Source organism: Theropithecus gelada, chromosome 1 (assembly GCF_003255815.1).
Source record: "Theropithecus gelada isolate Dixy chromosome 1, Tgel_1.0, whole genome shotgun sequence".
NCBI lineage: Eukaryota > Metazoa > Chordata > Mammalia > Primates > Cercopithecidae > Theropithecus > Theropithecus gelada.
In genome coordinates, this window is record NC_037668.1 from 203,857,494 (window position 1) to 204,145,851 (window position 288,358).

At 46.9% G+C, this 288,358-nt stretch overlaps 2 protein-coding genes and 1 non-coding gene across 4 annotated transcripts in view; 1 reads left to right on the forward strand and 2 right to left on the reverse strand.

Moving 5' to 3' along the window:
- Positions 1–7,798: 7,798 nt before the first annotated feature.
- Positions 7,799–7,857, reverse strand: LOC112615843. The gene has a single exon (XR_003117483.1). It is a non-coding gene; the product is annotated as a U7 small nuclear RNA (small nuclear RNA).
- A 5,315-nt stretch (positions 7,858–13,172) lies between these two features.
- GALNT2 (polypeptide N-acetylgalactosaminyltransferase 2) lies at positions 13,173–232,190 on the forward strand. Of its 2 annotated transcripts, none has more exons than XM_025381281.1 (16): positions 13,173–13,380; positions 126,278–126,371; positions 150,945–151,098; positions 186,429–186,527; positions 186,766–186,833; positions 187,077–187,142; positions 193,746–193,867; positions 196,496–196,583; positions 199,542–199,629; positions 200,776–200,879; positions 205,504–205,630; positions 212,916–213,008; positions 213,262–213,345; positions 215,371–215,497; positions 224,878–224,997; positions 229,290–232,190. In XM_025381281.1, exons 1-16 carry the CDS (start codon positions 13,255–13,257, stop codon positions 229,443–229,445), a joined length of 1,716 nt encoding a protein of 571 aa, XP_025237066.1. In that variant the 5' UTR covers positions 13,173–13,254; the 3' UTR covers positions 229,446–232,190. The 2 variants fall into 2 exon arrangements, with proteins under 2 accessions (XP_025237066.1, XP_025237067.1); XM_025381282.1 differs by having other exon boundaries at positions 13,191–13,380; positions 126,281–126,371.
- A 38,302-nt stretch (positions 232,191–270,492) lies between these two features.
- Positions 270,493–288,358, reverse strand: part of PGBD5 (piggyBac transposable element derived 5) — a 105,993-nt gene continuing 88,127 nt past the window's right edge. The window contains exons 4-7 of the mRNA XM_025395427.1: positions 286,964–287,144; positions 282,696–282,893; positions 274,135–274,240; positions 270,493–272,467 (exon numbers count right to left, since the gene is read on the reverse strand). Coding sequence (XP_025251212.1) covers positions 272,272–272,467; positions 274,135–274,240; positions 282,696–282,893; positions 286,964–287,144 — 681 coding nt within the window. The 3' untranslated portion in view covers positions 270,493–272,271. The remainder of the gene's footprint in view (positions 272,468–274,134; positions 274,241–282,695; positions 282,894–286,963; positions 287,145–288,358) is intronic.

The window sequence follows — 288,358 nt, forward strand, 5'->3', positions numbered from 1 at the left end:
ACGAGTCTCCTTTCCTGCCTAAACCTTCCCACTCAAGTCCAGCTGCTGCTGCTTCCCAGCCAGCTCTTGTTTGACTCCTCCCTGCTCCCTCGGAGACCTGACTGGAGCTCAAATCCGCCCCACCCCCATCCAGCTGCAGAGCACCGACTCATCCCCTTACCCCAACAGGTCCTGAAATCACCTATTAATCTTGTAAAATGTTGCTTTTATCCTACCATTCCATTGCTCTAAAAAAACCCACCACCCCTCTCTTAGCTGTTGGATCAAGTTCAGGTATAGCAGCCTGAGAGCCAAGCTCCATTTGCATCGGCCCGGGATCCAGGGCCTGTCCTCCTCCACCACAGCTGTCTGTGGTTGAGAATACCTCCCAGAACGCTCACCCTCATGTCTGAACCGTACCCATCCTCCAAAGCCCAACTCAAACCCTCCCCTCGACCCTTCCTTGGAACTCCAGCCCACACCGATGGGTCCGTTCTCTGACTTCTCCCAACAACAATTGAGGGCAGCTCCTGATTTAAAAGTGGGATCAATGCAGCAGGAGATTAAGGACAATAAACCTTTCATCATTTGGGAATCCCCAAGAGATTTTGATAGCAACCTGGCTTGCTGTCCGTCATATATATTACATTTTAAATTTTCTGTTAACCTCTTAAGTGTCCATATCCAGCATTTGCCACTTTATTTATTGCCTTACTATCTACTTTACATATGCATGCTCTGTTTGTCAAACAAGGAAATAAGTTCCTTGAGGGTAAAAGCTGGTTTATACAGTGATACGCTGATTAGAAATTCCTCAGGAACAAGGCTCATTTATTCAAAATCGACTATGCTCAAAAATAAAAACAAAACGTCTTCATAAATCATTCTAAGCAGAGCTGCCAGCTTGCAGCTGCATGTCAGAAATATTTCAATGCACAGTTTCTGTTTGTCTCTACCGATTCTGAAGTCAACAAGACCCATCTTGGGGAGAATCTGCAGTCTGGGAAGTTTGCTCTTGGCATGAAGAGCCTCCTCATTTCCAACTTAAGCTTCAGCAGCACCATTGTCAGGCCCCTGAAAGGCGCACATCTCCACCTCCGCACTTCCCCAACCTTCTGCAGAGTGGCTGGACCTGAGAGACTGCTCTTTTTCATCATGGATGCATTGAAACTGACTCCCTCCGCACTGTGTGCACTACACTCACTCGTAGAAGGTATGAGATTTTTCTGAAGGCAGAGATGTTCTTCGCCTTCTTCATCCGTGCACTCCAGTAATCTAGAATAGAGCTTGGCACAAGGTAAATACTCAATAAATATTTGTGGAATCGGTGATTGTTATCTCAATGGGTGTTTATACTTTCAACCTTTTATCTCCAGTTGTTTCATAAATGGTTGAAGACTTGTCAATCTCCTACATGGCAGATATGTTCTCCCTCCCCATACCTTCTTAAGCAAAAATGCCCCTGAGGTTATAATTAGGCTGGTCAATCTGACCGGTAGCTGCCTGGCCTCCTTCTGGAGGAGGTGATTCATGGAGACTTTCCCATTGTCTTTCCAGCTCACTGCCTGGTTCTTGAAGAGGACAAGCTGTGATGGGATCCCTTTCTCATGGCCCATCCTCATCATGTCTACAGACTCATCCAGCCCCTCTTTTGAGCCCCCTTCTCTCCAGGGCTCTCCTCTATCACTTACCTCTGCAAAGGTCAAGCACTCACCCTTAACAATGACCTAATTCTGCCCTCCCTTCCCCTCGCTAGGACTTCCAAATGCACCATTTTATGTTGCCTCTATTTGGGATCTGATTTAAGGACTTTTCTTAGTAAAATCTCTCTTTTCTGACATCCTGGAGAATCCTATATCATTTATCTTCCTGGTTCAGAAGTTTCTAACAAAGATAATCTGCCTGGTGAAGAAACCTGCTTGCTAACAGAGCTATAATTTGGGTGCTTTTAAAAAACCTCCCAAGGAATTCTATCCAGGACAAAAAACCTTCATGGAGCTGAATTTAATCATTAGCAGCTCAAGGACAGGAACCCATAGGGTACATTTTTGGTTTTATTTTTTTCCTCACTGTTTGTAGAAGTCCTCGGCCCAGCACAGACCTGTAATAAACACCTGTTGAATAACTGATTGATTGACAGCCTGCTGAGCATGCCGGATGTTTCTGTCTGGCTACAATGTCTGGGTTTTTTTTTCTTCAATAAAAGTTGTTATGATTTGCACTGCAATTATTCACCAGATTTTCCTCATGTGCTCTTTCTTTTTCTTTTTCTCCCAGCTTTTCATTTTGAAAAGTTGAAGTGATAGATAAAAGTTGAAAAAAACAGAATAATAACCCCATTATGCTCTCTACCTGGATCCAACAATGAGTGCTTCCCCACATTTGTTTTTATCTCTTGCTATATCTATGCCTATATATATATATATATTTTTTTTTTTTTTTTGAGACGGAATCTCGCTTTGTCACCCAGGCTAGAGTGCAGTGGCCGGATCTCAGCTCACTGCAAGCTCCGCCTCCCAGGTTCACGCCATTCTCCTGCCTCAGCCTCCTACGTAGCTGGGACTACAGGCGCCACCACCGCGCCCGGCTAGTTTTTTGTATGTTTTAGTAGAGACGGTGTTTCACCGTGTTAGCCAGGATGGTCTCAATCTCCTGACCTCGTGATCTGCCCGTCTCGGCCTCCCAAAGTGCTGGGATTACACGCTTGAGCCACCGCGCCCACCCTATGCCTATATTTTTATAACTCTCTACAATATAAATACTTTCGTTGCTGGGTCATTTGAAAGTAAGTTGCAGACATCAAGAACTTTACCCATAAATACTCCAGCACACAGCTCCTAAGAATGAGGACATTTTTCTAAGTAACCACAATAGCAATATCATAGCTAAAAAAATTAATAATAACTCCAAAATATAATCTAATATCCCTTCATTTATTCTCAAATTGGAAAAGCTTGCCTTTTGATCAGACAATGACTTTGCTTTCCAAAGTGGAATTCTAGTCCTAGTTCCCCACCGATCCATTAGGATTTATAGGTATAGTCAGGATGTACAGTTCACATAAGAGTTGCATTCTCTGGTTCTGGGATGACAAAGGGATGTTCAGGCCCCCAGAATGGGCTGTTTCTAGGGTAGACCAGGTCCATCACCAAGCAGGACCAGGGAGATGTTGCTTTGGGACTCTGAGGGTTGCCATGAGCCCCCACATAGCTGTTAGAGTTTCTAACCCCACAGCTCCACAGTGTATGCTTGCTCTGTTTCTTTCTAAAATCCCTGTTTCTACTCTCCTTTGTCTACTTGCATTGGCAAATGGAAACACTATACACTAGTCAGTTCCACTCTTGGCAATTCTGATTCAGTAGGTCTGGGATGGGAATCTCGAGAAATTTTATTTTTAAAAAGCTCTCCAAGATCTGCAATCTGGCAGGGGGAGGGGGAAATGGAAAATCCCTCATGAGTTACGTGGTCTGCCTACACAGCTCTGCACATCTTATGTATATGTGTTTGTGGGTTTCTGTAAAATGTCTCCAATTATCTTTGGAAGTGAGTGGAGTATAAACTATAAATAAACGAGAGACTTTCTCAGAACATCTATGTGCAGTGGCACCAGTCTTGGGAACTCTGCAGCTGAAGGTGGGGGACGGTGGAGAGAGGCTGTGAACTTTGAGGGAGATGACCGACTGGGTCTGTGTTTGGTGCTGCCATTGGCTAATTACATGGATGGTTTTGGACAAGTTGCCTGAGTTTTCTGAGTCTCAGTTTGTCATCCTCTAAGATGAGCAGAGTAATATACACCTTATGAGACCTTGAGGTCATGCATGTGAAAGTGCTTTGTAAACTACCTGCAGGGGTCTAAGCTGAGCCAGAGATAAGTTCACCCAAGAGTCGTATCTACCTGGGGGCAGGGGCAGGCACACCAGGAACCGGCTATTGGAGGAGCTGTGGGGCCTCTTGGGAAGAAGCTTACCCTAAAGGTAGCAACCACAGGCAGGACGGGTAGGAAACGGGAAGGGGCATTGCTGGGGTTAGGGAAGTATCATCTGGGGCCAAGAGGGTTCCGCTGGCTCCTTTCCCCAGGACATAGGGAGGAAAGGGCTCTGATACAAGAGTGTACACGAACGAAAAGCACTGACTGGAGATCATCTATGTGGAATGTGGACAGGGCAAGGTGCTCATAGCCCCTATGGCTGAAGGAATAAATAGAACTCACTAAAGTCCACCCATGCCCTTAAGTCTGGGGCTATGGGGACATCTTTAACCACGAGTCTCCTTTCCTAGCACTCCTGACACTGGCCTCCTCCTTCCTAGGCCCAACTCTCAGGCTCACTCAGGGGCAGCCTGGGCTGGTGGGGCATCAGCAGAGGCCACAGTGCTATGAGTGCTGGCTGGCGGCACTGTGACATATTCCCTGGGAGCCTGAGATGAGAGGATACACAGTGGGGAAGATGGGGACAAGAAGACTGCCTCTCAGCAGAATGTCCCCAGGATCCCCTAAGCCCCCATGATGCTGTGTTTGGTTGCGTTCCTGCCCCACCCCATCCAGGTAACTGCTGTCTTGCCTAATGGGGAAGATTCTTTCCCCCCGCGCACCACCCCTCCCCCGCCCCGCCACCCGGCATGTGGCCAAGTGCCTCCTAGTGACTCACTCTCCCTGACTCTGCTACTCGCTGAGCTGCCTTGGGCAAGGCACTTAACAGCACCCTGCTATAAAACTGAAATAGTGAGAGCAGTTACTTGATAGGACTGTTGTGAAGATTTAATAAAATAATACACAAACAGTGCCTGGCATATGGTAAGCACACCATTAATGTTTATATGTTCAGGGCAATCGATTCCTTTCACCTAAATCACATTGATAAACTATTTCTCAGCCACAATTCAAGTCAAGCAATTTCTGGGAAGACAGCAGCAGGTGGTTAACACTGTCCGCTGGGTGCGGGGATTTCGAGCTTAGTGTCACTAAGAGCTGCTCACTGAGAATAGAACTGTAGTACTTCGAAGTGTTCCCTCTCATTAAAGACAGCCCATTGTGGGTCCTGGGAGTATGATAGGGCCTGAGCAAGCTCTTTAACATCTTCTTTTTATAATAACCTCCATAGAAAAGTGCTTTCAGTTTGGTAGGAGGGGTGTGCAAATGATTTCCAATTATCCAATTTCAGTGTTTATATTTTGTTCCTTTTAAGCAGTCATAATTTTGTTTCTCCTTTTCTCCTGATTGGGTATTGTCCTCCTTTAAAGTATTTTAGAAAAAGGGAAATTGGACAATCAGATTATAAGAAAGGTTCTATTGTGCAAAATCACAATGTATCATTAAATTGTACAGGGCTCCCGACATCTCTGATAATAGTAACTGGTACAGCGAATTGGCAGCAGAAATGTTGAAGCTATATTTATGTGCTGCTACAAATATGTAGTGTTCTTACTGTACTATACAGTCAGGAAAAAGCCCTAATGGCTTCTGGCATGAAAATATTACGTTGATAAATGACAGCCATGGTGCTGAACAGTACTAGGGTCTGACAAAAGGGCAAGTCAATGTGTACAGAGTTTCCTACTTACCTGTAAACACTAGAAATCATGCAGAAGTGGTTGAAAGTGTCTGTGGAGGTGTGTTAGGAAAGTAAACGAAGGTAGAAGAAAGACAAGGAGGGGATGTATATATGCCAGCTGCCTAGGGAAGCAAGTTGTAGTATCATTTGGAGGCTTGGGCTGTGTGGTTGTTGCAGTGGAATGTTTTCAGGTTTCTGCCTTTTTCCTAATCAGCAGAATGAAACTTCAGGGTCACCACATTGCAAGTAAAACCACTTTTAAAGAAAACGATTTCGAACGTACAAAAAAAGTTGCAAAAATAGTGCAGAGAATTCACCTATGTCCTTTATCCAGACTATTTTGCCACTTTTTTTTTAATCATCCTCTGTCTATATTTTTCTTGAATCTTTTGAAAGCAGCTTGTGTGTGTCATGCCCCTTAACCTTTGACACTTTAGTTTATATTTCCTAATAAATATCATCTTTCCTAACATTCTTCTATGCAACTATAGCACAGTTAGCAAAATCAGAAAATTTAACATTATGCTATTTACCATACTGTACCATGGTATATCAGACTAAGATATTACCCACTCTATAGTCCATAGTCCTGTTTTGTTCATTGTCCTACTCATGTTCTCCACAGTATTTTTACTCTCCACTCCAGGGGCTTTATTGCATTTAGTTATCACGTCTCTTTGGATTCATTAATCTGGGACATTTCCTTACTCTTTCTTTGTCTTTCACAATAGACAAAATGACATTTCTGAAAAATACAAACCACTTATTTTACAGAATATTCCCCAATTGTTTTTCTTGATATTTATTCACAAATCAGGTTATACATCCTTGTCCAGAACACAAAAACCATGATGCTGTCACCTTCTCAGAGTCTCTCTGCAGACTCAGGATATCCATCTGACCCTCACGAGTGATGCTAGTTTTGGTCAACTGGCCAAGGTGCTGCCTGTTTCTCCACCAGCTACTAATTCCCCCATCCCCCTCACCACCACCACCCACACCCAGCAATGAATAATATGTCTATTATGCAACTAACAAATGTCTGTTGAAAGACATTTGAAGACCTTATAAATCTCCTCCTTTTCATTACACTCCTCACCTAACCACTTGAGCATCCATTGAAGTGTCTTCTCCAAACAAACCTTTACTGTGATGGTTGTGAGATGGCGATCCACCCTTCTGTGAATGTCTATCAGTTGGCATTCTACTCAAAGAGTTCTCCCGTTTTTCCATTTATTTATTATCACTGTGTATACCTAGATTTCTACTTTATTCAGTGTTTATTTTGATGCATATATTGTCTTACATTTAGCCAGTGGGGCCCCTTCAAGCTGGCTCCTACATCCTTTTAACATTGTGCTCTCTCTCTCTCTGCTTCTCTCTTTCTCTCTCTCTCACTCTTTCTGCCCTTCCTTACTTTCTAGTACAACAAGATGTTCCAGGCTCATTTAATACCCTCTAGACTCCAGTCCTGGAATCAATAATTTCTCCAGTGAAATCTTACAGTGGAGAATGGTATTTAGAAACCAAGATCTGGGTGCAAGGGGTGCTCATTGCTACTGGGATATTATTAATCGGTGCCCTTTAAGTGGACAGATCTAGGAAATATATATGCATATTTATTTAAATATGCATACATATGAGCATAGATATGTGTGTGTATATGAAATAATGAGTTCATACTGCTATCTCTAATTCCAAATCTACTCCACAGGAATCTTTCTTGCCTGCTTCCATCCCATACTATATCTCCCTTCTTCCATAGTGAAAATCCTAGCTCCCCAAAACAATGTATTTTCTGATTTTCTCAATTGCATGCTATGCATAAAATAATTTAATTGCTATACCCATAACACTATTAAAAAAATAAAGGGTTTTAAAATTCCAGTTCTAGTCTGAGCACATAGCTGGCATACTTTGTTTAAAGTTATGAATATTGATTTTTTTAACCTTTATATTATTCATTTATAATGTAATGGGATTCAGATATTTCTGTTTGAATTCAGTTTTTATTCCTCTCCCCTCAGCTTTCTTGATTTTATTTTGTTTTTTTTTTTAATATAGAGAACACTATCATGTTTCCAAAATTTAAGCCTGGAAAAACAGTATACTCAAAGAAGCATCAATTCTCCTATCCCTTCTACTTTTCCCTCCCACCCCTTCTAGGTAACCAATTCAATTGCTTTCTGGTTTACCACTATTGTGTACGTGAGTGTGTATGTGTGTTTTGCCAAAATACTCAGATACATGTATCTTTTCTTTTCTGCATGGAGTGTTTTCCAGTGAAAACCAGCAAACCCAGACAAGTTCTAAAAGAGCTATAACACTTACATGTATGTTTTCTAGTCCCTTCTTTGTCACAGAAAATGTAGCAGATGATATACACCCTACTGCAACTTCCTTTTTTCATTTAACAAAATATCCTGGATATTACCCTATATCTGTTCACAGATGTCATCCTTATTTTATTTTATTTTATTTTTTTGTAGTCTTGCCAACAGAATGTTTTGTCAAGCTTTTGATTTTTTTACCTGTTTGATGAGAGGATAAATAGTATGTTTTGTAGTTTTAATTTACAACTCTATTACGGGAAAAGTTTAATGTCTTTTCATATGTTTATGGACTCTTTGTAGATCTTTACTATGAATTGTCTGTTTATGCTTTTCCTCATTTTTTATAGGAGATTTGGGGTTTTTCCTTAATGTTTAAGTACTTTGTATGTCAGAGATATTACCCTTTTATCCATAATGTTGTGGAAATAACTTCTCCCAACTTGTCATTTGTGGTTTTTTCAAATTGTGAAAAAATACATGTAACATAAAATTTACTATTGTAACCATTTTAAGTGTATAATTCTGTGCCGTTAAGTACATTTACCATCCATCTCCAGAATGTTATCATCCCCAACTGAAACTCCGAACTCATAAACAATAATGAGAACTCCCCATTCCCCTCTTCCTCAAGCCCCTGGTGACTGCCATTTTACTTTTTGCCTCTACAATTTTGGTTACTGTAGGAAACTCATGTAAGTGAAATCATTTGGTATTTGTCTTTTTGTGTCTCACTTATTTCATCTAGCATATCTTCCTCAAGTTTCATCCATGTTCTGGTATATGTTAGAATTTTCTTCTTTTTTAGGACTGAATAATATTCCACTGTACGGATATCCCACAGTTTGTCCATTTATCCATTTATCTGGACATATGTGTTGTGCCACCCTGTGGCCACTGTAAATAACACTGCTATGAATGTGGATGTACAAACATCTGTTTGAATCCCTGCTTTCAATTCCTTTATGTATACAATCAGAAATGGAATTGCTGGATCACATAGTAATTCTACATTTAATTTTTTGAGGAAGCACTACACCATTTTCGACAGCAGTGCATAAGGGTTCCAGTTTCTCTACATCCTCACCAACACTTGTTATTTATTTATTTATTTATTTATTTATTTATTTATTTATTTATAAAATGGTTTATAGGTTGGGCGCAATGGCTCATGCCTGTAATCCCAGCACTTTAGGAGGCTGAGGCAGGTGGATCAGGAGGTTAGGAGTTCAAGCCCAGCCTGGCCAATATGGTGAAACCCTGTCTCTACTAAAAATACAAAAATTAGCTGGGCATGGTGGCATATGCCTGTAGGCCCAGCTGCTCAGGAGGCTGAGGCAGGAGAATGGCTTGACCCCAGGAGGTGGAGGTTGCAGTGAGTCGAGATTGTGTCACTGCACTTTAGCCTCGGTGATAGAGCAAGACTCCATTTCAAAAAAAATAAATAAATAAAAGTTTTATATAATAGCTATCCTAATGGATATGAAGTGGTATCTCACTGTCGGTTTTTGTTATTTTTTTTTTTCATAATCAACACTGGAGGTACATTACAGTTTGTCCTCATGAATTCTAGTTGTTCTCATGAGATACATTTTGTCTTTGTAGTTTCAACTTTGCCTTTGAAGTGCGCCATGTCACATCTAGCTATTCTTCTGATTCCCAGGTCTACAAACTACAGCGACTTCAGACGTGCCCCATGTACAATGGAAAGGCTTCCATAACCTGTTTTCTTCTACCTCTAACATTGTCTAAAGTTCAATCTCTATCATATATCCCTTATTTCATCAAACTAATAATGATTTTACTTTGCAGATCAAATCCTAATGATATATAATTGATAAGTGTTTAGGAAGTGAGGTTTTGGGCTATAAATTGTTCCTCTTCATCTCATGTAATGCTTTTTGGCCTACTCTACTTTGTTGGATATCAGAATTACAGCACCTGCTTTTTTAGAGTTGGGGTTTCCTTTATGCCTACATTTGAAAATCTTTTCTTTTAAAGGGCGAACTGAGCCCACTTGTAAATTGGTATGACTGATGTGGGTTGGTCTCAGCTCTATCATATTGTTTCCTATTATAACTACTGCATCACTGTGCTACACTTACTGTGTTTCTTTCATTATTTGGTATGTATTCTTTGCTATTTTTAGAACTTTTGGGGTTTTAGAATAGGGTTTCCAATATTTGGGAATATGTATATTTTTAGTGATTTTTACTTATATTTTTAATATATTACCCTTAATTCCTATTTTTTGTTTCTAACCTTTTAACATCTGGTCTGTCAGTTTTATATGGTATCCTTTCACTCCTACCTGCTACTGATATTGCAGACAATGATATTATTCTATTTTCCCTTCACTCTTCCCCTTCTCCTCCAGTTGTCATTAGTTGCACCTGTTCTAAGTTTATCAGACAGTATAATGTGTATACACTATTCTTTCACCTACTGAATATACAAAATGTTCTCCACTAGTCACTCTGCTGGCTTCCTCAGCTGCCTCTTGGTTGGAGGAAGCTCATTCTCTAAGAGTACTCATGAAGGGCCCATGTGTGTGATGTTCTCTGAATTTTTGCATTCGGGTCACATCTCTTTGCCTATAACCTTGACCCTTGAGAGCTGGGGTATAAAAATCACTGCCTGGTACTTTTTTTTTTTTTTTTTTTGTGATGGAGTCTTGCTCTGCCACCCAGGCTGGAGTGCAATGGCGTGAACTCAGCTCACTGCAACCTCTGCCTCCTGGGTTCAAACGATTCTTCCACCTCAGCCTCTCAAGTAGCTGGGATTACACTCACCTGCCATCACACCCGGCTAATTTTCATGTTTTTTTAGCGATGGGGTTTCACCATGTTGGCCAGGCTGGTCTGACCTCAGGTGATCCACCCACCTTGACCTCCCAAAGTGATGGGATTACAGGCGTGATCCACCATGCCTGGCCTGCCTGGTACTTTTGTTCCTTGTTAATGCTGCGCCACTGTTGCCTGGCTTTCCGTGTTGCTGTTCAGAAGTCTGATGCCAGCATAAATTTTTATCTCTATAAGCAATTTGATCTTTTTTGCCTTTAAAATCTAATCATTTTACTAAAATATATTTTGGAGTTGATAATTCCAGATCATTTCCCAAGGTACATGGAAGTCACTTTTGACATGTACATTTAAATTTTCCCTTATTCCTGGATTATTTTCTGGGGTTATAGTTTTAATATTAATTAGGTTTTATTGTTTAATGTTTGTACTTTAGGGACTCCAGTTACGTGTGTTTTGGTCTTTCTTTCCTGGCTTTTATTTTAACCTCTTCTCTCTGAACCTTTTTACTTCTATGTTTATATTATTTTCAATTTCTTGATTGTTTTCTTGCCATTCTTCGGTGTCCTTTTACATATTTTCATTTGAATATATTCTCCCTTGGACACCTTATAATTATTATTCGTTTCTGGGATAGTTTTTGTCATTATTTTCAATTTCCTTCTTGAATTTGCTCAACCCTTGTTGCATTTCTTCCTAATTTTTGTCTAGTTATGTCTTTAGTTTTTGAAATTTCTTATTCTAGCTGTGTGTGTGTGTGTGTATGTGTATACAAATACATGACACTTCGTTCAGTTCGATATGTGGTATTACAATTGTCTTATGCTTCATGGTTTTTATTGTGGGGGTTTTCATCAGCGAAAATGTTATGATTTATTTTTTTATCATCAGAAATGTGATTATTCTTCTGTTTTCTTTTTGCAGAATCTTTATATGCAGTTGATTTGATGTTTTTCTGTTACTAGTCATTTTGAGGCAGGGTTCCCAGTTCAAGAGTGTTCTCTTTTATCTGTGTACTGAAATGCAGTTTTTAATAGATAATGTTGGTGTTTGGGGAGGGGACTGGCGGTTTTTTTTATTTCTGCAGGATTTGTAATTTTCCCTTCTGACTTCCTTCTTTCCCTTCATTGCCAGGCCTCTGAAGGACATTATCTTTTTTGTATTTATCTGACTTTTTCCCAGAAGCAAGGCTCCTTCAAGGCTCCCACCTCTTGTCCCATTTTCTTTCAAATCTCTTCCCTTGATCAACAAGGCACCTGACCTCTGTTCAGGTTTTAGTTCTTGGTGTTGGACTTTCTATTTATAAAGAGATGACAACCCTGTACTTCACTTAAGTCATTGGTAATAGTGGAGGGAGCTCAGTTGGAATTTGATGTCTTCTCTTTCTTCTACTTAAGTAATTTAATGTTCAGTTCATGGTGTTCTCTCTAAGTAATGCTGAAGGCTTGTTTGTTTTTGTTTCGTTGAGGATATGGGTAGGGATATATTCAGGCAGCTGCCATTATCCTCTGAGAAGCTCCTGCAACATTTAACATATCAAGTTCTAAGTAAAATTTCTCTCTTCCTTAGGAAACACTGGAAACTGCGTGTTACAAGGGCATCACCAAGGTTAACAGATTCTGTTACAAGACAGATCGTTTTCTTGTATCATTAAAGATGCTTGGTGTGCTTTTTAAAGAAAGCAATGAATAAGAATGAAAAGATTTTAAACAATATCTTATTGCTTTCTTTCTTCTTCATTTCGCGTTTATTGAAAAGAACAACTCTACCATTGATAGCTCTGTCACCCACAGAAAAATGTTCTTTTGAAAATTACCTTCTCAGTTCCTACCTCAAAACCTCCACATCTGCCTAAATAGATAAATAAAACCGATACCAGCGGGTCAGGAATGTTTTGCTGCAAGATTAGTGAGAAAACTGCAGCAAGCAGCAGCAAAGTCGGGTCAGGCGGGCGGTTTGCACCAAAAACTCAGGTCAGTTGACCAATAAGAGCAAGCCCGTTAAGGGTCTGAGGTGGCCCCAAAGACCAAGGCTGAAGAGGTGACAGTCTGGGGAGGAAGCGCCGGGGCCACTACCGCCCCCGTAACCGAGAGGCCCCGTGTGCGTGAGCAAGGCTCTGTGCCCACGTGTGCGCGCGCTCCAGACGGGTCCCGGGGCAGCCACCTGTCACTCACGGGGGAGGGGGCGGCCGGCGGGGGGAGCACGCTGAGGAGGCGGGCGGCCGGGGGCGGGGCGGCGCCCAGGCCCTCCCGACTGAGCCCGGCGTGCTGCAGCCATGGAGACGCGGCAGTCCCCTCCCGCGCCCCGCGCCCCGGCCCCCGCAGCCGCAGCCGATTGGTCGCCCTTTGCTCCCTGACCCCCTCACCGCCTCCGAGGCCGCCGCTTCCTGCTCGGGCGCCGCGCGGCGCCGCCGGCCCGGGGCGGAGCTCGGGCGCCGAGTGCGCGCCGCCGCCAAGCAGTAGCCCCGCGCGGGAGGAGGAGCCGCCGCCGCGCCCTTCCCCTTCCTCCGCTCCTCCCCCGGCCCCCACCGCGCCCGCGGCCGGCCCAGGCAGCACTCGCGAGCAGCGGCGGCCCGCCGGCGGCCGAGTTAGGAGAATGCGGCGGCGCTCGCGGATGCTGCTCTGCTTCGCCTTCCTGTGGGTGCTGGGCATCGCCTACTACATGTACTCGGGGGGCGGCTCCGCGCTGGCCGGGGGAGCGGGCGGCGGCGCCGGTAGGAAGGTGAGTGGAGCGCCCTGCCGCGGCCGGGCCCCTGCGCCCACCCCCACCCTGCGCCCCTGTCCCCTGCCCGCTCCGCGCCGCCCCTACGCTCCTCCGCCCGGACCTCCGCTGGAGCCGCCCGCCCCCGTCTCGGGCCTCCGCGCCAAGTGCCCAGGGCAGGGGTGCACCCGGCCCCTCTGCGCACGCCGGGCTCGGAGAGGGCGGCCCCCGCAGCCTTTCTCACCCCTCCGCCCCCTCTCGTGGACGTCACCCCTCTCTTTGCTCGTCGTAATTCGAGTCTTGTCCGGCTGCCGGGAGCCCCATCCCCTGCCATTGGAAGTTTAGGGATGGGGGTGTTGGGAAACACAAAGGGGGTGGGGAGGAGAGGAGAGAGAGGCGACCGCCTTTCCAACGCGTCATGTACAGCGGGAGAGAGGAGTCCAAGTTTCTTTTCAGCCCTTTGATACCAGCGGCTGAAAATCCTCGTCCCTTTCCCCCTGTCACTCCGCGGGGCGTGGGTTCCCTGTTTCTGCCACCTTCTTTGCCCTTTACCTTTTGAGGGGCAGGGGCGGCCACTCCCGTGCCAACTAAAGCCCCAGGGCCCGTGCGAGCCGGGGGCTAGTGCGCCCCTGCGCCCCGAGCGAGGCCAGTCCCGGCCGTCCCCTTGCGGTCCCAGTGTTACCCTCTGCCCAACCGGGCCCCCGGCCCTCCCGCGCGAGGAGCCGGACGTGGCCTCCTGCGCTTGCATTTTCCATCCCCACTCCCCGCTTCAGGGAGAATCCTCCTTCTATGGATGTGTTTCTAAGCTGCTCCGGGGGCCGAGTGATCCGGCTATGGGGACCGTGTGAGCCGCTCTGCGGTTCCGCGCCCTCGTCCCGCCGCTCCGGCTGGCCGGGCCCTGGGCATTCGGGAGGATGCTGAGCGCTGAGAGGAGCCGGGACGGCGCGGTCCTGCGGCCGGCCGGGAGAGCAGGGCGTCGGGCTGTGGGCTGGAGCATGCCGGCTGGGGACGTTTGTAGTGTTTTACTGGCTCCTTGGCTTTGAAAGCAGCGTTCTCTTTTCCTAATTCCTGTAACCCTCGTTACCGTGACATTTAGTGTCACCGCAAACCCAGGAAATTCTGAGTTAATGGAGATGGACAACGGGTGATTGGGTTGGAACAAGAGAGTGGTATGCTGAAACAAGCCAGAGGGAACTAACTAGATGAACAGACTTCACTTCTGAAGTCAGACCCCTAAATGTCCACGCTGGGGTTTGGCTGCTTCAGAGCTTTTTTCTTTGCTTCATTCATTCATTCATAGCCGAAGATGTTAGGTGGAATGAGTGCCTTATTTGGTTTCTGGTAAATTACATGGATTTGTGAAATAAAGCCGTCTTTCCACGTGCTGAATCGGCCTAGCTTCTGAGCTGACACTGTACTGTTAGCGCTGTTTTTGTAAAAAAATGGTATAGGTAGTATATGTATGCGAAGACTTGGTTTATTCTTGAACAGCAAAGAACATGCAGCCATCAAAAGTCGTGCAGTCCATTCAGAGATATAATCGTGTCAAACTGGAATGATTTTTTAAAACTTTGTTTCCCAGTAAACTGTGCCTTGGCCACTCTGCATAGCCTGGTGTGCTGGTGAGACCTGGCAAAGCTTTCTGCCTTTCATGCAAAGAAAACCAAACACATTAAGCCACCCTTGGCGTTTCTCTTTCCTTAGTCTGCCACTTTCATTAGTACACGTGATTAGAAACAGCAAACGTGCTTGTTCGCCTCCCGGAGGCTGATTCCTCACTCTGGTGGGCTTCAGTTGCTGGATGGTGTGAGGGGTCTTCCATGCAGAAGGCTTCAGACACTCCTGAAGTGTGTGATTCTTAGTTTTTCTTTATTTTTTATTTTTTTAAAGAATTCCTGGTGGCCATATGGAAAGGTACGGAGACCAGGTAGAAAAAGTGGGGGAAATGAACAATTACACATAGATTGGTGATTTGGGATTCTATTCTTTCTGTCAACGAACCATAAAATTTAATCCTAGCCCTTAGAATGCTTTAGTGATTTGTCAGTTGAGGAAGAGGTGTGTAAATGCAATAGCTTTTGAAATTGCAGTGGAGGACTCATTAACTTTGTGTGGTGGACCCTGGGAAGATGGTTTCTGAAGGGGGTAAATAGAGCCCTGATCTATAGGGCTGACCTATAGGAATGCCTGATCCTATAGGAAATCGTGATCTATAGGAAAATGCCTGATCTATAGGAAAATCGTTTAGTCCTCTTTCCTCCCCAATTGTTTCCATGGATTTAGACACTAGAAGTGTCTCTAAATTTAGTTCATTCTCATACCAAAAAAAAAAAAAAAAAAAAAGCACGTGGTTTGTTTGGCTTGTAAAGCATGGACATAAAAAAAGATAGCGGGCCATGCACAGAAAGGCAGAATTTAAAAGCTCGCTATAGTTTTTTAGAGATAAGTGGACCTATATTTTTTCTCTTGCCTCATACTGTTCAAGTCAGGGCTCTCATTCCATATTTAGCCAATTTCTGCACATTCTAACGTTTTTCATAGGGTACAAGGCTGCAGTATGGGGCTTTGGGGATCGTTTGAGGGGAGTCCAACTAGGATTTCTGCTGCTTCAGCAGCCCAGCCCAGGCTTGTCATTGTGTGCCCTGCCTGTTAAGTAACTCATCACAGAACTGTTATTCTCCACTTGGCAAAACCCAGAGAGCCAGCTCACCTCAGATTGCAGGTTTAATAAACTAAGCAGGAGGGAGCGCTGAAAACCAATCTCAGGCACTGCCGCACAACTCAGGACTCAACACCCAGGTTGAGGACATGTCTGTTAAAGCAGTTTATGCAAAATATTGTTTAAAATTACATTTCATTTACATTTGTGTCCATACCCTTTCCCCCCATATTTTGCTCTTTCCCCCTAAATTAATGATTTGCACTTCAAGGGTTCCTTTCCTTTGAGCTTCTTAAATGCTTTAAAATTTTAAGCATGTTAAGTCTCCCCTGGGCTTTGGTATGCTGGCAGTGGACGGAGCCGCAGAAGAGTGGAAGGGATTTCTCTGGAAATGAAGCTGCCTGTGGGTGGAGTGTGGCTGTTTAGGGTGGAAAGGGAAGGGTTTTCTCTCTGCTGTGTGTGTGTGTGTGGAGCCTGAGACCCCTTGCCTGTGCGCCCGCATGCTGGGAGGTAAGGGACAGTGTTAGTTGAGGGACATGATCCAGAGCCCTGGGAGCCTGTCCACTTTGCACAGTAGCATCACCCTTATTCCCTGAGCTGGCACAAGTCCTGTAGCCCTTGCCCGAGAGTCCAAGTGTGGGGGACTTTAGGTGGGATCTTCTAGGAATCATGGGGGGAGGCGGGCAGGTTATTTCTTGGAACAGTGAAGGACCTTGCCAGGCTAGACCATGGTACACATGGAAGGGAACGTTAGGGTGTAAAGTTGGAGAAATTCAGAACTAAATTGTAACAGGCTTCAAATGCCAAGCTAACTTGTTGGTTCTTAATTTGGGAACCAGTAATGTTTCTGAGCTAGTAGTAGACATTCAAATAAAGGGAAATGGCACAAATCCACTTATTGGCGTTGAGTGAGACCTAGCTGTTTACCTCTTTGTGCTTAGTGACCTTCATGGATGCATTGAACCTCTCTGACCCTCACTTTCCTCATCTTTGCTGTGGGAATAATCATTCTTACCTCACGGCCTTGTTTGGAGAATTAAATACTGTTCGTGGGTACTGAATAACTGCTATCTCTAAAAGAGGAAAATGAAAAAGTAAAAGCCTGAATATCCCCTTGAAAGTATAGTGAACCGGGAATCTTAAGTTCACGATATTCCTGATATACTTCTTGCTTTCTGGAAAATGGTTGTCTTTCTTTTTTTTAATCCCTCATCCCCACCTCTGAGATTGATCTGACTGGTTTGTTTGGGGTTTGGGCTCTGAATCTTAAATGCTGTTAGAGACGGACTTTTTGGGAAGTTGTCCAGACACCATGCCAGCTCTCTCGTACCCAGTTGTGGTGTCAGAATGGGGATCTCAGTAGTGGGCAGCCATCAGGAATGTGGGTGGAGGGTGCAGCTTGCCTTGGTGGTTAGGCATTTGCAGTGTCCACCAGTGGGTGGATGTGTCTGAGTAAGGGGTTCCTATAGGGGGATCCCAGGTTCTGAGCTCCACCACTCTCCCTCTGTATCCCTGCCCCTTTTGTTAGAAGGGCAGGTCGCTGTGATCACTGGAAGCATGCGTGACTTGAGGTCGAGCCTGGGACCCTCATGTGGTTTAATGGGTATCAAAAATCTGTGAGCGTGTCTGGGTGGATGCGGAGGGGCACACCAATACCACTCCTTGCCACCTATCATCAGTTTGGCGTTTAAAGAAAGTCCACTTGAAGTGAGAGTTTGAAGTTGACATAGGGAGGACAGTAGCAGGGAAAACCACTGTGTAGCCAGATCATCTGACAATGTCACTGGAACATAAATTTCTCTCTTTAAAGAAAATAAAGTTTTCCTATTCTGGACTGAAGTTGTGGCTGCCTCCGGGTCAGCAAACATAATGGAAACAGATTGTGTGACTGCTAAACAGTGCAAAAGTAACGAGCTCTTCCCTAGACCCTTGAGCAAAATGGAAAAGCTGCTGCTACACCCAGCACGGAGTGGGCTCAGCTTGCCCAGGCTCTGCGGACCTTGGGGTGGGGGACACCTGGGAGGCTGGAGAAGGTTTTCTGAGTCCTCAGGCCCACTGTCAGCTTCTCCACCCTAGCTCCTGTTTGGATGAGTGATGGATGAGTCATTGGTTTCCCATTTGGAACAGAGGGAGAGGTGGTCAGAAAAACGATGGGAGAGGGGTGGGGGCGATAGGGTCAGGGAAGACGTAGTTTCTTCTTGCTACTGCCCATGTTTTTCAGGGCTTTGGGGAGAGGGAAGTCAGTTTGGGAAGATACTGATTTTAGTGTCAGAGCAGGCAAGGCCACTGTTCTGCCTAACTTCTAGCAAGTCCAGAGGCAGTGGGGCTTAGTGAGAGGAGGTGTGGTGGGGCGGGGAGTGAGGCTGCCTGGGACAGAGAGACAGGTGTACGCAGGAGTTGACTGTGAGGCTCTGGCTGCGATCCCAGGAAGGGAAGCTAGGTATTCCTGGGAAAAGCCTGTGAAGTCTCCTGGAGCGCCCAGCCGAATTCACGTGATGAGAAAACACCCAAACCTGGCCAAGTTTGCGCTCCCTGTTCGTTTTTGTGCTTTTGTCCTTGCGAAGCCTCTTCTGGAAGCTCTGTGTGGGTGATGCTGAGCTGTGCAAGTCAGTGGATATGCAGATGGAAACACAGTGGCATAGCCATGCCACACACATGTAACAGTGAGGCACTTCCATGCTGGTTGGCACGTATGCCTTGTCTTGAGGTCCCCCGAGTGCCCTCCAGTTCCTAGCTGCTCTGATCTTTCCTTGGGATCTCTTTCCCATGTTCAGCAGTAAAAGGGTTGAATCCTGCCACTTGAGGGGCCTCTTGGACCCACTTCTGTGCCTGTGCCATAGTGAATGTGCTGATTGTCACCCCTGAAAATGTGCCACTTGGATAGAAGGAGGCCTAGCCCCACTTTCATGATGGGAACAATCCCTTTTCCCCTTGAGTAAGTCTTCGATTTGGTGTTACTGTTGAGAGTCCTGGTTCCACCATTGTAATCTTGTGGCCTTGCCTCTAGACTGCCTTATGGGTGAGGTGTTTTTAAGGAGAAGGGATGTCTTGGTACTTCCATATGCAAACCCTCCTGAACGGGTCTCGGATAGACTGGGCCTGGCGGGGAACTCTCCTCTCTGGAGAATTACATTGAATTCATTGGTGTGTGCTCACCAGTGATCACTCCTGTCGTTAGAATGAAACTTGACCTTGTTCTCTTAACAGTGTGAAGATTCCCTCACCTTGGGCCTGTGCTTGATCTTCATGATGAACCCAGTGTGGAGTTGGCAGGAAAGCTGTCTTCAGATTACCTGCCTAGTCCAGAAAGCCTCTCCCACCTTTTTCTATTGTAAACCATGGAAATAAACGGGAACTCAAGGCACTAACCTGTCTTCCCTGATGGGCGCCCACCTTTCTAGGGTTCCCTGCTTTAAGCAGGTGGCACTGTGCTCCTGCCTGGCTCTTGCCTCCTGCAGCACAGGGTGAAACACTGGCATTTTTGCACTTAGTCATGTCTACTAGTACGGGCCCCAGAAGCATGGGGTGTTTTCTGTGGATTAGGTTTCTTAGCATGCTGAAATGTAGATGACAGTGATTCATCAGGGCCGGATTTGGAGAAAAACAAAAACTGTCACCTAGAATCTCACTCATAGGCTTACATTTCAAAAGCTTTTCCAGGCTTTTTAAGTTAAGTGACTTTTCCAAGGTCACAGACCTCACAGGTGGCAGACCCAGGGTTGTCTGGTGGAAGCGATCTCGTCAGGGCCTCTGGAGGCAGTGGGGTTTTTCTGCAACTCCTGGCCGAGGGTTTCTGGCAGCCATCAGTGAACCTGGCTTACTCCTGCTCCCTGGGCCTCCCATGTCCCTTCCTTGCCTCGGCAGTGCCCTTGTACTACGGCCTCGTTTGGAACGTTCCTGGAAGGCATCTTGGAGCAGATGCGCATTCGGTAATGCTTTGATAGTAGCGCTGGTCTGTTTTGCTTTTATTTTTTATTTTTTATTTTTGAGACAAAGTCTCACTCTTGTCACCCAGGCTGGAGTGCTGTGGCATGATCTCGGCTCACTGCAACCTCCACCTCCTGGGTTCAGGCGATTCTTGTGCCCTAGCCTCCTGAGTAGCTATGATTACAGGCGCCTACCACCACCCCCGGCTAATTTTTGTATTTTTAATAGAGACAGGGTTTCACCACGTTGGCCAGGTTGGTCTCAAATTCCTGACCTCAGGTGATCCACCCACCTCGGCCTCCCAAAGTGCTGGTATTACAGGCGTGAGCCACCACGCCCGGCCGCTCTTTTCTTCATTTTTACCTTTTGCTCCATGGAATTTGTGTTCTTACCTTCCAGGCCTCTGCCTCTCCTGAAGGCAGCAGTCCTCAGCTGCCTCTTCGGAAGGAGCAGAGATTAAAACTGGCTCTGGTTCTTTTCACTGATTCTTTGAATGAGTATCTCTTGAGACCCTCCTATGTGCCAAGCACTGCTTGAGTGTTTGGGAGTGCACCAGTGGTTGTAACAGACATGAAATCCTTGTGGTCTTGGAGCTTTCATTCTAGTGGGGAGCTGTGGGGAGCCAGACAGTAGATACAATGTCAGTTACGTAGGGTGCAGAAAGGTGCTATATGTTGTGGAAAAAACAGAGCAGTGCGTGGGGATTAGGAATCAGGGCGGAAGGGTAGTTGCAGTATTAAAGTGGTGATGACGTAGGCTCATGGGGAAGGCAGGATTGGAGCTGAGACTAAGAGGGAGCCATTGTGGTTCCCTCGGCTTCATTGGCAGCCCCTGGTTTCAGCTTTGTCCAGCCTCTTTTTCGGTGATCTCTCTACTCCTCGGTTTCTTTTGCTAAACAAACGAGCCAGTTTTCTTTCCTGAAGGACGTTGCCTTTGGTTGGCTAGTGGTGGAGTTTCCCTCCATGCTGTGGACATCTTGGTCACCTGTTCTTGTTCTGGTCTCCTCGATGAGGCACGAACGCATCCTGGTTAAAAGGTTGTGTGTACTGTCATAATCGCTTCCCTTACTACGGACCTGCAGCTGCCCGAGCAGTTTAATTTGCTGATCAGCTTTGTAGAATATGCTTGTGGAACAATCTCATTTCTTGATTCCTGAGCCGACTTCTGTGAAGCGCCAAGTTGGATTGGGTCAATCATTCATTGTTAGGTGCACTGTGGAAGAACACTGCACATTCTTAAAGTGCTTTCTGCACATATTGCTGTTTAACGAGGAATCCCCCTAGGTCCCTGTGGGCTTTTTCCAGGACAGGATTTCCACTGTGATGTGATTTTTGGGAGTTGCTGGGAGGTGGGAGTGGGGGTTGTTGATTCATGTTTGCAGGAAACCAGAGATCAGATGCCTGCCTGGTACCCGGGCTTTGGAGATGGGGGTTATTCTTGGCAATGTGGGTAACACTGAGCTTCTGTGATTGATAGTATTGTACTTGGGAACAATAAAGTGGAGATGTGACTTCATCACCCATAGCCACTTAGGGAGTTGGAACTGTGGGAAGTTGTAGCTGGTCCTGGTTCTCAAGGTGAGGGCATGCAGGTGCTTTTCATAGAGGCCATTCTCATTTATGAGGGGTCATTAGATATTTTATGGGATGGGTAGTTACCAATCCCATAAAACCATTGAGATGGTTAGGCACCCAGCGTCCAGTGTACTTCTGGATAAAACAAGTGGAGCATTTACATGGTGGCAAAAAGAACAGGTGATTTGAGAGGCCTTCGCATTCAAGAGTGGCCATTGAGGTTTCTTCCTCTCTGCGTCAGAGACTGGCCCAGGGAGTGAACTCTTTTCTTCCTGACAGGGTGCTGTCCTAGAAAAATGACGCACTTCAAATGAAGGGTCTTTCTTAGCTAAATTGCCCTGTGAGAGCTTGAGGAGCCAGTGCAAATTAAAGGCCTGTGTTTTGGAGATGCCCATAAATTAAGTACTCTGTTATCAGGATTTGGGTAAGTGTAGATGACTGTTGGGTGGGGGGATTTGTATGGCTGTCCTGGATGATGAGAGGGTTGGCCTAGCCTGGGATGCCTCCCAGTCTCATTGTCTTACTCCTTCCTGCCTCTAGGGCTTTCCCCTTGACCTAGATGTTGAGCTTTTCATCTGTGACCTTTGAAAGGCCTGCTCTGCCGCACTGTCCTTCCCCTCCCGCCCTTGTCCTGCCCCATCCCCTATGCCAGAGAGCTCACTTAGTTGTCTTCTTGTCTCACTTTAGATCATCACTAATTTCCCCTGTGTCTGGAATACACCTTTTTCATCAATTCTGAGAGGCCATTATTTGTCAAACATGCCATTATTTTGTGGACCACTAGGAAAGAAAAAACACTGTCCATTGAACTGTGACACAATGGGCTCTTATCAGTTGGCGTTCTTATTTTCTACTTATTGAAAGAGCTCTTTCAGACTGAGACATCGATTTTTCCATATATCACTCTCGGGCATAGATAGATACAAAGGAAAATATAAGTGAAATACATTGAGCAAAGTGTTCTAAAACTTTTTCAGAGTCCAAGCACTCTGAGTCACTTTTTGACTCAGATGTTAGTGCCTATTTTCTTCAGAGTCATCCACTGTGCCACCAAGAGCGCTGGTGATGTAGCATTTCCTGAGGAAAATAATCCATAAAAACACTGAGAGCCATTGGTTCTGGACTGTGAAGACAGCTTGGCAATTAAGTCGAGGTAGCCAGCTTTTGACTCTTCTGGGAATTTTGCCTAACTCCTCAATTTACCATCCATTCCTATCCCACCATGATTTGTTTTTTAGGGATTAAGAGTGCTTGCTTCATTGTTGTTTCTGGGATTTTCTTCTAAGTCATTGATGTGTATGTCCTGCAGATTTGGATGATTGAGCATGGGCTGGTAATAATGCATCATGGGCCTCGTCCAGCCCATAGCATTGACGACATCATTGATCGTGAGCCGCATTCCAATTGGGGGTGGCTGAAAAAAGGGCATCTTAGAATTGACCAATTACAGCCTTTCCTTTTCTCATGTGTCACACTGCAGTTGGGCCTTCATATCTGCGGGTTGCACATCTGCAGATTCAACCAACTTTGGGTTGAAAATATTTGGGGAAAAAATTAAAAAGTAACACTACTAGAATAAAAATAACAGATTTAAAAACCAATACAGTATAACAACCATTTACCTAGCATTTGCACTGCATTAGGTATTATAAGTAATATAGAGATGATTTAAAGTGTAAGGGAGGGTGTGTGTTAGGTTATATGCAAACATTACACCATCTTATATAAGGGACTTGAGCATCTGTGAATTTTGCTATCCTTGGTCGGGGGAGTGGGGTTCCTGGAACCAATGTTGAGGATACTGATGGATGACTGTACTTGCTCACCTTTATAAGAACTCGGCTTCAAGCCTTCTGTCACTGGTAAAGAAGACTGGGAATCCTCCTTTTAATGTGTATGTTTTCACCTGTTTACTCCTGAGTCCCAGAATCCACATCAACCGAAGTTGTTCTTCTGGTTTTTATTTTTGACAGAGCAGCTGATGAGCTGATGACTATGAACCCATTCAGAAACATTTTTGAGCTTTTTTTTTTTTTTTTTTTTTTTGTGGTAGGGTTTGGCTCTGTCACCCAGGCTGGAGTGCAGTGTTGTGATCATGGCTCACTGCAGTCTTGACTTCCTGGGTTCAATCTATGCTCCCACCTCAGCCTGCCGAATAGCTGGTAGCACAGGTGTACGCCACCACACCCAGCTAACTTTTTTGATTTTTTTTTTTTTTTGGTAGAGATGATGTCTCACTATGTTGCCCAGACTGGTCTTGAACTCCTGGGCTCAAGCAGTCTTCCTGCCTCAGCCTCCCAAAGTGTTGGGATTATAGGTGTGAGCCACTGCGCCCGGCCTTGAGCATTTTCTGTACACAGGTTACCAAGTTGAATGCTGGCATCTGCAGGGGAACGCTTACAATCACTGAACAAACCAACATATTTTGAGAGGGAGACTTTGATTTAAAATTAAGGGTAAGTTGAACAAGGACTGAATAAGTAGATGAAATTAAGGCAGTTCCTACTTTATTAGTGGTTATATTATTCAAAAATCCTTATTTTTTAAAGAACAATACAAACTGTGGATACAATGTGTCATATTTGGGGGAGAATCATGGAGGAAGCCAGATGCGCTGTTGAAGTTGACCAGTGGATTCATGGAGTTCGTTCTACTGTTTTATTTTTGTTTACTTTTGAAAAGTTCATTTAAAAAATTTAAAAAGAGATTTCCTGATGTATGCAGCATAAATTAAAGAAGTAGCTGAAAACTAGTATTTTTGTAAAAAGCAACTGTAAGGGTTTGTGATCACATTAGTCCAGAGGTGCTTCGGCCTCACACCTCTTCTGTAGTTTGGGATATTCCAGAGATATTTTCGTAGGGAGCTTCAGAGGTCACGTTAGATCCTGGCTTAGTACCTATATCACCAGGGAAGCAACATTGGTTGCTGTTTCTTCTGTGAGGAGTATCTACATTCTTTGGAAATTGCTAATCCTGGTGCAGTCTCTGGTGGTAGAGAATGAGCTCAGGTGGTCTGTGAGATCACTTCTGCCTAAGCAGACTGCCCTGTGGACCAAAGACCCTGTTACCCACCAGAGTTCACTGTAGATGTTTTATTTCATTTTATTTATTTATTTTAGAGTTAGGGTCTTACCCGGTCACCCAGGCTGGAGTATAGTGGCATGATCATGATCATAGCTCACTGCAGCCTCAAATTCCTGGACTCAAGCGATTCTCCACTTCAGCCTCCCAAGTAGCTGGAACAACAGGCGTGAGCCACTGCGCCCAGCCAGATGTTTTATTGTCTTGACTACACCATTCTCATTTGCCAGGCACCTCTTTATGTTCAGTCTTTCTGCCAGATTTTTCACTCATGCTAGGCAGCTTTGCTTGCGGTTATAAGCTGTCCTTCAGGAGCTGTGGATGACTTAGGAAGCTGAGTGGGAGACCATTAATAAATATGTGTTAGTCCTTTTTGTTCTCCCAACAAGATATTAATGCTAAAGGCTATTTTATGTGGTATTTGTAAATGAGAGATTTCACCAATTATGATACTGTGTGTCTTCTGTAAGGTGTAATTCCTAGTACTTCAAATTTATATCAGCTTTGTCTCTGAGATGTCTGGAACGCTTTAGAGCCATTGCTCATTTATCTTGCTTTTCAGCATGCCTGGGAGAATGAACAGCTGGGGAGAAAAGAACAGCTTTTCTTCCCACATTCACACACAGTTTCTGATGGACCCGAAGGTTATTAGCCTGCCCCACGGGTCATGCAGTAGCAAAGTTGGGACTAGAATTTCAATGTGCCTTCACCTGCCTAAAATATGGCTCTGGAGAAAGTCAGCCCTGGCTGTCCTGGTCTTAGAGCTATGGTTTGTGAAACATCAAGTTACAAATAGCAGGTTTCCCTTTTGCTGATGCAGAACTGCAGCTTCAGGCTTGGAAGGTGCTGATTACTGGGGCTGGTGATCATCTACTAAACCTTTATTGAAACTGCTGATGTGGATGACCGAGAAGCAGAGAGCTGGGAGGAGAATGTAATTCAAGTCTGGGTTCTTGGGTGGTCTAAGCTCCAGGCCTGAGGCTGGCTGTCATGAAAGGAACGTAACTGTGGCTGTCCAGGCCTCATAATTGGGCTCATAGAGGCAGACAGGGGCTCATGAGGAATGTCCCTATGCCAAGGGCTGCTGAGGCTCGGCCTCTGTCTGCGCTTCATTAACTTAGAAGCTCACACGTTCTTATGGATCAAGAAGTAATCTGGGTCACTAAGCATTTGCCTAGGAAGATGTGAGTTGGGTGTCCTTTGTTTTAGAAAGAAAAGGAATAGAGGTAAAGTTTCCCCTCTTCCTGGTAATCAGTGTGACTTGGCATATGTCATAATTGCTGTAGTATTTGTATCTAAGACATACGTTTTATTTTAGAGTATTTTTCTCCTCATCTGGCAGTGGAGAGTGTGTGGAGTCATTTTCCTTGTGCTGGCCCCGGAAGGGTATTTTTGATGATCTAATAAGGATCTAATTTTTTTTTCCAGTGTTGCAAAGCGCCGACATCATTATCAAATGTGCCGTAGTTGTTTGGAAGCAAAGCTCTTATCCGCCGTATGAGTTTTTATTTTAGGTTACTGTGGAGAAGGGGACGCCTTGGTGGAGGACTGATGTGTGTTCAGAGTCGGAGCTTTCTGCAGAAATTCAAGTCCTGTTGACCTAGGGAGCAGGCCTTGACATCAGGCCCGGTGCATGAAGCAGTGTGATGTCCCAAGCAGTGGTTGCTCTGACCACTTGCCCTTTAGATCCTGGTGCCAGAGGGAAGGTCTAGCATCAGCAGGTTGCCAGGGTGACTCTGTAAATCCATAGTGGGGACTTTGGAAGCAGTTTTGCCTGTTTCTGGCCGTAGCCTTGTTTGACGCAGACACCCAGGAGGCTTGTGCATGGGAGCTCTTGGTGGACAGCTAGATCTGAGTGTCTTTCTGGGGCTGCTGTGACATGGCAGAGAGGATGCATAGCACATGGGCCACTGGCCTGGGCTCCAGAGCAGACTCTGAGTGTGCATTCTGGCTTATCCAGTTAACTCTGTGGCCTCAGGCAAGTCACTTAACCCTTCATTGCCTCAGTTTCCCCATTCACCTATCATCAGGTTGTTCAGTGATGAATAAATTAGTTTATGTAAAATGCTCAGAATGGTGCCTGGTACATACATAGTAAGTGCTTAAAAGTGTTAACTGCTGTTGAATGTTAACTGTCACTTTAAAGGCGGGGAGGTGTTGACACGGGTTCTTGGGGGAAGCTGCACCAGTGTGCTCTCACACCACATGTGACACGTCGCAGGCATTCACGAGCCCAGAGGCTCCTGTTCCCCCGCCAGAGCCAGCCTCCTCTGCCAGGTTTAAAGCGAACCAACCTACTTTCCTCGAAAGCGCCTCCAGCCTCCGCAGACCATGCCTGAAACAGGCGTTCCTAGGTAGGTGGGTTGTCTTGGAAGGAGTGTGAGGATGAAGGGGCTCCTGCAGCCCTTTGCTTCTTCCTCAGGTGGGGAATCTGAGCCCCAGACAGCATGAGGAAGCTGGGCAGGGTCCCCCAGCCAGCTGGTGTGAGGACCGAGTGGCCCCTGGCGGTCTGCAGGTAGCTCTGGGGCAGAGCCCTTTCCCCATCCAGTGTTCGGTGGCCGGCAGATTATTTTCCAGTTCCACCCTTAATCTTTTTCAGCTCGTCTTTGAAAAATTATACGGGGATATGGTTTTTAAGTGCGTGCTGTTTAATTTTTTAATACTCTTATTGGCAACTGAATTTTTCAACATCTTGAGCTGTTAACTATCTGAATATAGCGTGTTATTTGAAAACTTTTCTGCAAGGTTTTAATTAGTAAATGTTCTTTCATTAGTTCAGTTTCTGGCTTGCTTTTGAAACTGTAGGTGAGTGACAAGTGGAAGACAAATTAATAATTGTGGCAATGCAACAAAGCCCCCCTGTGAGGGCTGAGGACTAGTTCTGTCAGTTAGCAAAGTGTTCCTGTGGCTTTGCTGATGGCTCTAATTAAGACAACTCACAACTGGATTGCAGATCAATAGATACACTCTGTGATGATTTTAAGGAGGAATAACCTGTGTAAAAACCCAGATGTTTGGTCGTGATAACCATGACGAGGAAGGATGGCACAGTGCTTGGGAGCCTGGCCTGTCACGTTAGACCAGGTTCACATCCTGCTGTTACTATGGAGTAGCTATGGGACACTGGCTTGCCTTTCCTCATCTGGAAAAGGGAGTTAGTGAGCTGGTGAAGATGATGCTGACGAGCTTAGTAAGGGCGTTTATTTGTGCTTGCTCCCGCTTCCCGCAGGTACTTCTGGGGCCGGTCTGGCTCAGCTTCTCTGACCCAGGAGGGGTCTTTCTTGGAGCAGACCTGTAGGTCATTGGTGACATCAGGTGTGAATTTTTGGACTAGGAGTGTCAGTCGGGTGCAGAGGCCCGTGGTGAGGCAGGCTTTTCCTTCCTTTTTCTCTGGTCCGTGTCTCTCCTTTGGGCCATGTGGAATTGCCTTCTGTCTGGGAAGGTCTCTGTTTCTTTGTGTAAGGTGAAGCTGTGGTGCTAAATGAAGCCGGTGTCACATTTGGGTTACATTTTTAAGGTTCTCTAATTGGTCAAAGTGCTGTGTAAGTTCCCAGGGGCACCATAGAACAAAGCAGGCCTAATGGATTAATGGATGTGATTGAGTGAACTGATGGGTTGGTGATTTCGTGGGTGTCTGGCTTTAAGCCCTGCCTTACCTTTTCAGTTCCACAGCCATTCAGGCTGCTCATGTCTTCCTAGGGCCTCTGGAGCCAGCCCACGTTAAGAGAGATCTCCAGTGCGGCATTCCTCCTGCAGCGGGCTCTCCTTGTCCCTACTTTCTTAGTGCTGAGTCAGAGGAGAGTACCTTTTATCATTTCTCTATTATTTATTTATTCCAGGAAGGGAGTGTAGTGGTTGTCAGGAGAGGGAGGCACACATATAAATCGTGGACAAAGCGTAGAAACCTAGCCATTGCCCCTGCTCAGAGGAAGTCATACACATGGAACGTACACACTGGAGTGCTAGTTAGGCAGCTGGGATGATAGAGCAGGGGATCCAGGCTGATACATCAGAGGAGCTTGCAGAGAGAATAGGGGATCCAGGATGATAGAGCAGGACCAGGACAGCTGTGGATGGAGCAGGGCAGCTGAATAATGGAGCAGGGAGCCAGGATGATGGAACAAGCAGCCAGGATGATGGACAGGGAGTCGGGTTGATGAACTGGGATGATGGAGCAGGGAGCTTGGATGATGGAGCAGGGAGCTAGGATGATGGAGCAGAGCAGCTGGGATGATGGAGCAGGGCAGCTGAGATGAAAGAGTAGGGAGCTGGAATGATGGAGCATGGCTGTTGGGATGATAGAGGAGGGAAGCTGAGATGATGGAGCAGGGAGCCGGGATGATGGAGCAGGGAAGCCGGGATGATAGAGCAGGGAAGCCAGGATGATGGAGCAGGGAGACGGGATGATGGAGCAGGGAGCCCGGATGACGGAGCTGGCAGCCGTGATGATGGAGTGAGGAGCGGGATGATGGAGCAGGGAGCTGGGATGATGGAGCAGGGAAGCTGGGATGATGGAGCAGGGAGCCAGGATGATGGAACAGAGAGCCAGGATGACGGAGCTGGCAGCCGTGATGATGGAGTGGGAAGCGGGATCATGGAGCAGGGAGCCAGGATGATGGAGCAGGCAGCTGGGATGATGGAGCAGGGAGCGAGGATGATGGAGTGGGGAGCTGGGATGATGGAGTGGGGAGCCCAGATGATGGAGCAGGCAGCTGGGATGATGGAGTGGGGAGCAAGGATGGTGGAGTAGGGAGCTGGGATGATGGAGCAGGCAGCTGGGATGATGGAGCAGGCAGCCAGGATGATGGAGTGGGGAGCTGGGATGATGGAGCAGGCAGCTGGGATGATGGAGCAGGGAGTGGGATGATGGAGCAGGGAGCCAAGGTGATGGAACAGGGGAGCCGGGATGTTGGAGCAGGCAGTTGGGATGATGGAGCGGGGACTGGGATGGTGGAGCAGGGGGCCCAATGATGAAATAAGAAGCCAGGCTGATAGAAAAGAGGAGATGATCTGAGAAACAACTTTGAAAGGTCACATGCGGCCCCCTGATGCTTGCAGTATGTTAAAATATTTGAAGATTTAGAATCCTCATTTTAAGGCATTGATCTTTCCTTCAGAAAGCCATCCTTGCTGTTAAATGGTGCCCAGAGAGTAAGGAGATGGTCAGCTCTGAGCATTTAGTTTCTTCAGAGGATGACAGTAGGGGGTTACTCTGTTTTTACTGGGAGTATCTGGATTGTTCAGGACCAACTAAAACTCTGTAAGAAGGATTAGAAATCCTGGTGGGCCTCTGTTAGCCCTTCCCCTGGGAGGGGGCTGGAGGGGGCCCACTGTCTGTCCTCTGACCTGAGTGCAAGCTGAAGGAAGTGGTGCCTGCTGCACGTGGAAGAGCTGGAGACATGGACGGGCCTGAGCTCATCTCCACCAGCACCCCGATGTTGGTGTACATGCCTGTGAAGGTGGGGGTCTGCACTTCCAGGAGCCCTCCCCCTTTGCGTGTCACTTTGGACACCTGAGATTTCCCTGATCTACCTGGAGCCTCTGTGTAATTTTTAATTTGATCCCCTGCGTCCCACTAGACTGTGAGTGTCTTGAGGCCAGCACAAGCTTGGCCCCTCCCACAGCAGGGAGGCAGTGGGGAGCCAGGCTAACATGGGCCCAGGGAAGTACATTCTGGAAGGAGGGCAGGGTGGGCGACGGTCATGCCAGTATCAGACAGTGTGAAGCGGGGCTCCATGAGGGGTGAGTCCTCATCAGGAAGGGCCGAGGGGGGACCTATGGGTGAGGCCTGGTGACCAGAGTGATCCAGTGTGGCAGAAGGCTGTCTGGTCTTGGAGAAGATCCTGTGCAGAGATCCTGGCACCAGAATGAACTTGGCATATCTGGGCAACCCGAGGAGGACAGGCTGGTGAATGGGACGTGAGGTCAGCAAGGCAGCTGGGGGATGGTGAGCATTTAGGATCTTATTTTGTCTGCCTTGGCACTTCCTGTGTCTGGCTCAGCACCGAGACCTTGCTAGATGAGGCAGATGAGGCTGAGACTGGTGGGCTCAGGGGAGAATGGCTGAGAGCCAGGGTTGTGGAGGGTTTACCACGGGGGGGACCATGCCGCACAGGTTCAAGGCATCCCTGGCCCCTGGCCCCCTCCTACTCTCCTTCAGCTGTTCGCCTGCTGGGTGACTCAGCTATGAGCTACCAAGTCATTTTGCCCTTTTCTGCTGGGATCTGCATGCTGAATCTCTGACTGGTAACATGCTGTGGTTTGGTAGCATGCTTGGTAGTCGACATCGTTTCTGGGTGCAAGTCTGGCTTTTTCTCCCTGGTGCAGGGTGAACATGGGATTAGGGGAGACAAGAATGTCTGCTTTTCCGTCCAGACACGCTGCATTGCTCTCGCAGCTTAACAGACCCTAGCTGTATTTGTAAGTTAAGCCCTTAAATCCTTGTGCACTAAAGGTGGAGGTGCCGTTTCGTCTCCGAGGAGTGGAGAAAGATTGTGCAGGGATGCTGAGGTATAGGAGAGAGCTGATGAGGAATAGAATCATCAGTTGTTTGTAAGCAGTCTCATCTCTTCTGGCTGTCTTTAGCAAAGGTTTTTTTTTATTAACCCTCCTTTCACCACTGTGGATGGCAGACGTACCTGATGGCAATAACTGAAGCATACACTGACAGTGACCCTGTGGGGCAGACATACCTGAATGTGTGTTTGGAGTTTTGAGGTAAGGAATCCAGGAGTGGCCAACCTGGAGATTCATTCCTTGTTTATGAGGAACGTCTGAGCTCCCATCCTGTCCCGTGGAACACGGGGCATACGGATGAGTGAGGCCCTTTGTTTTGGGTTAAATGAAGGTTTCCCTGTGGAGGCTGTTAAAGGATGCTAGGTGGAAATGCTGTTTATAAACCACAGGCCTCAAGCGGTTGCAGTTTTCCTGCCCAGTCCGCTGCCACTGGGCCATCCTTGTGTGCAGGTTTCCCACTCATAAGCCCCTGTGTCTGATTTGCTGGCTCTAGGTCTCCTTCAGCTTCTTGGACCTGGTGCCATCCCCATAGAAGTTCATTAGGGGTCTGGCATGATCCAATTCATCACTGGAAAATGGTTCTGAATGTAGGTGGTAATGTTTATGATTGTCTAGGTTGAGGTCTAGGGCAGTCTGCTGTTTAGGGAAGGGGGGTTCTCTTATTCATTGCATTTTGGATCTTCTGGAGCTCCTCCTGGCTGGTTACTTTAATGCTCTATACTTTAGCCAACCACTTACAAAACTGTTTTGATACGCCACTGACTTCTGGTGTAGACGTTGGGAGTGAAGGATGTTTGACAGATGGGATTTAGATGGATTTATGTTTGTGAAATGTTGGGGAAACCCGAGGCAATACCTGGAGCCCAAAAGTGTGGACTCACCATGTGTTCACAGCTCCGTCAGTGCCCCTAAGGTGATTGGAAACTGCTTGCTGACCTGCCTGGTTAAGGAAGGAACTCGGGTTCCACCAGAAATGTGCTGAGAGATTTCCATCCACCTTCATGGAATTCACAGAGCAAATGACAAGGTTTTAGTCCAGGGCTTGGGATTCCTAGGGTGCCAGGGGTGAAACTGAGAAAATATTGCTCTCAATTATTTGGCAAGTTTGTAGGTAGAGAATAATACGAGCTACTGGAGGGCTGGAATCTGGAAGCATTTCAACAAGGGTTTAGAAAGGGTGAGTGATGGTGACTAGGAATACAGCACGTTGCTCAGCTCTGGGCTGAAAGGTAGTTAGTTCAGCCTGACGACCCAGCAGAGCACCTTCTGGTCATTCTGCCAGCCCTTTATCTGGTGAGGTAGGGCAAGGAGGGAGTTGGAGTGAGGAAAAATGCCTAAGTCAAGGGAGTAGAGGGAGGGCAAGATAAGAGATGGCCCTTGTGTGAGAACTGTCTGCATTGCTCACTCTTTGGAGATTGATGCTTTCTCCATTTTACAGTTTTTAGGGGGATGTTCTTAGTGGCAAAGGAGGAAAACGGCTGTAAAATGAGCAGTTGTTTTTCCCCCTATGTGTTAAGGGAGTTTATTTTCCTTTTCATTCTTTTTTGTGCCTCCTTGGCTCACCCCTGCTCAGGACATAACTTTTGCAGAAATGAGGATTTTGCTGCAGCCTGAATCTCCTGGGTTGGATCTCTTGGTGCAATTAGTAACTTGTTAATTCACATGTTCGGGGCGTAGCCCTTTGTACTCAGTGGTGCGTCGGCCATGCTGTTTGTGCTATTGGGGACCACTGAGAGTGCTCTAGAAAGTTGATGTGGGCAGTGCTGAGGTTTGGAGTCACTGAGTGGCTCAGGTGTCAGCCCTGCCACTTACCTGTGTGCCCTTAGACAGGTACCTTTCTGTGTCTCTGTTACTCCTCCATGAGATGGAATTTATCACAGGGTTTACTGCATGAAGCTGTCACAAGGGTTCAGTGAGATGTTGCCTGGTGAGCACTTACCTGACACCCAGGCACGTAGGGAGAAAGAGCTCAGTAGAGTGTGTGAGGGAGGGGTCTTTGCCCATCCCAGGGAGGGAGGTATTTCACCTGGGAAAGTCCTGGCTGGGAGCTGACTTCTACCCCTTCTTCATGCAGCAGGCTCCAAGCCAGCGTCTGGCACTGCCCCTTCCAAACCAGTGCACACTCTCCCCATAGGGAAGGGGCCTGGCCTGCTGGGGCATGCTTAGTTTCTGAATTTTAAGAGCTCCCTCATCTGATGACCAGTACTAATTACTGAATTTCACAAATGAAATATGTGCAGGGTGAAGGAATGTACCTGTTGATTGCACTCGAATTACTGCATTAAAATTAAATTTCAAGGACTGTAGGAGCCTAACATCCTTCTGCTCTCTTCGCCTCCCCCTACCTTAATTGGTTTTCCTTGCCACCTGTCTTTCTTCCCTTTACTCCCCCATAACTGCCAGCCCGCACTGTTATCCAGCGGTTCTCAATCTGGCTGTGTGTGAGGAACACCTGGGGAAAACTTTGGGCTATAGATGCCTGTTACCCACCCCAGACTGATTCAGTCAGAACATCTAGCTGTGGGGCCCAAGTGTGTTTTAAAAAAAGCTCCCCATGTGTGGATGACTCTCAGTCAGGTCTGGGGACAGTTGGTTAGAAAGGCATCGCTGAGAGTCTCTATCTTTTGGGAGTAACTGCTGATGGTCACGGAGCCCTTGAATATCCGTTTGGACTTTTTGGGGGCTTTGAGCTTGAGCTTGGTCTTCTCTTTTGGAATATTTGGGTGTTTGCTTTAATATTCAGAGTTAAATATTGATGGGCATATAATGAAATGCCTACTGGATTACTGGATGATACTTTTAGCTAGGAGTATGTATTCTGGAAACTCTGAGAATACTAAAAACAATGAACAGCAGATATTAAGTGACAGTTTAGAATGGAAGAAAAATACAAGTTTTCTTACAGGCTCTGGGCTAAATGAATATGGGGGTGGACTGGGGTATTCAGCAGTTGAGCAATCCTGGATTCTATTGTAACATATTTGTATCCCCCCCCCCAATGTTTCTGCTTTATTTAACAATTTTTCGGGTAAAAAACGTGTAACATAAAGTTTACTGTCTTAACCATTTGTAAGTGTACAGTTTTGTAGTGTTAAGTGTAGTCCTGTTGTGAAACTTTTTCATCTTGCGGATCTGGAACTGTGTATCCATTAAACAGTAACTCCCGTTCTCCCCAGCCCCTGGCACCCACCATTCTGCTTTCTGCCTCTATGCACTTGACACCTCTAGGTACTTCATGTAAATGGAATCTTGTAATGTTTGTCCTTTTCTGATTGGCTTGTTTTCACTAGCATGATGTCTTCAAGATTCATCTCTGTTGTTATGTGTGACAGGGTTTTCTTTTTTTTTTTTTTAATTCATTTTTATTGAGGTGAAATTCATGTAACATAAAATTAGCCATTTTAAAGAATACAGTTCAGTGGCATTTAGTACAGTTGTGCAGCTACCACTTCTGTCTAGTTTTTTCTTTTTTTTTTTTTTTTTTTTGGTCTTTGAGACAGAATCTCGCTCTCGCCCAGGCTGGAGTGCAGTGGCACGATCTCAGCTCACTGCAAGTTCCGCCTCCCGGGTTCACGCCATTCTCCTGCCTCAGCCTCCCATGTAACTGGGACTACAGGTGCCCACCACCATGTCCGACTAATTTTTTGTTTGTTTAGTAGAGACGGGGTTTCACCGTGTTAGCCAGGATGGTCTTGATCTCCTGACCCCGTGATCCACCCGCCTCGGCCTCCCAAAGTGCTGGGATTACAGGCGTGAGCCACTGCGCCCAGTCACTTCTGTCTAGTTTTAAAACATTTTCATCCAAATAGAAACCCTATGCCCATTAAGCAGTTGTTCCCCATTTCCTCATCTCCCCAGTTGCTGGCAACCACCAGTGTACTTTTTGTCTCTATGGATTTATCTATTCTAGATACTTCGTATAAATTGACTCAAGCAGTGTGTGTCCTTTAGTGTTTGACTTCTTCTAATTGCCATAGTTTTTGAGGTTGATTCAGGTAGTAGCATGTGTCAACTCTTCCCCCCCCAACATTTTTTTATTGTAAAATACATATAACAAAATTTACCATTTTAACAATTCTTTTTTCTTTTTGAGATGGAATCTTGCTCTCTGACCTAGGCTGGAGTGCAGTGGTGCAGTCTCGGCTCACTGCAACCTCCACCTCTTGGGTTCTCCTGCATCAGCCTCCTGAGTAGCTGGGACTACAGGTGCACGCCACCATGCCCAGCTGTTTTGTTTGTTTGTTTTGTATTTTTAGTGGAGATGGGGTTTTGCCATGTTGGCCGGGCTGGTCTCGAGCTCCTGACCTCAAGTGATCCGCCCACCTCGGCCTCCCAAAGTGCTGGGATTACAGGTGTGAGCTACAGCACCCGTAGCCATTTCTAAGAACAGTCCAGTGACTTTGTGTTCACATTGTTACCACCATCCATCTTCAGAACTCTTTTCATCTAGCAGAACTGATACTCTGTACCCAAAAAAACAGTAACTCTCCATTCTCCCTCCCTGCAGCCACTGGCAGCCATGGTTCTGCCTTCTGCCTCTGTGAATTTGACTATTCTAGGTAGCTCATGTAAGTGGAGTCATTCAGTATTTATCCTTTTGAATTGGCTTATTTCACTTAGCATAATATCCACAAGGTTTATCCACGTAGCATGTGATAGGATCTCCTTCCTTTTTAAAGCTGAGTAATAGTTCATTCTATGGACATACAACATTGTGTATATGCATTACGCTGCTAACACCTGCCAACACATTTGCTATTCATGCTACTGTGAACACAAGTGTGCGCATTGCCCTTCGAGACCCTGCTTTTCATTCTTTTGGGAGTATACCCGGTGGAACTGCTGGATCATATGGGAGTTCTGTTTTTTAATATACTGATGAACTTTCAAACTGTTTTCCACAGTGACTACACCAATTTTACATTCCCACCAACTGTACACAAGGGCTCCAGTTTCTCCACATCCTCACCAATACTTGTTATTTTCTGTTGTTTGATAGTAGCCATCCTAACTGATACCAAGTGGTATCTTGTGATTTTGATTATCATCTTTTTTTTGGATGAGGGAAGGTTTGACCCCATATGTGGGTGTCTGTCACCAAGATAGAATTAATGTAATTTCCAAGGAAAAATCATCCCAGGCAACCTCTTCTGGATCATGTCCCAACTGATAGGAAGTGCTGAGAACTTTCTATGATTGAAGGACCCTGACATTTGTTGTCAAACTGCCTGTGAGTGAGTCACTTATCTTCTGGTGGGAAATAAACATAACCGTGTGTTCCAGTCTAAACTGGGGTGGGTGGGTGATACGAAGCATCGCACACAGCAGAGCCTGCTGCCCCTCCACAGCCTCTGCATGTGCCGAGTGAAGGTGGTGGGCCTGCTAGCAGAGTGGGTATCCTGCTGTCTCTGTAGTTAACTCTTAGGAGAAATAATGATTGTGTGTGCAGAGGTGAAGAATGGAAAGGGAAGGAGGGGTGGGGAGGGCTGGTGCTTCTGAGGTTCCCCAAGTTCCTGGACTCAAATTTTCTGTTGGCAAATAAGCTGGTCAGAACTTAGGAATGTGGTAAGTTGATCCAGGAAGAAGTTGAAGGTTTCTGTCTGTGCTTTTCTGTGCAGTTGTGTATGTGTAACACGTTGGCAGAAATTGTTGACGCTTGTTGACGCTTATTGATTATTTTCTTCAAAATATCTTATTTTCCAGTGTGTAAATCACAGGTAATCAAATATGAGTTAAAGTAAGAGAGAGACCTTTGGGCTATTTCAGATTGAGCTTTGAGATAGAGAATGATCGTGGGTCTAAGGCATCACTCTTGGTTTTATAGGTTTGGAAACAATGTTTTTAGTTCCTTCTAGGAGTTATCAATGGGGGATTGGGGTTTACATGTATCAGAATTGTAAGATACTGCTAACTAAGAATGACAGTTCATTAATTGATGAGAACTGTGCCTCTCTGAGAAAGCCCTCGCTCCTGGGGTATGTTTACTCTGCAAACCTTTTCTTTTCTTTTTTTTTTTTTTTGAGATGGAATCTCGCTCTGTTGCCCAGGCTGGAGTACAGTGGCACTATCTCAGCTCACTGCAGCCTCTGCCTCCCGGGTTCAAGCAATTCTCTTGCCTCAGCCTCCCAAGTAGTTGGGGCTACAGGGGTGTGCCACCACGCCTGGCTAATTTTTTTGTATTTTTTTTTTTTTTTTTTTTAGTAGAGATGGGGTTTCACCATGTTGGCCAGGATGGTCTTGATCTCCTGACCTCGTGATCCGGCCACCTTGGCCTCCCAAAGTGCTGAGATTACAGGCGTGAGCCATCGCACCCGATCCTCGGCAAACCTTTTCTATTGGCCTGTTTCTATCTATTTTCTATCAGCCACCTTTTCTGTCGGTCTATTTCTATCTGTCTGAGGCATCTTGATGCATCGGCCTTCCTTGTTCTGGGGATCTTTCTGTGTATAGAATCAATACCCTCTCCTAAGGTAGTGATGGAGATTCATTTTTCAAAAATCCCAACATACAATTTATGAAATTATTGTTTCAGCTCCAGACTCCATGCTCTGTTCTGCAGTGTTGGAGCTGGGACTGTACATCCCAGCTGCGTTGCCAGTGGCCTCCGGGCCGCTTCCATCAGGAGGGAGCAGTAGAAGCACCAGTAAGATGGGGCTTTGGTCCTTTCTGTTGCCCCAGCTGTAGCCGTTGAATTCAGTCTTCGGTTATCCCAGCACTGGCCAGCCAGCCTCATTGTCCACACTCCCTGCAGATCCCACCACTCCCCCAAGGAAGTCTGTACCTCAGGGCTCTTTGGCTACGCTTCTAAGGTTAAGTCTAACCCGTTCCCTTTGTTCCCTCAGTGGTAGGGGTGGTGGCTGCTTCCTGTCCTTGCTACTTCCCTGAGACCTAGAATTTTCCTTTTTCTCACCCAGTTACCTGGTTACTGACTTTCTACCCAGTTAACAATTTATGTTAAAGCCCTTCTGTTCAAAAAGCTTACGTGGTTTCTGCGTTCTAATTGAATCCTAATACATCTGACTTTCAACATTCTTTAGTTATCAGTCAGCAAAATGATTTCATGAGATAGACATATTATATTTAATTGGATTACAGTTCACCTTATATTCCTTTAGATTTTTTTTTTTTTTTTTTGCACTGATCTTTCTGATTTTAGTTAGGCTCTTCTATGTGATTCGAGACATAACTCCTCTGATTAGCTACTTTCTAAATCATCAGACTGAGTTCTTTCCTGGAAAGATCACCACAGATGGCTAATGTCATTAATTTTGTTGGCTCTTTCGGCGTTATTTTTAGAGGGTGACATTTCTTTTGTTTTTGGGGTTTTTTTTTTTTTTTTTTTGAGCTGGAGTCTTGCATGACCTCACTGCAACCTCTGCCTCCCGGGTTCAAATGATTCTTCTGCCTCCCAAGTAGCTGGGATTATAGGCATGTGCCACCACTCCTGGCTAATGTTTGTATATTTAGTAGAGATGGGGTTTCACCATGTTGGCCAGGCTGGTCTCAAACTCCTGGCCTCAGGTGATCCGCCTGCCTCAGTCTCCCACAGTGCTGGGATTACAGGTGTGAGCCACTGCGCCCGGCCAAGGGTGACATTTCTAAACTTTATCTCTAAATTGTGTGTCCATTATTCAGTATTCCTTCAACTTGTAGATCATGGCTGTTACATGTTTAAGCAACATATATCTCTAAGAAGATTCGAGGCAGCTTATAAGAAAAAGTATATTATATGTAAACACAGATTCATTAAAATAAAGAGTTCACAAATCTAGGGTAAAATTTAGGGGTAGAGGGGATAAGAGATAAAAAGGTGAAGGAAAAAAGAAGTGGGTGGAGAATTAAAGAATGAAGGAGAATTAACACTGGGCACCCCTCTGGAGCCGGATCCTGGCTAGGAGTTTGCCATCTGTGTTTAGTTTAATGCTCAGCATAATCCTGCATGGTAGGTATGTTACCCCCATTTATAGGTCAGGAAGCTGAAACCCAAAGAGCTGGCCGATGGTGCTCCAGTCCCCCTATACTTTTCAGTGTATGTCTACTGACACTAAGCCGAGGGGAGCTCCTTCAGTTGAACGTGCAGTTGTATCTTGGTAGCCAAAGCAAGGAAGGAAGCAAGTTGGGTTGCATAGTTCTCATTTGATAATACAGTGAAACATTTTCTTGAGAGAGAGAAACATTTTCTTAGCCTTCAAGCTTGATAAGAATCTAGTGGATATTAACTTAAAGGTCATTGAACATGATAATAGTGTCTGTCAGGGGGAGAAATAACAGAAACCAAATGGGGAGATGCACACCTGGCCATTTATTTAAATCAATACCTGAAGCAGAAGCAGAAACATTAAACCACAGTTGTGTAAAGGCAATTCTAGGAGAAAAGGATTGACTGTAGCTAGCTTTCTGCAGCCCTGACCTGGCCAAGGGTAAAACTAGATCAGCTGCGGGCTGTGCTCCCTGTGCTCCCTGTGCTCCCTGCTACTTCACTCCTGGGAGGCAGCACAGAGTGGTTGCTAAGGGGCAGACTTGCATAAGTGCTGTGAATCCACGCTGGGCCATTTACTAGCCTTGCAAATGTGGGCAAGGTACGGTCAAGCTCAGCACGACGACATTTTAGTCAGTGACAGATCGCATACACAATGGTGGTCTCATAGGATTATATACTGTATTTTTACTGTACCTCTGTGTTTAGATACACAAATACTATTATGTTATAGTTGCATACGGTATTCACTACAGTAACAAGCAGTACCGGTTTGCAGCCTAGGTGTGTAGTAGGCTATGCCACCTAGTTTTGTGTAAGTCCATGCTATGATGTTTCTACAATAATGAAATCACCTGAGGGCACATTTCTCAGAAGGTATCCCTGTCATTAAGCAACACATGACAGTACTTAATCTCTCTAAGCCTTAGCTTTATCCGTTATTAAATGAAGGTAATAATACTGTTTCGTCCGTGTGTGTGTATGTTTGAGATAGGGTCTTGCTCTGTCGCCCAGGCTGGAATGCAGTGGCACAAACGTCACTGCAACCTCGATCTCCTGGGCTCAAGCAATCCTCCTGCCTCAGCATCTTGAGTAGCTAAGAATACAGGTGTGTGCTACCATGCTGGCAATTTTTTTTTTTTTTGATAGAGATTGGATCTTGCTATGTTGCTCAGGGTGGTGTCAAGCTCAGGGCTTCAAGTGATCCTCCCACCTCGGCCTCTTAAAATGCTGGGATTACAGGCATGAGCCACCACGCCTGGCCTTATTTTTATTTATTGAAAAACATATGCTTTTGGCCAGGCGTGGTGGCTCATGCCTGTAATCCCAGCACTTTGGGAGGTCGAGGCGGGCGGATTACCTGAGGTCAGGAGTTTGAGACCAGCCTGACCAACATGGTGAAATCCCTTCTCTACCAAAAATACCAAAAAATTAGCCGGCCTTGGTGGCGGGCACCTGTAATCCCAGCTCCTTGGGAGGCTGAGGCAGGAGAATCACTTGAACCCAGGAGGCGGAGGTTGCAGTGAGCCGAGACTGCTTCACTGCACTCCAGCCCGGGCAACAAGAAGGAAACTCCGTGTCAAACAAAAACAAAAACACCATATGCTTTCCCAACACATCTGGACAGCCAGCTTTAGAAAAGGGTATATGTAGTAGAATTAAAACTATTACAAGAGAAACAGAGCCAGACAGTTTGGGAAAGGGAGAAAGCAGATAGGGTGTGAGGCACTTACCTTGAATCTTCTTAGGTCCGTTGTGTTATTTTGCCTAATCCTCCCGACACATCTGCAAAGAGGATGATCTCCCCACCTAGAGACAGGAAGCAGATTCCGATTCCTCGCCTTACCTGTGTTAGATGTGCCCATAGCTCCTAATGAGGGTGAGGATTAATTGGAGATGATGCAGGTAGAGCGCTAAGCAGGGGCTGTGATGATATCCATAGTTCACGGTCACAGGAGTGTCACTGCTGTTACAAACTGGCCCTTCTGCTCAGAGCCTGCTGGTCCTCATATGGTTCCTTTCTGTCTCTGGTTGTGTTGGTTAAGACAGAGTAGCTGCAATCAGGGAGTGTCGACCCTGAGCCCCACGAGCAGAGAGAGCTCGTGCAGAATGTGGGCGGTGGCAGCAGACCCACGGGGCTGTGACGCTGTCCTTTCTGTGGCTTGGGTGGACTTCAGGGTGACCCATCTAGCAGAGAGTAAAAATAGTAACCCCAAGTGCTGACCATGTGCCACCCGCTTTCACGCACTTTTATGGGTGAATTCACCTAATCCTTACAGAAACTCCATGAGGCGTTTTTATTATCCCCATTTTACAGATGAAGCTGTCAGGGAGAGAGGTTGAGTTGCCTGCAGTCTCACATGTAGAAGTGGTGGAGTGGTGGAATTGAGACCCACCCCTGCGGGCTCCTCGGCCGGGCCCACTCTTAGTATCCCAATGTGCTGCTCTGTGACGAGCCCCAGTGTTGGAGTCCACTCCCCAGACGCGGTTTGAGAAGTTCTGAAGTGGAACGTCTTTCTGGGTTGGCTGGCTGCAGAGGGGTTGGTGACTCCAGTGTCCTGTGGTGGCAGATGGTCTCCAGCCACGGGCATGTACTTCTCACCTCCTTGCCTTGTGAATCTGGTCAGTCTGGTGTCAAACTTGAACCAGTAGACTGCTGTGGATGTGACACTGGGCGTGGTGCAGGCCCTGTCCTTCAGGGGCCTGGTAGCCCCACCTGGGTCCCCTGGGGCCCAGCTGCCATGCTAGAAGACATCCAGGCTGCTCTGCTGGAGAAAGAAACCGTGTGGGGTCTCCTGGAGGGTAAGACACGTTGGAGGGGAGGGAGGGAGAGGCTGAGGCCTTAGACAGGTGAGAGAGCCCCAGCCACCAGGCACCTGTGGTCTCACCGTGGGACGTAAGAACTTGTTTAAGCCATGACGTTTTGGGAGGGCTTTTGTGCAGGAATGGCACCTGGAACTCCTGTTTCCCGTGAGCCCAGGGCTGTGAGCCTGGCTGCTGGGAGTGAACCATTTGCTGGGCTGGGGGGCTTGCCTGGGGGCCCTTTTGATTTGGAGAGGACCCATACCTCAGCCTGCATTTTTGTCTTCTCGCTAGCACCTGTCAGCCGAGGTTGAGCCATGGTGGAAAATTTTTCCTTTTAAGAAGATTCTAGTTACTGAACCAAAGATATTAAGTATGTGCTTATCTGTGGTAATTACAACTAAAGCATTCTTTATCACTGCAGCTTAGTCATTTGCTTAAGTGATTTAAATGTGATATTTGTTAATATGCATATCTCATCAAAGGGAGTCATGGGGGCGGTGTGGTTAGACCATGCTGACTGAGGGCAGGAGGCTGGAGGTATCTGCGGCTCCCTCGTCCATCTTGTTCTCCCCTCCTGCCTTCCTTCCCCTTTCCCCTCCCTCCCTTCTTTCCGTCCCACCAGGCTCTCTTTAAGGTTTGCATTTCATCACCATCATCCTGTTTGAAAGTTTTTTTTTGTTGTTGTTAATCCGTCAGTCTTTCTCAATTCATAATTAATTTCTTCCAACCTCCCTCCCTGCTCCCATCCTTGGCAGCCTGGGGGCACCAGGTTGGGAACTACCCCCAATGTTGCATCCTCTTAATATTCTTTTATGTATCTCTTCTCAAAGATAGAATTAGTTTGGTCCGAATTATACATACAATCATAGGATCAAAGTGACTTGAAACCTAGATGGCGTGTTTTCTTTTAGGGTTTAATTCACTCAGAGGTCCCCCAGCCCAGCCTCTCATTCAGTAAAGACTTCCTTCAGCAACAGATGGTAAATAGATTCTGCAGAATGAGTAATTCTTTCATTTCTGTCTGAATGGTTTGTTTAGAAGCAAACAAAATGATTCCCTCCTCTTATTAAATTTGTTGGGAGAACATCAGGATCATACTAAGTTACTGTCCAAAGCTACAACTGTGAAGAGGGGGTGCACAATGACAAAAAGAGAAAGGACTCACTTGACACTTCTGAATTCAGGCCCAGGATCATCGGTGCCCTCATAACATTACACGCCAAACCCTTTAATAAAACTGTCAATCCAGATTGTGAAAACACTGGGCAGTTTGCTCAGGAGATAGAATATTTATCATACTGAGGTTCCCAATTTTTAATGAGCCAAATATATTTCCTTATTTTTTCATTATCTTTAATTTATAATTTATCATCTCAACCATTTTTAACTGTACAGTTAAGTGGTATTAAGTACATTCACATTATTGTGTAGCCATGTCCACTGTCCATCCACAGAGCTCTTTCATCTTGCAGAGCTGAAACTCTGTGCCCATTAAACAAAACTCCCAATCCCTACTCTCCCAGCTCCTGGCCACCACCGTTCTACTTTCTGTCTTTCAATCTGACTACTCTAGATACTTCTGTTAGTGGAATCATACAGTATTTGTCCTGTTGTGACTGGCTCATTTCACTTAACATAGTGTCCTCAAGATCCATCCTTGTTAGAGCGTGTGTCAGAATTTCCTTTTGAAGGCCAAGTAATGTTCCCTTTTGAAGACTGAGTAATATGTGCATGTGCACATTTTGTGTATCCATTTATCTGTCAGCTGACTTTTGGGTTGTTTCCGCTTTCTGGATATGGTGACTAGTAATGCTGTTCCTTACGTTTTAACATTCAAATGACACATCATAATTTCATTTATTCTTGATATTTCAGGAAAATTTTAAATACCTTTCAATAGTGGAGAATTACAGTAACATGCACCAAATATACATTATATTTTTAATTGCTTGGCAATTTAGGACAGCTTATAAATTCTGAGTCTTTAGGTTTGGTCGCTATACAACAGATAATGCTGCTAATTCTGCTTTAGTTTCAGGGATCAAAATGAGTTAATACGTATGAATGTGCTTTGTAAAGAGAGAATGTAAACGTTTGTCGATACAACCAGAATACGTTCTGAACTCTCTTGTTTGTATTCTGGGTTGGTAGACATTTACAGTAGAGATTTCGCGTAACTTAGTTCTTCCAGAAACTTCAAACACTTTACACTCACACTTTTTAGCCCAGGTGTGAATTATGTGGGGTCATTCATGGGGTTTATGAGGTTTGAAGACATACTTAAATAACACGTGGGTTCTCTAGAATGAATGTGGAAGGAAACGTCGTACTCCTGTGGAATGCCGGCACCCTAACAGGAGTGGCTTTCTCTTTTCTCTCTCTTTTCTCCTTTTGGTCAACTCTGTTTGTATGTAGTATGAGGTCTATACTGTGGGATCGTGTTCTTTTTAGAATGCATGCATGCAAATTGTGTAGTGCGGAGATTTGCTGTATCCATTTCCGGAACATACATATTGAACACCGTTTTGTGAAAGGCAGGTCTGTGCAAACTACCCCAAAGTCCGAGGAAGCTGAGAGGCTGAAGGAAGAGCCTGACAAATCCTGTTTCTTAGAAAGCAACATTTAATAGAGACCTACAGACAGAAGCCGTGTCTGTGTCTAGGGCAGTGGTAAGACAAGATTGTGGAGCCCCACGCCATTACCTCCCAGACCCAGAGCTTCTATGCCATAGGGGAGGGAGGGGTGGTTCCAAAGGTGTATGTAGGACAGTTGAAGTAAGATAACATCAAGGTTGTTTGATCTGAGGGCAGGATTTACTCTAAGTACCCGCTCTTACACAGGAATAATAGATAAATGGGGAGTCTTAGAGGTCTTCTTGGACCAGGGGTTAATCAGAAGCCAACGTGGAAGATTAGCATCCAAGATGGAGTTGCTTTAGCCTCCACAAGCACTGACTGTATGCCAGGAGTTGACCAAGATGTGGTATGAGGCACTGGGGAATTCACTTTTGTATGAATCTGGGTGATTGACAAGAAATTTTAGCGGAAGTGGCGTATAGGTTGAGCTGTGCATTGAGCGGGCTGGTCATGTGCCCCCCTTTAGATGTTCCCGATCACACGGAATCACGACATGAGAGGATGAGATGAGATCAGAGCTCTGTCAGCTTCACGTAGCCAAGGACTTTCAAGTTCTTTCTCAAGGAGTTGGCCCTCCCTAGTCTCCTCTGTTACACCAGTCATCGCTGCGTTAGCAGCTCTACAAAGTGCGTATCGTGCTGCATGTGCTCTGTGCCTGCTGTTGGCCTGAAGCATTGTTGTGACCCTGCCCCGGGTTTGCTTTCCTTAAGGGCAGCATTTGGTCCATTTTGTCAAACCCATTTGCTTACACAGGCTGCTACACTATTTTCATGATTGCAATTCCAGGGTTTTCGAGTCCCGGGATGGGGGTGTCTGATGTTAGTAGACCATGCCATGGTCAGATGTCTTGGGGAAAGCATAGTTGAATACACTCTCTGCTGCAAGTTTCTCAAAAATGTGAATACACCAACGGTGTTTCATGAATCCACCAAGACCATACAGTGCTACAACTTTGCTTGGAGATTTTTCTCTCCTCAGCAAAGCTCTCCACCCGTCCCAAGCTGTGATTTCCAAGAAATGCCAGCTGGGAAGCCTGGTTTGGGGGTAGCATATGCTCCATTGCCATGGCCAAGTCAGTACGAGCCTTTTAGCAATGGTGCGTTCCCTCAGAAGGTTTGCTGTGCCCATTTAGCCATATTTTGGCTTTGGTTCCTGGAAGGGAGATGTCTGCCTTCTTCCTAGTGTGTGCTGCCCACCAGGCATGCCCAGTGGCTCATCTGACTCTGAAGATAGCTTGGCTGAACCCAGGGGGACTCAGTCCTTCCTGTGGGCTTGATTCCTGTAGGAAGGGCCAGTCTTGTCCCCATGTCTGCAGTGTGCCACAGCCTCCTTTCCAATTTCTTTCCATTATAGAGTTATGAGACCTCCTGATTCTAAGGAACTATTTTACCTGGGGCTTGGTGTTGCAGGCACAACACCTGTGAATAGGTAATGACATTTTTTATTCCTAACCAAGACCTAGGCTCCCTTAGGGTGAGGGCCAGTGTGGATCTGAGGATATGTTCCCAGCTCCTCATACAGTCTGTGGTGCAGACTAGGAGTTCCACAGATCGTTGAATGAATGGTTTAAAAAATGAAGGGATCAAGTCCTGGAAGTGGTTTTAATTTGCTGTGACTCCAGGTAGCTTGCTTGAACACTCTGTGTTTTCTAAATTTTAAAATAGAGCTAATATTTCTCCGATGGCTCCGTAGAACATTGGCGAAACTCAGTTCTGCACCAGCTCTGTGCCTGGTACTGTGCAGGATGGGGGATGCCCAGGGTATCTTTTTATTCTTAGAATAATCCTGTGCGGTGTACGTAGTGTTCACCTGATTCTGCAAATGTGTAGGCACAGGGAACTGAATAACTTGCTCAAAATCACACAGGCTTTTAGTTTGAGAAGTGCAGTGAAAATGCAGGGCTGCCTCATTCCAAAATCGATGTGTGTATATGTACGTATAAGTATATATGCATGTGTACATGTACATATAAACAAAAGTACACATCTAGGAAGTATATGGGAAACATACATGTACACATGCATATATGGCCATGTACTGCATAAGGACATTTCGGTTAACAGTAGACTGCGTATGTGACAGTGGGCCCGTAAGATTATAATCTTGTATTTTTACTGTATCTTTTCTATATTTAGATAACAAATACCATTGTGTTTCCTACAGTATTCAGGACAGTCACATGCTGTACAGGTTTGTAGCATAGGAGCAAAGGCTGTACCATCTAGCCTAGGTGTGGAGAAGGCTGTACCATTTAGGTTTGTGTAAGTACACCCTGATCACACGAGCAAGAAATCGCATAATAATGCGTTTCTTAGAACAGATTTCCATTGTTAAGTGGCACATGACTGGATATACATATGCACATACATGTGTGCCTATATTGGTGTGTGTATTCTACATACTCCTAAGTGTGTCATATGGCAAGGGTGCCTCATTGTAATTCTGGCTTTTGCCATAAATGTTAAACAAGCATTTTCTCCCACCGCCAGTCCTTTTCTTCCTTTGAGGGGTCAGGGCCTCGAGCTTGCGCCCAGCTCCTGTTGGATGCCCCTGTGTTCTGGTCACTTGTGTGCCCGTCTTTTCACACTCAGTTTTCCCACCCCTGAGTGCCTCAGGTGCCAAGGTGTGTTTGTTGAACTGAAATTCTTAAGCCTGCTGAGTATATTCTCAGTTTGTCAGATAGATAAACAAATACCTTTTTAAGATGATTTAAAAGATTCTTGACACAATCCCAATGGTGTTTTAACAACTTTTCAGGTCCTGATCAGCCAAACTCTGGGCCAAAAGTAAATGTTTAATAAACAGCATAAGAATCATGGAGGAAAAATGTATCTTAAGTGGAACTGTGTGTTCTGTAAGTCTCTGACAGATTACTGTTCCTGCTTTTGTTGTGTATAATTATTCTTGTTCCTCCTGAGAATTGCCCTCTCTTTCATCATGAAACATAGAAGATGGCCTCCTCCTCTGGTAACTTGGAGCAGTTGGCCTGGGAGAGGATTGATGTGTATGTAGTAAGGACAGTTCGTAGGAGAGATTTAGTGGGGGCAGTTTCCTTATCTTCTGTTCTGTCCCTTTGCCAGACAGAAACACAAAAAGTAGTTTGAGTGAAAATGCTGCCTCCTAAAATTAGCTCTCCTCTTTGTTTTCCGAATGCTTTTACTGGTGGATGCGGGCACAATTTGCCCTTCTTGGTGAGCCTTCTGCATTGTGTAAAGTGCAAAGAGAGATCTTCTATCAGAGAAGCTAATTTTAGGTGCTAGTAAGTTTTAAGGGCATGCAAAGCTCAAAACTTTGCCTGTTCCCTTGGAAGAAGCTTTTTCCCTCCTGAAAAACAAGCTTCCTTTCAAAGTCAGAAAAGGGGAGCTTAGACGAAGCCCCAGGAGGGCAGGTATGTCTTGTTCACTGCAGTCTCCAGTGCCTTGCCAGGGCCTGGCACACTGAGCGCTCAGTAACCCTTGGCCTAACGTAGAGTTTTTCATGCTGTGAATCGGGAATAGAGCAACATAAGGGGAGTTTCTGCTTGAGACAGCAATTGCAGCATCAAAATAAACGTGGCAATTCTGGTCTTAAGAGTGAAGTTGTGTCTCTGAAATTATAAGCCCAAATGGATCGTTTCCTCTTTTAGGTTTTAGAATTCCAGGTTTATTTTCTGGAAGAACTTGCAGCAGATGGGCTTCTGTAGGGGAATGTTTATACCTTGGGGGTTCCATTTCAGGAGTCCTTGATTTATTATTGTTTACAAATGGTGGTTGGAAATTGTTCATTGATTTGACATAAAGCTACCCAGGCTTATTGTAAAAACACCTCTGCATCCAATTAGAATGACAGACACTTAGTGTGATAACTCAGGACGGTTGATAGCCTTAAAAAAAAAAAAAGTGAACAGATTAAATCACTCAGTTTTTTCATAGCCATTGATGGAAACAGATTCTGTGGGGTAAATAACAGAGTCTTGGGTGGTGGAAAGGTTGAAGACATCCAGTAGTCGTGGCAGGGCAGGGGTGGAGGACTTTCTCTTTGCAGGGACAGTGGAGAGGCTGGGCCATGGGAGAAGACTAGAGAATACTTAGAAGGTAGCGTGGACAAGAGTGTTGTCTGATGACTCGGCATGTGACCAGTAGTGACATTTTACTCACTGTGGCTCATATTGAGGTTAAGCCCGAGGTCTGTTGGCCTTCCTGAGATCGTGTTTAGAACACAGCACTGCGCAGTAAGAGACTCTTATAACTCGATCAAATTTGGATTTGGAGGAATTGTAAAGAGCCTCTACTACCTCCTAGGTGAGGCAGTCCAGGAAAACAGTTGCTAGGAGCTATTTGCAGAAATAGACAGTTGTGGTCCTTTCATGTTTTAATAATTGTTCCCTGGATTTCAAGGAAGCCAAAATCCCCATAATAGGTGTTAGTAACGTTCATGGAATCTCAGTTTGTACATCATGACTCCTTTAGGGTGGTGTTTACGCTCTTCACCTTGATATACTTTGTATCCATGAGCAACCTTGCTGCAGTTGTGCAAAGATGATTATTTTTCATTCAGCAATAATTAGCCACAGGGTTGAGCACTGAGATGCTTTCCTGCAGCAGCCACCTTTTCTCCCCAGCCAACATCTGCAACTGTGAACAGGTTTCCATCTTCAGCCTCGGTGGTTGGGAAGAAATGCAAGTCACCTTTTTTCCTGGTTGGTTCTGGGGCAGATGCCACCAGTCTGCAGAGGCTGTCTCTGTCTGTGGGGCTCGCCAGAGCGTGAGTTCTGCTCCCAGGAAAGAGATTCTTGCGGGATTTTGTGTGTGGTTCTAAGGAGACAAGTAGGTGGCACACAAAAACAGAAAATGAAAGAACCTGTCCCTCCGAAACCACACACACAAAACCAAAAGGAAAAAAAAAAGCACATAATTATCATGTAGGCACTGTTGCAGCTTACCCTGATTTTGGCCTCAATTCTGGAACAAGTTAGCTGGTTTAGACAAACCCCTTATTAGGTAATGGATTGTTATTCATTCCTTCCCTTCTTCTAGTCATTTACTCTGTGAGAGCTGCTCCTACCTGACCTTCCACTGATTTTGGCAGCAGCATCTCCCAGAGTGACTGTTTCCTTCTTCAGCAGTGTTCTTTACACAGGGTGTAAGATCTTAACCCCACAGAGCCCTGTATCAGGTTTCATTAACTAATTGATTCAGCTTGAGCTTACTGAGTACGAGACAGTCGTGTGCTTCTGTTCGGTAAATGGCTGCATTTCCCTCTAACTCCTGAGCATCCTGAAGCTTCTCTTATGGTGCTCTCCAAAGGAGTCAGCCTGCTGGCTCTGCAAGGGTCAGTAGGCTCTGGGGTGGTGGGGGGCCGAGGGAGGCAGGGAGGTTGGCTCTGTCTTTATTTGGCATAGCTCCCCCAAACGGGGTCTCTCCTCCTTTCTGCAAAGGTTAATGGAACCACTATCTTTAAAAGCTGAAGTCTTCTCTTCTGGGGTATTTGGGTAGAGAAGGCTAGAGAATCCCTTTTCCATGGTGGTGCAGTAGGTGCTCAGAACCAGCTGGTGGACCTCAGAGGTAGGCGGCTGTCATTTTAGCCTGATGATCTTGATTCCCGGTTTCCTGGCTCTGTAGCATCAGAAATGGGAAGCTTTAAAAGCCGTGCCTTGTTGGATGTATCGAGTCATAAAATAAATGTGATGTGCTGGGTCGGGGAAATGCGGGAGGAGGGAAACAGGTGGTTGGAGCTGCTTCGAGATGGCCGCCCACCCCGGCTCTCCTTTCTTAATAGGCTTCAGAAATCCTGGAATGCAGAATTCACCAGCTCACGGAGTTCCACCCGTGTCCCCAGTGGCTTCAAAACGTAAATGACATTTGCAGTGCTGGGAGGAAGGAGGCCGATCCCGTTCCTTCCCTGGATCTCAGTCGTGGAGGTGCTGGCTCGTGTCTGTGTGCAGCGGCTGGCCCGTCATTACTGGTCTTTGCAGGAAGCTGCTCTGAAGGCACTTGGGCCCTTGCCAGGCTGAGTCACAGCTGACTTAGGGAAATGCTACACAGGACGCTTGCAGTCCCCCCATTCTAAGCGTAGGTTTTGCAACTGCATACTCGGAAAATGAATCAGAGTGGGGGAAAGTGTGAGAGAAACAGCAGAAATGGAAGTGTAGGCAGGAGGGCCACAGTGGCACTGTGGATTCAGACCACACCTTCGGCTCTGCTCGGCGGCCCTTCCCGTAAGGTGCATCCTGATGCCAGAGGCTGGGGGTGTGGAAGGGAAGCTGCTGTGCTGTTAGATCCATTCTGCTATTTAGCCAGCCTTTCTTTTCCCAGCTGGCACAGACAGGGTGTTAGAGAGGTGCTCAGACCTCCTTTCAGAGCAACTGAATCATTCTCCAGGAGGGACAGGGATTCTGAAATGCAAACAGGTTCCCGAGGTTATTGAAGAGCAGCCAAACACCCACTGCTCTGTGGGCTCAAGCTGGTCTTGGACATTGTCTGGTCAGGACCAGCGCCTGAGCTTTGGGGCCCACTGGGGGCTCTTGTCGCACCATCTCATTGATTCTACAATGCACATTTTCGCCCTCTGTTTTAACATGTCTGAAATCAGGATGCGTGTTCCATGGATGGTGTTTCAGGGTTTTATTGATCATGTTTCTCTTCCTGAGTGGCACATAAAATTAATGGTGCTCCCTGGAGTTGATGGTTCCTGCGGTTCAGTGAACCATGTTGCTCTTGCGTAAGCTCCTGTGGGAACATATAGTCTCTCTGTCCCACCTTCTTTCTCGCAGTGGTCAGCACGGATGAGGTGGGAGTTGTATAAACGTCAGCATTCGAAAGTGAGGGCTTCTATCGGTGCTGTCTCACTGTGGGGCTTCAGAGAACCTGAGCACCTGTGTTTGCATTCTCCATCAAGGTTCATGTCCTGTCGGCTCATAAGCATGATTATATCCATTATACAAACTGGGACACTGGCACCCAGAGAGAAGTCAAAAGACTTGTTCAAGATGGACAACTAGGAAGTGGTGGGGACAGACCAGTCCTGTCTGATGCCAGATCCAGTACTATATCTGCCAGTCAGCATGCACACTTTCATCTCTCCACCCTCTTCCCACTCACCTTTATTCTCAACATTTCTGGGCCCCCATAGTGTTCATAGTAATTCAGGAAAGATGATTCATTTCTTTAGTCCGGTCTTCGGACCTGACTTCTTAGAAGCAGGTCTTGTGCAATAGTTGCATATTAACCACTTGGTGACACAGTGCATGAGGGCATGCCAACTCTTTTTGCTCATGGCCGTGCAGTGCAGAATTTCCAGGCATTGTCTACTCTGTTTCCTGGACTTTGGAGTGATAGCAGAGTTTGTATTCCCTGCATGCGTGGATCGGCTGCATATCTCTGAGCAGCAAGTTGATTTCTGTGTATAAGGGTGACTGTGCCCATGGAGGATGGCGTGCAGTTGCCTAAAGATTTCAGTCCGAGAAACGATACTGAATGGAGATAACAGGCTAAGTGCCTGCTTCCAGGAGCCATGCCTCCTCCTGGCCTGGGATGAATACCTGTACCCCTGAGGCTCTGAGTTCCGGCAGTGTGCTGAAACTGCTGTTGGTCTGGCCCACTGCCCCGGAAACCCAGCCACTTGGGGTTGTGACTTTAGGGCTTCTAGTTTTGTATTTAGCTTTAATTGCCTCTGTGAGGCAGTGGAGACTGTTCATTTTACTTTACATCAAAGGCTTTTGGAGGTTGAGTTGGAATCAGGATGATAGAACAGTAATGCATAATTATGGAGCATTTGCTGTATGGCAGGCATTCGTAAGAGTGCATTTGTTGATATTCTTGTTGTTTGGCCTCTCCTGTCATTAGCCCTAAGCAGCTACACCTGCTAAGCTCTGTGCTAAGGCTGCAGTAAGCAGGCAGGCAGTGCATGCTGGTGAGCTTGGGCAGTGCCGGAGTGTGTCTGTTGTCCAGTATGGGGATGAACATGCACCCTTTCATGCTCACAGGTGCCTTAGCCTGGATGATAACGTTTAAGTTCATTCTGTTCATATGCACCGTATCATTAAACAATGCTGTGAACAGGGCACTATTATTTTCCCTGTATTTTCAGTGATAAGGCAGAGGCCCATGGGCTCCTTGTAGCAATGGGGGCGTTCCTTGAGGATCCAGGCAATCTGACTCCCAAACCCAGGGACTGGACAAAAGGAAGCTGGCTCCGAGCTGCAGTGCGGTGGAATCCCAGGCTCTGTAGGTGCTGTCTTCAGAAGGTGTATCTTGTCAGCAGGATGAGTGCTTTTGGAATAGACAATCTTAAATGTCACAGTGAGGTGACTTACACAGGTAAGGAAGGACGCCAGCCTCAGGCACTGACTGATGAATTCAGATGGTGACTTCTTCCTTGCAGGAGAATCAGCCACTTACACAGATTGGGAGGGACTCTACTGAGGGAAAAAATGAATTCTAGGCCAGGGACAGTGGCTCACACCTGTAATTCCAGCACTTTGGGAGGCTGAGGAGGCAGGAGGATCACTTGAGCCCAGGAGTTTGAGACCAGCCTTGGCAACAGAGCAAGGTCCTGTCTCTACAAAAACAAAACAAACCAACAGCCAGGTGTGGTGGCACACACCTGTAGTCCCACCTATGTGGGAGGCTGAGGCGGGAGCATTGCTTAAGCCTAGGAGTTTGAGGCTGCAGTGAGCTGTGATTGTGCCACTGTACTCCAACCTGGGTGACACAGCAAGAATGTTAAGAAAAAAAAAATTCTCATTTCTTCTTGTGGACTTTGTGTGTCTGTGTGTGTGTGGGGGGGGATGGGGGTGGGGGGGTGGGTTGGTTGGTTGGTTTAAGCCGTTGATTAAAGAAAGGAGAACTATTTCCTGTGATTAAAAGTGGTTTAAATATTGGTGCTTTAGCAGGAATTTTGGAGGGTCGCTTAAGTGAATAGTTAGAAATCTTCCTAGAAGATGTTTATTACACTCGAGACATTAAAAATTAGAATCAAGGGTCTGCTAAGACTTGGGGTGCTGGTGGGTGAGGCTGCCTTTCAGGGAGGTCACGCTGTGAGTTGAGAATCCTGGGTCACCTTGTCTGCCCTGCCAGCTTTGCAGCTGTGGGCACTTCTGGATCCCCATTTCTGTGTGGGTGCAGACAGGTGAATGTTACCTGCATGCATCATAAACTGCCGTGACAGGGTCACAGGTGTTGCCCAGGCTTGGCAGACTCATTCATAGGGCTCACTGGCTTGCATGAGGATGGGATGCTGGGCATGATAAACACAGAAATGGAAGGCAGGCTCTGCTGCCAGGAGCTTGCACCCTGAGTCACGTGGAACTGGTTTGCCTGTGAAGCAACAGGCACGGTCCTGAAAGAGCAGTTCTAATTGGACATACAAGTAAGCTCAAAATGAAGATCTCCTAGGAAGTTTTCCTCATGTTTTGAAGACAATGCACTTAGTCCCTGACTGGGGATGGTTTGGCTTACACTTTTTCAACTTTACAGTGGTGTGAAAGTGATACACATTCAGTACGTTCCTCAATTAACAATGAAGCTATGTCCTGATAAAGCCATCATAAGTTGAAAATATCATAAGTCCGTAATGTACTTCTGATATAATGATATTTTCAACTTATAATGGCTTTACCAAGATGTGGCCCCATTGTAAGTCAAGGAGCATACATCCGTGATGAGATATATACAGGATGAGATATATGCACAGATATTCCTCAGCTTACAATGGGATCATGTCCCAGTAAACATACTGTAAGTTGGAAACATTTGAAGTCGAAAATGCGTTTGATATACCTCAGCTATCAAGCATCAGATCTTAGCCTCACCTGCCTTCAGTGTGCTCAGAACACTTAAACGTTAGCCTACAGTTGGGCAAATCATATCCAAACAATGCTGACAGCACCACACACTGTAGGGTATGAATTGTTTACCCTTGTGACAGTGTGGTGGACTGAGAGCTGTGAATCATTGACATTGCCTGACATCGTGAGAGAGTATCCGACCGCATATCGCTAGCCCAGGATAAGAGCAGAATTCCAGATTTGAAGTACAGTTTCTACTGAAGGCATATTGCTTTCGCACCATCGTGAAGTCAGAATTGTAAGTTGAGTCATGGTAAGTTGGAGACCATCTGAATAACAGGGTGAGACGTAGAGCAGGATATATATGTTAGAAACAAAGTTTCACAAACAGTATGAACGTTTTCTAGGTGGACTGTTTTACTCTTCTCAATCCCATGAAACACTTAGCTGGCAGCAACCCGGTGAGTTGAATTCCCACTCCACCAGTAGCCACCCCTGGGCCTTGGAAGGCTCTGCCCTGTGGTGGGAGTCTCCCTGGGAGCCATGGGTGCGGAGCCCTGTAGGTGGGATGCAGCTGCCCAGTGTGCTCCCTGCCTTTGCAGGTGAGCGGGCGCAGGGAGGCGTGGGGTGGGGTGGCAGCTGCAGCAGCCGTGTTTTCGGGCCCTGCAGGCTCCCTTGGGTGTGTAGCAGGGACATAGTGTGGTGGTTAACAGGAGTAGGCCACTCACGTGGGACGTCAGGACTAGTGCCACAAAGGCAGCCCCGTCACATAACAGATTCTTAGGGGACAGAGGTCTGTCTGGGACCGGCTAATGACCTGGAAAGACTGGAGAGGGACCATTGTCCACCACCAGATGTATGGCTGCAGGGTAGGAGTAGACTTAAGAAGGAACACTGTTGGCCGGGCGTGGTGGCTCATGCCTGTAATCCCAGCACTTTGGGAGGCCGAGGCAGGTGGATCACCTGAGGTCAGAAGTTCACGAACAGCCTAGTCAACATGGTGAAGCCCCGTCTCTACTAAATATACAAAAATTAGCTGGGCGTGGTGGTGGGTGTCTGTAATCTCAGCTACTCTGGAGGCTGAGGCAGGAGAATAACTTGAACCTGAGAGGTGGAGGTTGCAGTGAGTTGAGAGATCATGCCATTGCGCTCCAGCCTGGGCAACAAGAGCAAAACTTCGTCTCCAGGGGGAAAAAAAAAAAAAAAAGAAGGAACACTGTCAAGGAGGCAGTCAGTGAGCCTGAAGTCAGAAAGCCGAACAAGCTCATTTCATGCATTTGCTAACATTTGACCTCTTCTGGGATGTGTGGGTCTCTCAAGTTCTGTTTCTGTTTCTTGTCATGCAGATCAGAGATGTGAAACAGACCTGGTGTACACCCTTCTGAGGTAGCACTGGGAGCCACAGCATTCTGGCAGAGCTGGGCGTGCCTCCCACAGGCTGATGCAGCCATTCTCTGTGCAGAGGCTGAGCTGTCCCAGGAGCAGCTGTGGGGTGAAAGTGTCCTTCCTGAGGGACTCTTAAACTCAGTGCTCCTGCTCATTCTCTCAGTATGGCTAATAGCTCATTTAAATATACTATGGTGGTTTTTAATTTTTGTGACTCATTCCCTCCCCTCCTCACCTGTGTTTTTCCTTTGTGTCAGGGACTTTTTTTTTTTTTTTTTTTTTTTTGAGACGGAGTCTCGCTCGTCACCCAGGCTGGAGTGCAGTGGTGTGATCTCGGTTTGCTGCAAGCTCCACCTCCTGGGTTCACACCATTCTCCTGCCTCAGCATCCTGAGTAGCTGAGACTACAGGTGCCCGCCACCACGCCTGGCTAATTTTTTGTATTTTTAGTAGAGGCAGGGTTTCACCTTGTTAGCCAGGATGGTCTCGATCTCCTGACCTCGTGATCCGCCCGCCTCAGCCTCCCAAAGTGCTGGGATTACAGGCATGAGCCACCGCGCCCGGCCGTGTCAGGGACATTTTAGGGGGACCAAAAGGATCTCTGTCTCTGCTCTGTGCTTGCTCTGAGGATGAATAGAGAATGTTCAGGGCCATTCTCATTTGAGTCACTAGAGCTGTCATGAGCTCTGATGGCCTGGGAGCCCCACTACTGTCACATGAGGACAGGGCGTGGGGTGGCTCAAGCATGGCCCCTTGGGGTTGGATCCCAGTGCTGTCATGTTGGAGGTGCTTGACCTTTGCACTACGTTTCCCCACTTACACTAAATGGGGATAACCAAAGCCTTGTGTGGGGATTAAGTGAGTTATTGTAACCAGAACACTTAGAATGGTGTGTTGCACGCAGTGATAATGCAGAACTGCTCACTGCTGCTGGAGTGCGCTGTTATATTATTTATTTGGTCCACAGACTTTTTCTATGCCTAAGCCTTGAGGGTCTCTCTCAGCTGTGCTTTTCTGTGGGTTTTTTTTTGTTTTTTGTTTTTTTTTGGTCTTCAATAGATTTTTCTAGGGTCTTTTCTGGTAAGAAGAGACTGGGAATGCAAATATATTGAGCTTGCGTTGAGAGGAGTTTGGACATCAGACTGACTTTGGAAAACTGGGGAGGCTTGCAGTATATAGTTTCCTCTGGGTAGGCTACTGACAGACCATGGGACCTTTGGGGGATAATTTATGCTCTTTAAGTACAAGACATTATTACCAGGCAGAAACTGATAAAGGAATTAGAATTGTTGTTCATACCTGACTTGCAGAAAGGTGTGTGTGTGTGCGTGCATGCGTGTGTACATATATATGTATATATAGTGCGTGCATATTTGTGTGCATGTACATACATATGTACACACTGTATGTATCTTTGCATTTATGTACATATGGGCATGTGGCATGGGCATATGGCACATGTATATCTGTGCATGCATACATGTACATAGCACACATGTACGTATGTGCAGTGCATAGTATGCATGTATGTACATGTGCAGACCATGCCTGCATGTACATGCATGTACACTGCAGTGTGCACTTACGTGCAAGTACATCAGTATGTGTAGGCACATACATGTTCACATACTGCCCATGCACGTTTGCATACACACGTGTGCATGGCACATATGTTTGCATGCACCTATGCAGTACAACATAAGTGTGTTTGCATTTGTCTGTGTACACGTGTGTTTGCATACATGTACAAACGTACATGTGCACATACTTAAATTTCAATGTGAACCCTCCTTAGAAAGCTCTGCTCAATGAAACTCTGAAAGTGTTCAAAAGCATGGTCTGAGAAAGCATCCCTCCTTCAGGGCATGTACCCAAGTAGTCTTTCTCTTGCTGGCTGAAATCATCAGGGATTGTTTCAAAGTTTTAACTTCTGACTTTCACTCTTTTAAATCCCAGAGCCAGTACTTGAACAGAAGTTTGCTGTTACACCTCTCACTTTGATTAGCTTGTTGCATTAAATTAATTGTCAGATTGCCTGAAACCAAAGCTTCTTAAAATGAACACTGGTTCACTCGGGAAATTTGTGCAAGATCAAAAATGGAAGATTGTGTCACTGACGAAAGGGAGAGATAACCAGAATACAAAATCTAGAGCTTTGGACCTGATATCTGGTTGCAAGATGGTTTTTTCCTGTCTTAGCTAAGAAGTGGCCCCCAGGATTCACATACCAGTAGCCTCTTTTTGTTATTTATTTATTTTTTTAAAAAACATATCTCCTTATTAAAGATCCTCTTGATTGCAAACAAAAGCAGCCTACTGTGCAGGCGGGCGTAAGCAGAAAAGGAAATTTATTGTGGGGGCGTGGGGGGGCGTGTCTCATGTTACTGAGAGGAAGAAGGCTGACTGGCCTCAGAAGGCATGAGAACTGGGACCTGGTTCAGCGCAGTCCACGGTGGCCACAGCTGGATCTCAGCTCTGCTCCTCTAGGCCTGGTGGCTGCTTTCTCCTCTCTCTGCGGTGCGGTTTTCTCTGCCAGGACTCCTGTGTCTACTTGTGGGTCTAATCTTCTAGCATAGGCTGAGCCTGCACCTTCTTGAGAAAACCGATTAGCTTAGCTTAGTTTGAGTGTTCACTCCAGGCACACCTTGAAAGGGAGAGCAGCCTGCACATGGGGTGGGTAGTTCTTAAAGGGAGCCTGCACCCGGAGGTGCTGGGGGGCCTGCATTTAGAGTGTGTGTGTGGAGCATGTAGCTTGTTCCTGTTTTCCTGGAGTCCCAGAGATCAGAAAGCGTTTCTGCCTGTTTCTGACAGAGATGCTCACACCTGGTCTGAATGGGCAGGATTGGGGTGAGGGCGGTGGAAGAGGGATCTGGCCGCACAGGCAGTGTGCTGTGAGAGCCACTTCAAGGCACTCTTCCCTTGCTGGGCTGTGATTCGTTCTTTTCCAAGTGACTTAAACAGAGACCTTTTCTCTTGTTTGTGGGGGTGAGGATGGTGAAGGGAGGAGGAGGGAGAGGGTGGCTGAGTGGAGGAAGCATAGTTGTGCTGCGGAGATTCCTGCTCTGCAGCTTGTCTGCTGTGGACTGGCCCAGGGGGTAGGTGACACGGTGTGTGTGGTGGAGGGGTGGGAGGGACCAGGCCTGGCTCCTCTGGTCCACTGTTGGGCTGTGAGCCAGGACAAAATCTTATACCAAGCAAGCATCTTTTCCAGTAAAAGAGAGTGTCTCCATGCCCTTAGGAACTGTCTGGGACAGCCTCATTCTGGCCTGGATTTTGTTCTGGGCTCTGCTGCCTGTTTAGCGTGGACCAGTGACCTCATAACTGTGGCAGAGGTGAAGGTCTCAGCACATTCTGTGTGCCCTCTTGCATGTGTGTTTGCCTGGGGCTTTCTTCAGGTGTTTCTGGCCTGAGGAAGTGTCTTACGCCCATGTTATTTGTGTGGCTGCACAGCATCTGGAGGGAGAGATAGAGCCCCAGCGCTGGGCCCATTGGCTCTGTGCTCTGAACAGCTCTGTTGGTGCCAGAACTGCCTGACTTGCTCTGTGTGGTGCTGTGAAGGTCAGGCTTGGAGAGGGAGGAGCTGCTGAAAAAGGGTGGTTTTCTTCTCTTCTTCCAGGGCTCAGTCTTCCTTGTACCAGTTTCTTTCTCTGTTCTCTCCTTGACTCGGGAATCCAGTTTGCGCAGCACTTATGTGGTAGGCAAACTCTAGTTTATACCTGGAGCCACAGGGCAGAGCTGCTGTCAGCTGGGAGCTGTTTTTGAGAACCCGCTGTGGAGGGGGTGGATAAGAAGACCTGACCCCACCTGCAGGGGCAAGAAGCCTGCATAGCACAGCTAAAGAGCTGTGTGGGACAACGGCTGAGCAATGACAGTGCAGCCCAGTGTCCCGTGCAAAGTGCTCAAGAAGTGGACGGATGGATCGCTGCTGAGTGGCTCTTGAGGAGCTAAATGTGTCTTGGGGCCGATGTTGCCTGTTGGGACTTCCCCCAGCACAGACAGCATACAGATTTCAGATGCTCTTCTCCTGGCCTTCAGAAGCCCAGGGAGTGTTGGCAGCTAATGTGCACCTGATTAGATAAAAGAGGTCATAATCTCTGTGAAGGTGCTTTTCGGGGAAGGGGTCACTGGCCTTGCCACATGTGGGAAGCGAGGCCTCTTCCCAGTTCTGCCTGTGACTCGGTGGCTGTGGCTCAGGGCAAGTCATTGGATTTGTTTGTTTCTCCCCCCCCGCCCCCCCAGAATAACGTCAGCATGTGCTGAGCACCTGACTCACAGGGTGAGGCAGTGAATGAAGGACTTTCATCTCCATGCAGTGCTTGACGTCATGGAATGAAAACCCTTGCGTTCCCAGCCTTGGCTGTCAGATTCTCATTTGAAGGAAAGCCAATTTTGACGTGTGTTTCCTTTCAGTTCGGAGCTGGCTTCAGTTAGGACAGGGGGTTTCTACCCACTTGGCTGTGTCTCTGGTAATCTGAGATTCTTGGAAATGGGCCACGGTGATTCCTCTGGCCACACTCAGGGTCGGGTTTTCAGTTCAGCTTCCTGGTGTTTCCACGCCTCATTCTAGTGGGAGGTTTGGTCGTTCCTTTCTCTACCGTCACCCGGTGGCTTCCGGCCATTCCTTGTGAAGGAATCTTCCCAGGTGAATCTTACCTGGTGAAGACTGAGCCCTGGAAGAAGAGAACAAATCTCACCCTTTGTTATCTGGGAATTTCACTGGCGGAATTCAGTGAGGCATTTGAGGTTCGTAAATGGGCACATGTTTTCCACACGATTACGTCTGTATGTTGGAAAGATATTTCTAAGTTGTAGTGAGGTAGGAGGGATTCTCAGCAAGAGGAGGGGCTTGGGCTGAACCTGGCGCTGCCGTGACATGAACAGGGGAAACAGCGTTGGTGGTGGAGCAGGTAGATGTTCCCTTGATCTCGTAAGTCCTGGATGCCACCCGGAGAACTGGCCTGTGGGCTGGAAATGATGCAGCTGACCCAGGAAATGCACTCAGCTCACCTTTCAGTCTGGTCCAGAATGCTGAATCGAGCTCTTGGATCTTGGTACTAAATACGTGCTGTGGCATTAATGGCAGTAAAGATGGATGGTTATGTACCATGCAGAACGTGCAAATCTGTTTTCAATAGGCTTTATTTTTTAGAGCAGTTTTGGGTTCAGAGCAAAATTGAGCAGAAGGTACAGAGGGTGCCTGTATACCCCCTACCCTAACATCTAGCTTCCCCTATTAGTTTCCCTCCACCAGAGTTACAGTCCACAAACCTACACTGGACACATCCTTAAGTCTCCCAAGTCCACAGCTTACATTGGGGTTCACTATTTTTTTTTTTAAAGATGGAGTCTCACTCTGTCACCCAGCTGGAGTGCAGTGGCACGATCTTGGCTCACTGCAACCTCTGCTGCCCGGGTTCAAGCGATTCTCCTGCCTTAGCCTCCTGAGTAGCTGGGATTACAGGCGCATGCCACTGCACCCAGCTAATTTTTGTATTTTTAGTAGAGATGGGGTTTCACCATCTTGGCCATGCTGATCTTGAACTCTTGACCTTGTGATCCACCTGCCTCAGCCTCCCAAAGTGCTGTGATTACAGGAGGGTTCACTCTTGCTTTTGTACATTCTATGGGTTTGGACAAATGTACAGACACACCTCAGATACTTGTGGGTTTGATTTCAGGCCATCTCATTAAAGCAAATACAGCAGTAAAGCAAGTCACACACAGTTTTGGTTTCCTAGTGCATACAAAGTTATGTTTACACTGCATTGCCGTCTGTGAATAGGGCAATAGCCTTATGCCTAAACAATGTATGGATCTTAATTTAAAAATATTTTATTACTGAAAAATGCTAAGGATCATCTGAGTTTTTAGCAAGTCGAGTCATAGTCTTTTTGCCCGGATGTTGATGGCTGCTGACTGATCAGGGTGGTGGTGGTTGAAGGTTGAGGTGGTGGCTATGACAGTTTCTTAAAATAAGACAACAATGAAATTTGCCACATTGATGGACTCTTCCTTTCGCAAAATATTTCTCTGTAGCATGCGATGCTGTTTAGCATTTTTGCCCACAGTAGAACTTCTTTCAGAATAGGAGTCAGTTCCCTCAAACCCTGCCACGTCTTTGTCAACTAAGTTTATTTTAAATCCTTTATTGTAATTTTGACATGCTCACAGCATCTTCCTTAGAAATAGATTCCATCTCAGGAAACCACTTTCTTGGCTCTTCCATGTATTTATCCAGGTTCTATCATGAGTTTGCAGCAATTCAGTCACATCTGTCATCTCCACTTCTAGTTCTCTCGTTGTTTCCACCACATCTGCAGTTCTTTCTTCCACTCTAGTCTTGAGCCCCTTAAAGTCATCCATGAAGGTTGGAATCAACTTCTTCCACACTCTGGTTAGTGTTGATATTTTGATCTTTTCTGTGAATCAGGAATGTTCTTAATGGCAACTGGAAGGGTGAATTCTTTCCAAAAGGATTTCACTTGACTTGGCCCAGATCTGTAAAAGGAGTCATTATCTGTGGCAGCTATAGTTTTATAAAACATATTTCTTTTTCTTTTTTTCTTTTTCTTTTCTTTTTTGAGACAGAGTTTTGCTATGTCACCAGGCTGGAGTGCAGTGGCGCGATCTCGGCTCACTGCAGCCTCCGCCTCCCGGGTTCAAGCAATTCTGCCGCCTCAGCCTCCCGAGTAGCTGGGATTACAGGCACACACCACCATGCCCAGCTAATTTTTGTATTTTTAGTAGAGGTGGGGTTTCACCATATTGGGCAGGCTGGTCTCGATCTCCTGACCTCGTGATCCACCCGCCTCGGCCTCCCAAAGTGCTGGGATTACAGGCGTGAGCCACTGCGCCCGGCCACAAAATGTATTTTTAAAATAATACTTAAAGGTTGAAATTACTGCTTGATCCATGGGCTGCAGAATGGCTGTTGTGTTACCAGGCATGGAAACAGTATTCACCTCCTTGTGCATCTACATCAGAGCTCTTGGGTGACCAGGTGTGTTGTCAGTGATCAGTAGTCTTTTGACAGGAATATCTGTTTTTTTCTGAGCAGTCTCAACACGGACTTAAAATCTTCAGTAAACCGTGCTGTAAACAGATGTGCTGTCATCCATGTTCTGTTGTTCCATTTGTAGAGCACAGGCAGAGTAGATTTCACGTCATTCTTAAGGGTCCTAGGATTTTCGGAATGGTAAATGAGCATTGGCATCAACTTAAAGTCACCAGCTGTATTAGCCTCTGGCAGGAGAATCCGACTGTCCTTTGAGGCTTTGAAGCCAAGCATTGGCATATACCTCCCTAGCAATGATGGTCCTAGGTGGCATCTTCTTCCAACAGAAGGCTGCTGTAGGGCAGCCCCCTTCATCAGGGATCTTAGTTAGATCTTCTGGGTAACTCGCTGCAGCTTCTCCATCAGCACTTGCTGCTTCACCTTGCCCGTTTGTGATGTGGAGGTGGCTTCTCCCCTTAAACCTCATGAACCAACCTCTCCTGGCTTTCAGCCCCTCTTCTGCGGCTTCCTCACACCCACTTAGCTTTCATAGAATTGAGGAGAGTGAGGGTTTTGCTCTGGATTAGGCTTCAGCTTAAGGGAATGATGCAGCTGGTTTGATCTTCTATCCAGGCTGCTCACACTTTCTCTGTATCAGCAATAAGCCTGTTTGGCTTTCTTATCGTTCACGTGTTCTCTGGAGTAGCACTTTCAATTTCCTTCAAGAACTTTTCCTTTGCATTCACACTTAGCTAACTGACCTTCCTCACTAAACTTAATCATTTCCAGCTTTTGATTTAAGGTGAGAGATGAGCCGCTCCTCCTTTCACTTGAACACTGAGAGGCCATTGTAGGGTTACTAATTGGCCTAATTTCAGTATTGTGGTATCGCAGGGAATAGGGAGGCTTGAGGAGAGGGAGGGAGATGGGGGAGTCAGAACACACGCAATGTTTATCCATTAAGTTTGCCATTTTTTATGGTTCATGGTGCTCCAAAATGATTAGTATCATCTTTGATGATACTAGTATCACCATAAGATATAATAGTGACAGAGTTTGAAATATTGTGAGAATGGCCAAAATGTGACATATAGACATGAAGTGAGCATGCGCTGTTAGAAAAAATGGCAGTGATAGACTTGCTCGATGTAGGGTTGCCACAGACCTTCAGTTTGTAAAAAACACGGTATCTGTGAAGCATGTCAGTGTGAAGTGCAGTAAAGCAAGATATACGTGTCTGTTGAAAGCATTCGCCTCACTCTGTTCTGGGCAGTGTTGTATGGAATAGCTTCGCTGCCCTTGGAATTGTCTGTGCGCTCCCTGTTCACCATTCCCTCCCAGCCCCTGATAACCACTGATCTTACTGTCTCCATCACTTTGCCTCTCCCAGAATGTTGGAGTCATTCAGTGTGTGGCCTTTTCAAATTGGCTTCTTTCACTTAGTCATATGTGTTTAAGGTTCTTCCATGTCTTTTCATGACTTGATAGCTCATTTCTTTTTAGCATTGAATACTATTCCATTGTCAGGCTATACCACAGTGAATCCATTTGCCTTAGATGTGTCCATCATGACAAAGAACATCTTGGTTGTTTCACATTGTAGCAATTATGAATAAAGCTGTTATGAACATTTGTGTGCAGGTTTTTGTGTGGACATAAGTTTTCAACTCCTTTGGATAAATTCCAAGGAGTGCATTTGCTGGACTGTATAGAAAGTGTATGTTTAGTTTTGTAAGATCCTGCCAAACTGTCTTCCAAAGTGTGCAAGCCTATTTTTTGACCAGGGTGGTTAGTCACACATAGCAGCCACATCTGTTGTGGTGCCTTCCTGGGAGGCCCCTCTCTGTTATGGTCCCATCAGTGCCACCATCTGCAGGGTCACCAGAGTCCCTGTAGGGCCAGAAGCACAAGTATGGCTGGGCTCCTTATCTCCCTGGAGCCCTGGCTTCTTCCCACCTCTCTCCACCCTCAACGGTTTTTTGCCTTTGTCCTACAGAGACTGGCTGGCGGTTCACTCCCCACATGGCTCCTCGCCGCACTGTCTCGGTGGGAGCACCATCCGGCCTTCATACCCTGTAAGATGCGGTTCAGATGGCACCTCCTCTGCGACACGCTTCCTCTCACCCTAGCCCAATTAAAAAAGATTACTACAGTAAAGTTCAAATATATGTTAATAGACTCCATAGTATAATGAACTCTGCCTGCCCCTCACCCTGCCTTTATCCGATCAGCCTGTGGTCAGCCCTGTCCTGTCCATGACCACCCCCGAAATGGGCCCCAGAAATCATCTTATTTTACCTGTAAATATTTTAGTATGTCTCTCTAAAAGATAGTTTGAACTCACAGTACCATAAGTCTTACTTAAAAACAATTAACAAGTTCCTTAAGAGCATCCATATTTAATTAGCACTCAAATCTCCATTTGGTTCATAGATGTTATACCTGTATTTATAGTTTTTCTTAATTCAGGATTTATATATTAAGTTACCCACTGTGGTTGATTCGTACAACCACTGAATCTTGAAAATCAGAATTTTCTTTTTTCCCTCTGCTTTTGGTCATTTTGTTGGCTTGTGCGTGCAGGTTTTTGTGAAGGGAGCTGGGAGTTGCCTTACTGTTTTCCAGCCTGGATTTTGTGGCTTGCCTCTCCGTGGGGGGGTTTTCCATGTTCCTCTGTGCTCTGTGTTTCCTGCGGGTGGGAAGTCGGGTGTAGAGCCTTGGTGACATTCCGATTTGATTTGTTTCTTCCTTTTTGAGGGATGGGCGAGGCTGCTTGCACGTGGGGTCTGTGCTACACTCTTTGACCTGGAGGCACACGGCACTGGGTTTCTGTGGTGGAGGCAACCATTGATACTCAGTGTCTGTATCTCCCAGTTCTTTAGGCTTTCAACCTTGTAATATTTTAATTCTATCTGTGTTTGTAATTTCTTTGCTAGACTGTTTGTATAATGAGAACTCCTCCCTGTCCATTATTTGTTTACCTAGTGGTACTGTCCATGGGGGAAGATAACACCCATGTCAGTTTCTTCCTTTTATTTATCAGTTTCCAGTTAGTGGTAACCAGATAGGGCTTTCTGCTTATTTGTTTTTGTGGCATTATGTGGACTTACACATTTGCATTTCAGCTTATTCCAGTTATTATTATTAGGGTTTACATTTTCCCAGCTTTGGTCAGTGAAAGCTGCTTGAGGTGGGCCGTACATCCCGTTGGCGTGATTGTCATGGACTTTGAGGACTGTGTTACTGTATGGTGTGATAAGATTCCCGGGGTCACATTGTCTGTTCCTGCCCCAGACCTGGAGTCAGCCTTTCCCAGAGAGCCCTGGTTCTCTGTGCTGGGAAGTGTTTGCAGTTCGCTGTTGGGCTCCGGGAAGCCTGCTTTCCTGTTGCTCCCCTGTGCCCTTGGCACCTGGCCGGAGCATCTCTGAGTGTCTGCCACCATACGCTGCAGTCCTCACTAGCCTCTTGCATGTGGGGGATGGGGACGTGGGGCGGGGCAGGGTGGGGCACTGTTAAAGGCTACACCTGGGTTTCTCCAGGCCTCAGCAGCTGGTGTGGTAAGGTTACATAGTAACAGTGTTAACCAGCTTGCCCTGTCTCTCCTCAAAGTTCCACCCATTCAGTTCCAGGGGTCCAGGAGGTGCCCATCAGGAACAGCCCTTGGATGTCCTTGGGTCCTGGCCTGCCTCATGGATGTCATCTGCTCCCATGTCAGCCACCTCCAGGGCTCTTCCCGAGAAGAGGGCAGTCCCCGCCAAGGGTGTTACCTCCCAAACCTGCCAAATTACACACCCTCCTGGTACCTTGGCCCTGTCCACGCATCCCCCGAGTCGGCTTCGGGGAACACTGTGTTCCATGTCTAAGTGGAGTCATGTGCCTCTCCCCTCCAGTGTCGCCCATGCCAGCTGGACACCAAGCAGCAGATCAATCATGAAAACGGCTGCTCGGCTCCGATCTGCGCTTCCCTCTGCAGGACTCAGGGACGCACAGCTCCCCAGGGCTGGTCACCCAAGCAGCAGCATTCCTTTCTCCTCAGTCTCTCCCCAGGCTGCTCGAGAGAGAAAACTTCCCTCATCCTCCTGCGCACACACTAAATGCGCTGCAGGCATCTTGTTTCCAGTGACTGTGGCCCCAGGTCGTCGCACATGGCCAGACACAGCTGAATCTCAGGCTAGATCGTGTTGGCACCGCTTCCACCCCTTGGATAAAATAAAATTCCCAGTGACTTCCTTAATATTTTGATAGACTGAGTGGCTTATAAGCAAACTTTGATGTAAACACTAGGCCAGAAATTGGTTAACTGTGGTTTAGGACTCCTAATCTTCCTCTGGATTTATGAAAATATGTCTTAGAATGGTATGCACCAAGCGGTTCTCCCTGGCACTGCATCCTGCTGGCCACGTACCCTTTCCTGATGCTCCTCTGAAGGGAGGATGTTTAAAGCAATGAGCTCCAGCCAGCGTCCAAATGGCATGGAACCACTTCTCTGGCACTCCCTGGGATCTGGAGGTCCACTTCCAGCTCTTTCCTCTTTTCTGCAAGAGCGATGGTGCTGCACATGCCTGCTGTGTGCTGGCACATGCCTGTGGGGGTGTGAAGGCTTTGCATGGGTCCCTGGACCACACCTAAGGAGGCGCTGTCTTAGCACTGTGGCGGGCGGTGGGGCAGGCTCCCTGCACTGGAGGAAGCACCAGCAGGCTTTTGTGCATGAACAGACAACTCTGTCTGCTTTCCTGCCCTCCCCTGTTTGCCTTCTTGATTTTTCCCTTCTCTTTTTTTTCTGTCTCCATCCTGGTTGCATTCCCTCACTGCCCTCTTTTTTTTGCCTGCCAGGTTTCTGATGGGTTACCTCTTTGAGGAAGAGAACCCTACCACCGTTCCAGAATACTCAAAACAAGGTTTGAGGAGAGGATTAGGCAGGTGTGCATTTCACAAGGCTTTGTTTTTGTCGGGGAGAACATCAGTGTCTGCCTTTAGTTCCGAGCAGCTGTTCTACTCCAGGCACCCGAGGATGGGTAGCTGTCACTGGTGTGTGCCTGTCCCTCCCTTCACCGCATCAGGGAGATAGGTTGCCATCATCAGAAGCAATAATAGCTGACTGTAACTCAGGCACTGTGCTGGGAACTTTCCATGCCCACAGAGTTAGTCCCTTCAGCAGCCCCCGGGAGGGTGAGTGCTATTGCAAACCCCACTTTGCAGAGATCCCAAAAAGGGGACATTGGGACATTGGAAGCATCAGTAACTTGCTTGAGGTCACACAGCTAGAAGAGGGGAGGAGGAGTTTAGAATTTATGTATCTTATAACATTTATTTTTTGATATATAAATTTATATTTCCCTTTGTAGTTTTATTTAAATGCTATTATGCCTTTTTTTTTTTTTTTTTAAAGAGACAGGGTCTTACTATGTTGCCCAGGTTGGCCTTGAACTCTTGGGCTCAACTGTTCAAGCCTTAGCCTCCTGAGTAGCTGGGACTGTGGGTTTAGGATTTGAATCCAGTGTTCACCCTTCCTCCTGAGCGGTGCTGTACCTTATGGACAGGCTGTTTGCCGGGAATTGAGAGGATGCCATTTTCCTCATAAACCTTTGCCCCACAAGCATGGGTGGACAGCTAGCTGGGTGCTTTCCTTGGGTGTATTTGGCAAACTATAGGGGCTAGTGGACCAATTCTTTTGTAGTTGGTTACAAAAGAAAAGATATAGCTTTCCCTCAGAAGAATTCATTCTCCATGAGATTGAGGTTCAGAAAATCTATTACATAAATCCCAAGCCCTGAGGCCTCCAAATCAGTGGCGGCTCCGCTGCTCCTCTCTCTCCCCTGACCTGGTCTTTCAGTGACCCCCACCATCTTTTCAAATCATAGCATTTTGGGACAAGTGTCCCAGGGAAGGCCTCTGTCAGTGTTTAGCTTACATTTCTTGGGTGTAACTTTTTGACACAATTTTCCCCCCAGGGATAAGGCAACCAGAAAACCATAGTGGATCAGCGTGCAGGAATGTGTAAAGGTGGCTCTGTGTGTGCGTGCGTGTGTGTGTGCGCATGTGCGTGTCTGCATCCGTGTGTGTGCGCGCATGTGCATGTGTCTGCATCCGTGTGTGTGTGCGCATGTGCATGTGTGTATGAATGTGCGTGTCTGCATCCGTGTGTGCGCATGTGCGTGTCTGCATCCGCGTGTGTCTGCATCCGTGTGTGTGCATGTGTGTGTGTGCGCATGTGCATGTGTTTGCATCCGTGTGTGTGCGTATGTGCATGTGTGTCTGCATCCATGTGTGTGTGCACATGTGCATGTGTGTGTGAATGTGCGTGTCTGCATCCGTGTGTGCGCATGTGCGTGTGTCTGAATCTGTGTGTGCATGTGTGTGTGTGCGCATGTGCATGTGTCTGCATCCGTGCGTGTGCGTGCATGTGCGTGTCTGCATCCATGTGTGTGCGCATGTGCGTGTCTGCATCCGTGTGTGTGCGCATGTGCATGTGTGCACATGTGCATGTGTCTGCATCCATATGTGTGTGCGCATGTGCCTGTGTGCATATGTGCATGTCTGCATCCGTGTGTGTGTGCGTGTGTGTCTGCATCCATGTGTGTGCGCATGTGCGTGTCTGAATCCGTGTGTGTGTGCATGTGTGTGTCTGCATCCGTGCGTGTGTGCGCATGTGCGTGTCTGCATCCGTGTGTGTGCGCATGTGTGTGCATGTGTGTGTCTGCATCCGTGTGTGTGTGGATGTGTGTTTGCATCGTGTGTGTGCGCATGTGTGTGTCTGCATCCGTGCGTGTGTGCGCATGTGCGTGTCTGCATCCGTGTGTGTGCGCATGTGTGTGCATGTGTGTGTCTGCATCCGTGTGTGTGTGGATGTGTGTTTGTATCATGTGTGTGCGCATGTGCGTGTCTGCATCCGTGTGTGTGCATGTGCATGTGTGCACATGTGCGTGTCTGCATCCATATGTGTGTGTGCATGTGCGTGTGTGTGCATATGTGCGTGTCTGCATCCGTGTGTGTGTGCGTGTGTGTCTGCATCCGTGTGTGCGCGCATGTGCGTGTGTCTGCATCTGTGTGTGTGTGCCCGTGTGTGTGTGCCCGTGTGTGTGTGTGCGCCTGCATCCGTGTGTGTGTGCTTGTGCGTGTGTGTGTGTGTGCATGTGTGTGTCTGCATCCGTGTGTGTGTTTTCCTCCAGAGCATTTTAAAGGCCTCAGCTATTATTAACATTGAATTGATTATCTATATTTAGGATAAGCTCACTAAGGATGATTTGGGATGAGCTGTGAATCTGTGGTGTATATATAGATAGCTGCACACGCGTATAGTGCATATTTATGTCTGCACATACTCCTGGGCGTTGACATCTGCCTGTGGAATGCAGACATCTCTGTGCAGGGTTGTGGCCTATCGCCTCTTGATTGGCAATTGAAGTGTCCCTTGTTCCCTTGTTAATAATAACTTATTTGAGGCTACATTGAATTGGGGAGATGCAGTAGTGATTTATCTAGATATCGTTATAAAGACACAGGGCTGGTTGTAATAGGCTAATCAGAACAAGTGTATTCAAAGTGGCGAGTTTCAAACATGCTGTTTAGGAGGCTTCACACTTATTTTCAGTGTTCAGAACATTGTTGAACCTCTGCTTTTGGCATTGTGGTCACAGCTAGTCCATGAGCCTTATGAGAAAATTATGCTTGCCATTTGGTGCCCACTGTGAGTTTCTAACCAAGAACAAAATTTCCAAGCTCAATCACCTGCCTTATTCGTGATTCTTGGCTCCAAGTGGTTGTTAGCTGTTTCCAAAAAGCAAATGTGCTTTAGAGGATGAACATTATGCTGTTGGCTCTGGGGGCTAACCCATTAGGGGAGTTCCAGAAATATTTTGAATGACAGCATCATGGGAATACCAAGGGTCTCCCCAGGGGACTGCTTTGAAGAGGGGCACGTGCAGGTTGGTCATGTCTTTGTGTGAGTTCTGGGGTTCGAAAATAACTGACGTATACCGGTTGTGTGTGTGTTGCCCGCACAGCTAAGTTTAGACACCGAGCTTTGCAGACCTCTGAGAGCCTACTTTTGCTTTTCAGTTGTCTTTCATTTTGTACCCGTTTGGTATTGCCTTGCTTGAGTCCTTGTGGAAATAGACCTTGACTTCATTTCTTAAGTCTTTTTTACTTTCTACTGTTATGGAAAGGAAAAATATATATTTTATTTAGAAGGCAACAGGTGTACTTATGTTCTTCTCCTATATAGTGGGTAGTGGAAATGTTTTAATTGCCTTCTTTTGTCTTCTTTAACCTCATGATCATTGCATTTGTTTGCTAGTCTCTCAGCATGCGTGGTTTTGAATATGACCTGCACACACAGCAGATGTGATACAGAAACCAAACCCCCAAACCACACTGTCAGGGGACTCTAAAAATGTGAAAACACCTGGTTTTGGTTTCTTAGTCATTCTGTTTATCTGGTGAACTCTGTAACTCCAAACGTACGGCTTTGACCACTTAATGAAAGCATGTGGATAGTGACGTGAGGATGACCTGAAGATATGACTCCCTGTCCTTTGGACTACGTGGCCCTTAAACCAGTCACATGCCTGGCTCAACTTTAAAAAGAAGTAAAGACATTGTCATCAGGTCTATACAATGTCAAGAATATTGCCTGGCCTGGATTTAGATGGAAATGAATTAAGTGCAAGTACTGGTAGGTACTTTCCGGAGGTTAATTTTATTATTTTCTTCTCTTTAATTTTGATGGAGACATGGAGACAGCAGAGGGAGAGACACCAATTCTTAAGCATGTTGTGTGCTGGTGTGTTGCAAAACATTGCTGCAAGAGCCCTTCTGACCTGATCTGTGGTCGTACTGGACTTGTGACAAACTGGCATGTCCACTTGTCACCAGTGGCATGTTAATGTTACTTAAAGCAAGGAAAATATAATTGAGTTCTCCCTAAATCTACCTGTGGCATGAAAAATCTCTCAGGTTGCATCATGTCCAGAAAGAACTATGGTGGGGCCTAATGGGAGTAATTCCCTGACCCCAGGTATTTGGAGGAGGTGGGCAGCACTTCTCATTAGAGTGGTTTGGAACCAAGGCAGCACATTTTCCTGCTGTTCCTGAACACTCTGAAGTTTTGCAGATCCTTGGAGGAATAAAAGCCACAATCTTGGAACCTCCCACTTTGTTTTGGCCTGAGTCCTTCTTATGAATTCAGCAACCAAAATGGAGTCACAGGGACGGGTGGGACCTGCCATGAAGGTCCCACCTGCATTACCCCCATGGCAGACTAGGGTCCGGTCTGTCTGGGAATGTGGTCTTTCTCTCTGAGAACCCAGCGGTGTGGTTAGTAACTCAGGATTGTGGTCCTGTGGTTACTGTGCACTAATCAGCCCTCTGAACACTGGAAGAGCACACCGTGGTGTCTGTACCACTGGCTGTTTTCAAGAGTGTTGTTCTCGTCCACCAAACAGAGCACAGCCCTGCACTCAGATTTTGCTTTATTTGTTGATGAAGTTGGAAAGACTCCATGTGACCTGTAACCTGGTCTCCGCTAAGCGGTTGTTCTCTATTCTTGTCAAACGTGAAGGCTTCCCAAGCCTGGTTATGCATTGTTGGCTGCCAAAGAGGGCCAAGTGTTTGAAAGTGAATACCAGATTGGAGAATTCATAAATGAAGATGCAGTAACCCATCACGCAGTTAGAGTGCAGGATCCCTTTCCCAAAATCAAAGTAATGGAGATGGGACTAAGGAAGTTGTACAGGCCAGAGAAGGGAGGGGGCTGTGGGGAGAAAGAAGGAATAGCTGGTTAGAATGTCCCTGTGTTTCTCAAGTTCTGCAGTTTCCTAGCGACCCCTCCCTAAGGAGTGTAGCAAGGCCTGGTTGGTGTTTGACAGAGTCACATATTTTAAATTAAAGGCAGAGTGAATAAGGAGAGATGAAAGGTTTACTGCGTTTGGATCGTGAGTCTTTCAGCCAAGATCGTGTCTTAAATTTTGTATCTTGTAATATCGCATCTATGGGATTTCGTCAACAATGCTGACAAAATCTGAAGTTGTACAAAGGGATAGTGGGAGTTTCTCATCAGAGGTCGTAGATTTTGATGGGTAAGGGTGCTGCTTGCTTACAGGGGTATTAGGAGCTGCCTTCAGGCAGCGAGAAACCGTGTGAAGGTAGGAAGGAGAACAGGCAACTTCAGCTTAGATGAAAAATTGTGAGCACTTTCCAATAGTGACATCCAGTATTCTGTTTAAGTGAAAAGCTGAACTCTTTTAAAACTCTTGCCATGCCTCGTGTCATCGTTTCTTCAGGATTGGAACGTGTGCCACTCCTAGAAAGGATTATTGGCAGAGTTTTAATGTCTCTCTCCTGTCTTTCTTTTTCTCTCTTCATTCCATGTGAATATACGAAGGAAGGTGGCTCCCCGCCCAGTGCTCAGAGGTTGGGTGGAGGCAGCACACAGACAGGTAGTGACCCTTCAAGCATGGAGAGGTGCTGTGCAGAGGACGGGTGTGGGGGCTACAGCCAAAGAGGAGCGAGGAGCAGGGAGGCCTTTCGGTACAGAGACCCTGAGCCACACTTAAAGAATGATGAGGTTCCCTAGATGAGTGTACGGGGGCAGCCCCAGTAGAGCTGCAGAGATGGCGATGGGAACTTCCCAGAGCAGGGATGTGGGGGTGCTGTGCTAGGAGAGGGCTGTAGGAACACCCAGAGGGGAGACACAGGCAGGGCCAGATCATGGGGGGCAGGCACCCCTCTGCAGAATGTGGAAAGGGCCTGGTGATGAGTATAGTTGAGGAGAGAGGGCAGCCATGCACTTTTTGGGGCCTGCTGGGGTGCTCCGAGAGGGAGGGATGGAAGGTTGCAAGCCTGGATTCTTGAGACCTGGAGACCAGGGAACAGAGTGACCTTTGTTTTATGAGGGGGTTGCAGTTGAGGACTAATGGATGCTGATGCCTCAAGAGGGCTTGGGGTGTGGGAAGAGAGGCCCCCGCCTCCATCCTACCTTGCAGGTAGAAACATGAGCGGGAATGAGAGTGGTTCAGAAGGCCATCCTCCCGCAGGCAGCCTCACTCACGTGCCTCAGTCTCTCCTTGGGAAAGTGTGTGCATGGGATTGTAATATCACATCTATGGGAAATGTCAATGTTGACAAAAGTCTAAAGTTGTACAAAGGGACAGTGGGAGTTTCTCATCAGAGGTCGTAGATTTTGGTGGTTAAGAGTGTTCCAGCCCATATAACCCGACGTGCACACTTTCCTGAGGAGAGACTGAGGCACGTCAAGGAGTGACTGCACCCAGTGCAGGTTCAGCAGTGGCCCGGACGATCTTCAGGATTTGGAGTGAGGAGAAAAGGATTTGTGGGACTGACACTTCTTTTCAGACCTAAACCATTCCTGTAAAATTGCAACCTAATTGCTCAGTCTGGCGGTTTCCTCTTCCTGGTAGAGGGTGAATGGAGATGGGGGGAGCGCCCCCCCTTTTTTTAGATAGATGTTAATATTTTGCACTGCTTTTAGCGCCTGGGAAAAACCCATTAAACAAATGTCCTGCCTCCCATTGCTGCCTGAGGCAGGGGTGTGTGACCAGCACACCCCTACTTTATTCAGAAACAGGGACTTTGTAGCGACCCTAAATCTGTGAGCCCTGCCTGAGCTGGTGCTACGTGATAAACTGATACCGCCTCCTTCATCTCTGCGGAAGACTCTCTTAATAGTATAGTTCGATTTAAAATTCATTTTGAAGAGTTTTTTGTTTTGTTTTGTTTTTTTGAGATGGAGTCTCACACTCTCGCCAGGCAGGAGTGCAGTGGTGCAATCTTGCCTCACTGCAACCTCCGCCAACCGGGTTCAAGTGATTCTTCTGCCTCAGTCTCCTGAGCAGCTGGGACTACAGGCGTGCGGCACCATGCCCAGCTAATTTTTGTATTTTTAGTAGAGACGAGGTTTCGGCATGTTAGCCAGAATGGTTTCGATCTCTTGACCTCATGATCCACTCGCCTCGGCCTCCCAAAGTGCTGGGATTACAGGCATGAGCCACTGTGCCCGGCCGAGGGATTTGTATTTAATTTTAAAGAACTGGATCTATGTGAGCCCCTTGCAGTGGTGCTTGCTGTAATCCTCCTCAGTGATCCGCTCCCATGGTCAGTTCATCAGACACTTCTGGGTGTGTGAACTCTTTTGAGGTGTGAATTGTTGCGCTGTAACTCATTGCTCATCACCACGGTATTGCTGACGTGGCATGTAAGATGGGATGTCTTACAGGCCAAGACAGAGCCTCCCCTCAGTCCTTGCTGTGAAGCCAGCCACCGTGGCCCTTGGCGCCCTCTGAGGAGCCATCTATCCCAGCGGCCCGGACTGTGCGGGGGATGCAGGCACAGACTGACAGGGACGATTCGTCCCAGATGCAGCTTTGCTTTCCTTCTCTGGAGTTTCTCATCACCAGCTGGGTGACTGTAGGAAGGGTGTTGGAAAACTTGACAGTGCCCATGAGGGATGATCAGGCCCCGGAAGGCCTCTTAGGACCCTTCTGGCCTTCTGGGGCCATCTGTCCTGTAGCATAGCCTCCCTGTCACACCCCACTCACCATGTGCAGGTACTTCTAAAGGCAAGTGCATTGGAGAATGTGTGTGTGGGGTTATGGAGGAAAACAGGACCTTGGCTTGTCATGGTGTTTACAAGGGTAGATGTGTGTTCTCTAATGTTATATGGATTTTGTGGCCCTGAAGCCATCAGCCACTTGGAGTTTTTTTTTGGGGGGGGGGCTCTGCCTCTGAAGCTCTGTTCTGTGGATGCCACAGAGCCTAGCGTCTGCATGGCTGCTTATTAAATACAGTGGGCCTCTTGGGTCTTGTGCACCAGGAATGGAGCCACTGGCTTCTGGGTTGCCTCTGGAGTTGCTGGGTTTTGGATAGGGAGGTAAGGGAGAAGGTGAAGCAGGAATGATCTTAGAGAAGGGACTTTCATAAGGGTGTGTGTGGGTGGCGGGGTTGAGGGGAGGTGAGCTTTCCTTTTTTCCCCCAAGCTGGTCTCTCCTGAGTGTCACAGGGGCCTGAGTGTTGGCTGGGAGGTATCTGTCTTCAGGTCCTTCCTTGCTCCAGTCTCCTCTCCTCTTGGAAGTTCCTCTTTCTGCCAGAGCGTCAGCTCAGGACAGGCTTCCTGAGCCCCCATCTTCCTACATGTGAGGTACCCCGAGCCCCATCCAGGGCGCCTGCACTTTCTGGTTCAGGACCGTCTCTTGCCTCAGCACTGCTGAGAGCAGCTCAGCCTGGCACTTGCTGGATGTTTGAGTCAGTGGAGAGGGTTTTCTGGATTATCAGCAATACTTCCGCCAGCTTCTTCTTCCTGAAGCCCCCGCGACACTTGTGAAGCACACACCCTGCTTTTACTCAGTGGCCAAATGCTGCTGCTAGCGATGCATCAGTCATTCGGTGTATTTTGGGCTCTCTCATAATTTTATGATGAGTTTGCTGTTCGTTTGTAGTCTGTTTCTAATCTGGCTCATTAGGAATTAGCAAAACTTGTCTCTTGCTCAAAATAGATCGTGTTGCCAGGATTCAAAGCCAAATTCTGACTGCAGATATGCTGTGAATTTTTCTGTTTCTTAAGACTTTTTTCTTTCTTGTCCCATAACCTGTTAGTTACTGGTGTAGAAAATGCACACATTTAACTCTTTATTATTTTATTTTTTAGAGATGAGATCTTGCTCTGTCACCCAGGCTAGAGTGCAGAGGCGTGATCGTGGCTCCCTGAGGCTTCAAACTCCTGGGCTCAAGTGATCCTCCTTCCTCAGTCTCCCACACAGCTGGAACTATAGGTGTGTGCCACCATGCCTGGCTAACTTTTTAATGTTTTGTAGAGATGGGGTCTTGCTGTATTAGCCAGGCTGGTCTCGAGCTTCTGACCTCAAGTGATCTTCCCCCCTCAGCCTACCAAAGTCCTGGAATTATAGAAGTGAGCCACTGCACCTGGCCCGCAAATTTAAGTCTTTCAAGAGGAAACAGTACACCTAAGGGTCCTTACTTTTTTTTCCCCCAGAATTCTGTCATTAAAAAAAATAAGTTCAGCATTCGTTTTAGACTCAGGGTGCATGTACAGGTTTGTTCATGCATATTTTGCATGTTGCTGGGGGTTGGCCGAGTGTCCTTCTGCTGTGACTGGTTGCCCTGACACTGAAGAGGCTGCTGAGTTCTGTTAGTCACTCAGCATCAGTGCACTGGATCTGAAAGGACCACAGGTTGTCCCCAAGCCAAGCTCCCGGCTCCACAAAGCAGGCATTGCTTCTGCAGCTTCCTGTGGACAGGCTTCACCCATCTGCTGAAGTACACTGAATGGGCACAATGGCAGAATTACTGCCTTGAGATCTGCATGACCTCCGTGTTCTTACTTGTCGAACGTGGAGTCCAAATCAACCATCCCTGCAGTCCTCTCTTGTCTCTGAAACTTTGAGTGAGCCGATGCCCATCACTGTGGAACTTTCTAGTCCTGATACCTCTTGCACATGAAAATCTCTCTGGTATTTGAAGACCTTTCTCATGCTGCCTTCTACTACCATCCCTATCTTTCTTCTGTAGGCTAAACCTCTCCGATTGCTTCACATGATAAGGTTTTGAGGGATTTCTTCACCTACCCTACTCCACTGCCCCAGCCATCATAGCCTGGCTCATAATAGCCACCCAGTGGCTTAGGAGAAGCACTTAGCATGGGGTCTGGCACTTAGAAACCACTCATTAGATGCTTGTTTCTGGACGCTGCTGGGTACTGGCAGATATTAAGGACTCCCTGTGCTCGGCAGGTTGTGAAGGGTTTGGGAGCCTGGTGTTTACCCCCACTGTTGGGTAAGGTGCTTCAAGGAACACCAGTTTGACACAGAGGCAGTTTGGGGTTTACTAGGGAGTCAGCCAGTGTGAGTCACATGGTATCGGGAACACCGGGGTCGGGGGCTGACCCCTGTGTCTCGCCTGAGTAGGACGCTCCCATGCAGGAGCAGAAGGACAAGCAGCCCGGAGCTGCTGCCTGGCTGTGCCCGTAGTAGGATTTCTGCCGATCAAGAGTCTGGAATTTACACTCCAGCAGGTTTGGAAGTCTCAGCGACAGCTCCTGTGTGTTCAGTCAAGCTTGGCTGACCGTGGTTAAACCACTTTAATGAGTTTGTGGGACACCAGCGAAGCTGCAAACTGGGTCAGGATGGAAGCTGAGTGGGGTAGGCAGGGTCTCAAATGGGAAAGCAGTGGGAGGGCTGGCCCACACCCGCGACTGCCCTGCGTCTCATGGGAGCAGAAAGGTGGAGGCTGAGCCTGAGACGGGGTAGGAACCCTTCTTAGGAGCCTGCCAGGCATCCTCCAATATAAAAATTTAAAAATTTTAGGTATTAAAAAAATTCTAGGCATCTAGCTGGGCTTGAAAAAGAAATCAACAACCTAATAAACAAGATAGTTTAAAATGGTATCTAAAAAGCTAGTCACAAAATGTTTTGTTTTTTATAAAAATTAAGTACTTTAACATATGTCCCTGAGTCGTTTTTTAGAAACCTGGACTCCCACCAAATAATAAATGCTGTCTGTGGCACATAGACCTCAGGTAACGTAAAACTGAGGACAAAACTTTGACCGCCAGTTTTTGTTTTTTTTTAAAATTTCTTTGAGAAGCCTGGAGGAAGACACTTCCACAGGCCAGATGCTAACATTCATTTCTGCTGATCCCAAATTTCTAGACAAAGCTTTGCCTCCTTAACCAATAGCAAATCAAAAAACCTTTGAATCCACCTTTGACCCGTGGGCCCTGCTTTGAGACATCCCACCTTTCTAGGTCAGTCCCACGCAGAGCTTTCATGTATTGACTTATGACTTTGTCTGTAGCCTCTGCCTCTCTGCCTTTAAAAACCCTTACCTGTAAGCCATCTGGGAGTTAGGTCTTAAGCACTAGTCACCCAGTTCTCCTTTCTTGGCACCCTGCAATTAAAACCTCACCTGGGCCACAGAGCGAGACTCCGTCAAAACAAACAAACAAACAAACAAACAAAAAACAACCCCCAAAAAGACTTCGCACTGTCTCACTGCTATCCTTATGTCAGCGTTTCGCTCCACTGCACCAGGCAAGTAGACCGAAGTTTGGTTTGGTAACAAGCCCTGGAGAGATAAGGCAGGGGCTTGGGTGGTCCAGGTGTGGGGTCTTGTTGGAGGCCGCAAGAGTGAGGGTGGTGATCAACTCAATATACCACTGGAGGCTATATAAGTAAGCAACAAACTGTTTCTCGTAAATGCAGAATGTAGGCAAACTGACAAACTGCGTCTGCCACGCAGAAGGGATGCTGAGGGCAGTTACAACCTAGGCGCAAGTGTTTCTTATAATTAGGCATAATTGAAGCCTGCTAGTAACAAAATGAACCTGTGGTCAATTAAGCAGCTGACCAATGGTTACCTCCTTCCTGCTCTTGTTACCCAATAAATACAAAGCGCTGTAGAAGCTTAGGGGGCTGCCTTTGCTCACTAGAAGCAGGGAGCCTTTTTCCTCTTCTTCTCTCTTCTTCCCCATGCTAGCCTTTCCTTAAAATAGTTACTTTTGTTTTTTGTTATTTCTGCATTCGTCCCTTCATTCAGTCTCGTAATGACGGTCTCAAGTAGCAGTAACAGTAGTAACGGCTGTAATGACGGTCTTAAGTAGTAACTGTGGCAGTCAGCAAGAGGGTCCTGGGGGGTAACTCTCTTCTGGTTTTCACTGCCCCAAAATAGACAGGGGTAGGGGAGACCAAAACATGCAGCCTGAGAACTGTTAAATCACCCGGATTTCCTAGGGGAAGAACACACCAGACTCGTTTCCTGTCCAGGGGCTTGGTGGCCATCTCTCTAGCTGATACTGGGAGCCTCACGGTGGGATGAGGCTGCCTTCCATCATAGCTCCTTAAACCCTGGGAAAGCCCACAGAGGCTGATTCCTGCACCCCCTCCAGTTGGCTCTGTCTCTTCCTCTGGTTTTTCTGCAGGGCAGGGCCTTGCTGAGAGTGTGAGATTGGGAGCCATGAGGAAGGGACTGTACTAGAGCGGTGACATGCAGACTGCCTTGGAGCTTGCTTAGAAGGAAGTGGAAGATAGTGGTACATAAACGGATAAGGCGATCTATGCATTTCTTGAAGCAGGTACAAACCAGTGGTTGAAAGAATTAAACCAGCCATTTTAAAAAATGTGACTATTTTGTTGCAAAATAAAGGACTGCTATATTGGTTGTTTCTCTTCTTTCTAAATTCCTCTAAGAATATCCAAGTGTCTATTGTGCTGTCTTTCTTTTGCCCTGGAATTGTGTTTCTTGAGCGTGGGATGAGAGGGTAAGATTCTTCCTCTGTCATCCTCCACCCTGTTATAGAACTGATGCATATTAATTATAAAAATACACCCGAACATAAGGAAGCAGGAAGAAGGAACACATAATTCATGCTGCGTAAGCATCCCCACCACGGTGCCTTCTAAGCTTTATTCTGTTTGGTTGTTTAATATACTCATGGTAGCAATATGTTGCAGTTTGGTTTTTTTCTCTGCCTTGAAAATTTTAACACTATATTGTATTTTTACATGATCTAAAAATCTTTTATTAACATTGTATGGGTATGTCCAATCTACCTAGCTAATTTGGTCTTTTAACTTATGATGAACCTTTTTGTGTAAACCTTTGCAATACGTTCTTCACTATTTCCTTAGAATAGATTTCTAAAAGCGGAATTACAGGGTCAGAGAGTTTGAATACTTTTAAGGCTTTTGATAGATGTTCTCAACTCCTTTCCAGAAAGGTTGTACCAGTTTACACTCAGACCAGAAGACTCTTTTGTACCTTTGCCACATTGTTAACATTTGCAAATAAAATCTTTGTTTATTGCCTAGGTGGTAGTTGACATTTCTATTTTGATTTCTTCTTTTTTTTTTGAGACAGTGTCTCACTCTGTCGCCCAGGCTGGAGGCTGGAGTGCAGTGGCACGATCTCAGCTCACTGCAACCTCCACCTCCCTGGTTCAAGCGATTCTCCTGCCTCAGCCTCCCGATTAGCTGCGATTATAGGCATGCACCACTACGCCCGGCTATTTTTTTTGTGTTTTTGGTAGAGGCAGGGTTTCTCCATGTTGGTCAGGCTGGTCTCGAACTTCTGACCTCAGGTGATCCGCCTGCCTTGGCCTCCCAAAGTGCTGGGATTATAGGCATGAGCCACCATGCCCAGCCTCAATTTTGATTTCTTTAGTTCTCCTGAATTGAAAAGTGTCTCATGTATGTTATCTGATCCCATAGCCTGCTTTTCACATACTTTGTATTAACTATTTAATAAGTATTACAAATTGCAACCCTTTCTTTAATTTTAGGTGATATTTTCCCCACACTTTTCCTTTTGTTTTTAAAATAGAGAGGAGACTTAACTTTATGTAGTTAAATTCTCATTCTTTTGCTTTCTGGTTTCCTCCATTTCTTTTAAGCTTAGAAATGCTTGTCTCATCCAGAAATCAGATAAGTAATACTTAATTACATATTACTCTGATACTTGGTTGTTTTGCTTGATTTGATATTTAACTCTTCGTCTACCTGAATCTGGTTTTTTTTTTTTTTTTTGGTGGAGTCTCGCTCTGTTGCCAGGCTGGAATGCAGTGGTGCCGTCTCGGCTCACTGCAAGCTCCGCCTCCCGAGTTCACTCCGTTCTCCTGCCTCAGCCTCCCGAATAGCTGGGATTACAAGTGCCTGCCACCATGCCCAGCTAATTTTTGTATTTTTAGTAGAGACAGGGTTTCATCATGTTAGCCAGGATGGTCTCAATCTCCTGACCTCGTGATCCACCCACCTCGGCCTCCCAAAGTGCTGGGATTACACGCATGAGCCAGTGTGCCCGGCCTATTTGGTATTTTTGAGAAGTGCAGCTCTAAGTTGGTTTTATCCCCTTCTCCCGGTTTCTAACCAGTTGTTCAGGTGAGACAGCCATTTGTTATTTCTTTGTTTTCAGAGAAGCTGTATCTATCTACCTGTTGTCTGTCCCTCTCAATCCTCCCTTCATTCTGGGCTGGGCCCAGGAAGAGGGCATCCAACCCAGACCTGGTGGAGAGGAGCAGCTTTGTTTAAGGCCAGTAGTGCTCGGTATTTATAAACTCCTTCTGTATCAGCTCACGAGACATCTCACAGTTGTACTCTTCGCCTGCCTGGCTGTGTGACTGAGAGGAGCTGGGCGTAGGGTGGGACAGCAGTGAGCAGGCGAGGTGTCAGGGCAAGCCCACCAGCATCGCTCCCGTGTCGTCTGCACTTCAGTATTGGATTCCTCCCCGTGGACCTGGTGCTCAGAAAATCCAAGGCCAGTCTTGGTGCTACCACTTGCTCAGACAAATCACTGAGTCGTCTGTGTCAGCCAATTTCACCGCTGTATTTGAGTATGATCAGTGTGAACTAAAAACCTGTTTGGCCTGCCTGTTGTGAAGCTTAAATGAGACGAAGTATCTGAGAGTGTTTCAAATCATCTAAAGCATTGTGCTCATATAATTTCAAGGCAATATTAATGTATTAATTTGAGCCTTTAGGTGCTAAGGATTGTAAGATGCACCATCATTTTATCAGTTTTAAGATGCATTCCCCATTTCAGAGATGCCAGAACAGGAAAGGCCATGCATCCTGGAATTGGTGTTTGGTCCTGACTCTCATGGGGGATGAGAAATGGTAGAGACAGTGTCCTAGACTCAGGGGTGGGGTTGCAAGGGGTGTAGAGGAAGATAGTCATGGATGCCCATATTTTATTCTCTGATGATACAGAATCTTCATTTGGGACTGATTCCTACAGCTCTATTTTCTCTTTGTAATTCCACTTTGTGATGCAGGTTTTAGAAGAGAAACCATTTCTTCATCTCATTTCCATTGTGCTAACAGAGAAACTCTGCATTCAGTTGAGGTGCTTTTTACTTTTCTTTCAGTGGATTGTCAAGCATGAGCCACGGAAGCCGTCAGAATCAGGTTTCTGTGTGGAAATCACACGGCGGGGAGTTGGAGGCACAAAATGATCTTAATGATGTACACATCTTCCTGCTCCCTTGTGGAGCTGAGAGTGGGGGCCCTTTGCAGTCTGGCAGGCTTGGCTCTGGATTTGAATTCAGTCTCTGCCGTTTACCACTTGGGGGATCTCAGATGAATGCTTTCTCCCCTTCCCCTTCCCCTTCCCCTTTCCCTTTCCTTCAGACATAGTCTCCCTGTGTCACCCAGGCTGGAGTGCAGTGGTGTGGCAGCCTTGACCTCCTGGGTTCAAGCAGTCCTCTTGCCTCAGCCTCCTAAGTAGCTGGGACTACAGGTGTGCACCACCATGCCTGGCTGATTTTTTCATTTTTTTTATAGATGGGGATCTCACTCTGTTGCCCAGGCTGGTCTTGAACTCCTGGTCTCAAGCGAGCCCCCCACCTCCGCCTCCCAAAGTGTTAGGATTACAGGCATGAACTGCTGTACCTGGCCAAGTGCTCTCTTTCTGAGCCTTAGTTTTCTCTTCTGTAAAGTGAGGATAAAAGGATATATTCTGGAGCGTTGTCAGAAGAATTGAATGAGCTGCATGTGTGAAGCCCTAGCAGAGTTTCCTGGGTTTACAGGAGGCATTCCGTCAACATCACCGCCTTCCCGTCCCTCTCAGGAGCTGGAGGGTGGCGCAGCAGAGGAAATTTAGGTTTTCACTCTTCTGGGGGTTGGTCAGGTAACTACGATCGAAGCTGCACACGTCGTTTTAGTGCCACATTGATTGGGACGTGCCTGATCATTTGCTTCTGGTCTGACTGTCCCAGATCACTGTCAGCACATGTCTGGCACCAGCCGTGCTCCGGTAACCCTGCCATAGATCTCCAATAGAGAGTGGGGCCTGTGCCTGGTTGCCTGAGTTGTTGAATTGTACTCTTTAGACATCGAACCTAGTGTTTCAAAGCACACATTCGTCCATGAGGCCTGTCTGCCCCGATTTCTCTCCCGGATGTGAGTTCCAGCACATGCATGCACCCCCTCACTGCCCCCCATCCAGAGCCACAGACTGCCCTGTCGGAATACGTCCAGCCCTAATGAGGGAGGCGTTGTCTTCAGATCACACACTCCACGGTGGCTCTGCTCTGCCCCTTCTGAAGCGCTGGGTGTGAGAGAGGACTTCAGAAATAACGGGGGCAGTGTTCCGCTTTGATGCTATTATTAGAATTTTCCAAACACCGCTTGTTTGTAACTTCACAGGGACTTGGAGAGAGGCGAGTGGGAAGAGGTTGCTGCTAGTGCCATTGTACGGAAAGCTCAATGGCATTTATCTGGTCCAAGGTCATTCAACAAGAACAGGTTGAAATAACCCTCAGACCGAAGAGCCAGCTGTCTGTGCATTTCACTTTTCCCACAGTTCAGCCGGGACTCTGCTTCACGGATGCTTTCACCACACGCGCAGTGAAGCCAGACACGTAGGCCCTGCCTGGTTGGGGGCGAGAGCATTTTTCCGTAGTCGGTGGGCTGTTCCGAAGCTAAGAGACCATTTCCTTGAACCAAAAGTCTGATTCTTTCCTGCTGGAGCTCCTGTTTTCACACTCATTGCCTTGGGGAGTGGAGCTCAGGCGTGTGGACTGTTCCCACCCCCACCTCCCCCCAGTAAGCTTTGGGGGAGGCAAATAGTGCTTCTCATTGGAGCCTGAGTGGATGCAAGGAGGCACACATGCTTTGTGGAGAGGAATCAGTGACATGTCCTGCTACTCTGGAGCTCGAGCGTGGAGCTTCATGTAGGCTGGGGTGGGGTTGGTTCTGTGTGGCAGCCTGCACAGAGGTGGCACACGTGGCCGAAGCCACTTCTAATTCATGCTGTGTTTGGGCCAGATGTCCTGGGTGGTTGGGAGGGTCTGGCATGGAGGTACCCATGGTCAGAGAGCCTGCAGGCTGCAGTGGCTGACCTCTCTCCTCCTCACCTGGCATTGCTGAGTGGGTGCTTGCTGGGCGTTCTCAGCTGGGCAGCCAGCCGAGGCTGTCACAGCGACAAGGGAGGAATTATTTTCTCTTCAAGGGGTGGATGTGAATTACTTAATTATTTGCAGAAGGGTCGTTGCTTTTTACTTACATTCTCCTGGTTTCTCCCCAGTGGGAACAGCAAGACCCCACTGTGACAGGCTCATCAGCATCTTGTCACAGCTGTGGATGTTTGCCATGCTTTCTGGATGAGTTCAGCTCTAGATTGCAACCCGGTTTAGCTACACACATTGAAAAGGAGAAGAAAAAAGTACAGATAAGCTAGGATTTGGCTCAGGATTGATGTTATATAGGGTTTGACTTTTATTATCTTTCACTCATGAAAATTGAAACATATTCTCCTTTGATTTCTGTTGACGTTATTGGAAATAGAGATTTCCTTCAAGTCTTTAAACAGCATTATTATAGTTTCCTAGGTTCTTAGTTTTGATTTGTTTTACAAGCAGTTATGCTTCATTCTAATTCTCCTGCATCCATTTTACCTTTTTCTCCTTGGATTTTGTTCAGTGATGACTTAATAGAAAAAACACCTTGCATGTCGTTGCGTACGTCTTTTCCAGACCTCTGTATGTAGCCTCTTCTTCTTTCATCTGCCATTGCCCAAGTGTTACTGGAAAGGGGTCCTGATCCAGACCCCAAAGGAGGGTTCTTGGATCTTGCGCAAGAAAGAATTCAGGATGAGTCCATGGAGTAAAGTGAAAGCGAGTTTTTTAAGAAAATAAACAGGGCCAAGCACGGTGGCTCAGAGCGCCTGTATTCCCAGCACCTTGGGAGGCCAAGGCGGATGGATCACCTGAGGTCAGGAGTTCGAGACCAGCCTGGTCAACATGGTGAAACCCTGTCTCTACTGAAAATACAAAAATTAGCCGGGCATGGTGGTGTGGTGTGCGCCTGTAATCCCAGCTACTTGGGAGGCTAAGGCAGGAGAATCGCTTGAACCCAGGAGGCAGAGGTTGCAGTGAGCCGAGATCATGCCATTGCACTCCAGCCTGGGCGACACAGCAAGACTCTGTCTCAGAGAAACAAAAAACAAAACAAAACAAAACACAAAAGAATGGCCACTCCATGGGCAGAGCAGTGGCATGGGCAGCTTGACTGAGTATACTTATGGTTATTTCTTGATCATATGCTAAATAAAAGGTAGGCAATTTATGAGTTCCCTGAGAAAGGGGCAGAGATTTTCCTGGAACTGAAGGTTCCTCCCTCTTTTAGACCTTCTTGGGAAACTTCCTGATATTGCCGTGGCATTTGTAAACTGCCATGGCACTGGTGGGAGTGTCTTAGCTATTGTGTTATCATTAGCATATAATGAGCAGTGAGGATGACCAGAAGTGGCTTTCGTTGCCATCTTGGTTTTGGTGGGTTTTGGCAGCTTCTTTACTGCATCGTGTTTATTTATCAGCGGGTTCTTTGTGACCTGTGTGTCTTGCTGACCTCCTGAATGCCTAACCTCCTAGGAATGCAGCCAGTAGGTCTCAGCCTCATTTTACCCTTTTCAAGATGGAGTCGCTCTGGTTGGAACACCTCTGACAAGAGCACTCAGTGTCGACCCTCACGGGGGTTATGGTATGAGGAAACCGACAAGAGCTTCTGGCTTTCTCTAGCTGCTACTTCCGGTTGACCATTGACAGTCACTTCACCTGGCTAAGGTCCCCTCACCTCACTGTTCGAACGGTATCTAATCCCATTTCAGAGACTTACATTTGAATGAAGACATGTAGATGAGAACATCAGGGTCCTCTTGCAAAATCTGAAGAATCCCGATGTTATCGTTGAAGCCAAGTGCTCCTTCCTGGCCACATGTGTCCCTTCTGATGAGAAGTCGATCCCTCTCCATTCCCTGCCACAACTTCCAGGCTGCATGGGACACACCAAGACCCCTCTTCTAGGCTAAGACAGCACAGTGCAGTCTGGAGTTCAGGGTCTCAGCCGCTGCCTTCAGCAATGCCTCGCTCCTTCCGCCCCAGGAAGGAGAGGACAGGTATTCTGCAGCAAGGCTGCTGGCGCCGGGCCTGGAGGAGAGCCGCTCATACCCCACACATGGGAAGCGTGGAAGCAGGTGTGAGAAAGAGCCATCTGAATCAAGGAAAACTGGGACATACACATCTTTGTTTGTTTGTTGTTGTTAGTTTTATTTTTTAATTTTTAATTTTATTCTTTTTTTTTTTTTTTTTTTGAGACACAGTGCCCCTCTGTCGCCCAAGCTGGAGTGCAGTGGTGCGATCTCCGCTCACTGCAGCCTCCGCCTCCTGGGTTCAAGTGATTCTCCTGCCTCAGCCTCCTGAGTAGTGCACCACCACGCCCAGCTAATGTTTGTATTTTTAGTAGAGACGAGGGTTTCACCATGTTGGTCAGGCTGGTCTCGAACTCCTGACCTCATGATCTGCCTGCCTTGGCCTCCCAAAGTGGTGGGATTACAGGTGTGAGCCACCACGCCCAGCCTTTATTTTCAACTTTACTTTTAGGTTTGGGGATCCGTGTGAAAGTTTGTTATATAGGTAAACTGGGACAAACATCTTGAAATTAAAACAGAGCCAGAAAAACCACGTGCATGCTGAGGTTCCCTTTGAGTTCAATGGATTTGGACTAGTGGATTGGGTCTAGTGGCCTGAGTGAGTGGATTTGCAAGGCTGTGTGCTTTTCAAGGGCTATGGGCACTTCGCGTGGAGTGTTTAGAATGGGTGATTGATTGCTGATAGTTCTGAATTGCAAATAGTCGCAGTATTGGAGAACATCGTGTGGTTTTTACCCCACCCTCTTCAGCCTCTAAAGGAAAAAGAGAGTGAAAGCCTTGGTTCTTGGGTGCATCTGCCGAGGTGAGGCTGTTTTCCAGCTTTGCTTAGAATCCAGTCATTGTTGGTGCTTTGGCCTGAGTGTGCAGAGCACCTGACGGGGTAGAGGTGTCTGCCAGCCTGAGTGTGCAGAGCACCTGACGGGGTAGAGGTGTCTGCCAGCCTGAGTGTGCAGAGCACCTGACGGGGTAGAGGTGTCTGCCAGCGGAGGGAGTTGCTGAGTCTGGTCGAACGCCTTCTGTTCGTATTTGTGCTGGGCTGGAAACTCTAAGCCTATCACGGAGTCCAGACCCAGCACCTGTTCCACTGACAACAGCTAGAATTGTGAGAAAATGGCCACCAATGGAAAGAGCAGTAGAATAGTAAGGGATTTTTTGTTTTTTGGTAAACTTCCAAGGAAGATACAAGCAAAGCACTGCGAGCCTAGTAATTTGCCGTTGCTGGACTAAGGGGTAAGGTAGGATTAACTGGTGTATTAAAGGAAGTCCAGTTTTGTTCCCAGCTATGAAGATTACTCAGGTTTATGGAGAGTCCTTTTGCTTTGGGCCGTTATGGAAAGAATCTACTTGGAATGAAGTTCTTTCAGTTCCTGGGAACCTTTCATTGTCCTGTGGGCTGGTCATTCAGGTTGTACATTCACAGACTCACAGAATTGAGTAGCCCTGGAAGGAAGGGACCATAAAGATGAATCAGCCCAGCCTTCCTCAGACATCCTGCGACCACCCCAGGCCCAGAGAGACTGTCCCTGGTTCAGGCTGCCGAGTCCCTGCAGCAGCTGGACTGGAACTGTCTGCTGAGTGCGCCCTGCCCCACGGGGCTTCTGTCTGCTTCTTGGACACCGCTTTCTTCCCCTTGGGGGTCAGCTTTTTAATGGCCAGCTCACCTCTGCCTGAGAGGAGGAATGAATCCCAAGGCAGGGCAGGCAGGGTGAAGGGGGCCGGGCTTGGGTTTAGGGGATGGCTCACCTCTGCCAGCCTGTGCTTCATGCTTGGAGACAGGTGATGGTTAACCAGACAACAGTCCCTGCCAGGTAGTGTGTACACAGACAGTAGTGTGGCTGGTAGGTTTGGCCAAGGCCTGGAGTTGGATTCCTACCTCTGCCACTGCCTGGCTCCACCGCCCTGGGCCAATTCCCTGCCCTTCCCAGTGCCCCAGCCCCTGGACAGCAGTGCCCAGGTGACGGAGAGTGGTCTCCGTCCTGCTGAGGGGATGGGAGCACAGTGGCACTTGACTTCCTGCAAAGCTGCTGCCCGTTGCTATAGAAATCCAGTCTCAGAAGCAGGAGTACTGGTGGTGGAGCTCGGGAAACTTCGCCCTTCCTCCAGCCTGTACTTGCTGGAGTGACGCGCTGCCACAGCTGGAGGCTTCTCTGCAAACGTGTATTATGGTTTTATCTTCTCCCCTCCCACAATGAGTTCTGTCTGTGTCAAGTGTTTAAAGATCATTCGAACCTTTCTTCTCACCCCTCCCTTCCCCTTTTCCTCAGGGAAAAGCTTATGTATGACTCAGTAGTAAATGAATTGTCTAAATCATTTAGCATAACACAAAATAATGTGACTCCCAGTAGTGTATGCCATTACACAACCCAGCTGTACAGTATTTCAGTGTATTCAGAGGACCTCTTTTCCATTACCGAGTGATAGTGTGGAAGGGAAGATATGTATCCTTTTGAGTTCTGAAATAGCTATATTCTTATTTTCTCTGCTTTTGTGTCATCATTGAAAAATTCCAGCATTCCTTGCAAATGTGTGTCTATTTTGAAACAAACCACAGATGAAACAAGAATGCATAGATCTGCAGATAACCATGCTTAAAGACATTCTCTTTCTTCAAGGAGGGTGTGAGTGAACGTGAATTAGATCAGCCTACAGGAGAATGGTAGGAACTGATGTATTTTGTTGGCAACATTTGCTGACAGTGTGTCCCGGAGTCTTCATATTACAGCTGGGAGGAGAGAGCTTGTCCATCTTAACACTACGCAGAACGGAGTCGTTCAGGCTCTGGCTCCAGACCCGGGCTGGGTTCCTTGCTTTGTTTTTAATCTTTAAAAGTTGGTAAAATACATACACCATTAAAATTTACTGTCTTAACCATCCTTAAATTTACAGCTCAGTATCCTCACCCATTCACAGAACTCTTTCATCTTGCAAAACTGAAACTCTGTCTCATTCAACACTAACTCCCTTCTGACCTCCCCTCCCCCTGGCAACCATCCTTCTACTTTCTGTCTCCATGAATTTGACCCCTCTAGGTCCCTCATGTTAGTGGAATCATCCAGTATTTATCCTTTTGTGACTGGCTTATTTCACTTAGCATAATGCCCTCAGGGTTCGTCCATGTTGTGGCATGCGTCAGTATTCGCGTCAGAATTGTCTCCCTATTTCAGGCTGAACATTCCGTTTTATGGTTGGACCACATTTTGTTGATCTAGTCACCCGTTGATGGACACGTGGGTCCTTACGGCTATTGTGAATAGTGCTGCTATGAAATATGGGTGTACATATATCTCTTCAAGACCCCACTTTCTTTTGTTTTCTTTTCCTTTTTTTTTTTTTCTGTTTTTTTGAGAAAGGGTCTCGCTCTATTGTCCAGGCTGCAGTGCAGTGCCACAATCCTATTTCATGCAGCATCAAACTCCTGGGCTTATTTTCCCGCTTCTGCCTCCCACGTGGCTAGAACGGACAGGTGCTCACCACCATGCCAGGCAAATTTTTTGTTTGTTTTTTTGTTAGAGGTGAGAGTCTCACCGTGTTGCCCAGGCTGGTCTTGAACTTCTGGCCTCAAGTGATCGTCCTGCCTTGGCCTCCCAAAGTGCTGGGATTACAGGTTTGTTACCACCTCTGGCCGAGACCTTGCCACCACGCTGCTTAATAAAAAGCTGGGCTGCATTTTGGGATTAGGACTTCCTGTGGGTGGGGGGAGGGTAGGGAAGGAGAACGGTGGCATCCCAGCCAGGAAGCTTGATGGATGGTCTTCGTCCACCAGGCCACTTACTTCCATATCAGCGTTCTTCCGCACTTGGGCCACACAGGGTCTGCGAGAACTCCAGTTGGGTCTTAGAGTGGCACTGACCAAGTAGTCTGTGTAGGGGGACTCGCTGTGCCCCCCATGCACAGAGGCTGTGTGATGAAATCATTAAGGGCCCAGGCTTATATCCAGCCCTGCCAGTTGATCACTCTTGATCTGGGGCAAGTAACTTAACCTCTTTGTGCCTCTGTTTTGTCCTTTGTAAAATGGGGAAGAAAGTAGTACCTACCTCCTAGGGCCGTTCTGAGGGGACCTGGGTTAATATAATTAGGTGTACATAGTATGTGCAGAGTAAGCACCATTTAAGTGTCTAGAACATCATGGGTGAAGATAGCCTGCCCTTGAGTCTGGAAGTCTAAAATGTAGCTTTCCTAAGCAGGTGGTTGCCTGCTCTGTTTACTTCCCTAAGTTCGCGTGCTCATTTGCTGAACGCTCTCTGGGTACTTGCTGGTCAGCTACTTCTTGTCCCCTGTCTTACTGTGGGGAAGGCTGGGTTTTTCTGAACACTGGGTTATAAATTATCCTCCTTCTGTTCATTTAAAGCCAGATGCTCTCTATGTGGGAATTGGCCCATACTCTGGGAGAAGGGCCCTGAGCTCCCCTGGGTCCTGGGGGCCAGCAGTTCCAGGAGAGCCATTTCCTTCCTGTGGCTGCTCTTCAGAGCAGCAGCCTGCAGGCTGGGCCCACCCCTGGTTCAAACTGTTTTTAGGGGAGTGGGCTGGAGAGCTGCCCACATCCGTGTCTTAGCAGCTGGTCGAGAGAATGGTGCTGGCTCGTCTAGGCTTCTGGAGCCTGAGTCCAGAGACTGAACCTTCTAGCCCTTCCCTTGCAGTGGATCTTCGGAATTGGGGTCCTGGGCACTGTCTGCCCCACCCCTGGTGAGCATCTGGGCTTTGGGCAGGGTCCTCACTCTCTGGCTTTCAGTTTCTGCGTGTGAAAAATCAGGGAATCCATAGCCTGAGAGCTTCTCTGGAAGGTATAGTTATTTTTTGGTAAGAGACGTCGAGTTGTTTGCAGCAGCTGCTAGGAATGAAATGCAAAACTGGTGCCATTCGAGAGCAGAAGCAGCAACTGGGCGCAGTGTGTGCAGGTTCCACACTGTCACGCAGCACCGCTGCCCATCCTTCGGGGAGTCCTGAAGTCCCATGCAGAACTGCAGGGCGGCCCTGCTGAAGTTCTTGTGGATGCCGCCCTTGCCCTGTAAAGAGGCATGGCAGGTTCAGTAGAGGCCAAGGAGAAAGAGGTCATCCGTCGGCTTGAACACTACCTGGGTTTTTTCTTGGCTTTATGCAGCATATTGCTTTTTCACATGGGGGAGTGTCAGCCCCACACTCTTATTAAAGCATTGAGTTCTCCCAGGCCTCTGTTGCTACTCTGATAACCGAAAGGGTATTGTGCTTGTCTTTATCTGCCACACACACGTGGGTGACATTGATGAGCCAACCAGACACCCCCAGCTGTGACAGGCAGAATTTAACTGTCGCCCTGCTCAGCGGTCAACAGCTCATCTTGCTTTTCCTGATGATGGTCCCTCCTGTTATTTGGCTGTTTGTCAGATATCAAGAGTTCTCTTTGTAATGGATTTAATTGCTAACTTTTAAATTCTAATCACTTTCAAAATAGCGCTATTTTAAATGGAGGTGACACATCTTAGGACGTTCAGAATGATGCCTCCTATATTGGCCAGAACATATTCTGCTTACAAAAGCAGCACCTGCGGGTGCTTGATAGCTGTGTCTCGAGGACGTGGCTTGATGCAGATCCTCCTGGCCACACCTGCATTGGGAGGCAGAGCAGGTTGGGGTAGGAGATGTTTCGGTGCTGCCTTCTGGGCCACGTGTCAGAGAGTTGACTCTGTTATTTCACAACCCTCTCCCTATATCTAGAGGGACCATGCTCTTTAGTGTCCAGACCTGAGTGTGTTTGAGAGTGAAAGGGGAAATGTTAATACTTACGTGGAGAGAGTAGTTAATATCCAGAACATTTGTCCTGTTTTGTGCCTGAAACCGAGAACTACTGCACTCAGCTTCTTTATAACCAGAGTATCACAGAGCCAGCGTCACCCAAAGTACCAAATGATAAAAGCTCAGAGTAGCAGGTGCCAGCACGTGGAGGGCGATTTGTGTTCCTTGCCACTGGAAGTAGGATTATGGTTGTAATAATTATGCCGACTTGAGTATTTTTTTCTTTAAGAAAGTTTTATTGTGCCAACGTCTGCAAAAATAGGTGCTGTGGACTCTTAGGTACCAAGCACCCACCAGAATTTCGCCATGCTTGTTTTGTCTTTTCCTGTATGTGCTTGTGTGTGTGTGGTGGGGAGTTAGGGGTGGTAGTGGTGTTTTTTTTTTTTTTTTTTTTTTTTTTTTTTTTTTTTTGAGACTGAGTCTGGCTCTGTCGCCCAGGCTGGAGTGCGGTGGCCGGATCTCAGCTCACTGCAAGCTCCGCCTCCCGGGTTCACGCCATTCTCCTGCCTCAGCCTCCCGAGTAGCTGGGACCACAGGCGCCCGCCACTTCGCCCGGCTAGTTTTTTTTGTATTTTTTAGTAGAGACGGGGTTTCACCGTGTTAGCCAGGATGGAGTGGTGTGTTTTAAAGCAAATCTCAGATGTTATTTCTTGTTAAGCATCTTGTGATACTTGCTTTAAAGTAAGTACCACTAATCTTGTGCCAGCGTTCTCATGTGGGGCAGGATTAATTAGAGACTAAGGGATTTGAAGAGCAACTATAAAGTATTAAAAAGCCTGGGAGTAGGTGGTTGATTTGGGGCACAGGTTATGGTGTTGCTGATACAGTGGCTTCTAAGCTTCTGTGGGAAGGATGAGCTTATCTTTAGCAGCCTTCAGTGATCTCCCCGCAGGCCTTGAGGTGAGATGTGTAGTGACATCAGGCTCCTCTTTTGCTTGGTAACCTACAAACCAAGGTGAGAGGCCCGGCGGAGCCTCTCAGGGGTCTCCCGATGGCCCCTCCAGAGCTGCGTCCTCTGTTTTCTGCTGCAGCATCTGCAGGCTCTCACTCATCGTGTTACACTTAGAGCGCCCCATGTGCCTGTGGGCCCCTCCTGCCTCAGTACCAAGATTGTCCTTGGCACCCCCTCCCCAACCCCATTCCCAAATCGCCCCGTGTTACTTGTTAGCAGGCAGGTTCCAGTGCAAACTGGCCGAATCTGAATTTCTCAGGGAGCGTCTCAGAAATGTGCACTGTCAGCTCCCCCAACCTCTAAGTTTGTGGGGTCTCCGGGCCAGGCCTCATGCTCCTGGCATTCAGGCCTGGGCCTTCCGGGGGGGGTTTGTCCTGGAAATCCTGTCTTCCTCCACATCCTTTGGTTCCCTAGGTATCTATCTGGTATTTGAAGCCAGTCCTCCATTTCCCTCTGTTTTTGTTATCACACTGTAGGGATGGTTGTAGTAAATACATAGACTTTTAGAGAATGCAGCGAACTCAGTGGTTCTCTGGGGATTCCTCTGCTGAGGTCAGGGCTTAGACGTTTATACGGTCTTCTTTTGCCTTTTGAGATTCTTGTCCACAGCTAGGTTGTTGATTGAAAGCCACCCACCTTGGCATAGCACCTGTGGGGGCCCTGCCCCATGTAGTGTTTGATGCAGCAGAGCAGGATGTCAGGCAAGCCCAGATGTCAGGCAGGCCCAGAACGTCAGCTGTCTTCTTGGTGGCAGTGGTTCCATCTGGATTTGGAAATACCATGTTTGAAACAAGGTCCCTGTAATTACTTAATTATGAAGAAATGAGAGCACTTCCGGCTTTCTTGCCTACCTGCCCAGCCCCTCTGGGAAGTGTGCCTTTTAAAGACGCTCCTCGCTTGCATTTTTATTGTCCTGTGATTAAGAGAGAGGACGTCGGTCCACTCCTCGTCCAGGCTGCTTTGGGCTTTAGTGGACCCGCTTCTGGTGTTCCTTGAGGTTCTACTTTCTTGTGAGGGCTCTTTTTTCTCTCCTCTGCTCCTTATTGATCTGTCGCTGCTTATGTTTTTTGGCTTGGCTAAAAATAAGCACTTTTCCTTCTTCCTCTTGGGCTAGGAATGAAAAAGACAGTCTTTGTACTATCTGCTGTTTGGAGTTGGATGTGAGAAATTGATAAGCTAAAAGACTGTGGTTATTTTTCCCCTCCCTTTTCATGTATCTCGTTAGGGAGCCCTGGAGGAGGAAGCTTTGGGAGGAGTCCCGAGCCTTCTCTCCCGCGCCAGGTCTGAGAACTTGTGCGCGGCTGTTCCTGTCTTGTGTGTGCCTGGTCACCCCTCTTCCTCTTTCAGTTTTTTTTGTTGTTGTTAATAGCTAAATCATATTTCTGGCTATTTCCTTAATATGGACAGTATTTTCATTTTCTCTGGAGGTGTTGGTCGGAGGCCACTGCCTGCCTCCTTTCCTGACCCGGTTGGAGTGAAGCAGGTATGGGCTCGGAAAAGCCTGCGTGGGAAGCACTCCTGTGTTCATTTACAACTCAGCCACCTTCTGCCGACCGCACACTGCAAACTCGGCTCTCAGGGAGCTGGGGCATTTAGGAAAAGGAAACAAATTAGTGCAGTAAGGTGCAAAATAAAACGGCATTGGGACTAACCTGGAGGGATGGCCCAGGCTGCAGGGGGAGGGGTGGGAAGGAGAGAGGGCATGGGGTGGGGGTTGTGCGTGTAAGTGAAATGGCATGCCAGGAGCTGCACGTAGCTCAGAGTGGCCCCACATGTTGGCAGGGATGCTTTATGCTGGAAATGTGACCGGTGAAGAGGTTAGGTAAGAACCACGCAGGGTCCTGTATGCTGCAGTCCAGAGCTGGCTGCCTTCTGCACTGTCCGATCTCAGTGTCTGTCCCGCTGGCTGCACTGCGCAGGAGGAGTCCTGGCGGGGGGAGGAGAAGGGGACAGACAGGAGGCAGGTGGGCCGCTAGAGCCCAGGTGAGAGGGGAAGTGGGCCTTCAGCTGTGGCAGGGTGAATTGGGAGGGAGGGTCCAGAGTTAGAGAAACAGGAGGCAGTGTCTGCAGATCTGGCCAGCTGGTGAGATATTAGGGATGAGGGGTGGGCAGTGCCAAGCTGGGGGAGATTTCAGATGGCAATTCTCAAAATGATGCCCTCTGATTTGACAGCCTTCTCAATTTGGAGGAATTACCTTTGTGTTCCTTCCAAGATGTTGTCACTGGACTGAGAAACTGAAACCCTTTCCTCTGGCATTTTCTAGTTTCCAAGATCGACCGTGAATTATAAGGACTTCATTTTATTCAACATTCATTGTGTTCGAACCTTCTAGCTGAAAGCCGCCTACTTAGGGGTTAAGGTGTGGCTTTGCCTGTATTCACTTTGCTGTCCTTGACTCTTGGCGGGCATTCCTAGAGCCCCTGCCACGGCACTGCTGTGGGCTGAGACTGGTGTCGCCTCTCCCTTGAGAGCATGGCCTGCTCTGCCGCGTGCCTGGCTTGGCCACTGGTTCTCCTTTCCTGGTCCTGCAGGGGCTTTTCTTTTCTTCTCTGTTTTAAAATAGTCTCAGGCCAGGGCCACTCCTGGCCTAATCTTCGATTCTGCCAACAGTGTCTGGCTAGTTTTACAGCCACATTCCCCGGCAGTGGTTGAGGCTAAAGGGTCACTGTGGAGAGAAGCTGCCTTCCTCCTCCAGGAAGCCCTCCTTCCTGCCCTGCTGCCCTCCTCCCGTTGAAGGAGAGCTTCCGTCTCCTGAGTGAGGGCCTCAGCTCTGCCGGTGGGTCAGCGCTGGCTCCCAGCCTGGAAGGCATTGCAGGCTTGGTGAAGAGAGCTCATCTTTAGCTGCTGTTTCTAGGTGTGATTGCTTGTTGAAGGTTGGCAGTGGGAGGTGCTCCTAGCACACGTCCATACCTTCAGGGCAAATGCTCTGTCCCCAGACTTTGTCCCTGTTTAGTTTCCTAAATTGTTATCACTCAGCAACCTCTAGGATAGTCACTGTTAATAGTACCTACAGGGGCAGCCCTCTTACTTACTTGTGTGAGTATGTCCAACCCCACTGGACACCTGCATCCCACTTGCCCACACTCTTCCCCATCCCCCTTTAAATTTAGCTTCAAATCTGAAAAGACAGTGGTACTGCATAGCTGAGAGCTGCGAGGTGGACTTTGGGTGAAAGGCTGCCCACCAGGACAACCAGATCAGTAGCTAGCGTGGGGTGTGCACAATGCACTCAGAGGGAGAGCCCTGTGGCACTGCGTTATTTTCCTCCCAGAGCTGAAGCCAGAAACCTGATAGGGAAAGGGGGCATTTTCAGGGCTGGAATAGTTCTGCACAGTCCCTTCCTCACTGTGGACTCCTTTTCTAAATCTGCAAGTCATGAGTAACCTGGATGCGTCCCACAGGTCCCACAGCCCTGGAAGGCCCTCGTTTAACACAGGTGCTGTCTATCCTTGCTGCAGAGGTGGCTCCACGCCTTGCTTCTAGAGGTCCCTCACTCACCTTCCCCAAGCTAACTTCAGGATGTGGGTCAGCCTTTTCAAGGGGTTTGTTTTCTATTTCTTTCTTTCTTTTTGTTTTTGAGACAAGGTTTGTCGCCCAGGCTGGAGTGCAGTGGTGTGATCACAGTTCACTGCAGCCTTGACCTCCCTGGGCTTAGGTGATCCTCCCACCTCAGCCTTCCGAGTAGCTGGGACTACAGGTGTGCGCCACCACGCCCAGCTAATTTTTGTATTTTTAGTAGAGACAAGTTTTCACCCCATTGCCCAGGCTGGTCTCAAACTCCTGGGCCCAAGAGATCCACCCACCTCAGCCTCCCAAAGTGTTGGAATTACAGGTATGAGCCACCATACCCAGCCCTTCTCCTCCCCACCTTTTTTTTAAACAGGGCCTCGCTCTGTCACTCAGACTGGAGTGATCATGGCTCACTGCAGCCTTGACCTCCTGGGCTCAAGTGATTCTCCTGCCTCAGCCACCTGAGTAGCTGGGACCATAGGCATGTGCCACCACGTCTGGCTAATTGTTGCATTTTTTGTAGAGATGGGATTTCTCCATGTTGCCCAGGCTGGTCTCGAACTCCTGGGCTCAGGCAGTCCACCTGCCTCAAGCCTCCCAAAGTCCTGAGATTACAGGCGTGAGCCACTGCTTGTCTAATTCTTGATTGCCTGATTTCAGAATGTGCTGCTTCTGGTTTTATGGCTCCTGAAGTCATTTTGTGGTCTTGACCTTGTCTCTCCTGGAGCGGGCCGGGAGAACATTGCAAGGCCAGCTAGATTGGACTTGTGTGGTTGAGCACTGGGTTCAGGAGCATCCCTGGAGGGTTGATGATGGTTGCTGCCTGCTTACTGTTTTGTAGGGTGTTTCTATTACAGGCTGCCAATAGCTTGGTGGTTTGAGCATCATATTATTACAGTGATTCTTAGGTCTGGTGTTGAGGGCAGCAAGATTTCTGCCTAAACATGTTCCTTCTCCATAGCAGTGAATCTAGGATGAGTCACTATAGACGGGGGCATGTATTGACTACAACAAGCGGTTGAGGGACCTTGGATTTTGAGGGTTTTTAAAAACTGCCTTATTGGTTTGTGTGTGTCCTGCCACAGTGTTGCCTAGATGGGCTTAATGAGGTGGGAGTGGGCTTTTTGTTTTGTTGTTTTATGCCTCAGCCATGTAAATATAGACAGATACATTGAATCATTCAATGTCCAGAGTGGGAACTTGCAGCCAAGCCCTCTTCACTTTCAGAACAGCGTGGCGTGAAGAACAGCGAAACCTCCCTCTGGTCTTTCCTGCCATGTAAGAGTTCTGTCTCCAGAGACTGGCAGAGCTGTCCCTGGGCAGACTCACTGAATTGTTTCAGCAGGGCTTCTCTGGTGGCCATCAGATCAACTGATCTTGACGCATAGGGGTGCCTCTGAGGGCTTCTCACTCTTGATTTAATTCTCAGAAACGCTTCTCAACACGGTTGATGTCTTACTTAATTATACCGTAATAGAGGTTGACAGCCACACGGTGTGACGGACCCCAGGGTGAGGATGGCTGGATGGGCTTGTGGGGCTACTGAGGCAGAGACCCAGGAGGGTGCTCTCCATTCCTGGACGTGGAGCCCGTGAGTGGCTTAAAAGACTGGCCCCACTCTGGGGCCTGGAGGGCCGTTGCCTGTTTGGTGACTGCAGAGCTGCCCACCTCCGTGTGCTGCCGTTTCTCTGTACTGAAGCTTCCCTCTTTCCCTCGCCACAGGAAGCCTGAGATGTAACACCTAGAAGAGGCTTGACAGGCTTGGAATCAAAGGCATGACTTCATACATTGCCCAAGGTGTCATATTTCCTCCCAGAAACTTATATTTGGATAAAACAAAAATCCTTTTTTAACCTTTGAAACGGTTTCCAACAGCTGCTTTAAAAAGACATAGTACCACAACTCCTTCCACTTCCTCTTTCTGCCCGCTTTGTTTTCGTCCACAACCTTTGCAGAGAAGTGAATGTCTCTGTTAGAGTTGGAGTTGGGAATTGGGGAGGGATGTGTGACTTGATTCTGAAAGGAAAGTCTCATCTCTTCGGTAGAGCGTTCTTGTTTTGTTTGTTTGTTTTTAGACCTGAAGCTCTACTCATAACTCTGTTGGAGACACCTTTGTGGAGCAGTTGGAGCGCCTGGCTCCTCGTGGGAGAATGCGCTGCAACATTCAGCCTCTCCTTGGCCTTCTAGGATGGCGGGAGGCACAGACACGCACTCCTTTTCCTACCCAGGGATTTGGCGCTCAGAATGGGGGCTTTGACTGCTTGGCTCTGACTGTGTAGTTTTCTGGATGAAAGCCTGCCGTCTTCTGAGCACAAAGGAATCCATCTTTTTCTTTGCTTCCCTGAGGAATCTATTTTCACAGTCCCAGAGCAACTTAGAGAATTCCCAGCCAGGGCCACCATTCACAACTCTTCAGGATGAGGCTGGTGCGCCCCGCATGCAGGTGTCTGTACCTTTGTGTGATTTGTCGAACTCTTTTCTATTGAAGGTGCACTACCTGGGTTGCTTTCTGGAGATAATATTCTTCCTCTTGCGGAAGTATGTTCAGGATCTTGTATGGTGTCCTGGGTTGGATTTTATAGCTTTGCCAACATAATGATTACAGTTGATGATCACCGTGGCCACCATTCCCCTACAACTTTCTGGACCTCCGGGATGTCTTCCTGGAGGAAAGTCCCCTGGAGAAGTGTCCCAGTAGAACCCGCTGTTGTGTCACTTGCTCTGACCGCCATTGCCATCGCAGCACATCCATGACAGGGTGATGGTAGAAGATGAGGGTCCCATTGTCCATGTAGTGCCTCCAGGAAGCTCAGGATGATGGCCAAGCCAGAAATGTAAGGTGGCTGTGGAGCACAGGATCATGCCTTCAGGGTAATGCATGGTCTAGTTGTTTTGTAAACAATGCTGTTTCCTCAAGAAGCAATGATTTTCTGACTACCCAGCCTCCCCAAGATAGCCCTGGGAGGAGAATTTCTGATTCTCACTACAGCAGTGCTGCCTTCTGGAGGATCTCCCCCACATGTCCGTGTGCCCACCACGTAAGCTAAGGAAGGAAAGCAGAGCTCCTCAGTTCGTTGATGGCTTCAGCTACAGATGAACCAATGTTACAGGAAAGGGGTCCCAGTCCAGACCTCAAGAGAGGGTTCTTGGATCTCGCTCAAGAAAGAATTCAGGGCAAGTCCGCAGTGCAAAGTGAAAAGAAGTTTATTACAAAAGTAAAGAAGAACGGCTGTTCCATAGACAGAGCACCCTCGAGAGCTGCTGGTTGCCCATTTCTATGGCTATTTCTTGATGATATGCTAAACAAGGGGTGGAGTATTCATGCCTCTCCTTTTTAGACCATATAGGGTAACTTCCTGACGTTGTCACGGCATTTGTAAATTATCATGGTGCTGTTGGGAGTGTAGCAGTGAGGACGACCAGAGGTCACTCTTGTGACCATCTTGGTTTTGGTGGGTTTGGGCCGGCTCCTTTACTGCAGCCTGTTTTATCAGCAAGGTCTTTATGACCTGTGTTTTGTGCCGACCTCCTCTCTCATCCTGTGACTTAGAATGCCTTAACTGTCTGGGAATGCAGCCCAGTAGATTTTAGCCTCATTTTACCCAGCTCCTATTCAAGATGGAGTTGCTCTGGCTCACATGCCTCTGACAAAAGGGAAAGCTCTCCGGGCACTCAGGCTGATGGGCTCCCTTTAATTCTTTGAATCGGGCTTGGAACCATGGCCTGTAAGCGCATCCGACACTTGGCTAGAATCTTGAACCCGACTCTTTCAAAGATGAGGACAAGGTTTTTCAAATTGTACGTTGTGACTCAGTAGATCATGAAACTAATAGAGGAGAATGGTGTCAGTATTCATGATGAATAATTAAATAGAAAATACTGAAGCACATCATACATGTAAGAGTAGGTAGTCTTTTATGACACCATATGTGGATGGATGGGCTTGCGTGTATTTATATAACATGTATATTTAAATACATGCATTGGGGGCTAGATGTCTACATCACATTTATTTGTTACTATGGGTTTTGGTGAAAAAGTTTGAAAGCTGCTAGGTTTAGTGCATAGCCAGGAGGGAAATAAAAAGAAGCTATCAGAGAACTAGATAATCCGGCTCCTACACAGACTCGTGTTTTGTGTGAGTGGGACACTCCTCAGCCTGGGTCCACTTTCAGGTAGTTTCCTCTTTGAACCGCTTGCCATTGTGGGGCAGGGACCATCTGCACCAGCCCTGTCCCCAGCTCTAACGTGAGGTTCGTTTGCTCACCTTCCTTGACCTTCCTTTCCCTCCTCGTGCTTCAGTTTCTTGCCCTCCTGCCTGTATCTATGGCCGTGGTTTGGGAAGAATCACTCCATCTTTCTGTGCCTTCAGTGTGTTTGTCCACTGTGAGTGAGGCATAATCAATACTTGGTGACTTGGGCTAAACTGTGTTCAGTCCTTCTGAATACTTATCTACATCTTATTTATTATTTTTATTTTTAGAGATGAGGTCTTACAGTGTTGCCCAGGCTGGAGTGCAGTGGCGTGATCATGCCTCACTGTAATCTCGAGCTCTTGTGCTCAAGCAATCTTCTCATCTCAGTCTGCGGAGTAGCTGGGACTGTAGGCCTGAGCCACTGCCCCTGGCCTGAATACATTTAAATGAGATGAAATTAAATGAGAGAAGGAAAATGAATAGGCCCATTGCCATGCCTGAGACAAACTCACATGTCTGCTAATCATCGGTTCTCTTCTCCTTACATGCAGGAGTGTTCCTGTGGTCAGACTGGACACCTACACACTCCAACAGCCATTGATGGGGGGATCAGCCTTCAACATTTAAAGGATCTCTTTGCGTTTTTAGTTTCATTTTTAATCACAGCAAGCACATTTTCATGTATTAGAGAAAAAGAGAAAAAACACCCATAATGCTTTCTGTGTAGAAACGAGCATTACGGTGACCTTGGTGGTGGTTTTTGAAAGGATTGGGGAATTAATTCATCGAGAACATCTGAGGACGCCTTCCAGATTCACCAATCATCAGGCCCCTAAGTACCCTCCCATCCTCACGCCCTCTGAGTTCTTTTCACAATTCCAACCCAGAGGTCTCGGTTGTGAAAAGTTTCTTTTGTCAGACACAGTGAGCTCAGTCTGTCTGGCCCAGGCCACTTCGCTCTTGGAGATGGATTACAGCCTTTGTTCCTGGTCCCTGTCCTCCTGGCATGGTGTCAGGGGCCCCTGGTTGGTGGTGCTCACCATTCACTCTGTGGAGGGGTCTGGTGGAACTGATACGTTCATAAAAGCTACTGGTAAAAACAAAACAACAACAAAAAAGCTACTGGTGCCCAGTGCCTCTTACGAACTCTCATGCAGATTTATCGTGTGGGTCTGTCTGCGTGGGTGTCTACCTTATAAAGACTCACAATTGGTTTCTCTTTTCACCCATTGTTTGGAGAATAATAAGTCTCTGTCAGATTAGCTTCTTGGGGCCTCAGTGCTTTTTGAAAAGAGCTTGCATAATCAGTGTCTGGTGAGCTGTGAGGCCAAGAGCATATTCCCATTGTGCAATGGGGATGTGGATTTTGTACGTTTTCAGTATTTCCACATTCAGTCTTGTCAGAAGTCAAGCTGTCGTCCACCCTGCGCTTGCAGTTGAGACATAGGCCCTTCATCCACAGTGGATACGTTTTTCTCCACGTGGACCATGTTCTTACTAGAAAAGAAAGCCGGGCCCTTTAGCTTGTCAACCTCTGCTCCAGCTTTCCCAGAGTTGGTGCAGAGCCGACGCCATTAGTGTTTTTAAGAAATAATCTTGAGTCAGAAGGAATGTGACCAAACTGCCACAGGTGAGAGATCTCTGGACCCCCTTATATTTGCCTATTCTGCCCCTTCTGAGACATTTCTGGGAGAGGAGGTATTATTATGGGTATCCTTCCAATAAAAGGGGACAATGAGGCTCTGACCCCCAGGACCTCAGAATGTCACCTTATTTGGATATAAGATCTTTACATATATAATCAAATTAAAATGTGGTCATCAGCATGGGCTCTAGTATGACTGGTGTCCTTATGAAATGGGGGATTCAGACAGAGCCAGACACACGTGGAGGGAAGACAGTGACAAGAGAATAGAGAGCAGGCACCATCTCTAAGCCAAGGAGAGAGGCCTGGAACAGCTCCTCCCCGTACAGCCCTCGGAAGGAACAAACCCTGCCGCCCCTTGAGCTCAGACTTCCGGGACTGTGAGACAGTGAGTTTCTGTTACTGAAGCCTCCCAGTTTGTAGTACTTTATTATGGCAGCCCTGGCATACTTACTCAGGTAGTCTCCGCGAGGTTATTTATAACTCAACCTTATCACATTGGTAACGTGCTTTTATCATTTGGCATGACTGTCCAAGGTCCCTTGCAGTTCTAATATTTATGTACTAGCACTTAAAAAGACTTTCTGTGATGACAGGGCCTTTGCTGGATGGGGTCTTGGTCTGGGGCTTTGGTTTCCAAACATCAGGGTCCTCCCAGGTGAGGCTGCCCTGCGCCCCGTGCACCCCCCACCCCGTTTCCGCGTGCAGTTTTCTTCGGAAGTATTTCCCAGGTCCTCGGGATCCCTTCTGTGTAAAAGCATCACTTTCTCTCACATCTGTGGAGCGGAAGTCCTAAGGCAGTCACCGTCTGGGTCCTGCCTGGGGTTGTGAGAGCCCCTTGTGCTGGCTGCTGCCCGCCTTCTTCTTTGCTGGCTGCCTGAGGCTCCGTGCAGGTTTTCGCTTGGGGGTGGGGCCCTGCCTACTGCCACTGACCTCCCGGAGAGATGGCCTCTCCCTAATTATAGCTCATCTCTTAATCCCGGTCATCATTTCAGCTGGCTGTCCTTGAACTGAAAATTGGAATACAATTCAACCTGTAGCTGTTTAAAACTGCCTTATTCAGAAAGCGTCAAGATAACGAAATTTTAGCTTCTTTCAAGATCTTCCAAAACAGATCAAGAATGATTCAGTCAGGACAGGGTCTCCTCCTTTGGGGCTGGGAGGGACAGGGCAGGACTGTCCCAGAACAGTCCCATGGGCAGAGCTAGGTTTTGTGAGGACTGGAGCTTTTGTCATTTGAAGACCATTTCTAAGAGAAAGAGTGATTTATAAACCCAAAACTGGGCTCCCAAGTGCATAGCACAAAGGACCCCACAGAAGATCACAAATGGCCCATCCTGACTGGAAGAGAGAGATGAGATTGAGGGCCAGGTCGTGAGGGCACTCAGGGTCACAGAGAAATTCGGCGTCAACCTCCAGACAGTTCACCCAGGAGTTCTGAGCGGAGGAAAAAAGTCTTGCTTTGAAAGGACTAATTCTGTAGTGATTTTGCCACATGGAGAGGGGAGGGAACTATTGTGTCAGATCAGAAAAACCATGGGATCAGTGCTAAGGGCCTGTGTGATGGGCTCTGTCTGAGTGGGAGAGACTGTGGCCTCGTCATGGGACTCAGTCAGTAGGTGGGTGATAGAAGAGTAAAGCTTTTGTGTTTTTAGGGCGGGGAAGAGAGAGTCATTGATTTGAGATGCAACTGGAACACCATGTAGACCTGGCTTCTGGGTGGTGATGACCTTCTGGGGTTGGTGTCTGGAGAGAGTGTGGTTTGGGGATAGGGGAGCAGAGGAGGGAGGGAGGAGGGGAGAGAGAGGGCACGCGCGAGCGAGAGTGTGTGTGTGTGTGTGTGTGTGTTTTATGGCAAAGACCTGGATCCTGAATCTTGGGGAGAAAACTGTCCTTGCATCGTACAGATTGGGCTGGTTACATGGCTGAAGTCCACTGTGTCATTTTAGGCCTGTTTTTGGCTTCCACAGTGGTTTGCAGTGTCATCCTAGGGAAGTCAGCTTGTCCTTGGTAGGATATATTCATTGGTGAGTTAACAAAAGAGACTCCTTTTTGTGTTTCTTTGCCTTCAACATTCATTTCCTAAAATTGATTCTTCCTTCATAAAGTTGCCAGCATTTTCAACATGCTTCCTAGATGCTGGATATTTTATTATCGTTTGTCATGGATCAGTTTATTTTTTTGGCCCTTAACCTATCACATTTTCTGCAGCTAAATTGGCTTTACTTTCTAATGCAGGGGCGGAATGTAACCTGCAGGTTGTGGCTTTAGAAAGCAATGTGGAACTCGGGCCATGGCAAGCAAGTTGGTGGTGGTTTTTTTAATAGCACACCTTCTCCTTTGATGTCAGGACACTGTCTACACATTGATTCATTTCAGTCAGTCCCTAAAATGTGAAGATGAAATGTTGGGGAGACAGACCCTCTGGCCTCAGGAAGCTAGCCGTCTTGTTTGGGAGATAAGAAAAATCAGCTATTTTGAAAATACTTTGGTTCTGTCATTGGAGAGCTGATCAGGTGCATTAAGACGCAAAGTCAGACTGGGCTGTATTATGTTTTGATTTGGAGAAACTGTCACAAAAGAGGTAACATTGAGTCAGAGCCTGAGAGAATTGTGGAGAATCCCCGCAGGAGTCGGTAAGACCATCCCAGGAAGGCTGTCATTTAAGGCCATGTGTATTGTGGTCATTTGACCTTGGTTCAGATGCCACTTCAGTTTAGATGCATTTAAAAGCAGAGAAAACATTGGAACTTACTGTGTAGTGTTGAGTGAGCATTAATTGAGATATGTGTGAACCATTGAGCATGATACCTGGTGTGTTGTAAGCACCATTAAAGCAGACTTACAGAAAGCTGCATCATGTCACCGTACACCTAGGGAATGGCTTTGGGGAAAAAAAAAAAAAAGCAAAAACACCACCAAGTACTGGCAAGGACATAGAACAACTGGAACTGTCATCCCTTGCTGGTGAGAATGCAAAATGGTATAACCACTTTGGAAAATAGTTTGGCAGTTCCTTATAAAGCTAAACACATGTTCTCATACAACCCAGTAATCCCACCCCTAGATATTATTCAAGGGAAATGGAAATTTATGTGCTCATGGGATTCATCATGGCATTATTCATATTTGCGAAAACTGGAAACTGTGTAACTGTCCCAAGACTGGGGAATGGATAAACAAGCTGTGGTTTGCTTACACGGGGGAACGCAGCATGCAGCAGGATACCCCCCTGCAGTGGAAGGGAGACAAGCACGGTGCACACAATGTGGATGGATCTCTATACATCATGTGCTTTATTTAAGAAGCCAGGTCCAAAGGCCACATACTGTATACTTCTATTCTTATGACATTCTGGAAAAGGCACAACTACAGAAAAAGCAGATCAAGGATTGTCAGGGGCTGGAGGAGGGAGTTAACTACAAAGGTACTCAGGGGAGTTCTGGAGGGTGGTGGCACTGTTCTGTATCTCGATTCTGGTGGTGGTTGCATGACTATATGCAGATGTCAGAACTCCCAGATCTGGATACTAAGAAGAGTGAATTTTACTGTATGTAAATTATACTTTTAATTTAAAAGCAGAGAAAAAAAATCATGAGCCAAGTCAGGGAAGTGAGAAGGATCTTGTTATATGTGGAGAACCATCATGGAAGAGGCCAGAACTGAGCACAGATCAGGCTGAATGGGTAGGATGAACTGTGACTCCAGAGGCATTGAAAGGGAAGTGTTTGCACCGGGCGTGGTGGAACACAGAGAGCCCTCGGGAGGCCCGGGCCGCAGGGGGACAGGATGAAGGGGGCATTTCGTGTTGTGTGAGGGATGGGTAGCGTGGGGAGATAAGAGGCCAAAGGTTCCAGCCAGGAACTAGTGCAGTTCTCTAGTCTGTAGATAAGGCCTGAACACAGTTGTTGGTTGTAGGATGCCAGAGAGACTGGAGCTTAGACCTGATTATATTATATATATGCGCTGTCTTTTCTCAGAGATGGGGAAACTAAGGCATGAAAATGCTTAAGTTTTATTTTGGAAAAATGCTAAACATAGAAGTAAGAGCTAGGCCTCCTGAGGCACTTTGCTGAACTTTATGCACAGCAACTGTGATCTGCACAATCTTTTTAGCCTGGGCTCCCTCTCTTGACCTGAGACTCTTCCAGGGAACCGGGTATCCACAGGAGTGGAAGCAGCTGGTCAGGGCCATGGAGCTGGAGATGCCCCATGGGACAGAAGGCCTGGGGCTCTAGCAAAGTGTCCTGTAAGTGTTCCTGTCATTTCCCTCCACGTAAACCAAGTCAGGCTTGCAAATCAGGAGCCTTTCAGGTCCTTTCTCTCCTTCTGGAGCTCTTGTATGTTGCAACCCCTACCCACTCTGCCACCTCCCATCACAGATAAAGATTTCGTGCCCTCAGCCTACAAGTGAGTTGGATGAATGCCATCTGAAAGGCTTTGTTCATTTGCACACGAAGTCGTGAATAGCTAGCAACAAAGAGGATTGAGCCTTGGACCTAGTGTGTCTGAGCAGTGCCCCAGCCCCCATGCCGCTTTGGATTTCAATGGCCTCTACAGCAATTTATTATTCTTACATCAGATGTTTGAAGTAGGTGAAGGGGCAGGTGGCATGTGTCTGGTGAGGTTGCTGACACTGCTTTTGGATGAGAGAGTAGTGGTTGAAACAGAGTATTCAAAAAAGTGTACACTTTAACCTGTAATCCACAAACATTCCTTTGAGTTTAACCCAGCCCTGGGAAAGGACGCTCTACCCCTGCCCTATTGGCTGCAGCCCTTTGCTGTTGATGTGAGGCTTTATTTACCTGGGAATTGATAGGGTTTTGGTCAATGGTTGCTCCTTTCTCTACAATCACATTTAATGCCCCATCACATCTCATCTTTGCACATGAAGGCAAAACCTTCTACTGCTTTTTCTCTTAAAGTGTTTAGTACTCCCCTGAGTTTATTAGAAGGATCAGAAGAAAGAGACCCTGAGTGTGAGGCTAGGTCAACCGGAGAAATTCACCCAATTATTTTGTTTCTTTGTCTGGATCCCTGCTTTTCATTTCTACCTATTCTGAAAGAGACACTTAAAACTAAAGTCTGGTTAGTTGAGGATCAGATGCATCAGACTTTTCTCAGAGGGTAGGGCACAGTCACTTTGCTCTAAGCTTGGGCCATGAGGTCCACACCAAGCCTACATAGGGTGGGGGGAAACCATGAACTGTGCAGTGACCTCAGGGTGCCAGATCACCCCGAGCCATCGTGGTTCCCACTGGGCAGGCTGTACATGGTGAAGGTGATGGACTGCATGTCTCATGTGATGTGAGGCCAAGTGCCTGTCGGTCAGCTTGAGGAAGAAGATACCGAGTCTACCTCCCCCCACCTGCAGGCTGACTGGCTCTGGGTGCAGTGACCCTCCTCTTCTTTGAATCGCTGTTTCATTGTGGACCTGTTGGAAGTGCCAGCTTGGCTGGCCTTTGGCTGGATCCCTGTTTACTAGAGCTTTGCTCCCTGCTCTGGAGGAGTCAACTGCTGTGCCTTCTGGGACTGCCGAGAGTTGCTGAAGGGAGTGGGGAGTTCTCTCTGTGGGGTGTCTTCTGAATCCAGCAGCCACACCACCCAGGTGCTTCCTTCCTCCCCAGCTCCTAGGCCAGTGTCCTTAGTTTCTGCTCACTGATCAGACCATTATCCCTTCTCCAGGATGACCACCATCATCTGCTCATAGTCCTTCCTCGCTCCCTTCCACGAAGTGCTTCTCCAACTCATTGTCTCTGTCATAGTGAAATGATTCTACTGTTAGTATCGAGATTTTCCATCAGTGCCAATAACAATCCCTGATGTTATCAAACATGTAGGATGGGCCAGACACTGTACCAGGTGTCTACAGAAATCCTTTGCGGTGACTGTTGACCACTATCCCCATTCTGTAGGCGAGAGTGAGCCTTAGGAAGGGCGCTGGACGTGGCCAGGATCACACACCATGCCTTGCACTCACCTCTGATCTCTGAAGGCCAGGGCCTCCCTGTATACCATGATCTCTGCATCTCTTCTTCCTAGCAAAAGACTCAAAAGAATTTTCAGATTAATACATTGGTACTATCAGAGATGGCTCCTAAAGCTCAAAAACTGTTTTAGCCCTGTGGATGCACAGGCTCTGTCAGACCCTTTTTCTGTGTTATGGAAGGGGATGTAATACCCCAAATAGGGTTTTTTTGGCACAAACTGTGGATAGCACTAGATTTTGCTCCATACAGAGTCCTTTTGACTGAACTGCCCTTTCATGTTGTGTCTCCAGTGTTTTTATGGGCAACAGCCGTATACAGTCTACTTCCTATCTATTGTAAAGTTGTTGTTGAGGATTTCCTGTATTATTTCACTCTGCATTCATGTCTCGCTTATCTTTGATCCTTAGCAAAGTGTCCCAAATGGAATGGCCTAACCCAGGAATGATTTATTACTTCTTACAATCCTGTGACTGTCTGGGCAGTCCTTTTGCTGACTTCCCCAGGGCTCACGTGTGCCCTGTGGTCAAGTGATAGCAGGGTTGGCTGGCTGGTCCAAGGTGGCCTCACATGTCCTATATAGTATTTACTAGCTGTTGTCTGGGGCTCCTCAACTCTCCACATGCCCCAGTAGCATAGACCAGCTTCCTTACACCACGGTGGTCTCAGGGCAGCATTCTAAGAGGGCACATCCAATGTGAAGGTGCATATTAAGCCCCTCCTTGCCTCGTGTTTGCTGGCATCCAATTGGCCAAAGCAAATCACACGGCCTAGTCCAGAGTCTGACTCCAGCTGGCTGTTCAAGGGTAGCAAAGAAATATGGCCACTTCCAGTCCACTGCAGTCCAGTGCCCAGAATCCATTCTTTTCATGGCACATTTTGGAATCTAGCAGCGGAATTTCAGTCTCTCTTAAGATACTCATGACTTCATTTGGATGGTGAGCATATGCTTAGTCGGAGCACAGGCTTCAAAGTCCAGCCTGAATTGAGATTCTGACTTACTCTCTGACCATGGTGCCTTTGGCGGGTGACTCACATCCATTTCTTCATCTGTGAAATGGATACGATGATACTTGCCTTCCTGAGATTGTTGTGAAGTTAAATTGAGACCATACATGAAGTCTCTGGGCTATGACTGATCTCATTACACCTTAATTCTTGTTTCTGTTATTTATTTTACTTCTGTCTCTGGGAAGTTCAGAGTTTAAAAATTCAGCTTGACCACAGCATCTTTACTTGGTCATTTCCGCAATCACCATGTTCCATTTCTTTTGTATTTCTATTTACATCTTTTGTTTTAAGCCACCCAGTTGTTTTGGAAGAATATGGGGTATCATTAAAGTAAGACTGACTAGCAAAATTCTGTAAAAATTAAAAAAAAAAAATCTTGGCACTCCCAGTGCATTGGTTTTGCTGGTGAGATTTAGGATTATAGTGCTGTTGAACAAGCTTGTGTAGACATGAATGAGTTTCCACATTCCTATAGATTTCACTCAGGTGATCTTTGCAGATTTGCACAAGCACTGAAGACTAACCAGCCTTCCTGTGAGTCTCCCAGCACTTAATTCATCTGGCCCAACACATCCCGGGTTCTTCAGGGTGTTACAGTGAAGCTCCTGTATCTGATCACCTACCACATTCCACACATTTTCCATACACTCTCATCCTCTGAGAATTTAGCATTCTGAGTGATGCTACTGAGATGGGTGAATAATTTATAAAGTTTTAGAATTCTAAATCTAGTTCTTTCTAGTTTCTCTTGGGGCTCAGTAAACAATATCCCAAAATGAAGTCCTCAGAAGCAAAAGTGTTTCATTTTCTCCTGCCCTCTAGCTGCCAGTCTCCTTCTCCCCGAGGCTGCCCATAGAAGCTAGAACCCCTCTTCCCTAAAACAGGTCCTAGGAACCAGAACTTGCCAGCCCAAAACTTTCCCCAAAGCCAGCCATCAACCCTGAAAATGTGACGGTAACTTTCCCTCTGCCTTGCTACATAAATACTGTTTATAAAAACAGTGTGTGACTTACCTGTTTGACTGTAGGTCATAAGACCCCCATTCCAGAGAGGGTCTCGCCCCCACCCAGAATGAAGGAATGCTGCTCAGAGAGACTGAGAAAAATCTAGATGGACAGGCCTTGCTGGGCTTCCCCACTCAGTCTGTTACCATTGGAACCTACCCTTTTTGTCCAGTCATATTTCCACAAGGCTATCCATGCTGTGTTGAACTTAAGCATAAAAATGGACAATTTCCCCTGTATCTTTGGGTCTTCATTCTGATGGCTCCTGTGTATACACATTAAATCAGTGTATATGCCTTTTCTCTAATTAATCTGACTTTTTCAAGTTGAGTTTTCAGTGAACCTTCAGAGGGTGATGGGGAAAGTTCTCCTTGACCCCTGCATTTCTAAGTCAGTGGACACGTGAATCTTTGGCTTACAGAAAGATAAGAATAGGTAAATGTGTTCTTTGAAACTCCGCATTAAAACAACAACAACAAACTTTTGTGAAAAGGAATTGTTAAATTCTCCAACCTTAATGTGCAGTGAGGTGAGATCCAGGCCCCACTTGGAACAAGTTCCATGGAGCAGGCACATCTGATGGGCCACTGGCCACTCCTGAATTCCATGGACTCCCTGGGGCTGAGGTGCAGTGGAAAGATGAGCCGTCAGTGTTCGCAGCACTGTTGCTCATCAGAGAGCGTGGGATGAGGTCACTCCAGCGATCTCTCATGCTTTAGCGTTCCCAGCTGTACAAGGGAGTGCAGTGTAACTTCTCAGGCAGTCGTGTGGCTCTGGGCTCAGTTTTTGTTGAGAGCCTTCTGTGTGTCAGACACTGCTGGCATCATCATATATGTTCTTTTATTTAATTCCTCCACATGACTGGACAGAAAACATGGTTCCTATTGCTACGAGCTCCAGAGCAGGAATTTGAATTTGCCTTCGAAGCCTGAGCTGCTCACAGCAGCTCACTCTCTTTTCAGCATTCCCATCAGGATCAAATGAGATGAAGTGTGTGGAGAGGAGAAACAACTTTTAAAAGGAGATCTTGGTAAAATTATTGTTTTCCAAAGTTGGACCAGGGAAGCTAAGAGGAAAGAGGGACATTCCCCACTGACTGGGCCGCTGCGGGCCAGGCCCGTGCCAGTCACTTGGTGTCAATGAGCTTATTGGATTTAGCCTTCCCAACCATGTGGACACAGGGTCTGTCTGTCCCAAAACTGCCCAGGGGTGGTGGATGGAGCCTGGACTCTGGACCAGTCACACCCTGATGTGACACTGGATACACTGCCGATTAGCTGTGTGCCCTTGACCTTGTTTTTTGTTTTTTCTGTTTTTTCTTGGGGGGGGGGGGTGTCTCAGTTTTGTCATCTTTTTTTAATAAAAGGGGTATTAATACCGTACCTTAAAGATATTGTGAAGAACACATACGTAACTGCAGTTGCACACGTGTAGCTACTCTACAATGCCTGGCACGTGGAAAATCCCTGGTAAATGCCAGTTCTGTGAAGGTGGCATCACTGTCGCTGTTACTCCCATGTTCTGGGTTGGGGGCAGAAGAGCTGTGGGGCCCATGGGGAATTACCCAGTAGAAGCCGGTGCTTTGCTTTTTCTCCTTGTGTGTGTGATTGCCCATAAATGCACTGTCAGAACCCAGGTTCCCTGTACACATTTACTGCTAACAGGGGTCATAAGCACACACGATCACTTTGGTGATTGACCCGTGTCTTGGAGAGAGCAAAGATTCAGTAGGGAAAGTGATGTACATATAGGAGACAAGCCTCTCAGTGGGCGTGGTGGACTGCATCCGATCATGCGACCTCTTTCCTGCCCAGGACAGCACAGTGCTCTCTGGGACCTTTTTCCTTTTTTTTCTTTTCTTTTTTTCTTAGACGGAGTCACTCTGTCCCCCAGGCTGGAGTGCAGTAGTGCGATCTCGGCTCACTGCAACCTCTGCCTCCCAGGTTCAAGCGATTCTCCTTCCTCAGCCTCCTGAGTAGCTGGGACTACAGGTGCCCGCCACCACACCTGGCTAATTTTTTGTATTTTTAGTAGAGACAGTGTTTCACCGTGTTAGCCAGGATGGTCTTAATCTCCTGACCTTGTGATCCTCCTGCCTTGGCCTGCCAAAGTGCTGGGATTACAGGCGTGAGCCAGCACGCCCGGCCTCTAGGCCCTTTTTCTAATTCCAAGGGAGAAGGGAGGCCACCTCAGATTTCTCCAGTAGTGCCTGGACCCCAAACCTAAAAGCAGAGGCCAGCTCACACCTGTTTCTAGAAACAGCTTTTGTGTCTCCTGCCCCGTAGGTTCCTGTAGTGGCTTTGGGCAGCATTTGGAACCTCTGGCCAAATAAGATCCCTTAATGATGTGAAATACTGCATAAGGTCGAAGTTGCAACTTTAACATGTCTGTGCTAAATTTTTAAAACTATTCAACGATTCATGAAGATAATTTAAAAACATGAAAGTTTGAGAAGGAGAGCCAACACTCATCATTCTCCGCTCTTAACACAATCATTTTTATTCCTGTGCATTTCATTCCAGGCTAATCCATATGGATACAGATTTTTATATAGTTGTTTCATTGTGTACGTAAAATTTTGTCTCCTGCTTTTTCATTTAACATAAGCATTTTGCATGTGGCTCTGTGATCTTTATAATTTTAATGGGTGCATAATATTCTTTGAAGGGGCTGTTAACAGAAATTAACCTTGTATTGGTGAATGTTCCAAGTTTCTTCTGTTTTTTTCTCTTATAAATAATGCTGCAGTATTTGTGCATAAGATTTATTCCTTATTTTAGGTTAGTTCACTGGGATACATTCACAGAAGTGAGATTTATTGGCTTAAAGATTTTCAGTCGCTTTCTAGTTCTTGATGTTGGGTGCCAAGCCAAGTTGCTTTCCGATAAGGTTTAATTTACACTGTGTCCTTTTGCTTTTAAAATAAGATAGTGATATATCTGCAGCCTGTGTTGTGATGCCACATATTGAGATGGTATGGAAACTGTCCCAGCTGTTGAAGGCGGAGAATGGACATACAAATGAGTGGCGCCAGAGGTAGGGGATCTCACAGCTTATCCCTGGGTGGCACTGGTCAACCTGTCCCAGGGCAGTACTTGAGAGGGAGGGAGGCCCTCGGGGTGGCCAGAGCCCCTGGAAAGGGCTGGTAGATGCCTCACAGGGCTGGAGGTTTCTGTATGGAGTCCTGTTGTAGGTCACTCATATTAGGCATGATGTGAACATGCTCCGCTCAGCTACTGTGATCTGACTGAAATAACCTTCTAAGAAAAGAGCTTGCAACTGTGGAAAACCACTGTTTTGGATCAGGTTGACATGGAGTCTGGGCTTCAATGGGACTATATGAGCCACCTTAACCCCTGTGTTTACATGACTTTAAAGTGGGCTAATAAGGCATGACAGTATCCTCTGCACAAATCCTTTGTGAAAGAAGAATTTGTAATTAATAAAAAAAAAATACCTTTTGGAAAAATAAATTGGGACAGTCCTTACAGGGTTTTGGGGTAATAGTCACACAGCTAATAGCTGCTGAACCCTGAGCAAAGAAAATGTTAATGAGAAAATGTACATTTTAAACGAATAAAAAGAAACATACAGTCCCTATATATTGCTCGTTTGTTAGAAACTTTCACACACTCCTCCCCGCAGCGTCACTCGTGAGTTTCTTTTTCTTGGGTGCAGATAGCACTCATTTTGCACGGTATCCCTCACATGGTGTTTCTCGTCTCTAGCTACTTTCACCATCTTTCTAAACATCCCACATGGGTCACATCCTTTCACTAACTTTGAAAGACTGTATCAGGCCTTTTTCAAACGTCTGCTGTATCAGTCCTCAGGCTGCACAGCCTCGGCCTTGCTGTGGAGAGACGGTGGCAGGACAGTGGACTCCAGGGATTCAGTGAGCAGACGTGTCTTCTCTCCCTGCTTGCTGTGACCAGCGGTGTGATGTGCTGGTCTCTGCCCTCCGCTGTCTCCCAGGGCAGCTTGGGAAAGCCTCTCCTCTCCCCGGACTTCCCTGCTTTCTTCCCTTTTCCCAAAATCCAGGTCTAATTCTAATGGTCCCCAGAGAGAAGTCAGCTGAAGTGTGAGGTTTCTCCCTTTGAAGAGAAGGGGTAATTGCTGTACAGAGAACCTCAGGCTGGGGGAGAATTGCTGTAGTGGGGGAGTTGTGAGGAGTAAAAGAGAACATACTAGTACTAGTCCTGGGGTGGGGTTGAATAAGCATTAGTCCCTCTCACTCACACTTGGGTTGGCTGTACTGCGGAATTTCCAACTCTGTAATGATTTGTGAGGAGATAAGTCAGGGGAGAAGCTTAATTACAAATTTTCCATTTCGTTTGTAACCCTCAGCTCTCTTGGGGCTCTTTGCATATCATTCTGAGACTCATTTTTTTTTTCTTGGAGATGCTCTTCAAAACAGAGTCAAGTGTTTTATTTTTTTGGTGGTGGGGGGTGACAGAGGGTCTCTTACTCTGTTGCCCAGGCTGGAGTGTGATGATGTGATCCTGGCTAACTGCAGCCTCAAACTCCTGGGCTCAGGTGATTCTCCTGCCTCAGCCTCCCAAGTAGCCGGGACTACAGCTGTGCATCACCACACCTGGCTAATTTTTAACTTTTTTTTTGTAGAAGCAGGGTCTCACCGTGTTACCCAGGCTGGTCTTGAGCTCCTGGGCTCAAGCTCTCCTCCCGCCTTGGCCTCCCAAAGTTCTAGGATTACAGTCATGAGCCACCACTCCCAGCCCGGAGCCAGTTCTGACTCAGTGGTTACAGAGCTGGCCTAGGAAGGAACCAGTTGTATGGAAGTTAGACCCTCACCTGAAGGATTTAACCAGATGGTCATGGGAGATGGCGGCACCTACTGGTGACAAGGAGCATTGCACTTTAGTTCTGTGAGACCTGCTCATGGGCTGAGGTGAAGTGGGGAGGAAAGCAGCTTTGCAGGTGTATTGACATGGAGTTCAGGGAGCTGCCGAGCGTGGAGGAGCATGGTGGTGATAGGAGGAAGGGGAGGTGGAGCAGCAGGGATGTGAAATGTGCAGGGCTGCAGCCTGGTTGGCTGATGAAGCTGCCTCCTGCTGGCCTCCCGAGGCTGCTCTGCTGCTGCCCTTGGGACCTGCTCATCACCAAGTGCTGCCTGAGGGCTTCACCTCTCTCCTCCCACCTTTTTTTCTTACCTATTGGCAATGATTATTATTTTTAAATTTTTAAAATGCAATTGATTTTTATATAAGTCACGAGAGAAAGAATTTTCTAAAATACCCCCCCCCCTTTTTTTAATAAAGAGACATTTTCTAGTCCAGTTTGCAGAAATTCACCATTTTTCTAAAGTAAGAGAACCTGCTTCAGCTGTGGTTGAGAAGCCCGGAACAAGAAGTGAGCTGCAGCTGAGAGAGGGCTTTGTGTGCCACCCCCTGACTGGGGAGGCAGTGGACTCAGAGCAAGTGTTAGAGAATGGAGCCATAAAAGACTCCTTAAAGTGTCAGGCGCTCAGCTAACTTAGGGCTAGAATTATATATCATCTCTTAAAGGACCTGCTGTTCTTGCCTTCAGGAATGGGAAGTTATCACCAGGAGCTAAGAGCTGACCTGCTTCATAAACTCTTATTTAGACCTAGGAATGAGGAAAAGCTGCAAGTGAATGGCATCCCTTGTGCTCACTTTCTCTGGGCTACCTTCTGCTTAGGTCCTCTCTGCCGAGCACAAACATTTAGGATGGTCTGGCAGCTCTTGAAGAGAGGATGGTGGTGTGGAATAGATTCGTCTGAGGCCTTGCCCCTCATGTCCCCGGAACTGAGCTGATTATTCTCATTGGGAGATTGGCTTTCGAGTGACCATTTATAAAGAGATTTATACCTGAGTTTTCTTGAATGAAGAGGGAGGGGAGAGGGCTTCAAATTGCCATTAAAAATGAACAGGCACCCTAGAAATACATGGTTGACAGATGTTGGTCCAGGAGTTTTCAGTGTAATTGCTTTCCCTTTAGGTAAATAGGATTATGGACACATTTTTGTAATTTTTTACAATTTTATTTTTTTCTAGAACAGTTTTAGACTTACAAAAACATTGGGAACATTGTGCAGAGAGTTCCTATATATCCCATACCCAGTTTCCCTGTTACTAAAATCTTACATTAGTATGATTCATTTATTGTAAAGAACCAGTATTAATATTTATTAACTAAAGTTCTCACTTTATTCAGATTTTTTGCAACATCCCTAGTGTTCTTTTTCTGTTTTAATATGTTATTCAGAATACCACATTCCAGTTAGTGATCATGTCTTCTTACTGTGACACTTTTTTAGACTTTGCTCTTTTTTTTATGACCTTGACAGTTTTGAGGAGACTTGGTCAGGGATTTTTTAGAATATTCCTTGTCTGGGGTTTGTTTGATGTTTTTTCTCATGATTAGATGAGGGTTATGGGTTTGGGAGAGGAAGACCACAGAAGTAAAATATGCATAAATTCTTAAACAAGTTGGTGAATGAGTTAATTATGGAGAGGAAAGGAAGTTTAGTAGCACTGAATAGTAACTGGAAGAGGAGTAAAGGCTGGATCCTCAGATTGGAAGAAGGCAAGTTTAATGTTCTTAATGATGGGACTTAATGTCTAACTTGTGTCATGCCTTATAGTTCAAAGGGGATGGGATAGAATTGTTCTTACATTTCCATGTTATATCTTGGGAAACTGAGACTCAGAGATGCAGCCTGAGTTGCCTAAGGTCATAGAAATAGACCAGGATTTACTGGATGTGCCAATGCATTTGCAAACCATTCCTAGTTGCATTTTCTATGCCCAGAGGTTCTAGACTCAACTGGCTGGGTCACTGATGGCCATTTCATCTGTGCGTAGCTGTAGGGATTTAAATAGGAAGATTTTTGTTAAATGAAGGCAGTTGACTGACTGTACATGGAATGAATGTGCAGGATGATTCACCAGGCCTTCTGCCTGTTAGAGAAGTTAAATGGTTGAGGATGAATAATTACGCGATTGTAGTTCATGACTTCAGCACAAGTCATTAACAGTTCTCAAATGTTGAGCAGCCCCACGTTATTCCCCACCAGCCTATTTTTCTCTGAGGTTCCACAGTAAAATAAGTGAAGTGGTGACCTTTATTGTAACATATTTTTTCTTTGTGAGCAAGTGGAATACGTATAAAGCAGTTTGTGACTTTGAATCCAACATAGAAATTTGCCCTCCTCTCCTTTTTGCAACATTGAGTTTCATAAACCAAACTGGAGTAGTGAAAGTGAAACTGGAAATGCATGGATGAACCCAGTGGTTCTGAACACTGAGAACTGCCTGGGAGTTTCTAGAAAAACCCCCAAGGCTGGGTCCCATTCCCTAAAGTTGTAATTATATTGGCCGGGGCAGGAACAGGCCTTGGGAAATCCAAAACTTGGCCTTTCTGTCTTGTTCCTCACTCTGTACACTACCCAGGTCTTCATTCTTAAACCTTTCATGTCTTTTGATTCTTGCCCAAGTAAAGGTTTTGGGAGCTGTTGGGCTGGAGCTTTCAAAGCTTCCAGTAGGCTGATCTTACTCCTCTACCTGTATTTTACCTGTTCTTACTAGGTGATAGAACTAGGAGGGCCCATGGCCACTTCTGCTACATGTGGCACAAAATGTGCTTCAAAAATATTTGAGAGACTGAATGAAGCCTGTCTCTGGTCTCTAAAGTATATTATGTTCCCTTTCTATTCTAATGATGAGTAGGAAGAAAGATACCACTCTTTCTTGTAAACCAAACGGTTGTTGCTTTCAATGGGAATTTTTATTAAGAAGCAAAAACTCATCTATTTTATACATGCATAGATACCAGTGCTTTACACAGTACAGGCTTCTGGTTTTAAGAGAACTTTTGCCATGGTTCAGAGTGATCTTCTAGCCTAGTATATTAGTTTGTTTTGCATTGCTCTAAAGGAATACCTGAGACTGGGTAATTTAGAAAGAAAAGAGGTTTATTTGGCTCACGGTTCTGTAGGCTGTACAAGAAACATGGCAACAGAATCTGCTTCTGGTGAGGACTTCAGGAAACTTTTAATCATGTTAGAAGGTGAAGAGGAGCAGGTGTGTCACATGGCAAGCGAGGGAGCAAGAGAGAGAGGGGAGGAGGTACCAGGTTCTTTTAAAGGATCAAATCTGTGTGAACTATTTCCTTTACCGTGGGGAGAGCACAAAGCTGTGCATGAGGGATCCACTCCGCGGGACGCAAACACCCCCTCCAGACCTCACCTCCAACATTGGGGATCACATTTCAACATGAGATTTGGAGGAGACAAATATCCAAATGAAATCACCTAGTTAACACTGGTGGTTTTATTCAGGACCGTTTCCCAGTGAGCTAAAATTAATTTTGTGAGTTTATAAATAGGTCACACACCCTATATGGAAAGTTAAAGTTTTTTTGCCTTCTTGTGAGAAGACCTGAAGATTATTCCTCTACACGGTCCTGGTGGAACACCAGCCTTGAAGAATTAGAAATAATAAATAGTCTTTCTGCTTCTCCCATGGGTCACTTTATAGGGAAAATGCTTGATTAGGGGAGGTCTTGATCTTTAGCAGGAAACTTAAGTCTACTCTAAAAATTTGCTTTCGAGTAAACAGTGTTTTAGTTAGTTCGTAATGTCTTAGCTTGGCAGCTTAGCTTTTCTTCCCTTTTAAGAAATGGACTGTGAAATATAAAGTATTACCTCATTTAAAAATATCCGGCAACCTGTTTTTTTTTCCCCCAAAACTTGAGGGTTGCTGTATGGATTGGCTGTAGGGGTAATTACTGAAAAGTCATCAAATAACAATGAAAACTAGACAATTGATGAGAAGGGAATCAAGTAGTCATTCAGATGGTACTTTTGGTAATTTAATCTGCCTCTGACCATATGGTCTAGTCAGCTGAAATAATTTAACAGTGACAACATATATTTCAGTAAGCAGAGATTAAAAACAGCCCATTTATTTTCTGTTTTCTCCCACAGTAATATTTTTATATCTCTGTTAACAAATATGATGTTCGCCATTTAAATTATATGGAAGCAGCTTTGGATGATTTAGCAATACACATAACATTTATTCTTTGTTATTATCTAGTTTTATGTGTGTAAGCATGTTTATTTTAGTGGTGTTTCATAATTCAGAAATGTTACCAAAGGTGGTAATTGTGTTTATATTGGACACGGGTAAGACGACAGCGTGAGATGAAGCAACACTTTTGCTGCACAGACTTGCTTTTGTGACTCAACTCTTGAGCTTCCATCACCTCACAGCCCCTGCCCCTCACCCCTGCCCCACAGAAATGACTGGCTAGGTACAGCAGGCTCTGCCACTAGCAAGCCTTATGGCATTCATAAATGTAGTGGTTTTAGAATATTCTAAATATTAACCAACTTTTTATTATCCTCCTCTCTAAACTGGAGGCTAGTCTCAGCTCCACCAAACCCGATGTCACGTGAGCTGGACATGGTGACTTATTTCTAATGAACAGACTATGACAGAGAGACAGTGAGACAGTGAGTGATTTCTAAGACTAGGCCATAAAAGGCATCAGGGAGTGTCCCTTGCTCTTGTATGTACCCTCTTCCTCATATTCGTTGGGGAAGCCAGCCACCTCTTGGGAGGACTCTTAAGCAGCCCTGTTGGATGGACCCCAGTGAGGAACTGGGGCCTCCTGGCAATAGCCGTGTGAGTTACCCATCTTGGAAGCAGACCCTAGCCCTAGGCAAACCTTCAGACAACAGCAGCCCTGGCCGAAATCTTTGCAGCCTCATTGGAAATCATGGGCCAGAACCATTCGGATTCCTGACCCTCAGATGCTGTGTGAGGTAATAAACATTTATTGTTTTAAGCTACTGAGTTTTGAGGTCATGTGTTTTGCAGCAGCTGATAAGTCATGTAGCCCTTCTGGATCCTTTTTTTTCCAATCCTCTGGGAAACCAGTGGTTGGACTGCACAGCGCCCTGCACACACAGATTTGATCAATAGTGCCTAAGGGGCTTGCTCCTCTTCCAGCCACTGTACCTCCTCACCCCTATGGCACCTTTCCTCCTCCACTTCCCTGACCACCTTGCCTTTGGCAACCAAGGCAAGAATACTTCTTATTTTTTTCTTATTTGGATCAGAGACAGATTATACTGGGAATATTCTATTAACAGTTAAACCTATATTTACACTTAATTGTTTCCATAACTATTTAATAAACTCACCTATTGGGTTTAGTACTCCTGAAAATATTGTCATAGTATTTAGACGTCATTGCTGTTTTATCTACTTAGAAATAGGATGAATTTGAGCTGCTGTGCTCTCTGATTATGGCAGGTAAGTAGACGTCGCTCAGCTGTGGATTCCCATCTGATTGCACCCATGGCCTAGTTTAATTCCATTTGTGCCTCTGTTGTGTGCATTTGTAAGAACAACATGGCCAGATACATATTTTGAAGTTTTGGGATACATAATTTTGAACCAGATTAAAATGTCTGATAACAATAATCACTACCAGTGGGGTAAATTAGTAAGTAGGAGAGTTCTCATTAACTGGCCCAGATGCCATTTACAAAGGGAGAGAAGACCACAGCGCCATACTTTAGGGCATCTAGGTCTTTCCAGAGGCTGCATGTGGATGCATCCAACACTCTGGACCAAGGGGTGATGCCAGGCAGGGCAGCAGTGTTCTCCTGCCCCGCGTTTCTCATTTGGTTGGCAGGGCATCCTAGACCCCCGGTTAAACTTCCCTGATGGAGTACAGTATTTGGTCAGAGCTGCCGAGCCCTCCCTTGTCCACACTTTCCCGAAGCACCATCTGTCTGTGGGGTAATCATTCTGCATTCACTGTCAACATCCCTCCTTTGAGGGTGGTAGAAACAAAGCAGAGATGGGTCTGCATCCTGGGAAATCAAAGCGGGCTTACAAGATCACAGGCTTTGAATTCTCTGTAACTTTTGACCCAGCATAAACCACATCATTACTTCTCTAATCTCAGCAGTTTATACTTGTCACTAAAAAGGGGACCTGTCTGTCACGGCACCATTTTCCCCTTAAAAGGGAGAAAACACACATATCTGTTGGTAGCACAGCCAGGATACCAGTGGCTACTGGGCGCAAGAGCCTTCTTCCTACATTTGCATTCAGTACATTTCCATTTTTGAGCAGCGCCGACACTAGTGTAAGTCAGTCTTATAATGTATGTAAATGTATGGGAGGGGGATTGTAACGAAAAGCTTCCACTGCAGAGTAGGCGAAGCCGGGACAATCAATCTGAGTAAGTAGGGCGAGGTGTTTTTTTTTCAGCTGCATTTATTATTGAGCAACTACCATAAGGCCACCAGCGCACTTGGTACCATAAGGATACAGAAGGAATATGACGGCTTTCCTACCCTCAAAGAACCTGTAATCTTTTTGAATATAAACATGGGCGAAGCAGGTAGCAAATGTAAAAGAACCTCAAGTGCTAACTGAATGTATCGCCTACACAAGAACGCTGGGCAGGCAGGGACCCGCTGGGCAGGCAGGGACCCGCCGGGCAGGAGGCATTGAGCCCAGCCTTCTAATCTTAGAGAAGTTAGACTTCGACGCCCACTGCCATTGGCAGAGGCATGGCTGGAACCCAAGGCTCTGGCTCTGAGGCCAGCGCTGCTCCCCACGTGCCATGTGGGGTCTCCTCCTTTCCCGCTTGTCCCTGCAGCGTTGGGCTCTCCTCTCCCCTGCACTGACACCCCACCCTCCCTGGGTGGTCTCCCTCCTGCTCACCAGTAGCTTTAATTACCCTGAGCCTTTTCACAACCCCAGATTTGTGCCTCCATCTGTTTGCAGATGCCTCCTCTTGGTATCTCTTTGTACCTTCATCCTTTCCAAACCAAACTCCTCTTTATTTCCTAGCATTTCTTCTTACCCTACCCGGCAACTTTCTTGTATTTCTTCTCGGTGGACATCACACCTGCGTAGGAAGTGCTGCAGTCAGAAACATGGGGCCATCTTTGATTCTTCTTCCCCCTCGCACTCCTCCTGCTGCACTGCCAGCCCCTCCTAGCTGCACCTGTCTCCGCTGTGTCCCTCTGGGACCGGGACTGGGTCCAGCATGCCATCTTCCCATGCTGCATTACTGAAATGGCCTCCTGGGCTCTCTCGTGTCCTCTAGTCTGCCCTCACCTTGTAGCCACAGTGATGTTTCTAGAATACAGGTCTCAGACTATCCTGCCACTTGCGTGCCTTCCTGTTTTTGATCTTTCCCTTGTTCCATCTGTCTGGTACACCCACCACCACTAGTCCCCGTTGTTCCTTCTTGCCTCCCTTTGGTCTCCACCGAAGTACTGCTTCCGCGCACAGCCTTCCTGGGGGCCCTGCTCTACGCAGGCCTGTGTTTCTGGGCCGTCATTGCCCGCGCTTGTCTGTGGGTGTCTTTGCACAATACAGGCCAAGATGCCTGGTCCCCACTGTGTCTCTAGGAACTGACTTTCTTAATACCAGGCCAAGGCCCTCGGTAGGGGTAGGGAGAAGAGAGTGGGACAAGACAAGCAGACAAGCATCTACAGACCAGTGGTGGGTTGAGCTTGGGTGCTCTGTCAGCCAGTGAACCTAGTCAGCCATCTTTGCAGGAATTTATTACTAGTGACCAGACATATTCTAAGATGAATGGTTAGTACAATGTCTTAACTGAACTTTGGCTGTTTAGTTAGGGGAGAGAGGAAGCTGTCTTATCTGGAGGCAGTACAGCTAAATGACTGAGACCATGAACTCCAGCCCTGAGTTCCCCAGGGTGTGGATCCAGCCTCATATGAACACTAAACTTCAGTGCCTTGGCTTCCTCACCTGTAAAATTGGAATAGTAATAGCATTGCAGGAAGATGAGCGTATGTGCAGCGTCCAGAGTGGGGCTTGGCACCTCATAAATACTGTGTTAGGCAGCAGCCACCACGGTGGTTCCTCCTTTTCATTGTCCTCCCCTCCCCCTCCTTCCCCTCCCCTCCTTCCCCTCCTTCTTTGCCTCATTCTCCCCTTCCCCCTCCCTCTCCCCTCCTCCCCCTCCCCATCCTCCCCCTCCCCCTCCTCCTCCTTGGGGGCTCCTCCTCCCCTTCCCTGCTTTTACTCTAGGAGCAGGTAGTTAAGATGATAATCTGCAGTTTTTGACCTGGAAGTCCAGAACAAAACAGTCCTCTGTGAGTGACCTCCTAGAAATGTATTCTTGAGTTTTTATGACATTTTGAGAATCAAGTTCTTATAATTTAGTTTAAATTGAGCCCTAGCCTGTCATTCCCACTCTGACTTACATAAAGGGCCAGATTTAGCTTTTTACCAGCTGTGTAACCTGGACAAATTGCTTAGCCTATCTTATGTGTCCTCATTGTAAGACAGGAATTATAAAATGCAGGAATGAGAGAGGGTCTATGCGCAATGCTTGGCGCATAGTAGGTTTTCGTAAATGGCACGGCTTGTTCCATCTGCTTGCTACCTTGTCATGGCCTAATTATATGGGCATGAACTCACCCTGCACTAGTTTTATAGTAGGTGTCGTTGACTGGAAGGAAGAAGGGAGATTGAGGAATGCTCACCCTGCACTAGTTTCATAGTAGGCGTCACTGATTGGAAGGAAGAAGGGAGGGTGAGGAGCATTACTTATGGGAAAATCAATCTTATTTGTGGGCACAAATAAACAAAAAAGTTTATTTTCTGGGAAAACACTGATGGTTGACCTGCAAATGTCCGACAATGACTACAGATAATGACTTTATTTTTACGTGTAGAAAATATGCTAGGGTCACCAGCCCCACTGGCAATGTTCACTTTTGATTTTATTCAGCTACAAGTTTAAATGGTTTGATCCATTAGCTGGTGTACGTAGGAGGCCAGATGCCTGTGGGGTGGGGGCTTGAGAGGTAGGAATTATCAGCCACAATGCTACAATAAAGCCTCAAAATAAAAACTAATGCTTAATGAAAAGTCTGCACAGTGTGACTGTAGTAACTTCATTTTGCCGATTTAGTATTCACACGTATCTCCTTACTTTGTAAAGCCAGTTGGTGGGTTAAATTCTCTCGCTGTTGCCTATCTGCCAGGGTTCCCACAAAATCACTGCCAGTAGTAAATTGAAAATTTCTTTATAGCCAAGTAATCTCAAAAGCCAAGTCATAAATACATCTTTTCCAAACTTCTTTGCAGTAAAAATTCTTTAAATTGGGATACAGCTGCATTTTAATACATTTGTTGCAGCGTGGGATAAGACTTGCAGAAGTACTTGGGGCACTTAAAGGCCATGAAGGCGGTTCTGCTGGGTGGGTGGGGCTCAGACCCCCGGCTGCAGAATGGTTTCTCTCACCAGCCCCCCAAGGCTACAGTTCTTCCTCTTCTGCCATTTCCATGGCAGCCCCGATGTGATAAACCCAGCTGTATTGCCTCATTAGAGAAGCAGCGGAAGGAAAAGCTGGCCGAGAGATGGGGGAGGCTTAGGCACAGTTTCTCTCTAATTAGCGTACCTCTTGAGTAAAACTGCAGATTATTGGCAGAGCAAGTTGCATTTGGAAAAAATGTGTCATTTGGCCCAGGCCCTGAGGTTTACCCTTCTGCAGATCTCACTTTACATTTTAAGTAAAGAACCGAAACGTCTCCAGTGGTGAACTTGTGTGCAGCATGCAGTCCACACTGGTCTGGAGGAGTGCTGGTGGAATGAACCCTTGGAGATCTGGTCCCCGCCCCACAGGGAGGGATTACTGCTGCGCTTCAGCCTAATCGCATCTGCTCAGGAAAATGGCCAATTGACAATGCTTGGCTCACAGGAGTCTGGTGGGAAAATTACTAGCCTTGGGTTATTTCTGATTTGGGTTATATACAGAAACCTTTCTTATTTTAGTCACAGAAATCAGATTCCAAGTGGTGAGAAAATATATTTAGCTCTGTGGTCGTGCAGTTGTTATTTAGTCTGATTTAATGTTGATAAATTAGAGTAAATTGTTTGCCCAGATGAGTTGAATAAATTCTGCCAGAGCTTTTACCTTATTCTGGTTTCATATTAAGTCCTTAATATGTATCTCTGTTTCAGTGGCAGTCCTATTAGAGTAAGCCCTAGAAAAAGCTTGGTGGCCCTACCGCCTGCTCTTGTGTTAGTCAATGGAATTAAATCATTTCACACACTCTGAGGAGAGCCCAAAGGAGCCCTTAGGGAGAATCTGGTCCTAAGATGTCTATAAACCACCTAACATGTCTGGAGAGCTACCTTCATTTTAATGGTTTTAATTTAACCACTCTAGAATTATTTCATTTAATCCACTTCCCCTATCTCGCTTCTCCACCCTCACAAATCCCCAAAGCCCTGGGAGTTTGTGGAGTATTTCCTTCCCACAGATACGCAATACAAATATAAAATGGAGAGAGAAATGCAAACCCTTGGGAAAGGTCATGCCCATACTTTTCTCCCCTTACATCTTGACTCCCTAACGATTTCTGGGGTGTGGGGTCTTTAAGATGGGCCCTCCGTCCTACTCATCAGTGCATCCCCAGGGCCAAGTGTTACTCCCCAAAGACTCAGTGTGTATTGAACTGATGAATGAAGGTGTGCTTGAAGAACCAGGCAACTCATTCAGTGTCTTTGTTCCCCCAGGAGGACTGGAATGAAATTGACCCCATTAAAAAGAAAGACCTTCATCACAGCAATGGAGAAGAGAAAGCACAAAGCATGGAGACCCTCCCTCCAGGTACTGCCAGGGGCCAGGAAGCCATCTGGCTTTGAGCACGTTGTTGGGAGTGGACTGAGCGTGGCTCTTGGAGCAGATGGTCTGTGGGGAGAGGCTGGATTCCATAGGTCAGCAGGAGGCACCACCCTAGAGCACTGCTTTGCCGACTTCCATTGGACCCATTAGTGGGTGGTCAAGTTAAAACTTTAATGGGAGGTGACCAAAATGTGTTGAAAGAGAAAATAAAAATAGAATGAAGTAGAAAGTATATTTTAGTATGTATTAGTTCATGAAATATTTTTAATAGACTTTATTTTTTAGGGCAGTTTTAGCTTCAGAACAAAACTGAAGGGAAGGTACAGAGAATTCCTGTATACCTCCTGCACCCCCACCCCCAACACACATACAACCTCCTCCGTTGTCTGTATCGCCCAACAGAGTGGTACGTTTGTTACAATCCATGAACCTGCACTGACACATTATCATCACCCAAAGTCTGTGGTTGACATTAGGGTTCACTCTCGGTGTTACACATTCTGTGGGTTTGGACAAATGCACAGTGGCATTTACCCACCATTGTAGTATCATACAGAGTCATTTCACTGCCTTAAGAGTCCTCCATGGTCTACCTGTTCATCCTTTCCTTCCCGCCCCAGCCCCTGGCAACCAGCGATCCTTTTGTTGCCTCTGAAGTTTTGCTTTTCTAGAATGTCATGCAGTTGGAATCATAGGGTATGTCAGCTTTTCAGATTGACTTCTTTCACTGAGTAATATATATTTAAGTAATATATATGTATTTTAATATATTAATATAATATATTAATATTTAATATACATTTAAGGTTCCTCCATGTCTTTTCATGGCTGGGTAGCTCATGTCTTAATGAATTAATAATATTCCATTGTCTGGGTGTGTTAGTTTGTTTATTCACCTAGTGAAGGACGTCTTGGTTCCTTCCAGGTTTTGGCAATTATGATTAAAGCTACTATAAGTATCTATGTACCCGTTTTCAAGTAGACATAAGTTTTCAGCTCATTTGGGTAAATACCAAAGGGTATGATTGCTGGGTCGTATGGTAAGAGTATGCTGAGTTTTGTAAGAAACCGCTGAGTTGTTTTCCACAATGGCTGTTGCATTTTCCATTCCCACCACAGTGGGTGAGGGTTCCTGTTGCTCTGCATCCTCACCAGCATTTGGTGGTGCCAGTATTCTGGACTTAGGCCACGCTAATAAGTGTGGAGTAGTATTTCACTTTTGTTTTTATTTTCAATTCTCTAATGACATATGATGTTGAGCATCTTTTCATATGCTTATTTACCATCTGTATATTTTCTTTTCTGAGGTGTTCAGGCCTGTTGCACATTTTTAATCCAGTGGTTCATTTTCTTATTATTGAGTTTTAAAAGTATATATTTAGGATAATTGTCCTTTATCAGATATGGATTTTGTCAATGTTTCTCCTAGTCTGTGGCCTATCTTCTCATAGTCTCAAGACACTATCTCACTCTGTCGCCCAGGCTGGAGTGCAGTGGTGCAATCTCAGCTCATTGCAACCTCTGCCTCCCAGGTTCAAGTGATTCTCCTGTTTCAGCCTCCCAGTAGCTGGGATTACAGGCATGCACCACCACGCCCAGCTAATTTTTGTGTTTTTAGTAGAGATGAAATTTTGCCATGTTGTCCAGGCTAGTCTCAAACTCCTGACCTCAGGTGATCTGCCCGCCTCGGCCTCTCAAAGTGCTGGAATTACAGGCGTGAGCCACCACGCCTGGCCTACTTTGGTGTTTTACATTTAGGTCTGTGATTCATTTTGAGTTAATTTTGTGAAAGGTGTAAGAGCTGTGTCTAAGTTCTTTTTTTTTTTTTTTTTTGCATGTGAATGTGCAGGTCTTCCAGAAACATTTGCTGAAGAGACTCTCTTCTCTCCGCTTTATTGCCTTTGCTCCTTTGTCAGAGATTAGTGGGCAATATTCATATGGTTCTATATTAGGGCTCTTTATTTGCTTCCATTGATCTATTTGTCTGTTATTTTGCCACTACCACACTGTCTTGATTACCATGACTCCATGTAAAGTCTTGAAGCTGAGTAGTGTTAGTCACCTTTGTTTTCTTTCAAGGTAGTTTTGGCTATTCCAGATCTTTTGCTGTTCCATATAAATTTATAAATTTTATAATCAGTTTGTTAAGATCCACAAAACAACTTGCTGGGATTTTGGCACAAATTGCATTGAATCTATAGATCAAGTTGAGATTAACTGACATTTTGACAATATTGTCTTACTCCCCATGAATGTCAAATATTTTTTCATTTAATTCTTCTGATACCTTTTATCTGAGTTTTGTAGTTTTCCTCATATAGAATTTATACATATATTGTCAGATCTGTACCTAAGTTTTTCATTTTGGGAGTTTCTAATGTATATGGTCTTGTGATTTTCACTTCACATTCCACTCGTTTGTTGCTGGTATATAGGAAAGCAGTTGACTTTTGTATATTGACCTCACATCTTATAACCTTGCTGTAATTGTTTATTAGTCCCAGGAAAATTTTGTTCATTGTTTCAGGTTTTCTGCATAGACAATCATGTGATCTATGAACAAAGAGAGTTTTATTTATTTTCTTCCAATCTTTATACTTTTTTTTTTTTGGTCTTATTTCATTAGCTAGGACTTCCAGTACAATGTTGAAGAAGAGTGATGAGGAGTCATCTTTGCCTTGTTCCTGATTTTAACGGGAAAGTTTCCAGTTTTTCACCATTAAGTATGATGTTCGCTGCAGGATTTTTGTAGATATTCTTTATCAAGTTGAGGAAGTTCTCATATATTCCTAGTTTGAGAATTTGTAACATGAATGGGTGTTGGATTTTTTCAAGTGCTTTTTTTTGCATCTATTGATATGATCATGTGACTTTTCTTCCTTAGCCAGTGGATATGATGGATTACGTTAATGGGTTTTCATTTGTTGAGCCAGTCTTGCATAACTGGCATAAATCCTACTTGATCATGGTGTGTAATTCTTTTTATACATTGCTGAATTTGATTTGCTTTATTTTGTTGAGCATTCCTGCATATGGTTGTATGAGAGCTACTAATCAGTACCCTTCATTTCTTTCTTCTTCTTTTTTTTTTTTTTTTTTTTTAGAGACAGGGTTTCACCATGTTGGCCAGGCTGGTCTTGAACTCCTGACCCCAGGTGATCTGCCTGCCTCAGGTCCTCCCAAAGTGCTGGGATTACAGGCGTGAGCCACCACACCCAGCCATACCTTTCTTTTCTTAAATGTCTTTGTCTGGTTTTTGGTATTAGCGTAATGCTGGCCTCATAGAATGAGTTAGGAAGTATTTCTTCTGCTTCTCTCTTCTAGAAGAGATTGTAGAGAATTGGTATAATTTCTTTCTTTAAATGTTGGTCAGAATTCATCAGTGAACACACCTGAGCCTGGTGCTTTCTCTTTGGGAAGGTTATTAATTATTGATTCAATTTCTTTAATAGATATGACCTATTCAAATTGTGTATTCTCATGTGAATTTTGGCAGAGTGTGTCTTTGGAGGGAAATGGTCCAGTTCATCCAGCTTATTGAATTTATGGGCATAGAGTTGTTCATACTATTCCTTATTGTCCTTTTCGTATCCATGGGTTCTATAGTGATATCCCCACCTTCACTTCTGATATTGGTAAAGCGTGCCTTTTTTCTTTTTCACTTAGCCTGCTTAAAAGTTCATTGATTTTATTGATATTTTGAGAGAACCAGCTTTTGGTTTTATTGTTTTTTTTTTTCCTATTGATTTTCTGTTTTCAATTGTATTGGTTTCTGTAATAATTTTTTTATTATGTCTTCTACTTAACTTTGGATTTAACTTTCTCCTTTTTCTAGTTTTTAAAAGTAGAATCTTAGACGATTGCTTTTAGATCTTATTTTCTAATATATGCATTCAATACTATAAATATCCTTGCAAGCACTGCTTTTGCTGTTATCTCACAAATTTTGGTAAGTTCTATTTTCATTTTTAGCTTGGAAATTAAAAAAAAAAAAATTTCTTGCGATTTCTTCTTTGACCCCTGTGTCATTTAGAAGGGCGTTGTTTAGTCTCCACATACTCTGGGATTTCCCAGCTAGCTGTCTTTCTGTTATTGAATCTAGTTTAATTGTATTGTGTTCTGAGAGCACACAGTCTGATTTCTGTTCTTTTCAATTTGTTAAGGTATGCTTTATGGCCCAGAATGTGGTCTCTTTTGGTGAATGTTCCACATGAGTTTGAGAAGAATGTGTGTTCTGCTATTTTTGACTGAATTAGTCTATAGATGTCAATTATATCTAGTTGATTGATGGTGTTGTTGAGTTCAACTCTGTCCTTACTGAGCTTCCTCTTGCAGGATCTGCCCATTTTTGACAGAGGACTATTGAGGGCTCAAACTATAACAGTGAGTTCATTTATTTCTCCTTGCAGTTCTATCAGTTTTTGCCTCATGTATTTTTATGCTCTTTTTAGGCACATACACATTAAGGATTGTTGTATCTTTTTGGAAAATAAACTTTAAAAAAATAATTGTGTAATGCTCTCTTGATCCCTTAAAAATGCCCGTGATCTAAAGTGTACGTTGTCAGAAATTAATATAGCTATTCTTACTTTCTTTTGATTAGTGTTAGCATGATAGATCTAACCTTTCTTGGTAAAGGCCATTCTTTAACATTTTACTTTTGATCTATGTGTGTTATTTTATTTGCAGTGGATTTGTTGTAGACAACATATAATTGGGACTTATTTTTTGTTTCTCACTGACAATCTTGGTATTTTCTTTGGTGTATTTAGACCATTGATGTATAAAGTGATTGTTGATGTATTTAAATTCATATCTACTATATTTGTTATTGTTTTTTATTTGTTGCCCTTATTCTATGTTTGTACTTTTGCCTTTCACACTTTTTCTGCCTTTTGTCATTTTAATTAAGCTTTCTGTATAATCCCATTTTCTCTCCCTTCTCAGCGTATCTATTATATGTCTTAAAAAAAAAATTAGTTTGTCTTCTTTCAGATAACACTATACTGTTTCACAGGTAGTGCAAGTATCTTATAATAGCAAAGTATTCTTGATTCTTCCCTCCCATCCCTTATATCATTGCTGTAATTCATTTTACTTACACATAAGCCTAGGTATATAATATATAAAAGAATACATGATAGAATATATTGTTGCTATTATTATTTCAAACAACCCATTATATGTTCAATTAAGAATAAGAAAAATAGGCGACGAGCAGTGGCTCATGCCTGTAACCCCAGCACTTTGGGAGGCCGAGGCAGGCGGATCACCTGAGGTCAGGAGTTCAAGACCAGCCTGGCCAACATGGTGAAACCCTGTCTCTACAAAAAATACAAAAATTAGCCAAGCGTGGTGGTGCATGCCTGTAATTCCAGCTACCTGGGAGGCTGAGGCAGGAGAATCGCTGGAACCTGGGAGGCCGAGGCTGCAGTGAGCCGAGATTGTACCACTGCTTTGCAGCCTGGGTGACAGAGCAAGACTCCAAATCAAAAAAAAAAAAAAGGAAAAGTTTTTATTTTACCTTCACTTATTCCTTCTTTGATGCATCCGTTCTTCGTGTAGATCCAGGTTTCTGATCTATGTTATTTTCCTATGTTTAAAGAGCTGCTTTTAACATTTTTTGCAAGGCAGGTCTACTGACAACAAATTCCCTCAACTTGTGTTTGAGGAAGTTTCGATCCCGCCTTCATTTTTGAAGATCAATCTTAAATGGTACAGAATTCTAGGTGATGATTTTTTTTTTTTCTCTGAGCCCTTTAAATATTTCCCTCTCCTCTCTTCTTTCCTGTGTGGTTTCTGAGAAGACATTAGTTATAATCCTTCTCTTTGCTCCTCTATTGATAGGTAAGGTGTTTCTTTCAATATTTTTTTCTTTATCTTTGATTTTCTGCAGTTTGAGTATGATATGCCTCAGTGTAGTTTTTGGAGCCTTTATACATTCTTTGTGTTCTCTAAGTTTCCTTAATTTGCGTTTTGGTGTTCAACATTAATCTGGGGAAATTTTCAGTCATTATTGCTTCCAGTATTTCTCCTATTCCTTTCTGTCTGTCTTCTCCTTCTGGTATTCCCATCACACATCTTTACACCACTGTAATTGCTCCACAGTTCTTGGATATTATTTCAATTTTTTTTCATCTTTTTTGTCTTTGCATTTGAGTTTTAGAAGCTTCTAATGTCATATCTTCAAGTTGAGAGATTTTTTTCATCAGCATGTCCTATCTGCTAACGAGCCCATTAAAGACATTCCTTTCTCTACATGGTTTTTTATCTCTAGCGTTTCCTTTTGATTCTTTCTCATAATTTCCATTTCTCTGCTTCCCTTATCTGTCTGTTCTTATGTGTTATCTCCTTTTTCCATTAGAGTCCCTAGCATATTAATCATAGTTGTTTTAAATTCCTGATCTGATCATTCCAACATTGTTCTGTATCTGAGTCTGGTTCTGATACTTGCTCTGTCTCTTTAAACTGTGTGTGTGTGTGTGTGTGCGTGTGTTTAGTGTGCCTTGTAATTTTATGTTGAAAACTGGATGTGATGGACTGGGTGCACGGAACCCTGGTAAATAGGCCTTTAGTTGTGCCGTGTTAAGCTGTAGTGGGAGGGGAAGCTTACTATAGTCCTATGATTTGGTCTCATTCTTTTCGGGAGCCTTTGTGCCTGGGCTGTGAACCTCACATTTGCTTTTCAGCTTCCCCTTCCACATCCTTAGGTGATACTAAGGTCTAGCAGGGGCTGATTATTTCCTGTCCCTCAGATTGGACAGGCTCTGATAAATGCCAGCAGTTTAGTCCCTGTGTAGATAGTTTCTCCCGAGGGCAGGCCTTATTAATAAGAACACAGCGCCCTGGCGTTTCAAAATGGTTATTTTCCCCTCTCCCTGTTGTAAGCGTGAGGGGATATTTCTCCAGTGTTCACTGTGAGGATCTGGTAGAGCTCCAGGAGGTAAAACTCACACAAATATAGCCGCCCACCCCTCCTCCACCCCCATGACTGGGTCCCCCTGGAGTTTTTAGTCTCTTAGGCTTGTCCACAGTGAGCCTCCAGGAATTTTCCGCTCCAGTTTAGGTTGTCCTACCCCCGTAGTGGATCTTCAGGGGTTTCTACGTACAGGCTTCCGCTCCAGTGAGTTGTGATTCCCTGTATTCACCTGTCCCATTTTGCGGGGCTGTGGCTTGTGACATTTCTGCAACAGATCCAAGACAGATCTCTAAGAAGTGCTGATTTTTCATTTTATTCAGCTTTTTACTGTTAGGACAGAGTAACGACTTTCAAGCTCCTTACATGCCTATGGGGAACTGGAGGTCCGTTTATGAAGTGTTTGCTTTGGTGGTGAGAGTGGTGGTGAGAGTGATTGCACGTTCTTGACTGTGGTGGGACAAGCCTCACCCCAGGGAGTCCAAGCCCCTCCTTCGTCTGTGCCCTCCCCTGCATTGTCCCAGCTACACCAGATGCAGGTATGGCAGTGTCTCCTCCAAGAACTCTGACTGGGCGCATGCATGCAGTCAGTTTGTGTGTTCGGTCTGCCTCCCTGTCATCTTTCCAGCTCCTGGATGAGTCATGAAGCCCTGAGCCATAGTTCTTTCATATGTAAAGTAAACATTGCCCACACAATGGGGAGTATCTGAATAGAATGGTTAACTAATATTCCTTCATTATAATAATAGGAAGCCAGGATATACACATCTGTTGTGTGGATTAATGAGAGACTTCCCATGAATTATCTTCTATTAAAAACATACAGGTGTTCTGATGGTTTTCAGGCAAATAGAGAGAGGGAGGGAAAAGCCATCTTCAGGTCATAGGCTGGATTTGACCATTAAGAGTCACATCTTATTCAAAATCATTTGAGTGCTCACATTGACTCTGCCTTTCATATCCTTAACTGTTGCAAACAGTTGGTTTTCTTATCTTCAAAGAGATCGGAATGTACTGATTTGCCTGTCTTTTGAGTTATTAGTAGTAATTTTTGATAAATGCACAATGTCTTTTTATTTTGCCGAAGGGCTTTCTTTCCTTTTTATGTTGAAACCATTTTTCTTACTAAACCAGCATGCACGTAATTTTGTTTTGTTAGAAATTTTTTTGTGATGGAAAAATAATTTTCCCTAAGCATGAGGAACACAGCTAAAGTTTTATGGTTTGCAAGAATCCACTGGCCATGGCACTTTCCAGTGTGTCAGTGGGTTGTTCAGGAAGCTCAGTGGCTTCCTGTGTTCTGTGTGTTGGGCATGTAGCAGTTGTAGACAGATGGGCGGGAAGACATGACACCAAGCTGAACGCTTTTATGGCCACAGAATCCACTGACGGATGAAGGAGCCAGATCTAATAGGGCAGAGCAGTGATGTTCCAGGCCAACAGCCTCCAGTTTTCTGACCACACGCTCTATGAGCAAACATATATTTAGACCACCCCCGACACATATATGTATTGAATGCTCACTTAGGAATTACATGCATATTGACATACGGATCTATTGATACATTCTAAATGAAATGGGATGGTTCCCTTGACACCTTCACAGGACTCAGCCCACAGCCCTCAGCCCCTCATGGGAGGGGTAGCACACAGGTGAGTGGGTGCAGGGGCTGAGATGAGTGCTTTTGGGCATTGGCAGAAGTAGAACCCTGTGCAGCCCCCCAGCAGCATCTGGGTGGGGTGCCTGTGACCCCTGGCGCCCCATAGGACATATGTTACAGTGTGCTCTTTGATTTGCTGTCCACAGATGACTTAACTGTTAGATCAGTGCAGGGTCAGGGTGACAGCCTTTTGCATCCACCCTCTTGGTACCCGAATTCTTGTCCCGGTGTCCGGGAAGAATCAGGTTGTGCAAACAAATTGAAGGATGGTGAATGTGGAGGACTTTATTGAGTGCTGGAAGTGGCTCTCAGTGGGATGGGAAGCTAGAAAGGGAATTCTTCTCCAAAGTCCCGCTGTCAAGCTGTCTGTCAGAAATCAAGCTGATTGTCTCCAACATCCGGCTGTTTCTTCTCTCCTTCTCTGTTGCTCTGCGGGTAGGGCCTGGGGTTTTTATGGGTACAGGATAGGGGATGGGGCGGGCCAGGGTGGTTTTGGAAAAGGCAATATTCAGGCAGGAAAACAGAAATGCATGTTCTCACTTTGGGCCCCCTGATTCCAGGCTTGAGGGTGTGGCCCTCGCCAGGGACCGCCCTCTCCTACCCAGTATTTCCCGGCCTCCTGTTTGTATCATAAAGTGTATTTAAAATAAGCTATTATAAAGGATGAGGAAAATACTTGACAATGTCTGTCATTTTCTTTCTTTGCCTCAGAAGATTGTCTTGTGTGGCCCCACTTTGGATACTACCACTCTTGGGGCTGCCATGGTCACAAAAACCAAGATTATTGTTTTCACTCTATTTCTTGTCTCATTCATCATACTTTGGGGAAGAATCTGGAATTTGGATAAAGTATACCACCCAAGTGGCAGTCCCAGCTGGAAGTCATGGAATGGGGACAAGAACAATAACCTGGGAGCACAGGATCAGGGTTCAGAACAAGGATAATGACCGGGAGCTCTAGGCTCAGCTGTGCCACCAGTCCTGTGGCCTTAGAATATTTAGGGAGTATTTGGGTTTCATTTTCCTCATCTGTAAAATTTAGATACGTTCTTGCTGTAAAACTCTTCAATTTTGTTAACTCTGTCTTCCTATTTCCCTTTCATCTCTATTCTCAGATTAGAATCAACAATTTTATTTTCTTTTAGATGCTGTAAAAATATATCTCTATAGTTCCCCCCCGGCCTCATACCACATTTCAGGTCTACTGTGGATGAGTTTTTGCCCATAAACTCTTGTGACCCTTGCTTCTATTTCAGCGTCATGCTTTCTACTTGGAACCACTGAACTTTTTTTTTAGTGTTGGTTTTTAAAATATTGTCATCAAATAGAGTATGTATATTAGTCAATATTTTGTATTTTGGAAATCTATCTGATGGAGAAGAATCTCATTTTTTCCCCTTGGTGTGGAAAAACCTCTGGATTGAAAAATAAGTTTCTCCCTGTAATTGTCCATGAATCTGACCAGCCAGCCAGCTGGCCGAAGGGGGTCCGGTAGAGGAGCAGGGGCCAGTAGAGGAGCGGGGCCATTAGAAGGAACAGGGGCAGCTGTAGGGGCTGGAAGGCCAAGGTCTGCCTCTGAGGACAGCTGTTGATGAGGTTCTTGTTGGACATCTCTCACCCTCTGGTCAACGTGGCCTTTTGGAGCAGATTTTCTCTATGCCTTTATGAGACCTTAGTGTCATTCTTGTATTCCTTAGTAACCTTGTGTAAGGGCCTGAGGCTTAGGAGAGACGTGGGTAGGGAGAGAGTTCAGAAAGGAGAGTCCTGAGGCCATCGGGATTCTCCTTGAGGCCCCTCCCCATCCCGGTCCTGGGCTGTGTCTTCATCCCAGCCACCCCTCCCGGATGTGTTGCTGGTTCAGTTATCCCAGACAGTGGATTTCTCAGAACAGAAATTGCTGATGTTCATGTAAAGATGAATGAAACGGGAATGATGAAATGTGTTAAGAGAACTTAAATCCAGGGTATGAATTGCCACTGATCCTAACAGAGATGTTTTAGCTTTTCTACTTCCCACCTGCCGGAAGAAAGATGAGATGAACCACTTGTGTTATTTGTTCAGCACTGCTGCAGCATCAGAGAAAAATGTTCCCCGACCCTTTGTTTTTCTAGGTGACTTAATGGGTTCTGGCATTGTGCATTTATCTTTTTTAATTGTAAAAAGATGCATAACGCTAAAGTTGCCAGTTTAAGCGTTTTTAAGCATACAGGTCCGTTTTCTTTAAGCGCATTCACAGTGTTGTGCAGTCATCACCACCATCCATCTTTAGAGCTGTCTTCATCTTGCAAAATGGAAACTGTACCTGTGCAATACCAATGTCCCACTCCTGCCTCCCGCAGGCCCTGGTATTCCTGTTTCTATGAATTTGGTTCCTCTGGGTCCCTCATATGAGCGCAGCCTTACAGTACTTGTCCTTTATCTCTGGCTTGTTCACTTAGCGTAATTCCTCCAGGTGCACCCATGTTGTAGGTCAGAATTCCCTTGCTAGTCTCTGTGAACCATGTGCCCTGTGATACATGTTGTCTGGGGTGGAACCGTGTGACACTTGTAGGGAGCGAAATCTACATAGGTCTCCATGAGCCAGGCCTGAGGCCAGTGATCTACACAGTGTTGTCATAAGGAAAATATGTGGCTGTCAGTGTCTTCAGGGAAGCATCTTTTAAAAAGCAAGCAATATGTGTATTGTAGGTTTTAGAAATTCAAATAAGCCAAAATAAGAAAATTATATTCATAATTCTACCAGCCAGAAATAACCACCATTCCTCTCCCACCACATGTGCCTCCATACTTGCCCTGGACGCATACCCAGGTCTTGTGCTGCCCCCATCGCTGAGACGAAGGGGTCTCCTCTGCATGGGACGTGCCGAGACCCAGGCACTTGAAGCCTCAGGCCCTGCACGCAATTTCTTAGAGTTGGCTCCTGGGACCAAATGCTCCTGAAGCATTTGGCATCTCTGACAACAGGTCCTGAGTTTTACACATTCAAAGTTCAGTCTTTCCATGAATTTCTATGAAAATTCAGGTCATCCACAAGGTGACTAACATTTCAGTAGATTTGGGGGATTTGCTGAGACGCTTCTCCACACATGCCCATCTCTCTTTCAGAGCCCCTCATGGGCTTTGGCTCCCTGATCAGGGGGCCACCCTCCTCTCTCTTCTCTCCTGAAATGGGGCCTTTTCCTATGGGCAGTCCCCTACCATCTGCTTTCAGCTACATTTTTACAAATACAGCACCGTGGTGTGCCATCTCCGCTTGGGCTATATATCGGGAACTCCTTTTCATGTCCATAAACATCTCCTGTAGCATTTTAATGGCGGCAACATCTCCACGGCCGTCGGCTCATTGAACTTATTTTTTGTTGTGGGACATAAGGAGGGGTTCCAGCCAGTATCCTGAGAGGTAAATCTTTGTATGTCCATGATTATTTTCTTGAAATGAATTCCTAAAAGTGAAATTGCAGGGTCAATGGCAGTGCATGCATTTTTTAATATTGGTTGCCATTTTGTCTTCCGTGGGGGGCCTATTTTCTTACTCTAGCCAGCATTGAAGAAGAAGTCTTCCATTGTCTTTCTCCCGTTCCAACAAGCAAGAAAGTGGAGACCAAGGGCTGAGATCAGTAACCAGAAATGTAATGGAGCTGTTTAAAAATAGTTATCTTAAGCTTTATTAGTCGAAATACAATGTCCAGAAGCAGTCACATGACATCCAGTGTTCTCCGGGCTGCCGCCCCATAGCCGGAGTGTTTTGTTCTCTTCAGAGCACAGAGTGTTCAGGGAAGATGATAAACTGGTTAGTCTGGCTAGCAGTGACTTTGATTTTGAGGAAGCGGAAGCAGTGTCCGATGAGGAACACGTGCAGTAACTGGATGTTTTTCCAGAAGGGCTTCCAAGGGGAAGTGGGAGCGTGATGCCCGAATATTTGAAAGGCTACCATATAAAAGAGGTCGATGACTTTTTTTCTCTTTTTATTTGAGACTTCTGTTTTTTGTATTTGAGCAGAAGTTAGAGGGAAGCTTTTTTTTGTTTCTGTTGTTTTGAGACAGGGTCTCACCAACCCAGGCTGGAGTGCAGTGCTGCAATCATAGCTCACTGCTAGCCTCGAACTCCTGGGCTTAAGCAGCCCTCCTGCTTCAGCCTCCCACATAGCTAGGACTACAGGTCGTAGTCCACCATGCCAGACAAATTTTTAAATTTTTCTGCAGAGACAGCATCTCGCTGTGTTCTCCAGGCTGATCTCGAACTGCTGAGCCCAAGTGATCCCCTGTCCTCAGCCTCCCAGAGTGCTGAGGTCATAGGCATGAGCCACTGTGCCTGTCCAGGAAGCAGTGTTTGTTTTCATCTGAGGAAGCCCCCACCAACAGTTCTCACTGTGCAGTGAAACAGCTGCCTTTTGAAACGGGGGGCTTCCCGTGCTCAGCACCTCTTAAGCTGTGGCTGGACACTGGGGACTGTAATGGAGAAATTTTCACACCTGGAGAGACGATGTCCACAGTTCCTTCTGAATCCAACAACAGGTGGTGCCAGGATTTCAGAGACAGGAACACGTGCTCTCAAAGTCAGATACTCAGTCGCTCCAGGGTGGAGACAGGACTGGCACTGCCACCTGAAAGGGGGTTGGGCAGCTGGGAACTGCACAGGCATGCGGGGTTGCTTTTTGGTGTTTCACTTCAGTTTCCCCCACTTAAAAGTGAGTTGTGGGTGCAGTGGAGGGAACACAGATTGGGCATAATTAGGAGTTTGAGTCATGGTTCCATCATCTTACAGCTGTGATATGTTGGATAAGTTTAACTTCTGTGCCTTAGTTTCCTAACTTGTAAAGCGGAAGCCATCATATTTGACATGGTTATGGTATGGTGTGGACAAGGTCCTGTATGAAGTAGCAGACCAAGTAGTCACTGGTTAACAGATGCTCTCTTTCTCTCCTTCTGTCTTTTTCATCTGTTGGCTGGGATGCTGGGCAATAGATTCACTTTGATATTATTTCTGATATTTAAAATGAAAAAGAAGTTTGGACCGGGCGCGGTGGCTCAAGCCTGTAATCCCAGCACTTTGGGAGGCCGAGACGGGCGGATCACGAGGTCAGGAGATCGAGACCATCCTGGCTAACATGGTGAAACCCCATCTCTACTAAAAAATACAAAAAAAAAAAAAAAAAAAAAACTAGCCGGGCGAGGTGGCGGGCACCTGTAGTCCCAGCTACTCGGGAGGCTGAGGCAGGAGAATGGTGTAAACCCAGGAGGCGGAGCTTGCAGTGAGCTGAGATCTGGCCACTGCACTCCAGCCTGGGTGACAGAGCGAGACTCCGTCTCAAAATAAAAAAGAAGAAGATGTACAATAGGCTAAATTTATTATGGTTAGGTACTACAACATATAAGGGAAAATGAAGAATTTTCATTTCAGGTTTGGAGAAGAGATATATGATGGTTTGTACATGAAGATTTACTGCACTTCATCAATTTGATACTGTTTTGTGGTATAGTTTTAGTTGTTTTGATAGCACAGATAATTTTAAACAAATGAAAACTGTTTCCTCTATAACATCTGATATTTTCTTAGGTTTTCTTTTAAGTAGCTTTTTATCACTTCTTTGGATTTCCTGGTTTTTTATCTTTAATCATGGATCTGTGGGATTCCTTATTTCAAGAGATGGTTTCTCACAGGTGAAGAAAATTTCCTGTGATACCAGATATCCAGTGACAAATACTAAAGCATAATTTATGGGCCTTTGTAATTGAAATGGATCTATTTGTTTGTAATCCTAGCGTAGCCCTCATCTTTTCTTTGATGGTGTAGCATTATGACCTTCTGGAGGAAGAATATTAGTATTTTTTTTTTTCCTTTTAAGCACAGTAAAATTACATTCAATTTGAGATCAACCAAGAGGTTAAAATAAATCTGAGAGCCTTGTCCTTTGATATTAAATACATTCTGTTTTCCTTCCTTGGCTGCTTTCCCAGCGGTTGCTCTGTTCTACGTAGGGTAGCTTTACATTTGTTTAAGCTGTCTTTCCTGGGGAGGATTTGAATGAGGAGTTGCAGTACAGCACTGAATACCTGTACAGAATCCTGAAGCCTCCTGCAGCCTGAATCCATTGAGACTCTCAGTTTCCTGCACAATGGGACCTGCACCCAGGAAGATACCTCCCCTCCTCTTGTACACCTGCGGGTGGTAGATGACAGCTCTTTGCCCAGGAACATATGTCAGAACGTCACGATCTGCTGCTGAAGGACAGTCGCAACTGAGAGTCCTCTAAAGAACGCATTTGTGCATGTGCCTGTGCGTGAGCCTCTGTGTGCTGGGGTGTGCGCATGCCTGTCTGTGCTGGGGTTTGCATGCGCCTCTGTGTGCTTGGGTCTTCATGTGCTTTGTGATGTTAATTCTTTGAAGGGTCAGTTTAATAGGTTTCTATCTTTTTTTTTTTTCCCCAAATATGAGGTTTAATAAAAACAAAAATATTAAGAAAGAAGTGGCGTTGTTTGGAATGGTGGCATTATTTTAAACCAATGTTTACTTGAACAAGTCATCCAAATGCAAGTAGTCCCGTGATGATAAAAGCATCTTTTTCAAAAAGTTCACTTCAGGATTGGTTATTAGGATCCCAGAATGAACTGTCCCATGGAAATGGTGTCCTGAGTGACACTTAGGACCCCTGTCTTGTGTGTCTCTGGCCACAACCAGGTCCTAGAGTGTCAGCCACAGAGCTGATGCTGGCGGGGCCCTGAGCACCCTTCCCAGGGCCTCAGTGCCTGTGCTCGGTCGGCCTCCACTCCCAGGCACCATGGACCGTGCAGTTACAGTCGCCAGCCACTCTCTGCTCAAGGCATGCCGTGCTGCTCTCCAGCCTCGATAAGATAGGGAGAAAAGTTCCCAAAACGAAACCAGGAAAAAACAGATTCTGAAAAGGCAGCTGTAACTCAGAGCCTGGTGGATGGGTTACGGGAGGTAGAAGAAACTCTGTACCTAAGGAAGTACCAAAGCACAAAACCTTGTGCCGTGAACGATAGCAGGTGTGATGAAGAGTATCAGTGGGGAGGCATGTCAACTAAGTCAAAGATGGGGAAGAAAAAAAGAAAAAATTGCTGGGCCTGAAGTCTGTGTAACTGAGGGAGCAGTGGCCAGGTAGTGGCTGAGTCAGGACAGTGGGCAGGGATGTGTCCTACAGAATGGACCGGCAGACAGAAGTGGCAGGAAGTTCTCCTCCAACACCAGCCTTAGGACCCCCTTCTCCTGCACGAGTCCAGAGCCAGGACTTGTCAGGCCACCGTAGGTCTGCTCTGTCTCTCCGGGTCCTGGCCTTTCTCTCCCAGAGGCAGAAGAATTAACCTGGGCCCATCCCCTCTCTGATTGTGTACATTGTTTTTCATGGCTACAGGGATAAGAAGGGAAGGCCTTAGGGCCGTCGTTCCAAAGGTAGTGGGCAAGGAATCTCGCTTCCTCTTGCTGTTAGCCCAGCCCTTCAAATGGACTGGCCTCCATTTGCTATCAGACATCAGATGCAGCTGCAAGGTGGCCAGGAGGGGAGGGACACTCTCCCCACAGTGCCACAGGCCTCTGGGAATAGTGTCAGAACAAGTTGCAGGAACACCTATAGGGCTTAGCAGGATGTTCATTTATTACTGAAATGCACTGTCTAGTAGCTTCCGGGCTGGGCCCCCATCCACCGTGGGGAGCAGAGAGAGCTGTGGCAGCCGATTCCAGTGCATGTGGAGGGGTCAGTGTTGGAGATGACAAGCATAGGCCTGTGGACACAAGGGGAGGAGAGAGAGCTAGAAGAACATCCCAGCTATGCAGTGAGAGGAAGCGGAGCCTGCCCGTTCCCATTGGGCCTCCATCTTCTCTGTCCAGACTTGATCTCCAAACTGAAAAGGGTACAGCAAACAAGGTTAGAAGGATATTGAAGCCTGAGTTAGGTGGAGAGTGACAGGACTCATTTTAAATGGCTTTTAGTGAATGTGTCTCCAAGTCCAGACCAAGGTCAAGACAGGGAGGGCACAGCCAGAACCCGAGAGGTGGCTCAAATTTCTGGGGAGTGACTTGGGAGTCATTGAGGTGCCGGCAGAGCAGGAACAAACACCATTGTCTCTGTGTTTGTTCCTGTGTTCAGCGGCAATTAGATGTGGTTAAACTTGAGCTCTAGCCTCAGTGGAATTTCGAGTTAGTAGACTGAAGAGTGGAAGCACTTACAAGGCCCCCCGGCAAGAGGGTTTTAGAAAAGCTGTGGTTGGGATGGAGCTCTGTGTGAGGGGGCAGGAAGAGGCTAGCAGACAGAGGAGAAAAAAAGGAGAGAGGGTGCAGAGAGGTAGTGGCTGGGGACCCCAGGGAGGGCTCCTGGAGGAGGTAGCCACATTGAGAGGCAGCTCAGCCGGCAGGAGGGGTAGACACAGCATCGCGTGGCCCCACCTTATCTGTAAGTATGCACAGCGTCGGTGGTGCGGGCGTGGCTGGGAAGACCAGGTTTAGTAAGTGTTCCCAGGTAAACCTTCTGGGGTTGCAGACGGGACTGACAAAACAGTAACGCAGTGTTAGCCAGGTTAGTGGAAGCAGGACAGCCTTCCTGAGAGGTGCTGTGCCTGCCCCGCCACAGATTCCACGCTGGCTGCTCCTGGAGGAGGAGGAAATGCTGGGGAGGCACTGCTGGCCACACAGGCCGGAGGTGAGCAGAGACCTGGACGTGGGTTTGGGGCTTGCAGGGGCTGGGCTGGCTTGGAGGTGACATGCCATTTGGCTGGGGACACATCCTCAGATAGGGGCAGGACCTTCATGAGCAGGGGCAGATGTGCACTGGACTGTACATGCTTGCACTGGGGTACTCAGCCTCCTCGCTTTCGTCTCCCGTCTGAGCATCCTTTGTTCCACAGCCAGAGGCACATTCCTAGAGTGTAAAGTGGATCAGCACTCATTTGCTCCAAATATCCTGTGCGTTCTAGAATGTGAAGAGTAAGGTTTGAATACTTCAGCCTGGGCTAGAGGATTTGCAGCCACTGGGCACAGGGCCCCCTCACCTCCCGCCTGCCGTCCCTCCCTACTGGGTCTCCCTGTCTCCAGGTGCCTTCCGTTACATCCCGCCTGCATCTGGCAGGCTCCTGCTCACGCTTCGAGACCCAGGCCCAGTGCCCCTTCTCCGGGGCTTTCTTGGAACCTTGACTTTGGTTATGGAGCTATCCCATCTCCTCCGCACTATTGGATGGTGGGTCTTTCCAGTGAGGCGTTTGTTAATTTCTGTGCATTTACTCGGGCTTGACATTTTCACTATACTGGGCTCTTCTGTTCAACTTGGGGAAATAGAGGGTGGTGGATTGTTTTTCTCCAAAATTAAGACCCAAAATAAAACGTCTGTCATATGAGGTCACCCATACATTCCTCAGGACAGCAAGTGCGAGACGTCCCTTTAGTATTCTTCCAACCCTAGGATTGAGAGAGGGTGGGTCTGGGTCTCGCCAGGAGATGGGAAGATACAGCTCCACCCGGGGACACAGGCTCCTGCGTTCTCGCCCCGTCCAGCACACAAGCTGCCATCAGCAGGCAGGTCCCGCTTCTCTTCACACCATCCCCGCTGAGCAGGAGAAGTTCAGCATCTGTGTGGGAGCCTCCAGAGGCTTTGTGGCCCTCAGTAGCCCTCTGGGTGATGCAGGGAGCAGGAGAAAATGGCAAAAGAAGGTGCCCATGACATGCACAGGTGAGGGGCAGAGGGCTGGTGCCTCCCGTCTCTGCACAGTCCTGGGGTTTCTCAGACCCAGTACCGCCAAGGAATGTTAGAAACAGCTTAAGTGGAAAACGTAAGGACCTAACTGATCATGATATGACTGATAGTAAAACTAATTTTCTCTTAGAGTAGGCCCCTGACATTTCCATTTTGTAAAGTGGGCTGTGTCCAGACTATTCCTCTTTCGAGCGCTAACACCCCTGGCTTCAGAGCAAGCCTCTCTTCCTCCCCACTCCACCTGACGTGGGACCTGTCTCACATCTCCCCATGCCTGAAACAAGCAGAGAGTGACATTGAGTTATTATTTCCAGGTGTTTCTTGGGAGCAGCAGATGGAAATGGAAGGATACAAGTGTAAACGTAGGTGAAATCATCCACTGGCCCCATCTTCTGTCTTCTCACAGCACTGTGGGGAGGGCGGGAGGTACTCGTGGGTGACGGCAGGGCAGGAATTCAGTGCATCCGCAGGTCCGCACCCCTGCTCACCTAGGCAGAGCCCACAGGAACCCCAAGAAGAAGGCAGAGATTCCCACTGTGCTTCCTGCTCACCTCCCGGGGTCAGTTGCAGAGTGGGACACCCCTCATGGGTGTCACAGAGCGCCTGGTGGCTGGGTGGTTCCCAGCAGTGCTTTCTGGGTGAGGGCATAGGGGGTTACATCAGAGCGGCCGGGGCATTCTGTTTGTCATCCTTTCTGCCTGTAAATATCAGTGAATTTATATCAGAGTTAGTAGTATAGGACTTTTGCTGTGGTCATCTCATTTAGTTGTTATAACAACCCCAGAAGTGGAATATTATTTCCATTTTATACAGACCAGAGTGTCAGAGGGAGTCAGTGAGCCAGGCTCACCCTCATGCTTGGATTTTGTGCTGTGTGTTTGCGCGTGTGCGTGTGTTTGGCTCCTCCTCTGCTCGAGTCCTTGAATCCTAATCGGTGACACAGCATTGGCCTGGACCCCCGTTGGCCAGCTCCGCACCCGCTGTTCCCCCGTGCTCCAGCCAGGGATCTGACTGATAGGGTAGGCAGACTCGGAAGGGCTGACAGGCTTTGCAGTGGAACACATTTAAAAAATGCCTGCAAATGAGCAAAAGAGGCGTAGGAGTAAGCGTCCGGCGCACGACCACAGCATGTCTCAGATGCGGCTGGATCGGCGCGCAGCTACGAGATGTGTAAGAACTAACACGAAGCTGCGTTCCTCCCAGTCACACGCAGGATTGGATTCCTTTTCACGGTCAGCCTCTGGTACCTTCGACCCAGGACGCGACCCTCAGTAGTAAAGCCGTTGACAGGTGCTTGCGGACTGTGCATGCGGAATGCTGGGGTACTGCGGGCGAGGCTGAGTCTGTGAGGTGAGGAGCTCTGTCTTCACCTGGGTGGGAAGGGGAGCCTGGAGCAATATGAGGAGTGGTGCGGGCAGGATAGCAGCCCAGGAGAATACCAGGAGTGGCAGGGGCAGGACCAGCAGCCCAGGAGAATACGAGGAGTGGTGCGGGCAGGATAGCAGCCGAGGAGAATACGAGGAGTGGTGTGTGCAGGACAGCAGCCCAGGAGAATACAAGGAGTGGCAGGGGCAGGACAACAGCCCAGGAGAATACAAGGAGTGGCACGGGCAGGACAGCAGCCCAGGAGAATACATGGAGTGGTGTGTGCAGGACCAGCAGCCCAGGAGAATATGAGGAGTGGCGCGGGCAGGACCAGCAGCCCAGGAGAATACGAGTAGTGTGTGCAGGACAGCAGCCCAGGACAGCGAGACCCTTGTGGGCCGAGTGCTTCTCAGAGGACATGGCCATGCATGTGGGGAGCGGGGCAGTCTGTGGGACCGCCTGAGGGTTTGGCTGGGACTAGTACAGTCCTCATTCCAGCCCAGGTAGGTCGGCGTGGGGTTGCAGACAGGTGACTTGTTGTGTCTGCAGAATAATAAGCCGTGAGCTTCTCATTTTCACCAAATCAGGGGTTTCAAGGCTGATGAGGTCAAACAATTCCTTCTTTGGTTTCAAAGATCGTATCTAAGAGAAGTCTATCTTCTGGAAAGAAATTTCATCAAAAATATTTTCAGAACCTTATTTAATAGGCAAACTGTTTTCACAGCCCTTCTTAGGGTAATGCTGTCTTTCTTTTCTCATGTTATTTAAATACCTTTCTCATGTTATTTAAATGTATGTTTTATTTTCCTGTCATCTTTGGTGATGAAGCTAGTTTCTGCCTCCTCGTGTAAAATGTTATATCTTTGAAGTATTTTCCATCCGCTGCTTCTGCTTAGCCAAGTCCATTTTCCCGAGATTCTCACATATTTTTATTTTCTAAAGCTCTTTAATTTCCAGAACTATTTTTAAAGATTTTTAAAGAGGTGATAAAAGCACAAGATGATGTATGGATGTCATGTCATATTTTTAGGAAGGCAATATATTCAGATGTTTTGTTGGTGGTTTTGTGGCTGTTTCTCTCTAACCTCTGACTCATACCCCATTCTCTACCTCTCGCCACGTCCCTGTCTGCTTGGGGTTGGGCTGGGGCGCATGTGCCCTCTGCAAATCTTGTTCTCCATGGATTTTCCTGCCTTTGCCTCCAGGGGTGGCTTCAACCTAGCAATTCTATATAGTACAGAAATAACCAATTTTCGTAATGGTTCTTTAGCTTAACGTTTTTCAGATTATGGGTTGTGACCCATTATTAGGTGGTGAAGCCAGTTTCGTGAGATTCCTAAAGCAAAAATAGATCTGTTCATCACATATGGTGAGGGCGAGTTTGGCATTGTGAGACTTTTGTATCAGTTGGGTGTGTATGTTTGCATTGTGACACCTGGGTCACAGTGTTAAATGTATGTCATTGTCAAGCAAACTTGAAAGCCCCTGTAGTATTCCAGTACTGCTAAGCTTTTATGAAAGAAATACTCTTGGTAGTCTGTCTCTAGTAAAACGGCGGTGTGTCTCGGGGAGTTTGCCACAAGGCAAGGCAGGGCCCACACCAGGGTCCTGTTGAAGATGCTCGTGTGTCAAAGGAAGGGGGTGTGGCAGGGTACCACTAAGTAGGCTTATGTAGTCTTTGGGTACTGAAGAAAGATACTATTTTTCTGAGGTTTTAAGGGCTTCTCCTAGTTCATTTTTACTCATGATTCCTATCTCAGCACAAATATTCCTTCTGCAGGGAAACCATCCCTGGTTTCCCAGTCTAGATAAGATCCCTCCGTTAGATGCTTCATTTCTCACCCTCAGAGCACTTAGCTCAGTTTTTATTGATACATTTATTAGTACGGTCATTTGATTCTTTTTTTTTGAGAATGGAGTCTTGCACTGTTGCCCGGGCTGGAGTGCAGTGGCACGATCTGGGCTCACTGCAACCTCCGCCTCTCAGATTCAAGCGATTCTCCTGCCTCAGCCTCCCAAGTAGCTGGGATTACAGGTGGCCGCCACCGTGTCCGGCTAATTTTTTGTATTTTTAGTAGAGACAGGGTTTCACCACGTTGGCCAGGCTGGTCTCGAATGCCTGACCTCGTGATCTACCCGCCTTGGCCTCCTAAAGTGCTGAGATTACAGGCATGAGCCACGACACCCAGCCTAGTGCAGTCATTTGATTCTTGTCTGTCTCCTTCCATCTCCTAGAACATGAAGTCCACAGCATGGGTCGTGGGCCTGTGTGTGCTGATTCTCCCTGCAGGATCTAGCATGACACCTCACGTGGAGTCACCTGGCATGCACCGCAGGCCAGGATCTGAGCCACGCTGTGACTGATTGGCATTAGATGTCTTGCAAACTCTCTGCTGTGATGGTCTAATTCCAGAAGGGCGGTGGGGATGTGAGAGCACAAAAAGATGTTTGGGTGGAAATGGGATGGAAGCTTCAGGAGCTCTGCAGAGGCCTTGTCCCATGGCCACTGCTCTCCTTGCACACAGGTCCACACCAACCAGAGTCCTCAGACCTTGCTGTCCCCAGCACGCCGGTGAGAAGCAAGTAGGCTGTAAGAGTTACATGGTAGGTTGAAACCTCTCTCAGGTGGCGGTCTCTTCTCTGGCTGTGCATGGGACTCCGTCATGGTTCTTTATTCCATAGTTCAAAGTTCCGTGGTGCAGGGTATTCAGGACATTAAACACGTTTGTTAGAACCAGCTCATTGGAATTCTGCTGTAGGTGCTGCTGGTTTCAATTTTAACAAAGGCTTCAAAGCGTCTTTTGTATTAGTCCGTGAAAGGATAAACTCACTGGCGAGGAGTCGAGGCTGCTCGTTCTTGAGCACAGGTGGGTGTTATTTTTCTTCTCATCCTTGAAAATACATGAGGGTGAAGGCAGTATTTTTAGGATGGGCTTTGCACGGAACACATGTTTCCAGTAAAACGTTTTGGAAACACTTTATTTGAGGCATAAGAAAATGCTGACACCTTGGCCGGCTCCGCAGGCAGCTGTTTATTGGGGCCATGGTATCATTGCTGTAGCCAGGCTCGTGGGTTTTGGAACTGATTTTCTGTTTGAGAGGCCAGGCTTATGTGACCCCCCTGAGCATCATTTCCACGGCAACCAGCTGTGATGAGATGGGGGTTCTGACCTCGCAGGACAGTTGCAACAAGAAGCAGATGAGCTTTTAGACAGAAAATTTACTCTTCTGTCTTGAACAAATTACATGTAACTGATTCTCAGTTTCCTCATCTCTGAAATAGAGAAAGGAACACAGTGGTCCTTCAATTGTGTAATGAGGGATTTCTGTTGGGAAAGTAGATACGGAGGTACACATGCTATTATCATACCGTGTTTTCAGGGTCAACTGCACGACCCAACGGTTGACATGCTGCAGAAGAGCTGTCTCCCCCTTGCTTCCCTGTTCTGTGTAGCTGCCAGCAGCCCTGCCTTCCCCTCTCCAATGTTGGCTCTGACGGCCAGGCTCTTGCATGCTCCTTAGTCACACTGGCCTCCTGGCTGGTTCCTGAATGGGCATGCTCATGCCCACACTAGGACCTTTGCACTGCAGTGCCCTATTCTCCCGGAGAGCTGCATGCCCACACCCTGCCTTTGTTCAGTTATCTGCTCAAAATCATCCTGTTAGGCCTTATCAGACCACCCCATAAAGAACAGGAACCCTGTGCTCCCGGCCCCCATAACAGCCTTATGTTTCTTCATGGCAGTTCCAGCCACTGGAAAATGTATGAGTTTCATGTGAACAGGGTTGTTGGTGGTGTTTATTATGATTTTTTAGTTTGTCGTGTCTATGAAATGGAACATCATAGGCCATTAAGTCCTCATGAAGATCCTTTTGTTATTCTGTTTACTTATTTTGTAGGAAACTTCATTTCAAACAATGAATAACATATCCAAGATCATATAGGTAGCAAAGTGAATGGTGCTTGATGGAAACCCAGGTTGACCAGAATCATATATGTTCTCCTTGCCTCAAGTCTGCCTCTCCTTCCACGTTTCTTCTGCTGTTTGAGCGTCCTGCCTTCGTGCAGTTCTCTGGCTCTGCCTTTATTACACCTGGGTTCATCCCGACTTCACTCGCCCGCAGTGCTCTCCCCTCAGCGCTCCTTGGTCACCACCACTGCCTCTACCCTAGGCTGGGGCTCCTCAGTGCAGTGGTGTGTTCTTGGAGAACCTTGGGCCTCACATTCTAGGGTTCAGGCCAGTGCCAGGGGACAGGCAGGCTGCCTTCGCTTCCTTCCTTCCAGGAAGAGAACAAGTATGATGTGGCTGTTAGGAATGGCCAGGCCCCTGCTGTGCATGTGGGGACACCTCTGGGAGCCACATCCTTCACTTTCTTCCCGTGGGGTCAGGCATACCAACAGCTGCAAAAAGGACTCCTTGACAAGGTCTCACCAGAGGGTGTTTTGATATCCTGTTCTTAGGGGTTATTCTTTGTATAAACATTTATTTTTGTGTTACCTGATGTTACATGATGGAATACCTTATGTGTAGTTTATACACGATCTTCTTCACCCCACCTGAGATAATGTCAACATTATAATCCCTGGAAAGGTGGGACAAGCTGAGAGTCTCTCCTTTTATAGAGAACACGAATAATGCCGCAGTTATGGGTACTTTGATTTTACTTTGTTCACTGGACAGATGCCTGTACGCCAAGCCTTTAACTTTCACGCTGTAAACGGCAAACCTGCAATTTCCTGTTCTCTGGCTTGTAGACAGGATGATGCTTGCTTGTGCTGTTTTCAGCTAGTTTTTTTTAAATGGCCACTATGTGAAGAAGTCACAGATGTGATTTCTTAACACTTACTGCAGTCTCTGTGATGAACACTTGATCACATTTTCCCTCATCCCTACCCTCTGCTCTGCTCTTTTTAGGGAAAGTACGGTGGCCAGACTTTAACCAGGAAGGTTATGTTGGAGGGACAATGGTCCGCTCCGGGCAGGACCCTTATGCCCGCAACAAGTTCAACCAAGTGGAGAGTGATAAACTGCGAATGGACAGAGCCATCCCTGACACCCGGCATGACCAGTAAGTACCCCACCAGGCACCCGCTGCAGCTTCATTTGCTTTCACAGAAACTGGTACGTCGCTTTCACCTGTGACGCCAGAACTTCCCCATTACTCTGGGAAATTGAATGTGTATTGTAAAACTAGGAAAAATCCTGAGGTATATGGCAATGGAACGTCACCCCCAGTTAGTGGAAGGATGTTCTAGATTCAGTTCTAGTTTTAGGTGCCCTGTGGCAATGTGCAGAGGCCGTGGGTTTCTGGCCAGAGCATGGAAGTCAGAAAGAGAGTTGCGTGACTGGCTTTATTTATATTTACTGATCACTTGTTATTTTTATGATCCATTCACAAAAATGCAAAATTTGTCATTGTTCCCAACCTTGGAGGAAGCAAATCTAAATTCCTGCTTATTGGGAAATGCTCTAGAGATTAGAAAGGAGAAATGAACTACCCAGCACAGTAGGTGTTAAATTGAGCAGAAACACAGGAGGGACAGATGCCACCTCTCCACATCCTATACTGAAGGAAAGGCTCTTGTCCACATCTTTCTTTGTATTTTTAGAGATAGGATCTCACTGTGTCACCCAGGCTGGAATGCAATGGCACAATCATAGCTCACTGTAACCTCAAACTCTTGGCTCAAGCAGTCCTCCCATCTCAGCCTCCTAGGTAGCTAGGACTATGGGCATTCACCACCACACCCTGATAATATTTATTTATTTAAAAATTTTTATTTTTATTTTCTGGTAGAGGTGAGGTCTTGCCATGTTGCTCAGGCTGGTCTTGAACTCCTAGCGTTAAGTGATCCTCCCACCTTAGCCTCTGAAAGTGCTGGAATTGTAAGCATGAGCCACTGATCTCCTGACCTCCTCCTCCTCTTCTCTTCTCTTCTCTTCTCTTCTCTTCTCTTCTCTTCTCTTCTCTTCTCTTCTCTTCTCTTCTCTTCTCTTCCTTACTTTTTTTTGAGACAGAGTCTTTCTCTTTTGCCTAGGCTGGAATACAGTGGTGTAATCTTGGCTCACTGCAGCCTCTGCCTCCCGGGTTCAAGCAATTCTTGTGGCTCAGCCTCCCAAGTATCTGGAATTACAGGCATCTGCCACCACACCTGGCTAATTTTTGTATTTTTAGCAAAGACGGGGTTTCACCGTGTTGGTCAGGCTGGTCTCAAACTCCTGACCTCAAGTGGTCCACCCACCTCAGCCTCCCAAAGTGCTAGCAGCCTCCCAAAGTGCTGGGATTACAGGCATGAGCCACCACTCCCACCCTTTTTTATTCTTTAGAGATCTTGAGGGTGGAGGGTACTTCGGGGTCTATGAAGCTCGGCTCAGGAGGTTGCTAGGCATTTTAAAAACAGTGTTTGTCACCACTTATCAGGAAAGTGATATTCGTAATCCTCCTTGTCATCCCATACCTGTAAGGTTTGCTGTTAAGAACCTTGATTGGGAGGCCATTCACATTGGAATTCTTAGTGAATTCATCTTGTTTCAGATTATTAAAAAATAAGGAGCTGCATTTTGAAGGCAGCTGTTTTCCTGGGTGCTTGGTATATCTTCCTGCTAAGTTACTTTTAGAGTCATTCATTCATCAGCGAATGGAATATGGATTACACATCTACCATATGTCAGGCTCTGTGCTCGGATCCTAGAATTTCAGCCAGAAAAATCTGGCCCCATTCCAGCTGCTAGGGATGGCAGGTGCACCAGGAAGTGAGGTCGTGTAGGTCCGGGGGTTGGACAGTCTACTTTGCATGAATGCTTTTGAGGCACTCAGGAGGGTGGGAGGGTCAGGACAGGTCCCAGGAGGGGTGAATTGGGTGGGGACACTCAGGAAGAAGGAAGTGCAGAAGCCCTGCCAGGATAGCATGGGGCTTCCAGAGAGCCAGCAAGGGTCTAATTTCATGGGCAGGAGTTTCAGAGACTGATGAGGAGGCAGGGGTGGAGAGAGACAAACGGCCGGTGAAGCTATGTTCACACACACTGCATACAGTGAAACAGGGTTTTTCTCTTCTACTCTCAAGGAACTTTATGGACAGTGTAGGTGCCAGTTAACTTCCAGGAGCTTCCTTTCTTAACAGTTTTCTTTGGGTTCTAGACAGCTGTGTTCACCTCTTCCGGCTCATATTTAAGAAATATGTAGCTTTACAGTTTTTTTAGGGCCAGGGAAAAGTGGGTGTGTGTGTTTGTTAATATCTGATACATATGAGTATATGTAAACATACATATCTTATATAATGTTAAGAATCTCATCATTTTCCTAACTCTACTCCAAAAGATTGTCTTTGATTAATGTTTCCTGTCATCCATTAATTTCTTTTCTAAAGCCAGCTCTACTCAGTCGTTATGCCGTCCTGGTTAAAGTCAGCTTGACTAACTGTTAAATACTGTATGTAAAATAAGGGGTGACAAGCTGGGGTCCAAGGACCTCCAGGGAGCCATGCGTGGACTTTGAGATGTTGTGAAAGCATTGAGGCCGAAGCTGTGTGCAAGATCGCAGGTGCATATGTAGGTGCATTTCTGGGGACAGGGTCCTTCACTTTTTTCAGAGGGTCCCAGGTGTGTACTTCTCCACGGCCAGCCCATCCCCAGGCTAACCAGGACAAGCAGCCCGTGCCAGGTGCTTCTCCAGCCCCCACCCACACGATCCGCACCACCCTTAAAGGTAGGCTTGAAGCTTATCTTCATACACAGAGAGGAAACAGAGCGCCCAGAATGTTAATAACTTGCCCAGTGATTAAGAGCTACTGACTTAAGACCAGAAAGGGTCCATATAGCTTTTAAGAAGGGCTTGGCCTAAACTCAGGGGAATAAAGTCTAGCAGAATCTAGTGCAAAAATCTTCCCTGATGACTTCAGTCGACTGCTTGGCATGACATCTCCATGAGACGGTCTGAATTTCTTTTCACCATGTGGTTTAAGAGCTAGTTTCCCACTGAGATTTTATCTTTACATACGTATCCTGAGCTGAGAAAAGAATGGTGTTCTTTCTCCTGGCTCATCAGCCTGTGGGCTGGTTTTCTCATCTACCTCCCTTGCAAGTCCCTACAGAGTCCCCAAAACTATATGTACATATTTTTTTTTTCAAAGTTTTTGAAATATGAGTTTGTCCAAACAGATGTTTGAATATTCATCCCACAGTGTGGGATACATTTTAGGTGGGTTTAATTTTAGTTCCAGCCAGTGTGTCATGTTCATTTGCATGTGTTAAAGGGGCAGCTGGGATGCCTTCCACATTTGTTGGATTTGGGCTAAATTAAAGTCTATCCATAGTCAATTGGATGCCTAGAGCTGAGCCGATTTAGTGTCTCAAAGTGTAAGCTCTAGAATTACCATTCTTGTTGAATGTCAGGTTAAGAAGATTGAGTTACCTCTTTGAATTTCTCTCCCAGTATATCTAATGGAGAGCTGTTACAGAATTTGACCTTTCTCTATAAAATGTTTTTTGTCTCTGCAGTATCTCCCTTCATGTTGATCTATAGAAATGCTTGCATAGTAGAATTCGGTCTTTAGTTGTGATAAATCTGAAAGCAGTACAGGTGGAGGGTAATTAAGAATGAGGTGTTTGGAGTCCTACAGACCTGGGTTGAAAGTCTCAGACCCTCCAGTTCTTAATTCTGTGACCTTTATCATCTATAAGATGACATAACATTACTCCGTCTGTAACCTATGAAGATTAAGTAACACGTTTACATGGGCTGGTTGCTCCTCCCCTGAGCCACCTCAGTGAGGTATCCCTTGACCATCTTTCCTAGGAGTTCAGCTCCCTGACTGCCACTCCAAAACCTCCCATCCCCCTTTCCTGCTTGATTTTTCTCCACAGTTCCTCTCACCACCTACACACTGTGTATTTTACTTATTTTTTTCTTTATTCGTCTTTACTCCAAATAGTGAGTTATTATATCCAGGGTTGTTATTCAGACACCTCCAGGCACTCAGTAAATTCAATAAGTATTTGCTGAGTGAGTGAATTGTTTAGCAGAGTGCCTGGCATATACTGAGTGCCCAATAAATCGTGCAAGATATGAAGAATAATAAAAGAATACAGGAGAAGGAAAGGGGAATATTTAAGTATAAAGGTCATGCGAACTCAAGATGGGCCACAAATAACCTTATTGTGTTTGTGTTCTCTCAGGATGGAAAACTGCCATTATAATCCGTCCCTTATTACCCTCAAGAATAGATACAAGGAATCAAGGCTTCAGAGCCTCCCAGACAGACAAACAAAAAATTCTGGGCTGTGCTTTATTTACCTTTCTAGATGTATAAAATATATTGTACCAAGAAGAAATATTTACATGGAATCAGAAAGCTTACAAAAGCCAGCTATGAGTGAAATACTAAATACTATGTATAGGATATATTAGGCTCTCTTAGATATTAGAAAGATGATAGCCCATCTTATTTTTTTTTCTTTTCTTTCTTCAGGGCCTCTTTCTGTCAACGCAAGCTGCAGTGGCACAATTTCGGCTCACTGTAGCCTTTCACTCTTGGGCTCAAGCGATTCTCCTGCCCCTGCCCCTGCCCCAAGTAGCTGGGACCATGGGTGCACATCACGACGCTAGGCTAAGTTTTTGTAGAGATGGGGTCTCTTACTGTGTTGCCCAGGCTGGTCTCAAACTCCTGGTCTCAAGCAGTTCTCCCGCCTTGACCTCCCAAAGTGCTGAGATAGTAAGTGTGAGCCACCACATTCAGCCCCATCCTAGTTTTGAAAGCACGATCTCTTTTATTTTTATTTTTTTGTATTTTTAAATTGATATAGTTACTATCTATCTTGGGGGTACATGTGAGATATTGATACCTATCTACGATGTGTAATGATCCAGCCAGGGTATTTGGGATATCCCTCACGTCTAACGGTGATCTCTGCATGGTTTCTCAATTTAAAAAAAATAATCTTCTTGCTTGGAAATTTCAAATAAATTATCAAGACTGAAAAGCAAATTAACCCAGTGGGAATTCTGAAGTTTCTTTTTTGTAGTAAGTGTTTGTATTTTTTCTCTCTCTCTGCATTGGGAAGCTGTTCTTACTGTCCAGGCAGAAGGTAATGGAAAGTAGCATTGGTAGGGGTGAGAAGTGGTCAGGTGGGCTGTATTCTGAAGGTGGGGCAACAGGATGTGCTAATGGACTGGACGGGGATACGGCTTGGAAGACGGTGCCAAGGATTGTGGCTGGCACAAGGGGAGACTTGCAGTCTCCTCAGCTGAGATATGGGGAGGCTGTGAGTGGAGCAGGTGTGGGGAAATTTGGACATGTTAATGCCGCTCAGTGTAGGTGGACCTGTTTTGTAGGTGGTGGGATATGTGTCTGGTGTTCAGGAGGAAGGTCTTCGCAGGAATGTAAATTTGGAAATGTTCAGCGTATGGATGGTATTTAAAACCATGAGGCTGGGTGTTCAGCCCAAGGGAATGGATGCAGACAGAAGGGGCCCAAGGCCTGAGCCCTGGACGATTCCAACATTGAGATCTTTAGCTGTGAATCTGGAGCCAACGGCTGACACTTGAGGACAGTCTAACACTGTAGATTGCGTACTATTTTAGGCTGTGTTCCCGTGGTCAGGAGATATAATTTCATGAAACGATGCAACTGTGAAGCTAAAAGGAGCCTCAGGGGAGTGTCTAATTTAGTGGTTCTCAGCCTCGAGCTGTGCCACCCACCCAGAGCGAAGATGGAAATGTGGGGGTGGAGGATCGGGGGTTGTTAGAATACCCGTGGGGTGCTCCTGGCATTTACCACCAGGGCCCAGTGAAGCCACATGTTTCGTATAGCCTAGGTTGGTCTGGCACATTGAAGAAACTGTCCTGCCCAAATGGCCACAGGGCTTCCTGTCAAGCCCTCATTTACTTATTTCCCCCCATTAGTTAAAAAAAAAAAAATGCATGTTGGAAGTTTTTTTTGTTTTGTTTTTTTCTGTTACTGCTCTGAGTCGTACCTGCCTTCTGCATCAGCCAGCCCTCAAAGGCAGGGTTGAAAGCCATCACCTCCTGAGCTTTGTAGCCCATACAGGCCCCGTCAGAAGTCTCTGTCCCTCTGACTGGCAGCCCCATGCTTTTAAGTCTTGATAATTTATTTGAAATTTCCAAGCAAGAAGTTGTGGACTGAATTGTGCCCCCTCAAATTTCATACGTTGAAGTCCCAAACCCCAGAGTGACTGTATTTGGAGACAGGTCCTTTGTGGAGGTGATTAAGGTTACAGCAGGTCCTAAAGGGTGGCGCCCTTATCCACCCCATCCTGATCCACGTGTGCTACAGGGCAGGTTTCCTTATAGGAAGAGGAAGATGCAGAGCGATCTTTTTCCCTACCATGTGAGCACACAGCAGAACGGGGCCACCTGCAAGCCAGGAAGAAGCCTCACCAGGAGCCAGATCTGCCGGTACTTTGATCTGAGCTTCCAGCCTGGAGAAGGCTCACACCTGTAATCCCAGCACTTTGGGAGGCCAAGGCCGGTGAATCACTTGAGTCCAGGGGTTTGAGATCAGCCTGGGCAACACAGCGAAACCCCTCTCTACAAAAAAATACGAAAGTCAGCTGGGCATAGTGGCTGACGCTTGTGGTCCCAGCTACTAGGGATGCTGAAGCGGGGGGATGGCTTGAGCCCAGGAAGTTGAGCCTGCACTGCACTACAGCCTGGGTGGCAGAGCAAGACCTTGTCTCCAAAAAAGAAAACAAGTCTATTGTTTAAGGTCCCGTCTGTGGTATTATCAGGCCAAGCTGACTAATACAGAGTGGAAATGATACATCTTGACCAGCAGGCCAGTGGGAGGGCTGGCCAGCCAGATCCTGAAATGACTTGGGTAACACGTGCTTCCATTTTCTCTTAAGTTCTTCTGAAGCCCCCCCACCCCCCCACCCCCACCCAGTGTTATCTGGTTCGGAGGTTCCTGGGGTAACATACCCTTGATGCCTTCTTTAGAGTATGCTGTGCTTAGGAAGTGAGTGGCCTCAGGCTGGAGTGTTTCTGGGATCCAGACTCCCTTCCAGGAGGGTTTTGATTTTTTGCCTGGAAATGCATCTGATAAGAAAATAAAGTAGAGGAACCCAGGAAGTTTATGAAATCTCTTTCTCTCTACTAGGGAAAACTCGGGACAGTTTACTTTGAAATTGTTTACATATGTAAAATGAAATAAATCTTTAGGGGGGAAACCCATTTTCTTTGTTTTCTTCTTTCCTCTGTCTACTAGACACCATTCCTTTTCACTTATTTCATTAAATTCTTTAAAAATGAGACCTGCCTGGTAAAGAAACAGGTTTCCTCCGGGCTTCAAACGTTTAGTTACTAGAAAGCTTTTCTCTGCCTGGCCCCCACTACATTTCACACGTGGGGTTTTGAAACATTTTTGTGTCTCAAGCTGAAATACCACCGCCCGTACCATATCCCCACAAAGGAACCTTCTTTGAGACAAGTATGTCCAAGTTGTGTATCTAATCGGTTTATCTTTAAGCCAAGAATATGTTGTTTTTACTCCAGTTACAGATGATAGTGTCTCAGCCTTTGTTTAGAAGAATCACTAAAGAACTGTATTTTGACCACTTTTGAAATGTCTGCCTTTAACGCAGCCAAAACATAGGTCAGAGCTCTTATTCTTTTATTTGTTTTTTAGGGGCATTTTAAGAGGGCAGACATTGAAGGCCTGGGTTGTGCTGTTTACTCTCACTAGAATGTCAGCGTTGATGTCAATTGTTTTAAGAGTGGTTAATCAGGATTAAGGATTGTGGGGAAAGATAAAGTCCAAACTTCCCATTCTTACTCTGGAAGAACAAACATTGCTGAAGCCAAGAAAAAGGTTTTCGGCATTAAGTCAGCCAGCTTGGAGGGAAGCTTTGGCTAAGGCAACTATTAGGGGACTCGGAGTTTTCTTTTTAGGGGCGGCAGAAGATCTAGGGAAATCCACACAGCTCCCCAGTGGAGTGTGATTGGAGATCCAGGCAGGGCTGGAGCCTTGTCCTTTTGTTGTACTTCTCGGCAGCTTGCGGTGTCTCCTAAACATGCGCCACTGGCCTCCTGAGATTCTCGTGACGGAGCCACTGCTCTATGGTGTGCTGGCCCGAGCACCGACTCCTCCCACACTGATTTGCAGCCCAAATCCAACTCTCTATGCTGCACCACAGAGTCCTGGTGGAGGAGATGGGAGGCCACGCGGGGTGTCACATGTGGGGACAGGCGCTTCTCTAGGCTTAGCTGTTCTGGGTTTGTTGGCATTTGTGTCTGTGGGGCCGGTGGAGTTTGGGTGTGGTGTAACAGCGAATCTTTAAAAGTCTGTTCAATAATCACAATAACAAAACAGTTCATGAGCATTTTTTGGTATCAAGGCCTGTGCTCAGCCTTTTGTGTGCATTAATTTTATTTAAGACTGGGCACAGTGGCTCACACCTGTCATTTCAGGTGTTTGAGAGGCTGAAGCAGGAGGATAGCTTGAGACCAACCTGGGCAATATAGTGAGACCCCATCTTAAAAAAAAAAAAATTACTCTAGTGTGATGGTGTGCACCTGTACTCCCAGCTGCTTGGGAGGCTGAGATGGGAGGGTCACTGGAGCCCAGAAGTTTGTGGTTGCAGTGAGCTATGATCATGTTATTGCACTCCAGCCTGGGCAACAGAGTGAGACTCTTATTTCTAAAAATAAAAATTTAAAATTTTTATTTATTCTGTATCACACTCCTGTAAAGTGGGTAGGGATGCTGTGCTTCTGATGATGTCATATACCAGTTCCCAGAAGGCTCGGAACTCAGACCCCACTTCCAGAAAATAGAAGAGTCGCACGCAGGAGTCAGGTTCAGCGGGATGTAAGCCCAGTTTGCAGAGCAGAGGTCACCTTTCCCGTTTTTCACATTGTCAGTAGGAACATATTTAGGGAGAGGCAGGCAGCTGGGATATCCCAGGGCCTCATAAGGCACCACCTTGTATCTAGAGAGCCTTAGCCCCTGGGGATGTTACAGTTATTTAGCCATGAAGTTTTCTCGCTTGTCTGTGAGGCGGATGAGAGAGGTGAGCCACTTGGCTGAGCTCTAACAGGCCTCCCTGGTGGAGGAATTGGAGTGCTCTATATCCCTGGCTCAGGGTTCTGTCTAATAGTTGTGGCTCCCTTACTGTCCGCTCTTCCCAGGGTCTTTTATACTCCTGGCTTTTAGGCATGAGTCTTGGCATGAGGCCTGAATGCACCTAAAAAATGGAAGCGATCACTTTGGGAGGCCGAGGCGGGTGGATCATGAGATCAGGAGGTCGAGACCATCCTGGCTAACATGGTGAAACCCCGTGTCTACTAAAAATACAAAAAATTAGCCAGGGGTGGTGGCGGGCGCCTGTAGTCCCAGCTACTCGGGAGGCTGAGGCAGGAGAATGGTGCGAACCCGGGAGGCAGAGCTTGCAGTGAGCCGAGATCACGCCACTGCACTCCAGCCTGTGCAACAGAGCGAGACTCCGTCTCAAAAAAAAAAAAGGAAGAGATGGTTGTTGGTAACTTGCAGCCAAACAACCTCCTAAGGGAAGCTGGCCACACGTTGATGGGATCCTGAGAAGTGAAGAAGAAACGGGGTTGTTTTTCCTTTTCCAGTTTCAGATTCTCAAAGAAAATGTACTGCAAGAGTGCATTCTGTTTCTGTTCCCTTGGAACATTGCTGATGCTGTTCAGGAAGTGAGACTTCTACTTGTGTGTTCAGTCAGTGTGACATCTCTGCCTGTCAGTGTGACATCTCTGCCTGCTGTTGGAAGGGTGCTGGCAGGCTCAGCGAGAAATATGAGATGTGGGGAGTGGAAAGTGGCCAGCAATAATGGCTCCTTGCTTAATAGGTCCCCCACCAACTCATTCCAGGTTCTAACTTGCATCTGATATGCACAGTTCACACCAAAGCTATGCCATTATTCATCAGCGGGCTCGTTTATGTTTTGTTTTTATTTTCTGTGTCTTTATAAAACCAACTTCTGGGTTCAACCACAGATCATTCTTTTTCTTCCCTTTATATGTTTCCTCCTTTTTTTTTTTTTTTTTTTTTTTGACTATTTCAGGCCTTATCTCCATCTGAATTAAAGAATGCATTGAGAACTGGTATAAGTAGACTATTGATTTGACTGTAGAGATTTCATTTGTGTCAATGTTGGCATCTCTGAAGGGCCCATTTCAAGTCTCCTTTTCAAAGATCATTAGCAAATGTATTCTCAAAGCTTAACACCTGAGTGCCTGCTCACATGTGTGGCTCAGTTTCCCCATCTGTAACTCTGGGTTATGGTTTGGGCAAAAGCACAATGATGCTAAATGAGTTGTGTAATTTGCTTTCTTTATTCTTTAGTCCTTTCTTTCTGCCACCATCCTGGGAATGCAGTGATGACCATGAGGATCATTTTTGTTGTCAAGAAACTGTAGTCTAGCAGGAGAGGCAGACAAGGAAACAGACAATTATGTAGCCTAGTAAAGATAACCTAACCACCTCTAGACCATTTACAATAGGGCTCTGTTCTTTCTATTTTAGACCTGTTGGTGAGTTTCTGTTATTTTCTTAGTAGACTGGCCCTTTTATCATTATGAAATGCACTTCTTATCAGTGGTAATGCTGCTTGTCTTACAATATCAGTATAGCTGCGTCTTTGTTTGGTTTCATGGTTTTGCATGGTATATATTTTCCCATGCTTTCACTTTCAAACTTTTTATGTCCTTATATTTAAAGTGCATCTTCTGTAAGTAGCCTATAGTTGGATTTTGGACTTTCATCTGCTCTAACAATCTTTGTCTTTTATTTGGTGTATTTAGTTCTTTTACATTTAATGTTAAATACTAGTTTATTGGAGTTTAACACCAACATCTCACTGGTTGTGTTCTATTAGTTCCACCTGTTTTGTGTTTCTTTTTCCCTTTCATCTTCCTTCTACATTAAGTATTTTCTTCTCTATTGGTTTGCTAAATTCTTGACTAGCAAGTCCACATGTAGAACCTAATGTAAATGAATAATTTTATTACTTCTTAGACAATGCACAGACCTTATAATAATTTACCTCCCACTTAACCTTCAGCCCTTTGTGCTCCTTATCTCATTCAGCTTAATTCTCTCTTTATAAACTCTACAGGATATCTTCTATTGTTTTATGCAGTAAATATCCTTTTGATTTATTCACGTATTTATATTCCCATTGCTCCTCATTTCTTATATTTCTATTTTTCTACCTAAGACCATTTTCCTTCTGTATTTCATTAGCATTTCTCTTAGTACCAGTTTGCTGGCAATGAATTCTATCCTTTTGTTGGTCTGAAAACATCTTCACTTTACTTTTTTTTTTTTTTTTTTTTTTGAGACGGAGTCTCATTCATGTTACCCAGGCTGGAGTGCATTGGTGCAATCTAAACTCACTGCAACCTCCACCTCCCCAGTTCAAGTGATTCTCCTGCCTCAGCCTCCCAAGTAGCTGGGATTACAGGCACCCACCACCATGCCTGGCTAATTTTGTATTTTTAGTAGGGATAGGCTTCACCATGTTGGCCAGGATGGTCTTGAACTCCTGACCTTAAGCCATCTGCCCACCCCAGCCTCCCAAAGTGCTGGGATTACAGGCGTGAGCCACCACCCCCGGCTTACTTTTGTTTTTGAAGTCTTTTCACTGACTGCAGAATTCTGGGTTGACAGTGACTGTCAGCACCTTTACGTTGTCTTTCAGTTGTCTTCTGTTTTTTGTTGTTTCTGGTGAAATGTACTTTTAGTCTTCTTGTTCTCTTTGAAGACATTTTGACTTTTCCTTCCAGCTGCATTTTCAGATATTTCTTTTTTTCAGCAATTTTGCCGTAATATGCCTAGAAGTTGTTTTCCTTGTGCTGAACCTGTTTGGGATTCGTGGAATTGCCTGACTCTTGAGCTTCGTGCCTTGTCAGTTTTGCCATGTTGCAGTTCTGTCTCCTCTTCCTCTGAGACCCTCATTTCATCTTTGTTAGATATTTCTACATTTCTTCTGTCCCTCATAAGCTCTTTTCTGTACTTTTTATTCTTTTTGATTCCCTGTGTCTCAGTCTGGATATATTTCTTTTGGCCTGCTTCCTGTTCATTGATCCTTTCCTCTGCTCTGTCTAGTCTGCTTTTAAATCCACTGCTGAATTCTTCATTTCAGTGATTGTGTTTTGTTGTGTATGAATAAATACAGAGATATTTCAGGGCTCTCACTGACTTTTTCCTCCAAAGAGGATTTAGTTTTGTTCTCTGGCAAGCAGTTAAAATAGGGCAGGTCACCTTAATCAAGTCTGGAATTGAGCTGGTATAAAGCTGGGTTTTGGTCTTTTATGAGAGAGCTGGTGAGTTTCCAGTTCTCTTTTGCCACTAGGAAGTAGCCCTACGTGATTCGACCTGGAAGTCTGGGATATTTATCAGAGCCCAGTTTCCTCAACAAGCCCTGAAGTCCATTTCTGGCCTCCACAGCCCCATGGCACCTCCAGAGGCTTTCACTTGACTCTGCACCTACAAGACCATTGCTTGTGCTTGGCCAGGCTCTGTCGGCCGTTTGGCTCCATGCTGTTTGAGGGGAAGAGGATCAGAGAATGTTGGCCTTCCTCTCTAGGTGCTTCTCCTTTCTGGAAACCTGACCTCACAACACGTGGCTGCTTTGCTAGCTCTCCAGTGCCTTCAAATAGATTCTTCAGTGTATTTCATCCACAATTTCTGGTTGCTTTTAGTGAGTAGGTTGGTCTACAGCAAGGAACTTTACTGTCACTAAAAGCAGAAAAAACACCTGGGTGTTGTATTTGGAATTCAAATCCACTCCGAATTTGGCAGTTTATAAATTTTGCCCTGAGCAGTAATGTCTATCTCGAAGGAGAGTAAATAGAAATATAGGCTGGAAGTTGGGATGTGTCGCTTTTAGTAATAGCTCAACCAGCTATTAGCTCCCAGACTGAAGTTAAAATAATCTCTCTGTAAACCCTGGGTTTCTTATCTGTAAAACAACGATCATGCCTGCCCGGCCTGTCTTACAGCACTTTTATTAGACTCAGATGTATACATAACTACATACATCACACAAATACAGGACATTAGGATAGTGACTAGTGGCTTGTATATATATATCAGCTTTGAGTAAAGAATGAACTGTTACTTTGTTACTCTTTGCTCTCAAAATGTGTGACATGCCTGGCAGACTCTCGCCTTCCAGTATGTGAATGCCTCTGTCACATTGAGATGGTATTGTATTGTTTTATCATAGAACCAAAAATAGTTGTGGAAATAGCTGTGAAGCAGTGATCCTGCCTATTTCAGAAAGAAATTAGACCAGGAAAAATGGAGTCAACAGAGTTTTGCTTGATAAACGAGATCAATCTTTGGGTCCTAACAAACTGTCCTACTTCAACTATCCATTTAAAACCCATCACTTTGCCCCCCGTCGTGGAACCACGAAACTGCAAGAACAACTTTCTTTTTCAATGGAAGGGTTTTGTATATTTTGGGAAACAGTCAAAATACTATAAAATTTATTTTAACTTTTTTTTTGTCATTTAGGCTATATATTTCACTTGACTATGGTTTCAGAGATTACCTGTGACGTTTCTAATGAACTTAAAAGAAGCAGCATTGTCAGTTTATGGTACATTCATTATTAAGCCAAAACACCTCTCTGTTCACTGGTGTAACAATTCACGTATACTTTGGAGTTGTTTATTTATGTAGATGGGGTCTCACCCCATTGCACAAGCTGGAGTACAGAGGTGTGATCATAGCTCACTGTAACAAACTCCTGGGCTCACGCCATCCCCCTGAGTAGCTAAGACTACAGGTATGCGCCACTGTACCTAGCTAATTTAAAAAATTGTTTAGTAGAGACGGGGTGTTGCTGCGTTGCCAGCCCTGGCCTCAAACCCCTGACCTCAAGCGATCCTCTTGCCTTTACCTCCCAAAGTGGTGGGATTACAGGCGTGAGCCACCATGCCCGGCCTGCACTCTGGAGTTGTTAAATGTTAATGGTGGAACCCATGAGGCCCATAATCCCCGCTGCCATCTGTAAAATTTAAAGTTCAGACTTTTATAGTAACGACTGTCTTAACTGTATTGAATGAGTCATGATTTTCTTCATCTGACAATAATGTGAGAAAATCCACACCTCTTTGGAAATTCACGTTATTTAAAAAAGGAAATATCCCAATAGGAATATTGTACTTGGATTTAAAGTTTTATGTTCACTGAAAATTTCCTTTTATTCTTGGATTTGTGCATTTATTTAGCAAAGATTTGAGTGCTAACTGCATGACAGGTGTTTTTCTGGTCACTGGGCAAACAGCTGTGAACGAAACATTAAAAAACCAACAACTCTGCCATCATAGAGCTCACATTAAGAGGATGGGGGAGAAAACAATAAAATAAATCATTAATTATATGGTTTTTAAAAAGCATGTTAAATGCAGAAGAGAAAAAAAAAATAAGCAGTGGAGGTTAGGAGTGTGGAAGAGTCAAGGGTTTTAGTACTAAGCAGGTGATCAGGGAAGGTCTCCTTGACTGAAAGGTGTTTAGGCAAAGACCTGAGGGAAGGGACGAGGGAGTGTCCATTTGAATAACTGGGAAGAGAGTTCTCATCAGAGGAGGTGGCAAGGGCGAAGTCCCCAAAGAGGTAGTGTGCCAGGCCTATTCCAAAGGACAGCAGGAAGCCAGAGTCGCTAGGCAGGAGGCCATGAGGAAGAGTAGAAGGAGGTGAGGTCTGAGAGGAGTCAAGGCACCAAGGCCTAGGAGCCTGGAGGCGCGTGGTAAGGGCACTGGCTTTGTCTTTGTCATAGTCCGTTTTGTGCTGCTATAACAAAATACCTGAGACTGGGTAACTGACAAAGAACGGAAGTTTACTTCTTACAGTGTGGAGGCTGGGAAGTCCAAGATCTTTAAGCCAGCAGGCTCACATTGTCTGGTGAGAATCTGGTTTGTGCTTTCAAGATGGCACCAAGAACAGTGGATCTTCCAGAGGGGACAAAGGCTGTGTCCTCACATGGCAGAAAGGCAAAAAAGGGACAAACTCCCTTCATTAAGCCCTTTTAAAGGGCCTTCGTTCCTTTCGCAAAGGGAGAAGCCTTCATTATCTAATCACCTCTTAAAGGTTCTATCACCACTACATTGGCTGTTAAGTTGCAACACCTGCATTTTGGAAGAGACTCATTCAAATCATAGCAGCCATTGAGTGAGATGGAAGCCATTGTAGGTTTGGGAGCAGAGGAACAGCATGACCTGAATTAGGCCTCTAAAGGGTCAGTCTTTTAAAAGGTTGCTGTGATAAGACCAGGTTTATTGGGGGTGGGGTGGGAAATACAAGGCCGGAGGCAGAGAAACCTATTGCCATCATCCAGCCAAGATGACAGTGGCTAAGAACAGGGGACTAGCAATGGAGGTGGTGAGAGGTGGTTGGATTCTGGATGCCTTTGGAAGGTAGAGATGACAAGATATGCTAAATCGGATGTGGAGTGTGAAGAAGAGAGGGGTGAAGGATGCCACTGAGTTTCTTGACCAAATAACTTGAAGAATGGACTTGTCCTTTGCTGAGCAGGAAGCAGTACAACCTCCTGGTTAAGGTGTGGATGCTGGCACCAGGTCTGCCATGTTGGAATCCCAGTTATCCCTTCAGCAGCTGCACGATCTTGGCATGTCACTTAGCTCCTTCGTGCCCTAGTTTCCTCAGATATAAGTTAAGGTGATGATAAACTCATCTCATGGGCTGCTGTGAGGACTAAGTGGGTTAACACCTGTAAGTGACTTAGCACAGTGGCTGGCACATAATCAGTACTAAATGAATAGCTGCTATTCAGGAAACATTGCTGGAAAGATTAGGAGAGAAGTTTTCATCTAAGTGGAACTGTCAAGTAGGTGGATGAAGATACACAAAAATCCGGAATTCAGGGGGCAGGCCTGGGTAGAAGTTACACAGTTGAGATTGTCAACGTTTATGGATGGTTTTAAAATCATTTTGTTATCTATCCCTGAATGTGTATTTTTAAATGTGGAGGTATTTCTGGTTACCAAAATAGGCTTAAAGCAAGGGTCCCCAACCCCTAAGCCGTGGACCAATAGCAACACATGGCCTGTTAGGAACTGGGCCACACGGCAGGAGGTGAGCAGGGGATGAGCGAGCATTACTGCCTGAGCTCCGCCTCCTGTCAGATCAGCATGGGCATTAGATTCTTATAGGAGCACGAACCCTATTGTGGACTGTACATGCAAGGGATCTAGGTTGTGGGCTCCTTATGAGAATCTAATGCCTGATGATCTGAGACGGAACAGTTTTATCCCAAACCATCTCCTCCCTCCACCATCTGTAGAAAAAATTGTCTTCCATGAAACTGTTCCTTGGTGCCAAAAAAGTTGGGGACCGATGGCTTAAGGGACACTGGGTTTGTTATCTGTTGCCTCTTCTTTATGATGATGATTGAATTTCCTCTGGCATCTTTGCTGTGTCCCTTTAAACCAAGTCTTTTTTATTCTTGGTAATTCTTTAAGTGCAAAGGCCAAGGCACTTGTTCTTGATATTCACATGTAAGTGCATCCTGTTGAAGTTGGAAAATTCCCTGTATGTTGCTGTAGGCTAGAATAAAGCAATGCCCTGGTTGCCTAATGCTGCTTGGCCAACATGTACTGGTGCGTGGGACCATGAGCTGCCCAAGTGGCCTTGGTGGCTTTCTGTTCTGGCATCCCTCTCAAATTAACCCTTTCCTCTCATTGCCACTCTTGGTCCAGTCCCTTGTCCTCCCTTCTGAGTCACTCACTACCTCAGATCTCTCACTACCTCCCCCAGGCCTGCTTCCTCAGATCTCTCACTACCTCCCCCAGGCCTGTATTCTGTATGCCCCTCCCACACAAGAACTAAGCTATGGTGAGGGCACCTGGATCCCTCTCCTGGGCCCTGCAGTAGCCAGTCCTGCCTTCCCCACCCACTTACCTTTCTTGAGACTTCTTATGTGGATGCATTCCAGATGTGGGGGCATTCTTTACAAAGCATTTGTTCGTTCGTGTTATTCTCCACTGCCCTTCTAAACCTTTCTAAATGGGTGTGTCCCTTAAAACACAATTCACCTAGATTCTTCCAAAGAACCGCTTCTGACTGGCCCCATGCCATGGGATTGCTGCCCTCACTTGAGACCTTGCCACCCCCAACCAGAGTCTCTGTGCCTGGGCTTTCTTGTTTTACAGCTGTGCATGATTTCTCCAGGTATTTCATAAGCTACTTTGGGACAGAGACTATCTGTAATTAGACAGTTTTCTAATTCCTCACTTAAATTCTTAGGGAATTCAGATTTTTAAAAAAAATATAGAGGGGTATTAATGATATATGCACAATTTGTGAAATAATGTTTTAAATCTTCAGACAGTACCTTGTAATCAAACACACTAATATTTTTGCAGCGAAACATGAATATGCATACCAAGTGGGATAAATCAGGAGAACAGACACCAGGTTAGGTTTTACTGCTACATAATTCAGATCATGGCAGGCTTTGTCACCAAATAGGATACAGATTTTTTTCCAGGATTTTTTTTTTTTTAAATGTTGGAATCACAGATTAGGAATTATGGACCCTCACTAGGTAAATAAAGAAGAGTACCATTGATTCTGCTGCCACATGATAAACAGCCAGTCCTGGAGGGACCAGAGCCTACTTTTGGGTTCCCATGCTATAGAGAGGGGGACAAGGCATAAAGGGAGTCGAAACTCCGGGGATGGTCTTCAGCTTGAGCTCCTGCAGGGCCTCTGGTGCACAGGCTGCCCTTGAGATTGGTTAGCACCCAGCGCAGCTCCTGGTAGGCTTTGCCGCTCACTCACTGTCCCCACGTGTTGTCTGGGCTGAACTAGATCTCTCTTGGTAGCTGCTTTTATGGAATCACTCAGTTAACCCAGTTGACTGTAGAATCCCATCTGCAAAGAGGCACCCCCTGGAGGCCAGTGCATGGTGGTGCCATCAAACGAAGGCACTTCTGTTAGGGTTGGTCCATTCTTGGGCTTAGTCAGACCCGCCATAAGGAAATCGTGGTAAGATGTGACGGTGATGGTAATGATCTGCCTTCTATTGTTGGCAAACCTTATCTTGGCCAAATATTAGCTAAAATCTCTGAATTGGTCTCTGTTTCACCTAGATACCAATGGTCTACGCAGTGGGCTGTTAGCAACCTTGTATCATGAACTCCCCAAGTTCTTCTTTCTTTAAATACACTGAATTACTCAAAACCGGTTTTTTCTTTAAAGAAAAAGCTTTTTAAAAGTAGATACGTGTTTGTTGCACACAGAAAAAAAAAATCTGAAAGCGTCACATCGTCTCCTCCCTTGTGAATGTCCTTCCTAATTTGCGTCATACCCTCTGATGTTCGATGTATGTCATTTTATGTAAATACAATGACAATAAAATGACACTGTATTTGCTGTTTACCTGCCTGCTTTTTTTCATTCAGTAATACATTGGAAATATTTTCTAGGACTGTTAAATATATAACTTCCCTTTTAAAAAACCATATATCCCATTTTATGTTTATTTAGCTAGCTCTCTGTTAATGGACTGCTAGATTCTTTTCCTTGTTAATGCTAATAGTGTTGGGATGAATATTTTTGAATAACCTCTTCGCTCTCTCATTTAAAAGGAAATGCTATTTGAGATGACAATGTGTTATTTGGTTCTGAAAATGTACCAGGATTTACTCAATTTATTGCTGAGTTTGGCGACTGCTTTATTTTAGGTTTTGAATGAAGGTTCATAGCTGAAAGTATCTGTGGCCGGCCAGCTTGCCTGCCTTCTTTTCCTCCTTCCCTCCCGTCTTCCTTCCTTCATCTAGCTTTGGCTTCAAGATTATGTTAACTTTGTAAAATGAATTTAGAACAAATTCCTAAATTTCTTCAGATGCTTCAGAAAAACTGATTTGCAAAGGAGTTATTTGTTTCTTGGAGCTCACCTTTCAGAGTCATCTAAACTTAGAGCTATTTTTATTTTAATTACAGTAATCCTTTAATAACCTTTTAAAATTCTTCCATAAATATTGACATACGTTAAGTTTTTCTATGTTTTACTCGAATTAATTTGATTTATATCTTCCCAAAAGAATAAATTTCCCTTGGATTTTCAGATTTATTGGCATAGTGTTATATGTATGTGCACTTAAATCTTTATTAATTATAAACTTTTCCCTTTTTTCTTCTTTAAAAATGCCAGTGATGTGTCTGTGTCTCTGGTTTCTCCTCCTTACTTCTTTCTCCTTTTCATCCTTGACATCCAAGTGCTGGGACTTTATATACATTCCACTGCTTTTCTCTGTAATGCATTCATGTGTGCCTGTTACCTCTGCTTTCCTCTGCACTCCCCTTGCCACATGAGAATTGAATGTTGAATGTTTGCTTTATGTCTACTTAATTGGTTTCTGAGTGGTTTCTTTGGCTGAGTCTCACATCATACGAAATATAGTGTGATAATTTTGGTTATTTTTAAACCTACTTGTAAATGACCACTATTATTATTTCTCACCACTCTGGAATTCTATTTTTGGTTTCTTTTTGGGTACATTACTTATTTAGGAAAGAGTTTCAAAATGGTAAGAAACTGATTTTTTTTTTTTCTTTTTATCTTTTTAAACTTAGGTCATTGGGGATTTTTTTCCCCTCACTTTATTGCTGTGGAGTCAGACATTACAACTTTGTAATGTTATTATTTTGCATGTATGGAGGGTTTTACTTTGGGCATGAGATGTAGCTACCTTTAATTGAGATTTTTGTTCCAGGTGCTATACTAAGCAATTTCCATGCGTTACTCATTTAATTCTCACAACAACCCTATGAGGTGTAGGTACTGTTGTTATTGTTACTAAGATTTGATAGTTAGAGAAACAGAACTTGCCCCATTAAGCAGGCAGTGGTAAGGTCTAAACAACAGCCTGCCCCTAGAGGCTACAATCTTTACTTCTCATTTCTGTCAATATTTGATGGGTATTTTTTTAAAGGCTAGTAACATCTATACTCGTTTCAAAGTTCAAATGTACATGTTCAACCAACCTGATTGATTACATTCAAAACCTTTATTATTGACAAAAGCGTTTGAAACTCACATTACAGTGCTAGGAGTTTCTGCTTATTTCTAAGCATGAGGGGCTTAGAAGGTGTATATTCATGGATTATACCCTTATTGACATAAAGTTACCCCATTTTATTTTTTTTTATTTTTTATTTTTATTTTTTTTTTATTTTTTTTTTATTTTTTTTTTTTTTTATTTTTTTTTTATTTTTATTTTTTTTTGAGACGGAGTCTCGCTCTGCCGCCCGGGCTGGAGTGCAGTGGCCGGATCTCAGCTCACTGCAAGCTCCGCCTCCCGGGTTCACGCCATTCTCCTGCCTCAGCCTCCCGAGTAGCTGGGACTACAGGCACCCGCCACCTCGCCCGGCTAGTTTTTTGTATTTCTTAATAGAGACGGGGTTTCACCGTGTTAGCCAGGATGGTCTCGATCTCCTGACCTCGTGATCCGCCCATCTCGGCCTCCCAAAGTGCTGGGATTACAGGCTTGAGCCACCGCGCCCGGCCTATTTTTTATTTTTTTAATAGAGATGGGCTCTCTCTGTGTTGCCCAGGCTGTCCTTGAACAAGTTGTCTTTTTTTGCCATATATTTTGCTTTGCATAAATGTTAATCTCCTACTTTATTTCATTTATTCTTGATATATTGTTGTATTTTATTGATTTTCTTTCTTTCTTTCTTTTTTGGATGCCATTTTGTCTTAGGTTTATCGTTTATCTTTTGTAGCAGCATATATTTTGATTTTTAAGCCAACCTGATGGTCTAAAGTTTAATAGACTCTTAACCTTTTTTTTTTTTTTTTAATTTTATTCATTTACTTTTTTGGAGACGGAGTCTTACTCTGTCACCCAGGCTGGAGTACAGTAGTGTGATCTTGGCTCACTGCAGCCTCCGCCTCCCAGGTTTAAGCGATTCTCCTGCCTCAGCCTCCTGAGTAGCTGGGACTACAGGCACATGCCATCACACCCGGCAAATTTTTGTATTTTTAGTAGAACCAGGGTTTCACCATATTGGCCAGGCTGGTCTTGAACTTCTGACCTCAGGTGATCCACCTGCCTTGGCTTCCCACAGTGCTGGGATTACAGGCATGAGCCACCACTCCTGGCCTCGTAGCCATTTTTATCTTTGGTCTGTCGTCTAATTGTTAATGTCATTTCATTTTTCTCTTGCTTTTTCCATCATGTTTCTTGTACAGACAACATATTTTGTTTCACTTCGTTGTTCTTGTATTCTGTTGTTTGCTTGAGCCTTTTTTTTGCTTAACTGAGAATTGCTTTCCATTCCCTTCTTAAGAACCATAAGTTCATAATGCATAGAATTCTTGTTGTGTCTTTTTTTTTTTCTTTAAAACTCTGTATGTGTTGTTTCATTGTGACTGGTTTAGTATTGCCAGGAAGCAGGAAGCCATTCTGATTTTTTTTAATTTATTATGTTGTATCAATTAGGATACTGTAGCAGAACAGACGTTAAATTATTTAACAAAATGCCTGGAGAGACCATCTAAGTCAGCTTCCCCTTGCCTGGGAGCTCTTTCTGACCTTCCTCAGCACCATCTTCAGCATTTGGGTTTTTCAGCTGCATCCTTTTTGCCTTACGTGGTTGCAGGAAGGCCGCCATAGCTCCATGCACGTGATCGCTTTCAAGGCGGGAAGCCGGGGGCCAGAAATGGGCTTTTCTTGAGTGTCTCTCTGCTCTTAACAGCAACCTAAATGTCTCCCAGAAATCCCTTCTAGCCCTTTCTGTTATAATTCAGGGGCCAGAACTACGTCATGGCTATTTGTGACTGTGAAAGAGGTTGGTGACATGAGTTTGTCTTAAGCCAATTGAGACTCGCCCCTGGGGCTTCACAGTTCTCCCAGAACAAAATCTCTAAGATAGGAGCAAGAGGGAGACTTGTATTTGTTTCGTATTACCTAGAAGGGCGCGTGCGCCTTCAGGCATACGTTATAATAGAGTCACAAGGACCAAACATAAATACAGTAACTGTTGTGTTAGGAGCCATATACCAAATACCTTCTCGTTCTTTACCATAACATTCCGTTCTGTCATCAACGGGAAGTTGATTTTTTTCCTCCAAGATTCCAAAAGAATGCTGTTGTATTTGACATGAACAAAGTTTAGGAGAACTAGATGCTGGATTCGCCTGGAGAGGGTGTGAACAAGTCATGCCAAGACAAAGTTGGGTGTCCCTGTTTTTTACATGAACCCCCAATAGGCCAGGGCCAAGGGAGGGTTAAAATAGTGACTCTCTTACTTCAAACTGACATGCTTACTCTTATCCATGACTAGATGACCTGTTTGCCTTTCATCTTTGGAAAGAATAGAATCCGATGCAGCCTTTGATTACTGGTAATGGTAGAGTTAAGTGAAAAGTTGGTTTTTTGAGACGGAGTTTCGCTCTTGTGGCCCAGGCTGGAGTGCAATGGCACGATCTCGGCTCACCACAACCTCCACCTCTCTGGTTCAAGCAATTCTCCTGCCTCAGCCTCCTGAGTAGCTGAGATTACAGGCATGCACCACCACACCTGGCCAATTTTTTGTGTTTTTAGTAGAGACGGGGTTTCTCCATGTTGGTCAGGCTGGTCTCGAACTCCTGACCTCAGGTTATCCGCCTCGGCCTCCCAAAGTGCTGGGATTACAGGCGTGAGCCACCGCGCCCAACTGAAAAGTTGGTCTTTTTAACCACAGACCAAAACAGAGCAATTCAGTGTATCTGAAAAAGAGTGGTGCCCTAAAACATCACCCTCCACGGAACTTAAGCTTTTCTCCTGTCCACTTGGGACAATCGGAATTGCTCAGTGGTCACACAGACTCCATTATTTGGCCCAGGTTTTGTGGGGGAGAACTGCAAGAGTAGGGTAGTAAAGAAAAGCAACTGCCTGAATAACCCCTAAGAAAAGTGCTCTAAAGGATTCACCACTTTGAGACAGGCAGGAGCAGATAAAAGTAAAAGCACATCTCTTCATGGAGCAATGGAAGTAAAAACTAAACCCTCAGACAGCTTGGAATCGGAGCTCACATATCCAAGAGGACGATGGTGGGCACCAGGAGGCAGAGGGAGTTACTGCAGTTACTCTAGCAGGAGTAGGGGGGTGCCACTTGTCCCAGGGGACTAGCAAGAGGGAAGAAATGGAATGTACAGTGCTTACATTGTCTGATGAGCGGCGTGAGCCTCCATCCAGAGAAGGCAGCTTGTCCCCTGGCATCAGGAGGAATGAAAGTTTAAAGGACAATAATAATTTGGTCTCTCTGAAATGACTCCAGCCTTAAATGGTGAGTGGGACCGAGCAGCTGAAGTGCAGCCATCAGAGGGCGTGATGGGAGAGCTCAGATGGCTTCATCCAGGGCTGTTATTTTCTCATCTTTCAATAGCTCTTGACTCTTGAAAAGTTTTCAGCTAAAATTTCGTGTCGGTAAAACTGGAGGTAATAAAGGACAAATGGTGCTCTTTGAATGAAGAAAAACATTTTTATTCCATCAAACGATGGCTTGCTGAAAGCTTCAAGGGGAAACCTAATGTTTTTCCTCTTCTGGTGGAGAATACTCACCTATTCTGGGCAGCATTTTCTGCAGTCGGTGCCGAAGCGTGGAGTGTTTGGTGAGCGAAAAGTGTGTGTTTGGGCCGGGCGCGGTGGCTCAAGCCTGTAATCCCAGCACTTTGGGAGGCCGAGGCGGGTGGATCACGAGGTCAGGAGATCGAGACCATCCTGGCTAACATGGTGAAACCCCGTCTCTACTAAAAATACAAAAAACTAGCCGGGCGTGGTGGCGGGCGCCTGTAGTCCCAGCTACTCGGAGGCTGAGGCAGGAGAATGGCGTGAACCTGGGAGGCGGAGCTTGCAGTGAGCCGAGATCGCGCCACTGCACTCCAGCCTGGGTGACACAGCGCGAGACTCCGTCTCAAAAAAAAAAAAAAAAAAAAAAAAAAAAAGAAAAGTGTGTGTTTGGATTCTCCGCTTGGCCCGAGTGTGTGTGCACGTTTTTTACCTCTGGAACCCCTTGGCTTTTCAATGGGATTAGAGGACTTCAAAGGGAATACAGTAAATGTGATAGGCTTGAGTTTCCTGTGTCACGGGGAGGATAAACATTTTGTTTTAGAATATGCTTCCGACTCCTATGTGTTGCAGAATGCAATAGCCTGCAGTATGCAAGAAAGCTATTTTAGACTAATAATTTCAAAGTGAGACAAACCTAAGGTGATTAATGGAGCTTATTCAAATCTCCTGCCTACCAGATTTTTAAGAAGCTTGATTTCACAGGGGTCCTGCAGAGGTTTTTAAATGTGTTAGGATTTGGTTCTGTTTAGTTTTGAAAGATCTGTATAGAATAAACTCAGTAGCTATTAGAACTAATCAGAAATTAGTGGATTTGGTGGAATATTATGCCATTATCACTGTTCGGAGGATTATTAAGAGTATGTTTTAATTAAATGAACATTATACAACAGCTAGTGAACTTTTTTCCATTTTCCTTTTTTTGGCTTCCATTTCTAGTTTACATTCTATCCAGTAGCCTGCCTAGATTTTCTATAGACTCCATAGCAACACATCTTGAAAGTGTGAAGCTGAGCATCTTGTTTGGGATGGGCCCTAGTGGAAGTGCCCTGAGGTTGAGAGATTCATCCCCAGCCCAGTTTGGGGCTGGGCAGAGGAGGGCCTGTTTCCAGTGCCTCTTCTGCCTTGTGATGGATCCAGACTCTGGCTTGGGCTAGATCTTATTTTCATCCTAGTCATGTGGAGGCCTTATTCCCAGTGGCTTAGTCTTGACTCTGTCTGTGTCAGGCTTCATAGTCTTGGTAGACTTTGAGGAACACAGCGTGGGCTGCGCCACGTCATGCATGATGACCACTGGGGGTCAGATTGTGGTAGGGAGGGGGAATGGGAAACCAAAATCTGGAGGAGGCAGAGTTTTTCTGTTCTATATGGTCAAATACCAGAGTTCCAGGTCCAATTCCAAAGCTCTCCAGATGAGTCTAATTATGGCTCCATATTAGAGAACTGTTGCACTAATAATACCTCTCACTCTTCTGTGTGTTTCTTAAAATGAGTTCTAAGAGCAACCTGTATAAGCCTTGTCTTCAGGGGCCTTTTCAAATTCAGATTCCTAGGTTTCACCTAGACCTACTTACTCAGAATGGGCTGGGAGAGGCAGGCAGAGCCTAGGCGTGTTTGTTGTCATAATCTCCATGAATGAGTGTTATGCTCACTAAACCGTCAGAGCTTTGTGATAATCAGAAATCTGTGGTCTTAAAGCAGCTGCCCTTACCGCAGAAGCAAATCACGTCTTGAATGAGGAGCACGTGCCCAGCCTGCAGTTGCCTCCGGCCCGGCTGGAGCCCCAGCTTCACAGCAGAGGCATATATGGACATTCTGTGTCCATGGGCAGCTGCATCAGGCTGCCAGGACAGTCACCGAAACAACAGACCTGCCTGCCCTTTTCTTTCCCTTGACATGGGAGTCACGTAAGCATTTTCTATGGACAAGGGCAAGGAAACAGAAGGCATTCACCGCCTCCATTGCATCACCAGCTGTGTCCAGAGCCTTCATCCCAGCATCCTGAGGTGCTAACACCTTCCCCTTCCCACCGAGTATCTGTATATGAATGGGGAGATGGGCTGACAAGCAACAGAATCTATTTGAATATGTTCCTTTGATTTTTAAAACTTCTGGCCCCGCTGGCTAATTTAATGCCCCCACAGGCTCTCTTGGCTCATCTCGCCTGGCTGATGGGTGCACATGGAGACTCTCAGACTTTCAGGTGCTGTGTTGGCTGGAGAAATAAAGCTCCAAGTGGCTGCAGGACTCCCTGGGCTGCTCCATCTTTCCGAACACATGTGGAGGCAGGTGCCTTGGCCTGGCTCAAAGGCAGGGGCCTCGCCACTCTCCTCCCAAAGTAAGTTAGGAGAGCCAGTCATCACACCCGTGGACATTTCTCCCCCTCCCCATTTCACTCACCCATCTAATGGTTGAGAAAACTACCTGTGTTTATTCAGCTGTAGAATTTGCTTGGATTTTTAACCATTTTTCCTTATGTAGAGTAGCTCAGATCCACTCTGTGACTGAAGAAGGTGGGAAAAACTGCAGGGTGTAAACCTAAAGAAAGCAGAAGGAAGGAAATAAGGAAGGTAAAAGAAAAAATTAATGAACTAAAAAATCCATTGGAGAGTACTATATAAAGCTTCATCTTTAAAAAACATAAATCTCTAAAAATGCTGATTAACAAAAATAGAGAAGAAACATTAATATTAGGTGTAAAAAAGCAGATATAACTAAGATCATAAGAAAATTAGAAGTATACTTTTATGCAAATAAATTTGAAACTTACATGAAATTGATAATTTTCTAGGGAAATTTAAGTTACCAAAATCTCTTAATAAAAAATATGAATAAGTGCAAACCATACCATCAAAAGAAATTTTCAGCAATAAAAATATTTGCTTTCTCAAAAATTCACAACTCAAATGGGTTTGCATAAAACCCAGACTGTTTTAGAGAATAGAAAAGGAGGAAAGCTACCCTATTTCCTTCAGTAGTACCTAGCTATGAAACCAGACAGAGAAAGTATAAGAACAGCAAATTGTTCAATTTATGGTTATAGACTCAGAAAATCCTAAACCAAATACTAGCAAATCTGATACAGCTTTATATATATACACACACACACACACATATATATCCATATCCAAGAAGAGTTTATTTTAGGAATGTAAAAATGTTTGAATATCAGAAAATAATGTAATCTATCTTCTCAGTAAATTGAAGGAGAATAGCTGTAGGTCACATTAATGGATGTGGGAGGGAAAACAGTGAGATTCAGCACTCGTGAGGGAGTTTCCTTCACCTGATGAAAGGCATCTGTAAAACATCTGTGGCAGACACAAAGCTGAATGATAAAAATCTACTTGTGTTCAATTTAAAGATAGGATCAAGGCAAGGTTGTTTTTTACCACTTTTAAAAATTGTATATTGTGTTGCAGGCCATAATCACTGCCATCTTAAGAATCACAAGATGTGTGAGTAATGGAAAGACGGGGACAAAATGTAGATGTATTGATTTGTGGAAAATCTAAGAGAACCTGCAAACTGACTATCAGAACAAATAGAGCACAGTGAGGTGTTGAATACAGAGTCCACATACAAAAACAGGTATCAGTAATGGCCAATTCAAAAATGTAATAGGAAAAGAGACTCCTTTCACTGTAGCAAGCAGAACTGTTAGATACGGAGGAATAAATGCAACCAAAGATGTGCAAGACTTTCATGGAGAAAATTATAAAACATAACTGAAGGGTATTTTAAAATGTCCAGTATTATAGAAATACTAATTTTTTCAAATTAATCCGTAAATTCAGTGCAATGTCATGCAGGGTTTTTTCATGGAACTTGAAGAGCTGATTCTTAAATTCATCAGGAAAAGCACATGGTCACAAATATCCACTGGCGTCTTGAAGAACGTTGCCTAGTAGGGGCCATGAAGAGTTACTGCTGAGCCACATCATTAAGGCAGCGTTGTACGGGTACAGGGTTACACACATAGATGACCCGAACAGAAACGGATGTAGACATAAATATTTGGCGTGACAGCAGTGGCATTACTAATCAGTGATGAAATAATGAACTAGTAAATCACGCTGGGGCAATGGATTATCTACACAGAAAAAAAAGGAGATTATAGATCTCCTTCCTCTATATATGAAGGATAGCATAGAACCTGTCTACATCCGTTTCTGTTCTGGTCATCTGTGTGTGTAACCCCGCACCTGTACCACGCTGCCTTAATCACCGTGGCTCTGCAGTAACGCTTCACAGTTCCTCGGGCATGTTGCCCTGCTATGTGTTGTTCTTCAAGACTCCAGTGGATAGTTGTGACCATTTGCTTTTCCTGATGAATTTAAGAATAAGCTCTTCAAGCTCCATGAAAAAACCCTGCATGATGCTTCACTGAATTTATGGATTAATTTGAAGAAAACTAATATTTCTGTAATACTGGGCACTTTTAAATGTCCTCCAGTTATGTTTTGTAATTTTCTCCACGATATACATGGATATACATAATCCTTCAATGTTTATGAAGGATATATAACCTGTTATAACTGTTAAAAGCATTTGTAGAAGTTTAAACATTTGAAAGAAAATTTACAATATATTGGCCGGGCGCGGTGGCTCAAGCCTGTAATCCCAGCACTTTGGGAGGCCGAGACAGGTGGATCACGAGGTCAGGAGATCGAGACCATCCTGGCTAACACGGTGAAACCCCGTCTCTACTAAAAAATACAAAAAACTAGCCGGGCGCGGTGGTGGGCGCCTGTAGTCCCAGCTACTCGGGAGGCTGAGGCAGGAGAATGGCGTAAACCTGGGAGGCGGAGCTTGCAGTGAGCTGAGATCCGGCCACTGCACTCCAGCCTGGGCGGCAGAGCGAGACTCCGTCTCAAAAAAAAAAAAAAGAAAATTTACAATATATTAATGACCTTTGGTTAAGAAAGCTTTTCCTGAACATTGTTACCCCAGTATCAACAGTTTGAAAACTCTTAAAAAGTATTTTGACAAAAAGCATTATAAACAAAATTAAAGCATCTGCCACAGAGATTTTTGCAATGCATCTGACTGACAAAGGATAATGTCCAGAGCGCATAAATTCCTACAGCCAAATAGTAGGTAAAACCTAATCAAAAAGTGGACAGAGAACGTGAGTAGACAATTAACAGCAGAAACAATCTAGTCAGCTTCCTAGGCATATAAGATGATATGTGGCCTCTCTAGTAATCAAGTACATGAAAGTTAGAATGATGCCTACTTCATACCAATCTGGTTGGCAAAATTTTAAAACATGGTGATACCTAGGGATGGTGAGAATACAGAGCAGTATGATCTCATGCGGGTCTGGGCAGGAGTGACACTAGGTCCAGCCCCTTGAGATTAAGTTGGCTATGTCAAGTAAAGTTGAAGAGGTTCATAATGTGTGACAAGTAGTCCTACTTGTGGGTAAATAATGCAGAGAAAGTTTCTCTGCTATCTAAAAAGACGGTGTCCACTGCAGCGCTGTTTCTAACGGATAGAATAGATGATCAGCAGAAAAGGGATGATGTGTGGTGTGTTCCTTCCTCCTGTGGAAAGCAGTACAGCAGTGGGGGTGAATGAAGTAGAGTTGTTTATGTCAGAACAAATGCACCTCCCAAAAGGTGAAAACAGCAAGTCACAGCACAGTGCCATCTCTGCAAACTTCGAATAGATGCAGAAAAATGCTCGATATAATTTATGAATATGTACATGGGTAGTTTATTTAAAATACACGTAGTAACAATGAAGCACCAAATTCAAGATAGTGATTGCCCCTGGGGAAGATGAGGATTGAGGTAAGGGCTGTAATTATTACCTGTCATCCTGTCATGTGTCATTTTATTTAAAATTTTTAAAATCAAAGGCCAGTATTGCAAGATATTAAGACTTGGCAAGCAGAGTGGTACATGGATGCTTCTATAATATCTCTGAATTTCATGCATGAAATATTTTACACACATAAACACACAGTGATGTCTGTTACTGCCAAGAGGCCACCAGAGGCTTATTGCCTTGGTGAATTTGTTGCAGTCTAAGACTTGCCCCTCAGCTTTGCAAACCCAGAAACTTTTTTTTTTCTTAGTTTTTTGCCAGCAAATCAAAACTAGATTTGTCTCTCAGGGGCAGATTCAAACTCAGTTTACAAATTGAATGTATCTAGAATGCCAATATGATAATTTGTAAATACATATCACAGCAATCAGGACCTTGGAAATACCGTGACCTTGCATGATCCTCGCGTTGTTTGCCCTGGAGTTTCTCCACAGGAACCTGAGCCACAGCACAAATACTTGCTCAAAGACATGCAGTTAGATGTAGCTGCTGTGGAGACCAGCATTTCACAGTCCCATTGCCAGCAGATTTGCTCCTACATGGGACTCCAGTCCCAATCAGAACACACAACTCCCTTAGAGGGACTTCACTGGAAGTGCCTACCGGCTTCAGGGAGGGACTGAGCACACCCCTTAGCACGGGATACCCAGAAAGTGCCTGCAGAGGCTTGGCGTTGTTTATAACTTTCCTTTTTTATTTTTGAAAGTATCTATTCCCTATCTCTTCCATGACAGAATCCTGTCTTTGTGTAGGCATAAACTAATGCTTACTTAATAATCAGTTAAGTTGTGTAGTATTTTCCTTACAAAATCTGAATTACAAGGGCAATTCAGGGAGATGGTGCGTATTCATCTAGGAATTTTTCTTTCCCGTGACCCTCTGTTTGGTCTTCGTGGCTATCTCATAAGAAGTGTGGTCTTACTGTTGGCCACATCCCCTCTCTGGACCTTGTAGAGGTTCTTGAACTCTTTCTTAAAGAGAGTTTATTTAAATATGTTTCTCCATCTTCTCCCACCTTTCCATCTACTGAGCCCTTCTTGCAGGCCTAGGAACCCTTCACCCTTTAACTGACAGTGCATTCTCTACTCAGAGCCGCTGCTGCCTGTGGACTTGAAAGGTGTCTCAGAGCCTGTCTCGTCAGCTGCCTCTCCAAGTTACTAGAGAAAGCTCCACTCTGACCTCCCAGTCACCATTGACACACAACTGCCAAATGTGAATTAAAACCCTCCATTCATTAAAGTGACCTTGACAGTTTTCAGAGTCCTTTTTCACACGTTTTTATTTGGTGTTCCCAATAATCAGGCAAGATTGTAAGGGCCATTTTCACAGATGAGGAGTGATGTTAGTTGTCACACATCACACAGTAACCAAGGTTACCAAGGGCCCTTTGCAAAAACACGAGGTCACCTGGGGTGAGGGTGGGGCATGGCCTTCCCCGGGTAGAGTAGGAAACCTGTTTCTTTATTCCTCCCCACACCGTGAAACAGCCTTCTGTGATACTGGACAGAAGCTGGAGCTTCCCAGTCCAGAGAGCTTGCATTTGGTTATTTCATCGATATCTTGATCAAGCCCAGCTATAACATCTACCGCAAAGACAGATTCATTCTTCCACCCTGAGAGACTCGCTAAACAATGTGGTTGTTTAGATTCACCAGTTTTTTCCATTTCCAGCTAACCAAGAGTTCAGGTACTGAAAGCCATCTGATGTCAGAGAAATTTAAAGCTAAATAAAGGATTCTTAAATCTCTATATGTCCAGTTTTTAAAGCCTCCATTTTACTGAGCAGGAAGTTTGCAGAATGATCACATTAGCACCAGAGCCTTGGACACTCAAGTGAACTTGAGCCCACAAAGTCAGCCTGAAACCCCGCCCACTCTTCTCAGAGTCACTGCTTCTAGCCTGTGTTGTCTGGTAGAACAAACCTTACTGCACACTCTTCCTGCCTCTGACTTCAAATAAACTACCGTTTCTACTCAATTCCCAGAGAAAGCTCAAGTATGAACGTGCCCCTGGCAGCCGGCTCCCCTGTTGAGTTACTATATTGGGTGTTCTTTCACTGGCTCTGGAGTAGTGAAGACTGGTTGGCAGGGATATGGCTCTTTAAATACAAAATTTATTCTCTTTCTTTTTAAAGACATTCTTCAAGCCGACCCCACCTTCTTGGCTCAATGTGAGGATTTATTATCTAAATTCATATACATACACACACTCGCTCTAACTCTGGGATGTAAAATATTTCTTAGTTTTTACTTTTTATCTCTCTTTGCCTTAAAAATGGGATCCCTCTTAAGTTTCCCAAATGCCAGTTCCTAGCAAAAATGGATGCCTTATGAATATGTAGATGAATTTTAATAAAATGATATGAAGGCAGCAGCTATGCGTGTTCTAAAAAACGTTTCCAGAGCCCCGTGAGACTTCCAAACCCTCCTGGAAGATGAGGCTTCCTGCAGAGAAAAGGAAAATGAGAGAATAGGACGTGATTGGATCGGTTCCGTTTACTACGATTTAGCATGAAAAAATGCTGCCTTATGTCTCTTTTTAAATTCTCCTATGGCTGCATAAGCCCATGTTGAGTAAGTCATTCAACCTAGGTCTGCTCGGCTCAGCAGTTCCCGCTGTGTTAAGTGGGACCTAATTGCAGAGGATAGCTGCCTCCTAGCGCGGCGCGGAGTCCTTATTTCATTAGCATTACAGATTGGGTTCTTGGGAATGACATTCTTTGGTTTAATTTGTTTACAGTTTAAGTCTTGCAGATTGTCACTTCCTTAATCTAACAATCTGCTAATTCTTAAAATTGGAAAAAAGAAAAACCAGCCTATCAGTCTACTTGTCAGGAAAGACTTAGCTGTCAGGAGCTCTAATGAGGTTTGATATTAATTCCTGACTGTATTTTTCCCCCAAACAACAGTGAAGAGTTTCCCCCCAAACAACTAGTATATTGTGCAATTCCTCATGGTTAATTAAAATAGTAACTATAATAAACAAAAGAAGCTCATTTTGTGATTCGGACCTAATTGCTTTTTAATTGCACTGCTTTTCATGTTTCTTTTCAAAATTCGCTTTTCTGAAGTAGTCACGAGGGAAAATGAGTGTCTGTTGAACACTTTCTCTGAAGCTGCGGCCATTCCTGTGGAATTGCTGGTCAATGTTTGGCAGCTGCTAGACCATCCACTTCAGTTCTTAACTCCTTAAATGTTTTTAGCGATGGCTGAGTTCCAAATATGTATATATTTTTAATCTATCTCCTTTGTCCACTGATTTCCCATCTTAGATACATATTATCTCTAATTTTGGGAGCAGATAATTCATGGTTGTGGTAAACAATATTAAGAGCTACAGTGGGATTATATTAGGGCCAGGCGTGGTGGCTCATGCCTGTAATCTCAACCCTTTGGGAAGCCGAGGCGGGCAGATCATGAGGTCAGGAGTTCAAGACCAGCCTGATCAACATGGAGAAACCCCGTCTCTACTAAAAATACAAAAATTAGCGAGACATGGTAGCAGGCGCCTATAGTCCCAGCTACTTGGGAGGCTGAGGCAGGAGAATTGGTTGAACCCAGTAGGTGGAGGTTGCAGTGAGCCGAGATCATGCCACTGCATTCCAGCCTGGATGACAGGAGCAAGACTCCATTTCAAAAAAAAAAAAACCCTACATAATTTTTTAAAAATGTCTTGGTCCCATGGAAGGCATAAGAGTGAAGGGATTGTGTCCCTCCCCCTGTGAAGGTTTGAATCTTTATGTCAGCTGAAATAAACTGACAATAGATTAATAAATTTGTTATTAATGTGCAAATGTGCACAGGAGCCACACAAAATATGAGACTCCAAAAGAAGGGCCAGATGGTTGAAGCTTAAATACTCTCTTCATAGGGGAGAGGCAAGTGAGGGATGTAGGCAATTTTAGAAGAGTAAATGATGTTTAGGGGAGATGATTAGTATGGAAATGCAGACAATAGCCTGGAACAAATTTCCTCCAGGGTGTCGGGGAGGTGGCGACAAGTTATGGGAAGGTGAGGGGCAGAACTCCACTGAGAACAGAGGTTATTTTATCATGCAGGTAAATCAGGTGACAGCCTTTAGAAGAATAATTGAAAGAATAAGTGAAAAGTGTCTCCAGGAGTGGGATCTTGGTGTGGGCTTTTAGTTTCTTCTGCTATATGAGTTAATCTCTGGTTAATGTAGATTCCAGAGAGGGGTCCAAGACAAATGCAAGTCTTCTGGATGAACTTCCCTCAGGCAGATAAGAGAACTTGAGACAAGGGAAGTTGGAGGGGGTGGGGAGGAGAAGATGAGAGAGAGACTTTGGTTCTGAGGCTCATTTCTGAGGTCTCTGAATCTGCTTGATTCAAAGCACTCAGCATGCCAAAGCAATGTAATTTGGGGTATCATTTTCTGAGCCTCAACAAAGATTTTGTGCTTCTTCAATTCCATTGGCAGTGTGTTTAACTGCTAGAGTTGCAGGAACATTGTGCAAATAATAAATGCCAGCAGGGAGGGAACCTCAGCATGGGACAGAAGAACAGGCCCCTCTTGCCACCTCACAGGCAAGACTGTTCATCCTCATGACCACAGGGCATCAACATCACCATTTAAGAACTGGTTTTCTGAAGCCAAAGCCTCTTTTCCAAGCTGGTATCAGTAATATTACAATTTAGTAACTCTGAATACAGTCAAACCAGAAATTAAGTGTTTCCAGAAGTCCTCGCGGGCTGTCAGTCCTGCCCAGGTGTGTTTTTCTCTCAAGATTCTCTGGGAACATTGCTCTGTACTAGGTTGCTCTTCAAGTCTGTAGACCCTGCCTTGAAGGGTTCCTCCTGATGGGTTCTGCTGAGCCTGGTAGACCTCAACTGCTTATTTCTAGTGTATGATACTTTAGCATCTTCCACCTACACCTATCAGCTATTTTTTAAAATAGCTATTCTGGCTGAGCACCGTGGCTCATGCCGGTAATCCTAGCACTTTAGAAAGCTGAGATGGGAGGATTGCTTGAAGCAAGGAGTTCGAGACCAGCCTGGGCAACAGAGTGAGACCTCCAGCTCTACAAAAAATCAAAAAAATAGCTGAATGTGATGGCACACCTGTAATCCCAGCTACTTGGGAGGCTGACATAGGAGCATCACTTGAGTCCAGGAGTTCAAGGCTACAGGGAGCTATGAACATGCCACTGCACTCTAGGATGGGTGACAGAGTTGGACCCTGCCTCAAAAAAAAAAAAGCTACTTACTGTTCTTCTAGTCTTGTGTCTGTCTGTAGAGCTCAAATTTGAGAGGTGCCATGTTGAAATCTGCCCCTGCTTTGTAGATCTGGCCTCCGAATCAGCTTCTGTGCAGAGGTGATCCCAGGGTTCCTCCCTACCATTTACAGGAAAAGGAGAGCTCAGGCAGGCTCAGGGTCCCACTGACTGTACCCTCACTCCATCTCCCCATCTTCACTTCACCACTGCCCTCTGGGGTATTTGGGGATGGCCTTCCAGGACAAGGGACATGCATCCCTGCTGTCCCGGGCAGGGAAAACCTCCAGTGGGTCCGCTGTTCATGGTGAGAGTCAAGTTCCACATATCACCGGAGTACCACATGCTTGTTGTAGGCAATATAGAAAACAAGAAAAGAGCAGTGGCACACAGTTGGTTCTGCCCCTCAGAAATTACGACTGCAATTTGTGAAAAGCGCATCTCTAGAGGTGTATCTGCTTGAGAGTAGAAATGGGATTTCACTGTTTTAAAACACTTTTTTTTAACGTGTTAGAAAGATGTTCTCAATATGTTACTTTTTGCCGGAATCGTTCATCTCTCAGAACGTAACTCCGGTTGTGTTTTTCTGTTTCCTTATGTCCCATTGGCAGTTCATCTCAGAACAGGCCAGGAACTTCTGCAGATAACAAGTTAATCATAGCGTGTCCATCCCAGTTGATCGGTCTGCTTGTTCTCTCAAGGGCTAAACAAGCTGTGGCTGCTCTGGGGGTTGTAGTTCAGGGGGCCATCTTTCTCTTTCTACAGGTGTCAGCGGAAGCAGTGGCGGGTAGATCTGCCGGCCACCAGCGTGGTGATCACGTTTCACAACGAAGCCAGGTCGGCCCTGCTGAGAACTGTGGTCAGGTGAGGCCAGGAGATGCACCTGTCAGGGGTGTTAAGACATTAGCTGTGTCCCAGGCACAGTCAGGCCAGGGCTGTCAGTGGGGGCTGCAGACAGGGTCTCCTGACTACTCCGCATAGGGTGCGATGGGTAGCTCCTCCAACCAAGGGTTAGGACCAAGATATGAGAATTTCCTACCCCAGGCTAAAAGTTTATACCCGTAAAAGACCTTATGAACTTTATCTTCTTGTCTTTTCTTAGTGTGCTTAAGAAAAGCCCACCCCATCTCATAAAAGAAATCATCTTGGTGGATGACTACAGCAATGATCGTGAGTACTGACACTGATTTCATCCCTGTGTCTGGCTCTTCTCTGGGCACCAGTCTTCCTGTAGTGTAGCGGGGGTGCTGATGAGGTGTGAACAAGCCAGAAATCAGATCCACAGAAAGAAGAGGTGCCTCTGTGATGCCCAAGGAGATAATCGGCCCTCAGATGATTGAGAATGCTGTGGTTGAATGCAAAGCCCTTTGTGAACTCCAGATTCAGAATGCTGTGCTTCTTTTCTTTTCCTAGCTGAGGACGGGGCTCTCTTGGGGAAAATTGAGAAAGTGCGAGTTCTTAGAAATGATCGACGAGAAGGTAAGATTCTTCTTAATTGAGTACCAAGACAGTTGAATTCTGACTTTTCCTGAGCCCAGTAATAACATAAAGAAGTGCTTTAGCTCAAAGAGCAATTAATTGTCTAGCTTTTTTTTCTGTCTCCCTCTACCAGAGCCACTTGGGAGACTTCTCCCACCAAACACAGGAAGGACATTAAAAGCTTGACTAATTGAAATTATTTGTATATTAGAGTAAGATCAAATTACATTTTTATTTATGTATTCAGAAAATTGGCTTCTTTCTTTCACAACCTAGGAGGTTTTATCAGTCCCTTGAGTACAAAAGTTTAGAAGAAAAACAAAGATTTAGCAATAAGAAGTTGAGTGACTCCATGCTCCAGGCATCTGATAAAATAACTGGGATTCAAGTTTGACAGCCTGCTGAAGGTGAACTATCCAAAATGGGGAGAGAGTACTGCAATTATATGCTTATGCGATTTTGCAAATGCCAGCCTTGGAACCTTCTGTCAGTCTTATCTGTGCTGGAGCTGAGCTCATGAAGACTATTTTATTGGCAGTTAGAAGAGAGGCTGTAAAGGAGGAAAGTAGTACTTTGGAGTGTCTGGAAAGGAAGCTCCAGTCACAATGTAATTAACTTCCAGTGTGTCAGTACTGTTAGATACCCTGATGACTGAATTGTTAGGCTCCTCTATGGTCGGGAGAAATCTTTCAGAATAGGAAAATCTCAGAGCTTTGGAGCCCGTGCCACATTTGCTATTTAAGTCTGACTGTTGATCCAGGAGTGGTGATTGTATTCCTTGATCAGTGCAAAACTCTTTCTTCTCGTTATATATACACTCCAGCTGGAGTCAAGGAGTGAAGTTTTTCTTACCAAGAATCTTACTGGCCAACACGGTGATTAAGCCTGTTAGAACAGCATCATATTTTAACCAACTAGCGTTATCAACCTAGACATTCAGGATACATAAACAGTGGGATCAGCCTTGCCTTCTAAACAAGCTCTGTTTGCCAGACTCACATCAGTCCACCAAGCCTGGAATAAACCAAAAGGGACAATTTACTGCCCCCTAAACAACCTTCGAAATAACTTTATGAATTTAAACCCAAAGTATCTGCCATCCCACCCCATCACCTGGCACAGGCTTTAAAAAAAAAAAAAAAAAAAGAGGAGAAGTGGGGAAGGAGGAAAGAGAGATAATGTTGGCACTGTAAATCACTTACTAGCCTTGTCTAATAGTGTCTTTGTCTTTAAACTGCTGAGAAATCAGAACAATGCTTCTCAGTATTAACTTTCCACTAGAATGTTCATTTGGGTTGAACCCATATTGATATGTTGGAGAAGGCATGAGAAAGGTGGGTTGCGAGAAGCCAGATTATGGGAAGCCTATATGAAACAGCTGAAGTCTGTAACAATTGAATGAGAAAATATGTGCACACTTGCACACACACTCATGTATATATGTACCTGTGTGTGTATATAAGAGCCCATCTATTTAAGCATACACACAAAGTGCTTGTAGTGATGCTGCTAGATGACAAAGTAAATTAATTGCCTAAAATATTACGGTAGTGAAAGAGCAGTCTTCGGATCAATATTCTGTGGATTTTATTGTGCATTGATTCTTAACCTAGCAATTTATTAGAAGCACCTAGGGAATTTAGGACCATATCTTGCCCTCATTCACAATTAAATAGAAATTTCTGGATTTCTGTGGGTGGGACGTGGGCAGCTGCATTTTTAAAAGCTGCTAAAATGATGCCGATGTACAGTGGAAGTTGAGAGCCTAGTACTTTCATTTTACAGATGGGAGTACTAAAGCCTAAAGAGGTTAGGTGGCTTTCTCAAGGTCCTGCAGCTATTTAATGACAATAGTAGGACAAAAACCATGTTAATAATGAGTTAAACCTTTTTCTCTGCATTTGTGGAGATAATCAAGTGGTATTTCTTTTTTAATCTGTTAATATGGTGAAATACATTGGTTGATTTTCAGATGTTAAACCAGCTTTGCATTCCTAATATAAGCCACAGTTGGTCATGATACAGTATCCTTTTAATGTATTTTTGTTACGGATTTTTATACCTGTGTTCATGGGAAACATTGGTCTGTAATTTTCTTAAAATGTATTTTTCCAGTTTTGGCATTACAGTTTACTAGCCTTATAAAACAAGATGGAAAGTGTGCCCTTCTATTTTATTTTTGAAAAGAGTTTGTATAATATTTTAATTATTTCTTTTTTAAATGTTTAATAAAATTAACCAATCTGGACCAGGACTTTTCTTTATGGAAAGATTTTCAGTAACTAATTCAGTCTTTTTAATGGATATAGACCTATTCAGATCTGCTGTTTCTTTTTGTGTCTGTTTTGGTGATTGTCCTTCAAGAAATTTTGTATTTCACCAGCGTTTTTATATTTATTGACACAAAGTTGCTTATGATATTGTCTCTTTTTTTACTGTTTGTCGGAGTAGTATTACTATTTTATTGATTTTGGCAATTTATATCTTCTTATTTTTTTCATCTGTCTGCTGTTCATCGACTGTTTATCTTTTAAAAGAACCAATGTTTGGCTTTTGTATTAGTCAGGATTCCCCAAAAGGACAGAACTAATAGGATAGATGTATATATAAATGAGAGTTTATTTAGGAATATTAACTCACACAGTCATGAGGTGAAGTCCCACAATAGGCCATCTGCAGCTGAGGAGCAAGGAAGCCAGTGCGAGTCCGAAACCTCAAAAGTGGGGAAACTGACAGTGCAGCCTTCAGTCTGTGGTCAAATGTCCAGTAGTCCCAAAGCTAAAGAACTTGGAGTCCAATGTTCAAGGGCAGGAAGCATCCAGCATGGAAGAAAGATGTGGGCCGGGAGACCAAGCCAGTCCAGTCTCTGTCTGAGTTCTTCTGTCTGCTTTCATTCTGGCTGTGCTGGCGCTGATTAGATTGCGCCCACCCAGATTAAGGGTAGTTCATTTACATGTGGTGTAATCATTGCTATGATTGGGTTTGGGTCTGCTCTTTGGCTGTTTGTTCTCTATTTGTATCATGTGCATTTTGCTTTTTGTAACTGTGTTCCTACTTTCTTGCCTTCTTTTGGATTCACTGATTTTTTTGGTATTCCATTTGAATTATTCTTATAGCTTTTCAGCAATACTTTTCATGTATGCATGGTTGCTCTGAGAATTACAACATACAGTTTTAACTTACGACAATCTGCTTAAGAGTCAATATCCATTTTGACTATTTCCATTTCCTTTCCTATGTACTATGTACTATCGTTATCACGTTTTACTTCTACATTGGTCTTAAACCCCACAATACAGTGTTACATTTTTACTTCAAATAGGCAGTATCTATTAAATAAGGAGAAGAATATGTGGATATGTTAAGCTTATCCTCATATTTTCCATTTGTAGTATCTGTTTCTTTCCATAGATTGGAGTTTTTATGTAGCCCAAATAATTTTCTTTAGAATTTTTTCTCATAGGCAACACAATCTCAGGTTTTATCTGAAGAATTCTTTTCTCCTTTGTTATTGGAGGCTATTTTCTCAGAGTAGAATCTGAGTTGACAATTTTTCTTTCAGCCCTTTAAAGATTTCACTCCAGGCGGGGCACGGTGGCTCACGCCTGTAATCCCAGCACTTTGGGAGGCCGAGGCGGGCGGATCACGAAGTCAGGAGTTTGAGACCATCCTGGCCAACATGGTGAAACCTGTCTTTACTAAAAATACAAAAATTAGCCAGGCATGGTGGCATGTGCCTGTAGTCCCAGCTACTCGGGAGACTGAGGCAGAAGAATTGCTTGAACCTGGGAGGTGGAGGTTACAGTGAGCCAAGATCGTGCCACTGCACTCCAGCTTGAGTGACAGGGTGAGACTCCGTCTCAAAAAATTCATACTGTTGTTCCCTTGTATGTTGTGGGTCATTTCCTCTGGCTGCTTTTCGGGTTGTCTCTATATCTATAGTTTTTTTTAAAGCAATTTGATTATGATGTGCCTAGATTTAGTTTTCTTTATATTTATCCTGCTTCAAGTTTGCTGATGTAAATTGAATATGTAAGGTGATGTTTTCCACCAAGTTTGGGAAATGGCTGGCGTTTTATTTCTTCATGTATTTTTTTCTGACTCATTCTTGAACTTCAGTTGCACATATGTTATACCACTTGATAATTGTCCCATAGGACACTAGACTTTTTCCCCCTTAATTTTTTTCTCTGTCCACCAGATGGATCTATTTCTGTTGTTCCATCTTCAAGTCCACTTGTCATTCTGCCATCTCCATTTTGATGTTAAGACCAGTCAGTGGATTTTTCATTTCAGATAATTTCATTTTTAAGTTCTGGAATACCTATTTGGTTCTTTTTTATAGTTTTTATTTCTTTGCTCAGATTCCCCACCCATTCACTCATTACAATTGTTGCCTTTGAGTTATTAAACATATTTATAATAGCTGCTTTTAAATTCTCCCCTGCTAATTCCAACACCTGGGTCATCTCAGGGTGAACTTCTGATGGCTTTTTTTCTCTTTGGTGTCGTCCCCATTTTCCTATTTCTTCTCATGTGTAGTGATTTTTTAATTTTATAATGGACATTGTGGATGATATGTTGTAGACACACTGGATTATGTTATCTTTCTCTAAAGAGTATTCATCTTTGTTATACTGGGCAGTTAAATTACCAGATGATGATGCTGAACTTCCGTAGGCTTTTTTTGTACTTTGCTAACTTTGCTAGGATGAGTATGGTTTTTTTTTCTTGTTTTTGTTGTTGTTGTTGTTTGTTTGAGACAACATTTCTCTCTTGTTGCTCAGGCTAGAGTGCAGTGGCACGATCTCGGCTCACTGCAACGTCTGCCTCCTGGGTTCAAGCAATTCTCCTGCCTCAGCCTCCCGAGTAGCTGGGATTATAGGCGTGCGCTACCACACCTGGCTGATTTTTTGTATTTTTAATAGAAACAGGTTTCACCATGTTAGCTAGGCCGATCTTGAACTCCTGACCTCAGGTGATCCACCCGCCTCAGCCTCTCAAAGTGCTGGGATTACAGACGTGAGCCACCGTGCCCCGCCTGGAGTGAAATCATGAGTCTGTTTTTATGAGTCCCTTATTCATGATACATAGTTTATATTTCTATGTGTGGTCTTTCTGAAGTTCCTGTAGAAGAACTGAGGTCCTTACCAAGCATGTCATACTTGGCAGGACTCAAATTCCAAACTTCGTTTTCTCTGCAGTGGATAGCAACTGAAACTTAGTTTTTTCTGCCTTCTAACTGTTGCTTTTCATGTTGACTTGTTCCTGCGTGGTTCAGGAGTCAGCCAAAGATTTAACAGGTTATTGCCAGATTTGGGGCCTACCTCCTTTCCAGGATCTCCTCCTTCAGTTTCCAGATACCAGAAGCTCTGAACTCTCTATCCTCTGACAACTCAAGCCAATAAAGGCTGCATTGCAGTGGATTGGAGAGCATCCTCGCGGAAAACACCGTGTAAACATGGAGCTCGCTCAGTGTGATTTTCTTTTTTTAAGGGGTTGGATCCTGTCTAGTTTGTCTGCTTCTGGCCTTCAAATTGCTGCTTTTTACATTTTGCTCAGAGTTTATAATTGTTTTCAGAGCAAAGGTTTGCCCAATAGAAGTTGTTTTGCAATGATCACAACTTGAAATCTTTGGTCTTTTTTCCCTATTCTAGCATGCAGCCACATAGGAATCACTGAAAACCCATTTTGACTGTGGAAAAAAGTACTTAGCAGCCTTGTCCTCACAGATTATGAATAGTTGCATCATCTTCACATAGAAAGCCCAGCATATATAGCAAAAGTCATTTATGACCACAACATCCAGGGATAAATAAACTATTATTTAATTGCATTTTTTAATTTATTTTGAGACAGGGACTCACTCTGTCACCCAGGCTGGAGTGCGGTGGCCCAGTCATGGCTCACTTCCCAGGCTCCGGTGATCCTCCCACCTCAGCCTCCCAAGTAGCTAGAACCACAGGCACAGACCAGCACCCACAGCTAATTTTTGAAATACACTGTTTATATTTTGTGTCATAATGAACATGCACATTATTAACAGATCACAAGTATATAAATTAGAGATTTTCCAATAGTATAACTAATTTTGTGTAAAAGGCAGACAGCAGGACTTTGCAACTTACATTATTTGGCTCCTGATAAGTCTTAGAAGACAGAGATAGTCACAACACTGTTACAAATATTATCACCACTAAAATCACCACCATTAGCACTGGAAGTCTCTGGGTGACACCTTCCTTAGCCTGGTTAGTTAGAGAACTGTTGCTGTGTCAGAGGAATGTAGTTTTAAAAGTTCCACGTTTCGGTTACTTGATAAAGGAGACTTCAGTAATGTAAAGGCCTTTCTCAGAAGACAGTAATTCTAGGAACGTTGTCCTCCCAGTCATCCAATATAACTATTGAAATTAAAAGTTCTGACAGTCATCTGTCTTGGTGACCAGGGGGCAGTTTTGATCTCATCCAGCAAGTTTACAGTAACCTCCGTGCCCAGAAAGCAGGCTGCAGAGCTGCGGGCAGGGAGGCGTCGCCGGTCGGCGTGGGAGCGTGCTGGCCCCGTGGCTTCTCTCTCCTGACGTGCTTTCCACCTCGCCTCCACAGGCCTGATGCGCTCACGGGTTCGGGGGGCTGATGCTGCCCAAGCCAAGGTCCTGACCTTCTTAGACAGTCACTGCGAGTGTAATGAACACTGGCTGGAGCCCCTCCTGGAGAGGGTGGCCGAGGTGAGATGACAGGGGCGGGGAGGAGGTTCAGGTGGTGGGTGGTTGGTAGAGGGGACAGAGGAGAGCATGGCCCACGGGAGGTGTAACGCGGGGAGTGGGGCGTCAGGGCTGGCAGGGGCTGAGCTCGCCATCTGCAGTTTTCCTTGACAGAAAGAAAATGCCTTTGGGGCATTGTAGAAAGACTGTTTTACTGGCTATAGGAATCCATCAGTAGGAGGAACCATCCGTTGACAGGTAGGAGGTGAGGATCAGCAGAGGCTGGTGAGAGCCTGATTAGTTGAAGGCAGCCCTTTTCACGGGAGCAGTTTCCTTCCCCGCCTACAGCTTCGCAGAGTGCTTAGAACATTGCCCGGCATCTAGTAGGTGCCGTCTCTTGCAGCTCGAAGAGCGGGGGGTGCTGGGGAAGCTGTTCCTGGGGCCACCTCTCTGCTCTTAGTGAGTAGGGCAGATTAGCCCAGCAGGCTTCCAGGCTCCTGTGAGAGAGTGGGGCGGCTGGGAAGCATACAGGGACCAGTGGGGTTGTCAGAGGGTGATCCGCGGCTACTCCTCTGCACCTTCTGCTTTCTAGAAACATCACTGCTAATATTACATTTGGCCTTTTGTCATTTCTCTTGTCTTCTGCTTGTCTTATTGACTTTTCTTTCCTTCCTACCAAGAAAGCACTTCCTTGGGGGCGATAAAGCAAACTTAATGAAAGGAAATAGAAAATGAACAAGTAGTTCTGCCTAAGCATAGCAAAGGTAGCTGATGGGCTTTGAGTCATGGAATACTAAGTAACCACAAGCTACTAGGAATTATGAAAATCGTATTCACTACCCTTTATCAAGTTGGGGCTACATGATGGACCTTTTTTATATGTTACCTTTGATGCACTTGTTATCTCCATTTGACAGGTAAACAGGCTGGGGTTCGGGGAACTTTAATAACATATGCAAGATCATACAGGTGACAGAGCCAGGATTGCAAAGCCAGTTCCATTAAATCCCTATCTGAGCCCCTCTCTTAATACATATGCACACAGCTATATCCAACAAGAACCCGCCCTGAGATCCCCACCCACCCAACCCCACAACTTCTTGCTCTCTCTAGCTATGCTCCACCAGGCTATCTCTCAGGGAAGCGCAGTCAAAACCAAAACTCCAAAACTGCCATGGCAGTGTTTGGGTTTGTGAAGGCCACTCAGCTCTGTGGTCAGATTGTCAGAACTGCTTTGAACACCCGCTCCTAAATGAAGGAGAGAAAGTGCCAAACCTATTAACTTTCACTAAATCTAGCCTGATGAAACAAAATGTAAGGTAGATTATATTCTTTAACTCCTACACCTAGAACCAGACTGAGCCGGGCAAGGAAAGTTGTGTTCTTCTCTGCCCTCAGTGCACCACACAGGTTACTTTTCCCTGTAAATTTGCACCTGGGCATTACGGAGCTTTGCAGTGTTCGCATGTTCCTAATTAGCATGATCCTTCACCTGTTCCTCTGATGTATGTTTTTAGCTCTGCTGGTTATGTTACTAAGTTGTATTTCTAAATCTTTCTTCTGGCCAATAAGGGTTCTCTAAGTGGCTCAAGGAAAGCACTTGCTCTTTGGTTAACTGTCAGCATGGGGCACAGTCCAGGGTCTGTCACCAGCATCTGTCATTTGAACTTAAAGAAATTAGAGACGTTAAAAGGCCTTATGTTCACAAACTCTTACCAGAATGATGACAATGTGGCATAAAGAAATGGCTCAGTCTAGGGGAATTTTTTTTTTTTTTAATATAGAATCACAGGGGCTGGGTGCGGTGGCTCACACCTGTAATCCCAGCACTTTGGGAGGCCAAGGCGGGTGGATCACCTGAGGTCAGGAGTTCAAGAAGAGCCTGACCAACATGGAGAAACCCCGTCTCTACTAAAAATACAAAAATCAACCGAACATGGTGGCACATATCTGTAATCCCAGCTACTCGGGAAGCTGAGGCAGGAGAATCACTTGAACCCGGGAGGTGGAGGTTGCAGTGAGTCAAGATCACGCCATTGCACTCCAGCCTGGGCAACAAGAGTGAAACTCTGTCTCAAAAAAAAAAAGATAGAATTACAGATAAGGCAAACTTAGAATCTGGAAATCTCTAGTTGATTTGGTTAACCTTCTGCTGTGATAATATCGGTACTTACCACCTCTCGCACACACACTCCCACATAGAAATATATTCCTAATTTTGATGTATGAGCATTTTAGCAGTGATTCCATTCCTCAGGTTTACTGCAGCTCACAAATCACTAATGGTATTTGGGCAAACAGAAAATGACCCTTGGGACACAGCAACACCGTTTTCACCTTTAGCTGGGTGAACTGATGGCTACCTGTCCCATAACCATGGGTGTCTCCACTCCTCAAGTGACTCCTGCTACACACCCACTCCTGACCTCCCTCCCTGCCTCCCAGCGGGCCACAGCACATCTGCGGATGGCCAAGAGCAAGACCTTCTGGGTCTGGGTGGGGAGGCTGGGTTCTTGCAGGCCTAGGGTAATAGGTAGTAAGGGCCAGTCGGGTTTGCCCTGTGCCTGCCTAACACTAATGCCTTCTATGGCTGGGCGGGTTTTTTGTTTCGCTGGATTTTGATAACTACTCCTCTCTTTGTTTGTATTTTAGGACAGGACTCGGGTTGTGTCACCCATCATCGATGTCATTAATATGGACAACTTTCAGTATGTGGGGGCATCTGCTGACTTGAAGGGCGGTAGGTGTCTGTCGTGGTGCCCCTCCTAGCTCGTCCCATCTACACCAGCATCTGATCACCACTCCCTCTCATTGTCAGGAGTGACAGTGACAACAGTGTTCACGCCGTAGTGTGTGTTCTGAGTAAAAAACCCCTGTGTGCTTAACAAGTAGGACTTCATAAAGAGAAAAAAATAGGCTTGCTCCCTTAAAGAACTTCCTGGGTTTCCCTTTCGCCTCTTCCTTGACCTTCTGTCGCTTTTGCGAGCCATGTGGTTCCATGAACAGATATGGCATCCTTTTTGATCAGAGATGATGAAGCCCTCCTTGCAGGAGTCTGGAGTGAGAAACTTCACGGAGCTGAGGCTTTGTGGGGTGCAAGGGGCTGGAGCCTGTCTTTGCTTTCTCTGCTCACCCTGGCTATTTCTCTGACAGGCTGGTCTCTTGCTGGTTGCTCAGATGGACACCTGTGGCATCCTCAGTCCCCTCTCCCTCACCAGGCCCACGTGTGACCCTGTTCTGCTGATACAGCCCCTTGCATATATCATGGTTTATTTTACCCCTCTTTCCCAGCCCAACACCTGTGCCTGCTTCACCCCGGTCCCCTTTCGTTGGAATGACCACACCAGTTTCCTGTATGTCCTCACGGCACCTGCCCTGGAGCCCCAAGAGCACTTTGTCTCTTCACCCTCTTAAAAATTATCAAAGACCTCAAAGAGCTTTCATCTGTGTGAAGATGGACTATTCTAGATAGACACTGAGCAGAGGGTCAACTGATGGTCTCACATCAAAAAAGAAGACAGTAAAACTATAAAATAGGGCCTTGGCCAGGTGCAGTGGCTCACGCCTATAATCCCAGCACTTTGGGGAGGCTAAGGTGGGAGGATTGCTTGAGCCTAGGAGTTCAAGACCAGCCTAGGCAACATAACAAGACTCTTGTCTCTATTAAAAAAAAAAAAAAAATTAGCTGCGTGTGATGGCATGCCAGCTACTCAGGAGGCTAAGGTGGGAGGATCACTTGAGCCTGGGAGGTCAAGGCTTCAGTGAGCCATGATCAAGCCTGGGAGACAGAGTGAGACCCTGTTTATTTGTACACTGACAAAGCCTCACTCCCTCCCCAGCTACCTCCCTCGGTCCCACCTGCCTCTTGCAGGCCCCGTCATCATGGGCAGGCCGTTTTGCCTCTGCTCCTCAGCTTCCCCATCTGGGAAATGGGATGATAATTGTGCTGGCCACACAGGGCGTAATAGAATTAGACATCAGCGGGAGGGCGGGCATGCTTGGAGGACTGTACCTATGATGGGAAACATAGCATTCAGGAAAGATTCCCAGCGAATGGTAAGAAGTAAAATGTTTGGGGACATTAAAGAGGAGGCATCCTTAGATAGCTAGAAAGCCTGGCTTTCAGAATGTTTTATTTCCCCAAGTATTGGAAGATCTGAGATCTACCGGGCTCTATTTCTCCCAAAGCAGCTGTGTATGTCAGAGCAGGGGCAAGAACAGCCAGGTGCTCCGTGTGGGGTGCAGGGCTTCTGGGTCAGAGGAATGGGACCACATTCACCCAAAGAGCTTTTTATGAAATTCCTTTTAAAAAGGATGCCATTCTTAGCAGATCTTTAATCTGCTATAGCCTCTCTCTTTGGACCAAATTAATAAAGTAAATAATAAGATAATAGTAAACCTCAAAAAATAAAGGAAAGGTTATGTCGGCTCATCCTTAACCTTCTCTGTTGGTGAAACAGCCAGTACATTGTTTCTCTGGTTTGCCTTCATGGCCTTTGAGGCACCGTGATAAGAGCCAGCTCAGGGACCCGTGGGGGTCTCCTCTCTATGCATTCCTGTCCCCACTGCTGGGGCCCCTGTCCATTTCCCTGTCTCTTTGCCTGAGGCCACTCTATCCTGCAGTGAGGGGGCTGGGAGACCTCTTTGTCCAGAGCCATAAATTCTTGGCCAGCCCAGGGTGCTCAGAAACCCCCACCCACCAGCCTTCAGTCACTGGGGCTGTCAGAATGGACAGACTATGAATTCAAAGCATGCAGACAAATCCAAACTTGAACATTGCAAAAGCCCTGTTGACAAAAAGCCTGATGGCAGAGAGCTTAAGAGGATTGAAAGATGCGTGGCCCTAGAGTCATTAGGTTTGGCTATCAGACCCTTGGAATTGGAAATGCAGCACCATGAGCCATGTGTTTGGCAAGAAGTGGCCTCCTGATGCACCAGGACAGCTTCCGCAGGTGGGGCCTGCTGGCCTCCAAGAGGCACTATGCATGTGACCCTGGAAGCGAGAGCAAGACCTGAGGCCCTGCAGATGCCCACAACCAAGTCCAGGTACAGGGTTCAGGCTCTTCCATCCTCAGGTGTCTGGATTCCAAAAATGAAATGCAGCAGGTGCCAAATATATCTGAAATTGAAGCTTATTTGCCCAGCTTGGCAACTTCCACTGGCTCATTTTCCCTTAAAGTTTTCATATTCCCGGCGTGTTCCCACTCCATTCTTGCTGCAAATACAGTCTGAAGTTTGCTGGCCCAGGGGACTGACAAAGCCTCGTTCCCTCCCCAGCATTCCCTTCGCCTGGGGCAGTGTTGGAGGTGCCACGGCTTGATTTTCATAGCGGATGCTCTTTGTCCTCACATCCTTACGGGCCTTGGACATGCCCTGGTGATCACCACACAGACCCCAGTTCTCTCCCCATATTTCATTTGTTCTTATGCATTTCAATATTAGAAAAGCCTGACTCACATTTTCTTTAGGGAGGGGCAGGGAGATTTCAACATTCACCCTCCCTGCCGGTCTCTCTCTTCCAGTTACACCCACGCCCCCAGTCCCCTTCTCTTTCCTCCACACCTTCTTTTTTGGCTTTGTTGTGGTTTTCATTGAGTTCTGTCCAAACGTCGAATATTTTTAAGCTGTGAGGAATGGGGGTGTCGGGAGGAAGTGGCCAGTCTCTTGTCAACACCCTGTTTCTTTTCCTGGCTGGCAGGTTTCGATTGGAACTTGGTGTTCAAGTGGGATTACATGACGCCTGAGCAGAGAAGGTCGCGGCAGGGGAACCCAGTTGCCCCTATAAAGTAAGTGCCAGCATCCTTCAGGGTGCCTCTCCCGGATGAGACCCCAGGTTCTGGCTTCTTTGCTGGGCCTGTGCCGTCTGGAGACCCAGTGGGGCCGTTCACCTTCTGCCCTCCCATTTCCCCTCAGCTCAAAGATGAGCACCTTCCACCAGGTCATAGAATAAAGTCCTTGGAGATTTCTTTTCCACAAAGTCTCACATAGGTTTCTAAGGCATATCTGCTGGGTCTGTGCATTCCTGTGTGTTGATACTGTAGAGCATTTCTGTAGCCGAGCAGGATCTCCAAGCCGACCCCAGGCCCAGGAGACTTACTGCTGCCACTGCCCAGCAGGCTTTTGCTCTCCTGCAGAGGAGGGAACCCGTGCTCATGAAGCCCATGCTTTAAGATTCCCAGGCCAGGCAGTGGGCTTCCTGGTTGAGAGTCAGGATGCCTTCTCTAGCTGGGGAGAGAACGGGGCCACCTGTTCCAAGTCGGCACACGGTTAAGTGAGAGAGCCTTCACAGAGTACTTAGCACTGAAATATATTTGCTGACATTTAGCCAACATCTGCAGTGTGCTATAGACCTTCCCAGCACTTTACACTGAATTCGCACAGCGTCTCTTCTGGGAACAAAGTAGGGAGCTCAGCGTACATCTGTTGTCAGCCGCTTCCTGGGGTGATGAAGTGAGGAGCAAGTTGGTTCCCTTGTAGAAGGTGGAGCCTCATCTATGATAGTGATAATGAGAGCTGGTACTCTGGAGCATTTCCCAAGTGTGCTCAGGGCTTTATGCCCATGATTTTTTGCAGTTCTCGTAGCTACCCTATAAGGAAACTGACACACAGAAAGGCCGAGTTCTTTGCCTCTGCCAGCGTGTCAGGGAGTGATCCAGCCCCAGCAGTCGCTCCCGCATAGGGGAGGCTCAGTCCAGCCCCTGGCACTGTGGGAACATCCAGGCAGGAACAGTAGGGGAGGCATTTGAAGGCAGCAATGGTGAAGCAGAGAGAGCGGCACCCTGGGCACTGAGCAGAAAACAGTGGCAGTGTGGCTGTTCCGAAGGTCAGCTTATTGTTAGAGAATCAAGGCTTGGCCTTGGTGCAAGGGTGCTGGCAATCTAACCTTGACTTTGCCCTCTCCTCCCTCCCCCCTCTTCTTTCTGCCTCTTTAGAACCCCCATGATTGCTGGTGGGCTGTTTGTGATGGATAAGTTCTATTTTGAAGAATTGGGGAAGTACGACATGATGATGGATGTGTGGGGAGGAGAGAACCTAGGTATGTACAAGCCTCGAATCTCAGGACAGAGAAGTGCCTCAGCTCTGCAAAAGGCAGGGTGCCAATTGGAAAAAAAATTTAAAAGGCTTCAGAGTGACCATTCACTGGGCTTAATCGATCCTTGCAAACACATACGTAACACCCCTTTTGCTCTTGAAAGTCTAATGGGTTGGGCATTAAAATGTGCCTCCCTAAGTTAGAGTGGAGGATGCCAGAATACAGATAAAGTCTTTGAAGGGAATGCAAACTCTTTCAAGTCATCTGAACCCAAGTGTTTGTAATGCAGGCTTGCAGAAACAGAGGGAAACAGTCCAGGAGCTTGGATTCATGCTGAGTGGTGGAGAGTGGAAAATGAACCCTGGCAAGGCTGGTGGGGTTGAATTGAAATCATGAAAATCCCATGGGGCAGGGAGGCCTTGGCACTTAATCCCTTCTCGACTACCTTTGTGAATGGTTCTCATTTGTTTTTTTGTTTGTTTGTTTGCTTTTAAATACCCCGTGCAAATCATTTTTACCCCGGTTTAGGCACAGTGAAATTTTATACATTGTGGTCTACATTGGTAGCCTTATATTTACTGCATAAAAGATAAAAAGATTTGTTTTGTTTGTTTAGGGTTTGGGGTGGGGGAGTTCTTGTTTTTTGCTTGTTTCAGTTAAAGCCTTTTGTTTCAAATGCTTTCTGAGCGAATTCTCCTGGGCTGCTGCGTGTTGTTAACTTACATTCGTCCTTGGGTGAGTGTACCCTGGAGGACAGGGAGAAGGAAAGAGGAAAAAATGAGGCCACTCATTTTTCATAGTTTAAGACTTTGAAAATTTTTGTTACTTTAAAAGACAAGACTAGCCTAGCCTATTATTTTTCCATTGTTTTATGATGTTGAAGTCAGTGATGCCATCTCATCTTTGAGGATTTCTCTGCCTTGGTTTGATGTTGAAAGCTTCTTTAGGCTCAATTACTCTACTGCGTGGGTGGAGGGACCGTGAGTCAAATTCCTTTTGGGTTTTTGTTTTAAAATGATACATCAACCTCTAGGGAAAGCTTGAATTGAAGTCATTTGAGTACAAAAGGCTTCAGAATTGTTAACCCTCTAAAGAGAGTTCTGTCACCCTATTCCATGGGTATCTCCTACTGGTTTAGTGGAAATCCAGCAGGCCAGGGTCACCCAGTAGGGCAGCGTGTCACGTAGGTGGCCATTTTTCAAAAGCAGTGTGGTTTTCAGAAGTGTGCATACCATTAGCTGAAATGAGACATCAGCCAGCATTTTGTGTCATCGTGTAGGAAGAGTGTTGATTTAAATATCTAAGGAGGCATTCACCCAGAGACTGGGGGGAAGATTTGTTGTAAGGAGCTGCTTTATTGTGGTTTGGTGTTTGTATTTATTATGTAGCTGTGCCTAGGAGGTTCTAGGGCCTGAGTGGTTCAGGTTGGGGTGAAGATGAACCCTGCAAGCAGGAGCACATCTCTGCCCAGGAAGGCTGGGCCGTCTTTCCCTCCGTGACGGGCTCTCCTGGGTTATGCCAAGGACTTGGACTCCCCGTGAGGTTCAGTGGGCTCAAAGGCTTCCACATGAGAAGGCCATGCCATGAGCCTTTCTCCTTAGCACTGCTCTGGCTTCTGCTTCTGGGGGCCGTGCACACTGCTAGCCATTGCCGGCCTGAGGGGCCTTTGTGGGTGTGCATTGGGAGAGGTGTGTGGTTCAGAGAGGCCCAAGTAAGATCCAAAACTACCTCCTCAATGTGTGCCCCACTGGAATGACCAGAGCTTCCCATTTTCCTAATCATGTAAGTCCTTATGTCACTTAAGCAACTAAAACAGAGGACTAAGAACTTAACCCTTAGCTCTAACGACAGGGGGTAAGGCTCCTTGGGGGCATTATCTGTGCTTCTCTACATCCCTGCGGTGCAAGGATGGTGCTAAGTACTTCCAGGGAATCATCTGTCTGTGCTTTCTTAACAGAGTGTGGTCTGCAGAGGGCATGCACCTTGCCCAGGGTCTCGGAGCCAAGATGTAAACTTAACTGCCTAATTAAAAAGACATTGAGTTTTACTAATTATCCTCAAAGTTATAGGGTTCAAATGAAATCAGCGCAGAAGATAACTGTAGTTGTACTTAGCCTTGAAAATATCCCAGAAAAGCCCTGGAAGGATCCCTCGTTGGCTTAACAGACTCACCATAGAGAAGCCAAGGGGATTTCCTAGTCCCGGATTCTAAATCTTCTGGTGAGACAAATGGATATTTAAATTTTATTTTCTGAAATAGAGACAACTTTTTTTTTTTTTTTTGAGGTGGAGTCTCACTCTGTTGCCAGACTGGAGTACAGTGGCACATTCTTGGCTCACCGCAATGTTTGCCTCCCGGGTTCAACTGATTCTCCTGCCTCAGCCTCCCAGGTAGCTGGGATTGCAGGCGTGTGCCACCACACCTGGCTAATTTGTTGTATTTTTAGTAGAGACAGGGTTTCTCCATGTTGGTCGGGCTGATCTCGAACTCTTGACCTCTGGTGATCTGCCTGCCTCGGCCTCCCAAAGTGCTGGGATTACAGGCATGAGCCACCGTGCTGGCCGACAACTTCTTAGGTTGTGTGGGAACTGTAAAAAGTAAAGTCAGAAACTTTGACTGCTTATGCTTGTGTGATTGTAACCATACATTTTCTATTACTACAAGAGAGCTGCTTATTAAAGCCCCGTAACAGCTGCATGGATCACCCATTCCTAGTGAGTGAGGCATTAGTTTGCTGGACCCAAGTAGAAACTCATGGTGTTCTGACCCCTGTGTTGTATTTCCTGCCGTGTTCCTGGCAGTCTGGGCACCTGTTGCCGTAACTAGGCTGACTGCAGGATTTGCCATCAATCCACTGTATGGTCTGTGATGGACCCACCCTTTTTCTGATCTGTCTGCATTTGGTGACAGTGGCTGCACACACTGTAGATTTTATATGTGAATATTTGTACTTCTTTTAATTTGTTAATTGAAGATAATAATTGTGCATATTCATGGGGTACATAGTGATATTTTAATACATATAATGTATGGTGATCAGATCAAGGAAATTAGCATATCTGTCATCTCAAACATGTATCATGTCTTTGTGTTGAGAACATTCAGTATCCTCTTTCTGGTTATTTGAAACTATGTAATATATTATCAGTCCCTAGAGTCAACCTACAGGGCTGTAGAACACAAGCAGGATCCCTCTTCTCTAGCTATAATTTTGTATCCTTAAACAAGTCCCTACTCCTTCCTTCCCAGCCTTTACTGTCCTCCATTATACTTTTTACTTCTATGAGATCAATGTTTTTTAGCTTCCACGTATGGGTGAAAATGTGGTGTTCAACTTTCTGTTCTTATTTCACTTAATTTCCTGGGAATACTGTCCAGCCAGAAAAAGAATGAAGTCCTGTCATTCGCAGTAACTGTTGATTTTTGTCCTGCCTCCCTAACATGTTCTTAGGGATCTTAGATGATACAGAGGAAAATTCCCTTTTGTATTATACAAACCTTGTGAAGAAAAACTGGTTTTTGCCTTTCAGAAAATCCTATCTTAGTTTTTCTGTTGAATCTGTTTCTTGCATTCAGTCAGACCCCTGACTCAGACTCCAGTCACTCACCTAGTCAGTGGTGATACGGGCAGGTACCTGGTTGGAAGGTACCTGTGTGTCACGAAAGAAGCACCAGTCAGTCTAGGCTTCTACTAAGTTCCAGTGGCCAGGGCAGTCTGTGTGTTTAAGTAGGTATGGGTAGTGCCTAGCCCTGCACGTCTCATTCCTCCTGCAGATCAGTTCTGTGTTGAAGCTGGTGAACAGCAGCCTTCCCCAAGGAGCATTCCACCTGGGCCAGTTGGTTACTGACGGGTCCAAGCCTGTGAGCAGTGTGGAGATATCAGTCAGTTACTTGACTGTCTTTGATCACTACCATAGTCCTTCAGGCAGTCCCTAAGTCCATGGTCCATAAGTCCAAACTCTGCCAGGAGGCTTGAGCCTGCTAATGCACAGGGACTTGTATTTAATAAGCTTTGCCATTTGAGGGAAGGGATTATTTTTCCCTGGATGGGAAAAGCCAAGATGCATCCTGGGGTTCAGTCTGTTAAAAATAAGTTTTAGAGAAAGATGACATATATGGTTGTCTAGAATATGTAACAATAAAGCTTAATTGTACATATTTATATACCTTCAGTGTTGCCTTTTCCCACAGTGTTGATACTAAGCAAGTGCAAATGATCGTGAGCCAGCTAGTGAGGAATTCAGCACAAGTGTTTCATCGCTCAGTAGTTGTGATGCTACTGGGTATACATGATCTTATGCCAGGAGGCCTTGATATTTACAATAGGCCAAGAAGCATTCTTGTCTCGAGGTTTCTACTCCACATCTGAAAAATATTTCCCCGTGAACATTCTTTCTTGATTGTATTGTGGTCCAGAGATCCAAGTGTGTCAGATGTCTCTCCTGTAGAGTTCTGGATCAGGTTCTGGAAAGAGGGAGGTCCTTATCAGGTCTTCTTCAGCAGCGGAGGGCAGGGGAGCCCCATGATGGGATGGTGGGGGCGCCTGTGTACCTGCCTGGCATGTCTGCTGTTGCAGAGCAGCGTCCCAGGCTCTGCCAGTCACCCATGTCTTATTCATCATCTCAGAGATCTCGTTCCGCGTGTGGCAGTGTGGTGGCAGCCTGGAGATCATCCCGTGCAGCCGTGTGGGACATGTGTTCCGGAAGCAGCACCCCTACACATTCCCGGGTGGCAGCGGCACTGTCTTTGCCCGGTAAGTAGTGAAAGGCTGAGCGGGGTCCAAAACATTGCTGACCACCCTGAAGGCAGGACTTGACCTTGGGCTGTTTGAGGGCAGATGTCCTTCGGTGGGTATGGTGCATTTATGCAATGGAATACCACTTAGCAATTGAAAGGCGCAGTCCACGGATGCAGGATACAGCCTGGGCACCTGAAAGGCACAGTCCACGGATGCAGGATACAACCTGGGCACCTTTCCAGGAGAAGCAGTTACATACATGATTCCACTCATGTCATAGCCTCATAAAAAGCGCAGCTCTAGTGATGGGGGCCAGACCAGTGGTGGCCAGGAGCTGGGATGGCAGGGAAGCAGGGAGTGTGACTGCAGAGGGGCAGCACCAGGGATGTTTGGGGGAGGGACAGAGCTGTTCTATCTCCTGGTTGTGGTGGTAGTTGGACAAATCTTCATGGGCGTGAAGGCTCTTAGAACTGTACACCACCCCCAAAAATGTTATGGGAAAATTTTTTAAAGAAGAAAGCTCATTTTTTTAATATATATATATATATATAAATAAAACCATTCAAGGTACAATTAAAAGCAACATTGTCTTAGTCCATTTTACGCTTCTCTAACCAAATACCACAGACTGGGTAATTTTAAATGAACAGAAATTTATCGACTCGTACTTCTGGAGGCTGAGAAGTCCAAAATCAAGGTGCTGGTGTCTGGCGAGGGTCTTCTTAATGTGTAATCACATGGCAGGAGAGGAAAGAGCAAGAGGGGGCCAAATTCTCCCTTTTGTAGTAACATCAATCCCACCCATGAGGGTGGAGCCCTCATAGCATAGTCACCTCTAAAAGGTCACCTCTTAAAGGCCTCACCTTGGCTGGGCGTGGTGGCTCGTGTCTGTAATCCCAGCATTGTGGGAGGCCAAGATGGGCAGATCACCTGCGGTCAGGAGTTTGAGACCACCTTGGCCAACATGGAAACCCCATCTCTACTAAAAATACAAAAACTAACCAGGCGTAGTGGTGGGCGCCTGTAATCCCAGCTACTTGGGAAGCTGAGGCAGGAAAATTGCTTGAACCTGGGAGGCGGAGTTTACAGTGGGCCAAGATCACGCCACTGCACTCCAACCTGGGCAACAGAGCGAGACTCTGTCTCAAAAAAAAAAAAAAAAAAAAAAAAAAGAACAGCCTCACCTCTTAATACTGTTACAATGGTAATTAAAGTTTAACATGAGTTTTGGAGGGGACAGACATTCAAACCATAGCAAATATTAAAAGTCAAGCTGTACTAAATGTGTATACCACAAGACATCATGATACAGAGTCACGATTCTTGATGGCCAGTAGATATAGTTTAGTAAACGTGAAGATGCCAACAGAAGGGCTTTCTGAAAGTAAAATAGCAGGTAGCCATTCTGTCAAGCCAAGTGTTCTCCTAAGGAATTCTCTTACGTGCTAAAGATAGAACATTGTACAAGCCAGACCTCAGGGAGCTTGCCTTCTCTTGAGTGTAGACAGCAAAACACACAGCTAACTAAGGTAATTTCAAACAATAATCAATGCTGTGAAGAAGATAAAATGCAGTCATGTGGTCAGGCATGATTAGGACAAGCAGGAGGAGAGGTTTTCAGGTTAGGAGAACCCTTGAGGAGGTGTTACGGGAGTTCAGACTTGAAAGGTGGGAGGAGGTCACTCTGGGACCGCGAGGAATCGGACTCCCTGTAGGAGGAGCAGATCCGGGCTGCTGAGGTAAGAGTGCATTTGGCACATCGGCAGAATGGAAGCCAAGGGTGGCTGGAACCTAGAGAGTGAGGGGACAGTGCACAGGGGCAGAAGAGCTAGACGGGCCCAGGCCGTGCACCTTTGCAGGTCATGGGAAACGTTGAATGTTATTTGATTCTGGAGGAAACCATTGGGGCTTTTCAGCAGTGCCTGATGTCTGTTTTATGCTTTGGAAAGGTCCGTGTGGTTGCTGGGCAGAGGGTGGCCAGGAGGTGACACTATGGTGAAACTATGGTACGAGTGTCCCCTCCACTTTTGGAGCCAGAAGCAAGGGTCCTGTGAGCACTGTTGGAGTAGCCCAGGCCAGAGATGTGATGCAGTCATGCACCTGTAACAGTGTTTCGGTCAGTGGCAGCAGCCCCTTAAGATTATAGTACCGTGTGTTTACCTTTTCTATGTTTAGATACACAAATACTTACCATTGTGTTACAGTTTCCTCCAGTGTTCAGGACAGTCACCTGCTCTACCCGTTTGTAGCCTGGAAGCAATAGGCTGTACCATGTAGCCTAGGTGTACATTAAGAATACACCATCTAGGTTTGTGTAAATATACCCTATGATGTTCGCGCAATGACGAAATCGCCTAAGAATGCATTTTTCAGATTGTGTCCCTGTCATTAAGCAGCACCTGGCTGTACCTGGAGCGGGTGTGTAGCAGTGGAGATGGGGTCAGATCCAGCTCCATGGTGAGGCAGGCAGTTGTTTGCTAATAGGGTGGCAGAGAGAAGGGACGTAGAGCAGGGAATTAATTTAGGGTGATGCCCAGGAGCTTTGTTACACAACTGTGCTGGCGTGCTGCCCCTACTGAAATAGGGAAAGCCTTGGGGTGGGGGTGGGTGTGGGAATTGCTAGCTTATCTTTTGTCTAGTTTTTTCTTGAGACAGTCTTGCTCGGTTGCTCAGGCTGGAGGGCAGTGGTGCGATCTCAACTCACTGCAATCTCCACTTCCTGAGTTCAAGAGAGTCTCCTGTCTCAGCCTCCCAAGTAACTGGGATTACAGGCATGTGCCACCATGCGTGGCTAATTTTTGTATTTTTAATAGAGACGGGATTTTACCATGTTGGCCAGGCTGGTCTCAGACTCCTGACCTCAGGTGCTCTGCCCACCTTGGCCTCCCGAAGTGCTGGGATTAGAGACATGAGCCACCATGCCCAGCCATTTTTAAACTTTTTTTTTTTTTTTTTTTTTGAGATAGAGTTTCAATCTCATTGCCCACACTGGAGTACAGTGGTATGATCTCAGCTCACTGCAACCTCCGCCTCCTGGATTCAAGTGATTCTTCTGCCTCAGCCTCCTGCGTAGCAGGGATTACAGGCATGTGCCACCACGCCCAGCAAATTTTGTATTTTTAGTAGAGACAAGGTTTCTCCATGTTGGCCAAACTGGTCTTGAACTCCTGACCTCAGGTGATCCGCCCACCTCGGCCACACGCCTGTAATTGCTGGGATTACAGGCATAAGCCAACGTGCCTGGCCATCTTTAAACTTCTTAAAAGTACAGATTATACAATATACCTATTATACAGAAGTCAGATTTTTAGGACAGGGAATCTGATTTCTGAGAAAACTTTAATAGAAGCCAAAATAACAAATAATGCTTCTGACCAAATTATCTTCTCTCAAAAAGTATGTTTCTTCACAAATGTTGAAGCTTCGTTTTTGTTCTTTATTAAAAACAAAAATATGATCTTACACAATAAGCTTTACAAAATTGAACAAAAACGTGGATATATGTGCTTTTTCCTGGGGCAGCATGAGATTCTTTATATAACATATTAGACACCCCACACCAAAGCCTCCCAGCAAACAGTGGGATTTCAGAAAACAGTACGTTAAAGTACTCAAGACATTGCACTCTTTGTTAGAAGAGAAACTTTTTCAATTGTATTTCGCGGCTCAGGAGCCTGTATTCTCAAGATTTGGAAAAGAAGCTGACCCAGGGTTTCATTATTTTGGGGCAGCATGGATCTGATTAAAAAGCCCTGCTGTTGACCTTCAGCCAGGCTGCCCTTTACCTCAGTCGACTCATCTGAAAAATAAAGACTTGGAATTATATGACTATATTTCTGAGGTCTCTTTCCAGCTGCAGTTTCTCTTAATCTCCTATACAGGTTGAGTATCTTTTATCCAAAATGCTTGAGACCAGAAATATTTTGGATTTTCGATTTTTTTCAGAATATGGAATATATATATGTACTACCTAATGAGATATCTTGGGGGTGGGACCTAAGTCAAAATACAAAATGTGTTTGTTTTATATAGACCTTATACACATAGCCTGAAGTTAATTTAATACAATACTTTTCGTAATGTTGTGCATGAAACAAAGCTGGTGTACATTAAACCATCAGAAAGCAAAGGTGTCACTGTGACCACCCCCTGGGTTCATCTTGCCCGCAGCCCAGGTGGAGCTGACTTACCAAGATGGGAATTGCAATAGAGAAAGAGTTTAATTCACACAGGGCTGGCTAAGTGGGAGACTGGAGTTTTATTACTTAAGTCGGTCTCCCCCAAAATTCAGAGGCTAGGGTTTTTCAAGGATAATCTGGAGGGAGGTGGGGACTAGGGAGTGGGTGCTGCTGATTGGATGGGGTGCAATCATAGGGGTGTGGAAAATGGTCCTTGTGCTCATGGAGTCTGCTTCTGGATGGATGGGTCCGCAGGACCAGCTGGAGATCTGGATGGAGTCATCAGAAGTGCAGAAGCCTGAAAAGACATCACAAAAGGCCAATCTTAGATTCTGCAATGGTGATGTTATCTGCAGGAGTAATTGGAGAAGTTGCAAATCTGTGGCTGATTCATTAGTCCAACAGAGGCAGTCTGGTACCCAGACAAAAAGAGGGTTTGTTTGGGGAAAGAACTGTTATCATCTTTGTTTTAAAGTTAAACTATAAACTAAGTTTCTCCCAAAGTTAGTTCTGCCTGTGTCCAGGAATGAACAAGGGCAGTTTAGACGTTAGAAGTTAGATGGAGTCAGTCAGGTCAGATCCCTTAAACTGTCAATTTTGTCATTGTTACATTTTTTGCAAAGGCAGTTTCATCACTATCTCATGTTGGTGCTCAAAAAGTTTTGGATGTTAGGGCATTTTGGATTAGGGATGCCCAACTTGTAATATATGACATTTAATGTATAATATTTCGCTACCTAAATACTTGCAAATACCTGCAATAACAAGGAGGGCCTAGATAAAAGTGAGTCTCCCTAGGTGTCCCTGTATCTGCAGCACTGAGACTGTTTGGTGTAGATACTAAATAAATACCTGAGTGAACCAATAAATACATGAATAAAAGGAGCTAGCACTGAGTAGCACATGGAGGTCATTCTTTGAGGCTGCCTGGTTATCCTTTTCTGTTATGAAGATAGGAAAGAATTGCTTTGCGTTTAGGAATTCTTAAGTGACTTAATCACTTCAGAATTTGAGTGATTTGAAAACAGTGTGACTAGAGTTCATAAAACCTTTAAACCATTAAGGCTGAAAGGAACCTAGGACATTCTGGAATCAAATCCTTTCATTTCCCTGTTGGGGAAATCCAGGTGCCAGATGTTACAAGTATTTAAGTTAATAACTGGTTAAAAACTGATTAGGCATAGGTTAAGGCTGAGGTCACTTAGCAAGACCCCAAAACCTCACTAACAATATTTAGTGTGTCTTCTGAGAAATGATATATATGATCCAGCATCCCCCAGCACTTTAAGTGCTCATTGCTGTATCTGTATATTTTTTAACAGAGAGAAAGTAAAAATTCATTAGTCTCATCGCCAAACCAGTTGTGCCATAACGCTCTCATAATTTGATGAATTCGTCTGTCAGTATCTATTTTTCTTGTTTGCGCACTGGCTCTCCTGCCTCTACACACATATCCACTATGTGCAATTCTGCAAACTATTTTATTTTCCCACAAATCCACGACATCATTTATGTCAACATGTAAGATGCACACTTGTGTTTTAGTGGTCACAGAATATTTCATTTGATTCCTTCCTCATATTTAGTCATACAGTTTCTCTTTTTTTTTTTTTTTGCTATTATAAACAAAGCGGAAGTGAGCATATTTTCACATGTATATTTCATTCCTAATTGATTGTTTCCTTAAGAGACATTTCTACAAGTAGAGCTGCTGGGTCAGAGAATAGGTGCATTCATATTTTCTTATCTGTGTTGAAAGGCATTGTAGGTAATAGTCCATATTCCACTTCCTAAAATGAGAAAGTATATATATCACCTTAGATATAGGCCCTGTACAGAAATTATTTTAATAATGGTATCTCAGATCAGTTGAAAGGTTTGCCATTTTAAGGAATTATTTTAAAAGGCGAGCATTGCCTCTTTACTGTATTTATTTTGGAAGAACATGGTGCCTTCTCTATGGGATTCTTAAGGAGGGCTGGCTGTAGCCTGAAGTGGGAGCCTATCTTGTAGCTGAGACCAGAATATGGAAGCAAAGAGGTTTGCTGTGTGCTTGCTACTTCATGGAAGCTTTAAGACAATTCTTGGCAGGATGCGCTGCTGATACCTATGCAGATGATAGCCTTTAATGCCTGTCAGACACTCAAGAGTAGCTTGTCCCAGGGGCTTTATTTATGGCAAATCACGGTTCTCCCCATGAGATTTAAGTACATGGTTTTCTTCCCTTCTAGAAAAGCTGGCTGGGCGTGGTGGCTCACACCTGTAATCCCAGGACTTTGGGAAGCTGAGGCAGGTGGATCACGAGATCAATATATCGAGACCATCCGGTGAAACCCAGTCTCTTCTAAAAATACAAAGTTTAGCTGGGTGTGATGGCACATGCCTGTAGTCGCAGCTACTCAGGAAGCTGAGGCAGGAGAATCGCTTGAACCCGGGAGGCAGAGGTTTCAGTGAGCCGAGATCATGCCATTGCACTTCAGCCTGGCAGCAAGAGCAAGACTCCGTCTCAAAAAAAAAAAGCCCACTGCACACAGACATGGGGCTTGGAACTCCCACCCCTTCCTATCACTGTTTCTAGTGCAAACATGGCAGTCTTGCCGCTCAGCCCTGCAGAAAAGAAAGTGATTTTCCCAGGAACTCTTATCTTATGTAGTCTGAACTTTTCCACAGAGCTGTCTGGTAGTGTCGTAGCCATGATGGAGAAGGCCGTGGGGCCTGGAATCTCCTTGCTGTGCTCTGCGGCCCCAGCCCTCTGCGGACACGTGATGCGAGAGTTTTTAAAGAGTGACTTTCTTTTGTCCTTCATGATACAGCCCCCAGTCCCTCCTTTAAAATACCAGCTTGTGCTGTAATTTCAACTCTGCCTTTTGCCCTTTGACCATCTGTGTAACAAGAAAGCCATTCCAATGGTTCAGTAAGCACCGGCTGAGGCTGGCTCCCCACAGATCCAGCTCGAGGTGCTGGTGGGGACAGCCCGCCCTCTGCTGTGTGCCGTGATCCCAGCTGGAGCTGCTGCACATCCAGAGGGAGCCGCCTCAGTCACACTGCAGCAGACAGGTGCAAATGGAGTGATGCAGACAGAAAGAAAGCAAATCACACCTCAAGATTTATTTTCTCTCTAGAAACACCCGCCGGGCAGCAGAGGTCTGGATGGATGAATACAAAAATTTCTATTATGCAGCAGTGCCTTCCGCGAGAAACGTTCCTTATGGAAAGTAAGTGGCAGTTCTGCGTTCTCACAATTACTGGGGATTCTTGGGGTGCGGGGGTGGGAGGTAAGGGACTGCCATCAGGGTTGAGGACAGCTACCCAGGTGCCAAGGCGGGAAGGGGTTGTGGGCACAGGAGCGTGGGCAATCCACACCACACCACCTGCCCCAACCCTGATCTCAGCAGATTTTCAAGTTTGATGTAGAAAGCCCATCTATTCTTAAAATTTATAAAGGAATCTTATTTCCTTCTTCTCCAGTATTCAGAGCAGATTGGAGCTTAGGAAGAAACTTAGCTGCAAGCCTTTCAAATGGTACCTTGAAAATGTCTATCCAGAGTTAAGGTAAGTCCCCAGGGATCTGGGGTTTCACTTTGTAAGGGCTTAGAAGCCAGTAAGGCCAGAGAAGCAGCAGAGGGGAAATGGAGGTGCTGCTGCAGGCATGAGACTGGGCACCTGGGCCCCAGTGAGAGTCTGTGGTCTCACCCCGTGGCGTGGACCTGAGAATCTGTTCCCAAGTTGGCCTGCTGCTCTCCATCCTGCAGAGCTGCCCTCCCATGCTTCAGAGTCCCAGAGGCAGTCCCTTGGTTTTGGCTTGTTCTCCATTGGCAAGGTGATGGGCTGGGTGACCCGGAGGACTGGTGTCTGACAGGTTTTTTGAGTGTCTGGGAGCAGTCTCCAGGCTCCGCAAGCGTGCGCTGTCTGCGGCCAGCCCTCAGTCCCCCCCGCCGGGCGCCTTTGCCCACCTCTGATCTGCTGCGCTCACCCTTGCTGCTCCTGTGGGCCAGCAGGTAATGGCCCCAACAAGGCTCCGAGCATGGGGACCTGACCACGTGCCTCCCTCCTCCGAGCTGGCTTAATCACGTGTGAGACAGGAATAATAATGCCGCTGCCCTGCGTCCCTCCGGAGGATTCATGGCAGAAACACCTTTCCGAGCATTATTTCCACACCTGGCCTCTTGTTTTAAGCGAATACGAGCTCCCATCCGGAGGGACCCGCTGATAACCTCGTGAGAAGACCTGTGGATCGGCTGGGGTGGAGGAGCCACCTGCACTTCGTCTTCTTAAAGGACCGTCAGGCAGATCGTGCCTTAATGCGGCACATTCCTTATTCTAAATATTCCCAGAGCATTTTACAGCGGCTCACATATCTCCAGCACAGTGCCTGAACGCAAGACTTGCCACCATTATCTTTCCGCTAACGGCTCCTTCAGAGCCCTTGTCATGGAGATTTGTTGGACAGTTAGGTAATGCGGCCTCTCTGTGTTGCTCCTGTTCGCTCACTTGGCTCTTTGGAACCATTTCCTCTGCTTTTCAAGTAACATGTCAGGCGCCAGGTGGCCCATCCCCCCTAGGAGGAGAACAGGAGAGAACACAGCGTCCTTCTCCCTCGGATCCCTGCCGCGCAGGACAGTTTTTGCTGGGGATTAAGAGCAGCAGTGGTCACCAGTGGGAAACCGCTGATCATCAACTCTCCGTCAGCCGAAGCGGGGCTTCACTTCAGTGGATTTTAACCCAACCATGCTACTCACTTTGCTTTTTCAGTCACAGTGGACTGCAGTTTCTCACAGAGGTCACTCATGGTTTGTAGTGACACTGGGCCCTGCACCCACTGAAGACCACACCTGAGCACCATCCCAGCTGGCAAATCTGCTTCCCCTACCTGTGGGGGGTGAGGGAGACACCAGCCTCATGTTTTGTGTCTGTAATATCACTGCCATTTACTGAGTACTTCCTACGAGCCAGGCACCGGGCCGCGTGCTTTACACAAAATGTTTTATGTAACGCTTGCAGCAGATCTGGGTAGCCCGTAGCCTACGAAAGGGCAAATCGAGCTTCAGAGGAAGGGAGTCTTGCCTGAAAGCCAGCACCTGGCAGAGGTGGGCTGAGGTTCGGATCTGGTTCTGAAGCATGTTGTTCTTCCTCGTGGCTGTGGCTTTGTTCGCATCAGGCCACCTGACAAGTCTACTCACCTTTCCCGTCTTGACTGAATAAAGGTCAGATCCTAAGTGTATTGGAAAGTTCAAGGCAACAGGATCCGGCCACATTGATTTTCTTAATGATCTCCAATAAGACTAACATTGAAGAGTATCAGGAGCTTTTCCTTCCTTTCCAAAAAAAAAAAAGACCTGATATAGAATATAAAGAATACTTCTCCAACATACAGTCTTAAAGTGTTGGAAGTCCAGAGCCGGGGAGAAATGCCGTGTCTCTGACACACACTACCTGTGGTAGGAAGGGGCACGATGCCTGGTCACTGGGTCTTTCTCTCGTTCTATTACCTGTCATGAAACCGCGAAGAAAGGGACTGGTGGACGGGAGCTGGTGGTCATGTGCAATTAAGCAGGTGATTCTCACCTTGTTTTTCAGGGTTCCAGACCATCAGGATATAGCTTTTGGGGCCTTGCAGCAGGGAACTAACTGCCTCGACACTTTGGGACACTTTGCTGATGGTGTGGTTGGAGTTTATGAATGTCACAATGCTGGGGGAAACCAGGTATGTGCATGGGGAAGCCAGGTCACCTGCAGGCCCAAAGAGAGCAGAGTCGGGGGTCCTGAGGTTAGAAATCCTAGCTACCACCTTTCTCCTGGGATGAGTGATGTCTTTGAGGAAGCGCCTGGCTCCTGCTGGCCACAGCCTCTTTGGCAGCCAGCCCCAGGGCCAGATAGGATGTCACACACTTTGGTGCATCAGCTCTGTCATCAGCTTCGGACCAGGCTCTGCTGCAGTGGCAAGGGTGCACTGTTCACAGTTGCTGGTTGCAGGGCCTTGGTCGTCTTCCTGCCAGCTCTGTCCTCTCGGCCACGTGCACTCAACCCCAAAGCACCCATTCTGCCTCTGCGTCTGGCCCCAGAATATGATGTCTACACCTGCCTGGTACCCCTGTATAACAGATTCTTAACTGTGGGCACTAAGGCAGCTGCTAGTTACAGCCCCTGCCTGTTAGATAATAATAGCTTAAGATAGAAGATATTCAGTATTAATTGCTTCAGTTACACACATACACACCTTTTCCTAGAGGCATAAAATCTCACAACTGCCAGGCGCGGTGGCTCACGCCTGTAATCCCAACACTTTGGGAGGCTGAGGTGGTTGGATCACCTGAGGTCAGGAGTTCAAGACCAGCCTGGCCAACATGGTGAAACTCATCTCTACTAAAAATACAAAAAATTAGCCAGGCGTGGTGGTGGGCATCTGTAATCCCAGCGACTCGCGAAGCTGAGGCAGGAGAATTGCTTGAACCCGGGAGGCGGAGGTTGCTATGAGCCGAGATCGCACCATTGCATTCCAGCCTGGGCTACAAGAGCACAAAACTGTCTCAAAAAAAAAAAAAAAACACTACCTTGTCTTCTCCTGTCATCGCAAAGGAGAGGCAAAATGAAGGCTTGATGGGTCCAGCTGAGACTTTGGATTCTAAAAACAGTTTTCCCATGAGATAATATTGGGTGAAAATCCTGTGTCCTCTTACCACCTTCCTGAAAACTTGCCTGGCGCTGGGAGAGCCTGCAGTTTTTAAAAAGGCAGGTTAACTCCGTGTATGTATCCTGAATGTATTAATTTCTTAACTTTCTTTAACTGGAAGTATTTTTGAAAGGAGGCATGTGCTTTTGTGTAAAGCTGGGTGTGCCTCCCAAGTGAGTGTCCAGGCAGACCACAAAGTGAAGGCTCCTTTCTTCACTTGGTGATGTGGTTTTAGCAGTTACTTGCAATGGCCTGGACATCCTAAATTAGAAGAGAGAGAGGAACCTGCCTGCCTGGGGCTTGACTGGGCCAGTGCCCATCCAGCATGGGCATGGGGCAGGTAGCCAGGGCCTGGCCCAGGTTCCCCTAAATCCTCAGCCCTTAAATAGAAGATATTTGGCTTTGATGAGTCAGAAAATAAGAGACAGCCTCATTTTCTCGTGTGGTTTGGTAGAGTTGATCCTGGATTCTCCATATCAGCGTCAGCAGTCTCGATGGTTTGGAATAGCTAAATGTGATGCTGTGTTTGGGAAAGAGCCAGTGGGTCAGGTTTGCTGACAGGTATGAGTGTGCTTCCAGTGCCTGTGCACGTGTGTGACACACACACAATAGCACATACGCTCATCACGTTCTCACACAACAGCTCTCTTCTCATGATTCCTGGGCTCAGTCCCCCTCTCTTCCTTATGCACATGCACCTAGACTCATGTGCTGCTTCTTTCTTCTTTTGCTCTGTTACTCAAATGCAGAGCTTGTTTTGCTGTCTGTTTCCTATACATGACTTCATATCATTGATCTCTGTCCTTTTGAGAAATACTGTTGGAGGGTTTTCTACTTGGCGGTACTATTTTGTTAGAGAAAGGGATTAGGAGGTAAACAAAGCAATCCCTCGCCTCCTCACAGTGGGGTTCTTGAAGTGGAGGAGCCACTGTGGGTTATGAAACAGAGGAGGCACCTGCTCACCTCTGTGCTGTCCGGGTGGCTGCACCTCCTGTTATTCCTGTTGCCCTCACCTCCATGTTTAATCATGGGCTTCCCTCTGCCGCGTGGCGGGACTGCATGCCATTCCCAGGCTCCCAGGCCCTGGCGTCTGTGTGTAGCCTCTGGGCTGTGAGGACACTCCCGGGGGAGCAGGCTTCAGGTGTGGGTGCACACACAAGCCAGCCTTTGGCTGTAGCCTGATGGACCAGTTTTAGGTATTTCACACTGTAGCAGCTGAGCCCCCCTGGGTACTCATTACAGGCCCCACCAATGTCAGGAGTCACCTGGAGGGAGGAACCCATACAGAGGGAGGGAAGGACAAAGAGAGTGGAAGACGAAGCGGGTAAAAGGAGGAGGAGCCAGCTGGTATTGGGGGGGGTGGGCAGAGGCGGAGGGGAAGGTGCCGTCCCCACTGTGAGCGTGCTTCTGTGTCTTTGTAGCCCCTCCTTCCAAGACCCTGCCGTTAACTGTGTTCTCAGTCACTGCTGGGAAGTGGGGGCCCAAGGGACTCACTCAGAGGTGATGGAGGGCCCTGTGCGGTGCTGTTGTGGCTCCTGTTGTGGTCCAGGTGTGATTGGAGGAGGCGTCTCGCAGGCTGTGTTCCTTCTACACTGATCACAGCATGTTTCTTTCCACGGTTTGGGCTTCATTCTTGAGATCTGGAAAGCAGCCAGCTTGGGAAGAGATATTTTGTATGTTTCCATCTAGAACTTAGTGAAAATCCACCAAAATGCCCTCAGAAAAGCAGGGCTCCGTGAGGAAGGGGGAGGTGCTGGTTCTCATTCTCAGCAAGCTGGGTTTCGTCTAAACCGGACAGACGGTGCTGCAGGGCTTGGCCGGTCACACAGCATTAATGCGGGTTTCACCAAACACAGACGTGGATAATTCGTGTGGGGCTGGGTGAAGCTTACCTCTGGTCTGTGGATGACAAAACGGATGACGTGCCCACCCAGGTTCCGTACTGTCTGGGTGTTGGGCCTCTTGTGATCTCTGGCCAGCCTCACTTCCGTGTTTAATCCCTGGAGTTCCCGCTGTCACTCTGCAATGTTCTAATGATTCACGGAAGGTTGGAGAGGTCACTCCTCTCTGAGTCGGCGCCTCTGCTGGAAAGCGACACACCTTATGCTACAGCACATTAAACAGAAGCGTGTGTCCAGGCCCCAGCCGAGGGAGTTGGTCATCAGAGTCTCTGGCCCCAGCTTCATCCCCTGTGCGTCAGGCTCTGTGACTGGCTCGCCCCACCGCCAGCATTGCTCCTTAATTACTGCACAGCTGGTAACACGAGACAGAGTCCAGGCCCTGTGGAGGCAGCAGGTCTACGGGAACCAAAGACTTGTGCAGCTGCTGCCTGTGACCCTCCTCACCTGCCCTCAGGAGGACAGCCTGTGTCTCGCCTTCAGGGCTATGGCCCTCGCCCCCCCACCCCCACCCCATCCTGCCCAGTAGAGGGTCTCCAGGATTCCTGTCTGCACGGTGGGGGCACTGAGCAGAGGGCACAGTGCTGAGGGCAGCCACAGCACAGACCTTTGACACAGAGCACCCGTTCCTCGCCTCTGCACGAACTTCAGGGGTCAGCGAACGGCTGTGCCAAGGAATCAACAAGATTGGATCTGCAGGGCGCTTCTCCCGCTCTGCTTTTGCTTTTCCTTTTTGCTAACGGTGCAGCCATTACTGTTCTCACACGCGGGCTTTCCCTTCGTTTCCAGCAGTAAGTGATGACTCCCTGCCCGTTCTCAGTCCCCCTCCAATGGCCACATCCTGGAATTGCTCAGATAACTTTTTTTTTTTTTTTTTTTTTTTTTTTTGAGGGGGAGTTTGGCTGTGTTGCCCAGGCTGGAGTGCAGTGGCGCAATCTCGGCTCACTGCCACCTCCGCCTCCCAGGTTCAAGCCATTCTCCTGCCTCAGCCTCTCAAGTAGCGGGGATTACAGGCACGTGCCACCACACCTGGCTAATTTTTGTATGTTTAGTAGAGACAGGATTCCACTATGTTGGCCAGGCTGGTCTCGAACTCTTGACCTCAAGTGATCCACATGCCTCGACCTCCCAGAGTGCTGGGGTTACAGGCGTGAGCCACCACACCCAGCCTGCCCAGAGAACTTTTACTAAATGCTGATGCCGGTTGCTGTGCCCAGAGAGCCTGATCTAATTTGTCTAGGGTCAGAGGGCACCACCAGATCTTTAAGAGCTTCCAAGTGATTCTAAATGAGGATTTGGCCTGGTGCAGTGGCACACACCTGTAATTTCAGCACTTTAAGAGGCCAAGGCAGGAGGATTGCTTGAGGCCAGGAGTTCAAGACCAGGCTGGACAACATAGGGAAGCTCCGTCTTTACCAAAAAAAAAATTAGCCGGATGTGATGGCCTGTACCTGTAGTCCAAGCTACTCAGGATGCTGAGACAGGAGGATTGCTAAAGCCCTGGAGGTCGGGGCTGTAGTGAGCTGTGATTGCACTACTGCACTCCAGCCTGAACGGCAGAGTGAGACCGTGTTTCTAAAATAATATAAATTAGGGCCAGGCACAGTGGCTCATGCCTGTAATCCCAGCACTTTGGGAGGCCGAGATGGGCAAATCATGAGGTCTGGAGTTCGAGACCAGCCTGGTCAACATGGTGAAACTCTGTCTGTACTAAAAATACAAAAGATTGGCTGGGCGTGGTGGTGGGCACCTGTAATCCCAGCTACTTGGGAAGCTGAGGCAGGAGAATCGCTTGAACCAGGGAGGTGGAGGTTGCAGTGAGCCGATATCGCACCACTACACTCCAGCCTGGGTGACGGTGTGAGATTCTGTCTCAAAAACATAAATAAAAATTTTTAAAAATGGGAGTTGAGGAGCAGGGGTTTTCTAGTGGAAAGATGAACACATCAGCAGGTACAATGTGACGTGAGACGGCAGGATGACATGATGCATGTTGATGCATGTTATAGCCTCAGCTTGGGAGCACCTTACTCCGTGGGCTACTGTCTAATCAGTGCTTTCCAATAGAACCATGTGCTATGAGGGGGATGCTCCAGATCTGCCATTCAGTATATCAGCCACATTGTGGCAACTGGGCACTTGAAATATGACTAGTGTGAATTACAAGTTTAATTTCATTTCATTCTGGTGAATTTAAATGTAAATGGCCCCGTGTGCCCTGTAGCTAGCACATTAGACAGTGTGGCTCAGATGTTCCAGCTCACAAACCCACTATGCGTGAGTCCTCTCTGAACTGACAGAAAGTGATGCTTTTTTGCATAGCATGTGACACGGATGAGAAACGAGAGGGTAAGTAATATTTCCCAACTGAAAATAGGGCCTGGTGCTTTGGAAGAGTGAGGTTTGTTATCTGGTTTCCTGCTGAACCTTGGCAGACACACAGGAAATGAGAAAATGAATGGCCATGCCTTTTAAGAGTGGCAGCTCAAAAAAGCATTTCTTAAATATTTATGAACTTTATTTTACAAATTCAGATAATTGAAATGCAACAGAAGAACAAAACGGCAACTAGCTCTGTTGTTTGCCCAGCTGAATTAGTTTTTCTGGAATCCTGTGTAAAGTCTGCTTTACAGTAATTAAGCACACAATAGCAAGGAGGTTAGAGAAACATTCAGACATGATCTTTAACTGGGTGTCAGCAGACCATCCAGCATCTGCCAACACCTGCTGCCAAGGACAGTCTGGAACCCTTCTCCATACCAGCGTTGTCCCCCTTACTCAGGACTCTCCTCTTCATCGTGAGTGGGCGTCTCTATGTGCCACAGTTTCACGTGTCCTGGTGGTGTCCCTGGCACCTGTGAGTGCAGGGACAGAACAATGTGCTTCTTTCTGGCCCTCTCCATCCTGAACGCCATCTGCATACGGGAAATACCCACGGCTTCCTCTCTACACTCCACGCCTTCCATACTCTGTGACCCAGTGAATAGGAAAAAAACAAGCTGCTTTTCCTCCTTTATACTCTCACCAAACTTCTCACCTCTGACACCAGCCATATGGGCTTTTCCCCCCACACCAAGCAATTCTCCAATTCTCTTCAGACACTGAGTGTCCTACCTGTCAATTCAGTTCTGACACTGCCTACCCAGAGTTAGCACAGACCCCATGGGTTAAAGGCTTCCTCCCACAAGATGCTCCTACTTCAGATGCCAGTCACAAGTCCAAGTTGTCACCTGCTGTCTGACTCTAACTCAGGGGCTCCCACAACCTCACCTTGAATTCATTCATTTGCAAGAACAGTTCATAGAACTCGGGGAAATGGTTTACTTCCTGGTTTACCTGTTTATTAGGAAAGACTGAAACCCAGGAGCAGCTGGATGGGAGAGATGCATAGCGCACGGTGTGGAGCTGGGGTGTCGGAGCTTCCATGCCCTCTCCAGTTGGGCCCTCTCCAGTTGTGCCCTCTCCAGGTGTGCCCTCTCCAGGTGTGCTGCTCTCCCAGCGCCTCCGTGTGTCCGGCAGCCACATCCCGGAGTGCAGGGACTTTGACGGAGGCCTCATCACATGGGCATGATCTCCAGCTCCTCTCCCCTTCCCAGAGGATGGGGTGGTGGGGGACTGACAGTTTCAAGCTTCTCAGCATAACCTGGTCTTTCTGGTGACCAGCCCCATCCAGGAGCCCATTAGAGGTGCTTCATTAGAACAAAAGACACTCCCATCACCCAAGAAATTCCAAGGGATTAGGAGCTGTCTGTCAGGAACCGGAGTCAAAGACCAAACACTAGAATGAAAGACGGTCTTAAAACCCCTGTGGCTCAGGAAATGGCAAGCGTTTTAGGAGCCTTGTGATTGTGCCAGAAACCAGGGGCAGAGACCAAATAATTATGTTTATGGTGTCATACTGTCCTAGAGTATGGGTGATGTGGAGTGCCTGTGGGTGCTTAGAAGAGCTGGCTGGAACTCACCCATGTTGAATGACAACATCATAGAATGTTGGGATTCGACTCAAAGTCGAAGGTGGCCTTCCCCAAAGAATGTGGCCGGCAGGAGTGGGTGGGTCAGGGCTCCCTCCACACCGTGTTTGGGATGCCACAGTGCACAGGCCAAGCAGGTGCTTCTACTCTAGGACTCTTCAGAGCCTTTAATAGACTGAATTTCCAAGGGATAAACGCAGCACATCTGTTTCCCAAATTTATTTGACCTAGAATCCGTTTTTCCTAGAATTCCTCATGGAGTAGAATGTGAGGAACAAAATTAAGAGGTGAGAAAATGGAAGACCTGGGAAGTGAGCAGGCTTGCCCAAGCCTCCCTCCCTGTTAGGGGAGAAGGAAGTCTTCAGACAGGTGAAGGTCTCTTCACTGCTTCCTAGATGAGCATCCATGCCTCTGCATCCCCTCTGCTGATGCTGAGGGCTGGAGATGGCGCACCCCGCCACTGGTTACATAAGGTCTGAATGCTGGACTCTTTAGGATTTGGTTTGGTTTGGTTTGGTTTGGTTTTGTGACAGGGTCTCGGTCTGTCATCCAGGCTAGAATGCAGTGGCACAATCACGGTTCACTGCAGCCTCAGCCTCCCAGGTTCAAGCGATCCTTCCACCTCAGCCTCCCAAGTAGCTGGGACCACAGATGTACACTACCACACCCGGTCAACTTATTTTTTATTTTTAGTACAAACAAGGTCTCGCCATGTTGCCTAGGCTCTCGAACTCCTGGCCTCAAGCAGTTCTCCCGCCTTGGCTCCCAAAGTGCTGGGATTATAGGCCTGAGTCACCGCACCCGGCTGAATCGTCAGCTTTTGATGTTTTTCTAATGATGGACTATTGGTTCCAACATGATGTAGGTACTAGGCAGTGAGGCTTCTTTTTTTTTTTTTTTTTTTTTTTTTTTTTTTTTTGAGACGGAGTCTCGCTGTGCTCCCAGGCTGGAGTGCAGTGGCGCGATCTCGGCTCACTGCAAGCTCCGCCCCCCGGGTTCACGCCATTCTCCCGCCTCAGCCTCCCAAGTAGCTGGGACTACAGGCGCCCGCTACCGCGCCCGGCTAGTTTTTTGTATTTTTAGTAGAGACGGGGTTTCACCATGTTAGCCAGGATAGTCTCAATCTCCTGACCTTGTGATCCACCCGCCTCGGCCTCCCAAAGTGCTGGGATTACAGGCTTGAGCCACCGCGCCCGGCCGGCGAGGCTTCTTTAAACACTATTTGTTCCTTTCCTTACTCTGTTTCCAAGAACCAAGAAAAAAGAAAAACAGTGTCTTCATAGCACATAGTAGTTACAGAATACATTTATTTGTGTGTCTTTCATTTTCAGAATACACATAATAGCCTGTAGTTACAGAATACATTTATTTGTGTGTCTTTCATTTTCCCCACTAGAAAGTGAGCCTGGCTGTGTGACAGCACCTGTGTCATGCAGGTGTGCAGCAGGTGGTCATGGGACAGACCGACGGAAAGACAGGCAGACGGAGGGAGGGGAGGGCCACCGCAGCGTGCCAGGGCTTAGAGTGGAAGGGGATGGAAGCGGATAGTGAGTCCCTGTGGGGTTTTAAGCTGGAAAAGGCCTTGCTGCCTCTGGATATTAAGGGGTGTTCATCCCTTTGAGTGGGACAAGTGGAGAGTGATGGTCAGAAGCCCAGTCCCTGCTGTGGCCCTGCCCGGAACAGGTTCTGGCCTCCTCTGCCGCCTGGGACCATGTCTTGTTTAGTATCCAAAATGGTTGTCCTCTCACCCTGTCGCAGCCTATAACTTGTGTGTGTTTATACGTATATATGTGTTTCTGTTTGTTAACATCACGGGCTTGTGATTTAAACACTCTCTAGCTCAGTTTTCTCATCTATAAAATGAGAATAATAGTAGCCCTCATGGAGCTGTTGTATAAAGGGCTTAAAATAATGCCTGGCACATAGCACCTGATTAAATTTAGCTGTAATGTGTGCGGAGAAATGCATAGATCTATTCCTCCCGTTTTCAGAGGGCTTCATGAGTATCCATAGATCAATTAGCATTCACTTAGGAGGCTATACATGATATATTTTGCTTCGGTATGCAACGTGTTATTTACTAGAGTCCACATTCATCAATGCTGTTTGCAGGCCATACCTGCATGAGGGCAGTCATCCCAAAACAGCATGGGTGGACCAGTTGCCAAGTGTCTACCTGGTGTATAACCAAGCTTGTGCCACAGTTTTTACAATTCGACTGAATTATAGAAAAATGAACAAGGCAGTCTAACTTGTATTTGGGGCTAAAATAGTTAATAGTTTTATTTTAGTTACTGAGATCCTCAAAGCAGTTCTGCACATCACTCAGCCATCTGACTGCTCAATTGTGAGGTTCTCCCACACCTCTGGTGTTATAAATTTGCCGTTAGCAAAAAGTAATTCTTTCGTTCTCAGGTGGCTCAGGGGTTCTGAATCTAAGCTCCGCACCCTGACCCCTTTCCTTTTGGAGCCCTCATTGGTGCCCCTTCTTTCCTTTCACAGCCCTGTGCATAGCACGCCTCTGACTTCTGGTTTTGTGTTCCAGGAATGGGCCTTGACGAAGGAGAAGTCGGTGAAGCACATGGATTTGTGCCTTACTGTGGTGGACCGGGCACCGGGCTCTCTTATAAAGCTGCAGGGCTGCCGAGAAAATGACAGCAGACAGGTACGGCTTGCAGGCACCCGTGGGTGCCCATGGTTAACCCAGACCAGGGCAGCCACGGCCTGCGCCCCCTTGCTCTGCGCAGCCTCACGAAGCATCCATCTCTGCGTGTATTTAGGTGTTCTTTTGCATCACTATAAATAATGTCTAGCTACCCTATTGGACTTAAGCCACAAGCCTACTGTTGCTTATTTCTGATTATATTCTCATTCTCTTCCCTATGCCACTGAAAATCTTAAAGAGAAATTGTCTATTTTTGTTTAATCATCAAATACTTTTTTCTATTTAAATTTACAGAAATTCTAAATGATTAATGTTCAAATGGATGGTACTTGATACATAATGCAAGTGTGTGTGTGTATATGTGTGTGCATATATATACACACATATATACACATACCACATATAGATACACATATACACGCCACATATATACATATATAGATACCACATATACACATACATGCACACCACATATATATACATATATACACATACATACATATATACACACCACATATATACACACCACATATATACACGCCACATATATATGCATATATACATGCCATATATATACATATAAACACACACATATATACATGCCACGTATACATATATACACACCACATATATACATATACATGCCACATATATACATATATACAAACACCACATACACATATATACACACACCACATATATATACACGCCACATATATATACATATGTACAAACCACATATACATGCCACATATGTATGCATATATACATATATACATGCCACATATATACATATATATGCCACATATAGACATATATACATGCCACATGCATACACATATAAACTACGCATATATACATGCCACATATACATATATACACATGCCACATATATACATATACATGCCACATATATATACATATACAAACACCACATATACATATATACACACACCACATATATACACGCCACATATATATACATACATGCTGTATACATATATACACACACCACATATACACATATATACACGCCATATATACATACATGCCACATATATACATGCCACATATATGTACATAACACCACAGATTTACATATATACATACCACATATATACATATACATAGCACCACCGATATATATGTATATATACACGTCACATATACATATATACACACCACATGTATACACATGTATACACATACACACACACATATAAACACAGTTTCTTTAAACATTTCAGAATAGACTTTCTACCTGCCTTCTAAGCTGGTTTTCTCTGACATATTCCCTTGTGGCAGCTTGTGGGCACATGCTTTCTCAAGGCATGGGGTAACAGTGTTAAGAATAGGAATGCAAGCACAAAAGGTCGTCCTAGCATGCCCATACTTGGAATGCCTGCCCCTGTTCTTACAGTTGGTCCTTAGAGATAGATGGGATGTAGGGAAACTGAGGCTCGGAGCCTACTGGAGCCAAGTGTGTATATATATACGTGTATATATACACGTATATATTTCAACCCCAAGACTCAGGCTAACCCTAGTCCAACCCTAATTTCACAGCACAGAAAGCTGAGGCTCAGAAAGTCATTGCCTCCAACCTAGAGTCATCTGGGAAGACCAGGCCAGGACCGAGTCCCCTGTTCAGACCCCAGTTGTCAGGGAGATGCTTGCAGAGGGCCCTCTTTCACCTGTCTGTCTCCAAACCCCTGCGCCAGCTCTGGGTGCTCCTCCTTCCCTGCTCTGTGGAGTCCCAGATTCTTGGCAGCGGGAGCCCCTCTGTAGGGTTCTGGTCATAATCCACATCTCTAAATGTCCATCTGTATTGATGACTTGATACCAAAATGTGTAAGGGAGTGCCTGTTAAACAAGAGAAGGCTACCATTGCTTGGACCCAAACCACCTAGAAACTGCCTCCCTTACTGGCCCCTCAAGAGGAAGCTCCTCAAGGGCAAGGCTGGCATCTGCTGAGCCAAGTACTGGGTGAGTCTCAAACACATTCCCCTGGGATGTAATGGAGCAGAGCTGTCTGGATGTAACGGATTGATAAAGTGATGACTTTATGACACCTTTTTAAAAAACAAATGGTTACTTCAATATTGCTTAATTTCAAGAACTGACAGGTGTTTCTGCTTCAGTCCCAGTTTTGGGGAACCATAACTGACATGCCTTAGGACCTTCGTGAAGCATGAGAAGACCTATCAATAAGAAGTTTTTCTGGATGTATGGCGTGTCTAAATGGGGATCTGTTAGGTTTTCAACCCCAAGACTCAGGCTATTATAGAGGATGTGGGGGCCATTTCAGTAGGGTCTGGCTGCCTTGAAAATCTGTGCTGCACCCCCGTCACCACAGTCCCATCAGACAGACATCAGAGCCGACAAGGCCACCTGTGCGAGACGGAGCTGGGGTTCGGTTATTGTTTTTCTACGGTTCTTCATTTAGCTGATGCTTTGACACATGACAGGCAGTCCCTCCAGTGGCCAGAATCAGATTCCGTTCATTCCCAATTCTTTGTTGAGAAGATTCCTGGCCGCTCAGAGCGACAGGGCAGCCTCAATACACACTTTACATGATAATGGAGAGAAACAGCATGAGGGGTGATTGACAGAAACGAGGGAGCGGGAAATGAAAGAGGAAATGATGGGCACTTAGCAAAAGCCTCCCCTGGCTCCTCTGATTGCACTGTCTTTCCCTGTTGCCAAGAACTCCAGGTGAGCAGGTGGATGGAAATAAGGAAGGCAGGGTCCAGGTGACGACATCCTTGTGGTGTTTCACGCAGGTCGGGTCCCCAGCACTGGGCTCCTCTGCTTGCACCGGCTCTTCCCTGCCTCACTCACTGGCCCCTCGAGAGGAAGCTCCTTACAAATTTTATCTTGGAGCTGAACTGGCTTTGCAGTTGGAATATTTGGTTTCCAGGCACGTCCATGTTTTCGTATTATGTGCATATTTGCAGAGTCAAAGAGGAAAGGGTGGCAAGAGTGAGAAAATTTAATTCTGCAATGTCAAAAGGATTTGCAAAAAATACTTAGGTGAAGGAGCTTTAGTGCACACAGTATAAAAAATTAATTAGAACCACAGACTTCATTATTTGAAACAAGAGCTTTGAGGAGGAAAAAAATGGTTACTTTTTGTTTTTTAAGAACAAACATTAGAGATTTTTAAATGGGGATTTTTGCTTTCTTTTCTTTTTTAAGAGACAGGATCTCGCTCTGTTGCTTGAGACTGGAGTGCAGGGGTGGGTATGACCGTAGCTCACTGCAGCCTCAAACTCCTGTGCTCAAGCGATCCTCCCACCTCAGCCTGCAAGGAGCTAGGACAACAGGCAGGCACCACCATGCCCTGCTAATTTTTTAAAAAGATGTTTGTAAAGATGAATTCTTGCTATGTTGCTGGGGCTGGTCTTGAACTCCTGACCTCATGCTATCTTCCTGCCTCAGCCTCCCTCCCAAAGTGCTGGGATTACTGGTGTGAGCTGCCCGCACTCAGGCTGAAAGGGGTATATACGTTACTTGCTATAAACAGGGCTCCTCAGATTTCCTTCAGGCTGGGTTGTGTGCTTTGATTTCTGGCTTGGTTGGTGGGTAACGGGTGCGTGGGTTGAGTTTGGTTGTTTGCTTGATTTGAGTGTTAGTAAAGAGGCATCGTACCCTATACTTTACAAGCGGCATGTTCAGAACTCAGCAAACACTGGTCCCCGCCATACAGAGCACCAGGGGCCTCAAGGGTAGCAGAGACAAGTTTCTCATATCCACCAAGGAGCTTGCACACCACATATACAAACCAGTAGAGAACAGACCGCATAGAAATAGGCTTCTCAACCCTATGTTCTGTTCACACAAGCATCTCTCTTCCTGACATTTGGCCTGACATGGTTCCTCTGGCTGCCCCAAGCAGAAAGCCCTAAGTGGGAGCATGGAGGTGCCCAGACTAAGGCCTCCAGGTAGGGCTGCTTCCCAGCAGCCAGGGGAGGCGCCGGCTCTGCTTTGTGTGGATCTCTTCTTGGGGTGAACCATCACTGGATCAAGCTTTCTTATGAAGGCATGCAAATTCCCCTACATCAAATCCTTGTGTTAATGACGAAGGGGTGGGTGCCCAGAGTGCTGGGGCTCAGAGGAGGGGACACCCACAGAAAGGTTGGGGCAAGAGAGGTTCTGAGTTTTGATCCAAGGCAGAGAATACGTTTCCTTCCTGGGCCCCCAGCAGCAGCACAAGGCCCTGAATTCACACGGATCTGTTTGTACTCCTTTGCTTGGGGCCACACTCTAAGGCATTCTCCTGTGTCTTGCAGAAATGGGAACAGATCGAGGGCAACTCCAAGCTGAGGCACGTGGGCAGCAACCTGTGCCTGGACAGTCGCACGGCCAAGAGCGGGGGCCTGAGCGTGGAGGTGTGCGGCCCAGCCCTCTCGCAGCAGTGGAAGTTCTCGCTCAACCTGCAGCAGTAGGAGGGCCCGGGAGGCCCTGCCGTCCTGTCTCCTGCACCATCGGGTGGAGTCTGGTGATCACATTATTGATTATGTTTCTTAAACTTTCCGCGAAACTAATATACCTCAGTATTCCATCATGGTCTGAAAGTCGAACTTCGGCAAGGCACGGACGACTGTGCAGACACAACAGCGGCAAGAAGCGAGAACTGCCCTCCCCCTCCTCTCGGTGCAGCCCAGCTGGGCCCCCTTCCCCAGGCCGGAGGGCCCCTCTTCCTTCCAGCTTTCACTTCCACTGGCTCCGCAACTGAGTGACATCCAGCAACGGCCGACCGGGGAGTGGTAGAAGCAGCAACTGAACAGACGCATGCGAGCTGAGGGCAGGGCGGGAGGAGGGGGCACACACGCCCAGGGGAGCGAGGAGAACTCTTGAAATCTCCATTTTCGATCCCATCGAAATCACGTATGGTTTCCACAAAGCCGAGTCGTGTCACGTGGCGGGTTTACGTCGATAGCCCCTCTCTCTGCTCCTCCGTTCCCGAGTGTCTTCCTGGTCCAGACTCCCCTCCACCTGATGTACTTGCTATCTCTGAGGATGAAGTTTTCTAAGGTGGGACGCTAAATATAAAGCTATATAGAGAAAGAATGTACGGTCAGTTCCCTATGGTTTCTGTAGGAAGAATGTATGGTCAGTTCCCTATGGTTTCTGTAGAAAGAATGTACGGTCAGTTCCCTATGGTTTCTGTAGGTCATCATCATCTTGTAAATTCCCCACAAAGCCGTTCACAGCTTCCGGGAGAAGGGGCCAGAGCCCGGTGGGGCCAGGTTCTCACGGAGGGAGGAAGTGGCCTTTGTCCCCTGGAGCCCGATCAGCCAGTTGGTGCTACTGCTGTGGCCAGCTGGGGGGGCTTCCTCCAGACCACCGGCCTCGGCCCCGGCATCCCTGTTGGGCGTCAGTCAGCCTGAGAGTCACTACTGTGCGTCAGAATCCACTTTGTGTGCTGTGTGTATCTGTGAACCTGGAGGGGTTACTTATTTTGACAGATATCACTTTGGGTCTTTTTACATTAAATTTCTTTTCTCTAAGGAATATAAACAACACCCCATAGCTCCCAATGTGAGCCAGCGATACCGCTGCCCCCTGGCGACAGGGCAGACCAATGATGCCAGGCAGCTGTCACACGCTAGCATTGGCCTCATTGTGATCTCAGCCCTGCATGCTGGGCCTTCAGAATTAATGGCCAGCAGTGTCAGGGATGAGCCTCTCAGCCTGGGCACAGGCCTGGCTCACAGTCCTGCACACCTGCGGGCCTGAGGAGCTCCAGCCAGGCAGCGAGTCCTGCCCCGCCCGCAGCCCCCTCCCACACCCCACCTGGCCCACGTGACTGCTTCAGGGGGCTTTGGGGAAAGAATTAGGAAGGGTCAGAACCAAACAATACCTGCTCATTTACACTGAGGATTCAGGGCAGGAGACAAGAGCCTTGGGGTCCTGTTAAACCACAGACAGTTATGAACCAAAAGTCGTAACAGGGAGAGGTGCCTGGAGTCTGCCTGGGTGCTCAGGAATGTTCGTCGTCACCCTGCCACTCTGTGGTTGGTGCCCTGCTTCCTCCTCCACTCCCGGCCACCTTCTCCAGCACCGCACACACAGATGCTCAGTCTCAGAGAGGCTGGCACGGCCTGGCAGTCTGAGAAAAGCATCCGATAGTCACACCTGCAGGCCCCTCAGAGGGACAGCGGCGGCCTTGGAGTTAGAAGCCGCCCTGGGAGGTTGTGCCGGTGCCGTGCTCCTCCCTGTGTCTTGTATGAAAGAGGCCACTGTGTGTCTTCCTCCCCGACAGGAGCCCCATGGGTGTGCACTGTAGGACAGCGGCCCCGAGGTGGAAGCCTGGCTGGAGGGCTGCCCTATAGGTCTTCTCTTCCCACCTCCCCTGCCATGCAACCAGATGTGTCCTGAGTGGGCAGTGTGGCCGGACACCGGAGTAACTCTGCACGCTTCTTTCACAGTGGGCTCTTTGGGGAGCCTGAGGAAAACCCCCTTAGGTACCTGTGTGAGGCTGTGGAATGCAGGCCAGAGCAGGGCATGCTTAGCCCCCAGCACCCAGGCGCTTTTGTCAGACCCTGTCACCTGCGAGCTGCTACTGCTGTTAGGAGGGAAAAAAAAATGGATGAATCTGGCTCGTTTTAAAATCAAGTTTTTTGATTAATCCTTTGCCCCCACACCTTCACCCTGCCCGCACCCCCAGGTCCTTTCAGCCTTCGTGTCATCGGATTTGTCTACCCAGGCCCTTGTGCGGCCATGCCCTGGGAGCAGCGTCCTGTCCCTGAGCTGGGGGGTGGCTTTGGATGGTCCGGGTGTCAAGAGCAGAGGTGGGCTGGGGAGGGGTCCTTTGCGGTGAGCTATGTTTACATGACACAGTGTGCCAAAGTGACTTACTGTGGTTGCGTTATTTTTTAGTCATCGGGACTATCCCACCCTCCCACTCCTGTTTTTAAAACTCAGAATTCTTTCCTAAGGGCCCTTCGAGCAAAGCGTGCCGAAGTTAGTTGTCTTCTCTGTGGTGGTCCTTTCTTATGTCTTCATAAAAGCTCAGATGATGGTATCTGTGAGTATGTTTTGCAAATTCAAAATATAGTTTGGTAATTTTTTTTTCCAGTTGATTTTTAAAAAGAACTGCTGTACAGAGCTTGTACTTTGTCCATTTTATAGATGGAAACCATCCTTGAAAATTGTTTAACTTAAATAAAGAGAAGATACTTTCTAGATACTGCGCTTTGCTGGCCGGAGTCTGTCCTAGTGTGTGAGGGCTGGGTGGGGTGGGTGTGGGGACTGGGATTGGGGTCAGCCTTCTGCAGCTCCTGCTCAGTGGCCGTTTCTTATCACCCTTTGCAGATATGCTTTAATTGCTGTGCCCTTTGGTTGGTTATTCTTATTTGTAATAGTAATCATTATCATTTGTGGAATGTTTATGATGTGCCAGGCACCCAGCCAAGCCCTTAAATACATTTGCATTTTACAGCCACAGGGGAAGCTGGTGACGGAAGTTGCTAGCCTGCTCAAGGTCAGGTCCTTCCTGTGTACCTGCCTGGAACCTGCCCCTTAGCACTCGAACCCAGACCCTGTGCTTCATACCAGGGAGGCAAATATTTTTACAGTTTTTCAAGTAGTTAAGATTTATAGACTTGTTTACCCGTTACCTGGGGCTCTCCAGTTCCATCCAAGCCTCTCTGAGGTTCTTCAGATACTATTTATTTATTTATTTTTATTTTATTTATTTTTTTGAGATGGAGTCTTGCTCTGTCGCCTAGGCTGGAGTGTGGTGTTGCAATCTTGGCTCACTGCAACCTCCACCTCAGTGACTCCAGCGATTCTCCTGCCTCAGCCTCCCAAGTAGCTGGGATTACAGGCACTCACCACCATGCCTGGCTAATGTTTTGAATTTTTAGTAGAGATGAGGTTTCACCATGTTGGCCAGGCTGGTCCTGAACTCCTGACCTCAAGTGATCTGCCAGCTTCGGCCTCCCAAAATGCTGGGATTACAGGCGTGAGCCACCGCACCCAGCCTTTTATCTTTTAAATTCCTACATCTGAGCCAGGCCACAGTAGTGTGTGCCTGTAATCCCAGCTATTCAGGAGGCTGAGGCAGGAGGATCATTTGAGCCCAGGAGTTCAAGACCAGCCTGGGCAACGAAGCAAGATTCCCATCTCAACAACAGAAACAAAAATACCTACATTTGAACAGCCCCACAAGGGTTCAAGGAAACATAACCTTGACCAATTATTTAGCAATTTTTTTTTTTTCAAGACAGAGTCTCACTTTGTCACCCAGGCTGGAGTGCAATGGTGTGATCTTGGCTCACTGCAACCTCTGCCTCCCGGGTTCAAGTGATTCTCCTACCTCAGCCTCCCGAGTAGCTGGGATTACAGGCCCCCACCACCACACCTGGCTACTTTTTTGTATTTTTAGTAGAGACGGGGTTTCGCCATGTTGCCCAGGCTGGACTCAAACTCCTGACCTGAAGTGATCCACCCACCTCGGCCTCCCAAAGTACTGGGATTACAGGCATGAGCCACTGTGCCCGGCCCAATTATTTAGCAATTTTGATTGAGATTGAGGTGAGGTAGGAGGTTGGCCACTGGCAGGACTGGCCCAAATGAATGTCTGAAACCTTCTAGAGACCACATGTAGTCCATTTTCTTTCCCTATTATTTGGGACACTAAAAATTTGCTGCCATTTGAGAAAACTAAAGGAACTCTCAGCATCGTTTTGTAGCACCCACTGGAGCCCCCTAGGGATCCCGTGCGTGATTCCTGCTCTGATAACAGGGAGAGGTTTATTTATTCGGTAACTATTTGTTGAAAAACTGTTGTGCTGATAGTCCCAAAGAAGACCTAGGGTGAGGAGGAAACATGTTAAATGTTGACAAATAGGACATGCCAAATGCAGGCTCTCGGGGCGGTGAAGGTGGGGGGTGGTCCACCCTTGTTGGAGCCATGTCTCGAAGGTTCTGTGGAATTGGGACTTGGCGAGGGAGAGCGTTGCCGGCAGGGGCGCAGCGTCTGAGAGGTCCCAGCACCGGGACACAGCAGCAAGACCGCCGATGGGCACAGCACAGGAGGAAGAAGACAGACTGGCAGGCAGGCCCGTGCGTGAGCATTGTGAATGCTGGGGAAGGCTCTGGGGGCGGGAAATGACAGGAGATCCTGACTGGAGCAGAAAGGGTCAGGCTTGCAACGCTTTTCAGGATGAAATACCCAACCCAACTCAGCGATTGGATTCTGCAGTATAACTTCACATTGTCAAGAATGTTCAGCCAGAAAAATAAAACGCCTCTGACACACTCTTCTGTTCGTGGACTTAACCTACAGAAGGATGAGAAAACTCTCTTCTCAGCAGTTCTTGCCTATTTCTCAGCAATCTCCTAATACAATGTATATGTATTTGATTTTATGCATTGTGTGTGCCTGCAAGTAACATACATCCTGTTTCCAAAAGCTACCGTCTCCCCTGGGGTTCCAAGGAGGTAAATAGGAGTGTTCGCTCAGCAGTTTCTGCCTGAGCTCCTGGGGCCCCAGGCTGGAGTGGTCTGGGCAGGGGCTACAGCCCAGGTGACACCCACGGGTGAGTCAGATTTGAACCAGACTCTGGATGCAGTTATAAGGAGCATCACAGAGCAGTAGCCATGATTTCCTCTTCAGGAATAAAGACCCAGTCTCAACAAGGCGCCAGCCTCCTGAAGGGCGTGGAAAGAACCTTTGTGGGGTACCGAAGCCACTGTGGAGTTTCCCCGAGACTGTCCTCTTTGCTCTCAAGTTGGGAGAATTCTCAATTGGAGAGCTTTCATAAAAAGCCCACCTAAATGGAGGTTAAATTAAAAGAGATGTTGTCTTGTATAACAGTAAATCCAAAGGTAATGGAATTCCACGTTGATCCTGGGGCTTGACATTGCTGTGGACAAACTGCTCCCTGTCCGACCGCCCCTCCCCTCGATCCCCTCCCACCATGGTTCATTTCAGTACAGTGGATACTCAGGACTCAGTCTGTTCACGTTGCTGTAAAGGATACTGGAAACGGTAGGTTATTTGGCTCATGGTTCTGCAGATTGTACAAGGAGCATGACTCCAGCTTCTGCTTCTCGGGAGGCCTCAGGAAGCTTCCACTGGTGGTGGAAGGCAGAGGGGAGCAGGTATCACATGGCGAGAGGGGCAGGAGGAGCCAGGCTCTTTTCAACAATCAGTTCTCTCTCACTCCTGTGATAATGGCACCAAGCCATTCAGGAGGGACCCACTCCGAAAATCCAAACACTTCCGCCACGCCTCACCTCCAACATTGAGGGTCAAAGTTCAACATGAGACTTGGAGTGGACAAACGTCCAACATTTATCACTCAACAGACCTGGAGCATGCTTCCTCCTGTGCATCTTTGCTTTTTGACTTAGGGAAGATGCACCTTTGCCAATGACCATCCCACCCCTTAGACTCCCTGCCCCTTTGACTCCCCGCCCCTTAGGCTCCCCGCCCTTTAGTCTTCCCAGGTTCCACTGCCCAGACCCAGGTCCTCGGGAAGCCAGGAAGCAGCCACCTCCCGCCTCCTCCCATGTCATGGAAGTGGGTTCTGCTGGCAAGGAGGACAGGGAAAGGATGGCTACTCATTGAACAGCCTCGTGCCCACTGCACTCGCCATCACTGGAAGAATTCTGGCAGCAGCAGATGGAGGGGTGGCAGCGTGGTCTCAGGATTCCTTCGTCCTAAGAGAGGCAGTCGCAGACCCTGCTGAGCCCCTTCACCCTGTTGATGCCACGGACTCCTTCGGCGTGAGCCATCAACTCAGGGCCTCCTCTCAATTTATTCAAATGAATAAAACACATTGATTATATGGGATTACAAAGAAGACTAATTATACCGAGACACAGTTATCAAAATATTTTCCTAATATGTGCTTCTTAATGCATTAAATAACAAGTCTTCCTGTCTAATTGCTGCCATAATTTAAAGTAGTGATGAGCATAAACAATGTTTTCAAAAAGCTGCAATAATTAATGTGATGAAAATATCTGTGATTTTTTAATTAGTGACAAAGTTCCTATTTTGTTGTCGGCATTCGTAGTAGAAGGAAATATTCCATTTCGGTTGGAGGCTGTGAAAATAACGTCATTTTTCCCATCTAAGTTGCTGGACCCCCTAAATTCTGAGCATCTCCATGTCAGTGAGATGTGTGGTCCCCACTGTCCTGGAGCCTCCGTGACTTTGTCATCTCCCTGCTGCGGGGTCAAAGGGGTGTTCTCCAGGACCCAGGCAGCTGTCCAGAGCTCTGATCCTGATTCTGAGGGCAAAAATGGGAACAGGCGCTGCTTGAGCCATGAGACTCACAGTCGGTCACCTGATTTGCATTTATATTGAGAAATCACAGCTGGCGGGTGCCCTAGCAGATGGGTGAGACTGAGCCACTCAGAGGCTGTACGGAAGCCACGCCATCCTCAAAACGCCCACCCATTGTGACACGTGGGCCAAGGGGAGTGGGATTTTGCTGGTCAGCTTCTCTCCCTATTGAAGCCACGTGGGAAGGAAGTGGGCAGAAGACTGCTTGGCAAGCAAGGAGCCGGAAGACAGAGCGCGAGGACCTCCACAAAGTCCCACTTGAGGTGGAGAGACGGAGGCGTTTCTGCGCTGCTGCGGGCGTGGCCTCGACCGTGAAACTCTCACTCGGAGACTGCTTGGCCTGGACTCCAGCTCAGGACGTGCAGGGCGGGTGCTGCCTGATGCCCCTCTGAGCTCGTCATCTGGGCCTGCCAGGTCTGCAGCAGGAGGGCGGGCAGGATGGGAAGGAGCCCGTCTTGGGACAGAGCACATAAACGCGTGGCTACCACTGTCGAGTGCCACACAGGAGTGAAGTCCAGGAGTGAAAAGAAAGGCTTGACGGAAAGGAAAAGGGGCGAACAGAAGAGGTGACACTGGATGTGACCTCTCAGGCCCTGGAATGGGTGTCCCACAATCCAGATAACCTCTCATCTCTACACAAAGACGTTGTTACCCCTATTTTACCCCTGGGGAAACTGAGGCTCTGATCAGCTAAGTCATTTGCCTAATTTACCTACACAGTGCCAAGTTAAGCACCCAGCTGTGACTGTCCTCTTCCTGGTCCAGTGGGGACACGGGGACAGGAGGTGATGGGAAGTGAAATGGGCCTTTGGTCGTGGCCAGGGGAGGGGCAGTGACTCTTGTTGCTAACAGGGAAAGCTGGAGTCACCACCGCCGGCTCCTGAGGGCTGGAGGGGAGGAGTCAGGAGGCTCGGGGTGGGAGAGATGGGCTCCACCGTTGCATCCTGCCACCCACCACCTGTGTCACCATGAGATGTCACTGAGCCTGCTCTGTGAAATGGGGATCCTTCTGTTCACCCTGGAAGATCATTGTCAGGATCAGAGGGGAAGCATGAAAAGTGCCTCCTGGCCACGCAGTGGCTCTGCCTGCAATCCCAGTACTTGAGAAGGCCAAGGCAGGAGGATTGCTTGAGTCCAGGAGTCTGAGACCAGCCTGGGCAACATCGTGAGACCCCCATCTCTACAAAAATAATAATAATAATAAGCTGGGCATGGTGGTGCACCCCTGTGGTTGGGCTACTCGGGACTGCCTGAGCCCAGGAGTTTGAGGCTCCAGTGAGCCGTAATTGCACCACTGCACTGCAGCCTGGAGCAAGACCCTGTCTCAAAAAAATTTTTTTTAAATTTGCCTCCTGATCCAGGCCAGCAGAGCCACAGCCCGGCTCCCATGAACCTCCCCAGCTTTCCCTGCAGGTCTGCGGGGCCGTCCAGAAGGAAAAGGACTGGAGCAGGGGACCCAATGGGATTTCCACATCTGCCAAGTCTTCAGGGAATGCGGGATGGTGCGGGGACCCGGGAAATAAGGGTGGAGGTGTTAGTCCTACATTTTTACAGCCTAGAAGTGATGTCAGAGACCACCAGAGAGGGGGACGGCAGAGAGAGGGAGGACGGGGGCCTGGAAATACAGATCCACACACAGGCTGGAAAGAACCAGCAAGATGCTGCTGGCTGGGCAGAGGCAGCTGGAAGGAAGGGAAGGAAGGTGCGGGACAAATGAGGCTGCCCCATGGCCCAAGCCAGAGCGTGGTGAGCTCTGGGAAGAGATACCTGGATTTTTGGCAACAGGGAAGTTGGTCTGATGCTGGCAGGTGAGGAATACCCTCCTCACGTGAGGAACACGGGGCTGGAGGAGGGGAGGACGAGGATGTGGCCGCTGGTTCAGGTGGGGACGTCTGGGAAGGACCTGAGAAGCTGGGGCTGATGGGACAGCGAGGGGCCAGAGAACTCTCCGGAAGCTTCTGGCTCTGGGGCAGAGAGCCGAGCTGAGGGGCGGCGTGGGTAGCCACTGTTTCCCTCCCACTCTCGCAGCCCTCTGCACCAGGGATTTTGAGGCTGTCTGTACTTCACGTGTTTGAGAGAAACCCACAATTGTAGAGCTGAAGATGTGGAATTTGGCCCGCAGCTAACTGCACACCTACCAGGACCACCCTGCTCATGAGCTGCACTGCAGCACTCATTTCGTCACACAAGGGGCCAACCAGAGGCCAATTCAGTGGAGTCAATGTCTGCGTGCCTCCACCCCAAAATTCACAGGTTGCAATCCTAACCCCCAGCGCGATGGTATTAGGAGGTGGGGTCTTAGGGAGGTGGGCAGGTCATGAGGATGGCCCTGATCCAGTCTGACTCCTATGCTTCTAAGAGATGATGCAGACACAGACACACACAAAGGGGCGGCCACGTGCAGACACAGGGAGAAGACAGCCATCCCACACCATGGAGAGGCTTCAGGAGCAACCAACCCTGCAGACACCTTGATCCGGGACTTCTGGCATCTGGGGCTGTGCGTTGTGCAAGCCCCCCAGCCTGCACTGTTTTGTTCTGGCAGCCCCAAGCTGACACACACAAGGCCAGAGCCCTCGTAATTCCCACATGCCACATGTATGGCTCAGCTGCACCTCCTGCCAGCTCCAAACCCCATGGCACAGGGTGCACACTTGTATGTCCGTATGGTCAGCTTTCAGCACCGGACAGGACTTCTAAGGTCCCATCCCAAGACACGCTCCCCAGCATCTAGGTCCTCCTTCCGACACTCCCAACGTGCATTCCGGCATCAGCTGGGGGCCGTGCTTGTGCTGGGAGCTTAGAAGATGAGAGAGAATGTTCACTGGGCACCTGCCATGCTCCAGAAACGATGCCAGCTTCTCATTCAGGGCTCACTTCCAGCTTTCAGCAGATGGACCAAGTAGGACTTAGAAAGCTTAAGGCATATGTGAGTCACATCCAAACAGGAATTTGAACCCAGCTCTCGAACTTCAAAGCCCTGTTCTTTGTATGACACTTGTGCTTCTCAAACCTTGCTGCATATTCCAATTACCTTGGGAGTTAACAACAATAACAACAGATGCCCACCTGCAATCCCTGGAGCTAAGCCCTGCTATGTTTGCAAAGCTCCCCAGAGGCTCAGAAAGTACAGCTAGGTTGGAAACCAAACCAGTGCTTCCCCAACCTCAGTGCACAGAAGAGTCTCCAGGAGGGCTTGTTAAAACAGAGTCCAAGGGCCCAGTCCCCAAGTTTCTGATTCGGCAGGACTGGGGTGGGATTTGAGAATTCATGTTTCTTTTCTTTTCTTTTTTTTCTTCTTTCTTATTCTTCTTCTCCTGCCTCCTCCGCTGCCTCCTCCTCCTCCTCCTCCTCCTCCTCCTCCTCCTTCTTCTTCTTCTCCTCCTCCTCCTCCTTCTCCTTCTCCTTCTCCTTCTCCTTCTTCTTCCTCTTCCTCCTCCTCTTCCTCTTCCTCTTCTTTTTTTTAAGATGGAGTTTCCCTCTTGTTGTCCAGGCTGGAGTGCAGTGCAGTGGTACAATCTCAGCTCACTGCAACCTCTGCCTCCTGGGTTCAAGTGATTCTCCTGCCTCAGCCTCCTGAGCAGCTGGGATTACAGGCACCTGCCACCACGCCCGGCTAATTTTTGTAGTTTAGTAGAGATGGGGTTTCACCATGTTTTAGCCAGGCTGGTCTCGAACTCCTGACGTAAGGTGATCAGTCCGCCTCAGCCTCCCAAAGGGCTGGGATTACAGGCATAAGCCACCATGCCCATCCTCGTCTTCATTTTTTTAGAGACAGAGTCACCCACACTGGAGTGCAGTGGTGTCGATCATAGTTCACTCCAGCCTTGAACTCCCAGGCTTAAGCAATCTACCCACCTCAGCCTCCTGGGTAGCTTGGGACTACAGGTGCACAACACCATGCCTGGCTAAATTTTGTATTTCTTGGAGACACTGGGTTTCACTATGTTACCCAGGGTGGTCTCAAACTCCTAGCCTCAAGCAATCACCCACTTGGGCCTCCCAAAGTGTTGGGATTACAGGCATGAGTCACACTGCCTGGTGGAAATTTACAGTTCTAATGACTCCCAGGTGATGCTGATGCTGCTGGCCTGGGAATCACACTTTGAGGAGGCACAGGGCACTTAGTTCAGGCCGTGGCTAGTTTGACAGCCCCCGTTAGACAATAGGGATTGCCCACACTTCATATCAAAGGGTTATTACTGAGTCGCATGGCGGCCGGGAGAAGCGGTAGTGGGTAGGGCTCAGGTTGTGGTTCTGGGGCCAGACTGCTTGGTTCATGGTCTCGGGTCCTCTATTCCTGTGCCCTTGGATACTTCATGGCTCTGATGTGGACCCTGTTACATGACCTCAGTCTTGCCATCTCTGCTCTCTGTGTTCAAGTTTCTTCCTCAGTTAAATAGGGAAATGAAATTCACAAAGTTGGCTGGGCGCAGTGGCTCATGTCTCTCATCCCAGCACTTTGGGAGGCCAAGGCAGGTGGATCATGAGGTCAGGAGATGGAGACCATCCCGGCTAACATGGTGAAACCCCGTCTCTACTAAAAATACAAAAATTTGCCAGACGTGGTAGCACACACCTGTTGTCCCAGCTACTTGAGAGGCTGAGGCAGGGGAATGGCATGAACCCGGGAGGCGGAGCTTGCAGCGAGCCAAGACCGCACCACTGCACTCCAGCCTGGGCGACAGAGTGAGACTCCGTCTCAAAAAAAAAAAAAGAAAGAAAGAAAGAAAAAAAGGAAATTCACAAAGTTAGAGCGGTGGGGTGGTGAGATTCTCTCACTCCCCCTCTACCATGACCTGCTTCCTCAGAAAACCATTCCCCCTTCTGCTACTTGAAGGGCTTTAATATCATGGATCTGCACCTCGTAGTTTCAATTTGGAATTTTTTAGTTCAGAGGACTTTGAGTGACAGACATTTTAAAAATCAAAGTAGGTAACAAAATGAATAAGGGTTGCAGAGAGTATTCAAATGCGGACAGTGAGAGCTCATGGAGGTGAAGAATCAGGCCTTGATCTGCGCAGTTCCCCAGAAAGTAGAATCCCTCAGGGACACCGAGCTGGGGCTGAGGCCGCTGGCTCCCTCTCTGCACTTTAGAAAAAGGGCTGCATGTAACCCACCTAAACACAGCCCTCTAACCTCTCTGTTCTTCTTCTCCTGGATGAAAGATTTGGGTGATGAATAAAATGATAAGCTGGGCCACCCTTTTCCACCTCACCGAAGGGCCAGGAAATAGAACTAAGAAGTGTGTTTAAGGAATCATTTTAGGCCTGGGGCAGGAGCTCACGTCTATAATCCCAGCACTTCGGGAGGCTGAGGCAGGAAGATCACTTGAGCCCAGGAGTTCGAGACCAGCCTTGGCAACATAGTGAGATCCTAATACATAACAAAATTAGCCGGGTGTGGTGTTGTGTGCCTGTGGTCCCAGCTACTTGGGTGTCTGAGGTGGGAGGATCGCTTGAACCTAGGAGTTGGAGGCTGCAGTGAGCTGTGATTGTGCCACGGCCCTCCAGCCTATGGGAAAGAGCGGGACCCTGTGTGTAAAACAAGGAAGAAATCATCTTAGTACAACTTCTTCCTTTAGAAAAATTTCAAACGCTTAATGACTTTGTTTGTGTTCACTCTTTAAGGAAGCGGCTGGGTACAGGGCCAGCTCCCTGGGGAGAGCGGTGAAGTGGGGAGCCCGGGGAGCAGTGAGGCAGGGAGCGGTGAGCTGAGCGGGGGAAGTGGCGAGGGAGGGAAGTGGTGGGGGAGAAGCGGTGAGGGAGGGAGCGGTGAGGCGGGGAAGCCGTGAGAGAGGGAGGGGTGGGGGGAGCGGTGAAGGGGGGAAGTGGTGACAGGTGGGAACAGTGAGGGAAGGAGCCGTGAGGGAGGGAAGGGTTGGGGGGGAGAGGCAAAGCGGGGAGTGGTGAAGGGGGAAGCGGTGAGGGAGGTAGCGGTGAGGTGGGGAGGGGCAGATCCTCTTCTAGGATGGCTGTTCTCTGCCCCTCACCCTGGGGGGCTGCTCTGCCACCCAGTTTCTCACACTCTCCCTTGGATTCGAATGGCAGCATGACCTCAGGTCCTCTATTCCTGTGCCCTTGGACACTCCAAGCAGGCGAGGAAGGGGAGGAAACAGGTTCCTGGGACTCTAGCCACGTCGGGTGAGTAGAATCAGGAAATGTCCACCACGTCCTCGTCCTGCTGCCAGGGACAGCAGGGCTCCTGAGACGGACGCCGCATCCCAGCGAGGCAAGGTCGGAGAGGGGCCGGGGCACAACTGCCAGAGTGATGCTGTCAAAAGTCCCTTTTCATAATGGCCATTTTGGGAGAAGAGAAGCTCAGGCTGGCAGCTTGGGTCTCATATACCTGACTGTCATTAATTGCCTCTCACGGGCTCTTGCCCTCTCCACCTCTCTCTCTTTCCCTCTCCCTCCCTCTCTCTCAACCTGCCTCTCTCTTTCCCTTCTCTCTCGCTCTCTACCTGCCTCTCTTTCCCTTCTCTCTCTCTGTCTCTCTGTCTCTACCTGTCTCTCTCTTTCCTGCTCCCTCTCTCACTTCCCTCTCTCCCTCCCTGTCTCTCAACCTGCCTCTCTCTTTCCCTCCTCTGTCTCTCTCTCTCTTTCTCTCTCTCTCTACCTGTCTCTCTCTTGACCTCTCTTTCCCACTCCCTCTCTCTTTCCTTCTCCCTCTCTCTCTTTTTCTCTCTGTCTCCCTCTCTCTCTCAACCTGCCTCTCTCCTTTCCTTCCTCTCTCTCCTTCTCTTGCTCTAAAAACCCAGATGTTTTCTCCCCAAACATGTTTTTTTGTTTGTTTTTGTTTTTGTTTTAATTTTAGCCAAGTTAACTCCAGAGGCAGCAAATCCAAATCGTGAGGCCACCTCAGGGGTGCATTATTCCAGGGAGGGCCTCTCTGAGGTGTCCGTGGGGGAGACTCTCAGAGCCAGGAGCAGATGGGAAATCTCACGGACACAGCCTGCATGTAAGTGGCCTGGGTCCAAAGCCAGGTCCTTCTAAGAGCCGTTGCCTGGGCAATGAAATGGAGAGATTTTAAAAAGCCCCTCTCAGCGTGTCCACACCTGTCCTGCTGGCACGACACCTGTGATGTTATTAAAATCGCTTGTCCTGTGGTGGCTCCTGCTAAAATGTGTCTCCCAGAGGGGAGAGCCACAGTTCATTAACCTGATTATTAAGCTTCATTAACTTGACTCATCCGCTACTAACTAACCCTGCACTGCCCTGAGAATCAGAAGATGGCCTCACAGGCAGCAAGAGAAGGCAGAGACCCAGAGAGCCAGATGCACCCGTGTCCATGTGTGGACCAGGCAGCATGCTCTAGTGGAAGGCACCTGTGCTCCCGATGCCTGGCCGGACTTTTCAGGCGGGTGGTGCTGCCATCCTGGAGATGAAGAGCCCCCTCCAATAAGCTTGTCAATGCTTTTCCCTGAGAACCTTGTATGAAGGCATCTTTCTGTTAGGAAAACACACAGATATTCACTGCCTTCAGGATTAAACCACGTGCATGCTGGCATCCAGGCTGGGAGGCTCTGAGGACCCAGGACAGGTGGGATTTGAGGCAGAGAAGTCAGTGAACAGGGGGAATGAGCAGGCGGGCGTCAGTGAGCAGCTGAACGCAGTTGGAGAGAAACGAGAAGCTAAGCCTGAGAATGGACGCCAGCCCCGTCACCCTCTCGGCCTGAGGATGCTGGATTTGCTGTGGTGCTGTCATTGTGGAGGGAGACAGATCCCAGGAACTTTCACACCAGGAGGCCCGTGTCAACCTGCCTCTGTCCTCCTTCTGCAGGGACTCTGCTGGCCTCTTCAAAGTCTGGGTCTTTCCAACCATCGTTTGTGGAAAGACTTTCTGGCAAGGACCTTGCAAGAGGCAGCAGACTGGGACGTCATTCATGAGAGAATCTGTAGTGTCTCCCCATGGGAAAGCCTGCTCTTTGGAGAGGGCAGAATGGCCATAGAATTGCTTAGACTCGGTGACCTGGCAGGTGCTGTGAGCAAATAGGTAAACAGCTTCAGGACAGGAGCCTTCAATCCCTTATCCTGCTCCCAAGCATTTGGGGAGAGGGGCCTGGAGAGAGACTGGAATGGTACAACGTGCTCAAGGAATGAAACGGCTTGTGGAGGGCTGTGCAGAGATGGTGCGTCCAGTTCAAGTCAGCTTTGCCTCTGTTCATAATCCCACCCACACCAGGCATCAGCCAGAGCTGACCTACAGGCCAGAAAGAAAGAAGGGGCCAGAAAGTTTAGTTCCATGAGGGCCAGATGGCCTGAGCAATGCCCTTCAGTCAGACTTGTCTTGGTGATCACTAAGATACAACTGTGCTGAAAGTGTTTTACTGTTAGTAAAAAAAATACTCTGAGGCTGGGCAGGGTGGCTCATGCCTGTCGTCCCAGAGACTTGGGAGGCTGAGGCAAGAGGATCCCTTGAGGCCAGGAGTTCAAGACCAGCTTGGGCAACACAGCAAGACCTCATCTCTACAAGAATAAACAAATAAATAGATACACTTTGATACAGTTGATGCAATCATATCAGCTAACACTTGGATAGTATTAGGTTGGTGCAAAAGTTATTGGGGTTTTTGCCATTACGTTTAGTAACTTTTGCACCAACCTATATTTATAGTAGACTGAATAATTGCCACACAAAGATATTAGATCTCATATAGGAGCCATGAGCCCATAGGGTGCAGGCCCAAGCCACAGAGGGTTATCGCCAGCCCGGAGCCCTAATGGAACCTGCTGGAACGCCTGCTGGAGTCCCTCATTGCGTGAAACTCATGACTCCTTTCTTCCTTTCACTCTTTCCTTTTGGAATGGGAATGTCTATCATTGTTTTACTGTTATACCACACCTGTCCCAACATTGCTTTTGGAATAAATAAGTAATTTTCTAGTTTCACAGGTCCAGAGATAGAAAGGAATTTTTTTCCAGGATGAATCAGATCTAGAGTCTAACCCATATCTTAATTAGATGCTGTGATTTGGAATTTCTGAGTTAATGAGATTTAGATGAGATTTTGGACGTGAGTGGATTGTAGTGGATTGAGACTTTTGGGAACGTTGAAATGGGGTAAATATATTTTGCATGTGGAACAGACATAAATCTTTGGAGACCCAAGGGAGGACTCTGGTAGGCTGAATAATGGCCTGCCCAAAGATATTAGGTCTGTTATCCAAAAGACCATCAGAATGGCTAACTAGTAGGAAGGAGAGCTGTACTGCTAGCATCAGCTTGCAAACCGGGAAGAGATCATCTCCAGTGTGGATTGAAGGTGCTCTCTTCAGAGGGGAAGGGAAAGGCTGGGTTTTATGCCTAACAAGGTCCGCATGACACCAAAAAATTATACATATTCAGCAGGTTTGGGGGAAAAGCTATGCATGTTTATGAGGGGAGTTGAGCACATGTGCAATGGGTAACCATGTATATAATATACATCCCATGTTCTTTTTGGGGCAAGGTTTTAGCATTAAAATGAGGTGGCATTTGGCTCAAGTCAGAAGGTGAACTATAGGACACAAAGTTTGTGTGCAGCCTCTATAAGCTGCTGAAACTGGCTTCAAGTCCGCAGGTGTTTATCAGAAAAGGACATTTGTAAGGCTGGTCCTCTGTCCAACAGAGTTGTAGTGGTCTGGGGTGTAAAGCCGAGTTAGGCAGGATCTGATTATTTGCTTGATAGCTCTTACTGTTAGGGAGTTTTGCAAGACAGTGGTTTTCCTTACGGCTGTAAGAATTTAGAAATTTGCCATGCCACTTGGGCCCTGAATCCTCGACTCCTAGGTACCTTTTGTTTCTTTAACATTAGGGTCTGTCTTAGTTGATAAAGGGGTGTCTATTTTGGTTTCTCAGATCACAGGTCCTAATTTTTAGAGCCTTAAATGTTATCTTATAAGGAAAAAGATTCTTTGCAATTATGATTAAGTATCTTGACCTGGAGAAATGATCCTGGATTATTCAAATGGGCTTTCAAACCAACCATAAGTTTCCTTATAAAAGAGAGACAGGCTGGGCACTGTGGCTCACATCTGTCACTTCCAGCACTCTGGAAGGCTGAGGGAGGAAGATTACTTGAGCCCAGGAGTTCAAGACCAGCTTATCCAACACAGTGAGATCCCTTCTCTACAAAAAAATTAAAAATTAAAAAATTAGCCAGGTATGGTGGCATATTCCTGTAGTACCTACTACTCAGGAGGCTGAGGCAGGAGGATCACTTGAGATCAGGAGGTTGAGGCTGCAGTGAGCCCTGTTTGAACAATTGCCCTCCAGCCTGGGCGACAGAGCAAGATCCTGCCTCAAAAAGAAAGACGGAGGGAGATTTCACACACAGAGAAGGGAATGTAAAGATGGCGGCACAGATTGGAGAGATGCATCCACAAGCTAAGGAACACCGGGCTACGCCGGCGGCCCCGGGGAGTGAGAAAATGTGAAGAACAGATTCTCCCTGAGCCTCTGTAGGGAGTGCAGCCTCAGAAGCCTGGCCTCCAAAATTGTGAACATTTCTGTGTTGTTCTAAGTTATCAAGGTTTTGGTAATTTCTAACAGCAGCCCTAGGAAATGAAGACTGTACTTTACACAAAGCATTTGCACACACTTTTATCTCATTTGATAATGCGATGCTGGGCACCCAGCAATCACCCAGGCCCTTCCAGTCACTCCTGGCAGTCAGTCATTTCTTTCCATAAAAGATAAAGAACCCGGGGCTTAAGGGGAACCCATGATTGCACAAGATCATCATCAATAACAGAGCTTGGTGGAAATTCCCAAGTACTGACTCCACGGCCAGAGATCCTCTCTCCATTGGAGAGCGATTTCCTCTCTCTGGGTATGTGTGCTGTCACTTTGACAACCAGGCCCTGCCTCCACTGCTTTAAATGCAGGGTCAGCCTGAGGGAGGGAAGAGGCAGAAAAAGGGCCCGGGGGTGCCAGATCTTCCTACAGTGGCCCCGTGCCAAGCAGTTCACCTGGAGGGAGGTGAACCACGTGCTTCCCAACTGTCCTTTCTGTGTCTCCACACTGGTTGTGAGGCTCTTCCCAGCAGACAGATCACAGTGGACCTGTCCCTGTTATGATCCTTTGTTTGATGACAGATAAACTGGGCAAAGTCTAAAGTCTGCCCCTGAGACCGTACTCATAATTACAAAGATTTTTCTAGCCGCATCATCTTCTTAAACTTTCATTTGACTCCTGTTCCTCACGAGCACAGGGAGAAATGAGGGCTTCGTTCCTTGAACCAGAAACACAAAAGCGAGTTCTCCAAGCTGATCTGTGCCTGTGCATTCGGAAAGGACAAAAGCAGATGCTCTGATGTGACTGTTCCCTGGTTCTTCCTCTTTGCATGGAAACCTGCTTTCTCCACTGTTCTGCAAATTCACCCGAGGGAGTAAGGTGCTGGGCGCCTGTCACCACTGTGCTGACTCGAAACTCCTGAATGTGACCACTGCCCTCAGAATCCCTCCAGGGCCTGAAATCACCTCCATATTGATTACTTGTTGCTGCTGTAACAAATGACCTCAAACTTGGTGGCTTCAACAACACAAATGTAGTACCTTATAGTTCTGGAGGTCAGACGTCTGACATAGCCTGCTTGGGCAAAAGTAAAGGCGTCTGTAGGGCTGCAGTCCTTTCTGGAGGCTCTGAGGGAGGATTCCACTTCACACCGTTCCCAACCTTTGGAGACTGTCCATGCCCCTTGGCTTACATCCTCCGTCCATCATCAAAGGCAGCAACATTGCACCTCCTACCTTCTTCACAGCTGCGTCTCCCCTGTGAACACGGCTGGGAAGGGTTCTTACTCACAAGGACCCTAGTGATGACATTGCACCCACAGGATATTTCAGGGTCCTCTCCCTGTCTTCCGGTCAGCTGATTGCTACCTGAACTCCTCTGCTATCTGAATTCCTATTTGCTGTGAAAAGTAACATAGGCTTAGGTCCCGGGGACTAGGAGGTGGGCCTCTTTGTTTGGGGGTGGGGGGCTCCTCGTTCTGCCCACCATACCTCCCATTAAGGCCTGCCATCATGATGGGCCATTACTGAAATGAGGGTGTTACCTGGGCCGTGGGGGTTTGATGCCATCCCCACCGCTGCGCACCAGCCCGCTGATCACGAGCACAGTGCTGGTCATAGTTTGCTGAGAGAGGGAGGTCCTAGAAGACTCCAACAGCAGGAAAGGTAGGTTTCTCTAGCGCTCCTGGGTGGACGCCTTAGAAATAAAAGAGAAACAAACAGCCTCTGGGCCTTGAGAGGTTTGGATTTCCCATTTGAAGCAGAGGTGGTGTGCAAGGGGAGGGCCGGGGCCAGCACCAGTTCAGAAAATGCATTCCCCAGAGATGGAAGCAGGTGATGGTGTTCTCACATTAGTTGTGCTGAAAGAAAAAGTTTTTTGTCCCAGCTGTGCCCAAGGCTTTATTCATAGACTCCCGCCTCTCCCAGGGGTGCTGGAAAGACCCTGGGGACCTCCTTACTCTTCTTGCTGGAAGATGCTTGTTCTGCAGTGCGTGAGACGCTAGCTTTGCCGGGGTGGTCACACTGTCAACTCAGTGCCTAGCAACGATGCACCCGGCTGGGCATAACGACAGCCCGGCCCGCTGAGCAGAGAGAGCTTCCCCTTCACCACCAGGCCACTGACAGGCACGAGTGGGACAGGGCAGGGAGGAATCAAGGAGGCACACCCAGGAAGCCCGAGGAGGGGGGCCAAGCTCTGTCCAGATCAGACATGGTGGCCGAGCACCCTGCTGAGGCTCAGTGGCTCTGGCAGCCCCTCACCTGCTCTCTGGAGGCCTTTGCTCTCCAGTCCCCTCCCTTGAACTCTGAACTTCCACGGGGGTGACAGAATAATGGCTTTATTTTCCCAGTCTGAAAAAATAATAAAGGAGAAAGACCAGCTGGGCCTTCCTCTGCATGGAGTTTCCGCTCCCACGAGCGTGTCCTGTGTTCAGCATCGGCAGCCACCTGGCCATGCCAGAGTCGGTGCGGCTCTGTGTCTGCGGTGCATAGACATTTATGGTATTTCCAGTGGCCTGTCAACAGTGCCTGGTGTTCTCTAACAAGTGCTGTGGCCTCCAAGGGCCTGACCACCTACAGGGCCTGAGAGCCACAGTTCAAGCAAGGTGAGACAGGGTTGGCAAGGCTGACCTTGGCGTCTCTGCAGGTTGGTTGGTCCCCAGTCAGGCAGGCCACCCTGTGGGCTTTGGGGCTGCTTTCCCTCTGGAATCTAACTCAAAGCGTTTTTTTTTTTTTCTTTTTCGTTCTCTTTTTTCTTTTTCTTTTTTTTTTTTTTTTTTTTTTTTTTGAGATAGAGTTTCGCTCTGTCACCTAGGCTGGAGTACAATGGTGCGATCTCTGCTGAATGCAACCTCTGCCTCCTGGGTTCAAGCGATTTTCCTGCCTCTGTCTCCTGAGTAGCTGAGATTACAGGCACCCACCACCACATCCTTTTGTATTTTTGGTAGAGGCGCGGTTTCGTCATGGTGGCCAGGTTGGTCTTGAACTCCTAACCTCAAGTGATCTGCCTGCCTCAGCCTCCCAAAGTGCTGGGATTACAGGTGTGAGTCACCACACCCAGGCTCAAAGCCTCTAAATGAGCTAAGTGTCCCGTGTTTTTGAGGGCACTGAGAGCTGGGCTCCAATGGTCAGGGCAGCCTGTCCACGATGTCGGCACGTGGATCTCTGGCTCCTTGTTGGACAGGGTCTCTGTGCAGTAGAGTGGCGGGAAGGTCACAGAGCCCTCTCTCTCCACAAGATCTCTGGGTAAAGAGTGCCTGGGGTGTCCACCTCCAGCACCGCAGCATGCTGGAATTGCTGGCCATCTCTTGGGTTTCCTTCTAGAACCTTCTCTAGAGCTCTGCTATTCACAGAATGGATTCACAGCTGCTAGAGTGGTAAAACCTGTTGCAGATTGTTCAGACTATTAGACAAAATTCTCTTGTATGGAGCCCAAATTTGCCTCTAATTCTGACCCCTGAACTATATTGAATTAGTCCAGTCTTCTTCTCATGGCAGGTTCACATCTTTAAAGCTGATTGGAAGCCTCGGCAAGGCCCTTCCAGTGTTCCCACTTCTTTACGGAAGCTTCCTCCCAGATGGGATGCACCCGAGACAGCCCCTCCTCTAGATCCGGCCTCTTTACTCACTCCTCCTGCAGATCAGCTCGGGGGGCCATACTTTGAGCTCTGCGCTCTCTCCATTCAAATTGCACTTTTAAGAAGCCACAATAACGACCTCTGAATTTCATGTTGCCTTGTGTATTTTCTAAGTGGTTCCACAGACTGAAAGCAGGTTTTTACAGGCTGGCTGAAATCTACCTGCAACCACATCTTAGCCATGTGGTGTAATAATTAAAAGTATGGGCCATGGAATCAGGCTGCTTGAATTCACATCCTGGCTTGATCACTTACGAGCTGTGTGGTTTCGAGCAAGTTGCTTAACCTCTCTGTGCTTCAGTTGTCCATCTGCCGATTAGCGATCATAAGAGTGCCTACCTCAAAGTGTTGTTGTTAGGATTAAAAAGAGCTAATGTGTGTTAAAGCCTTTAGTAGAATGTGTGGTTCTTAATAAGTGGCATTAAAACGGTGTTAGCTGTTTTTATCTTAAAGCTTCTCTGCAACCCCAGAGTCCCCAGAACTGTGCTGAGGACCCACTGTCTCCCAGTTAGTAATCATTTACGGGTCCAGATACCATAGCACCATGTGAAAGCACCCGGTTGTCTTAATACAGTATGTAGTCTCAACTTTCATCCTAAGGATGGTGAGTCTGGGGTCATAGCAGACCTCACCATCCACCAAGTTGGCCATCACTTCCTTTGAGGGCAGCCCCTCTAAAACACACTGACAGTTCACCATCTGGTGAACAGATTCACAGCAGCTGGAGTGGTAAAACTCATTGCAGATTGTTCAGACCATTAGACAAAATTTTCTTGTATGGAGCCCAAATCTGCCCCTAATTCTGACCATTGTAAACTGTACATTGAATTACTCCAAGTCCTCTCCTCACGGCAGGTTCAAATCTTTGACACTGAGGAACTCTTCCGAAAGCTCTCGGTGATGCTCTAAGTGACAAGGCAAGATTAAGTGACTTAAATAAGAGTAAAGGACATTGTGCTACTCTGGAAGTGAGGGACTCAGCTTCTGACTCCAGTCTGCACAGACTCCCCAAGGCCTGGGAATTACCCTTTCTTACTCTTTCCTCCAAAATAGATCCTAGTTTATGAGTTTCCCTCTCTCTTCCTCAGTGAGTCCAGGCCCAGCACTGGCATTCTCATGCCTGGTAGAAGCAGGTTGGCTTTTCTGCAGCCACACTTGCCTCTGTTCCATACTTTCTCCACCTAAGAGTTAAAGTAAGGTTTGTTTGTTTCAGGTGGGGTCTCGCTATGAAGCCCAGGCTGGCCTTGAACTCCTGCGCTCAAGTGGTCTTCCCGAGTAGCTCAGACTACAGGGATGCATCCTGCACCCGGCTTAAAGTGAATTTCTAAAAAGAGATCTCATATGAAAAGATGCTCGACATCATTAGTCATCAGAGAAGCACAAATTGAAACCACAGTGAGACACCACTTCATACTCACTCAGAATCCAAGGGACAATAACAATGGTTGGGGAAGATGAGGAGCAATGGGAACTCTCATTCATTGCTGGTGAGATCGTGAAACATTGCAGCCACTTTGGAAAACAGTCTGGCAGTTCCTCAAAAGATTAGCTGTGGAGTCACCACATGACCCAGAGATTCCACTCCTGGCCGTCTACCAAAAGAAATGAAAATATATTAAATCCACACAAAAACTTGTACACAAATCCCATAGCAGCACTATTCATGATAGCCAAAAAGTGAAAATCAACCAAATGTTTATCAACTGATGATGGGTGGATAAATAAAATGTGGTGTAAGCCTACATGGGAATATTATTCAGCCACAAGATTGAAGTACTGATGCACGCCACAGCGTGGAAGAATCTAAGCGAAAGTAGCCAGCCACGAAAGGCCACACATTATACAATATCACGTACATGAAATGTCCAGGATAAGCAAATCTGCAGGGGCAGAAAGTGGACGAGCGGTTCCCGAGGGTTAGAGGGTGAGGGAATGAGGGGTGAGGAGTGGCTGCTGACGGGGATTATTTGGGGAATAAAAAAATATGTTCTAAGATTAGATTATGGTGATGATTGCACAACCTCATAAATATACAAAAAACCACTGAACCTTACACTTCAAATGGGTAGGCTTTTTGGCTTCTAAATCATAGCTCAATAAAACCATTATGTAAAAGTGAATTTTTAAACTATTTTTTATTTTACAGTTTATATGTTTGATAGTACAATTTACACAATTTATCATACATGTTTACATCTTAATAAAAAGAAGAAAGAAGAACATATCGGTCCAGGCTATTAAAGAGTAGCATAGGGAGTTTCTCTGGGGAGATAGGACAGTTTTGCGTCCTGACTGAGGTAGTGATTACTGGAGTCAACATGTGTGATTAAATGTCATAGATCTATACACCAAGAGGAAGGGACGGAGGGAAGAGAGAGAAAGTTTAAAAATGGGTGGGGCTGGGTGCAGTGGCTCACACCTGTAATCCCAGCACTTTGGGAGGCCTAGGTGTTTGGATTACTTGAGGTCAGGAGTTCAAGACCAGCCTGGCCAACATGGTGAAACCCCATCTTTACTAAAAATACAAAAATTAGCCGAGAGTGGTGGCGGGCACCTGTAATCCCAGCTTCTTAGGAGGCTGGGGCAGGAAAATCGCTTGAATCCGGGAGGCAGAGGTTTCAGTGAGCCAAGATCGTGCCATTGCATTCCAGCCTGGGCAACAGAGTGAGACTCTGTCTCAAAAAAAAAAAAAAAAAAAAAAAGGAGTGAAACCCTAAGATGGCGCGTGCCTGAGTTAATGATACAGAGTATATGAACAAGTTTCCTGGTTTAGAAAATGTGCTATGGTTGTGTAGGATATCGTCGGGGGACACTGGATGAAGGTACAAGGGAACTCTCTGTACTATTTTTACAATTTTTTGTGAGTCTTGAACCATTTCAAAATAAAAAATTATTTTTAAAAAGACAAGAGGGCCAGGTGCAGTGGCTCATGCCTGTAATCCCAGCACTGTGGGAGTCTGAGGCGGGGGAATCATAAGGTTGAGAGATCGAGACCGTCCTGGCCAACACGATGAAACCCTGTCTCCACGAAAAATACAAAAATTAGCTGCTGCACACCTGTAGTCCCAGCTACTTGGGAGGCCAAGGCAGGAGAATCCCTTGAACCTGAGAGGTGGAAGTTGTAGTGAGCCGAGATCGCGCCACTGCACTCCAGCCTGGAGACAGAGTGAGACTCTGTTAAAAAAAAAAAGAAAGAAAAAAGAAAAAAGAAAAAAAAGAAAAGAGATGAGCTTGCTTCCATATTTAAAAAAGCAAGAGGCTGCTTCCACACTTAAAAACGCAAGTAGCTTTGCAGCGCAGTTAGTGTGCGACTCTGCCTCCCGCCCAGGGTCCTCCTGGGGTGGGAGTTGCTACACCAGCCTGCCCCGTGCCACACTCCCTGTGGTCACTTGAACCAGCTGACATCCACAGACAGGGTCTGCACTCCATACTGAAAGGAAATATCTATGCCGAACATCTGATCTCCCACTAATAAAACTGACCAATGAACATAGAAAAAGATGTGTGACTTACAAGGAGGCAGCAATACATTCATCATAAGAATGAGAGTACACTCGACACCCTTTATCCTCTTTTTTTTAATAAAGGGGTCTTGCTCTGTCACCCAGGCTGGAGTGCAGGTGCAGTGGTGCAGTCATAACTCACTGCAGCCTTGAACTCCTGGGCTCGAGCAATCCTCCTGCCTCAGCATCCCAAGTAGCTGGGACCACAGGTGCGCACCACCACTCTGGGCTAAACTTGACATCCTTTATCTTGGCACAACCTAAAAAGACTGATGGTATTCAGTGTTGCTTTGGCTAAGTGGAAATGGGTACTCTCATCGGTGAAAATATAACTATAGACTGGCATAGCCTTTAGAAAAAACATGGAAGAATACAAGAAAATTCAAGACCCAGTTGCACCCTGAGGACTCTATCATACAAAAATACTAAAAAATGGATACAAAAATACATACGGCCAGGGATCATGCAGCAAGTTTTGTAAAAGTCAGGTATCCTAAAAGCTTATCAATGGGGGAATCATTTTGATATCTTTGTACATATATACTGTGGCATGTATTACATCATTTAAAAATAGTGTAGACACATATAAATAAAGAAAGATCAATGATAACACAAAAAGTGACAAATATGTATAATCTGATCAAATTAATGTTTTAAAAAAAGAAAAAGAAGGCTGCGTGTATGTAGAAAGGCCTAGAAAGAGCTCTGTATAAATCTATTTTGCACTGCTATAAAGGAATATCAGATACTGGGTAATTTATCAATAAAAGAGGTTTATTTGGCTCACAGTTCTGCAGGCTGCAGAGAAGCATGGCACCAGCATCTGCTTCTGCTGAGGGCCTCAGGGAGCTTCCAGTCTTTGTGGGAGGGGAAGGGAAGCTGTCATGTCACATGGCAAGAGAAAGGGAGCGAGAGAGAGAGGGGAGGACATGCCAGGCTCTCTTTATTTTATTTACTTATTTTTTTGAGGTGGAGTCTCACTCTGTCACCCAGGTTGGGGTGCAGTGGTGTGATCTCGGCTCAGTGCGACCTCTGCCTCCCAGGTTCAAGAGATTCTCAGGCCTTGGCCTCCTGAGTAGCTGGGATCACAGGCGCCCGCCACCAAGTCCAGCTAATTTTTGTATTTTTAGTAGAGATGGGGTTTCACCATGTTGGCAAGGCTGGTCGTGAACTCCTGACCTCAAGTGATCCATCCAGCTAGGTCTCCCAAAGTGCTGAGATTACAGGCATGAGCCACCAATTCTGGCCCCAGGCTTTTTTTTTTTTGAGACTGAGTCTCATTCAATCACCCAGGCTGGAGTGCAGTAGTGCAATCTTGGCTCATTGCAACCTCTGCCTCCTGGGTTCAAGTGATTCTTGTGCCTCAGCCTCTTGAGTAGTTGGGATCATGGGCACCTGCCACCATGCCCAGCTAATTTTTCTATTTTTAGTTGAGATGGGGTGTCACCATGTTGGCCAGGCTGGTCTTGAACTCCTGACTTCAAGTGATCTGCCTGCCTCGGTCTCCCAAAGTGCTGGGATTACAGGCGTGAGCCACCGCACCTGGCCCCAGGCTCTTTTTAAACAACCATATCTCAAGGTAAGTAATAGAACAAGAGTTCATTTATTGCCATGGGGATGGCACCAAGCCATGCCTAAGGGATCCACCCCATGATCCAAGCACCTCTCATTAGACCCCACCTCCAACAAGGGGGATCACATTTCAACATGAGATTTGGAGGTGACAAATATCTAAACTATATCAAGCTCTGAAAGTAAAACTCAATTGGTGCACAGTGGTCACCTCTCCCAGACTCAGAGGGCAGCAGTCAATGCCCTGTCGTGGTGGGAGTGGAGGAAGGAAGGAAGATGTGTGGTCAATTTCATCATTTTATGAAATGCATGAATACTAATGAGAATTTCTTATGATGACATGTCCAATTATCTTTTGGTAATTAAAAAAAAAAAAAAGGTTGTGCCAACAGCAAAACGGGGAAGGAAGGATGTTTATTGACAGTCATCTACAATGACAGGAGTTTAACTCATTGGTCTCATGGAGACATTAAAAGCATCTCTAAGTAGAGTTGATGTAGCCTTCCAAGAGTGTATCCCCGAACCTCACCTGGAGCCCAACAGCAAGTGTCACAAACAAGTCAATGCTTTTAGTTTACTGAGAAAAAAAAAATTCAAAGTCTGAGGCAAGGGCACTTAAGCTTAAACAGTTGCAGGTTGATGGAACCTTTGTAAATCTGATGAAATCTATGGACTTCTTCCCAGAAAGAAAAAGAAGGTCACATATACATACATAAAACAATATTTTCCTTGCAGTTGGAGCCCTGAATTCCTGCCCTACAGAAGAAATAATGATTTTCCTGCCCGTGAGGCCCTTCAGCACTGGGGCTTAATCCACTTTTTTGACTCCCAACTACTCCCTCTCCCACCCAACCCCATTCACTCATTGGCTCCCTACCCGACACCTTCGCTCACTCCCTGTCTATGTCCAAGGCCTTCCCTCCCTCCACTTTCCTGGCTGGCTCAGCTTCCCTCAGGTCCTAGTTTTCTCCTGGTCACCCCCCTGGAACTCACCGCAATACACTGTAGCCAATCAATTCTGCCTCTGCCTGGGTCTTACTGGTCACGGCATGCTGGGCATTCAGAAAATCGTTAAAGCTGCTTCTTCCTTGAATAACTAACCAGGTGAATGAAAATGAATGACAGCAAGCAACTAATTATCATTAAATAGTTAATGGAAGAAAGTTCTTCTATGTTACCTTTGGGGATAGTTTTAAATAAGAGACGCTTAGAGAGTGAAAGCAGAGAGGATCTAAGGTGGGAGCAGTGGTGGTGTTTCTTTTCAGTAGAGAGGATGCTCAGGGTCCTTCAGATCCCATCAGGGGAAGCAGTGCCTGCTGCCTGGGGTTCCTTCCAGCACGCAGCTCATGATGTCAATCAAGTCTACTATCTGCAGGAGCAAAGGAAGAATCTGTTATTTGTAACTCACTCCTCCTGTGGGAGCCAATCCTCAGATAATGGAGAATCCCTGAGGAGGTCCCTCTATCTGGGCTGCTATTTCTCAGCAAGATTAACCTGGACCATTCTGGAAAGAATGCTGTTTACCCTTGTACCAAGAAGACATTCGGAAAGAAAGATGCATCATCCTCCCTGCAAAGTCCTATTGGGCTAACCACGCTTGTGCCTGTTGCTGGCTCTGTCTCCCTGGCACTTAGACCTGTGCAAAGGCGGAAGCACCTTGTGATTTAGTTGTGAGAGCCAAGCAGGAGTCTAATATCCTGCTTAGTGTCCGGCTGCCAGGTGGCTGGCAGCCAGGTCCTGTTTCCTGATGTCCACTCCCCTATTGTGGTACAGTCTTAGTCATCACACCTAGTCAAAGCCTTCTGGTCTGACTTGGAGGCAGTGCCTCCTGGATAATCACTTGGACGTGGACAGTCAGCTTTGGGCCCACCGGGTGTGCTGTATCCCTCTCTGGAATATCCACCGAGTTCTCAGCCCCTACTCTTGAACCAGGAGATTTGCAGGCATTAGTCAATCATTAAGTAGCAAGTGTCCCTTATTACCAAAAGGAAGGATGGACCCTCCACAAAGAGGGGCAGCTGGTGGCACACACAGATTTCAGAGCAGAGGGATTTCTTAGGGTTCAAGTGATCTTGAACCCTGCAGGGCTAGGGGTGGGGAGGCGGGAGGAAGGAGGGATCCAGGACTGGCTCCCAAAATCTATTCTGCACCTCTCAGCTCTCCCAGGCCCTAGATATGGCTCTCATGTCCCCTCCCCACATCCCTTAGACCTTTGCTCTCCCCGTCCCCACTGCACTTTGGGCTGGACCGCCTGTCATTCAGCTCCACTGGGTTCTGCTGCTGCTTGTGGCTGGGAGGGTGGCTTGGAAGAAAAAGAGACCACGAAAGACAGCCTCCTTGGAGTTGAATCTTTTAGAAAGTCTAGCGCCTTCATACCAAAAATATTGGCATCTTCCTAGAATATGTCCTGTATGATCCATGTTAGGCTAAAGGTATGTTTCTTTTACTTTACGTTGCATTATCAGGCCCTGGGAAAGGGGACACGGTGCGGGGCTTGTCTTCCCACACCAACGACTCTTCAGATAGGTACAAGGAAGGTGGAAGAAAGAGGGAAAGGGAGGCAGGAGTGTGGGGCCACTCCAGACAGCCTCCATGGTCTTGCCCGGCCAGGCTCTGGAGGTGCTAAGCTTCCAGAACCGTGCCCTCCTGTCCCGAGCCCTCCCCAGTGCTGCCTGGCTCCAGCAGGCCTTGAATTTTTTTTTCTTTCTGTTTTTAAGAGACAGAGTCTGGCATTGTTGTCCAGGCTGCAGTGCCGTGGCGCCATCATAGCTCACTGCAGTCTCGAACTCCTGGTCTCAGGTGATCCTCCCACCTCAGTCTCCCAAAGTGCTGGGATTACAGGTGTGAGCCACCACACCAGTCAGTCCTTGACTTCCACTGGACTTTGGAGGCCAACGGCACCGGCACCATGTGAAAATGGGCTCTGCTTCCATTTCAGTTGTGTCTCTAAAGACCAAGCAGAACAAGCTGAGCCCCCAACCCTGCAAAGTAGGTCGGTCCCAGCCCCAGCACAGGGCTCAGCACCCCCTTGGAACACTGGGGATAGAGTTGGGGGATAGGCGACCTCTTTGTGCCAGCTGTCAGGGTGCTGTGGGCTTCCTGCCCCCTCGACACTGGTTGGGGGGGCCTCCTCCCACTGAGTGGGTGAGGGGGTGGGTTCCAGAGCTACCCAGGGCTCTCTTGCAGTTGGGCCACAGGAAGAGCCATCAGGTATCCTGGGGCATCTTAGGAAGATCCTTCCTGGCGGGACTTGGCCCCAGGCAAGGGCAGACAACCCTGCCCAGAGCCCAGGAAAGCCAGCCTCCCAGCGCCTTGGAGGCCGGTTGGGGATGGAGGCGGTACAGGACTGGCTGGAGCTAACCTAAGCGGCCCATACCCCTCCACACCCCTCCACATCTCTCCACGCCCCTCCACACCCCTCCACATCCCTCCACATCCCTCCACGCCCCTCCACACCCCTCCACGCCCCTCCACGCCCCTCCACGCCCCTCCACGCCCCTCCATGCCCCTCCACGCCCCTCCACGCCCCTCCACATCCCTCCACGCCCCTCCACACCCCTCCACACCCCTCCACATCCCTCCACATCCCTCCACGCCTCTCCATGCCCCTCCATTCCTCTCCACATCCCTTACACCCCTCCATACCACTCCACGCCCCTCCAGGCCCCTCACTCCCCTCCATGCCCTTTCTGGTGCTGCCTTTCAGATGCAGAGGCCAGAGCACGGGGCCCAGAGCAGCAGCCAGACAGATCACACCTGGCCCCATGGGCTGCGGGCCTGGATAAGGGTCTCAAGTGGGATGGGTCCCCTGGGCTGAGCACTGCCCACTGTGGTTGCAGCTGAGTCTGAACCAACATCACTGTGGCCTCTGAGAGCCCTGGGGCTGTGCCACCTAACAGTGTGTTCAACACAGGAGGGAGCGAGACCATTCGGCCAATGGAACCCTTCCTCTCCTGGGTTTCATGGTGTCCTGAGGGTTTTGCATGTGACTTGTGATACCTGGATAACCTGGGCATGCAGGTGGCAGTGCTTAAGACTGCATCTGTAGCCCTGAGTTCAGGTTCAGACTCACTGCACATGCTGTGAACCCTAAAGGAGTCAACAGCCTTTCTGGGCCTCATTTCCCCGCTACACAGTGGGCATAAGAATACCTGCCCAGCTTTCTTCCCAGGGTCCTTGTGAGACATCAGGAACTGGAGCTCCCAGGTACTAGAGTCCCCACTGAAACCACCTCAGGGCTCAGCCAGCCGAGTGAGAATCCCAGTGCACACTGGGAGTAAGCACTGTGGCTTGACAAGGCCCCAGGCCACCTGCTCTCTGTGCCCCACAGTTTCTTGTGCATGGCCAGAGTCACCAGAGGCGGTGCGGGTCCTGGGAGAGCCCTGCAGCCCCCAGCCCAGCTTCGCTTCTCACCATCTCGCAGCAGTTTGTGGGTGCTGCCAGTCTGTCTCCCACACATGCCACCACATTGGCTAAGGAAAGGCTTGCAAATGAGACATGAATTCCCCAATTAAGCTTGCTGGAACGGTGCCCCCAAATAAAGAAATTAATTAAAGTCTTTTTGCCAACATCAGCTGGGCTGGAGGTGGGCTTGGATGTCCTGTCTTGGAGCTCATGCCTCCTTCTGAGAGCGCAACCTTAGCTCCCTGGTGTCTTGTGCATTGAAGGCAATAAAGGTCCAAGGAAGGGAAAACCTCAGAAGCTTGGGTGGCCCCACTGTGTCCCCGCTGCCTGTTGGTGGCCCACAGTGTCATACGGGGTCAGGGGGAGGCTGAGCTGTCCCAGGTCAGGAGGCATGACCTCTTTACCACCTTGACTGTGTCCCTGCAAGTTAACCAATGACACAGAACAATCCAGATGTTTGTTGGGAGTAGTGGCAGGAAGAGCTGCTTGCTCCTAGATATTTTCCAAAAGAGAGATGAGTCACATGGTCTGGGAGAGGGTGTGATGTTGAGGAAATGCGGGAGCTTTGGGTTCAAATCGTTCTGGGTTCAAATCCTGACCGTCCTTTACTTAGGGAGGTGAGAGCGTGTTTGAGCATCGCTATTCTCATTTGTAAAATGGAGAGGAAGTCATGAGGGACGAGAGACAGGGCTGTCCAGGAGCCTTGCTCTAGACCAGCGGTCCTCAACCTAGGCCTCGGGGGGAACCCAGGCACCTGCAGTGATTCCAACGCAGAACGGCTGAGGACTGGACTGGGGTGGGTCCTCGGAGTCACTTGGCAGTCCCTCTTGTTAGACCTTGCTCCAATCTGGCCTCTCAGGGAGCCTGGCTACACCAGCCTGCTATCCCCACTCCCTGGCACTCCCCAGATCCTGCTCTGTGTTTTCCTTTTCCGTAACACTCGATGTCCTTCAAAAGGTTCTGTTGAGGCCAGGCGTGGTGGCTCACACCTGTAATCCTAGCACTTTGGGAGGCCAAGGTGGGTGGATCACCTGAGGTCAGGAATTCGAGACCAGCCTGGCAGACATGGTGAAACCACATCTCCACTAAAAATACAAAAATCAGCCAGGCGTGTTGGTGCGTGCCTGTAATCCCAGCTACTTGGGAGGCTGAGGCAGGAGAATCACTTGAACCTGGGAGGTGGAGGTTGCAGTGAGCCAATATCGTTCCATTGCACTCCACCCTGGGAGACAAGAGAGAAACTGTCTGTCGCAAAAAAAAAAAAAAAAAAAAAAAAAAAAAAAAAAAAGATTTTGTGACCCTTTTTGTGTTTATGGTGCTCTCTCCTCCCGCTGGAACATAAGCTCCATGAAGGCAGGGATCTCTGTGTTGGTGACTGTCCCCAGAAGTGCCTGTCCCTAACAAGTCCTGGTAAACACTGGCTGGAAGCCAAAATGTGTTTCAGCAAGCCCCTTTTCTGTTCCTGTCCCCATTGCTTTAGGTTCTATAGTCTTGATGACTTTGCTTTTTGTTTCCATCTCTTGCTCTGGACCAGCAGAGATCTCGTCTGTCTTATTTAGGGCAGTGTCCACAGTGCCTGGAACACTGTCCACTCCAAACTCAAAAGGCATTTGTTGAAAGAATGCGCTATGGTGTGCAGGGGATGGAGGTTCATAAGGTGTCCTCTGCTGCTCTCTGCTGGGAAGCCATGGGAAAGGCTTCATCTCCAAGAAGGTGGACAGACTCTGAAAAGGGGGAGGGTGAAAATTTGGTTTGGGAGCCTGAAGAGCAGGTTGTTAATTACATATTTTTTGTTTTAACACTGTTAAAATCAGACAAAGCTGCCCACACCTTCCCACTCTCCTGGGCCCTTCTTCATTCCATCCATGCCAGGACAACAATCCTGGATTTTTATTTTTGTTTTTTTCATTAAGACAATTTTTAATTGATGCCTAATAGATGTACATATAGTTTCAGGGCATCATGGATTTTGAAGTATTCCATCCTGTTAACTCCATGAATACACTTATTCTCGCAGGTACTGGCTCCCCGTTTTGGGGTTGGACTCCCCTCTCCTGGTCTCTCGACATTTTGCTTTGCTGGAGGGTGAGTGTGAACAGAGCCACTGCCAGCATTGGGCCTCACTCAGGCCGCATAAGGCCAGACTGCTGCTAAGGGCTGGGGCAACTGGGGGAAGGACAACTCTCCATCTTTTTCTAGTTCCTGGGACTGGGGAGAGTGTGAAGGGGACAGAGAGGTGAATCAGCCACAGCCTAACTGGGAAATGCTTGGCACAGAAAAATCCCATGTCCAGTTAACTTTGGCTTCCTCAGGATCCAGAGCCTCCTCCCTCCAGACTGTTTACTGTTCCTTTAGGCAGATTTCTTTTTCAATTTTTAGTTTTTAGAGGCAGGGTCTCACTGTGCCTTGTCTAGGCTGGACTGCAGTGTCGTGACCATAGCTCACTGCAGCCTCAACTACCTCGGCTAAAGTGATCCTCTTGTTCCAGCCTCCCCAGTAACTGGAACCAGAAATTTTTAATGTGTATAGACTTCACATTCTCTTGCCTTGTACTGTCAGGTTGGTTTAACTAGGGCAGAATTTTCAGGCTCATATCTATTGGCCCAAGATCTTCCCAGTGACAAATCCTTGAGCTTTTTGGCCCTAAATCAGCTAGTGACACGTGGGTTTGTTCCAAAAAATGAGTCTACTCATTTTGTAGAATAACATCCACACCTGACCTCTCTCTGGCCAGGTCAGTCTCCCATAACAATTACTTTTAAAATATTCTGCCCCAGAGACAGAACACAATTCATGTATCCCCATTTGTGGTTGAGAAAATATGGGCATCATTCCTTGATTAATTTTTACATACTATTATTATTCTGGCCACATGAGATAATGTGTTTGTGTCTCTCCCACTATTTGACAGCTCTTGATGGCAAAGACTGTCCTTGCTTATCCCCTTCGTGTTTAGCACAGTGCTTACTGATTTAGAAGAGCTCAATGAAAGTTTCTTAAATGAGTGACTTAGTCCACTTGCCCTGTACTATTCTTCTGTTCAAACTAGAAAACAGCTGTTTTTTTTGTGTTTGTTTATTCCTGTGCATGCCCCCAAAGGCCCACACCCCTGGGAGATGGTTCTGTTTTTTTGTTTGTGTGTGTGTGTGCGTGTTTAAACAAACAGGGTCTTGTTCTGTCACCCAAGTTGAAGTGCAGTGGTGCAATCAACGCTCACTGCAGACTTGAATTTCTGGGGTTGAGCGATCCTCTGCTTCAGCCTCCCAAGTAGCTGGGACTACAGGTGCATGCCACCATGCCCAGGTTTTTTTTTTTTTTTTTTTTTAGACAAAGTTTTGCTCTGCCACCCAGGCTGGAGTGCAATGTGCCATCTCGGATCACTGCAACCTTTGCCTCCCAGGTACAAGTGATTCTCCTGCCTCAGCCTCTTACTGGGATTACAGGCGTGCGCCACCATGCTCAGCTAATTTTTGTATTTTCAGTAGAGACAGGGTTTTGTCATGTTTTCCAGGCTGGTCTTGAACTCCTGACCTCAAGTGTTCCACCCACCTCAGACTCCCAAAGTGCTAGGATTACAGGTGTGAGCCACAGCACCCAGCCCAGCTAATTTTTTTATTCGTTTTTTAAGAGACAGGGTCTCACTATGTTTCCCAGGCTGGTCTGGAACTTCTGGCCCCAAGTGATCCTCTTTCCTTGGCTTCCCAAAGTGCTGAGATTACAGGCATGAGCTACTGCACCCCAGCACCACTGGAAGATGTGATCAGCATTCAGGCTGGGCCCTGGGATCAGTAAACTAAATCCCATCATCACATTCATTTATAAATCGGCTTTTGAATCCTCCTTGTTGAAGTTTTGCCTCATTCTGGATGTCTCTACCCTCAAAATATCTTGGATACAAAAGGTTACATCCTCACCCTACTACTGTTGAGAGGGGAAGGTCCCTGTGCACTGTGGGAACCCTGAGGCTCGAGAACCTGTATGCCAGGTGATGGGCTGGGGGACGGGCATCCAGAGGGGGACATGGAATATCCTGTGCTCAGCAAAGGAATGTGGGGGAGGGGAAGAGGAGAAGGGAAGAAGAGAGGGAGGAAGAGGAGGGAGGGAGAAAGAGAAAGAATAGTTATTTGCAAAGCACAGAGTCAGAGGCCATGAAATGTGGAAAAGAAAATGAGGGGCAGACATATAAAAGATAGCGGAGAAGGGAAGGCACTGATTTTATAAAATAAATGATTACATCAGGGATAAACACAACAAAAGTAAAGGTAAATTTAGTGCTTACTAAAGAGTCTGCAAAGATTTGAACTCATTAACATTTTAAGAGTGTTTGATAATTATTTTTGGCTTATAGAAAAACAAGGAATAATGTTTGTTATACTGTGCTGTAAAAACACTTGAATTCCTGTGTTAGATGGAGAAACACAAGCTTCTCAAATTTTTTTCTCTTTTGTAGATATGGGGGTCTCACTGTGTTGCCCAGGCTGGTCTCAAGCTCCTGGCCTCAAGTGGTCCTCCTGCCTCGGCCTCCTAAACTGCTGGGATTACAGCTGTGAGCCACTGTGCTCAGCCCTCAAAATCATTTGTGATTAAAAAAAAACAAAACAGAAAAAACCCTGGAAAATGGGAACCGTCATCTCACTTTATATAGAGATTTTCTATGATAAGAAAAACAATGCCCACTTTGTGACTGTCAGGATAATGCTGCTAAAGCCAACATCGTTCTGAACTGCAATAATGAAAGCATCTGACTGGGTGGCATTTGCTGGTGAAACCGGGGACATGGTGAACGTCCAGTCACGAGCGGGCAGCTGCAGCTCTCCTGGAGTCCTTGGCATTCTGCATACACCAGTGCTCTTAAACACTGCTTCCTCCTGTTCCTGCTTCTGACAACAGCGCTCACCCCAGATTCTGGAACCTTTTGAGGAGGGGGAGGAGAATAGCAGAGACCCATAGGGCCGTGGTAATGACAGCAGCCAGAGGAGGTACAGGCTGCAGAATCCGGTCTGATGGTGGAGGGAAGATGGGAGGGGAGAGGAGGAAGACCCCTGTGGGGATCCCCTTGGCTTTTCCCAGGGTCAGGGGCAGGGTTGAGGAAGCTAAGGTGTTAGCACATGCCTGAGCCCCCTGAAGACCCCCCTGCCCTGTCATTCCCTCTTCATCATCCAGAGAGCCCCGGGGTGGGTTTCCCAGGCCTGGCCGACCTCCCTTGCTATTCATTTCCAGCAACAGACCTCATCATGCTGTCATGAGCGTCCTGTCCTGTATCCTCTCTCCCTCATCAGCCACCCACAAAGAAAGACTACCAGAGAGAAGAAAACAGAATGCATTTGACCGCATTTCAAAGGCAGTGACTGTAAACAAACTTGGTTGAAGAAATAAGTACCACATGACAAGATGCCTGAATCTTTTTTTTTTTTTTTTTTTGCCATATTTCACATTTGAGAACCCAGAATTCAGCTCCTGTTATACACAATTTGTAAAAATTTATTGCCTTGGCGTAAAGTCAAAATCATGTCTTGGTGTAAAAAATCATGCCTTGGCGTAAAGTCAAAATCTTCACAGAAGGGTATGCTTCGTGTCACCAAATGGGGGTGCAGCTGTGTGCTATCTGTACAGTTTTTGATAAAATTTTTCTGTGAAAGATTCTTAACTGGAAATTGGAAGGGAAAACAAGAAGAAACAATGTAATGTAGTGGTGGAAACAAAATTCTCACGATGAATAGCAGTCTTTCCAGATTCTTTGACACGGATTTCCTCATCGTGAATGGCGGCTCTCCTGAACTAGGAGGGAGTGTAAATCTCCATTTGAGGAAGGGGAAGAAGAGCGTGGAGGGTGAGGGCCTCCCCCTGAGAGAGCCAGTTGTGTTCATGATTTTGGTTCCTTCTTCCTCCTCATTAAGCATCTGCCCAGGAGCCCAGGAGCCAGGGCTTAGCTTCCTGGCTATTTTCATCTCTTCTTAGTGAGGATCAGCATTGCCAGCCCACTGAGCCCAGTAGGGTCACCCCTCCCCACTGGGAATTGCACCCCCCGCCCCCTGCCAGAGCTCCCTGCAGGAACCAGCTGCCTCTAGTGGGAGACACTGAGTAAAGGCAGAGGGGCCCCTCCTTTCTGGGGTGCCCTGTGCTAGTGTTGGGCAGCTCTAAGGTTGGAAACTGCTTTCCCCACTGAGCTGAAGGCTGCCTCCTGGGATATGCACCCAGTGGTCCCCATTCGGCCCTAGGAGCCACTCACATCAAGTCTGGCTGTATCCCAAGGGTGACCAGGACAGCCCTGTGAGTGGCAGTTCCCCTCCTGGAACACTGCCTCACCAGCTCATCACCCCAGTCCTGTGGGCTGCTCCTCCCTCACCTGGTTTCTATGCGGACCCACCATCCTTGCCCTCCTGGACCCCTAAACTGGCCCACGTGCTTTGTTGTAGAATGGCGGCCAGGACTGGACATGTGGTTTGATTGCTAAGGACCCAGCAGAGGCTCATTGTGTGGTAGACTCTGTATTTTATCGTGTGTGTGTGTGTGTATTATACACACACACATACAAGATATATACATAGTAAGTGGACACTGTGTATATATATCTATATGCATATATATGTACACATATGTACACACACACTGTATGTATATACATACATATATGTATTATATATGTATACATATATATGTATATATGTATTAAGTGGACACTGTACTTCTGATGTGGATAAGGTGATGAACCTAAAAAGTCACACTATTCTATGGCATTATGTTTAGATGGAGCCTTAACAATCCTGAAACTCCAGATCTTCAATTTGCCCTGAACACTGTACGCAATTGTTCTGGGCCCATCTTTATAATCTATTGAAATAACAGGGACTGTGTCCCCTGCTTCCATCCACTGTTCATCCCTTTTGTGTTCTACCCACTGGGAGGGAGTTCTCAAGGGGGAAGCTAGAAGTAGTTTTAAAAAGACAGGAAAGCCTAGAGAAAGAACCAACCAAAAAGCAAAAAATGCTCATCTGCCCAGTTAGGGTTTTTTTTGCTACCACGACTCTTGCCAAAATTTGGCTGTTTCTTAGTGGAGGAAGGTGGACATGAGAATTGAGCTGGGAACAAGGAACCCTCACATGGATCGTCAGGCTGGAGGAGGAGGTGGGCACCATACTTCCTTTGAGAAAACAGAAGCAAGTATAGGACACTGTGGAAGTGAAAGGAATAAACTTACTCGTGTTTAGGAGCTAGAGCCTTCCTTTTGGCTTGGGCATGACCTCTTGGATAGCTGGGAACACTGTCCCTGCTCATGTTTGGGGCGTGCCCCCTGGATAAACACATGCATACCTGGCTCTCAGGGCGAGCTGCAGGTTGGCAAGTCCTGGTCAAACGCAGTGTGACTGCAGCCTCTCGAGGAGGCTCAGACTCTTGTGTTTGCAGGGATGTGCTAAGCCAGATGCATGTGATGGCTGCCAAGCAAGGTGGAGCATCCGGGGGCTGCTAGGTCCAGCAGCAACACCGACTGCCACCTCCCCCACACGGGGTCTCAGCCCCTGGCTGGAGCCTTCCTTCGGTGGAGAATCAGCCTGCTCTGTGCCCCCCATGGGCTTCAGTCATGGCACCCTCAAGGGCACAGATCACGTTGGGGTAACGTGTGCCTAGTTCTTAGCACAACGCCTGGCCTGTAGCAGTTCAGAAGCAGTAGTGGCTGAGAGCCAGGAAGCCCTGGAGCAGACGGAGTGAGGGTCAACCTGGCTGCATACTCTGTAGTCACCACGGCTCTCGGAGCGTCACGTTCCCATCACAAAAGGGAGACCGATGGTTCTCAACTCCCAGGACAATGCTGAGCACTCAGCAACGTAACCATACAGGGAGACATGACCTGCTGGAACAGAAACCCTCCTTGCGCACTAACCATCACCCTTTAGTCCAGCGAGGCTTGGGTGAAGATGGCAGAAGAATGAATGAAAGACTAGCGAGATGCACCAAGAACAGAGGTGTGCTGCCCGGGGGGGACCCTTGGGGAGGGGAGGGCCAAGGCCGATTTCTCTGTTGGGCTCAGCCTCACCCTTCACTCCTTCACTTCTCACTGAACTTCCTTGGCCACAGGATGCCCCTCCCACCTGAGGGAGCCAGGAGGCTTGACGTGCGAGTGAAGCCGCACACACTCCTCCATCGCCTTCCTAGGTCTCTCATACAAGCCCAGGTTCTCCCCGCCCTTTCTGTTTTCATCTCCAAATACATGCACAAAAGGTCAAGCTTCCAAGCAACTAAGGAAAAAACCTGAAAAATGGTATCTGCTCATAGAGTAGCTAGTGAGATGGAGTGCACAATCAAAACTGCGGCGGGAGTCTCCTTGTTAAGACCTGAACGTGGGTATACACGGAAGGGTGCAGGTGCCCCACCCCCACGGAACACAGTTCACACACAGCCGCCACCAGCGCCAGCACCACCGTCCTACACTCAGAGAGGCTGCCCGGCCACCACCAGACAGAGGTCAGAGCTAGGAGAATGTGCCTGGGCTGCTGGAGAACTGGGCTGTGGACTGGGCACGCCAGGGAGGGAGGGACACACAGATGGCTAAATGGCAGCGAGCTGCAGGGCCAGAGGGCTTGCTCCCTCTCCGGTGCTATTTTATGGCAACAGCTCTAAGTGCCACTTTGGCACCTGATACTCTTTAGTTCTTATCGGGAGAGAATGACATACCTGCAAAGAAGGCTGAGAAATACTCTCGAAGATGAGACACACAGAAGCCACAAAGAAAAAGGGATTAAGTGATGGAGTCAAAAGTGAGAAGCCTCAGTTATGTTCCTGATAAGGACGGAAGGTGTTTGGGTAGACAGCCAAGCCCGCATTGATTGACACAGGGCCGTAACGGGAGAGATTTCTTCACAGAACTGTTTTCCAAAGGGCTGCAGAGGCCACCGGTGAGGCGAGGGCACTGGGGCACTTTCCCTGGCCACTACCTTGTGAACTTCTGGGGACTTCTTTCATTTGGTACCCCCACTACACAAGGCTAAGGCTTTCCACCGCCAAGGCTTGGCAAGCCCTTGCTTAAGGAAGAGGGATCAGAACCACAAAGCTGGCATGTGGGTGAAGACAGTGCCTCTGGCCTAGATCCCAGGGCACTCTGATGAGACCCATAGCTGACTCCACTCCCCACCCCATCCCACTCTCCCCATGCTGCAAGCTGGGGCCGTCTGGGTGAGGAAAGTGCTGTGGTTCTGGCTCAGGGTCTGGCGCAGCCAAGGACTCTCCGTGTCCAAATGCCCCCCAGGATGGTGGCTCCCTACCAGGCGAACTTTAGCTTCAGTTGTTGTTAAGCTCCAAAACACCTACCTCCATCTAGGATGAGAAAAGGACCCAGGTGGAGGGTGATGTCCCAGAGCTCATAATGAGTGTTTACAGTATTTGGATCAGCAGAGAGGATTGGATATGGAAAGGAGAAAAATTCCCTAGAAAGGTGTCAGGTAAGTCAGGGATAAAATTCCCCATCCTCGTGATGAATCGGGACAGCCAGTGCCCACAGCAGTTAGGACGCAGCCTCCTGCATCAGGCAAACCCAGGACTGCTTACCTAGGTGAGCCACTGCACCTCTCCACCTGGGCGTGGTGAGAGTCCATGCCTAACCCACAGGGATCCCTGTGAGGAGTAAGGTCCTCGGGCAGAGGGGCCACCCCAAGCCGCCTGGAAGTGTGCCTGCTTGTTAGCCACCACTGTCACACCCTTCATTCCAACACAGCACCCTCGAGGGTGCAGGAGACAGATCTGGGAGGCACCACACCCAAGGTCACCTTTCTCCCTGATCAGTGTGTCGTTGACTTGTTCTTGCCCCAATCCCAGGCCAGTGGGGAGGTTTTTTGCCATGAATGCAGACTGGAGGAGAATGTGGAGTGGGCTTGTGGAGTGGCAGGTCCCCATGGTCCTCCCGGGCCTGCCCGGCTTCCTCTCAGCCTGATGCTTGGCGACCCCCCTCACTGTTGGGGGCTGAGCCTGGGTCCCTGGGGAGGATGGTGACACATGGGCCACACAGGAAGGATTCAGAACCTTCCAGGCTCTGTCCTGGGGGCCTGCGATCTTCTTGCCTCTTGCACGCTGCAGAGTTAACTCAATTTTGGTGACCAGGCCTGGACTGATCTAGTCAGTAAACTGGATGCATTTGCTCAGAATGACCCAGCCACCAAGACTTTCCATATGACTTGCCTGACTTTTGAAAGATGACCCTAGTATAATGTCCCATGGACCACAGGAAGACTTTGTTCAAACTCGAGGCTTTTTTTTTTTTTTTTTTTTGAGAGGGAGTCTCCCTCTGTCACCCAGGCTGGAGGGCAGTGGCACGATCTTGGCTCACTGCAACCTTCACCTCCCCGGTTCAAGCTATTTTCCTGCTCAGCCTCCCAAGTAGCTGGGACTACAGGTGCTCACTACCATGCCCAGCTAATTTTTGTATTTTTAGTAGAGATGAGGTTTCATCATATTGGCCAGGCTGGTCTCAATCTTCTGAGCTTGTGATCCGCCCGCCTTGGTCTCCCAAAGTGCTGGGATTACAGGCGTGAGCCACCGCACCCTGTCTGTTCCCTGACCTTTTAAACAAATTCACGTATTAACAGAGAATCAACATCTAAATAGACTTTTATTTTTATTTTACTTGTTTGGACAGAAAAGAAAATTCATCGGCTTTCATTAGAGTCTCCTTAAGTGTTGGAAACACATTAAACTCAGAAATAGTGGACCTTGTAGAAAAGCATCACAAATTAAAAATATATTTCTCCATGTGGTAAAAGTGCTTTCAATCCAATCAAAGGGCACGGCAAGGGTGTTTGGAAACACAATCTAAAATTTGGCCTGCAATCCGTGGCATCGAATTCCAACCACAGGGTGGGGGAGTCACCGTGATCTAGAGCACAGGAACCACGTGGGGCCCGGAGCATGCGGACAGCAACACTCGCAGTAACTGAGTGAGGACGAGGAACAGAGTCCCAAAGCCTGAGTAGAATAGATTCTGCATTTGTAAAAAATGAGGTGGTTACATAAACTGGGTTGAAAGGGGACCAGGTAATCCCAGAAATTCCTTGTTTCTGGTCTGTGGGGACGGTCAGATCCGCCCACCACTCTGGCACCGAGGCTTCCCCGGAGACACATAAACCTGGGTTGGGAAAGAGCCCAGATCTGCCTGGGGACACGCGAGCCTCGCTGCCAGCGTTGGGCATGCAGCCTCTCCAGTCCTGCGGTCAGCAACCGCCTCCGGCCCTCGTGTCAAATCACACCTGACCAGGGTTGTCACCACAGTCCCGTTTTGGGGATTTTCAAAGGCCAGCCCTGTTGTTCTGAGGGGCCACTCTGAGAAGGCAAACAGGGTCACTCACTACACACGGAGGAAAGACAATGAGCAAATGGCCATCGCAGAGAATTCGGTTGTGTGTTTCAGCAATGCTACATATTTTTCAAGACAAGTAATTCTGCCAATGATGACATCTGCGACAAAGCTTCGGGCCCGCGGGCTCCCCATGGGCCTGGTGGAGAGCAACCACGTCTGTTCGGAAGCCAGCGGCCCTTCCCGGCCCTGCCACAGGCCAGAACACAGAACTGTGGTCATGCAAGGAGCGGTGACTGAGGCCGGGGTTGGCGAGGGGGGTGGAGAGGAGGGGACATCTGCCTTTTACATTAGATCTGAAGCAACAGTAAGAAAATAACCTGAAGATATATTTAAAAATAAAAAATAGCATCACCCTTCACTCCAATTTTTTGGCATTTCTCTTTCTCCCCTGCCCACCAGCTAAGCAGAGGGAATGAGCAGGAATGCCTCATTTTTCAGAATAGGCACCCACTCCCCATTTCACTACTGCACACCCAGGATGCGTGACTTCTTCTAAGAGACCGGCTCAAAGGTGCTCACATGAGGCCAGTGCTGGAAAACTCCCCGGCCTCCCCCGACACCCAAGCCACTGTAACCAAGCAGGGCGTCTTTGCTTCCTTCAAGTCATGAACTTGAACCACGTCCCAGACGACTGTAGATCTTTAGGAAGCAGACGCCTCTCTTAGAGCATGCTCCAGCTCATTCCACCACAGGGCCTTCCTTCGCAGTCACAGTCCACGTTGCCTCCCAAGCTCCACGGATATCAGGAGAGAATCTGCCCTTGAGAACTTGGGTGTAGGTGCTCACTACGCTGGCGGCACTGTTTCCCGAGGGAGGATGTGCTCTTCTTGGAATGCAAATAAGGATAGCAACCGTCCTCTGATCAGGTCCATCCTGTCCCTCCAGAGGCCCTGTGCATCCCTCCCAGGCAGCAAACCACACACCAGGCCATCTCCGGGTCTCTGATGGGCAAGTTGGAACGGCAGGCTCTCCTCCCCCTCTCACCCCTCCCCTGACCGAGTCCTGCATCCCCAGCATCAGTGGGTCGGAGAGGCGTCCTCCAAGCCCAGCAGCTCTCTGACGAGTCTCTCCCCGAACTGCGCCCGGCTGTACCTCTTCACGTGGTAGGCGTCTGACATTTTGTACAGGATGTAGGCATTGTTGATGGCGATGCTGATGGCGAACCAGAACACCTGCTGCCAGGTCTTGTTTGGTTTATGAGAAATGAAATACCTGAAGACAGAGGGGAGAAGAACCGCTGACCTGATGGTTCATGGCCCCCGGAGATGCATCCCAAACGCCCCCCTCAGCACGGCCCGTGCGACGCTGCAGGCTCGCCCTCGACAGAAGCAGGAGGGCTGTGGGGGCAGGAGTCAGGCTTGGGATGTTAGGTGAGCTCTAGCTGGGGGCTTTGTCACAATAAACTTCATTTAAGACCAAGGAAGTGAAAAACAACAAGGTTGCTGGAGGAGAACCCGAAAGCCAGGTGCCAGGTGTGCTGGGGTGGTGCACAGCCCCGGAGTGGACAGGCACCTGGCAGCCCCTCCAGCTTCCCTGCTTGCTGAATGCTCCTTGCAAGGCTGTGTGTCCTGTGCAGCTGCCACTCCCTCGAGGCCAAGCTCTTCCTCAGCTCCAGGCCCCTGCAGGGTGTACCCTGTTCCCGAGTGTACCTTTGCCATCCCTGTAGATGGAAGTACAGAGGTCGCCCCTCTGGGAAGCCCACCTGGACCCTGAGGACACTGGCCTCCTTGGGAGCACCAGCCTCAGGCCTCACTCACTGCACTGTCTTCTCCATTTGTGAGTTTGCCTCAGCACCGTGTATAAAGTATGGGAGGATCAGTGTCCTCAATATCTCACTATGACTGAAATGCCCAGCACACAGCAGGCACCACAGACATCTATTCCACAAATGCCAGCTGTTGTAGAACAACCTCAAAGAACACAGGAAGGTGCCAGTACATAGTAGGTGCTCAGTGAACTAAATGCCAATGTCTTTATAACAACCTCACGGAATTTAGCAAGGTGCTGAGCACATAGTAGGCGTTCAACAAAGATTTGTTTGATGAATCACTAAGGAGTGGGGCTACCTTTCACACACAGGCTGTTTTCCAGAGAGAACCGGGTCCTTGTTTTTCCCTCTTTATCACGAAAAAGGCCAGGAAGTATAGGTTACCCTCAAAGAGGGTTCAGTCAATATCCGATTTTGAGTTAGTCCAACCCTGTTCTAAGTGGTAAGGCTCAGTCCCAGTGATTTAATACTTTTAATGTTCAACAGCTATCATTTTTTGAGTTCCCATGATGGTGGCTATAATGGCACCAGGTCGGAGGTGGCATCATGGGTGTCTGGACGTCTGCACATTGTGGATCTTGTCTATGCTGTGTGTAAACTATGCATACTATGTGTATACTGAACATGAGACCACATCTGGTGATCTAAACAGGCATCCATATTTGAGAACATTAAGGCACCCATGCTAGAAGATATGTGACTTGGGGTAGAAGTGCCTGAGCTGATGCCCAGTGTGTTAGGGGTGTGAGGGAGGACAGCAATTCAGGACAGAGGACTGGGGCAAGCGATGCCAATGGCTGGGGTCTGAGCTCACTGCTGAGGGACAGCTCGGTTCAGGTAAGCAAAGGGAAGGGTGCCTCTGGGCACAGGGAATGTGAACCTGGCATTGGGAGAGCAGAGGACGCAGAGTACCTGGGAAGAGGACTTCCACGTAAGGCCAGGTGTGCACAGGTGAGGCCAGAAGCCCAGACTGAGGGCAGGATCTTACCTCCCAGGGTCTTCGTCCTGCAGTTCTTACACTGCAGAAACTAGTGATCATCTGTCAAGACATCTATGCCGAGATGGCACAACTATGAGAGTCCTTCTGTGATGGAGGCACCCGGCCACTTACTTGCTGTATTTGTCATCGTATCTGCAGATGTAGCTCAGGTGAGCGGCAAACGCCTCCACGGCCAAGGGGCATGGGATCTCCCCACTCTTCCTTTTGATGATGACTCCTGAAGGCGAGAGACAAGATAAGCCCCTTCCTCAGCACCTCCTCCTAATGCCAATTTATAAATGTGCCTATCTTCATTCAGCTTAGCTGCCCCCGACTTAATAATGAGCAGAGGAGGAGGATGGTGAGGAGGAGAAGGGGAGGGAGAGTTGAAGAACAATCAGCACCAACCATCAGGTGCTTCAGAGGGGTTGAGGAAAGCATCAGAGTCAGGTCAGTGCCACGGTATGTGCCAGCCCAGACACAGCAGCCCAAGTCATGGGGGTTCGCAGGCCTGCAGGACCCTGGCAGGCCTGAAGGGGCTCTAAGCAGCACGGGGAAGGGTACTGCACCAGACTGGGCCTTGAAAGAGTGAAAGCGGCGACAGGACTCACTCTTCCCTCCCTCCCCCTTCTGCCAGGCTGGGTGAGGGGTGCTGGGAAGAAGAGGTGGTGGATGAGGTCAGAGAGCACCACGGAGCCCTTTCCACCTGCCTTCATCAAAGCCAAAGGGTGTCGGCAACTCGTCGCCCCACATAGGGTGACTGCAGAGTCACCCCACACAGAGCACTAGACCTCACTCCTCCTAAGTTGTGGTTCTGCATCCTTTGACAAATCTCCCAATAAGTGTGTGAGATGATGGATATGCTAATTACCCTGATCTGATCACCATACATTATATGTATCAAAACATCACTATGTGCCCCATGAAAATGTACAATTATTGTTTGTCAATTTAAAAAAGAAAAGGAGGCTGGGCACAGTGGCTCACGCCTGTAATCCCAGCACTTTGGGAGGCTGAAGCGGGCGGATCACCTGAGGCCAGAAGATTAGCCTGGCCAACATGGCAAAACCCCATCTCTACTAAAAATACAAAAATTAACTGGGCACGGTGGCGGGTGCCTGTAATTCCAGCTACTTAGGAGGCTGAGGCAGGAGAATCGCTTGAACCTGGGAGGCGGAAGTTGCCGTTTGCTGAGATTGCTGCCACTGTACTCCAGCCTGGGTGACAAGAGCGAAACTCTGTCTCAAAATGAAATAAAAAATAAAAAAGCAAAAGGGGGTAATTATTATCATTATTTTTTGAGATATGAGGTCTTGCTCTATCACTTAGGCTGAAGTGCAGTGTCATGATCACAGCTCACTGCAGCCTCAAATTCCTGGGCTCAAGGGATACTCCCACCTCAGCCACCCGAAGAGCTGGGACCACAGGTATGTGCCACCAAGCCCAGCTAATTAAAACAATTTTTTAAATAGAGACCCACCATGTTGCCTAGGCTGGTCTCAAACTCCTGGCCTTACGTGATCCTCTGCCTGGGCTTCCCAAAATTCTGGGATTACGCGTGCGAGCCTCCATGCTCAGCCAAAAGGAATTAGAGGCTCAGAAGCAGGAGGCAGCTGCCCTTTCCAACCCTCCCATCCCCCAGCTCCATCCTTTCATGCCTCCTCGAACTTTGGGGGCCCTACACCCTCAAACACCTTTTCCTCTACTAAGTACAGCTGGGAATGTATCCCAGGGGCACCGGGAAGGTCACAGCAAGATGAACAAATCCCATTGGCGGGGCCTGAGCAGCACACGGAGACCCATGAGCCCTCCCTGCCCCGCTGCCAAGCCACTACAGGCCATTCTGGCTTCCAAGGCCTGCCGTATGCGCCACCCACCGCAGACAACATGGAAGATGGGAAGGACACATTCTTCCACACAGCAGCGGCCATTCAAAGGTGGCTGGAGTTGACCTACCGTTTCCTTGAACTGGCCCTCCCTCACAGCAGCAAGGGACTATGGGCACAGTGCCATTTTTCTGTATTTCTTTTTTTAAGGGATTAGCTCACAGGATTGTGAAATTTCAGCAATACTTAAATGGACATGGTCAAAGTAAAACGGGCATGTCCTTTGCAGGTCCACCGGAGCTTCGTCTGGGTCCAGCCTCCTCCCGCCCCCACAACTCTCACTGAGGGACCGTGGCTAAGGAGACCAGGGTCGTGCACATCTGCAGATATACACTGAGCCGGGCTCTTTCCTTCTTTCCTCAGAAACAGCAGCATTTCACACGGAAGAAACACTGGCCAGCTTGTGGGAACCTGATCTGTCAGGCCTGTCCCAGAGATGCAGGACCGGGGAAGCGGCCCCGGCAACGCATTTCCTAAAGCTCTCCAAGGGCCAGAAAACCACGGCGGCCCCCACGCTGGAGCTTTCTCCAGCTGGAGCTTTCTCCGGGCAGGAAGACGATGGCTTCCTTCGCTTGCTTACGGAGCCCCTCCTCCTGAGAGATGTTCTGCTGTCGGGGGCCCGCAGTGGGGGGTTCTCCAGGGCTCAGCGCGCCAGGCTCGAGGGAGGGCATGTGAGCCTGCAGTGCCTGAGGACTGCCGTCTCTCTCTCCAATGCCCTGGAACCCAGTAAGGGTTCCTGTCCCGGCCCCTTATTTCAGCTGCATCTGCCTCCAAGACCGAGTGGGAGGAACCCCTTTTCACACACGGGGCCCCAGCACGTGGCCCGTGCAGGTCTCCCATCTCCAGCTACGTTTTGATTTGCCTGACCTCCAGTGACAACCTTCTCTGGGTCTCAGGAGCTCTGGCCCCTTTAGGGTTCCACGTGGATGTGAGCAGGTGACCATCCCTATAAAGAAACGGAAATCCCCTCAGTTCCTTTCCCGGGACTTCCGGATGCCCCGCTCTGAGTCATTAGTGTCTCTGGTGAGTCAGTCAGGGCTGCGCTCTGAAGATTCTCGGGGCTTCCCACAGCCCCGTCCGCATAGCCACCGACCTTGCAGCTTTTCACCTCCTGATTTCAGCCCAATAAGAGCTGAGGCTCCTGGACTACCACTGTCCCAATCTGCCTCACCACGGGACACGGGAGACCATCTTTAACTCTTCATTTCTTTCCCATCCTTTTTCATCACTTTAAATTTAACATGGGGGTTTCAGCTTGAAGCTGAGCTATTTCCACACCAGATCTGCATCCTCTCCTTGAGCATTTCCCCAGTTTATAAACCAGATCACCCTCCTCTCTCCCCATGATATTTTGGATTCTCAGATAGTACCCCAGCTGAAAAAGGCAAGGCAGCTGTCCTGTGACACCTTCTGATTGCTAACATTGGCAACATTAGCAAGAGGGAATCTGATAGTGACTGTCTTGACTGAGTGAATCACTGAGAATGGCGTGTACATCATGCACGACTTCGTGGTGGACGCTGTTTTCAATGCTATATGGGTCTGCACACATGTCTGTCTTCTCCGTGTCTGTCTCTGTGATGCTCAAGATCCACATGGCCCTGTCTTCCCATCTAACAGCTGTTCTGTCTTAACACCTTCCTCGGCTGTTAGTGGTTTGACTGACATTCCTGCTACCCTTCTGCAAATTTAAGTGAATGAATCAAGACCTGACTCATTCATATACAGACATTCTGCATTCTCATTAGTCTTAGTGAATCTGAATCCTAAATGGGCAGACTCCAGGAGGAAGATGACAGACCCAAGGTGGATTTCGGAAGAAAAGCAAAAGGGTTTGGCTCACAATGTGAATACCCCTTGACATGTGACAGCATTTAACGTTTTTTATTTTATTGAGACAGTCTCACTCCGTTGCTCAGACTGAAGTGCAGTGTCATGATCTTGGCTCACTGCAACCTCTACCTCCTGGGCTCAAGTGATCCTCCTGCCTCAGTGCCCCACCAACACTCTCCCCCGCTCACCGAGTAGCTGAGACTACTACAGCTATGCCATGCCCAGCTAATTTTTTTTTGGGGGGGGGTATTTTTTGTAGAGATGGGGTTCTGCCATGTTGCCCAGACTGGTCTCAAACTCCTGGACTCAAGTGATCCTCCCAACTTGGCCTCCAAAAATGCTGGGATTACAGGTGTGAGCCATTGTGCCCAGCCTGCATTTAACTTTTTAAAAAGCCTGTGCAGGCCGGGCATGGTGGCTCACGCGTGTAATCCCAGCAGTTTGAGAGGCTGAGGCCGGCGGCTCATGAGGTCAGGAGATCGAGACCATCCTGGCTAACATGATGAAACCCTGTCTCTACTAAAAATAAAAAAAATTAGCCGCGCATGGTGGCGGGCGCCTGTAGTCCCAGCTACTTGGGAGGCTGAGGCAGGAGAATGGCTCTAACCTGGGGGGTGGAGCTTGCAGTGAGCCGAGATCACACCACTGCACTCCAGCTTGGGCAACAGAGGGAGACTCCATCTCAAAAAATAAAATAAAATAAAATAAAGAGATAAAAAGCCTGTGTATATGCTCACACTCTGTGATAAAAAGGTTCATGTTTCCTTAGAATCTGGAGTAAAAAATAATAAACCAATTCCTAAAATGTTCATACCTAGTTACATATTTCCTAAAATTGGAAATTCTGCTCAACTTCAACCAGAGTATATATGGTCATAATAGAACAGAATATAACATAGAGCTGAGAAGCAGTCTTTAGAATATATGATGTTTCAGTTTATCATCTGAGATACATATATACATATTTGACACAGAGTCTTGCTCTGTGGGCCAGGCTGGAGCGCAGTGGCGCAATCTTGGATCACTGCAACCTCCGTCTCCCGGGTTCAAGCGATTCTCCTGCCTCAGCCTCCCGAGTAGCTGGGATTATAGGCATGAGTCACTGCACCTGGCCCTGAGTGAGATTTAAAATAAATAGGAAAAGGATGAATTACTCAATAAATGATTTAGGCACAGAGGTGCAGCTGCTGGGTCAATCCACCCTGGCCACTTAACAACAACAACGAAATAGTAGAGGCCCACTTGAGGTCATGCGTCAAAATAAATTTGAAGTGGATTATGGTAAAGAGCACAAAACTATACCATAAAACAGCCAGGTGAACTTATACTTATCTGGCCTTGGGACAGAGGAGAGACCTAAAGCATGAGAGCAGAGAAGAAATCAACAGATCCGCCTATGGAGAAATGAAAACTACTTTTATGTTAAATAATACTAATCATAAATAAAAACAACAGGAAATGAAATACAGACAACAATGTCCAATAGGCAGAAAACTTCCTTTCAAGTGAATGAGAACATGACAAATATCTCAAAAGGAAAACTGTAAGGAACATAAAGAAACCACTCGAAATTAGCCAATCAACACATGGAGAAATGTGTAACCTCTCCAGCAATAAGACTGATTGATATTTAAAATCTGGGGGCATCTTCACCCATCAGAATGACAAATACAGAATAAAAAAGTAGTGCTGGTAAAGCTGGAGGTGCACCCTGTGCCCACTGCGATGGTACAGAAGTACAGCCTGTACTTCACCAGCAACCTTGAACACATCACCAGAAACCTTGACATCGGTCCCATCCTTTGACCCAGCACTTCCGCTTTTGGATTTACCCTGAGGAAGTGATGAAAGATGTGCCCAAATGTTTATGTATGAAGACATCACTGTATCATTATTAATACTGTGAAAAAGTGGATCACTGATAGGGACACTGGCTGAAGAAATTATGGCACACCCGAAGGGAAGGAGTACCAGGTACAGAAGATGATCTCTCTTCATGAGAAAAAGAACTCTAAGATGTGAACCCCAAAACAGATTTCCTGGGGAGGAGCAGCTACGAACTTTACCTTCCCCCGGGCAATTTCCCGCTCATTTCAGCTACACCCAGGTCTGTGCCCACCTGAAGCACCCACCTGAAGTGCTCACTGAGCAAGTGTGAACTTCCCCGGAGTGCTTTCCAGAGGTACCAGGGGAGGGGACAAGGGCCCCCAGAGGTGGGGAGGGAGGCTACAGTGATGCTGTGGTCATACTCTTTGGGATTTTTAAGGGATGCTAGGATTCTGAACTTTATGATGTAAAATAGAATACTTTGGATCCAGAAATTGTAAGTACACTAAACACAACACTAAATTTCAACAGATTTAAAAATCAATTCCCCCATCAATATCCTCCTTACATGTTCCTTTGGTGTCTGCTTTAAGAGCTCCAACCCTTAAAATTAGGCTTTTAACATTTGTCATCTTAAATCCTGGATAGGGTTTTGAACGTCTCCAGCTGCATTCTTTTCTCTTCATTATCTCCTTTCACTGAGCCCACATGCATGTGATGTCCTGCCCTGAGACACCTTTTCAGAGGCCATCACTTAAAATAATTTGGTGGGGCTGGACATGGTGGCTCATGCCTGTAAACCCAGCACTTTGGGAGGCTGAGGCTAGAGGATCGCTTGAGACCAGGAGTTTGAAACCAGCCTGGGCAACACAGTGAGACCCTGTCTCTACAAAAAATATAAAAAAAATTAGCCGGGCACAGTGGTATGCACCTGTAGTCCAAGATACTCGGGAGGCTGAGGTGGGAGGTTGGTTTGTGCTCAGGAATTCAAGGCAGAAATGCGCTATGATAGCACCACTGCACTCCAGCCTGGGCGACAGAGCAACACCTTGTCCCCAAAATAAATAAATAAACAAAATAATTTGGTGGGAAGCAGTTCCTGCCCCTGACTCTCACACTTGTTCCCTGGAAATTCCCTTGCCCAGAACCAAGACCCTAATCACGGGAGTCTGGAAGTTCAACCCAAACTCTAGCCTTCAGCTTGCAAGGCCAATTCTAAGCCTTTTTCTTCTTCATCTCTGCTCTTCTTCCTCTACTTCCTCTTCCTCTTTCTTCTTCTTTCTTCCTCCTCCTTTATTTTTTTTTTCTGGGTAGATGGGGGTCTTTCTATGTTGCCCAGGCAGGCTTTGAACCCCTTGGCTCAAGTAATGTCCTGCCACAGCCCCTTGAGTAGCTGGGACTCCAGGTGGGTGCCACCATGCCTGGCTCAAACCTTTCTTCAACTGATCCTATACACAGCACTCAAGAGCACAGCTCCCTGCAGCCCTCTACACCCTAATCGAGTACTGACACCCATCTGCTGGGGTCCCTCGATTGCAATCTCCACTGAGGCGTGATGCAACTTAAGCTGGCGGGAGGTGAAGGATGGGAGTAAACTAGCAACATACATTAAACATAGATGCACAAACTGCACCGCAGAAACATACACACCACACACACCACACACACACATACCATACCCATAACATAAACATGCACGTGTATATACACACCAAACATACAGACTACACATACCACACCATGCAAACATATACACACCACACCACACATATAGACCACACACACACCATACCCATAACATAGACATGCACGTGTATACACACACCACACATACAGACTACACACACACCATGCAAACATATACACACCACACCATACAGACCACACACACACCATGCCCATAACATAGACAAACACGTGTATACACACACCAACATACAGACCACACACACCAGGCAAACTTACACAGCACACACCACACAAACAATACACACACTACACCCACCATACTACACATACCATACCACATACACACTCCACACCACAGTACACCACACCAATATATACACACACACACCACACCCACCATACTACAAATACATATCACATACATATTCCACACCACACAAACACACACACGTCACAGAAACATACATATCACATACTCCACACTGCATACAACACACCAATATATACACACACCACACCCACCATACCACACATACCATACCACATACACACTCCACACCACAGTACACACCAATATATACACACACACCACACCCACATCACAAATGTGTATCACATACACACTCCACACCACACACAACATGCCAGGCAAGCTTACACTCCACACACACGTACATGGGAGAGCACAAATCCGCACACAACACCAGGCTCCTTGGCAGTGTCCCTTTACTAGTGAAGGGGAAAGAGGCCTTTCTTTTCGACCTCATTTGCTGTCACTTGTCTTGAGGACAGCCTCTGGGAAAGGCAGGGGAGGCTGCCCCCAAGCGCTGTGCGGCCGGGAACATTTCTGCCAGGGCCCCTTCGTCCTTTCAGTCCTTTCAGTGTTCTTTGCAGTGGTTTAGTGACGGTTTCACTGTACGTTACTTTAAGCATAGGCTCCTCGCTAAGTAAGTCCCTTTGTTATGAATGGATTTTAAATCCCGAGTAAAATCAATAAAGAAATCAGGGAACAGCAGACGGACCAGACGGCGCACATGCTTAACTTCTAAGGAGGACCTTGAAAGATAAGAATGGATTTTTTTCCTCCCATCAGAACAGATTTGTCACAGAATCCCAGACGATAAAGTGAAATGACATTCAAATGCAGCCCATTATCACACCCCGTGTACAACCTGCGGGCTTCCAGGGGCTGCTTGAGCCACCTGCAAACCCCGTCAGCCTGGCATCGCTCAATAGCTTACAACGAACGGGGAGCTCTTCCCTCGCTGCTTACCCGCTGCTTCCACGCAGCCGCCACACTTAGGAGCGTGGCCCCAGACGCTGGTGAATAACCGAGGGTAGTCTGGTCCCAGAGCAGCACAGCCCACAGCGGACGCCACATCCACCACAGCGCTGGGCTCGGCCAAGCTCAACGAAACCCAGCGCGCCCTGCGGTGCCAATGGCGGGCCGGCACTCACCCTGCTGCACCGGGGAGTAGGCGTTGGTCAGGAAGCGGAAATGTCCTTTGTTGTACCAGCAGATCAAGGACATGTTCCCCTTCATCTTGATTTGGTACTGGCCCCGGGCCGGGGGCGTGGCTGGGTTGGTCAGCATGGACAGTGGGAGGCCGGTGCAGTCACTCTTCCGCACGCTGAGCAAGCCGCAGCAGTAAATCCCTGGGGGGAGAGGGATGAAGGATCATACACTCACCATGGTCGGAGATGCCAGTGGCTCCTCCGCCCCGCGCACCCTCAAGGAAAGGACAGGACTGCCTGGTTCTGAGGCTGATGCTTGGGAGTCAGACCCTCTAGAGACCCCTCTAGAAGAGACTGCTGGAGTTTTGAGGACTCGTATCCCTCTGTTGTCTCTCCCTGTGGCAATCTCCCCAGGTCCCTCCCTAAGAACATACAGTATGCTAAGACTGCGTGTAGGATCACAGCACAAGCAATACTGGCAGCAGCAGCAGGAGCTGTCACCTGGACCCTCGCTCAGTGTCCAGCACAGCACTACGCACGTGCACTCATCATCCCATCTACTTCAAGAAACTTCTGCACTCCATAGGTTATGGCACACACATTAGAGAAGAACTGAGGCTCGACAAGGGCGAGGCCCCCAGACTCACAGCTGGGAGGGTAAACACAGGCATGAAGCCCAGGGCTGTCCAGCATCCTGGCCATGGTTACATCATCCTAATGGCATCACCAAGACATGGCTGGCTGCAAGCCCAGTGCTGAGCCAGTCCACACTGCACCCCAGGAAGCTGTCAGATGGAGCCCTCATCTCCTTGGGGAGGTATATTCAATGTGAAGGAAAGAACCATCAAAGAATGTGAACTAAACCAAGTGACCTTCCATGAGTGGGTGGAGAGCTTCCTGAAGAGCAGGAGCTTGCGCTTGGTCTCTAAGGCCTGGAAGATTGGCATGCGGTGGCTGGTGGGCAGTAGACACCGGTATGAACAAACGTCCACCGTGGACTTGCTCACTTCCATCCTGGACTCGAGGCCTTTCAGGTCCTTTCACATCATAGGCCCGCCCCACCCTGCTGGGCCAGAAGGCCACAGGGGCCACAGGCACTCAGCTGCTCCCCAGCAGCCTGGAGGGGATGCAGAGACCCTGGGAGCCGTCTCAGCCTTTACTCTCTGCTCAGCTCCTGGAGGACCGACAGTGCCATCAGTCATCTGAACACATCCCATATCCCATGCATCTGCTTTCCTCATCCCCGCATCCCACACTGCACCAGAAGAAGGACAGTTGAATGAATCTTTCCCTCTTCCGAACTCCTGTCCTGGTAGCAGGTGGGAAGGAAGATGCAACCGGAGGTGCTTTCGAGTCTCACTGCTGAAAAGAGGAGGGGTCTGCTGCTCGCAGCTCCATTCCTAGCAACCGCACATGACCACTCAAGCTACTCTCATCTTGAGATGTAAAAAGGAGAATCTGTTCTTAAAAACAGGGAGGAGGATGACATGAACAAGGGTAAGAGTGTCTGAAATCACCCATCTGGGGCTCAGTCTACACCACCAGCCAAAGAGAAGCTGCATGTTCGTAAGAGGGAAAGAAGAATATCCCAGCAGCACCCAAGTTTCCATGACTCCATCCCTTTATAAACACAGAAATTATTCTAGGAATGTCCTTTCTGGCTTTTATTTTACAACGGTCTGTGTGACCCTAGGAGGGACAACCAGACTCTCAGCTCCGATTCTTCTCCTCAACCTTGGCTGCCTGTGAGAGTCTCCCAGGGTGGGGGGACACTGGCCCCGACCAATGCGATTTGTGTCCTGAGGAGGCAGGGTGCAGCCACTAGTGACCTTCCCTGCGGATACGCTGGAGGACACTGCCCTCAGTCACGGCGGAGGAGGTACATGATGATGCCCTGGTGAAGAGCTCAGTCAGTTTAGACGCTTCTAAAAATAGGCAAGGAGATCTTTTTTATCTCTTACCTAATCTTCTCTTGAAAAAAATCCAAATTCCATATCTAAATATTTTCTTTCAGCTAGAAGATTCTTTTCCCATCCTCCTCCTAATTCTCTGAGCCAAGACGCATCCCCTTCTCAGAACCACAGGAGCAGCACACCCAGCTCTTTGGGAATCATATTGATGGCCCGGGATAGTCCTCTGGCATCCGATGGCCCAGGACAGTCCTCCGGCATCCCCACTCCACCTTGTCTGCACGGCATCCACCCCACTCGACACAGGCACACATACACAGGTATACACACAGACACACACGCAGACACAGAGATGCACACACATACAGACACAGACACACACACACAGATACAGACACACACAGACACATACACACACACCCAGACACAAACACAGACACACACAGACACAAACACAGACTCACACACAGACATAGACACACACAGATACAGACACAGGTACACAGACACACACAGACACAAACACAGATGCACACACAGACACAGACATATACATACACACACAGATACAGACACACAGACACATACACACAGGTACACAGACACACACCGAGACACAAACACAGACACACACAGACACAAACACAGACTCACACACAGACACAGACACAGATACAGACACAGGTACACAGACACACACACAGATACAAATACACGGATGCACACACACATACAGACACACACAAACACAGATGCACATACAGACACAGACACACACACAGATACAAATACACGGATGCACACACACATACAGACACACACAGACACAAACACAGATGCACATACAGACACAGACACACACACAGATACAAATACACGGATGCACACACACATACAGACACACACAGACACAAACACAGATGCACACACGGACACAGACACACACACAGGTACACACACACATACATAGACACACACACAGACACAAATGCACACAGACGCACACACAGACACAGCCACACACACACAGATGCACACATGAACACACACACACACAGACATGCAGATGCACACAAAGACACACATAGACATACACACACACACCAACAGACATACACATACAGACACACACACAGATGCATACACAGACACACAGACCTACACAAAGACACACACACACACACACACAGACATACAAACACACATATATCCCCTCTACTTTCAGTCCAGGTTGATGGCGTGAGGCAGGGAACAGGCCCTGGAACACACACAAACATCACACTCGCCGTACCTGCACTCAGCCTTGCAAAAGTCGCCAGGAGAGATGGCAGTCCCGGTTCTCACTCTGAGCTCAAACAGAGAACCCACCATTCTTCCAAAGCAGCTGGGTACTGTGCTTCAGGTACCCAATTTTCTCTCGCTTTACTTTCACAGCCCCACTTCACATCGTCTGATCTCTCTACCCTTGATTCTTCCAACAAATAACTATTGAGCCCTGGGCTTTGCAGATGAGTAAGATGCAGCTGAGGCCAGCAAAAAGTGAAGTCCAGGGCTGCGGCCTCACTGCAGCTGCCAGGGATCCAGGATGTCAGCTGTCTACATCTCGTTACTTAAGAGGGTCTAGTTTTAAGGCCAGATGTCTGACTGCTGCTAGGCAAAAGGTCTGTAATTCTAGTCTAGTGGCTGCTGCAGGGGAGCTGGCACTTTTTGTGTTTCTCCTGAGTGGACCAGATCTAAATCCCCAAAGGCAGGACAAAGTGAAGGCCAAGGCAGCTTGCCACGGGGCTCCCTGAACTGGTCCAGATCTTCTTTTTCTATAGCCCCTATTTCCTCCAGAGCCATGGAAGGGTTGCCTAGTCTTTGCCACACATGCACCAAGCACCTGAGCACTCAGAGTACCTAAGACTTTTCTGAGGCTCACTGTACTGTTCTCTGTCTTCACACAATTCTTGTCTGTCTCCTGGGAAGGGGCCACATTATAGAGGATGGGTGAGTTCCAGAGACTTCCTAGAGCCTTACTAGGAGCTGTGCCCAGAGGACACAGACTTTTGATGGCTGCGGATTTCCAACAGGGGACATACAAAGAAATGCCCCAAAGACCGGGCAGAGCTTGGCGCAAGGTCTAGACACGTCCTCTAGACCTTGAGCCCGTGGCTCACACACCTTGCAATCTCTAGTGCCCAGCGGGGTCCAGCACACAGGGTGGCTGAGATGTATCTGTTCCCTCAAGGAAGGGCCTCATCACTTGGCATCCTGTGGTCTGTGCTGGCCACCACGCATCTGTACCCCCACCTGAACCTCTTCCACCACTTTCCTGGGGGAGGCAGGGCCACGTCCCCACTAGCTCCCCACTTGACTTACCTTGCTTCTCAAACTCCTCAAACAGGGTCAGGCTGGTGATGCTGGGCCCGGTGAAGATGATGTAGTTCTTGCCTGCCGCGTTCCGGCACAGGCTCCTGGCCACCATGCTGTGGAGCTGGGGCTTATTCTTCAGCGCGTCCAGGCCATCTGGGCCCCCGCCTTCCTTCAGGTGGACGTAAATCTTTAATAGAAACAGACAGAGGTTAGCGTGCTCACAGCAGGGTCAGGCTGGGAGCCTGAGTATTCAGCAAGCATGGGTCTCCCGGGTCTCAGTTATCAGGCTGGGAGCCCGTGGAAAAGCCCCCATCATCTTTTCAGCTCACAGGGGCTCTAGGTCACCCCCAAGCACACCCCGTGGCCTTGACGACTGGTGACTCAGCGCCAGATGCTTCAGTTTGGAAAGGTCAAGGCGGAGGAGGAAAAGAACAAGCAGCTGCGGGTAATGGGACTGTGCAAACACATTCCCCAGCTTTCAAACACAGGAATGATTTAAATTCACTATAAATAAAGTTAAAGGCAATCTCACCTGTTAGGAATACACGTATCTGTGTACTTTCCATTTGAATACAGCTTTTTAATTGACAAGGTATGTTCATAATGACTGTTTAATTTGTTCTTTACAGTGACCCCCATCAGGCAGGCAGAAGAGGTTGATTCCCCTCACAGTGCAGAGGAGACAGGACTGAGGGCTAAACATTTGCCCATGAGTCCAGGACCAACAAAGAGGATGTGTGCGAGCAATTTGTAAATGTTGTTTCATGCTGTGTCCATGAACATCATCAAAGGGGTAGAGGCAGGAAAGTTAATGGATTGAAGAAGAGCATGTTCAAAAAATCCTCCAGTACAGGTGCAAGAAATGTGACTTAGCGAGACTATCTTAAACAAACAAACACAACACAACACAACATAAAATGTGGTGTTGGATGATAGTAAGTCACTACAAACCAGAACTGCTTGAGAAGTTCGATGGATCTGAGCCTGCCACAGATTATTTATACATTAACACACACAGCTACATGTTGCCTGTGGTTTCTATACAGATATCGACACTCAAATTTTTAAATGCTGTGTATTGTTTTTTTAAGTGCTGCATCACAAATGACCACAAACTCAGTGGCTTCAACAGCGTCTATTTATGAGCTCATACTTCTGTAGGCTGGAGGTCTGAGCAAGGCATGGCTGGCTTTTCTGCTCAGGGCAGCACAAGGCTGCAATCAAAATGTTGACTGGTGGGTTCTCATCTGGTGCTTGGGATCTGCATTCAGGTTGTTTCCTTATGGCTGCAGGACTGAGGTCCTGTGTCCCCGCTGGCCATCAGCCAGGGACTGCTCTCAGCTCCTGGGGGCAACAGGTAGTCCTTGCCACATGACCTTTTCCATTGTCAAAGCCAGCAAT

Bases quoted from the DNA above. Each gene is read 5' to 3' on its own strand.
- GALNT2 (XM_025381281.1), top strand. From the start codon at position 13,255: ATGCGGCGGCGCTCGCGGATGCTGCTCTGCTTCGCCTTCCTGTGGGTG. The intron at 205,631-212,915 runs GTAAGTAGTGAA...TTTTCTCTCTAG, and splicing joins AGCGGCACTGTCTTTGCCCG to AAACACCCGCCGGGCAGCAG. The intron at 213,009-213,261 runs GTAAGTGGCAGT...CTTCTTCTCCAG, and splicing joins AGAAACGTTCCTTATGGAAA to TATTCAGAGCAGATTGGAGC.